This window comes from Cyrtonyx montezumae, unplaced genomic scaffold (genome assembly GCF_038088225.1).
Source record: "Cyrtonyx montezumae isolate F1298 unplaced genomic scaffold, pur_monq_1.0 scaffold_6, whole genome shotgun sequence".
Classification (NCBI taxonomy): domain Eukaryota; kingdom Metazoa; phylum Chordata; class Aves; order Galliformes; family Odontophoridae; genus Cyrtonyx; species Cyrtonyx montezumae.
The window spans coordinates 14,480,887-14,734,891 of record NW_027072067.1 but is presented as its reverse complement, the minus strand read 5'-3'; the positions used below and the strand labels follow the sequence as shown (position 1 = coordinate 14,734,891).

General features: G+C 40.4%; 1 protein-coding gene across 1 annotated transcript; it reads right to left on the bottom strand.

The window, feature by feature from the left end:
• Positions 1-51,189: 51,189 nt before the first annotated feature.
• On the bottom strand, positions 51,190-247,288 carry TAFA1 (TAFA chemokine like family member 1). The gene is made up of 5 exons (XM_065749578.1): positions 247,205-247,288; positions 245,079-245,199; positions 88,201-88,341; positions 55,291-55,415; positions 51,190-51,452 (listed from the first exon to the last, which is right to left on the bottom strand). The coding sequence occupies exons 2-5, from the start codon at positions 245,194-245,196 to the stop codon at positions 51,435-51,437; spliced, it is 402 nt and encodes a 133-aa protein (XP_065605650.1). The 5' UTR covers positions 245,197-245,199; positions 247,205-247,288; the 3' UTR covers positions 51,190-51,434.
• Between the last annotated feature and the right edge of the window lie 6,717 nt (positions 247,289-254,005).

The following is a 254,005-nucleotide window of genomic DNA, read 5'->3' as shown; positions in this document are numbered from 1 at the left end:
CTGCATGTTTTTCTCTGTGTATGTGCTGCAAATTCTTTCTAATCTTCCGACGGTAGGAAAACATAAACATTCACAAAAGGGGTGTGAATTCCTGCAGGAAGGACTAAAAATAACATTTTTTTGTCACTTAAAGTAAAGCAGACAAGGTAGCATATCCCACGGGACACTAATGAGCCACCTGATACCACCAAGTGCACACCTGACCTCTTGACACACGAAGCGAAGATGACAGATGTACTGTCAAAATACAAATCTATCAACTTCATCATGTAAATCTACCCACAGATGCTTTACAGTAGAGGCCTGATGGGAAACAAACATTTTAACTTACAGAGTAACCTTGTAAACAGGAACTTTTTACAAAAGACTCAGGTTAATAATTTATGAATTGTAACAGTGTCATGAGAAAAGGATGCTTAGCATTGATTTTTGGCAGTGAATGACAAGAAAGTAATTCCCCCAGTTTCCACTATAAAGATACTCTGACTGTTCTAGTGTTAGGGTGCATTGATATTCATAATAAATTTGCATAAAATCTTCTCATCTTTTATATTATTCATTCTATGCTTTCCACCTCTTTCCCAACTGTGTTTTGTTGCTCCCTTAAACAAACAGACTTTCTGTTCTGCAAGTGGGAAACATCTCCAGCTCACTCCAGGATGATAATTTTTGCTCTTTAATCGGGCTGGTTGAGCTTGGTACTTAGAAATAGAATTAATTTATTTTTTTTCTTGTTTATAAGTAATTTATTGTGACCTCTCCAAATGACAGCACTTATACTGTGTGAAGACAGTCAATTTTCAAAGATGTGACAAGCACAGTTTTTAATTAGATTGGGATAACCCTGTCAAAAATGGATCTTCCTTTTGTGAAGCACATAAAAATTTGCATTTTTTGTTGAGTTTTCCTTTTTTTTCCTTTTCTTCTCCCTCACCATCTCCAACTGAAAATTAAGCCTAGCAACAAAATAGAGTGCTGGAACTGATGCACAGAGAAGAAATATTGAGCTGTTTGTAGTATCTTTCAGGACTCTGTCTATAGAACTGCACTTGTGGCACAGTATGCATGCTTATCAATAGTGAATGCTTCAATATTTTAGCTTTCATTTTAGAAAAGTTTCATCCAAAAATACCTGTGGGCTCAAAGTGGGTGGAAACAGAAAACTGTAGCTGCTGGTCTTTGCTCCTGGCTCAGAAAGGGGGCTTGGCCTTGTCAAACCCAGCTGTCCTCTGCACCAGAGCAAAGCTGTGGTAATGAGCAAAGATAGGAAAAGTTCAGGCCCTCGTGGACATTATCCCTTTGGGAAAATGCTCTGATGATCATGAATTGAGAAGTTTGGCTGGGCTGTGTGGAGAGGTTGTCTTTTGTATTGATGCTATTTCATAAATGAAGTCTTGGTCTGTCCACTCAAGCATTGCACTGGAGTTCTGTAGGCAGGATGTGCGAAGGGAGTGGGATCTAAAGCTCCTGCAAGCACCTTTGAAAAGGTTTTAGTTAATAGCTCTGATGAGGCTGTTTCAGTCTGTCAAACCAAATCAGGCTTTGCTTCTCCTTTAGAGAGATATACATTTGCAGACCTATGGTTTAATGAACTGATAGCAATTTCAGAGATGCTACAGTCTGTTGAATTGCTGCAGCTGCATTGATGGGATAGACCCTATGGGCCTCTTACAAGCCATTAATGTCCACTGTGTCAAGAACATTTTAATACAGTTATGTTCCCAGGCCATTGATCTGGTGATCCATATGTATTTAGAATTACATTCTGTCAGATGAACTCTGAAATCGAGTCAGGAACGTTACCTGTACTCTCCACCAATAGTTACGTGTTTTTACCTTAGGAGAGTCAATCCAGGGATTGCTTTGGAGATTCCAGAGGGTTTTTTTTGTGTGAGGGAATGACAATGCTGAGCCTGCCAAAGATGTTCTCCCTGCTCAATAAACAGCCTCTCAAACAATAAACCAAAATCTTTCCCTTCTTAACTTTTTCTACTATAGCACAGTACATTCTGAGGTATGATCCACTATATCCTGAAATTTAGGGAAAATCAATGTTTGATGAATAGTATAGTCAATCCTTTCTATCTTTCTCTCTTAAGTCCATGAAAGTCCTGATATATGATGGAGAAATTGCTTGTTAGATGTCATTTTTATTCTAAAAAACTCATGAAGAATATTGCCCTCCAGAAGCCTTCTGTTGCAGCTGTACAAGCAGTGTTCTAATTCCAAACACAGGACCTTATGAACAGATGAAATATTTTCCTTTCTTTTGCCTCACAGTTTCTGAAAGCCCTTTCCCAAAAGAACTAATCCATAGCAAGCCACCATCCTCTGCATCAACAGAACTGGCTCCTTCCCAACTCTTAACCCATTCAATGTTGCTTCCACCCTAAGGACTCTCAGTTGATTCTGGGGAGTGGTCAAACAGGAGAGCAAGGGAGAAGGTGTCACCTGCCTGAGAGAAAGGCTGGGTTTGGTCCTGCAGTTAATCAGAGTCCTGGAGTGAGTCTGAGATCCACTTGCAAACTGTGTTGCACCCAAAGAATGACAAAATGCTTGAGAAAGTACAGACAGTCCTTTAAATACAGTGGCCATCAGTGAGCACATTTATCAAGTGGAATGTCTGCATGAATGATGGAGCTGATAGGATTTCAATCAATGTTAGAAAGCAATTACATCTCTTTCTGCCTTGCTGCCTATGACAGCACGGGCTAAGAAACCTCGGCCGTTCCCTTTCCATCCCTGAGGCACAGGGCCAAGGGAGAAGCAGACTGCAGTGCTGCCTGCCTGTCAGCAGCACTGATCTGTGCTCAGTTAGTTGGGGATGGAAGATGTGAAGAGCTTTGCCAACTTGCCTGTCAAATATTGACTGTGTGCTACAACCACAAGGCAGTTGAAGGCTTGGCTGGCTGGTAAAAGCTACATTTATACTTATTCTATCCACAATATAGATTCAAATTTTACTCACTTCTGTATTCTTCTCCCTTCCTCTCTTACATATGATATGAAGTCTTTGAAAAGAAAGTGGAGAGAGATTTGTTCAAGTCTTTGCACTGCTGTTGCATGGACAGAATTAGACAATGCCTTTTTTTTTTTTTTTCCCCTTTCAAAATAGCATGTTATTCTTCAAGTGTGTTCATGGTGTTGTGCAGCAGGTGAAGCTCTTCTTTGCAGTGTTTCTGACTGGTTCCTGCAGACAGGTGCTGCAGCATTGCTTCCCATCAAGCACAGCTCAAGGTCTGCCAAATGATCCCCAGTTGCAGCAAGATGCCATGCTGTCATGGCACAGTGGACCTCAGAGCATGTGGAAAACTGTTACCTTGATGGCATTGCTCTCATTTATCTGTAGAGATCATAAGAAGTCATGGTGGAAATCTGTAGAAATGTTGATTTTATGAAGCTGGAAAGGCTTTTGTGTTCTAATGCTGCAGCAGGCACAGCATAATTTGCATTATTACTTCTGCTGTTTGTCCTCCATGATGAGAATGATTTGGACTGTGGTAAGTGCAGACAGATCAGAATGCAATGCTGAGCCCACGATCTGGGGAGAGGCAGACATGGGTATTTTACAGCAGCAGCAACCTTTCCCTGACTCTGCTAACTCCAGCACTATCTTAGCAAGTGGGATGCTACCAGGGAGTAAGAGTATGTCACATCTACCACTGCTTCTCTCATTTGTTTGTCAGGGGAGCACTGAGTGGCAGAGCCTTAGGCTGCCGTCATGGTGCAGTAAGGAAGAAGACCACGACAGATGAGATGCTGTGAATCTAAATGCTCCATATTTACTTCCTTCCTCTTCCCTGTGTTTCCAAATTAGCTTGATCTTCAGTGGTAGACTGAAGCTGTGATAACGGAAAGTGAAATATTTTATAACAAATTATAAGCAGCCAGAACTCTTTTTCTTTTTTTTTTTTTCCTAGCTGAATGAAATGTTACATCTGCAGAGGTGCCACTTTAAGACATACTATTGAAAATCAGTAATTGATGGGCCAGTGTAAGCTTTTCTCACTTTGTTTTGCTTCTCCACCTCAAGGAGGCTGTCTCCTGCGGCCCTGCAGATGTCTCTGCGAATCTTACTAAATCCTCAAAGTTCAGTTAATGTCTTATGTATATAGTCACATGTGAATTTAATCACCATTATGAGAGCCTACCATGGGTCATGGTTGCAAAACCCATTACCCTCAGCTGCAGTATAATGTGTTAATAGAATTGCTTTAAAGCAGGATAGCAACCCCATTAACACTTGTCGCTGCTCTGAATATTTCCAGTATGTCTTTCTCTTCTATTGTGTATCACTAGAGTGGGAATGGCTTGGGTGCAGTAAACAGCCTGGTGTACGGAGGCAGCTGCAAGCAATGAGCTGACAAGTGATTTAGTCAAAAGGAGATGTTTAACACTCCAAAGATGCCTGTTTCCCAGACATTCTTGGGCAGGCACAAGTTACAGCTCTGCAGCTCCTGTGCTCAGAATGCCCAGGTGAAGCAGACTGTTTAATTGCTCTTCTGCTGCCTGTTGCTTGGTATTTGTAAGGGCTGCTGAATGAAGCTGGGGGAGCTAGCTGCATGTGCCAATTATGGTCTGTGGCAAACTTTTCTTCATTAAAATGACCTCAAAACCAGGCAACGAGAAAGATTCACAAGTAGGAGGCTCCTCAGACCTGTAGGAGGGCACGCAGATGGTACGTCTGCCTTTGTAATGTAGGGCTGCTTCAGCTGATGGGAGCACAGTGTCCTTCCCACCCCAGCACCAGTCAGAGGCATGCGCTGTGAGCTTTGGGGTGCCCTGATCTGATGGATGAAGCGACTGACCCCGTGTCCCAAACCCTGCAAGTGGCCCAAGCGAGGAGTGAGGTAAGCAAAGGGAGGAATTAGAAAGCCAGCTGGCTGTGGGATGGTTATCCTGAGTGTTTATTTTTCGTGGCACTAGCAAACTTTCCTTGTAAAAGACTGAGCTCACTGCGTTAAATTTGAAGCAATTGTAGGAGACATTTAACTGTGGATCTGAGTGTTTTTTTGCTTTGCCTTGCTCTTGCAATTAACTTGTTGGCATAAAAGTCATTATCCAATGACATCTGGGAACAAAACGAGGCGTTGTCTGGGACAAAGAACTCCTACCCATCTTTGGAACAGCTATAGAGACAAACACGTATCTAGTTTTGTGCAAACAACCTGATCACTTTTTTGGCACTTGAAATCAGCTGGCATCATCTCAGTACTTCAGATTGCATCCCAACTCCGAAGGTTGATAAGTTATAAATGCTGGAGTCAAACGTGACCCAATGCAGGCCTCCTGGAGCTGGGAAGAGCTTGCAATATTTCAGCCACAGCAGGTGCATCCTGCAATCCTTTATTAAAAACTGCTGCCACATGCACCTCCAACATGTGATGTGATCTTAGGCAGATTAAATCTGACGTGCTAGGGAGTCACTACAACCTTTTTCTTGCTCCTAATTAAAGGAAAGAAAGCCAAAAAAAAAAAAAAAAGGATGAAGTACTTCTGGATGTGAGGCAGGTGGGCAGAAATGGTGGTGTTGTGTTTGGCAGTCACTGGGCCTGAAGTTCACAAGATGGGGAAGGTGCTTTACCTACTTCTCCTCCTGCTTGCGTGTTTAAATTAAATTGTAGACTTTCTGTGAAAGGTAACTGACACTGTTTAATTAAAAGCCTCTCTTCTGTTCTACATGGACTTCTAATTCCAGTGCAGTGTGTGGGCACATGGTGCTTTGTCTTCTCAGGGTGTAATTAGACTCAGTAATGCAGCTGTCCTGTTTACAGTGCAAATCCCTATATTGATAAATGGAGCGGTGTTATGGAGAAACCCTGACGGTACTTCAGACAGGGAGAGTGGATGATCTTTGCAAATAGCTGGTGGGTAGAAAGTAAATCATTATCTGCTAATAAGGCTCTGATTGCTGGGTGTTTTAAGGCAGGGAAGATTAGAAGATCTGACATTGCTTTGTGTTAGTTGTGGGCACGTATGGGGAACACGTGGTTTGTTGACAGGCAAGATCCTGAACTTGTGTTTTGAATCTCTTTAAGAGCTCATCCAATATTGGAAGTCTTGCGGTGGTGCTGGTGCCAAAATGCTTTAGAAATGGCTGGTCTGAAGGAACGGGGGGGAACGGGTTTAGCTCCCTGTGTTCTCACTCAGATGTGAGGCCCTGAATTAAGCACCCATCACCAAACATCAAGAAACTCCGTGTCCCAGTATACCCCCAGCACCAGTTGATGGAGTGAATCAAGTTTGGGAGTGAGGCCACACTGTTACCCTCACTCTCACATGGAGAGCAGAATGCTGACCGCAGCACAGAGTGCTCAGAGGTACCAGGGAGGGGAGATCACTTCAGCAGTCAGATTGCAGACAGCAGAGGCTGCTCAGCAGGGAAGAGATGGGAAACATATGGTGTGGTGGGAGGAGGTGACAGTGGTACCGAAGAGCAAGAAATTATAATAAGAAGCAAACTTTTGGTAGGGAGATGACTTGGGAAATGTTGTGGCAGAGGGCAGGAACTGGTGCAAAGTTTGGCTGCATGCGCAGAGGAATCAAAGCGTGTAAGGATGGGAGCTGTGAACAGGGATGAGTCTTGAGAGAGAAAATTGGGTGGTGCAGTCAGCTTCCATCACGCACATATTTCTCATGGCATATGTCAGCCTGGAAGCCACTGAACTTCTGATGTGATTTAGAAGAGCATTTTGAAAGCTCGATGATCTATACCCATATGTTGCACCCCGAAGGAATAAAAAGTTGGGGACCTCTGCTGGTTCTGAATTTGATTCAGGAGGGGATAAGAGCTATTTGTCTGGCATGTATGGCTGTGAGGGAGTCCTGGAGGGAGGGACTGGCTGTGAGAGGTGTGCTGCCAGCCCTTCCTTTTCCCCCATCATGCCTGAGGTGGTTTGCTGGACCCACAGGAGCAGGAAAGGGAAGGAAATGACAGATGAGGAGTTTGTTCCACAAGGCTGAGTCCCATTTCTCCTTGCCCACTGCTTGGGATTGGTTATATTGTATTATTTTGATATTTTTGTACCAGATCATTGCAGTTCTTGATGCAGCCATTGCACAAAGGAATTTAACCTGCAATGTCTAAAGCCAATCCTTGGTGTTTTTAGCCCACCAAGGAGACAAATTGAGAAATAATTCATCAGCGTGTTCTCTGACAATAGTCAAGAGCTACTTGATGCCTGCTAAGAAATTGACCAAAGTGGGTTTTGGACCCTAGTAGAATTTGAGTATCAGTTATGAATGAATGGGGATTGTTTTCCTAGACTATAAGGGATTTGAGATCTGAAAAATATTCTTGTCCCAAATTAGGCAAAAACACCCACAGAAATCTCAACAATTTTAATTCATTGGCCTTTTGAATCTCATAGGAGGAAATGGCTCCATTGGAGAGAAAAGAAAAATGTTTTGGAAAATTGTGATTACTGCAGTTTGAACCAAACCTTTTTAAACTTAAAAGAATTCTCTGCTGATCACTTTAAATTTCAGAGGAAGCAAGTAGCTCTCTAAACAGTCTGCCTCAAGTAAAAACAAATTAAAAATAGTAGCTTAAACAGATTGAAGTTCTTTTTTTTTTTTTTTTTCCAAAGTAACAGGTTTTTAAATCACCCTTTATCTACAAAGTGTTTTGATTTAGGTGAATTGGATTTACTGATGTGTTTTCTTAAAAATTTCCTCACCTGTTGTTCTCCTGAGCTGACTAACAGCAGCAGTCATCAGTGGCTTTTTGCCAGTATATTTGCTGTATAATTATGCTAGAATTATATTCAGAGAAAAAGATTTTTTTTTTCATAACAAAAGTAACCTCAAGAGGGATGAAAATGAATATAATCTTGTCCATGAAATGCTCTGAAGAAAGAGCAAGTGGAACTGCAAGTAAATCCATGCTCCATTTTCAGGTCTGGGATGTTAATAAATTGAACACGGAGCATTATACAGACAGTGTCAGATATAAAATATATTAATCTTGTCAGAGAGTGTACTAACTCTCCCAGATTTATGATCAGGTGCACTTAAGTGCTGTTCTTCTCATTAATCTTGATTTACAAAACAGTAGCCTTCAGAACAAGGGGTCAGAAAAGAGGAGAGAATCATAGATGTGTCACTTGGATAACCCACCTTCCCCGGCTTGCCTGTACCTCTCAATGACATCCTTCCATCTTTAATTACTGAAAGGTCTTTAATCTTGTCTGTGTAGGGGCAGAATATGATGGATGTGAGAGGTTGCCTGTGCCGCTCTGTGTGTGTGTTTTTAACAACTGATGCTGGAGAGATTGGTGGGAACAGCAAGATAATCTCTTTCACCACTAACAGGTCTCAGTGCTGAAAAACATCAGCAGGAGAGCAGTGTTCTGGGGAGAGAAACAACAAAGGAGGAGAATGGTTGGAGCCACAGTCTTGTGAAATAATTCAGTTCCTAAGGCTTGGCACACTAGTAATGTATGTGATCATGTCCATCTATAAAATAATATCCCTCTGTAATTCTTAAGGTGGAGAGGTGGAAAACAAAACTTCTTTCAGTGAAAATAAACTTTCATTTTCCTTAATTTCTGTGAGGCTTTTTAACTGCTGAAGCATTTGTATGTGGGCAAGATCGACTGAGGTGTTAAGATTCCAATGGACTTAGAATCATAGAATGGTTTGGGCTGGAAAGGACCTTTAATATCACCTAATTCCAACCCCCATGGTATAGGCAGGGTCACCTCCCTCTATACCAGGTTGTTCTAAGCCTCATCCAGCCTGACCTTGAATGGTTCCAGGGAGGGGGCATCACAGTCACACTGGACTTCACAGAGCCTCTTCCAGTTCTCCCCATGGGAGTGGAAAATTGCATCAGTTTATCAGTAACTGGTGTGAGATATTTGAGAGAAGTTTGGGAATGTAACAGATATTTGAGTGAAATTTTGAAATAAGTCTACCTCAAAGAAATCATGTCTGAAGTGTACCGGAATCTGGATTTACCTCATCTCCATAAGGAAAATATTCCAGAACTACTGCCAAAATGGGTCTGTTTTCCCCACAGCTCTCCTAGATGCTTTGCTCTGAACTTTATGACCTCTCACAGGAGCACTGTTAGCATGACTGTTAATGGATTAAAATCCCATCTTTAAAGTAGTTGAGTATTAAGACACCAATTGCTCTGAAAAGTGGGAGCGGGGCCCTGAGTTGGCATCAGATACTCAAAGAGAGCTCTGGGAAAGATTGAGTGCAAATCAGATATGCCCTTGGCTAGCAAAAAAGTAGTTGTTTCCCATTCCCAACCAGCTGGAAGTGGTGTACCATTCCCAAGCTGAGTTTCAAAACACATTGAGTTATTAAAATACATCCCAGAAGTGACATGTTCAGGGACTAATGATGCAACCCAAGCAACTGGAGTTTGGCAAGTGTCAGACTCAAGGCACAGCTTTGGCAAACATGGGTGGTGTGCTTTTCCATGAAGGGGAAGATGATGTTTCCATGAGTTCTTTAAAAACAAACAAACAAAAAATCCCTCTTCTGGACCTGCATTTTGGCTGTGCTTGCATTCATTCACTTCAGCCTCACTTGGATTCAGTTCAAGCCATCTGCTCCTCTCCAAGAGCTAATTTCCTGGAGGTGTTCTGGCATGCTGTTAGTGTCAATGGTTGTGTCTGTGGAGGATGAGAACTCTGACTGTCACTGCAGACTGTTGGCAGCCAAGCCTGCAGCACCTCTATGTCTCTCCTAATCATCCTGCATAATTAATGGAGAGAAGAAGGGATTATGTGAGTGCCTGTGGGCTGTTCAAGGAAGGAAGAGCAGAACCTGTCTCTGCTTGGGTCTGCTGATCACCAGCAACCAGTAACCATGTTAAGGATGAAGAGTCTACTTCTGGTACAAATTGCTATTACTAGATTCTTTGATTTTTGCACCAAAAGCTGCAGACTGAGCCAGTGTGGCAAAGGTAATGGTAGCTGTGAGAACAGCTACAACACAGCTGCCTGTGCTGTGCCGTGGGTGATAGCCTCTCTGAGTGGAGCATGGGACATTGGCCCATGTGATACCATTGGAAGGAGGAGGGAGTGGTAAGAGGGGAATGCATGCAGGGATGTTCAAGGACAAGAAGGAATTTTTGAAAAGCTTAAATAAACTATTCACTGGTGGAAGAAGACGTTTGAAGGCAATCTTTTTCTATTGTTTTAGTATTATAATCCTGGTTGGTTTTTTTCTGTGAACTTATTTTTATTATTTTTATATTTTTAATTTATTTTTTTATATGTTTTTGGATGAGGTATTGTTTACTTCTATTTATATGAGAGTATTTTATTCATCTCTGATTTTTAAAAGGCAGGGAAGTCATTGATCTCTTTCATACATAGTGACTCTAATTTTTATTATATCTGTATCTTTATCTGCTTCATGAGAAATTCTGGATAATGATAGGGGTTTCAAAATGGGAATGACCTGAGAGTTTTTGGTGAGATGAAGCAGAGGTGAAAAGGACTATTTGTTTAAGAGTCAAAAATACCATCAAATCATGTCTCATTGATGCAAACAAGACTAAATACAATATATATATATAACTGAAATCCTGTCTTGTATGATTGGTTTTATTGGCACCTGATCTTGCAGTCAGCCTTTAGAGTCCTTTTTTCCTTCACTTTTGTTCAATGGAATTGCAGAATGAGCAGCTGGGCTCAGAGCTGATTCAACATATGGCATGGTTGGAAGAAATATTTTCTATGGATTTAGGTGGAAGATAATGATATTCCAGAAATTTCATTCTGCTGGTTTCATTTCTTGGTCATTGAAAGAGGTAGCCTATTTCTGCACTTTTTTGCTCTGTATTAGGAGATTTACATTGCAGCTGAAATTTATGTTTGTTCCTTAGTTGGGGGCGAGTGGTGTCACTGACTGAAGTATATTTCAAAGTGCTGGATGTCCTTGCAAGGCAGCAGAGCCAAATGTCCTAAGACCTTCCTCCCACTGATGTGACTGAAGTCAGAGCTGTGGTTTTGAGGGAGCTGTCCATCTGGGGTCGGGGAAAAAAGGAAAGCTTCAATGAAGAATCATCCCATCGCAATCTAGAAGGTGTAGTTGCTGCAAGTCCACCATTCGTGGTGCTTAAATCTACCAGGGTGTCATGAAATGTTGCATGAGTGATGCTTGTGGTGAGTGATGCACATAACAGAAGGCTTGAAAGTTTCAAAATTACTACTTTCTAAATACATAAAGCAAAAATTAAAATAAATAATGTGAGGATGGAAATCTGATGTTTGTCCTCGAGAACCTCTTCTCAGAATATTTATTTCTTTTGTCAGTTTGGAAAGACCTCACATTGTTTTGTTCATTATTTCTCTCTATAGGATACTTTCCAACATTTTGTATTGTATAGTTTGAAATCTTTTCAGATTAGAAATTAAAGACAAAAGGATTCCAATTTGTCTTGACAGTGTCTTGTGTATTTTACACATGGGCTTAATGCATAAAACAGAAACAAGGGAACAAAATCACCAAAACCAAACATGAGTAGCAATTGTTAATTTGATTCATTCCATCTAGAACAAATTTATATAGATCTAGAATTTATTAAAAACAAACAAACAAGAAAAAAGGACCAAAAATTGTCTCAAAATACAACAGGATTTATCCCCAGTAATTCTCAGAATAGCTTAAAAAACATATTTCAGGAATATTTTAGGTAGATATGCTCTTTTGTCAGTATAGAGAGGATAGGCTTTTCCAACCCCTTTGTGGCTCTGTCTTCAGTAATTTTGTAATTCACTGCTTTAATACATTTCTAACTAAGAAAGGATTATTTTTATAAGAAAAGCTTAGTAGCACTACAGCTTACTTGGTCAGAGCAGCGTGAAGGCAAGATGCAGTGCAATAGCTGTAGAGCCGGAGGTTTCCCACATGCTGCAGCAGGACCCAGGTTATTCTCAGTATGGAGAAGGACCAACAGGACGTGAAGGCTGAGCCGGATTTATGGATGCAGTGATGTGACAATATAATGTCACTGTGTGCATACACTTTATGTGGTCTGACCTTGAGAGAAAAAAAACCTGCTACTTCTTGCTACCTTCCAAGGCTGAGAATAGGCTAAGATGCACCTAAAGGGTGGATAACTCTCCTAATCCAAAAGCCATGTGCTTTCTCTATCCTTGTGAAGCAATGTGATTTCCATCAGAACCACATAATCCCTAGCACGAGCAAGTATGCACTACGAGATGCTGTAGAGGCTGAGGGTACCATTCCTCATGATAGCAGTCTTGGAGGTTAGTAGTCACCAATGCTGAGCAATCCAATGTCCCTGTGGAGCTGGATGAGGGAAACAGCAAGTTGCTGTGTGGTTTTTCTCACTATCAGTGGGTGAAAAGAAGTGGTATGTCAGATGCTCCTCACAATCCTTTGCATCTAAAGGTAATTAAGATGCATCAGACTCATGTTTCAGAGGATGATGAATGTTTCCCTGTACTTGTGCCTCCCTTGTGGAGGAATCACTAGTTTGTCAAACAGCAAAGGCTACATGGAAATGGTTTTGTTGTTTTCAGCAGTTGCTTGATACAGGTTTTACTGCATGCCTTGCTACCTAATCTTGATGGAATGAGCTTTGCAAAAACAGATTAGAATATCTTCCATTCACCTAAGGAAGGGATAATTAGCTGGGAACAGAACAGATAGGAGCAAGTCATGAATGCTGTGTTTTCAGACACTGCCTTTGAGTGGGCTGCCCTGAGATCTACAGTCGTAAGTTAGGATGTCCTATGTGCAGTGGATGGGACTTCATATGCATTGTGCCCAGAGTACCACCAAGTCCTTGTCCATTTTCTTGTCGGTCCTTTTTGCTCCTCCAGCTCTCCTTGGATACATCCCTGCTCTCCCTGAAGAATCTGATCTCCAAAGGCTGCTGCTGACTGAGTTCAGTGGTTGTGCCCAGGAGGCTGGATGCTGTCCCCTTCCTTGTGCCTTGGCTTTCCAGCTTTGCTGTGGGTGGTGATGGGAAACTGATTTTGGAAAGAAATGTTTATAAATACATCCCCAGAGAAAAGATCTGATGACAGATGTGATGAGACTGATACAGGAGAGAAAAACTGTTGGATTCCTTTCATATTATGAGAGCTAGAATAGAAGAAAGTGGTTGAGAGATGTTGGGGCTGCTTTGTTCTATTGCTTTGAAACTGAAGGAAACCCCTTTAATGAAAGGGTGGAGGAACAGTCCCTCTGTTAAGTCTGAGTCTGCCAGGTATGGGAGTTTGAAAGAAGATCATCCGTTACCAAGTATCTTGTAACTAAATTAGATGCCTCTCTCCTCTGATGAGGGCCCTGGAGGGAAGCTGAGCAGCTGGAGGGTCCTTTGGAAAAGTACTGATCCCACATTTGAAAACAGCTGTGATAATGAGCCCCAAGCACAGGTCACTTTTAGAGCCAGGTTATGCCTTACTTGCAAAGACACCACAAAATGCTTTTTGCTTTGAAAGGATGTGGAGATAGGTGGATGTTGCACCATATTCTGTTCTTTTGGCCTTGTTACAATGACAATGATTGTATTAGAAGCTGAGCATCTCATGAAGTCAGGGGAGTTATAGCTGTAGGCAGGTCCTAAAGGGGAAATGGGGGCTGGGTAGGTTTAGAAATTTGTATATGCACCACACCCACTGCTATTTAATTTGCATACATGGTGGTTAAATAACACTCATAGAGTCCTTTTAAGGGGTGAGGATTTTATGAGTTTGCTCATGATTTATATCATTTTTACCTTAAGTGTAATTTTACCGAGTAGTTTGGGGAACATACAGTACAAAGGAAATTAAATTTCACAAAAATGATCAAATTAACACTTATCAGCCATAAGTATCCATTTTTTTTTTCTTTGAAAACAAATGCTGTTTTCATAAAGAAGCCAGACTAACAACACAGCAGGCAGAAGTCTGCTGCTTATCAACTGCAAAATCATCACACCGTACTATTACCAAATTCCCCACACGTTGCGTTGGAGCTGAGTGGGCATGCAGGGCTTGTGTCTGTGCACAATCTCCTCCTGTAGGGATGCTGAGCTGGGATTGTGGCTTAAGGTCTGCTCCTTCCTTGTTTGCTTTGTATCAACAGTTTTTCCAGGTTGAATGCAGGAGCAGAGCGCTGGTGTTAGTCTATCTCTAGATGATAAATGATGCTCATATAATTCTTAGATGACTGTGACTAGAGTTGCATGTGGGAAGAGAGAGACAAGAAATGTTTCAAGGTGTTTTTATGCACTGCTTTTTTTTTCTTGTTTTGTTTTAATGTGAACTTTTCATGAATTCAAATGTAGAAAGTAAAACCACCAGCTACTGTTCGGTTTGTGGCTGTCCCGATGGCTCAGGAATTGCAACACCCTTCTGAAATATGTCTTTTCCTTTGAAATCTCTAGCTGTTCTATACTATAAGACCAGATCTCAGTAATCATCTATTTATAAGGTGCAAGTAGGTGCATAGGCAGCTGCCAAAACACCAGAGCAGAGAGATGTGGTACTCTTGGTATTGAGGAAATGCGAATTGCACTAAGCCCTGCCCAGGAAAAAAACATCCCAGTGCTTTCGTTCCTGAGGACATGGGCCCATGTGCTTCTCTGCACTTCTAGGCACATACACATCTTTTAGCTCCAAGTGCATCTTTGGTCATGCATTAAAACCCTTGGAGTACTGTGGAATGCCACCTCCTCTGCACGCACTCAGAAACCTCACATTGTAACCACCCTCTCTCTAATGAAAAGGAACAAGAGCAGCTTTTCCCTGGCAGCCCAACAATACATCTGTTCCGAGACCAAGAATATTTCTGTGTGGCAAAACAGATAAATCCTTACGTGTCCCTTCAGTGACAGAGGCTCCACAAGCACCTGTCCCTCGCTGCTTGCTGTAGGCTGCCTGAAAGGTTGAAGTTTGCCTTCAATGATCTCTCAGCTAAAAAAAATAAGTGTCATGCTGGAAACCTGTGCTTAAATTGGTTTGAGTTGGTAAGAAATGCTCTTGGTTTCTCCGTAACCTCCCCTCACCAGCAATAACTCAGGTGTGATTGTGCAGCCCAGCATTACTGCAAGGTTTTGACATTTAGACCTGAGCCCTCCTGTTCCCCTGCTCGAGTCATTGCTGGTGTGATGGACATGGAGAAGGTCTGCTTTGCGCTGATCAGCATCAGTGTACCTGGGAGCATAACTCCCAAAGTACCCAGTGTTAATTTCTGCCTGATCTGGTGCTTGGCAGCCCTTTCCATGGCAGGGGTCAGAACTGGGTGATCTTTAAGGTCCCCTCCAATCTACAGAATTGTATGAGTCCATGATTAATGTGCTGTGTTGTGTTGCTGCTTTCTGATCACTCTGAGAGACTTCCAGCTTTGCTGCTTCATTTTTGTGCACATGTGAAGCAGCAAAACCATTTGCTGATTTTCTTTGTCCAGGTTGCTCAGATGGCTTCCAGCTCCGCTTTGTAAATTACAAATGGGTGTCAGTCTTCTCAGCTTGCCTTTTACTGATGGGGAAATAGGTGCATTCATGTAAGCTCAGAACAAACCCTTTAAGTCTGTCTCTTCATCATCTGGTTTTGCACTTGAATGGCTTTCCTTAAATTCAAGACGTGAATGATGAGAGGTGTGTGAGAATACAAATATGGATTCTCCTGGTGGACTGCTGAGCAGGATTTCTGAATAAGACCTTGTGATCCCCTGGAAGCAACTTCATGAAGCAGCAGTGCAGCACTGAATGCATTGCCCTGTGCCTTCCAACCTTGTTGCTACTGGTGGTGCAGAGGTGCCATGCTGCACAGGGACTGGAGCAGGAGGATGGTTTTGTCCTCCCTCGCATGCAGCCCCTTATGGCAGCCCTCTGATGAGTAAGCTGTCACCTGCTCAGGCTGCAGTGTGTTACTACAACGTTAAAATCCCCTAGTTAACCTGCAAGTGTCCTCGGTGCCATCTGCTGATTGGTGCCCCGATGTGTGTGTGAGCCCCCAGCGGTGGAGCTGAGCTGCTTTCTGCCTCGGTCTTTTCACATGGCTGAGGCACAGGTGAGGTTTGGGAAGTGGTCTGAAAGGAAGCTGGTTGTTTGGTCTCTGCAGAGCAATGGGAACGTGCTGTAAGTGTGATCCCTTCCCACGTCTGAATAAAACAGAGCAAGACACTAGGTCGAGGAAGATACACGTGTAACAGAAAGGGAAGTGGGAAAGAAAGCCATGCATATTCAGTGAAGGAGTGGGAAAACACATTTTGATTACGACTGTAGCTCTAATGTATGCAAATGTAATAGTTTCCTCCCCTACTAAGGCATCATGTATTACATACATTACATGATGTACTACTGTGTAACAACATTGTTTATGACTCCTAGGAGAAGCAAATCATAATTCACAGCCATTAACAAAAATAATAGTGCTTTCACCCTGAGGAGCTTTCCTTAGAAAGCCTGTATAGATTCTATCTAACCTAATTTAAGCAATGTCATGAGTTGGAACAGATCGCTATCAAGTCTGTCATGCTTGTCATAACATGGCACTTGAGTAGAAGATATCTCCTCCCAGGAGAAATTCCTGCTAAGGAACTGTATGATTTAATGGAGTTTAAGATTCCTTTCAAGTTTCAGAGCTTGTTTATTTGAAAATTGTTCCAGTAAAAAGCAACTGTTATCCAGATTCCATTTAAAGAGAATGAGTTTCCATGTACATGATTATAGACTGCTGTTTCTCAAAGTTATAATTAACCAGGGGCTGTGCAGGGTAAGCTGGTGTGGATCAGATGCTTTGCATCTGATGTGTATTTTCTCAAGGATAAGGTTTCCTGGAGCCTGTGAATGGATATGGGTATTTACTTGAAGAGATCTTCCTCAGTGACAGTCACCTGTCTCTGTCACACCTTCCCTCAATTCTCCTTCTTTTAATGCAAGATGCTAATTAACCTCCAGTATCTGTGTGTGTGAGAGAGAGAAAGCATAAGAAGGAAGCAAGAGCCTGAGTGAAGATGGTCCTGAGTGAAGATGCTTATTTCTGCTTGTGGGAACTTGGGCAGCTTGTCCCAGGGTGTCAAGATCTGCTTTCCAGAAAGAATTTGGGCATAATGAAATAGAGATGGAGAAAGTTGCATTGTGTACATATAGCTGTTTTCAGTCTGTGTGAAGGAGAAGTTAAATGTACAACTTTCTGTCAACCTCATCGAATAATTAATCCTTTTTGTTTGTTTGTTTTGCTTAATTTCTTCACTCCCTCAGTTCCTATTTGCTTCACTGTGCAAGAGCATTGGGTTTTACATCACTCTGTTAAAAAGGAGTTGACACATTTTTCTTTTCAGATCCCTTAGTAGACATCGAGGGATACTTGAACAAGGAGTATAATGGCACCAAGAGATACAAAAATGTGCAAGGATGTGGAAAGAACTCCACTTCCTTTGTCCTCCCTTTTCCCCTGCCTATTTACTTGGAGCACATCATGGTCTTCAGAAACTTTGGTGTCCAACTCTGCAAATGTATTCAAAACGAAGCTGGTCCTGTCCTGTGATGGAGCAGAATGCTGATTGAGCCTCACTGAAGTCAATGGGAAGGCCTTCAGTAAAGGCAGTGGGCTTTGGCTCAGATGCTAAAAGCATTATCATCACTCTCCAGCTGATCCTCTTGATACCAGTTCTGTCATCAAAGCCTCTGACAGAAAGAAAGTCTGGTCCCTGTTGGTTAAAGCAGCAGCTAAACATGGATTTCTGACAGATCAAAACCAGTGCTATGGAGAAATGAGCTTTCCAGCACAGAGGTACAGAAACACAACTACTGAACGCCCCCTGAGGCTCAAAGCATCCTGAGCACCTGGGCTGGAACCGGGCACTGCTGGGAGCAATTTGGGCAGCACAGTGTCCATCCTGGGAATCTGAAGAGGTGTACCTTGGGTCTCCTGAAGCGAGAGGCGAAGAGAAAGTTCTTGCAGAGTAGCCAGGGGAATGTCAGGAAGCCGAGTGCACAGCCTGAAAGGAACAGATATTTAACAAATACTCAGGACAAAAAAGAAAATGCCACAGGTGATCAGATTTGCTCGTTGCCTGTCCTGACATCCTGATACCAGACAAGACTGTAGCAGAGCACACAGATCCTGCCCTCGTTCCCGTTTTAGCAGCTTCACAGCGCATGGGTTTGGTTACAGAGCCAGTGGGGGCACAACCCCCAGCTGAAAATTTTAAGCAGCTTCTAACTTAAACAAGAAGAGAGAGCTAAACAAATCCCTCTTGATTCAATCAAATACCCCTTTCCAGTCAGCAAGAGTAACAAGGCTTTGGGTGTTAGATCGCTGGCCTGAGTGGATTAATAACTTGCTTTGTCTTATCAGCCGAGTTTCATCTAGAAATAAATCCTGCCTGATCTCCGTGAACATGACACAAGATGACTCCAGAGAGTGCAGAGGACGAGATGCTCACACTGCCGAGCACGGTGCAGGAAGGGCTCTGGGAACCGTGGGGTCAGGGCGGGGACTTTGCCACAACAGTGCCATAGTGATGGAGTGATGCAGGAGAGGGGGAGAAACCCAGCAGAGAATTTTTTTTTCTCTCTCACTCAGACTCCCACCTCAAGGCTCAATTTCCACTGTGTTTCCCATGGGAAATTCCATGCGGTGTTTTAATTAGCATTAGAAAGGCATTTAGAGAAGCTTGAGGCTCCTTACCTTTGCTTTACTCATCCACGATGTGCGCTCCATTCAGCCTTTTGTTCTTGGTCTTATGTCTGCAGTTTCTATTTGTCATGCTTTGAAACAAAGAAACACGGAGCAAAATTACAAACGATGTGGTGAATCACACTCTTGGGTTTTCAGCTGATTTCTATATGAACTTTTCTCTGGTCGTACGGTGGTGCTGAGGGGCTGAGCTCCTGGCAGAGCAGCAGCAGAATGAACACATGTGATGCTGTGCCCTCCTTGGGATCTCAGACGGGCTCAGCCCTCGCTGGGCATCAACACCAGGAGTTGTACTCCTGTAGGACCACTGGTTATTAACTCCCACCTTCACAATAATATGAGACAGAAATATGTAAAAATACTTCCCTTTTTCCTGAGGTGAAAAAAAATGGATTTTCTCCTCTTTTCCCCTCTCGCTGCAGTGAGTTTCTTTCTGATTTGAAAACACTTTCACAGCTGTTGGTTGAGTTCAAATGGCCGAGACTTTTGAGTTGACCTGTGCTGTCTGGAGGATACCTGCATTTGATTTTAACCTGTCTCTCACCTCCTTTGCCTTCATCTGCTCGGATCTGCTCTGTTGAGCCCTTCTGTAGAAAGGTAGGAAACCTTGTCTGTTGGTCTCCCATCCAATCCTGCTTGTTGGTGCTTTTGGCTGTCAGGGCTATGCTGCTATTACCTCCAACCTCACTCACTTCTGCTGGTTTCAAAGCCAACAGCAGTGCTGGTTGATAGAGAGATCTGACTCCAGCAAGAGCTGAGAAAAGACAGGAGGAGTTAAAATTAACAGTGTAAAAGTGAAAGTGACCATGGTGATGTGAGACTGCAGGTACAGAGCCATAAAGGGAGCAAGATGGGTGAGATAAAAATGGGGATGAAAAATGAATGGGCGACCCAATGCTTCAGTGGCATTGGCAGTGTGAGGACCCATGAGGTCTCTGTAAACATCCAGCTTCACTTGGCAGGCAGGAATTCTCCTGCACTGAGATAAAACACAGCCTGGGGAAAATCCGTGTTATGGTGGAAGTGAACAAAGCTCATGACTGTGAACCTTAGTTTGGCAAGATCTCAAGCTTTCCTTGATTTGTCCAGCAGTCCTGATCAGGACTACACAACAGGGTTTACATTTTTGATTCTTTCCAGCTGGAAAAATATCATTTCTCACTGTCCGAATAGAAGGGATGATTTTCTTGTCAGTCTCCAAATTGGCCTCCTTGGGAGCATGCTCTGAGATGGTGATGTCTACGTTACAGAGCAGAGACAACTCTCACCTTGCCAAAAAGGAGAAGGACAGGTAGTTAATGGAATTTCCCTTCTCAAAAATAAATAAATAATTAAATAAAAGCCATTATGAAAAAATCCTACAATCCTTTCAGATTGTGCCTTTCCTTAGGGTCTCAGCTCTTAGCTCTGAGTTTTTCAGGGACACTCAAGCCCAATTAAACACATAGGGAGGCACATATGTACATACTTGTGCATATATATATATATATATATAAATGCATAAGCCTATAAAAATCCCTGAAAGAATCTCTCTGTTGACTTCAAAGGCATTCAATCCATAGTAGTAATGCAACTATGTATTTGTAGCTGATTTGAGGATTTAGGGAATCTCTCTCTGAACTACTTCAGAAGGTTGTTTGAGATTACAGCATTACTCCAGGTAGTTCTATTAAATTACAAACCCTGCTCCAATTGCAGCCCTAGTCTGCCTGTGTCTGCAGCCTTTTTATTTCTGTCTTGGACTGAAAGTCCCAGACATAGTGATGCAGGATTAATAATGGATTGTGATGCTCCTGAAGGAGGACTTGTTTACAGCACAGAGGAACCAGGGGCTTTGGAAGTGACAGGACATTCTGAGGGGAGGGAGTTAGAAAGTCATGTAGTGCTGGTCAGTGCCTGTCCAAGGGAACTGGAAGGAAACCATGGGTCTCAAGCACCCTTTATGTCAGCAGAGATGCGACATAAGTGATATGAGTCAGTGCTGTGGTGGAGGAAGAGCCAGGAAATGGTTTTGTAGAAGTCAGGGTGCAGTAGGCTGAAGGCTGGGCTCTTCATTTTCTGCTCTCTGAATGTGAGAAACTGTATATATGTATACGTGTGTGTGTGTATATATGAGAACTGTTGTCTTAGAGATACCTGTGCCTGATTATTTCAACAAAATGTTAAGCTGCAAATTTGAGTACCCACTCTGAGACAGCCTGTGCTCAGGGGAATTTGGGAGAGCTGTCAGACGTTACAGCATTCACCACTTGCTCAGATTTTAATTCTGCCAGCAGGTGCCACAGTGACAACCTGCTGCTTCTGCTTACCCAGACCCTGTCAGCATGGGAGGCTCCAGGATCTGCTCCTCTATCCCCTCCCACCTTTTCGTTGTGAGCCAAGAAAAAACATCTGGATGCAAGAATTTGCCCACAGTATGTAGGTATTGAGGAATAGGGTTTCTAGATTCAAATGGACAAGCTCCTACAAGTGGCATAAAGTGATACTGGCTTGGAGCTGCAGAACACAACTCAGCCAATAGCTTCTGGAACTCGATAGCAATTTATTTTTAAAGGTTCCATGCTTGTAAAGAATTTCCTTTGCTTTCTACTCACACGTAGTAGTACTGAAGCTTTCACATGTGTCATGCAAAAGGGAAGGATGGTTTTGGGAAAAATCCTTGGAATGGTTCTCTGTTATTAACCCACTTACCAAAGGGATAAAGCAGAAATATTAACTATTCTCCTTATCTGTAAAATCTTTGTGACTTTGATCAAATCAGATAGCAACTGGATCTCCCATTGTTATGATTTGTTGTTAAAAACACACCCAAGATTAAAATGCTGAAAGAAAAAGGCCAAACGGACAATAGGTGCACATTCAGTATTTGCACTTCAATGAGTATAGTAGCAGAGGTGTTTACAAATCACTGGAAATAGGAGACAGCTCTCTATTGAGCTCTCATCTTGCACTTGTGCCAATGCAAGTTTTGTCACTGACGTCCCCAGGCAGGGGTAGCTGTACTCCACTGAAAGCATCTAAGAGCTGTGCCTTGTGCCTTACTTGAAATGCAGTGTATGAATCTGAAACATCCCCTGTGCATCTGACCCTCGTCAAACCAGCTGGAATACATAAATTTTCAAGCTGGGTGAAAGGTAATGAAGGAAAGGATGCATTAACTCACATTTTGAGTCTGCTGTAAATTGTACTCTACTGGGGAGGAAGAATTAAGGAGATTAAGGGTAATACTGTACGTGATGTGGGCGGATCTGTGGATGAAGTGTCTGTTCCTGAACCATGAATATTTAATAATCACTTTTCTGGGCACAGGATGGACGTTATTAGTGGATGAGGAAGTGCATGGAGGTGCAGTGGGAGGAGAGTGGATGACTTGTAGGTAGTGCCTCATGAAGCACTGTAGTATTGATAGCTCTAACTTCATGGTGTAACATTGGTGTAATGCTTTGACATTCAGTGAACACTGAAGTGTGATGATACAGGAATCAGAAGTTTGAATAGAATGGCTACAGCTAGTTGGCGTCTTAAAAAAAAAAAAAAAAGTGTTTTTCCTCACTTATTTTCTCAAGTTCAATTAAAGCTTAGAGCTATTTAGCAGCGTAACAGCATGGAGGAGATAACAGGTAATTGAACAGCAACTTGGAGCTGCTTCTGTGCTGGCACACGTCCATGGGAAGGCGGTGGCATCTCATCAGTCGCTTCACAAGGGTGGGGGCAGAGAGCTGGTGCTGCAGCAGCATAGAAATGAACCCTCTTTACGTTTGCATAACGTTTCATGCGTGGTCATCTTGCAAACCAACGTTTTTCCTCTGGTGAAAGTATTAGGAGGAGCAGTCCAGCAGTAATGATTCATCTGTCACGTGAGCTCCCAAGGATTAAACCCTGGTAAGCCGAGCCAGGGAATGCTGGGCTCCCAGGGCTGCAGATGCAGGTGCCACCATTGCTTTGGTGTGTTGTTTGGCAAGAAGGCTTCTTTATCTGCCTTTCTGAGCTTAGTTTTAAGTATATTTTATAAGAAAGAGGAAGCTCCTAAGCCTTTTGTAATCTCATCGCATTAGGTATTGAAGTACTGCGGAAGCCTGTTATTCAATTGCAGGTAAACCAAAACAAAACAAGGCCCTAAAACCTAAAGGAAAATAAATCCCCTCAGGGATTTCTCCTGCTTCTTTTGCTTACAGTGAGCAGTACCTGATGCTGCAGGAAGGCAGTACCAAAGTTGCTGGAGGTAGGATGGTGTCTCCTGGGGAGAGTCACTAATCACAGCTGTATAGGCTGTATATTGCACTCAGCTGACTAGATCAGCTCTTGTTTTCTGAGGGAGATTTTCCATTCTACTGAACTCTTAGATTGTTTTTTCTCTCTTAGCTGATGTATGCCTCTCAATCTGAGCTACATCAAAGTCAGCATTTAGCACTGTGTATTTACTTCAGCTTGCATGCAATTTGTGGATGATATACTGTACTTTTCCACAGTTAATTTGTTCATTTCAATGTATAATGCACCCATGAACTTTCTGGATTTTGTGCTGAAAATATGATAAGTGGGTTATATTATGTAGTGAAGGAGTTGTAATGTGAAAACACTTCTATATCATCAATTATATACTAGGTTAATACAAAATGATATTAATACATGAATCAATAGAGGAAGTTGTATAATAGGATTCTCATGAGAACATGCAGCGGATGTTTATTAAAGATGTAAGTTCTATATTAAGAAAGAATACTTTGCTTTATTCATTTATTTGATAAGCAGCTCAGTTGCCCTGAGTGAAATGATTTTGCTGTATAATCACAAGGAGCTCTCACATGAATCTCTTATTTTTCTCACAGAGTTCAGAAATTTAATAACCAGTACAGATATCACAAAAGTCTGACTGTTGGTTTGTGGTCAGCGGGGCAGTTTTCTTTGAGCAAAGAGGAAGAGAAATGTGTCTGTGTGTGATGGAGAGCAGCAATCAATACCAAGATGAGCACCCAGTTTGTTGGGAAAAGTAATGGGATATACAGGAAAGCATGAACAGACTGAAGGAAGCACAGAAGAGCCGATGAAAGCCCCTGAGACTCAGAGGCAACCTCTCTTCTCCCTTGCCAGGTAAGAGAGACTCTGTAGGGAGCTCCCAGGCAAATAGTTGAGAGGTTAGTTTGCTAAATATAGACCAAAAATTAAACGATAATTCCATGGAAAAAGATCTCGGCTCCTCCCAAGGTGTAATTTCTGTGGGGTAGTTAAAATGAAAGTTACTCTGATGCAGTTTCACAGGGGTACATAGCAAGAAAGCTGCATGCTTTATTGCTCATTTTCTTCTCCTGCCTGGCCAGCTTCCAGCCCCCAAGCTGAGGAGCACTGCAGGGTTTAAATGTCCAGACCAACACTGACCTGCCCAACTGGCCCAAACAGTGTCCCTACTGCAAAAGACACTGAAAATACAATCCTTCATGCAATCCCTGGAGCAGACGTGAGGAGCAAACAAGTCAGTAGAAAATCTCACTTATTTGTGTGATTGTATGTCCAGTTTCTCATCCCCAGCATGACACAGTGTGATGGATAAGCATCTAAACCATGGGAAAACCTGAAGCAAGGAAGCACTTCTATCACTGATGAAGATACATCATCACTGGGCTTGATTCAAAAACCATTTAAGTTTCTGAGTGGTTTCAGTGGGAATGAGAACAACTCTTTTTTTGAAGAAATAGAGGTATATATTAAACCTTAATTGAGAAGAGCCTCCACCAGGATTTTCCCTCTGAGGGGAAGGAGCTTTTGTGGATATAATTGTTTTGGAGGGAGAAATTATTCCATGGACGTTTCCCAAGGTGTGAGTGATGGCTTTTTTTGCTGATTTTACTGGGAGTAGAAGAGCTGTAGAGTCTTATCAAGGACTGGTGGCATTACTTGGCAGGCAGGGGACAGGCTGCTGTTTCAACATACATACACAGCAGTAGGAACAAGTTTCGCATTGTTTGGCTGAGTATTTCTCTATTATTCTTTCCCCTGCAGCACAACACAGTTTGCAGCAATTGATTGACTTAGCTGGACAGTGAGATAAAAAATTACAAATAAGACCGGCTGGAAGCTGTTCTGCTGCTGCGATTAGATGTAAAACAGCCACAGCCAGAGCTGTGTTTTGCCCGAGGTTAGATCAACAGACCACAGATTCTGGTTTTCTTTTCTTTTTCTTTTTTTACATGTTAATTTTTTCACAATTTCAGGAGGGATGTCGATCATCATTCTGAAAAACCCTGCAAGTGATGGAGTGTGTCATCGTGAGCTGTGAGCTGCGGAATCATCACTTCTTCCTCTTGGTTGGGAAGACGCTGCAGAGTGTTGGTAAGCTGGGGGCAAGGGCTGGTGAAGTTTGGAAAGAAAAAGGGACGTAAATCTGGGACGGGATAGGTGTGAGGCACAACATCAAAGTGGGGAAGGTAGGTCTCTGAAAAGAGCTGTCGTTCACACATCACTCAGTGTCTTGCTTGCTTTGTTAAGCAACACAAGCAAAATCCTATGGGCCAATCGCTGCCTCTTGCTGGGAAAGCTGCTGTTGAGAGATTGCCTGAACAAGGGATGAGCCCAGGCTGATCGCCTCGGTGTAATCCAGCCCCCCTGGATGTTACCGTGGGATGTGGAGGAGGCGAAAGACACTTGAAACAACATAGCTTAAAACCCTTTTGTAACTAATATGCAGCAAAGTTTTCTTTCATCATTTTCCTCTTTTCCGCCCCAACCTCCCTGTTTTCTTATCAAATCTTGGCAGAGATAGCTGTGCAGAATAGGGAGCTGCTGTTGGGAAGCAGTTTTTCTAGTGGTGTAATAAAGCAGTCTTACCACAATGAATTTTAAAGGCTGTTTTGGCTGCCTCAAGAAATGCTGATTTATGACTTGAATGAGTCATGCTTTTCGCAATTAGCAGGACACTGTCTCGAAGTTTCAGAGGATCTTAGGCAGAAATAGACATTTTCTCTATTTTTTTCCCCCCTTTATTTTTCTATTTTATTTTCGTTCAACCAGCAAGTGAAATACTCTCCAGGAATAAAGAAGCTTTGGCAGCCAGGCTAGAACAACTCTCAGTTTTGCTTTGGAGTTGATAACATTATCCAATATGGCTCTCCAGGAAAAGATAAACTCATGGGCAGGTTGGTATATTTGATTGTATTATTTGTAGTATCCCTATGGGCAAATCCATAAACCTCATCCTGGGACATCAGGGAATTCAGCTGCAATACTCACTAATAGAGCAATTGCAAAAATAGTGATGTCAAATGTTACATTACTGTAGATCTGAGTAGCTCCCTACGTTACGTAGCGTTATCAGATTCAGTGGCAGACAACGAGATTGGTTTGAATGCCATGCAATTCATTAAGCAAACTAGTTCTCATCTCTAGGCATTCAGATCTGTCACATTTCTTTTAATGAAACCCTGATATTTTTTAATAAAAACGCTTAGCAAAAATAGAATTTCAATAATGAATCTGATAACATATTCAAGCAGATATCAATTAAAATTTTCATTATAAGGGATGGCTTTTCTTGAATTTTTCACAAGCTGTTGAAATTCTAATCAGTCATTAAAAATAACAATACTTTTTTGGGGGGGAGGGGGGAGGGGGAGGAACTAACTTTCAGAAGTTAGAGAAGACTTACGTATAAATCCTGAAACATGATAAAACCTGCTTAATGAGATCTTTATAGCCTAAAGGACATCCACAAGGTTACATGTCTCTGTACTAACATTTTTTGAAGTGCAGAAAGACAATTTCTATTTCCTTCCCTCAGGATTTCTTCTATCCCATTTTGGGATGGGAAGGAAGGCAATAGCTTCTTATTTTCCCAAGGACAGAAATTCTGAATATAACTGAGTTTTACCGAATGTCATGAAAGAGAAAATCAAGGCTACAATGACCACTTCATACGCTGTGAGCAAGTTCAACACTTAACAGATCCATCAGAGTCATCCAGCTTTGAACAGGGCTCTGCTCCTGCTAATAGAGTTCTCTTGAGTTTTCTATTAAAACATTTCTATTAGTGCTCGGTGCTTGCATTTCTAAGAGATACCACTGCAACTGGAGGAAAATGTAGAGTGAAATACTAAGCAACAGAAAGGACATTTGGCTCAAATGTAACCTTTGGAGAATGGTGAGTATAGTGGAAGGAGGTCAGCTGTGTAAGTCTAATGCGAGCACTAAGTCATTTGTGCTCCATCTTACTGCCAATTATTGTAGAAGTGAAAAAGAATATGCTTTGGGAAGTTATGAAATGGAAATACTGCCCATTTTGGAGTTTGAAATAAACACATTATCCTTTGCCTTCCTATATGAAGCCATGGCTATTCATAATAGGAATCATTTGTGGTTATTGTAATAGCATTTCTCCTTGCTGTGTCTTGATTGGATGAAATACTTCTTGGTTTAGTATTAATGCACATTGCCTCAAAGAATAACTTCATAAGGTAGGAAAAAATGAAAGCTCCATGTTAAACTACTAACCACATTCAAAAAGCATTTGGTTTATCAGATTCCTGCTGTGCCTGCTATGTGCAGATTTTGAGGTAGCCAAGTGCAGTAATGTAAAGCATGGAACATACAAGCCTTAATGATGGCTTTGGCTCTGTATTCACCGTATTACAGCAGCAAAAAATGAAACAAAACAAAAACAAACACAAAAAACTCTCCACATTTTAAAAGCAAAATATGACCTCAGGAAATATGAGGTTTATATTCCTGCCAATTCCTATTGCAGTGTCCCAGGGAGGTGTTAAACCTGTTATCAGTCATCGTGAACAAAATCAGCACTTCCACCTTTCAATGCCATTTGATTGAATGTATGCAGCGAATGATAGGCTTGAAGTAAAAAATGGGTACTCTGCACTTCTGTCCACATGTACACAGAGCCCATTGGGATGAAAGACTCAACTTAAACTTCCCATATTATTACTCATGCAGGATTGCTCCATAAAGCTGATTTTCCTTTGCATCTTTGAAAGCCCCTCTAATTGTGGCTTCTACTCTCTTCTTCGTAGTTCTACAGAGCACAAAGAGAAAGACAAATTATGATGCAGAAAAATGATGACTTTCTACATTTCCCGACGGTTTTGTGACAGAAATAAAGCCAGGAAATGTCAGTATCATTTGTGATTGGAACAGCTAGATATGGAGCGGTGTCAGTCAGCATTTCTTGTTTGTATGGATTTTATCACGTCACCATTTTCTAGTTGCATTTGTTGAAAAAAAGTGATCCAATATGTATTATCTTTTATTGTCTTCTTTAGAAGGATATTATGTAGTAGATAATGTTGATGCTATGTAGTAGATAGTGTTCTACTCTCTGCCACCAGAAATATTCCATTGCTAAATTTTAATTCTAAATCCTCTAGCCAGAGATGTATTTAAAATAAGGTTATTGTCTGTGCTGGTTTTCAACATTAGAAGGATTTCAAACAAGGGCACCCAGGTGTCATAGCAGCACAGGGATCTGAGGAATCCACCCCAAATGGCTCCTTGGGAATCAATGCCTTTTGTTCTAATCCCGGTGGTATTTTCTAAGCCAGTGCTCCCCTGCTCTGCTGTTACTCCTTATGTGCAGATATGTTGTGTAGGCATCCGTGCCAATCATGTTACTGATGTTAATGGTGTATAAGTGCAATGCCAGCTGAGCTAATGAACTATTTGTGGAGACTGGTAGCCTTCAGTCCCAACCAGGAATCCCAGCTCTCTTCAGCCTGGGGCACGTGCAGAGCCAGGACAGGAAAATAAGTTTGGGAACTCAAGGTGTTGGACAGCAGCTGGCACAACAGCCTGGCAGGGGCACCATGCCCTGAAGCTCACATGTGGGATTTACAGCAGGCTTCGATCAGACTGAGCAATGAATATCAATGTAAGTGCTTTCTTGAGAGAAATCAAAGCCTGCTGGAGGTGTTGGTTGCTACCCACTCTTTGAGGTAGGCAAGAAATGTCCTGTTACCACCTGACACGTAGATACATCGAAGTGCACTTACACTTGTACTTTAAAGACTGTAAGCCAAAGTGGTACAAAGAAGTCCTAGCATCAGAGAATTAAGCCCTGAGGCACAAAGGCCAGATCTGTACTTGAAAAAGCTCCTTTGTGTTGCTGTGCTGGCAAACTCTCCTAGAAGGGATGAAGCATAGTAATACTACACAGAGGAGCAAGAGAGTTTTAAAATAGGTATTTGTACACCAGGACTTATGTGGATAATAGAGAGGGTGCATAAAAGCTGTTCAGTCTCTGAATAAGCTTGCTGCACAGGCAAAAACTTCCGACTGGCCAAGCAGAGGCAGGGCTGAGCACATCAAGATCCATCCATCTTTGGGAACTATGCTGAGACCTCACTGCAATGCATGGAGATGCTGCAAAGGACCCTCTCAGCTCTGACCTGTGAAGGTGACATCTGCTCTGGTGAGGATTTTGAGTTTATTACTTTTGCATTGCTCTTTGGCTTCTCCCAAGGGATAGTACCCTCCTGGTTCCTCTACTGGGCTGAATATTCCCCTCTGATTCCTTCTCCACCATTTCTGTACTCCAAACCTCTGTCTTTCAGGCTTGCCTGATGAGGGAAGGTTCAAAGACATTCTGCTGATGTAGAACCAGCATTCTATTCTATGTAATCTCATGGTTGTGCCTCCTTACACAGCTGGAATGCCAGACAGTTCTCCAGAGCTGAAGCTGTTTCGAAGGTTAGGTTTTGAGAGGAAGGGGAAGTGATTAAGGATATTTCCTTTTGACTGTGCAAGTTCCTGTCTGCTTCTCAGAATCACAATTCAGCAGAAACAAAGGAGAAACCATGCTGATGACAAACAAGCCCAGGGTGTGGGGCTGCTTGTTTTATGCGGAGCTCAGAGCTTTTGGTTTTGTGCCTGCAGAGTCACCATATTTTAAAAATGGTAATTTCTGAGACCCATCTAAAAGGCCAATTGTTGCTGTTACTGATCTGCTTTAAAAGCCATGATTAAAACCAAAAGAGAACAGTTGCAATTCCTGCCAGCTGTGGGAAGCTTTGCAACTGCCTTGTCCCAATTACAGGGTTCTTTGTAGTGAGCACGATGTATTAGCATAGCTGCAGCTCCCTTCTAACATCAAGTAATCATGACAAACATTTAATGGCAGGCTTTGGACCCTGCCTTCCTTCCCATTTCTGTGTAGTATTAGGAGTGAGAGATTCTGGTGCCCCTAAAACAATTTTTACCAGTTTAACAACACATCTGGAAAAAAGAAGCCAAGGTTTGTGCTTTGTATTCAGCATATTTATTCCTTTTCTCCAAAAGAAATAGCTGTCTCAAGGTTTGGGTGGCAGTTTTCTTTCACGATATCATGCTCTGCTTTTACAGGGAGTGCAGCGAGGAGCCCACAAACACCCTCCAGGTCTCCATTCTCCTGAAGCCCACCCACAGATTTTAAGGGAAAGAAGTTACTGTGTGCAAATGTGGTTAATAACACCTAGGGATGACTATATCTCAGGGAAAGGAACATTGGACTAAACCAGGCTGCCCCTTATTAATCACTTGTCAATAGCAGCCAACATGAAATTGCCCTCAAAAAACTTACCCAACCAGCCTCCCTTAGTAGCCCAAGCTCGTTGTTAGAAAGCTGTCCACTAACAACAGTGTTCTCATGGGCAAAGCAGACTTCTAGGAACAGCATACTGCAGTAACGCTGCCCAGTTCAGTCATATTCTTCCTGGGACTTGGTCCAAAGCCCACTGAGGTCAATTAGAACGTCCCACTGACTTTGTAAAGGCTTAAGCTCTGTTTAGTTGGAGTTAATAATGTGATTTCCATAGCCAGTGCTACTGTCTGAGAAGCCCCAGTGCTGATAACACAAAACCTCACTTGCTGCCAGCAGTAGCTTTCCTATGGTTCCTGCTTGGCTATCTCTGAAGCAACTATGTTTGTGCAGCCAAAGCCACAGAAATTTGGACAAGAAAGTCTTGCAAGGTAAGTTAATTTGGGCTTTGTCCATTGTGAATGGAAGACCTCCAAGAACAATTCAGTTTATGGGTAAAAATCAGCCACATAATTCAATAAATTGGCACTCTTCTGGTCAGTGCTGTTCCATTGGGTCTCATGTCAGGTTCCTCTGCACTGGGAGAGGTCATTTCTAGGAAGACACATGAAAATAAGTCAGTAGAGACTACTGAGGAATTCTTCCAAAAGAAGAGGCATTGATGAATATACTTGTTATCAGTTTATGGAAGAGAGATAGAAAGGTCTCTTAATAGTTGGTGTGTGATAGTGATTCCTAACAGCCTGGTGAGGCATTGCTCCAGCCCACGGGCAGGTGCAGGCTTTTCCCCATAGGCCTTACAGGGCTACTGTCATGTTGCTGGATGCCAAAGCTGTACCACTTGTTGACGAGTCTCCAAAATTAATTCCTTGTTTAGTTACAGTTTTACCTTCTGGTCCGACTGAAAGTATTTGAATTTTTCTCTCCCTTTATTTATTCATTACTATGATTACTCTAAGGAACTCTTAGGAACTGCTCTGTTCTTCCTAGCTGGATGAGGAACCCTTGGCTCACTATCTGGCGCTTAGAATTCCCTTCCTGCAAACATTAAGACGTGCGCTTGATCCTTTCTGTGTTTGTGGAGACTGGAAACACATAGGAACCCAGCAGAACTGAAAATAAATTCATTTTGAGACCAAGGCTAATACTAAAACACGCTTGATTCAACTGCAATATCCACGAAGACATGGAAAGGATCACACCAGTGTTTATTTCCTGCTCTCCAGGCCAGCTGTACAGAACTGTATTGATTAGTACAGCAGTTTCTTTAAGTAGCACTTAGTGTACATTAGGGATCCTTGGAAATGAAAAGGTCTTTATGATTGGAAGTCAATATCATTCCCAAAGAAGGGTATCACATCCACAGCAAAATGGCCACTGAACTGTGCAGTGTCCTTTAAATTGCTGTTGAAGTTACCTTGTATTTCAGCATTTCCTAAGTTTCTTTTAATTTCCAAGAAACCAGTGGTGAAACAGCTGCTATAAATCCTATACATCCAAAAGTGCCAGATGTATAACAGCAAGTAGTTTATCAACCTCCATTTATCTGGGATTCCTTAAAACTTGTCAGATATGATGATGATCAGCACTGACTTCCTACCAAACAGGTCAATAAAGGCTTCAGTCTCTGCTTCAGATGCCAGATGAGTCATCCGTGAAACATCCATTAGGACACAGACCTCAGGTGTGAAAAAAGACAACAAACAACTGCAGAGACCTTCTGGAGTAAAAGTGATTTAAGCCACGATATCTGCTTGCTTAGAAATAACTGATAAAATCAGTTATATGATTTCTTGTGATAGCCTGCCTGCTTTGAGGCAGGAAGTTATAGCCTTGAGATGTTGGATTCAATGTTTTTAACCCTGTAGTGTTGTGCTAACACATAGCTATTAGAGCAAGAGTGTTGTACCATCTGTTTGGAGGGTAGGAGTGAAACACCTGCCCTGCATTCTGTCTGGAACAGGGTTGGGAATGATGCTGAACGTGGTGTGGAAAGGAAATTTTCTCTGGAGGAGATGTGTGTTGGCCACATCAAAGGTAATTGTGGTGCACAAGGGTCATTGTGCTAAGTGCTGCAGAGCCAGAAGGTTCAGAGCAGAGTGGGATAAGCTAATGCAGTACTCTGAGACCACATTTGACTATTACATCGTCTGTTATATCATTAAAATGTGATAATTAGAATCCATGCATTACCAAGGAAAAAGGAAGACAATAACTAAAACCCAGGCACAAAGGGAAGTGAATTCTCCAAGTCCATTTTGTGTAGAGGTATTTGAGGTTTTCAGCTCTTTGTGAAAACCTCTGCTTCTGCAAACTCTCTAGAAAAATAATCTAATTATAATTAACACTATTACGTTCTTTTGTGCTTTGAATACAGCTGTGGTTATGATTACTCCAAAGCAAATAGCTACGTGGTTCGATCTGACGTGTCGCATTGATAAAAATATAAACATTTTATTAAAACAACAGATAAAAGAAATTATTCATTTTCCTAGGTAGTATAACAAAAGAGAGGAGAATGCTATTGTTTTCCCAGCAACGGGAGAAATATGCTCTGCCAGACTGTTCTATAAATGAGTTTAATTAAAACATTGTATTCTTCTTCTCGTGTGCTCTCAAAGCAGTTGAAACTCAACTTTCTCTTCGCTGAAACCTTCCCATATAATTTCCAAAATAAATGAATGTCTTAAGAATGAGACATTCTGTTCACTTGAAGGCTCACAACTGCACCTGAAAAAGAAAGATTAAATATGAAAGAATGGTATAAAGTCTGAAAATGCATGTTTAAATCTTCTATTTCAATCTCAAAGAGACAGACCTCATTTTTATTTTCATTTTTTGTTTAATAAAGTTCCAACTCGAAGCCAATGAAGTTGGAATTGTGTTCACGTTACTTTGTTTCTGGTGTAATTAGTCACATATTGTTGAATGCTGTGTTACATGGAACAAAACTCACCATCACCCTCTGTACAGAAATGGAAATGCAACTGGAATTCACTGCTTTCCCTGGAGCCAGTTTATTTTCATAACAATCCTGGTGCTGAATGTTCTTAGACCAGAGAGGTTACCTGGTCTTTGTGGCCAGTCCTAGCGGTGTGCTGAGTCACACAACATCTTCTGGTACTTCTGAGATATATGTCAGGTAGTTGGACTGGGGTAGACTGTGAGTTGGTGTTATGAGAGGCTCTTATCAATCTCATTTCTGCCCCCTGGGACAGAGTGGAGAGAATATCAAATTGGAAATGGAAAATGAACACTGGGTGGCCTCTCCAGTCCTTACTGGTCCACAGTTCTACAGGTGATGCAGCTGCAGCATGGCAGTCAGGGCTACTCATTGTGGCTGTGCTCTCCACAGCACATCTCTGCTCCCACGCCTCTCACCTGGGCAGCCAATTCAACTGGTGCAAGGAGAACTGCAAAGGAGCTTCTTGGACACGTTGGCACAGGGCTCGGGCACATGCACTGCACAACATGGAATAGAGTAAAACCAGTCTTTGCTGAAACCACATTAGAGTGGAAAAGAGCCTGTCTGCTATTTGACTAGATGACTGACACATTATATCTCCCACTGAGAAAGCAAATATTTTTTCTGTCAAAATGCCTGTAATACAATCCATTCTCACCCCTTCCTCAGTGTAGAAGCAATAGCTTCTATGATTTTAATCAGTGCTGGATTTTGTGCTCCCACTAGTATTAGAAATCCAAGAACATACACCGCAGTACTCTGGAGACCAGTGGAGCTATTCTTTTTTAAGGTCACAGCAAATATAATAATGCCAGCAGCTCATAGTGCTCTTCATTAGGCTGTGTGACTTTCTAACGCATCAATCACTCAGTGGAGAATGTTTACTCACTTTCCTTAATAGGGTGACTGTTCTTTTTTTTAACCACAGCAACCTAGTTTCAGTTCTCCTTTATGGGACAGATGGTGCTGACCCAGTTGCTATTGGGAATTTGGTGATGCAGAGCACAGAGGTAGTGATGGGATTTCAGGAGGTGCTGAGCATATTTGGATATCTCCAAAGACAGCAAGGTACCCAGAGCGTTGTGTGTCCCTCTGCACCCTCCTCCTGCTGCATGGCTTGGTGCAGGGTGGGGGATAATTGAATGGGTGGAATTTGTACTTGGAAATGTCTTCTCTCTGTTCAGGTCAGTCCTATAATGAGCACCCATTGCATTCCAGGAGTTGCTGAAGCTTTGGAAAGGAAGATTTTGTCTGCTGCAAACTCTGCCATGGTATAGAGGTTAACTAGGCACCTGAAACTGCAACGCTGGAGTAGATAAAGCAGCCTGGCATCAGCTAACAAGCTTAAATCGCTGTTCACTCTGTCCTGTATTGCAACAGAAAAATCTTTGGAACTGAAAATGCTGAGCTGCATCTGCAACTGGCTCTGAAGCATGTAGCTCTGTCCCTGAGTTTGGATTCTGATGGCTGAATGGAGCTGCATGCATGGTGGAACAGGTTGTCCAGAGAGGTGGTGGATGCCCCATCCCTGGAGACAACCAAGGTCAGGATGGACCAGGCTCTGAGCATCCTGATGTCACTAGAGGTGTCTGGGTATGTTGAAGGGGAGTTGGACCAGATTTCTGTTAAAGGTCCCTTCCAACTCTAAAGATTCTATGATTTTATGGTGGATGAAGGCTTGCGGTCTCTCACTGGTAAAGCTTCAGTGGAGACTTAGCAGAAAGTTGAAGACAAGCAGGAACACAAGGGCTGGGGATCAGGATGAATGATGGGTATTGTCACTGCAGGCTCTGTCTTCTTCCAAGCAGTTCTGCATTTGGTTGCCTTGTCCTCTCATAGTCATTCCTGTGGGAACTCTTCTTCCTTTCTCCTGGTTGAGGGTAGAGTACTCACAGCCATACTCCAGCTGGGGTCTCCTGGTGCTCTGCATTCCTCCTGCATGGTTTGGTATGGAATGGTTTACATGGGAACTTCTACTGGTATTTAATCAGAAATTTGGGCTCAAAGGATTGTTAGTTTTGGGTTTCTTTGTATTTGTTTTCTGAGCATCAGCTCCTGGGAACACCCACACTGACGGCACTGGGCTTTGGTGTGGTGCTGACACTCCATGAACTGTGCCACTGACTGAAGGTGGGTGAGGATAAGGCTCAGCTCTCACCCCGTGTGGGACTGCATGTGCTTTGCAGAGCTCTGCTTAATACAATAGCACTCGTGGGCTTATGGCTGGCATACAGTCTGCTCCACTCTCCTCTATTGTTCCCCAAGCAGGGCAGGCATGCACTCCGCAGCTGGGCGAGCAAAGAGAAGAGCAGTTCTCTGAATGCCTTCTGCTGAGTGGATGCAGGGCTACAATACAATGCAAGCACTCCATCTATCTGAAGTGCAGGTCCAGTTCTGCCAATAAATTAGCCTTAATGCCCCAGAATTTTTAATTCAGATAAGCAACCGTGTTTCTGGCTGCATATGTGAAGCATCTCTTTGTGGTGAAAATATTTTTCAGGAGATTATGTCTGAGGATGCCAGAAGGTACTTGGCAATAAGTGCCTTCTTCATTTGGCTCCCTGAGCAATCTCCTTAATCCATTCACTGACAGGAGATGGTCTTCAGCTGCAAAGTTCAGATCCACATCTGAAAATGCTTTGCTGCCTTGGAGCTTTCAGTTCCAGAGGTTTATCCAATCAGTACCTCCCCTCCTTGGGAGTTTGGTTTGGGACTAGCTCTTCATAAATTAAATAGTCTAATTTTTTTTTTTTTAATGGTTAATGCTTTTGCAGTAAAGACACATCAGGAAATACTGAGATAATGAGTTTGAAGAAAATCCCAAGGAACCTGTCTGCACCTCTCCAAATAGGTCACTTGCCAGGCAGCATCCCTGAAAATTTTATGGGGTACCTCTGAGATACCCTCCAGATTATTTATGGTGTTATAATTCAATTAAATGGTGGCAGGGGATCGATGAGGGTGGCTGTCGGATCCTCATGTGCCAGATATTTCTGGAACCTACAGAGGAAGAAATGAGAATATTTAGGATCGAGTAATTACAAAGGTTAGGGTTTAATAGGGAATTCACACTGCAATCTGTGGATATTAGAGTAGCAGAGTGATTTCATATGGGGGCATAGTAATGCAAACACTCATTAAACAAGTAGTTATGATGCTGCTTATAAATAATAAGTAAATGATCTATGGAAAAGGAGCAGATATGCTTGCACTATGCTTTATGACCACCTCTAAATTATTGAGAAAATTGCTCTAAAATGTGAATCTGCCTTACAAGAAGCAAGGTTTTAGGTCACTAGTGCACAGAGAAGTTATGGGGTAAAACCAGATGGATTCCTTTATGCAACAAACCCAGAGCAGATTTTTCCTTGAGTCATTTAGAGGGAATGGGGTAAGAACGTGTTGCTGGAAGTATAATGCTTGCTTTAATGTAAGGGACTGAAGTGCTGGCAAAGCACTTTCCCAGGGAAGGAGCATTAACTCTCAGAATCAGAACTTTCACACTGGAGGTGCGGATGAAACATGACTGAGCTGGAAAACAAGCACTGCATTGCTTCAGCTCAGCTACAGCAGAAAAACAGCAAAACACATGTGGCACAAGTGCAGTGTTCTTGTGCTGGCTGAGTTCAGGACACCTCCTTCAAAGGGAGTCTTTCAAAATTTCAGCTCAGGGCAAGCCAATTGAAAGTGGTAATAAGCATTCCTCATTTGCTTAATACGTGAGGTTTTAGTAATGGGAGGTTTCTGATTTTTTTACAGGACCTCAGCCTGCATTTTCCATATCTATCATAAATAATAAAAAATCTGCAGGTCATCAAAAAGTTACAGTCTTAGCCTCACCTCTGCCAGTTAAAATTGCACAGGAGTTATCTCCATCTGCTAATCCACTTGGTGCTGGAAGAGAGACAGCAATGGCATTCTCCTCTGTGGCTGCAGAGGATGCTGCCTCTGACCTTGTCAGGAGCTGTTGAATTGAATCACAATTCACCAAACCCCAGGTCGCTGGGTCAGTCCCACAGCAGAGTGGTTGTGTGCTTTCAGTGTGCATTACGTGCAGGCAGGTGAGCAAAGCCTTATTCCCAGTGGCTTTCAGGAAGCACAGCTGCATGCTGAGCTGCTGGGCTGCTCTTCTGAGCCTGTGAAACCCACCGTGCCCTGGCTGCAAGTAGAAAGGAAAGCTCTGCAATATCCCCCACCTGCCCATCTTTGCCTTTTCTTTGAGTCCTCTCTGACAGATTTCACTCAAAATTCTGCATCTATTGCCTATTTAAATTCAAGGATATTGCTTTGATAAATGGGTGAATGAAATCCTAGAAGCTGGAGGATAGGGCATCCTATCAGTGCTCTGCATTCATGCTATCTGTTAATGTCTGGGTGAGAAATCCACATTTCTAAGCCCTGCTAACCATCAGCAGTGAGCAGCAAATCTAATTTATCTCCTGTAAAGCCATGAACGGTCATGCTTTGGAAGGGAAAGGAGTATTTAGCACTTGAAGTCCTGCACTGGGTTGCAGCTAGGCTGTGCTCAGTTCCTGCCTCCACTGCTGGGGGCTAGAAGTCAGGGCAAGGTTTGGGCACAAACCCTAGGGGGAGGTTGCAGATTTACATGCAGATGTATGCTGCTTTACTCCACTGTGGTGCTTACTTGGGTGCTCTAGGTGACCACCTGCTCAGACTCCTACTGGGGAGTTAAGACAGAAAATCAATAGGGTCATGAAAAGGGAATAAGCAATGTAGAGCCTAATTGCTCAGCCTAGGGAAAAAGGGAGCGTCAGGTTCACTTCTCTCCCCTTGGAAAATGTACGTGTCTTTCTTGGAAATACACAGGGAACATTCAAGGCTTTCTGTAGAGGCACTTCAGTACCAACTTATCATCCTGTATGGTTCTGTAGGACTGCAAGTTATAACGACGCCTCATGAGGTGCTGAGGATCTTGAAAATGGAGAGCTGTGCTGTATTAGTAGTAAAAGAAAGCAGCTGTCCAGGAACTAGCTCATCTCTGGACAGACAAATAATTCCAGTGTCTACTCCTACTGCTTTTGTCAGGCTGGAGTACTTCACACATAAATAAATAAATATAATGAAAAAATAACCCTGACATGCTCATTTGTCTAGCCTGTCACCACTGATCTGTATTTTTGAGTGTATCTTGAGATGAATGTCTGCAAAAAGACCATGATCTTGTTTTGTAAAGAATGGGCTGTCCTTTTAAGCAAGATGACAGATTTATCGGAAGCTCAAGTGTCCCTCAAGTATTAATTCCTATTTGTTTTTGGGTAAACAAGACCTGTTTCTAGCTACTGCATGGAGTCTCTAACTGTGGTAGGGGCATGTAGTTCTGCTGTGCTTCAAATATGCACCAAGACATCACTCCTGCTTTGCATTTCCTCCCTTCAACTGTCTCTGGTCAGTATTAATCATTAGGCAATTATGTTCTTTAAGATAAATCACCACAAATTCCTCTTCAGTAAACAGACAAACAGCTTTTCTTTGTAAAGATTGATTTAGTTGCCCTGCAATTTCCTGTTTAATTAAGCAGGATCAGTCTGACAAATGCAGGTTTTAAAACACTTTGTTTCCAGCTTTATTTCCTTCTCCTAGGAGTATACCAAGAATGGACTTATTTTTCATGGCACTGAGAGGTTTGCTGGGTTAATACCAGTCACTCTGCCCTTGGGCATCGATTAATATCAACTACATCAGATAATCTCATATAAGGGAACTGTCAGAGCGATTCTGCACTGTCCTTTGCAGCCCTCAGCTTGTACAAAACTAATGTCAGACTATCCTGAACCACAAGGTGTGTTTTGCTCAGATATGGGACATCTTTGCCTTCATCCCTTCTCAGCTGCTCTGAGCTCTGCTTTGTTGAATGAAGTCAGAGACCTGCACATGGGGAACATACAATGTCTTCTCCAGAGTGCTAAAAGGTCTCCTGAGCTGGGGCAGAAGCTGTGAAACATGTGGCTGCAAAGGTGAGGAGTATCCTCAAATGGGCTTTGGGGCTGTGACTTAAAACAGGTATATTCAGACACAGCACAAATTTGAGGGTCTGGGCTGTGGCCACTGCATCTGGATGGAAGAAGGCTGAGGGGGACATGGCCATTGGTTACCAAACCAGTGGGAGAGGCTGCCAATATGGATCTGCTCACCACATCCTTCAGTATTAGGGCTGGGGTACTCCATGAGCGAGGGGAAGGCTGACTTTCAAAGGAGATTTGCACAGTGGGCAGTGAGGTGCTGCCAGCTCTATGGGCATTTCTTATGACCTTACACCTTCTCCAGAGCCCATCAGACCCATGTGCCATGCCCCATAGTGCTGTACTAAAAAGGAGGTATGCTCTTCTACATAGTTATTGCCTTGTGTCTTAGCAGTCATCAAGATGAATTTACATGCTCTGGGAAACAGTACGCTGTCACATTTTTATTGGCTTTGAGATGAATGCTCCCTGACACCAGAACCATCTGCAGATTCACTCCTGCCACTCCTTTCACTCCTGTCTTTGTTCGAACAATTTCTTGAAAGGATAAATCCAAAGGATTTTCTATCTCCTTTCAACCTCTTCCTTCGTATCCACCTGGGAATATCACCCATCACCTTATAAACAATTAGCACTAACTTTTCTTGTATACTTAGTGTCATTTGTACTCTGACAGGACAAAGGTGTCACATTTCTGCTGCTTGTTCTTGACATGAGTAGCAAGAACAGGGATTTTTCTGAAAGAGATTTTGTTAAATATTGCCCGTGAGGGTTTTAAAATTACACTACATAGCTGTTGTGACCCGAGCTAAGGCTAGGTTGTGCTGAATGCTGCTTGTCTTTTGTTATTAGTTCTGTTTCAGCATAAACAGCTCCTATTGTCTGACTGGTTCCTATTAATCCCATTTCACATTTGGGCTGTGCTTGTAAGGTACATCAGGGTAGTTTCTAAGGTACAGATGCACACAGAATAAAAGGTAGTTTCTTGGGGTTTGGTAGCAGAGGTGAGGCAGCAGGATGAGCAGGCTGCAGGGAGCAGCCCGGTTTGCAGAGGCAGCCAGAGCTGAGAGAGCATCACCTCATCCCTGTGAGGCCTTCCTCGCTGCTTACCCTGCTGAAACATCTTCCCCTCGGGCTGAGTGGTTCGTGGCTCTCGGCTCATTGCTGTTACAAGTCATTTGTGTTTCACGGCAGATGGCCTACTGCACAACTTGTTCCTTTTCTAAAAAAAAAATAAGGTAGATCAGCAGGCAGCAGCTCCGCCTCAGTCAGCCCCAGGTTGAGATTTCAATATTATCTCAGTTTGTTTGTTTTTTTTTTTAAACAAGAAGTTGTGAGTAGGAACAGAGTGTCTTTGTATGCAGAGGTTTTGTCAGGTTTTAGAGGCTATCAACAACTATGTCCCAGTGCATGCAATTGCTGTGACTTTATGCTATGCTGCACTGAATTTGACCTTGGCACGGTGATGTCCCTTCCCCACCTCCTTTCTGACCTGTGCCTTTTTGTAGGATTTACAATGCATTTCCATATACAGGGGAAAAGTGCTACGACTTTATCTGTCCGTGGAGCCCCAGCAGTCTCCGTTTACCAGCTGTTCCTTCCTCTTTTGAACAGTGCACTGAGCTTTGCACACTACAATAATTTTAAAATGCAAAGAGTATGGGGAGACATAATGAAGAGTTAGATGCAGTGGCTGTAAGGGTAAAACGTTGCAGGAAAAGATCTATTGCAGCATGTCCAGCTGCATTACCATAACTGTGGGTATTAATTGTAGTGCAAAAATCTTATGGGTCACTCTGAACTATAAATTATGTTTTGATTTCTTTTCTCAAGGCCAGCAACCTGATCAATAACCTTCATTTAAAAATAAGACCTCACTGATGGCAAAGTCGGTGTTTTGACTCAAAGCCCTGAGATCACCTGATTGGTTTTACTGCAGCAAACTGTAACTGTCTGAGTGGCAAGTGGAAGATCTGCAACCATTGCACCAACCCATACCAGGACCCCCAGCATTTCCTCTGAACGCAAAGCTGCCGGACTCATGGCTTGCAGCAGAGGAAGGAGGGTGTGAAGGACAGTTTTTGTAAGCATACTAATCAGGAGCACTAAGAACAGATCTGGTTACCCAGGGACAGACTCCTTTTTTGTAGCTTTCTGATTTTCAGTCTATTTGTGGCTCACCCTTGCTTCCTGGAGCAACCCAGCCTGGGCCAGAGATCACCCTTGGAGCAGAGATGTGCAGTATTCAAAGCTCTGACAACCCTTGGACAACCTTCTTGAAATAGAACAAGCTCAGTGAACAATGAATTTTGTTTTCACCCCATTTACAGACAAAAGGAATCTTTTTTTTTTTTAACCAGTTGAAAGGCAAATATCAAGCTTATATTCCCTATAGAAGTTGAAATGGAAGAAGCCCACATAGTTACATAATTATCTTCCCTTCAGAAATATTGGAAATCTTTTCAGGGAAGTAAGTTTATTACACTTCAGAATATGTTCGCCTCCCCTCCGGTAAGTTGCTGTAATACTAAAAAAAAGAATTCTCAATCATCTTATTCAAGTTTTCAGTAAATAATTTTTGCTATATATTTACAGCAAGGTCAAGTTTTTCTCCCTGAATTTTCTTGCATATAATTCATTTGAATGGAGTGGCTTCTATGTCATCTTTAATCTCATAAATGCATCTAATGTCCAAATTATAAGTCCTGGAAAGGAGTGACCTATAATGAATTCTTAGCCACAGCTATATTGCTGAACAAATACACTCCTCTAATGTGCAAACTGTTAAATGTTTTCTTATCATACTAAAAGCGTGAATTAAATTATAATATGATGAAAAAGTAGCAGTTTGCAGTAATTCCAAATGTGGCAAATCTTCAGTAGTGCATAAAATTATTCAGTGAACTGTGGAAAACATCAGAGCAATTCTAGCCTTAAAGCTTTTCTTCCAACAACCAAAAAGTGCCAAAAACAAGCAAGCATAGCTAAGCATTTCATCTTGGAAGCAGCTTATTGAATTAATAAGACAAGTCAATTAATGTAATGCTCTGTTGCTTCAGGATAAAACATGAAAAGGAAAAATATGGAGCTGTTTACTGTAGTGAAATCAAGCAACCATGAAGCCTGAATAGCTAAAGTTGCTCATTTCTCTAAATCCTAAAGAAATGATCAGCATATCCATTGTATATGCTCTCTTTATTCGTAAATCATCTGTGAGATGTAGATCTTCAGCTGTCCAGACACTAGTTTTCATACTGATTTGTTCCTCTTGTGAGTATATTTTCACCTCTATATTAAATAAACTTGAAACAGTCAGTGTCATTCACAATGCTGGATGTTGGGTCATGCTTGAGTGGCTCACCTGTGTCACGAGGTTTTGCTGCTAACAGGTGAGGAGTGTTATCATTGGGGCGAAGAGGATATTTTGGGTGGGTTCTGTTTTACACTCAGTTCAGCCTGCATGTTGTAGAGCAGTGCAAAAAATCAAGAGCTGCAGGTGCAAACCTTCTGTATTTCAGCAGAGCAGCCAGCTTTTCAATCATGGCAAGGTTCCGATAAATTGAAAGTTAAAGTTGGTAATCTTTGCTTGGTCAGTTCTTCAATTTTCATTTAACTTAATGTTAGGCTTGTATGTGCTCAGAAATCCTGATTCTAGGTGTCTGTGAAAAAGATGGAGTCAATCAGTGATGAACCAATTATTTTCCTATATAATAGGCCACATATTCCTTGCAATCTTCATTACACAAACTTTGGTTTTGACTTGCAAAGTGATAATAATCCTGATCGATAACTTCACTTGTTGTGAACTCATATTTTTCAGCTCTTCTATCCCAGACAGCTGCCTTTGATTGTGAAGCGCTAATTAGATCAGTTAAAATAGGGCTACCATAGGTTAATGAGGAATATAGCAAGCAATAGCCCTGTGGTAGAGTTGAGTACTTTAATTATTCAGGCATAAGAGGACTTTCATGCCTCACAGCAACGTATGGAGAACAAGTCTCTCAGGGCTGTTCCAGTCAAATGCTGTTGGGAGCATAACAACAACAGTAGGAAAAATGTAAACTGAAGGTATCAGTGCATGGACTGGGGCTACACCTGCTTTGTGAAGTGTAGATGGCTTTTAGGCATCCTTCCCTTGTTTCAAGGCTGTGAATTGTGTACCTATAGGAGGTGCTCCATCGTTGAGTTACTGGAGTGTCCAGGTTGGTGTGGGGAGTGTTAAGGGAGGACCATAGGGGTTAGTAATCAGTTACGAAGCTGTGCTAAGATCTTTTTAAAGCTTTGGGCTGCTCTTCATTGTTTTGCTCGTAAATCTTGAACAGAAATCTTGTTACCTGTATTTTTTCTGTGTAGCTTTATTCTGAGATGGAGAAAGGGATGTAATGGGGTAAGAGATGAAAAAGTACTTTTGTAGGATGCCATTAGAGGCAGTATTGAGACTATTGTTGAGAGAGATGTGGCAGATTTGAGAGCTCTTGAGGTTTGTCCCTAACTCAAACATCTCACAGATCATATGTAATGGGTAGTCCTAACAACCACAGTACAAATAATTATTGAGGAAAAAATGACACTTGTAACTCAAGCATGGAGCTGCAAAGCCACCCTTTAAACAATAAAACACCATGGGTCAAGTTTTCTTTTGAGGGATATAGGTGTATTTGAGTTGGTTAAGTTTTGCTGTGCCTTCAGTTGAGGCGAGTGACAGAAGTGAAAATATTAACAGGAAACACTGAATTAATTTGTAAAATATGTGAATGTCTGGTTCATAAATTCAGGGTTGGCTATTTCATTCTGTGTTGCCCAGCAATAGTATATATGGAATAAGATGCTTCTTGGGAGAGTGTTCTAAGGTGGAAACCGTGGAGTATGTGGACACAAGACCTATAGGGAAAAATAGTAAGTTTGGGCTTACCAGTTTGGAATAGAATTCAATCTTCTCAAATCAAAGTATTAGAGAAGGATTTCTGAGGCTGGAGCGGTAAACAAATAGAAGTATTCCAACGTAAGGAGGAAAAAATGGGATCTAAAAAAAGGTTTTTCAGTTATGAGGGTAGAGTGGAATACTCTTTATAAGCCCATGGTACAGCAAGTGATGAGATTAGTTTTGCCGAATAAAACCAGTGGGCTCTTATCATCTGCCTTGTTTTGTATGTCAAGTAAAAGAATAGGCTTTTGTGTAAGCAGAATATCATTTTTGCTACCTATGACAAAAGCAGAGTAAAAATGGGCTGAAAAGGAGATAGTCTATTAAAAATATTCAGAAATCAGCTGCTGAGGGAATAGAAAAGCTTACAGAGAATGTGAAATTCTTGTAATAATCACATTTCAGCACAGATGGGCAGGAAAGGCCAGACTAGGGCCTTAATGTAATGCATTTAGGGCTTCAGGTACCAGAGTTTTCTGCTCCTGACCCCTGCCTTGCTTTTCGAAACTTTCAGTTGCGCTAGCTCATGAGTAAGAGTTGTAAGGGCATACCAATTAAGGTTGTTTTTATCCACCTTTTTTCCTTCTACGTAGTCACTGTTTGGTGCTGTTTTGAGCCTGCCAGTTCTAAAAAGTCAAGGTCACAAGAAAATGAAGAAACCTGAATGAAGCACTCATTAAAGCTACCTCTTCAAGGCATGTGTGCAGACTGTGAGACTTTTTCTGTTGCACTAGCAGGTGCAGCTTATTTTTTTCATGTCTTTGAGAGCCTGGTGGCCAAGATGAATGGAGGGAAATAGCCAAACTGATTAAGAAAAGGCATTGAAGCCTGATCATTCCTCTTGAGCAGCTTTGAAGATGTACCCCACTCTCTGATTAAAAAAAAAAAAAGCAGGAAGTTTAATGAGGTTGCATGCCTTCTTTAGGAGTTAAGCTTTATTTAGATTCTTGGCAAAGTCATAAGTGCTAATATCACACATGCATCAATCAAACTCACGTCAGACTTAGATCAGCAAAAGCGAATGGAGAAACCAACCTGCTCACAGTGGATCCAGTGCAGTCTGGTGGTAGCAGGTATTCTGTGCTAAATGTTGTAAATGTTGGACTTGCTGTTGGTAGAGTTGAAGGAAAGCTGGAGGATGCCTGGAGGTAGCACTGAGAAAGAAACAGAGACATCTATTTCTTCTTCAGAAGTCTTTTCCCCTGCTTACATTCATTACAAAGACTTTAATGAGTCTCAGGGTGACCCAACAGCTACCGCTTCAGGAGAAAGCTAATGGAAAATATGACCATGAGTTTGAATTCACTAAAGCCAAGTACGCTTCGTCCTTAAGGATTTTTAGCTGATCTTCTGCACTCAGAATTGAGGCTCTCCAGGTTGTAGAATTCTTTGAAGGTTCAAGCATTGTCTCAAAGATACTTTCAGGAAAGATGATTTGAAGGAGAGGAAGGACACAGCGACCATTGGCTTCAACCTGTAACGTTTCCTAACTGTTGCTCTGTTTTACATTGGTGTGGGTCAGATACTAATGGAGCTTTGGGGTCTTGGAGTTCTCTACTCTTGTGTATCTGTTAACACTGCAAATCTAGCTAGAGAGTCTTTCAGAAAGAAAATGGAGCTGGAAGAGTGGCAGGGAAAACAGCCCAAACAAAAACTAGCATCTGTGTGCTTGGATCCCAAATTGAGAATTTAATTGCAACTTAGGCTGTTCCTTACTCTAGATCTCAAGTCCAAGAAAAGTCTGAACAAATCAATAGTGATAAATTTTCCTTTTACAGTGGTGCTCGTCAGGGTGTACAAGACCGTAGGTGATGCAACAAAGGGGACAGTTGAAGGAGCTGGCAATTTTGTCCTCTGCTGCAAAGAAAGAATCAGCAACAGCTGCTTGGTATACAGGAGGATGCAGCTGAGACAGACCCTGTGGCCTTGAGCTGAGGATTGCTGGTGTGTGCAGTGCAAATACCGGAGCTGCTGGCACGGCAGCAGTAGTGAGGTCAGGCTCTCGTCTTCCAGAGTACACAAGAAAAAAGAAAAGAAAGATGATCACATAAATCACTGCTGTTGGGGGAACAGCTCTGTGAATTGGGTCTTGACAGTGCAGCTGCTTTTCGTTAGTTAGTGGGGCAGTACTGGTGATAAAGGACTAATAGAGACGGATGAAAATAATTAGGTGGTGTGAAAGAGGGGATGAGAAGAAATGAAAATGAAATGAAATAGGAAATGAAGAGGAATGGCAGGTGGGAAGAAGAAATTTCATATTTCCCCTCAGCAGTATTTTAGGTTATGGGTAGTTTACTTCAAATCTAGGTGGGCTTCTGGCTCTCACTTCTAAGTGAATCAAGGACAGCCATCTGACAAAGAAAGCAGATGAGAAATAATTGGAAGCAGGTTAGTAAATTGATGCTCCAACACGTGTGTTGTTTCTGGTCATATAAATTTGATGGCATTGCTGCATGGTGGCAAAATGAAAGTAAACTGGCATTGGGTGTTGCATGAAAAATGCCACATCCAGGCCTGAGACACGGAAAAGACCTCAGTATTTGAGAATTAGGAGCATTTGTCAAGCAACAATAATGTGGTTTTTTTGTTTGTTCGTTTTTTCCAAAGATCTTCCAAATGTTCCAACAGGTGAATATTTGTTAGAATTACTGACATTTTTCCATGCCTTTGTTACTCTGTGTAGTATTCTCTCTTGTAGTAGTGATGCTCTTTTTCAACTGAATACAAGTTCTTTGTGTTTCCTGTTGGCTGGTTCAGGCACTTTCTGATGTCAGGGAATGTGTACTTTCTCTGTTCCAATTCAATGTGTATATGAAAGATATTCTACTAGGTGAGCATTTCTGGAGAATGGTGACCCTCTAAAAGCAGGACTTCTAGCTGTGCTTGGGTACTTACAGCCCAAATGTGTTGAGCAAAACTGGCTTCTGTGCCTTTTCTTCTTTCTCTCTTTGGGAGCAATATGGACAAACCCAGATGTGACTGCGTCACTGTCCCTACGGTAGCAGATGTTGGACCAGGTCTAGTGGTGGTCTTCCATGCATCAGTGGTTTGCGGATCTCATTTGAAGAGAGGTGAGCAACCTTTACCCAGTTGATGCTCACACACTACTGACCACGCTTGCAGGCATCCTGATTCTGCTCCCTGTGTCTCATGCTGAAAGTCAGGGTCTGCTGCCAGTGATGTGACCCTTAGATGAACCACCTGTGGGGCTGACTTAGAATCTAGGAGTCCTCAGTTCTTCTGCTGGCTCTGCAAGATAGTGAAACTTGGGCAGGTCTCAAATCTTCTAAGTCTTGGGTCCATAGCTGCAGAGAAGAGTATTCAGTTGCTTTTCCTCAAAGTGGCATAGTTTAATACAGCATAAATATTTGCGGGTAAGTGTTTTGACTGTGAGTGTTTCAGACAAGGAACCATAAAAATGTGTCAGGACTATGATCTGAATTCAAACTGGTGAACTAGAAAAAAGTGTTGACAGCCTTAAGCCAACCGCCCCATGCACACCTCCCCTTCTGTCTACCTGAAAGATCATTTGTGGAATTTATTTCTATCTTTCTCTGACAAAAAAAAAAAAAAAAAAAGAGGAAAAAAACCCCAAACTGTACCAAGCAGAGAAGCATGACCCATTTCTTTTCAGGCAAGCTCTAAGCCCTGTGTGCTGGAATGTGAGTGAGGCAGTGATACAAAAGAAGCTCGTATTAGGACACAGCATTCATCCTGCTACTAAAAAGAGACAAAGACTGCCACCTTCAGATGAGATGGGTATGCTTCCAAGCCAAGGTAGCTTTATCTTCTCTATCATCTGCAATTATATTTAGACCATACAGTGAATCAGAAAAGTACTGCTTTACTCTGACAAAACGACCATGAGAAATGCAATACCGCTGGAAAGTGAGGAGAGCTTGAAACATAAAGAATCATTTCAGAATAGGAAAATACACAAGCAATACACCACTGAAAGTATCTGCACGCTCTGTTAATGGTCGATCAATAGGTCTGATAGGAACATCACTCATCATAAACTGCATCAGTCACCTTCAGTGTTTTTTTCACAGGTCTTCCTGTGTGTAATGGCAGGTTTTGGTGCTCATCATCCTGTTCAAAGTCATTGGCCATAGCATTGGACTTTCTCCATGGAACATTTTTCTTTAAATATAGCATGAAGCACATTCAAAGCAATATCAAATCATACCACACTGAGCTCTTTATTACTGGAGACTTTTGGACAGAAACATGTGATCTAGATTCTCTGAATCAATAGGCAGGTGACAACCTCTTTGTTTTTCAGTAATTTTTCAATGGGTACACTTTAGATTTAAATAACTCAGTTTCACGCGTCTGAAGAAGAAACACTGATAACACTAACTTTATCTTTGAGAAATCTACAAACATTTGATTTATTTTTCCCCATTATCCCTTTGTCTCATCTTCTGCATGAAACAAGGAACTTTAACATTCTCTTCTGTTGAGGTAAATATCCTTTCATATTGTGCAGGCTCGCATGCACAAGGATAGGGGACCCTTTCACTCCACCACTGAAACACACAGGATTGCCTAGGTGAAAAGGCAGCTCTAACATCTTCCTTCCATATGCTACATTGCTGCTCTTATTGAAATACATGATCATGGTGACTTCAGGCTGGTTGGATATTTTTTATTTGTTTTTACAATTTGGTTCACTGAAACAATGATGGTTAGCTGCATCCAACTCTTAATTTGAATTCATGTTTTATTAGCTGTTATTTTTGCGAAGATCTTAATTCCCCTTTAAAACATTTCAATTAAAACAATTAAAAACTGTTTCTGAGTGCTGCACTTCATGAGCAGATTTTGCAGAAACTTCAAAGAGATGCAGATGTTTACAGAATTTGGTGTGGTGATATTTGAGGCTGCCCACTGGCAAAGGAATGATTCATAAACATCTTTAAGAAACTTTGCTGTGGAAATGACAACATTTCCTTCTTATATTTTAGCAAGTCTAATATTTCCCAGCCTGAACAGGCATATTTCATAGACACAGGCATAAGCATTGTTATCTGCTTTCATTCTGAGCCACATCTGATACACTGCTGTGGAGTAAATGCTGCTCAGTGGTGATACCTTGGAACGTGGCAAGAGGCCATGGGCTAGTTTGTTGTGCGTCAGGTTTTAGAGCATCACTAGACTGGGAGTAAGGAAACTCAGGTTTGATTTCTGCTGTTTTCTACAGCCTGCCAATGGGATTTTGAATGGCCACTGGTAAATGGATGGTGACTCTTTCTAGGTTTTAAACCCCTCTGATCTTGGTAGCAAGGTCCATCTCATAGTGCATCAAGAGTTTCCTGGCTCTAGAGAGACCTGTTCTGTTTTTTAAAAAAGTGCAGTTTTAGTAAAAATGAGGAATGCTAAGGATTTATTTGGGAAGAGTTTCCTTTTATTTGTGCCAGTTAGGCTTGGAGTTGGTGTGATTAGCTCATTTTGGGAACACAGCTGTTTGGGGGTGAAGGGGCATGGAGCAGTCCCTGCTGAACTCAGAGGATGGGACTAGAGACATATGTCCATATGACCATATCTAGAACAGTCTAAGGCACTGGGATCTTTTGTGGTTTAGGCCGATATCTGTGACCAGACAAACCCAGCCTGCTCATCTAGGGCGCCAGTGGAGCAGCTTGTGAGGCTTGTGCTCCTTTTTAGTGTTTCTGTGCAAAGATAAGAAAAAACATTTTCCTGGACCTTTCTATTCTGATGGAATGGGAAATAACAGAACTGCTTGGATGAGGTGTCTCCATTTCTGCTGTGAGCAGGCAGAGACCAGCAAGGGAAGCCTGCATGGGGTTTCGCGTGACATGTCATGTAGCTGCTTTAATACGCAGTGTAATTACAGTGACAAATTTCTGCTTCTTGGAACATCAGGGACTGAAGCAGTTGCCCCGAAGGAGAAAGAAAGTTAGTGGGAGAATTTTGACCAACTCCGGGTTGGGAAGTGCAGCACTTTCTTTGCATTGGATTAAAAGTGATTAGTGTGGCCAAAGGTGTCCTATGAGAGACAGGTAAGCAGGGTGAAAGGAAATCAGAAATCTTAAAGAAATGAACCTGGACTGGGTAAAATGAGTTCTACACTTCCAAATTCCTCTTTGATTTGGTAGCATCAGGTGTTCTGAAGGGCGGGCTGTGCAGACTTATGCGTGACAGCAGGATGCCTTCCACATGAATAACCCCCTGAAACTAACTGAACTGCTCACAAAAGTGCCTGGCAACGTGATCTGGGCTTGCGTGTTTGAGCCCTTAAATTTGATCTTTCCTCAGCAACGCAAGGGCCAGGCTGAACATTGAACAGCAATAGCTGAGCTAGAAACATGAACTCAGACCACTCACTGCTAGGAGGTGAACGACTCTGCTGCCACATCCTCACTGAAGAGCACCTCATCTCACCCCAACTGCAGATTGGCTCATAAGAAAAGAAGCCATGTGCAAAAGCCTTCTCCCATGGTAGTCTAGTAAGAAGGAACTTTGTTGTTGTATCAAAGAATTAGCGAGCCAACAACGCAGTGTCGGAGTTGGTTACTGGGACTTTACTGTAGTCTCTACGAGCTATACAAAGTCTGAAGACGTTGTACATACAGTACATCTTTAATAAGAAGGGAGCTCACAGTCTACCAAACTCTGCCAAATAAACTTTTAATACATACTGTACTTCACTCAGCAGTTGTCCATTTCTTCTCCACGGAATATCTAACAGCTCTAAAAAATATTTTCTTGGAAGAGGATAGAATTATTGTTATATATCAATTGAGTATCAAGTATGGTTATGAAGCAAAGCCAGCATGCTAGTATTGCACAAGGGGAAAAGCCTCCAGAACACAAAGTGAGACAATGAAGTGCCCTCAAAATTCTGCCGAAGGGAACAGGAAGCTCTGGATGCCATATCGGTAGAATCCACGTAACTCTTAGGCGTCCTTGTACTGCAGCAGGTTTGCTTTGCCTCTTCACTGCCATATTTCTCTCTGAAACAGGTAGGGATCTTCCAGACCATTACAATAAAGAAAAAAAAATTACAGCAGCTGCAGCAAAGTGTGGTACTATTTAATTTCTTGAAGAGCGAGGCTTTTATTTCAAAATATCATATATTAATATATATATATTTCTATATATATACTTTAAATGGTATAAAGTAAATTGTAGATCCAAACTTATACTGTTGTTTGTAATCTCAGAAACTTTACCAAAGGAACCATCTTTCTTCATTTTTCTTTTCAGCTGTCAAAAACCAGGGGCATTATTTCCGCAGAATACTCTTTCACACAGTAAAGCCACTGTTGTTATCTGGTAAACAGTCAGAGTGCAAATAAGAAATCCATTTGGCTTGTAAATGCTGAGATGGTTTTCAACTTTTGATACTTTGTCCTCATAAATCAGCTGGGATTTCACTGCCTCCATCCAGGCTCTGTTAGGTCCTCGGGTGGATCTGCAGGATGAAAGTGTGAGTCAGTTATGTTAAAAATGTTAAGGGAGGAAAGAAAGAAAGAGCTGAGCTTTTTGGCATGTCGACCTGCTCATGGTATATCTGAGCTCAAATCTCAGTTTTATGTTTTATGTTGCATAGGGCACAAAGAAAAAAGCCTTCAAGCTTCCCCTAGCTCCTGCTAGGTAAGGACATGTGTCCACCATCCCGCTTACCCAAAGAGGGGCAGGGTATGAGAGAGAACTCATAACAGACTGGGAAGTCTGACTGAACTCATCTGCTCACCTCAGGTGGGATAACACCACCTGAAAAGCACAACAGACCGTGGAACCATCCATCTCCATGACAAACACCAAAGTGATTTAAATGAGAGTGATAATGGCTTGAAGAGGACAACCTACCAGAAGCAAAATATGGCTCTCCTCAGGAGAGGCTTCAGTTTCTTTCTCAAACTGATGCACCTAGATGAATGGCAGAGAGGGTCCAACATTTCACTAGGCTATTAGGTCATCAAAGAAAAACCAGGTGAATTGAATATGAGCTGGACATTAAATTAGGTGTAGTAGTTGTTAGGTAAGCACCAGCTGATATGAAGAGTGCCACAATAAGTAACGTAGAAAAAGAAATTTGCTATTTTGCGCTCTTCTGCTTTGAACTGATCCTTAATTACTGAGACTGTTATTGCAAAAATAGAGGGGTTTCTTCTTTTTTCCTTTAAAGAAAAATGCAGTGTGAAAATTGTCTGATATCAACCTATTTGGACAACTTAGAGGAAAAACAAAACAAAACAAAACAAAAAATTTATTCTATTTCCCATTCCTTTTCCTCCCCTGTTGTATTTCTCTGCTCTCCTGGTTTGCTGCTGACAAATGGCCTTGCTGGATTTTTCTTTCCCAGGAATGCATGCATCTCTGTCCTCTTGCACTCTGCTGAATGGATGTGCATGGTTGGTGAAGGAGCAGGGAGTGCCAAGGGGCCTCCAGCACTTCAGGTGCCATTTGCTGCACCATAAGATGAACCATGCTATGAAACATGCTGTTCAGGTCACTGTAAAAATGACCTGCATTTCTCCAATGCTAAATGTGTGCTGTAAACCAGTGGGCTGCAATGGAGGGTGCAGGCTGTGAAACTAGAGAGCTGCTCCAAGCAGAGCTGCTGTGCCAGTCCCCAAGTGCTGAAGGCTTTAATTTCCATTCTCCACGGTATCAGCAGAAAAACAGCTTGTTGAAGTACTCAGAGGGCTGCTGTGTGAATGCCAGGTGCTATTAGTGTGGATTACTGAAGAGCATTTGGCAGTGCACAGGGGATGGGCACAAAGCCCTGGGAGGAGCACCGTGCTCCTCAGGGGCCTGGCAAAGTGGTGCCCTGAAGGTCGGATGTAGACAGCAGCCTGAGGCTGGCAGTAGTGGTTTTGTGCTTATCAATAACTGTGGTTCTCAGTAGCGTGTATTCTTTGCTTGCTGCCCCATCTTCCAAAGTTGAGTCTGAGACCATGCGTTCCTGTCCTCCTCTGTTCTGGTTGGTCTCCTGAAATGTCACAGTGTCATTTCTAATCAGGTCCTGGTACTGCTCCAAAAGTAACCCACCAAATTTACCAGGAAAGCTTTGAAATTTACATTCTTAAAAAATAAAATAAATAGAAAAGAAAATAGGAGTGAACAGGGATTCAAAAAGGATTGAAACTGGTCCAAGAATTGAATTACAAAATGATTTCTTTCCAGTGTTTGTCACCTGCTCTGACTATCAATAGAAAACAGATCAATTTACAGAGGCTGTGAGCTTTATATCTTTGGCTTTAACAACTTAATTAGTGAGCTCTATTAAAAGACTAAGCCCAGGAATAAATGCATGAAAAAGAAGGGGTGGAGGCCATGCTGGCAAAGTCTTCACTGGGTCTGCTGTCCACCTTCTGACACTAATTACTCATTAATCACTCTCGAGAATCAACCATGAAGTAATACACTGTAAAACTGCACACACTGTGTGTATACGTATATATACGTACACATACATGCTTATATGTCATACATTGCATGCCTTGAAGATAATATGAAAAGGTTTTTTTAATACTGCGAGTCATAAACCTGAATGTTTCCCTTGTCAAGACAGTAGCAGCCTAACATAAATGTATTTTGTGTAAGGAAAAGCTTTCATTAAAATAGTTTACAGCCTGTGGTGACTTGCTCTAGTCAGTAGATTTTTCTGGCTAATCACCACAGATATATCTAGGATGTTGAGTGATTTGTGTTACTGCTTCTGCTTTCTTAGCTTCCTTAACTACATAAATTAGACACACATGGCCCAATCTTGCAGCCCACACTGGGGTCAATGCAGATTATAGTGTAATCTCTTTCTCTGATGCCATCAGAAATGACAAAACAAAGAAAAAAATGCCTGTTTCAGGATCTGATTGCTTCCATTAGTTTATATTTATGTTGCCAGACTTGACACAGAAGTACAGACTCAAGCAAAGTTTCAGGGATTATAAAGTAGGGTTTTTGCTTGGAAACTGCAAGAGACAGTTGCTAAGCTCATCATGTCATGTTGCCTTTGTCAGTTGGGCTCTGTAATGATACTTTAAAGCAACAAAGCAAAATTCTACTGGAAGCAGTACCATAAGGTACTCCCCTCACAAGCTAATTAAAATAACTCCTGTGGGTAAATGACAGAAATATTTCTTCAGATATGAGCACTCACTCTGTAAGTATTTAATTTAAATGAAATACAATAATGCATACTGAATAGATTGGACCATACATCTGCATATTAATGAAGCTGCTAAATTTCAAGCAATCACTTCTAGATGCAAACTTGCCTAAAATGAGTTTATATGATGATGGTTGGGAGAGTTAAGGGTAGGATAAGTTCACAGAACGTAAATTATATAACTTGCAGAGAGACTGCAGAGCTACTATATTATTGTAATTTAAGTAGAAAAGTACAACATAGCTCTTCGTATTGTTCATTACTTCTTTAATATCCCCTTTTTCCATTTTGAATTCCTAATTTAGCAAGAAAGCTGTTGTCTCACTGAAAAGGGCATATAGGGGTTTGTTATGTTGTTTGGTTGTAAATATATTAAGAAGAGTCTTAACCTTAAGTGGTGGTGAAACTACCATGCCAGGAGAAGATGAGGCTGCTATGCAAATCTTTCCTCCTGGGATAAATCACACAGAAGGAAAGAAAAGAATTCAGGAACCATGCTGGTCAGCTGGGGTAAGATCCCTTCAGTAAGAGGCATGGGAGACATTAAAAATGACCAGAGTTGGGATCACAGGAAAAGGAAGAAGCCAGAAAATGAAGACTCTACTTTCTGTGAGTTAGAATCGAGGAATGAGCATGCTGTGCTTTTTAATAGAAAGGAAAACAATTTCCATCTTCCACTTAACAGGTTTCAGAAGGTATTTTTCACTTCACTGAAAATCAAGATGTATTCATTCGTAGAAGATATGTTTTGAGTTGACAACTGCGTAAAAATTTCAATCGTGGTATGAAAACAATGTAATTAAACTTGTTGAATACAGGTATAGATGGTAGCTTTATGAAAATATTTGTGAAACATTTGGTAAGTGTAAAAAAATATATTTTTGGAAAAGACAACTTTTTTTTCCCAAAGATAATTTCATAGTGGGACAAGCTTAGCCAGCTCGCATTCTACTTTCTCCCTCTGCATCTGTATCTCACTAAGCTGTAGCCAGAAGCACTGGCTGGATCAGGAGGTGTGTGGCAATCTTTGGGACATTTGTAGCAGACATGATGCTGGAAACGATGTGGGCGGGCTACAGTTGTTGACTCCCATTCCTATTAAAAACTCACAGCTTTGGACAAAAAGACAACTTACTCTGGTGGTCTTGATTTTATTGCCAGTCGCACACATCCATCCAGAATTATCAGGCAACGTCTTACATTCCTCTCCTTCTAGGCAGGGCTCCATCTCACACCACCATTTCCCAATCACTATTGAAGCTAAAGGAGGAAAGACAACGTCCACAGTTATGTTGTAATGAAAGAAATATTAAATAGTACCTCAAGAAGCCAACACTGCATTTAAATCTTTCATCTGAAGTTTAGTTGCAAGGAATTCACGTTTGTACTAGATTTTCATCAAATATTGTCCATCCAAAGCAGTGCACTGCTTGCCATAGCTTCCTTACACATGAGGTCTAGTATAGTAGAGTGCTGTGACTGTTAGGGATTTTGTGATGGCAGTGATACTACTTCAGAACAAAGGACCATCCACCCTAACAGCCCTTCACTCTGAACAGCCAATCTGGTCTTCTTGAATACATAAGAAGAAGGAGTTGAAATAGACCTTCCCAGCATATTCTGCAGGTCTTCAGGTGGTTTGAGGAACTCCAGAATCAGTGGTATCTGCTTTGCCCTGAGTACCTACAGCTGGCTTTTTATCCCCCACACCCGTGCATAATTGTTTGAACCCATGTAACCTTTTAATTTCTGCAGCAGCCTATTGCAGGGAGTGCTACGACTCAACTGGAAATAGAAGGTAAGCTGACACTGAATTGCAGAAATTCTTTTTGTTGAAACATGATTATGAATTTTATGGGAACCGTATTATCTTTAGCAGCTGCCTTTAATTTCCAAGCGTTTAACATTCTGAATAATTGTAGAGTTTGAGTCTTGTTGTTTGAATTTAATTGGCATGTGTGTTTACAACCTTGAGGGTATCTTAGTGATTTTTTTTTTTTTTTTGCCTGGGAATTGGTATCTGCCTACAACCTTAGCTGTATCTTAATGACAGTTTTTGTCTGGGGATTTTGATAAACTTCAGCTGATCTTGCAAATTGCAGCTAGTTGAGGATTGAGTGACTCTGTGGCTTGTTTTCCCTGGCAAGAATTAATTTCTCAGTTGCACTCCTGAAGCCTAGCTGTTATGGCTTTTCCTATACTCAGACAGAGGCAGAACTCTTTTCTATCTCCACTCGTAGCTTCTTCAAGCCTGTAAGATACCTTTGCAGAGTGACTCGTGACATACTTTTCAGCCCTGGAAAATGCCCTTTCATGCATGCACTGATTTAAGCACATCTCAGAGTTCAGAATTAAATTATTGATTTATTTCTTGTCTAGCAGAGATCTGTTTATGCTCACAAAGTCCAAAGAAAACACTCAAAGACATATGCACCACTCGTTATGTCTATCACCTCAGTTCACAGGTACGTAAGTGAAACTGTAGGAGAGCTTTGTTCCCAAGCTGAATAGCTGTCCCAGTAAGAACACACCTTTCACACATACAATTTACTCAAAACCCAGGGAGGAAAGCTCCTTTGGTCTTAAAGAAGAGGTCAGCAAATTGGAACAAAAGAGTTAAGATCACTGTTTCCTCTCTCCTGTTTTTTTCCTCACAGCTTGTGCCCCGTATACATCATGCAATATACAATTTCTCCATACATACAGCACACACAAAAGCCTTTACACCTGTGCTTGCAAGGCAGTATAATTATGCTATTCACACATCACTTTCTGAAGGGTATCATTAATGCTGCTAACAGTGGAGAAAAAGAATCTCTCTTTGCTGTGTGTGAAAAGGCACATGGAGGTGAATCTGCACTCTAATAATACATTGTGCACTGGGCAAACTGTGTCCTGCTAAATGCTGCCCTTCACAGCAAGCATCTGAGCAGAGCATATTCAGAGTGCACGAGGAGAATCTGATGACATGGAATCAAAAAATGATGATCATATTTATTGATAGTGTTAATGCTATAGAATTAACTAACAGTGGAGAAGGATCCTAAGATGGTAGGTGCTAAAATTCACAACACAAAATGCCCCAGCACAGGGAGCTTGCAATGTAAGACAGTGAAAAGGTTTAATACAGGCTAAGGGGAGCATGGGAAAGCAATGCTGTTCATTGCACATAAAATGATCTAACTACTCATCGATGTTGTTCCTCAGTACAGCCCAAGTATTTGGGTACTGATCCTGGAAAAAATGTCAAATACAAAGTGAATGCTGAACTGTAATGTCAGGTCTTTCATCTAACAATGTGCAGGCCTTAGTGTATGTCTGCTGATTTTTTTTGTTGTTGCTATCACGGTGCAGTTACAGTCACCAGGAGTCCTCACTCCCAGGCCATAAGCAGTACAGACGGGCTGGCGAAAAGGTTCTTCTTGCAAAGGGGGAACTAAGGTCATTTGTAAATGAAGAACACCTATTTGTCTCTAACATATATGTGAGCACAGCCTTTGTAGGTCTGAAGCACTACAAAGCTCACTGCTGTCTTGTCCTCAGCCCCATGCTGCGGCAGGGGCAGCCAGAGCCTGATGAAAATTATCTCCTTTGAGTCTTGTGTTTAGAGGTTTTCACTTCTATTAAGAGCCTTTGAATCTCTAGGATCAGCTATCTTTCCTGGGCACCGCTGATCCTTTGAGGTCTGCTCAGTTTCAAAGTTTTACCCCTGCAGCTCTGTTCAAAGAGGAAGGCAAAGGCTTCAAAACGAAGCACAGTTGGCTGTGTTCGAGTTTAAGTATGCTTGTATAGGGGAAGGGGTAAAAAAAATATCTCTCCGGGGACCACAATCCAGATTTACTCTGTTTAGGTGATGTCACTTCGACGCGTGCTGAGGCAGCTGTGTGAGAGAGAACTGTTGAAATTAAGGTGTTTCCCTTGGGATGGTTTATATTGGAGATCTCCAGGATCATGAGGAACCTGAGCTCCTTTTAGACCTGAGGTGCTAATCCTAGGTGAGAATTACAGGCTCCTCGTAGACACTGCTGTAACTCAGCATCACGCTGAATTAGGTGCCTGTAACATTTTGGAACAGCTTTCATTGTGCTCTCTCTCACTGTCTGGGGAATACATGAAGTGGAGATTTTTATTTTTATTTTTTTTCTCATGGAAGGCTGATTTGACTGAGACAGATACCCTCAGCCACAGGGAGAGAAAGGGATGTGATATAAAAGAGGCTTGACGGCTCCTGCTTCGTTTGTGATATTTTTCCCCAGCTCCTGCTAGCGTAAATAAGGGATTGCTTCTATCTGAGTTCTTTTCAATAAAATGCATCTTTTATGAGAATATTAAACTCTAAACACATAACTAATGGAGCTGGGGAGAAAAGTAAGTTTCTTCAAACAAATTTTTTTCACTTCAATTCACACTGGACTTTTACCACCTTTGTTTGTAAAGCTATGGAATTTATTTTTAAGCAAAATGTTCAGCTTTGGCTGGCTTTAGTCTGTGTGAATTAGCAGGAAAAAAATGGCTTGAAATGCCATTTTTCTAATCATGTGTACCATCAGAGAAATAAAACAACAGATAAGAGATCTGATAATCAGAATGTATACAGGGAAAGAGCAGGACCATAGCTTACATTTGCTAGTGTTTATACAATCCTATTGCATTTCAAAATATATTTGTTGTAGGGAAGTTCAAGTTCAGATTGAACTCAATGGACTTCAGTATGCAAAGTTCATGAGATCCTGTGTGGGATATGGAAGGGCAGTGACAGCTTTTTGTCTTCTCGTGCACTACCTGGAGCACAAAGTTTGGGTGCAAGAAGAGAGCTGGCCCAAGGGTGTTTTCTCCTTGTTTCAGAGACAAATTATTACAGCAAAGCAGTAGAAATGCACATGTTGCACTCCCTCAAACACCTATCTCTAAACTGACATCAAATCAACGTGGAACTACTACACATCCAATCACCTTCCTCTTGATCCAAATGGTATTTAGGAAAAAAATACACAATGCATTTGATTCAAACTTCCTTACTTGCTGAAACTCCCAAATTTGCTTTCATCTTTCCATCTTCAAATTCTTGCAGGAAACTATTGCTACTGAGCCCTGCAAAGCAGTGATCAACCGTTCTATTACAAGGGATAACAGAGCTGGAGGAGGTCTGGGTGAAAATGTGCATACACCGCCCAGAAACCCGCAGGCACTTGTCTTGTGTTGTGTTTTCTGCTCCAGTGTGTATACAAAATGCAAATCCTTTCTTGATGGGTACGGTGCTCCTTTAGATTTTTTACATCTGTACTTAGGAAGTAGTTTTGTTGATATGACAAAGCATATATGACAATGAGGATAAAGACGTATTTAATAATATGACAATGCAGAGTCATATGTAACTTAAACTCATGTTTATGGAACACTCTGAAGTATGGAAACAGAGCAAAGTCTCATCATGCATTTTTCAACAGCTCAGAAGGAACACACTATGTGTGAAAGTGTTCCAAGATTACTTCTGCGTTTTCCATTAGAAAGCCACAGCAGCTATCTCTTTTTGCCTGTGATAAAGTATACGCATTTGGGTTATTTACAGATAGAATACAAAGGAAGAGAGATATTAGATTGTGCTTCCTCCTGATCATAGGTATCCAAGGAATAATGAACAGAGATGGTTTGCAGAGCCAGAATGACACTCGTTGGGGATGGGAAGGTTTTTACTGTAAGTGTAAAGCATTCCATTTAATCTAGTTTCCACCAGAGAAGATTGATATAAATAAAATTTAAATAGAGAACACATTTCACAGATGCCAGCAGTGAAAAAGACTTTGTCAGTCTAATGAAAAGATATCAATTTTCCCCACTTTATTCAATAAATTGTGAGTCATTTTCTAAATGGATTAGATTAAAGGAAAGTTCAAACTCCCTGTGAGAGACTCGTGTACTGATGGAGACTTTTGGCAATAGATATAGCACTGAGGTAAAATCTTTCATGCTCTTTTTTGCTTTAAAAAAAGAAAAAAAAAAACTGATATAAGCTTGAATAGGACTGTTTGTATCTGTACCTTGTGCTCATATGCCTTAGAAAACAAAATCTCAGAGAATTGAATGAGATGTCGTTTCTCCTATTTTATTGGGATGTCATGGGGTGCAGAATGAATTACAGGGAAGGGAACACTAGGAGGGTGAGAAAGCTGGAGAGAAAGAACATGTCATTTGAAAGGTTATGTATTTCATAAACAGACTGAGATACCATTTACTCTGGGAGTTGTAAAGCAGCAGTCTGATAAGTTAAAGAATACAAATCCAAAACTGAAAATTTCAGGTTGAATAATATTGTCTAGGAGAAATACAGGATTTTTCCTACTGGGAGTCCATCAATCTGCTTTAATTCAATCTTATTCCATTTTAGAAGCATCAATCTAACGCTCACCCAGTGCAATACTTTGTAGACTTTGATAACAGTCCTCTAATAACACTGGGAAAGCTTACATTTCTCCCATTTAAAATAGTGCCATCATCGAGGCAAACAATATCTCTTATTTCCTAATTACCACAGAGCTAGTCTTGTGAAGTTAATTTAATGTTTTAATTGTAGTAAATGTTTAAAATTTATATATAATACTTTTTCTTTTAGAACTTCCCAATCTACACTCCAGGTTCTTGAACAATGCCTTATTAATTCTCCTCTTTTATAGAGGATTTAAGGCTTTTATGTGTTGGTTTTTTTTTCCCTTTCTATCCAGAATTCTTACTTTTTCATTGTAATATATTCAGCAGCCAGAGCAGGATATTTTTTAAAGGTGTAATATGTGTCTAAAGAACTCTGTGGGCTGCATTAAAATACACCCATAAAATATGAAAGAGTAGATTAGATGCAGAGAATCCCTGAACTATTTCCATTTAAGATCTGCATAAGCCAGCAAAAATTCAACAGCGGGAGAAGACTCACTAGTGAAAAAACCACTTACATTGCCATTTTCTAACAGTTGGCATACTGGTAGGTAAATTGGAAAAAATAACATGAGCTTGTTGTATACTTCTCTCACAACAATATCTCTAACAGAGACAGCATTGGCTAATGGCCTGGGAATCAGAAACTCCTGAGGCTCCTTTAATCCCAGCTCTGCTTCCTCTATTACCACAGTTAAATCATCCTGTCGCTGTCCCAGTTTTCCATCTGTAATATTGTTTACCTCAAAAGAAGAGAGAGTTTTCCTACGTTCCTTTCTGTATTTACTGACCTGTTGAGTTTCAATGCTGTATTGCAGTGCCTTGGGACCAACCCTTTTTTTTCTGCATTTGTGCAATATCTAGAAGAACGGTGTCCCAGACAGTCATGAGATCCTCTAGGGATTATGATAACAAATAATAACATTAAAGTTCTGCGGTGTCCGCCTGCTGCCAGGAGTTTTTTAAGCACGTGCATTACTTTCTGCTGAACAGAGGCAGTCTGGTAAAGAGCCACTTTCAACCAAAATAGCTCAGAGCTTGCAAGGGAATTTCTAGCCCTCCTGCTGCTCAGTCTGGGAGGGCTGGATGCTGCAGCTTTGTCATTTTTATCTATGTCCCCCTCTTTGCACCTTTGGAAACAAATTCTGCTTGAACATATGGCCGGGAGACATCTGTAACAAAAGCAGGACTGTGGTTTCTCATGGGTGGCACCTTCATGGCGAGTGAATGTGCATCTTCTCTTCCATGAGTGCATTAATAATGACAGCACTCAACTCCTGTGAGTACTTAGAAAATGAGTACAGCTGTTCAGAGGGAAAAACTCTTTTGTCAGCTGGGTATAAATACATCCAGGTTGTAAGGAGAACTGTAGGATTTGCATGACATCTTCTGAATTAAGTAAATCCGAGAGATATAGTGCTGAAACCTTTGGCTCCATGAAGGTGCTCACGAGCGTTTGTATTTCTCAGGAATTCTTAACATCATGCACAGCAACATTTATCTCATGCAAATGCAGCTCCATCTGCCTTTATTTATAGTGTTACACATGTGAGCTTATCAGTGATTAACATAATCTCACTACAACGGGAATGGGTCATTTCAGAGCAACTTGCTGTCACCAGTGAGTGCTAATGAGACAAATGAAAACATGAAATGCTTGCAGGCAGGGAGCTGGAACACAGGCATGTGGCTGACGATCCTCTCCCAAACTGCACGAGGAAAACTGATCTGTAGGTCAGGAAGACCCTTTGTTGCTATTGCCACTAAGTTTGGAACTGAAGCAGCAGGACAAAGCTGAGAGCAGGCTGACAACATATTTGTGCAGTTTAGTTAGTGTTATTTGTATCCTATTTGAACTGTTCCTTGATAGCCTAATGAATGCTTAATCTTATTGTTATATATTTAATGAAATGCCTATGAACTGCAGCATAATTATACATTTTTGGAGAGACAAAAGGAAGCTGCTTATAAATATTCACACTTTTCAAATCAAGGTTGAGGACTAGCATGCTGCCAAAGGAGAAAAATGCCTACATGATATACGTGTTGCTGGTGAACTGTCACAGCCCTGTTTCTGCTGAGGAAATATTTGCTCACACTGCTGTTGATGCCAGGAAATGGAGGTGACGAACCAGAGATGCAATTGCTATGATTTTGTCCCTTGTAACTGTGGTAGTGAGTGCCCAAGAGGAGCAATTATGGCCTGTCTTAGCATTAGGAACCGATGATCCATGTTTAGGGTCTGAACCAATGTTTACTGGAAAAAAAAAAAAGGCAGGGAAAAAGATCCTCCTTTGTAGTCAAATCTGGTGTCTGTAAAACCTGATGTTTGCTCAAATGTGAACTCCCTGTTCCCTGGGAGGTTGGGTTTAGTGAAGTGGAAGGGAAGAACTGCAAGATGGGATCCCAAAAGTGAAAGCCTGTAATGAATATTTTGTCTGAATGAAGTGCCAGAAACATAGTTCAGCAGTAAAGCTATGAAAGAACATTGGAAATGAATAAATTATATAAATGTAATGCATTCAAAAGGCATAACAAAATATGCATAATGCATTGGATGGTTATCAGTTATGAAATTAAGATCTGGTGAGCTGCTTGTGTAGTATTTGACTCGAGTTGTTTCCACTCAGCAACATTCCTCTAAACAAATAAATAGATAAGGAAATAACCTCCTTTGAATTTCTAGAAGCTAATAACCTGCTAAACAATCATGTGCTTCTAATCAATGAAAAACACTTTTTAAAAAACAAACAAAAAGAACTCTGCATATATTTTTCTGGGGAAAAATAGTTATTATTTTCTTTTTAATTATATTGTCACGTCAAACCCAAACCCTAATTGTTCTGTGCTCTACTGCATAGAAAGATGAATCCCTAAGCTTTGAAAATGCTGACATACGTGGCTGCGGATCCAGAATCTCTTCCTTCCAGTAATGAAGGCTGTCATATGGGTACCTGGTGGTGAAGACTGTCTGTGAGGGTAAGAGAAGAGGCAAAAGGAGGGGGCAAAAAAAAACCAACAACACATAAAAAATACCTCACAATGGACAGAGACCACGGGAGTAGGGAAAGGGTATTTTTTCCCCTCTAATTTGTATTTCAAAGAATTTTTGAAAAAGAAACTGCTAAAAAAAAAAACTTGAAATACATGAAACCATCTTCCACTTTTCTCCTAAAAAGGGTTGGAAGGGCTGAGTGATCTGAGCTGGAAAATTTCAAGTCATCTCGTAATTTTGAGATTTTTATAAGAATTGGATGTCCTAAAAGTATCATCACTGGACTGGATCTCTTACTGGGTCGATAAATGTTGGCAGATTTAACAATACATTGATGAATGTAATTAATTACAGATCTCAGCTATTGCTTTAGTGATTTAGTTGTGCCTAAGATCTCATCCTTTCATGCAGGCTGACCCTACCACATGCAGATGGGGCTGGGGGTGTGAACAGCCACTTGCTGGCATCAGCATGGCAGCAGGACGTGACACCCAAGGGTCCTCCTTCTCCTCTCCAGTGCAAGCATCAGTCAGTGCAGTCATGCTTATGTCTAAAATATTCACCAAGCACGTGGCTTTTTTCTTTCTAATCACAGGAGAGCTGCCTAACTGGTGATTGAAACTCTTCTCTGGTAATCGAAGTTCATCTGCTCTTGACCTAAGACCTCATAATACATTCTTGGTATATTCTATTTACACCCAAATATTCTGCCTGTCGTGTCCTGCAGCTTAATACAAAATGCATGGAACTATTAGCCAGGACAATTAGGCAGCTTTTGTTACTTTCTTGTTGGTGTGTGGCTGGCTGATTTTTCAAGGTAAAGTTAAGTGAATCAAAGCCTTTATAGACATAATCCATGGGTGACCCAGAGGTCTCAAGGAAAGGATCAGAGCATCTTTAATTTTTCCTGCACTTGCTGGTAATTTTCAGGCCATTGCAGTCACAGAAATACACTACAATGGACTGGTTTAGAGCTTGAGTTATTTAAACTTGCACCAACCCTCAAACACATGCTGTAAACTAGGGTCAGATGCTCATGCTTTCAGGGTATGAGTGATTGAATTTAAATAACAAACAAAGCCAGGTGTTACTGTTCTAGTCATGCTACAGTGGACTTGCACACGGTGTATAACTTTATTCATGGTAGTACCAAAAGGCAGAGCCTGTCTTTGAAGTAGCTTAAATAACTTGCAGTTACTTCTACTGTGAAGAGAAGACATGGTCCAAATTCTCTTCTGTGAAGTGGGGGATGCTGTGGTATAAATAATAGACCTATAGAGACCTTAAACCTCCCCAGGCCAGCTCTCAGAAGGGTATTGTTTAAAACGTGTATGGAAGAAGCTGTTTTCAATGGTTATATTAAATGAGCCAACTGCCACTCCACAAGGTAATTACTCATTTATTAAAAGTGTTGTATTCATGCAAATCTCTTTGTTCTGTGATGTAAGACAAGTCTCATTTTGTATTAAAGATTAAAGGAACATTTGTTTTTTGTAAACAAATCCCTAGCTACTATTACAAATTACATCATGCATAATCTTGACACGATAGATTTGGAGATATTTCAGCTCAACAATGCCAGTGAACAAGAACTGTAAGACTGAAGAAAAATTGATGAATTGAGCACACAATACTTTGTACCTCATATCATAGCTTAATTACTGCTTCACTATGTTTGAGTAAGAGAAGTAACTAAATTATAAAAACTTATCAGCAAGACTTAAAAACAGTGCAATTCACGAGTGGATATTAAACTGACCTTAACTGACAAGCTTTTCTTTGAAATTGTTTTCCTTCAGTGCTCATAATACTATTTATTCTGAAGCATTTATAGAGATGAGAACTCTGGGAATGGGCACTTGAAATTTCATGGCCATAACAGTACTGGCACTGCTCATGTCTTTTTACCTCCATTCAATTTTAGCTCTAATCTTTTAAAATAATGCAATTTATAATTCACTACTGCTTACAATGGATTTTGTTGTTTTTTCTTTTTCTTTTTTTTTTACCCTTGGAAGAGTCCCTAGATTGCACTTCTAACTCACTCTCTGCTACAAATAATTTATATGATGACCATACTCTGTTTTCCTCGGGGTGAATTTATGCAAGGATCATTATCTCCTATGTTTGTAACGCACAAGATGCGTTCTTGAAAAAAATAACCAAAGGGAAGGAGCTGTGAGCCTTGGACTCCAGACACTCCAGGAATTGCATGCATGCTCTGGTCAGATGATGCTTTGCTATGAAGCCACAAGCTTTGTTGTCATCATTACAAATAGGAGTTTAATGTCTCATTTTTCCACAAACATCTGCCTTTCATTTTGCATGAGCATTAATGAAATGAAGTAATGTAAATGGAACCTGAGGATACCCAACACCAGTTCTTTTTACAAATATGAGCATGAATTAGCATGGAAATATTTTGCAGAATGTGTTCAGCTCCAACATTGCATAATGTCTGCAAACAGAAGCCCTCCAATGATGAATAGCTAAACAAAGGTACTAAGAATTGCAATAGTGACTAACAAACGAAACAGGAACATGTTTTTGGTGAATTTTTAGAATGCTTTTGGTTAATCATTTTTATGCACTTGAAAACTACTCAAGGTTGAAATTGTTTTGAGAAAAAACCCAACTGTCACCTTCACAAATGCTTGTAAGTGAATTGAATAGGAAATATAATCAGCTAGTGAGTCCCCTGATGTGGCAATTAGGTCACTGCCCTTTTTTTGCTCTTTTCTATTTTCCCTGTCCCCTCAGATAAGAAACTCCCTTGCAATGCTCAGGTTTATCTATCATACAGTTGTGGGATTGATAGTTCTTCCCTGTACTGTAGAGTATCTGACCTCTCACTCAATCGATCGATCTTGTTTCACTTATTCCAGGCTTTTCCCCTATACCCGTATCTCCTTCTCTGCTCATTAATTCAGTCTCCACACCAGTGATCTCAAAGTCAAGGCTGGAAAACAGTGGCTCATCCCAGAAGACATTGAGCACAAGTAATTATACACTCATGTAACTTGATTGTGTGCCACATTTATTACAACCACTCTGACTGGAGTGTTGATATTTCCCTTTAAAACTTCAGGTGCTGCTTTTTTTTTTTTTTTTTTTTTTTTGATGCTACCTGAAGATAATGCTTTTCCCTGGACCTCATGATGGCAGGCAGCAGAAATGTCTTTGTCACAGAAACTATCTTCAAAGTTTTTAATTTAAGTTTCAATAAAGGTAGAATGTGATGATTTATTGAGTGTCTTTTGTGTGGGCTTCCTCAAATATTTATAACCTCATTTAAATAATTAATACATGAGTTTTAATAAACTGTTTATATTCACAAGAAGATTGTAATTTTCAGGAAGGACTGTTCAGGTGCTAGGAACTACAGATAGACCACATTAATTAAAAATAATGCTTTGCATCTGAAGTTGACGTGACCTTTTTCTAAGTTGTCTGAAGTTGCTTTCTTGGGGTGAAAAAAGTGCTTCTATTAATCTGGTTACAAGGTTAAGGTATGCACTGCACGGTCTATCATAGGAACACCAAGAGAACAGTTTTCTATGAGCCTAAGGACTATCAACATCAAGGTTTATCCAAAGAAATAAAATGCATTGTATTAATCAAGCATGTCAACATTAAGACCTTTTTCTTTTTTTTGAATAATTGTGGTTGCAAACTCTTCTCAAGAAAGAGAAGGAAATTTTAATTCCGTAGGACCCATCTGCCTTTATTACTAAGTTTGGGTAAATAATGACCTGATGTAATCTATCTAAACCAGCTTGCAACCATCTTAATATAATTAACAACAATAAAATCCTATTAACAAAAGCAATTACTTCACAGGAAGCCAACCAACTAATACCTTCCCAAGCTGCTCGGGAAGCAGTAATTTCCTTCTTCCGCCTCGGAAGCCAGTTGGCCACATGGCTCTTGTAGAACATCTACAAGAATTTTTGATTCAGACTAGTGCAGATCAAAGGAGAGCAGCTCTCACTGTCTCCCCCATGTCCCTTTCTGTTAGGTTTTGGGGATTTAGTTAGTCCTGAGGCAAGGAACCAAATGAGCTGAGCTCAGATTCCAGCACTGTGTGGCTGCAAGGCAGAAGTTCCCTGCTAATGCGGGCTCCCCCTCCCTAGTTCTCAGGAGCTAGACTGGGCTTGATGCTCAACTTCTGCCCAACCTCTATGCAGCACTTGAAAACCACTGTTTCTTTCCATCTACTATGTGAGCCAGCAATAGCAATTACTTATTGAGGCACATCTCTCAGTATGTGTGTGGGAAAGGTCACCTTCTACACTGCTATCACTTACTCTCCTCAAGGTAACCTTTAAACCATCTCAGCACACACAGGTGAGCACAAATCTCTCTAAAACAGGGTCATTGCAGGTCTGTGAGCCCCCCTATGAGCCCTAGTCTTTCTTACTCTGAGCACCATCCCTTGGAAATGCCAACTGCCCTCCCTGCTCCAGGCAGGGCAAACTCAAAGTCACATCACAAAGTCAAACACAAAAATAACAGGTAGAAAGAAGGCAAAATGTTTTTTCTCTCCCCCTCCCCTCGCCTTCCAGATGTAAGCACTAAGAAAAGCACCACATTGAATTATCTGTGATCACCTTTCTAAAACATCAAACAAATCCATGCTTATCTTGTTATTTCTGCTATCTTAAAACCAAGATGCTCTAGGAGCACCTCCTCTTTGCTGCACCAGAGGAAAGCACTAGTAATCTCCAGCTCCAACCCCAGAGAGAACTTCAGCAAATAAACCAAGGTTGATACCAGGGAAGAAGAGGAAAGTATGCAGATTTCACCAGGCACACAACAATTACTAATTCATAGCAGGAACGATCACAGTATTTCAGGCTTATCCCATGTAACTCATTCACAGCAGCATTCATTTTACTATTAATTTTAATAGAATAATTACATCTATAAGGAAGAAAGAAACTACTGTTAGCAGGGTCAAGTCCTCAGGTGGTAAGGATATGGTGATTCATGCTAGTTTGATGAGTTTTGTAATCTTCCCTTTTCCTTCCTTTGAAAAGGAATTTGGAAATTGACTAGTTGCCAGACTTACTACACAGCTAATCTATGCTAAATGAAACAACATAAAAAGAAATAGTAGAGCAGAGAAATGTTAATACTTAACTATAAATTTTACATACGTGCATTTGAATGCTTATGTATGCATGTGCCCAGTGGATGCATACGCACACACATGAATACCCACAAGTGTCAAAATACTTCCCATCCCAAGGGTGTCTGGTGGAAGAAACAGCTTCCACAGTGACACACATTGCTGAATCCATAAAGTTACGTGTCCAGATTCAGCTCTGCAAAAATGGTAAGAAGTCCAGGATTTCAATAAAATCCTTTCTTGAGATCTTGAGCACAGAGAAGGGTTTAGAAAATGAGCTGTATAAATGACCAACGAAATAAGGAGCAGAAAGCTGTTATCACCTCAAGCTCTCAGAGAGATATGCAAACCACTTAAAAGTTTGCCCATGGTCAACAGAAACTTTTGATAGAAACACTTTGTTACCTGAAACTACTGTTCACATATTTTCAGCAGCAGCTTAGGCCTTAAACCCTTTTGGTTGCTGCCCTGACATCCGTCTTGCCTTTTCTCCTGTTTTTCCTGACCTTTTCCTTTCTTGTTCCTTCATTTTCCTGTCTAGGCTCCCAGCAGCATACACAGGTTTGCCTTTTCCCTGGGCTGGTGCTGGAGATGAGAGCCAGTAGCTTCTGAATTTGCCTCCCACCTTTACCCAGCTCCAGCTGCTCTAACGTGGGTACTTCGGGGTGCTGCATTATATGAAAATAAATTGCATGGAGAATTACTACTGAGATTAATTGAGCTTACAGTCCCATCCAGGAGCATATGCCCTCTTGCTGTAATTAAGATAATCCATTGCTTGAAACAGAAGTTGAAATACATGCCAATTCTGTCAGTCAGCTGTGCTGTTATTGAAGATTTTACCTCTTGGAATAAAAAAAAAAAAACACCAAGATAATTCTTTCCTTTCTCTCTTCAAAGGTTTCATATTCAACTATTTTATTCCAGGCTTCTGTTTAAATTGAAACTACTACAGCATTTTATGCAAAGAGAAACCAATCTCAGAGGGGAAAAAAAGAAGTACCAAATTCAGATTAAAAAGCTGCCTCTCCACGGATTCTGAAATATGAAAAGCCTGGCTCTGCATGTAAGATTAATGACAGCTGAAATCAGGGAAAGTTTTACCCTAAGTATCTGCTGTTCCAAATGCTGAAACCCTAATTTCATCCGGTCGTGCAGCAGGTGCACGCTGCTCCCTTCTTCCCCTGCACTGCACAATGAGATGAACAACAAAGAGAAATAATACCTATGCTTATAATCAGCCCACATCACTTCGTGACAAAAAGGTAATTTCTCTCCCTGCATATCTTTTCTCCTCACTTTTATATGTGGTAATATATTGGCTTTGTTCACTTCTTATTAAGAAATGCAGATACAGCACCAGTGACAGACACTTGTCTCACATGGCAGCTTACAAACGGAGCTATTCTTGTACTTTACATTGTAAGGTTTGGTTTTTTTTTGAAGAATGGACAAAATGAATATTCAGCCCATGTGCATTCAGAGGCTCTGTACGTGCCAGGGAGCATCCAAGGCTCAGTTCTGCAGCGGGAGTCATGGGGACATCTCCAGCTGTGCCTTGCAGGGAGCAGCACTCTGAACAGGGAAATGCAGGAAGCTTCCTGCAAAGCAGTGCCTTCTTTCGTGGCTGCTTCAGGATTTTGTATCTTAATAGAAATTAATTAGTCAAATAGTACGAGCGCTTGCTCATCTGAAAAGTGGGAAGGAACAGCCAAGTTAGCATGGCTTTTGAATACACCTTGCAGAGGGAATGGAAAGGCTCAGAGACATGACAACATAGCTGTCCTTAGCACTTCTTCCACCAGGATTTCACGTGGTTTCCAAGCTCTGCCTCAACATGGTGAAGCCCTGCAATGATGGAAGCAGAAGCACATTCCCATCCCTGCATCTTGATGGATTGTACAGTCTGCTCCAGAGGACACAGGCGGGGAGGGTATCAAATATTTGGGAAGAATATTGGGTTATATTTGTGTCTTCTGTGATGGAGAGAGAGGAGTGGAAAGTTTCCTTCCAGTTTCTGTGGGCAGTGGAATAAAAAGGAGCTGATTAATTGTCTTGGGACGGTCATAACCTTTTATATAGCTATAAAAACAGGTTTCCCTAAGACTAAATAAACTGGACCCGAGAGAGAGCTCTAAAGGCACACACATATATTTATTATCACTGTTTGGAAGGAAATTCTTTGAAAGCTAAAGAGCTCTATAAATTTATTTCTTAAAGTCATCGTATTTGCTATTAGCTTCAGATAGAAAAAATCTGAGAAAGCACTGTAAGTCTGACAGTGCTTTTAAATAAATAAACAAACGTAATTCTTAACTTAGACAATCATTGAGGCCAAGTTACTGAGGTGTCCAGCTGTGGAATTTAGGAGACACACTGAGATTGAGGGGAAAAAACCACAGCAACCATCTCATCAAATAGCTGTGAAATGGATTAATACATATAAAGTAAATATATATAATCTGCACCACTTTGTCTCTATTTCAGGATGTTAAAAGAGATGGGTAATAAGGACACACCTTTGCAGCTTCATCTCCCCTTGTAGGACCACACCAAAATGTCTGGTTGTATCGAATATTGTACACAATATTCATACTGCATTTCCAGTGATGCTATATAAAGAATGTTCCCTTTGCAGCATCCTATACAACACTTCTGTAGTTGTGTATGTGTTCTACTGGCCATGAAATTAATGGCAAAATCTCCCTCAGAAGCAGAAGCTTCCCTTCAGCTGATACAGGTCTTTTCAAAGCTGCCAGTGGCAGAGTTTTGAGAAACTCCACCAAGGTGCTATTGAAAAGCCCTTTGGACTGACTAACAAGACAGAGTTGAAAATGATTTATGTACAGAGTCAACTTATCCAGTTTGAACAACTATGTAAAAAATACATTTTTTATCTGAAACTCCTAGAATCCTATTCTGGCTCACACAGAGGTGGACTTTTTTTTTTCCTTTAATTAATACTTATTTACTTTTAGTTATAACTAGAATTGCTGTCTTATCTAATTTCTTAAATACCAGCGATGCATGGTATGCCTGCTTTCCAAATGCCATCTGACCATTTCTCAGGAAAGACAAATTGCAAGCGAAGGATAGCTTCCTAGGGATAAAAATGATGCAGATCCACTCTGGATTTAGGAATCATGAGGAAAATTCACTGCTCTGATCCTCCTGCAATCATAGTGGAGTATGGAGAGAAAAGCAACCACTGCAGCCTCCAGTCTGACAGTGGTATGAATCTTCAGTATTACAGCAGATGGACTTCAGCCAAGGCTGTAAGCTATAAAACAAAGTATTCTAAAAATACCAAAAACTCACTGCCCTAATTCATCTAGAAGGTGATGACTGCAAATACGCTTTACAATATGCACGACAAACAAGGGTAGAATCAAACATTAAATCCACAAGCACTTTACAATGCAGGACTTCTTCCTAACCAGAAATGCAATCTGTTATCCTGCTAATTTTGATTCTGTCTCTTCCTATCTTCTTCTTTTTAGTGGTGACTAGATATGACTAAGAATTAGTTTGCTCCATTTAATCCTAATTCATGCGTGTCTCAAACTTCCTACCTTATCTGCCATTTCTGTGTACCTATAATGCTATAAGCAATAGTTCTCAAGATAGCAAATCTCTGCCTGCTCAGCGAGCGGTACGGGTACACTGAATTGTTCCTGTAGAGTTTTTCCATGGTAGCAGAGGGACTATCATACAAGTTAGCCTTTGCTTATACCAGTTGACCAAAGAAGAAAGTCAGCTATGTGTTAATCTAGAAACGTATATGGGATATGGGAAATGTATATCGGATATCATAGAGAGACTAATTTAGTGCCTTTGAGTCAGTGTAACTTGAACAAGACTTGTTGATTCTCCTAGCAACCAAAGTTCCTTTTATACTTTTATTGGCAGAAGTGTGAAACACAAGAGAACCTCTTCTCCACGGGAAGCATCAAATGCTATTATAACTGCTGACACCACCCTGGCCACAGATAGATATTCAATTAACCAACTCACTTTTTGGCCGTAGGCTTCTGCACACCCTGCTTGTGATTCAGTCCCCTATACATAGGGTAGGCAAAAACACCAGCCCTTCTCTCTACCTGTTCATAATGTAAGGATGTGTATACACGTGGACACAACACCTGAGTAGCCTGAACAGGTTAATCTCAGCCTGTCCTGGGAGCTTGGACTGTGAGTCTTGTACAGTTCATGCTGCTCTGTAATACAGATCATAAGTCATCCCTTTGCAGAGGCAAACATTGCAACAGCCAACAGTACAGCTTCAGCACAATCAACCTCTGCTCTTCTCTAACTTTCCTTTGGAAAATATATTCCATAGAACAGCCTGAACTTCAAGCACAACTCCTGACTCCACACAGGTTCATCCAAAATTCAAACTTGGGCAACTTTGTGCCACAACCTCCGCCCTGGGGAGACCATACTGGTGCTGTTTTCTCTTTCATGGTAAATGACTATTTTCTTTTAATTCAGATGAGGTATAGGACCTTACTTTGACTATAAAAAGAGAAGTGAACATTCCCAGCTGCAAGGGCCACTAGCTCCAGAATACAGACACTATTGGAATCTCTGTTACTAGCGATTCAGAAGACCAGATCTGATCAGTATTTGCCTGGGATGGGGTGTGATTATACTTAATTCTGCCTTTGAATCAGGAAATAAGAATAGGTGACCTCTTGTGGTCTGTACTTCAGTGAGAACAAAGCATTTTAGAAATTCTAATTAAATTCACAGTCCACATGAAGCTGGAATACACACTGGGCCACAGAGGCTTGTGGAGTCTCAGAGTGGACCCAAAGATATCTAAGTGTCAACAAAGCATGCATTAATGTAATTAGTTCCTAACTGTTTTCAGCATCTAAAATCTCCCTCCCCTTTCCTCCAATCCGCTAAGGCAGGAGTTTCTAAGCTGAAAAGAGAATCCCAGAAAACTTCAGCCTTGAGTTATACCTTATCTGGATTTCACTTCTTGGGATATCTTTAGAAAACTTCATTCATTGCCACACTCTTAATCAAACTGAGCAGGAATGCACTGCAAGCACAATTTATTCCTCATAACTGTCAAGATGCTTTTATTTTGTTCTCCCCAAAACAAATTCTGTGCTACTCAAACTCACGTGACAAGGAATAATTGTGAAAAAGGCAAATTTATGTTTAGCTCTTTTGATGATTTGGCAGATTTGAAATTTGCACAGACAGAAAGACAGAAAGCACTGCTGTCGTGTCCTGTCCCCCACCTCCCCCATATACCAGACAAGTAGAATCAAAGAGCTCCCTGTAAAACACCCATTAACTACACTTCACAATGGAGAGAAATGTGGACAAATATGGATCAGAACTTCAGTGCAAATCTTGCTGTAGGCATTGACGATTTTGAGCTGGGTGACTTGCCACACTCTAAAGATATTTGGTTTTCAGAGAGTGTATAGATCAGATCTCTTAGAAAATGAAACTTCTATGAAGGTCTGTCCATTTGGTGATCCATCATTATGCACCACTTCATAAAAATCTCAAGTAGACTCTTCTCTACTCTAAATGCTATTTCTGCTGTAAAGCTGTGCAAAAGAGGCTATATTCATTTCTTGTCAAGAACCTGAATCAACACTCCTGGAAAACTCCCATTAGCTAGAATGTGAATTGCCTCATGCCAATAGGTTATAAATATGGAATAGCACTACTGGCACAGAACTGACACTATTGTGAAATATGAGGAATGCTTACCTTGGTCTATTTTATTCTATGTGCTGCTTCAGTAATACAGCTTCCAAGGCCTACCAAGGTTTGCAATAATCCCCTAATTTGCATCAAATGTCTATCCCACATCCGATGGCTTTTTAATGTCTCTGTGATTCCAGAGGGCAGTGATACTAGACACAGAGCTTTGGCAGAAGGCCACCTGAAATACGGTGTTTCCTTTGCAGCATTTCATTAGCAAAAGACTAGGTAATAGAGTGTTCATGGAGGTGTAAAATGATAATAGCACTGAGATATTGATTTATAAGGAACTGGTTTTAGATTACAGCAGTATAAGCAATACTTAAAGGCCGACAGCAAATAAAAAAAGTATTTGAATTATTACTGGAGAGAGAAATGTGAAACACAAGGAGCCACAAACTGAGTAGCAGTCTGGAGACCAGAACAAGGTGCATCATCAGCTCGGGGAGCCCTCGAAGGGAGTGCAACATGTCAGTTTGATGCTAGACCTTAGTAAAGGCAATTAAGTCAGTTTTTTTTGCAGGCAAATTAAAAAGAAGAGAAACTTTCTCAAGCAAGCTGGTGGAAGAACCAAGCAGCCAAGGACAAGGCTATGATCTCCATTTCCATTGGCTATAACATTTCCTTTCTGAAGGAAATGTGATGTTGATGCTGCACCACCAGTGAAAATGGAAGACTAAAGGGACAGCTAAACCAAAACAGATTGCATCACTCAATCACCTTTCTTTCTGGAAGGGATGAAGATTAATCAAGATGGAACTAAAAGTGTGTCTTTGATAAAATGCTTAAGAGGCCACACTTGAGCTGCAAATTATTTGCATCAACTAGAGGATGAAACTGTAGTTTTCCACTATGCTGCAGGAAATAGTGGCTTGCTAAATAACTCTTTTAACTTTCCTCTGACACCTATTGATTATAGTCAATAGAAATTAAGAGTAGAAGGCAATTAAGTTCAACATTTAATGGTGTTCTGCTCCTGTTAATTTACCACCTGACCTGATCAATACATTGCACTAGATAACAATCTATTCCAGCTAGGCTGGTTCCCCCAGCATCCCTTCCATTAAAGTTATTATAACGACAAACAAGTAACTTTTAATCAAAAAATACATTTAAAAATAATGTGTAAGATAATTAAAAATTGGATTATTCACAGTAGTGGTGAAAAAACAGCTTAAAACTATATTGATACATACAACAAGCAGCTTGGACTTTGTCAAAATATTGGATAAGCTACAACCTTAGCCCTGCAGAACCCTCTGGAAGTCAAAATATCAAACGAGTTTTAAACAGCTCACACACAGAGCAGCATGAGAAAAACAAACAGCCCAAACACCTTAATCTAGAGGGCAAAATTGCAATGTGAAACTAAAGATCAATAGCAGTGAAAGAAACAGTATTGTGCTGCAGTTTCTTTTGTTCATAGCAGTTAAGGTCTCCAGGTGAATAAACACAGTGTAGGTTTAACACAGAACGAGCTCTGTCAAAACCAAACAGAAGTTCTGAGTTGATTGACATTGGAATAGTGTGGTACAGGACCTCTCTCCAAAACTCAGCAAGAACTTGTAAATTCTACTTAAACATTCAAGTAAACAGGAATGAGTCAGCACTTGGCACACCTCCTCTATTCCCAAAGGTAGCACCTGAGAGCTGGAAGCTTATCCGCCCCTCACCCTAATTCTGGGCAACCATCCTGTCACCTTCTGCCCTGCAGCTCCACGCAGTACTGGGTATCCTTGGTGAGCACAGAGATGCTTCTGCCAGCAAAATGAATTCCCAAATCAAAAAATCTAGTAGGAAATAATGACCAACAGTACAGCGTGTGTCAAGCAATGGAGCTTTTCTTTGGAGAAAGACCTCCTTCCAGCAGCAGAATCATCCATCATCTCTCTCCACATGTGCATCTATGTGCACACATGCATGCTGAGGAAGCTGGCTGAATTTCATCTTTTTTTTTTTTTTTTGCCAAAATTCAAGGTATCTGCATAAAGTCAAAACAGAACACGATGAACCTTTCTCAAAATATCCTCTTCCTTGATCGTCTACATCTTTACCAGCACTCACTGCATAACCAGCACACCATTAATCACTATGGAACATTTTCATTTCTTTTGACACCCAAGAAAAATTGGAAGGAAAAAAACATTTTTGGATGGGAATGGAAAGCAGCCAGTAGGAGTATCTCCTTTTACCTTAGGGCTACCTAAAATGGAGCGTAAAACAGGACTCCGTTGTTCTGCCCCTCACCCCTCTGTATGTGTTTATCTCATCCTTCACAGATACAGCAATAGTTATATGGTTTTAATACATTTAGACACTGCACAGCAGCATTTCTAAGAAAGGAAGATTACGGTCCTGTGCAGGGGAGAAGAAATCAAGCATAGCCCTCGTGGTCCCTGCAAAACTCCTGGCGAGAGCCTCCTGGCATCACGGGGCTGTTCTCTTAGTGAAAACAAGCAAACAAAAAAAAAATTACTGTAATAATTTCAGGCACCTGTCATTTTAGCTGAACAACATGGTAGGAAGCAGCAGCATCTACATTCTTTGATATACTGCACTATGCCACGAAGTGAGCGAGTGTAAGAGTAGACAACCAAAATATGTTGTACAGGCAGGACACCACTCTTCCACAGCTGATTTATAGTCCACAGAAAGCTAGAGTTAGCAAGACCTAATATTTCAGGGAAAGCCAGCAGAACAAGCCCACAATCCACATCCTGAGCACAGGGATACCACATAAAGCCTTGCCCATAACTCTGCTCAAACCTGCAGGCTCAGCAGAACCAGGCTGTGCTCTGGAAGGCTCTCTTACTTCTTCTGGGACTTGTCAGCACTGTTAATGCTCCTAGCTACACATTTCCTCCAGATTCACGACCACCAGACAGTCATATTTAGGAAAGGAAAGTAAAAAAGTATCAAGACCAAAATAAAAATCTTGCCAAACGCGATTAGTCCTCCCTGATAAGATGTAGATATCCACTTAAAACAAACAAACAAGCAACAAACAATCACAGAGCTGGCACTCATAATAGTGGTGAAAACGCAGCAAAACAGGTCAGTAAGATCCAGTTGATCCTTACAGGATTTCTATTAATAATGCACTGCTAAAATCAAGAAAATGCATTTATCACTTTGCATTTTTAGCAGCATTAAGTAACACAGATCCACATGTTATATTTGTATCTTATCTCACGCTATGTAAAGCAGAGCCTAGGTAATACTTCATAGTTAGCAGTTTATTTGATTTAGGAATGTATTTTCCATCCATGAACAGTTTGCTTACTGAGGACGTTGATTACCCTTTGGTCCTTTTAGAATTATTGGGTGAAAAATTTCAAGACATTTTGCTTTCCAGCTCCCATAGCAGCATTTCAGATGTTCACTACTTCAAGTTCATTGACTGAGTTGAAGTCCTTTGCTCTAAACCACTACCAATTTACTCCTGTAGTTCTGCTACCTCACAGGTCATATGTATGGATTAGATCCGAGACCTCAGGGGTGTTTAAAAGCAAGAATTTCTATTGCTATTTCTATTGACTTAATAGTAATCCAATAATAAGTGATTCTAATCCCCATTTTCTTTCTAAATACCAGGCTACTTTTCTTTATAAATACAGAGAGGAAAGGAAAAAAAGCCCTAATTAAAGAAGGTTAAATCAGTAGGGTAGACGATCCTTACAGGGTTTAAATTATAAAAGCACTCAAAGGCAGTTTTTCTTCTATGCCAAATACATTTTTTAACAATTAGCTGTTATATTATTAGCATTTCTGTCCCAGACTTCCACACTGCATCACACGCAGATACACCCAGACTTTTCATACCATTTCTCCTTACCTTTGCAGGACTAACTTCCTCATCACTGAAGAACAGGAAAAAGAAGGAAGGAAGGAAGGAAGGAAGAAAAAAGATTGTACACATGCATAAACAACACTCAACCTCTCACTTTACTCTCAGCCTCTCTAGTATCTGCTTGGCCAAAAAAGCCTCAAGGTGCAAAGTGCTTACAGCTTCTCCCCACTCAGCCCCTAAGAAAGACCTCATTAAACCTGGGTGGGAGTTCTCCCTGTAGGGCTTCTGTTTAATCACTGATTTTGGAAACAACTACAGAGCAGTGGGAAGCTGCCAACACTAACTTCCTAAAGGTTAATACTTATAACTACATTTTGGCTGATATTTTCAAATTTGCCTAAAGGGAATGGATGCCTAGTCCCCATTAATTTTAATAGGAACTGGGCAGGAACAGTCCTTATGGGGCTCTGACTATTTCAGCCCATTGCTGCTGGTGACATAAGGTTTGATATTGCAGGAAGCTGATTACTTGCTGAGAGTGCTGGAGCTAATACAGCTCCCATATTTTGACTTGAAAACTGAATAACTAAATGCATGAAGAGTGTGGCTGTACTTACCATAAATAATTAGTTTAAAATTAAAGTAGGTCACATGGAGAGGGTCTCAACCAAAGCTTGTTATAAGTGAATGTTCGTGATTCCTTCAGAAGTATACTGATTCAATACAGTGCACACATGAAGGCATAAAGATCTGTATGTAAGGATCGCTGCATTCAGAGTTAAAGCTTTCTAATTCACATTATCAGTTAATTCTTTTTATTAAGAAACTATCACTTTTGAAACTTCTTCCAGCATCAGGCAACAGCCAATGAGAGATCTTGGTGGTAGGTAATTAAGTTTGAATTTTAGGAACTTTGAAACCTCTCTTGCTCATTTTACTTAGCAATCCTGACTGCACACAATACATGTAGACTGCATCCATTGTAATCGTAGATCACTTCTGATCACAGCCCCCATCTTGCTGTGTGCTACTGAGCAAGCTCAGCTGGGAAATCTGCAAACTCAAACCGATGCTTTTTGTTAGGGATCCTCATTTGTGGGCACCAGAGATCATTTGAAGAGTGCAAGTCAGACAGAAGAGCTGTTATTTACTTAATTTGTGTGTGTGCAATTGCTGTTTTTTTTGCAATGTCCACACAGAACTTGCAAGTGGTGCTTCAGAGGATTAGTAGAAATGGATTCTACAATAATGCATTGCTATTGATCACCCAGGAATGTGCAGCTCTGCCACCTCTGATTAAAAAACTCGAAGTTGGCTTAACAATATTTAATTAATTTGTTCCGTTGTTAGAAGTGGTTTATCACCATGCTATTGTGGGTAAATTGATTATATACATATATATATATATAACAATTCTGTTCTGCCAAGCAATAAAAAATTACTGTATAGAATAAAGCCAAACTTTAACTAAAGACCTCAAAATGGGATGAACTCTTCCATAAAACTGCTTGGCAGTTTTGTATCCTTTCTTTTACCATCTAAAGCCACAATGATCACAGAACATTTATGTTTTCAAAACGTATTTCAAAACCTACCACATGAGCAGCCTTTATGTGATATAAGCAACAGCTATGTCATAGCTATTTTTTGGGGAGGTCAAATTCTTGCTATATTAAAAAGAAAGGATATATGCAGTTAGATGACTCTAACATATAAATGAATTCTTATGAGTCTGCTCTATGATTCTTTTTCTTGAGTTCTATCTGTGGCACAACTCTCCTCACCAGAATGCTGCACTGGTGTTTTATCAAGCAGCTTTAATCTCTGCCTCTTTTAGGTATGGCAAAACACCAGAATTATCTGGTGTTCCTACTGGGAACATCCTCTAATAGTTGGTTTATTCCAATTTCCAGCCTACATTTAATGATAGAGTTTCTGTCTATTAAATCTTCATTGTTTTCTTTGCCTTTCTCTTTCATGCTCCTCCATCCCTTACCTTCCTGCCCTACAGCTCTGTCCTTTTGGTGGAGGTTCCCTCCTTGAGCAGTCAAATTCTTTCTCTGTACTGAGCTCCCAGGATAATCCATCCCGTTTCATGGAGTGGAGGGTCCAGAAGTACACATCCATCCCAGGAAAGGGCCAGGATCATCGTGTGATGGAGAAGCATTATGCTTCTACAGCTCTGCCACAGAATCCTCACCTGATTCCCATTAATTTGAGTTTATAGGAGATTTGCCACTGTCCTCAATTAGGACAGTGCCATTTGCTTTTTGGTTTTGCTCCTGAACGATGGCTGTGCTGACAGCTCACCTTGCTGCTTGTGAATCCTGGGCACATGAGGAACATAGATATATAAATACACGTACTGACCACATCCATGCATCTCACAAACACTGCTGTATGCTTGCTGCCTAAGAATTGTAATCAAAAGGAAATGATTACACAAGAGCACGTATTAAAAACAATCCATCTGTTGTCAGAATGGCTTTTATGTACTAATGACAGTGCAGAATGCTTAAATCTATACAGCACAGCTTCTTTCTACACTGCTGTCTATTGCATGGTAGTTACAAAAGGGAAAGGCAGCACTTTTAAAATGATATTGAATTTTGCCATACTACATCAGTGCTTGTGCTTGCTTAACCTTGAGCAGTTATTGAAGTGAGCTAGGTGGTCCATGGAAACATTAACTGCCAAAGAGGAATAGTGCTTTTTTTGGATAGCAGATTGGCAAACTGCTTGCTGACAAATATGGATGGAGACCTGTTTCAAAATTTGCAGGGTATATACCTGCTGAGGAGGAGACTTGGCAAAAAGTCTAAGATTTGAAATAAAGCTTTTGCTTGCAATGTACTTACTCGATTCCTAAATGTAAGGCAATTCTGTGATGTTAATGCATGAAAATCGCCCAAAAGTGGCTATGGGCAGACAAACATCAGGTCCTACAGCTACCTGCTGTGCTCTGGGAGGGGAGACTGGAAATGTGTGTGATTGATTTTATGGATTATCAATTCTCTGAAATCAATAGAACACCTGCTAACTTGTCTGCCTCTAGTTGCAGTGGCCAGATTAATCCATGGAGTTCAACACAATGGACAATCCTCACACTAAATTAGTGACTCATTGAAACTCACTGCATCAGTAAAAAGAATTAATGATTCATATTCTTCTTACAACGATTTGGTCATTGTCTCTTTAAAACTGCATTCAGCAATAGCTTCAGGTTCTTGTCTCCTAAAGAGCAGCGTTTTCCATTTTTACTTAATCATCCATTTCCTCTGTGTTCATATCCTAATCCTACAAAACGCATTCCAGCCTCGTGAACTACCTCCTTATTTACAGACACAAGGTGAAAAGAAAAAAATCTTAATGCTCTGCAACTCTCCAATCACGAATTTTCTCCACCACGTTGGAGACGCCTGCAGACAAACAGCATTTCACAGCCCTGGCACACTGAAAACACAGTATCTGATGCAGAAAAGATGTACGATGTGACCCTATACAGAATTAGCCACTGAGAAATATGGTCCCTCCTGACAAAGATAAATTATCATCTGAAATACTGCAGAGGCTTGGTGCGAGGAGATGTAGTACAGATGCTAACCTGACCTAAATGTTTCTCTGAGCTACTCTTGGCCACTGGTTAGCTGAACACTGGCTCTTGACATTCCCTAAGCACCGTAGGAAGGATTAATAGCCAGTCACCATTTTTCCATTTTCCTAAACTCAACAAACCATGTCCTCATTTGGCATAAAGCAGTGGTTCTCTCTGGATTTCCACAGCTGAAAACCTGGCTCTGGGTGCCCAGTGTTTTCTGGATGCATTTTGATTGCTGTACTGATACCATGCACAAGTCCCCTGTTCCATGACACAGATAACCTCAGTGTTTATTTAAAGGGAGAGTGTAAAGGCTTAAACTTCCTGAGCTGTCACACATCCTATATCAGCTGGCAAGATTGCTACACACAAATGTGGTAACAAAGCTCATTCTCCAGCCAGCTTGCTTCCTCTGCCTCCTAAACTCCTTTTCCTGTATTATGATTAGCACTTAATTCCACCTGTAGGACAAGAAAACTCCTACTGCTTTTCCACTTAGCCTCTCTCTGGCTTATGAGAAGCATTTTAGAGAAATGTTACTTCCCTCTGTATGATCCCATGCACCTTCCCACAGCTATGCTGCCGTGCTGGGCTCTAATTTCATCATAAAGTGGCTGCCTGTGCACCTTGATGGCTGCAAGGGTTCTCCTCCCTCGTGTGGGCACTGAAGCTGCCAGCTGGGGCATGGGAAGTGCCTGCCTTCCTTGTGCAGGTGCAGGTGTAGCTACACAGATGGTTTTTTCCCTTACAAAAAGGAAAAAAAAAAAAAGCAACAACAAACTAGGAATAAAAAATGTTTTCCTGTGGAAGAAAATCATTGGGATTGAAGAGTGCACTCTGCGTTTCATCAGGGGTGGATTAGTCAGCTCTTCTCTGGGCTTGGTATTAGAGGGGTGATTGCTTTGCTTTGCAGGAAACCACGGTGTCAATCGGAAAAGAAAGAAATGTAGGATGTGGGTAGGGAGATAAATTATAGTGGAGATGAAGATGTGCTCAGGTGATCTCAGTAGCGTCACCATCCTCACCCCAGAGAGACAAGCTCATCCGTCTGCTTCTCCCCAGTGCCTGGCCAAGGTCTGCAGGCAGCACACACACGGCACAAATGGGAAGGAGCCTCCATGCAGCCCCTGCTGAGAACTTCTGCCCACATTGCCTACAAATTTGGTCCCCAATATCCTCCCGTGTTGTGCCTCAGCCACCAGAGCATGCCTACACTTCTGAACAGCACTGGGTGTGCTATGGTGTGCCACGCAGAGTGACCCTCCACAAAGTCAGCTCCTCTGCACCAGCTGCAACATCAGGGCAGCACCAAGGATGTTTTAAGAAGACATGTTTCCAGACAAAAGCAAAGTCTGAAAATATTCCAGCACAAAGTTAGGCTTCTCTCTCTGCCTCTATTTTACAGTGTATGCAATACACTGTGATTTTCTTCTTGAGCTTACTAAATGGGTGTCAGTAGGGAGCAGATACATTTTTTTCCTCTTCACAAATGAAGTCATCTGAATTCACCAAATCAAAAAATACGAGACTCCCGCTCGGTTCCATGGTGCTGCAGAAGGACAGGGCTATAGATTTTCCCAGGAGTGTGAAATAATTTACCAAGCCTGCTCGTTATTCATACAGACAGTGCATTAATAATGTTGGACCCTGAGATCTCCTCTCATCTAGGCTGAAGCACAGCTAGAGGGATGAGAAGCTGATTCCTTCCATTGCAAAAAGCATCTTTTTCCCTTTTTTTCTTCAAGAAATAAAAATTGATTGAAAGTATTTTCACAGACTGGGAAAAAAAAAAACAACAAAAAAGCTTTTTGGTGATACCACCTAAAGTACACACAAGATAAATAGAAAACCATCGGCTTTGTGACGGCAAACCATTTTCACTCGATGTAAGTGCTGATAGATACAGGATTATATCTAACAAAGTTTTTGCTAAGGATCTGACTCAAAGTCAATGGGAGTCTTTCATCTGACTCTGCAGGGCTCGAATCTTGCTCTCACTCTGGGAGCTTTTCATATTTCCTGTGCCCATCTCTCGCTGGCATGAGCTGGGGCAGGGTGTGTGGGCAGAAGCCAGCTTGGACTCCTGCAGGGGGTGAGCAGGAGCACAGCCCTTTAATTATGAATGCTCACTTTACAGCTGGCAATCTGTCCATAATTAAAAAATAAAATAACTTAGCTCTTGTCAGCAGTGTGAGTGCAATTGCTGCCTGCCCAAGGAGTGACCTATGGGCCATGACCTTTTCATTTGTAGGCCCTGGGTAACAGCAAAGGGGCAAATGCCAGCAAAGAGCTCAAGTGTTGATGAAATGCTGTCCTCTCCCTGCTCCTAGTAATACACAGGGAAAAATAACATGCAGTATCTACCATCAGTAGCACAGGGAGAGTTGTGAGGTGCTGGCCCAGAGTGGCATTAAAAGTCATGGTGCTCTCAAGAGTCATAAAGACTTGTGTTGAGTTTGTTAGCACTTTCCTGACAAAATCTGATGTAAATTCACAGGACTGCATGGTGGCTAGTGATGGATGGTCCTCAAACTAATAGAAACCTGAAGTATGTACATGCAAGTGAATATTTCATCTATTACGGAATGATTTGAAAGCTGATGTGCTCCAAGGCCAGGCTAAGAGAATGGGAAACACTGGGTTCATTTCATTTTATTGTTCCGTATCAGTGAGTGATATCCCTCTGCCCTGATGCATGGCTGGTATAAAGCAGGCCAGCAGCAGGCATGGGGAGCTAGCACACTGATCCTGCTTCATGGGAGCTAACACCTTAAGTCCTGTATTGCTGACAGCATGGAGGGGGATCACTCAAACCTCGGCAGTGACATTTCCTAGAGGAACAACTTGGAGAGAGAGATAATGCACAGAAACTGGGAATAGTTTCAGTAACATCTTCCTCCTTTCTCACTGACTTTGACCAGAGCTAAAAAGCCCTCATTTCCTAAAAGCCAACATGCACACCCTGTCTGATGGTCCCTTCTTGACCAATTTCTTAAGGCAGCGCATGTGCTCTTCTTTTATTGCACACTCTGTGGTCCAATCAATTTCACAGAGAATTGTGTAAAAAATGCTGACTGGCTCTGACAGAGTTTGAAAGAAAGCAGAAGAGTGGAGAGAAGGGAACTGGGAATTCAAGCACTACAGAAATGTGTGCCTGAGAGCATCATTAACCATAACACAGTAAACTTCAGCATTGTTGAACAAATTATGTATTATTCAAGGCCTTGAAGAACACATGGGCATAACCACCTGCTGAGTGTATAGAATGGCTCAATACCTCCGTAAATGATATGGTAACAGGCACATTGTTTGCTGTATAAAAGTGACAGTACTAAAATTATGAATATTTGGTATTCCTGTTATGTTTTTTGAGCAATGATGTGAAGTATTTGAGCTGCGAGAGTATTTTTAAAGCTTCTTTTAATACTTACTCAGAAACCCCAGGGGGTTACTTGCCCTCTGTGCCTACTTTCTCCACTTTTGTTGCTTGTGCCCAGACTACATCAGTGTAGAAAAGGTATTCTACACCTGTGACATGAGTGTACAGATCAGTTCCCTGCCGTCACTTGCTCACTGCTGCTCTCTGGTTCACACAGCCAGCTTGATTCATGCTACAGAAGAAAATTTTACCCTATTCAGATAGGTGATATCAATTTTGCATGAAGATTAGGTCAAAGAAGAATGACGGGTGGGCATTACAGTCCTCACACAAATATGATAGTGTTGGTATAACCTTTATGTTTGATACTGTCATAACACGGTTATTTTAAGGCCTGTCTGAAACCCTTATCAAACCCCTCAAAAGATGTCAAGATCTGGTAGAACCACCAAACCTCAAGCAACCTTCAACCATGTATTTTAAAAAGAAGTGTTTTGAGTTAGTAACAAAGCAAAAGTAAAATAAAAACAGCTGTTTTTTGTGTGGAGTGATTCTGAATGCAACCTCCCAATAAATAAACATTTAAATATTTTAAGAACACATTGAGTACATCTAGAAAAGCTTTGAACAGAGACTGCAAAAGCAATTAAAAGCCACATTATTTCACATGTCCATGCTCAGTGCTTAACACAACAAGAAGGAAGATGAGGCAGATTTTAGGACAGTGTCTACTGACTGAGCAGCAAGGAGTAATTTGTAACTTCTGAGGCTGCCTCATCCGGGCCTCACACTGTTTTTTATATGATGAGGTCCCAGACAAAGAGTTTGCTGGACTGGGCTGGAAACAATGCATGGAGACACACAGCAACGTCCTGTCCTTCCTAGCATAAACACTACACAACCTAAATTTTAGGGGGAGGATTGAATACATAATAAGCCCTGTGTACTATGACAGTGTGCTACCCACAATAAGAGACAAAAAGATGATTTAGCATCCCTGGTGCTTATTGAAAAGGTTAAGCTGACTACTACATAGAAAAGTATTGTCCCTTGTACAGGAAAAAGCATCAGCACTTCATGCAGTCCCACCTACGCAGATCAGCTGTGTCCTGGAGCAGTGGCTGGTAGGAATGGAAGGGAATGATATCCCTTCTCTGTGACATGAACTCAAACTATCAAGCAGCAGCCTTGATGTTTTTTCTGATACAATTGGACTGAGAAACACCAAAAGTTTTATTCCGATCCCATTAAGTCATGGCTTGGCTAATGGTATAAATAGGATAAGTCTGAGATTCAAGATCTTTTATACACACGACTAGGGGCAATCATCACCACCAATGTGACTCAGACTGCTGACATGGTATCTCCTAGTTCCTTACCTCAAAAGTGGTTGACCTGTTTGGCTGAGAGCATACTGCTGTCCCTGAACTTCTCCAGTAAAGTAATGGATCCAAATAAGCTTTCTGAATCATGGCTTGTGGCTGGAAATCATCTGCACTGTAAAACCCAATGTGGCCAAAAGGTCTCCATCCTTTCACTGCAGTAGGTGAACAAGGTAACAAGTTGTATGTGAACTTCTAAAGTGTCCACGTGTATAAAAAGAAATGGCAAACCCCAGACCTTCCCGTGAACTAAAGTATTGCCATCTATTATCTCCAATAGGAAGTTTCAGGAGTCTTGCCTTAGAAAGAACTGAAGTGCCTAATAGGTGAAAGATTTGACTTAACACTGGTCAGTATGTCAAAAGTCACAAAGCAAAGTCTGGGATAAAACAAAGGCCAAAGGAAATGCCCGTTCTATTAATTTTTACAAGCAACGTATTGGGCTTTTGAACTGTTCACCAGCCATCCAAAAAAGAAGCAGTGGTCTGACTACAACAACTAAACATGAAAGGGGAAGACATTCCTTTGTAGTTCACGTTTTCAGGCTTTGAAGTCACTGTGAATCTTACCAGTGACTTCAATGGGACTAGCTTTGCACTTTTATATTAGTCATTGTTTTATCCTTAACTCCTTTCAAAATTCCAGACAAAAACGTTTCTTTTTATTGTAATCCTGACAAAGCAATTAGGCTCCAGTCCACACCTGCACCCAGCTTTCTTTTATTAACACAGCACTCTTTGAGCTCCTCTCCTCTGAGCAGAATTATGAGATCTGAGTTAATGGTGTCTGCTCTACCAGGGCCCCTCTTTCTCACGACCCGCTGAAGAACATGAAACCTCTCAAGGCTTGTACAGCTGATCTTTGGTTAAGAGCAGCAGTAGATTTCACCTATGGTCCTACAGTTGTTTCTATCTATTTATTTATTTATTTATTGGAGTGTGCTCAGGAGAAAAGTTTCTTTTTATTGAGTTAATTCAGCGATAACTGAATGACAGAATGTGAAATAAAGCGCAGTCACTCAGAGGACCTTTTGTAGTGCATTTTTAGTCAGCATAACAAGGTGCAGATTACTCTCTCATCACTTAGACTTTGAAAGTCTTTTTGAAATCATGCAGTACCTTCTTTCAGTCTTTAGTATATAAACGAGATACATGTTCATCACAAGTACTTGCTGAGAAAACATTAGGTTCTCATCCCTTGAAGGTACCCAATCTTTCACCTTCTTAGTATTGAATGTAAAAACCTCCAAGTTTTATCTACAAAGTCCTCCAGTCTACATTGCCCATTGATTCTCCTGTCTCACTTTGGTACCTGATGTTTCCCAAGAAGAGCAGTGAGGAACTTCTAAGAACAAAGTTTCACATAGCTGCTGCGCGAAGGGATTCTGCAACACTGAGCAGCTCACTGACTATGGGGAACTGAGGGGAATTTTTGTGAGTAAACCTCTCAAATTTTTGTGAGTAAACCTTGGTGTGACCCATGTGTATAGTATAGCTTTCCTGCCAAGTTAAACAGACAACACAGCAAAGTTCATAAGTGGAATCTATAGACTTGAAACTATTTACTGAGTGGTACAGGTATAGAGACATATATACAGGAGAAGCTACTTGCCATCAACACAGGAAGGTCTGTTTCGTGTAGTCCCAGCCACTTTCCCAGGTAGACAGGAGCATTTTACTGTTTGTGATCTTTCCTCAATTCGATTCTTATTACAGCATCTATGTGCTGCTATAACTTCACACGTTCCTCCTTCTGGCAGAAAAAGAAAGGAAAAGAAGAAAAGGAGACAGTATTGACATTCTGATTAGGAAGAGCAGAAGTGGTTAATCAAAACACCTGGCGTGCTACTGTCCATGACTCTGCATGGCTTTTATGCAGCCAGTACTACAACACTATTTTTCTCCCATTGTGTGTGATCCTTACTAAGACAGATGTTGATATAAGTCTTATAGGAAATGCAGATTAATGTCCCTCTAGAGAAGGTATTTTTTTGCCTGTCATATATTAAAAGCTTCTCTGGCATCTGTAGACTTTTGAACTAAGAAAATAGAGTAAGTCACACTCTAGGCAAGAAGAAATGTAGGTGACATATTACCTATGTTGAATGCAAAAAATGAAATAACTTTTGGCTGATTTTATGCTTGTAATACTGGAATGCCTTTCTCCCATATATTCTCTTGTACAAACACAGGGGCTACAGGCATCTATCTAGAAATAAACCTTTTCTCCAATTATTTGATTCTATGCCAGCACACAGTCTGTAGTGGGTGACAACCAGTCTCTCCAAAATACAGGATGATGAAACAGCATTTCCCTTCACTGTCCCCTTCACAAAATGGAAAGTTTTAATCCAGAAAGCATTCTCTTTATGGGCAAGGCTTAATTTGTCCTCTATCTCATTGTCCTTTGTAATTAATTGCCATGATTTGGTTAGATGGAGAACACAAAGGAGTGGTAGGCAGAGAAATGATGGCTTAGGGTTCACGAATCTCTGGTGTCTGCTGCATATGCTAAGCACAGAAATGAACTGTCACATCTACCATTTCCCATTCACCTTAGCAATGTAGCACAAAGACTGTCACTTTGACATTCACTCTTCTACTGAAAAAGCTTTGAGAGCTTGTGAGCATGTGTATGTGCTGGTCCATATCAGGATGTGAATAATGAATTTTGGCCTTCCAGGATCATTCAGTGCATCAAAGCTTGTGAATGTCCATTAAGGTATATGAGCTTGGGTTGCGTGGTCTTGGGGTTAAGCACTGATGAGCCTGCAGGCTTGAGACAGGAAAATATTCACCTCATCTGGAAAGACATGCTGCTGCATGTAATATTTGTTAGGTACTTTTGGACTGCTGACACGGCATTTTTGAAAGCCAATAGGTAGAGAGATCCCAACAATTCAGAAAGCCATTATCTGACAAAAGGTCATTTAGTTGTCTCTTAGGAGCAAGAGGAATTGTGGCAATCAACTCAGTCCCGAATCCTTGTGTTTCCCTAAGAAATAGTTCTTCGCATAAACTCCCTGTTCCCCCATCCAAATCATATTGAAAGCCATAAAAACATTTTCATTGGTTTGACTCATCTTATGGTCACATTCTAAGAGAATGACTTGTGATTTTATTGATTGCAAATACAACAATAAAAATAATGTATGCAGTAATAAGTATTTCTAATTTTAGATTACAAATACTGTCTGGTAAATATCTGTGAATAAACGAAATGCTTCATTTTCTCTATTAATTTCCTGTATGAGTACTAATAACCACATGAGCTAGTCTTTCTCATTTGATTATCTATTCAAAATAATGGGTTGTAGTTGATGAGCTTTTTAACACCTTTAATTGTAACGTGGAAGCTCAAGTTGTTGCAGCAGTAAAGAATTTAACTCAAAGAACATAGCTGCTAAGGAGTGGCAAAACATAACAAAACCATAAAAAGCAATGTAAAAACCCCTTTTGTTACCACAGGATAGTCGTGTACATTAATTGGTACTTTTAACAGTGTTGACTATAAAAATATAAGAATATATATCCACAGTAATGCTACTGCTAACTCCGAAGATTACGCAATGCATTATGAAGTTTTCTCTGCAGCATCTGCTTCTCAGAAACATAAGAACCATAGCAGGGAATATTTTCCTTGAGCAAAAGAAAAATATTTTCTCCTTACTTCCATTTGTCTAGTTGCTCGAGCTTCTCAAGCTTAATATCGAAGATTAATTCCACTGAAACCATTCCATGGGAGATGTAGCATGGAAATAGAAACCCTACATGCTGCCAAGAGGTGAATCGTTAATAAAACTACTACTTAAAACAGTGCACAGAGAACATTTTGGACTTCACGCTGCAGAACACAAAGATTGTTTGTGCAGTGCAGGTGCATTATGACATTTGTTCTCTCTTGATGCCGTTTGCTGTTTTGGTGTTGAAATTACCCATGTCAACTTTTAGTTAAAAGGGAAGAAAAAAAAGGTGTTGTTCACAAGAACTGCATTTGGAGAGTCAGTACATTTTGTTCGCCTGCCTACAGCTTGACACTGTTTACTAAAGATCTCCTCACAAGAGGAGTAAATTTTATTGAAATAAAACATGTCCAGTCAAAAATGACATCTCCAGTCCTGTTCGGTTAGTATGGATTTCAACCCTCAGGGCACCCTTCGAAATTTGGAAACTGGAATGATGTTCCCCCCTCAGTTCCACTACTGTCATGGAAATGAGAAGAGATTCCAGATAGTGTAATTTTTCATTGTCTTCCCAGCTGTCATCAGCAGAACTCTGACAAATCACAGAAGCTAGCAATGTGCTCATGCTTATATTATACATAAAATTATACATCTCATAGGTATAACAGCTTTTTTGTTTTTTTTAAGATAGGAAGCAATAGTCAAAGACATTTTGTATTGCCCATCAGGGTTGACCTGGATGGTAGACAAAAAAAAAATGCATAAATGTATTTCAAAATTGATGGATTTTTAAAGAACATGGATTATTGACTCCAAAGTTCTCCTTGGGATCAATTCCCGCCAGTTATAAACGAATGCTTAGGGACTTAAATAACAGTTTGAATTACTGACCTGATAGTCTGAGTAGAGCAGAAGTTTGAATCCTTGTCACAAACAACAGAAATTATGCTTTTTTTTTTTTTAACAGTTCATGCTCTACTGAGCTAATGTGTCTCCTGGCTTTGTTTCTACAATAATGGCTTTATCCAACTCATTTAAGTCAATAGGGGATTTTCTACTGATTTTAAAAGGAGAGGAAATCACCCTAAACACGACTCATTTAAGAGTGTTCCTAATGTCTTGCTGACAGCTACAACCTCTGAGGTGGTTGTGTAGGTAAGAAGGCAAGAGGAATAGCTTTGTTTGGTTGGTTATTTGCTATTTCCCCTCTTCCAGGCAAACGGTAACATTAGAAATGCATAGGAACTCACAAATCAGAAGCAGTTTTGCTCTTTCTTCAAGAAACTTTTGAGATGAACAGAAATGTCCTGTCATGATCTACATCTTTTTGACAACAGCCATTAGCAGGACTCGATATGAGGAGCAGATGACCCCTTCTGAGCACTCAGTTCAGGATGCCCTGAACTCCGTGTAAAGGAAATTTGCTACCTATTTAAGCAAGAGGGACAGAAACAAATTCTGGAAAGGAATTTGGACTACCAAAGATCGCAACTGCCCATGGCATTATGACCGTCCTCATATGTCCTAGCTTCCTGGAAGTCTTTATTCTACATAAGTTTAATTACCTATCATTCTTACTGTAAGACAGGGACAGCTGTTTGTTACTGCCTGCAAATGGATTAATTCTAATTGGAGAACATCTAACTCCTGAAAACACATTCAGTTTTTATTTCTGTTATAAAGCCACCTTGAGTTTACACACCGCAGAGTGAAATATTTTATCCTAAGTATGAACCTACTGTGGATGGCTGTGATTTAAAACACCTAATCAGCTATAGGCACTGAGTGCATGCCTGGCAGAAGCCAAAAAGCCATCTTCTAGTCATCTCTGTTTTTTATATCTCTAGCTGAGAGGTAATAATAAAAGCATATTTTGCACTTCAAAATTATAACTTGCCTCTGTATTCTACCAGAGCCTGAACTTATCAGTAAACAAACATAAAAAAGGAAAAACAGCAGTACTGATTTGTGCTATACATTGTGGAAGTCATTAACTATGACTCAGGTAGCAAAACTTATACGTTCTCTCTTTGACAGTGATGACAATTTAATAGTATTTGACTCTACTGAGTTACACTGAGCATCCTGCAGCAATGAGAAAGGTTGTTTATCAAAATGATAAACATGTTTTCATTTCCTCCTTGGCTGCATGTATGTGATCAGAAGTCTAAGACCATCAAGAATTCACTTATTCTGGCCACCAGGCAGACATTAAGCTATTCAGGACCATCTGTGCTTGAAATGAGCTCCATTTAATGGACCTTCCTAGGGCAGGTCAGTCATAATGAATGTGCCTGTGCATGAATGCATGAGCAAAGCAGCGCTTGGCTGAGACTTCTTGGGTTGTTTGGCAGAGGCACAGGAAGCTGATAGATAAGATAGGCCTTTCTTTTTGGGGTCATATGCGTAGTGATTTTAGAATTCAGACCCTCTGTTGCATTTGACTCTACCTCATCTTCAATGCATCATGCAATCTGATTTAGCTGAAGGTTGTTGCAAGAAATTGTTCGTGTTTCTTGCAGAAAAACAGCAACACCCAAAGAACTTTTTATGCCCTGCCAGTCAGATTCTGCCCCTTGTTACACCATATGCTGTACACTGTAGGAAAACAAATGGTCTGAGCTCCAGTGCTATCATCCTATGTGATATCATACAGCCAGTGACATTATTCTGAAAAGTGCTTAAGTATACGCTGATGCTGGGTACAGACCTAGGGGGAATCACAAAACCCTTTAAACAGAATTAATGTTCTTTAGAATGAAATAATAATAATAATAATAACATGACAATAAAAATTCTTCAGATGCTTACAGATTTACTGCACAACAGTGGATAAAAAATTGCACGTTTGCCACCTCATGGCTTTATACAAACAGCCTAGAGAAAGTAAAGGTAATGCTGTGACAATTGCTAAAAAGGATTCAGATTTGGGGGCAGCAATTTGAAGAGTTTGTAGTTTGAATAAGCTTTGGAAACTTCCCAGGTGTAATTAATACATTCATACGCTTTAATCAAAATGTTTATGCCAGCTAATGTGCCAGAACCACAGACTACACTGTGCTCAGGGGAAAATATCATATTTTACTTTACTCTAAGAAATAATAAGCCACTACTCTACTACCTACAAAGGAACATTTTTGCTTCTAACAGCAATGTGCATACAAATGGAAAAACAAAGTCCCATGCTACTCCGTGAGCCACTTCATTGGTGAACAAATAAAAGACTCATCAAAGCCCCACTGCAATTATACTCCCATTTTTATTTTACACATCATCCTCTGACACACTGTTTCCGCTCCAGAAAAAGAAGGATCAAGTTTACAGGGCACATTTCTGCACACTGTGTGACAATGGCTGCAGAGCAATCAGGGTTCAGAGTTGTTATCCATTTTGCTGAAACTAAGCTGCAATGCCAGCAAATTACAGAACAGTTGAATTCGGCTCATGAACATTTAGTAACACAAAGGTACCCTCCAAAACAAAAGAAAACAAAACAAAATAAAACAAAACATCAACAAAACAAAACTAAAGAATTGTAGCATTAAGCCAGAACCCTGGTTTCTTATTCATTTTTAATTCTTGCTCATTATGACAACTGACATAAATAGAATCATGGGCTACTAATCATATGCAGTGTAGCAGTAAGAGTGGTAATTGTAACTCACTGCACGTGTTCTCTGAACCTCCTGGTTATACATTGCATTACTTTTGCCCTGGGGATCAGAACAGGAGGCAGTGGTCTGTTTCCTAACTTCATATTTATATTTTCATTAATATTCACTGTTTTTTTTTGTCATTATGTGGCACTATACTATTTTCAGTGTGAGCACTCCATGAAACACAAACAATTCCCACTGTGAATCATTAAGTTTTAGGTTGGGATATCTTTTTCATGAACATTGTTGTTGTGAGACAGTTCTGGAGACAGAGGGTATCTCCTGCAATGAAAAAGCTATGTGTGTGCAAAAGATCATAGCAAGCATTTCCATGAGGAACTAACAAAATTTGGCTTCCAACAGATTCGCATCTTCAGGTTGGGTATGGGAAAAAAAACTTCCAAAAAAGAGAGGTGAGGCACTGGGACAGGCCACCACCATCCCTGGTGGTGTTGCAGAGCTGTGATGTGGCACTGAGGGACGTGGTCAGGGGGCTGGTAGTGATGGCTTGGAGTTGGACTTGGTGATCTTAATGGTCTTTTCCAGCCTTAATGATCCTATGATCCTGGTCCATTTCAAGGTGCTATTGAAGCACCTTATGACGGTTGGGTGATTTAAAGAGTACATGTGGAGCTCACAGTTCAGCTTTCCTGGTGGGCGGTGCAACTTCTCCACTTGGTTCAGGGCCTAAATTCCTGTATCACTGATACAATGACCTTAATTCCTCATCAGACTAATCCCCTTGGCTCATCCTGACCTGTGCCACACATGATCTGAGTGTGGAGAACTGCTGGGGAAAGCAGATCCTCTAGAGCTGGAAGAAATTTCATAGGAGTTAAAAGCTTTGACTGATTTTAGAGTCAGAATTCAAAACCTAAGAAGAGCAATGTGCATTCAGCAAAGACATCTCTGGTTATTTACAGTTCTCAAAGTTAATTTTCTAAGACCCTTTTTGACAGAAAGGGCCATTTCCATGAAATCAAACTTTTCTGCAAAAAAAATCCATAACAACGAGAAGAAAATACTATCTTTAAAGTATTTTGTTCAAAGGAATGTTAATATTTCATTATTCCATTTGAATACTAACTCATGCCCCCCCTCTTTTTTTTTTTTTTTGCATTTGTACTTTATTTCCCATTCAATATAATAGCAAAAGCAGGGATATGCAAAGCTCTAATTAACACATGGATTTGTAGTCTTTTATAATTCTCTACTAATGCTCTCCCATCAGCCACAGGAGGCTTTTTATCTGGGAGATTTACAGATTCTTACACTTACACTCGGAACAGACTCTGATCCGCAATAGCTGATTTATTCAAAGAAATTAAAAATAAGTATTTTTTGAAAAGGAGATATAGTATGGATTCTACTCTCAAATTCACAAAGAAAACGCAGAGCACGCCAGTGTATAAGATGTGGGTGGATCTAGGGCAGGCTTATGGATTTCCATATCAAACCAATATACACACCAGAGAATAGGTCTTTCTACTATAGAGCCTTGCAAATTGATCTCCTGAGAAATTTGCACAGGACCTTATTCTTATGCATATTAAAAAAAAAAATCTCTCATAGATGAATCAAAGGAAAAAGCAGTGTCCAGGAAAACAAGGCAGGCTTTGAGCAGCTCCTGCCTCTGGCACATTGCATTTCTAATGGCAGTGTGATAACCAGTGCTGGGTGCAGTGTTGGAGAGGACAGCGGGGCAAGAGGAGCTGGGGAGAAATGCCGATGAGGAATTTCCTTCTAGCTTTTGAGTTGTTGGTAGACTTGAGTATGATTTTACATGCCTGTGTACTGTATACCCATGTCTAAATGACAGAATTTAGGAGAATATCCCACCTATTGTGCATGTGTGCTGTTCCTGATAGGCTGCAGAGTGCAAGCTATCAGGCAGCGTTGCCTGCAGAGGGCCACGCTCATATCCTGCACGGCTGATTGCTTTTTTGTCATAGGGAGTGTTGAAAGTGAATTGTAATAGGTACTATTAGCATTCTTGTATAGATGAACTACAAAAGGCAGAGATGTAACCCACGAGGCAGCCAAGAATCCAACGTCCTCTTAGTAGGGATCTTCAGTCTTTTAATGAGATTTTTCTACTTCAAAGGGAGATCAGCTTACAGCAACTTCAAGAAATGAAGGCTAGAAATTAGAAGTTTTGGTGGGATATACAGCTTTTGAATGACATTAAGAGACGTATCTGAAGAGACAGGACTTAGACAGCTCAGAAAGAGAAGAATATTATTTTTGAGAAAACTTAAGTTTGGTACAAAAAAAAAAAGTAATAGGCATCATGACTCTGTCATTGACTTGCAGTGAGATATTATACTCCTGAATTTCTGTATCACCTGTAAATGGGATGTAAGCGATGTAGGCCTGGATGAGTTGAGTAGAAAATCTTGAATCTTCACAAAAACTTGCCCTTTGTCACTTGAGTGGTTTGCAAAGGTTAATATTTGATTTTTTCAGAGAGGATCTGAAAATATAATATGGTGAAAATAGATGTACTATGCCCACAATCAGGCAGTGCTCCTTCCATAACTTAAGCTGCAGGCAGCAGTATAAGCTAGAGATAGAAAAGACCTATGGTGCTAACAAAGCTGTGGAGAAATGAACTATTCTGTTATTGACATCTCCAGCTCCTTGCTGGGTTGCAGAGGAAATCTATATTGGAATTAGGCTTGAAAATGTCCTAACAAAAAATTTGAGGTGAACCACAGGATATTGCAAGGTAATCCAAAGAATGGATGTCAAATGGAATGAATCTTAGTAAACAGACACAGTGAAAGATAGGATGATACTCTTTTCACATGGAATAATTAAGCTGGTAAGGAATACATGATTGAGGCACAGATGCTGTTGAAAGATGAACGTGAAAAGTACTTGCTGAGAAAATTTTGAGTTGTTGTTCTATGCCTATGGTGTTTCCAGATCTTCAAAACTAACTGACCCTTTTATTCAGTGCTTACAGGTTCAGCCTCCTCTCCAAACCAGTAAACTATTCTCTTTCTCCCATCCATCTCCAAAGAGACTACAAATTGCTGTTGCTATATTCATAATTTATCCTTTGTATGTTTTATATGATGCTAGAAGATCTCTCACTTAGGAATTTTTAAAAACATTATAAAGATATAGAGAAATTTAGAAGATCATCAATAAGCACTTTTTAAATCCAGATTTTCAGTGGAAATAAAATGATGCAGGGTCCTTAAACTCATGGAAAAACAGAGCCAAGCTATTCCACACAGTTTTTCTTTTGATATGATTGCTATAGATAAATTCATCCCCAGATAATTTTATCCACTAAGGTGATTAGCCTATGGAGAGTCTATGATGTGTTTACTGAGCAGAGTAACATAGTTTATGGTAATGTTCTTGTCATGCTTTAAAAATGTGTGAGGTGGTTTTTATGAAGTAGTTAGATAAGGAGTGGTGAAAGTAATGTGAACCATAAAGAATGTACAGTGATGGAGAGCCAGGAATGCATAGATACTGAGGACAAACTGATACAGAGAATTATTACCCGTGCAGAAGCTGCATTAATCTTCCAAAGAATGGCAATAAATAAACTAACAAAGAGCAACAGGACTGAAAGAATTTGACCAACATGTAAAACTGAGATGTAGCATCTCTGAGTAGCAGTGTGGCATCAAAGGGTAGATGTTTTAAATGGAATCTCTTACAGATAGGTTGTCTTGTTCAAGTGGCAGTAACTTTTTTGTCAGTGGGGTTGACCACATGATAGAAAATTCATGAATAAGAAAACAAAAGTCCGTAAGTTACAGCATATGTAATGAAAATGTCACTGTACAGGTGCACATGAGCAGTTGCAGTAAATCCTATACTCAGTTGCAGCCACACAATATCAAGCAGTCATTTCTCAGTGGATGAGTATGCACATTACTCCATCCCATATATTCCTAGAGCCATTCACATCGTTTGGACCAGCAGCTGGTCGTACACTTGAGTAGAAAATGATCCCTTTTCCAGCAAGTGACTGTACAGTGGTACAGAGAGACAGAAGGTGGAAGTGAAGGACCAGAAGCAACCACCTGGTTTTGCATGGGAAGTGTTTTACACCATATGTATTGTCTGTAGCAGAAGAAATGTTTTTTGTTAAATACTCAAGGAAATGTTACAGGCATGTGAAGAGCTCTATTTTCATTTTCAGATTAGTGTGCTACAGTTATAAATTGATGAGTTTTAAAAATTTCTTCGTCAAAATAATCTATTTAATCCAAACTGAAGCATGATTTAACTCATTAACGTCTAGTCTGTAGCAAGACAGAACTGAGTATGAGGGAGATGCAGAAGGCGATGTGAAATTCAGCCCTAACTCCTCTCAATTCTTCATTGGGAAATTCTTCATTGTGGCTACTGCTATGAGAAGCCTTAGTGGAAGGGTTGTTGCCTCCTCCTCAACAGTGTTTTAAAGATGAGGACAATGGGTGATATTTTGTTTTGTTATAACATTTGCTTCCTTGTATTTGATTCTTTTTATTTTGTTTCAGTTACATTAATTTCAAACAAAACAAATCTGACAGATTTTCTCATTTCCCAAACTGATTTAATCACTCCCAAGTCCTCTTTTCCCATACATTTCTTGATCAGTCTCTACCCAAAGCTGTCTTTTATCTCAATTCTCCATGTTTTGATGTCTCTCTCCTCTCTGTTGCTGTTGATGAGCAATATTTTATTTCCTGTCACCTAGATTTGCTCTGTCTTTCCGCTCCAGCTCTCAGCACACAATTCAAACCATGATTTATTCTTGTTCTCTCTTTTTACCTTTTTTGTAACTGCATTGAATGTTTCTCTCTTTGACAATTTCTTTCTCGTCTCTCTTGAAGCTCCTGGTGAACAACACAATACAATACTACCTCCTGATAATTGATCATCTGGCTCCTGTTCAGATTTGTACTGCTTCTTTGAATACATGTGCAATTCAGTTCACTCTGTTCACTTATAATACAAATAAAAAGGGCTGCATACTTGAGTGGAAATACATGAAGTCTTGTGAGCAAATAATTTCCGACTTCTAAAGCAATGTGTGATGCATTACAGTGTTGGCTTGAAATTCATATTAATTTATTTTTTTTATTAGTTAAACAGCAGCAGTGTGGTGAGAGCTCTGCAGTTGGCAGAACCAAAGAGGCCAGGTAGGATATGTGGGTACTTTTCTTTCTCCTGTTTATTCATGGTAATGATCAGTATTCATCCAAACACTATCTCTGAGAATTTGAGGTAAGCTTTTTCTTAATTAATAGTTGCCTTTTCAAAAGATGTTTTTAAAACTAAAACACTGTGAAAAATATTGACGCTTCACTGTCAAACATCAATAAATTTCAAATCCAGAAAAAATCCCTATGTCTCGAAGGGATTATTATTCAAACAGTTCACTTATTTTTCGCAAACTCCTTCCAGTTTCTTCCCCATATAGCACAACAGACAGAAAACCCTATGACATTTTCTTATCTTCACCAAAAAGGGGAGAGTATCCTGTAAGTTGAAGGCCAGACAAAGAAGAAAATCGGAGCATCAACTGCTTAACCTGTGTTGGATGGACCCCAGAATTGGAAAACTAAACCATTTTGGGCAGCTTCATTTTCTCCATTCTCAGTTCAGCTCCTCTTTTCCCTTTTCACCTGAGTTTCCAATCTCGAAAGTTTGGGATAACATTTAATTTAAATGAGCTCACACTGGAAATAAAATAATGAAAAATACCTGCAAACTAGACTAGGGCATCTCTGCCAACTCTAATAAAGGGATAGAAATTATAAGCAGAAGAGGTCATCTTGCCCATTCCTTTCCCAGTAACAAAATGTTTTGCTCTGCACACTTGTGAGCATCTTGCTCAATTTATTTTCACATTATTTAATCAGTTTGGCTTCTGCTGGTGAAACAAGGGATGCTCTGAAGATACCATTCTAGCATTAAATGTGATCTACTATTGGGCTGAAAAGCAAATAAATAAATAAATAGATAGATAAATAAATAAATCAGTGTTTTCTTTTGCTCTGTATTGCTCATTAACTCTAATGGTAATGCTATGACCAACTGAACACCACTACTCCCTGTTCTATGTTTACAGATGTCAGATACATTTTAGATGGTCATCACATCCCCCATGATCATTATCACCACTTAGCCAAGCTGTGCATTTGCTGCTTCTCTTCATCTTTCTTCATAAGCCTGCTTCCATCACCTTAATTATGTCTATAGCTCTTCTCTGCATCATTGACATCACTGGTACTGATGGTCTTTGGTTTCTACTATATAATAATAACATTATTATTAACAGCAATAAAAATTCTGCGCTCTTAAGTTGAGGAGTATTATTATCTCCTTTTAAGACAGGCAATCTGCTCTCTTTTCCCAACCTAGCATTTATCTCTAGTCTGTTCTTCAGTACAGTATTGTTAGCTAAACACAGACAACAAACATGAGTTAATCAAGTTCCAAAAATATTTCTGCATCAGCATATAAACTAAAATTTACACAGGAATTTATCTGTTACTGCTTAGGCTGTATGGAGATAGACAAGGAACTGAAAACAAGCAATAGATAGAAACAGAGACAGATGCTATGTAGTAGAAAAACTAGCCAACAGTCTGAGGGTGGAAGATCTAATTGAAATGGTGCTCCATGCTTTCCAGCAGTGCACACAACCAGACAACTCAGGAAGAGACCAGTATATCCTGCTCTTTGAGAAAACACTGTCACATTCTGGCTTTTTCTTCTCCATTGTAACAGCTAAAAAATTTCTAGCACCAATGGTCGAACACTTCTTTTCCCTACCTCTTTAGCTGTCATTTTTTTAGTTATACTTGTACTATTTTCTGGGCTTGTTTTTCAGACTTTTCTGATTCTTTTTATTATGGCTCATCTGCCACAAAACATATTTTAACATCACAGGTAGACGGGATGGAGCGCTGTTTCCAACAAGCCACAATCTGGATAGAGCAATTCCCATACATTTATTTCAAAACTCAAAAGATGAAGGCATTTTCTTGCTTGGCACAGAGCTAGCACCTGTACTACCCCTGTGGCTCAAAATGGAGTAAGGGGAACAGAGATTTCAGCCTAAACTGCTCTGCTATCCAACACTGCAGAGATGTGGGTTTGTATCTTTTTCCAAAGAGAGCTTTCTCCTTACTGCTAACAAACACCAAACTAGCAAACAGGGATTTTAACCCTGCAGCCAGAAAACTACTGGCTCTCCACTGCACAAACAGAAATGTAATATCAGTAATACCTTAAAGGCAGGCTTGGTTGACAAACAGGTGTTCTTGCTGTAAGACAGTTTTCTTATTGATCTGTGCTAACATCTTGCAGAAGTGAACCATCTCATTGCCATGTCAAAGGCTAACCATCTGTGAACAAGTAATGCAGCCAGAAAATCCATGTTGCTACAATAATAGCTTTAGGACGTGGGTCTTATTTCAAACACCACAGAAAGAAACCCATAGAAAACACCCAAGAAAATCTTGTTCTGATATATTAGTTTGTCCAGAAAAAAATATAAATTTTGTCTAAATAGGTTACAATAATGTGGAGGAGGTAAGCTACTGAAATAATTTTAAAGTTCACTTATGCCATTTTCATCTTTGATATTGCAATCACCTCTTCACAATCACTTGCATCTTAGCCCTTCTCTTATTTAGAAATCATAGTTCACTCTGTGGGACAACTTACCTATACAGTGCCTCAAAATATGTATTAATACTACCAGGTTCGGATACTTTTCACAGCAGTTACTAATGTTTAGCCATACCAAAACTGGAATTGTAGACTTAATAACAGTTCTAAGCAATTGAAATGCAATCACAGTTTCATACCAAGGGCATTACAGAGAATTAGTGGTGCTGGAATGGAAATCTGTTTCTGAAAGCAAGAGATGATCCTTCCTGTAAGAAGTTTCCTAACTTAGTGAGATAGCACTAGGTCCTAAATAACTGCTTTGTCAGAAGAGGTAAGGCTGCTTGCCCCAGGTTTTGAGTGAGGGATTTAATAATCTGGTTGCTTGCATAAGAACATGGCCCAGGAATTTTCGTTTATCACAGTTATGAACTATTAGTTTTATCTGCCTTTGTGAAGCTGCTTGACACTGCCTAGTGAATATCTAAGTATTACATATATAGTTTTATCACTGGAAAATCTAAGGTCCTGTCTGGGTCTATAAGGGTTAAATTGTGTCCTCCTATTTGCTGGTTATGCTTGGGGAACATCATGCAATACTGTTGAGTGCAGCATCTGGGGGCAACTGCGGTTCCCTTTCTCCTGATGGGGACCTGTGAGGAGCAAAGCTGACTAGGTTGTCTCTCAGACTCAGGTAGGAATAGTGAGGGTACATGAACACAGAAAATTCACTGCCATCATCTTAGCAATTAGAATGCTTGGCATCACTAGAAAGCAGTGAAGTGCAAATCTATGTCCCTTCCCTCCTGTTTACATCTCAGATAATGGTATCACTGCAGAGGGCACAGACCAGAAAGCACATGCGTGTAACATCTATGGTCCTGAACTTCAGCAGTGGCAGTGTTAGGGAGGAAATCCTTAAACCTGAGACCTTTTATCAAAGCACAGCAGGACACAGCTGCCCAAATTTCCCATTGTCCTTCCCTGCTCAGTTCTTTCATGTTTTCATTGCAGTGATCCAAAGCCTATCATTCCCAGCCGATGTACGTAGGCTATCTGTGAGGTCTGCTCAATTTATGAATAAATATTGCTAACAGGTCAAACCTCCTGGGTGTTTGTGGTCTCCTTCCCACTATCAGTTTTGTTTACCTGCCTCAGCTGAAAATATGCACACTTTTGAAGCATTGATTCTGATTCTTTTTAAACTGAGTTGGATAAAGAAAGCATTGTGGAGACTGACAATAGAAAAAACTACTGCAGAGAGCTACGCAGAAAACAGAAAGCACAGCACTGTCAGGAATTCAGCAAACTCATGGTTCTCACTTCATGGTTTCTTTCAGCCCCAAACCTCAAAAACAACCAACTGGCACTTCTTGATGTATATTTGCATACTTGTTTACTTTTCAAAGTAATTAGCTTTTAAAGTATTACCAGGGAGCTGAACAAATGTACCGTACAGTTCCAAACACAATACAAGAGAAACTGTTTGCATTTGAATGAATTTACTTTGCTGGTACCATGCATGTATCAGCCGAGTGGACGCTTAATGTTGAACATTAATTATACAAACAAAAGAAATGGCACAAAGCTGTTGTCTCTGTTAGTTTTCTTCCAAGATTAATCCCTCTTTCTGTTAAAGGTTTTCTGTCCTAAATAAATTACTAGCTGTGACTGCTTCAAAAGAGATGATATTTAAGAAGATTGAAAATATGCACTGATCAATGTCCCCAGACAAACAAGCTTTTAGCTGTTGCTGCTCACTCACCAGCCCTCACTTTCATCATGCTGCAAATTTCATCAGATGGTCATCAGCATGATGGACTGATGATATCTCTGCTCCCTTCTTGCCAGTTATCTAACTTATAGGCCTCTCAGTCAGCTGCTTTAGGTTTTATGGCTTTGTTTCTGATTCTCCAGAGGCAGAGCAGGAACTTTGGCACAAAGACAAAGCAGAATAAAGCATAAAGTGAAAAACTGGGCTGCTACTTCTTGAAGCAATATACGTTTTGTTAAAGTGGATGTTTAACATAAACTCATAGATATTCTTGGCTGTGAATTAAAAGAAAAAAGATTTTAAAGTCATTTTTACAAACAATAATGGTAATCATGATTGCAAAAGATGCAAACAATATGAGATGAAATCAGCTCTCTTGTTTTGGTCAAATTCCCTATAGATAGGAATGAAACTGTGTCCCAAGAAAACCCAGTAATTTCACAAAGTAGCAAGTATCATCTCATCGGGATTATTTTCTGGGAAGTATTATCTATGGTACCAGTCCCACAAAATAGCAAAGTGTTTGGAGGTTTATGGTTACCCCACAGGTTTTTGAAAGTCTTCCATAGACTTATGGATTGCCTTACCCAGACATCATACCATGATATTCATTATAGTCTCGTTCATCACTTCTTGACAGGAGGTGGATTTGCTGTGTGTGTGTGAAAGGAAACACAAGCTTTGAACAGCTGAATCGAATTGCTAAATGAATTAGGAATATTCAGTTACAGGAAAACCAATCTCTCTACCTAGTTTCCCCCAGTAAAGATAAACCAGATCACGCTCATACTCTTCTGTATGCTGTAAGAATTACAATGAAGAATAAAATAGGAATATCCTACTTCAATTAGGTAAAGAATATAGCAACATCAGTGTGTCTTTCACTTGTGGGAGACACTTAAATACTACAAAGTTGAATGCCAACAAAAGGTGTAGGAAAAGGGGCAGAATTCTGGATAATTGCATTGGACATGAATTTATGACATCGTTCCAAACAAATATATCTATTTCTTTTCTTCTGGAGCTGCATGTAGTTTGGCTTTAAGTCATCATGTCCCACCCAAGAGAAGATTGCTCCATAGTGTGATTCAGGATGGCATTACATGTTTCTTACTTCTTTGGATGAGATAGAACATCTCTTATGGAGTTTACCCAGCAAATGGACCCAGCACAGCCTCATGTGATCTCTCTGAAATTAATGGAGTTATATTAATAGAAAGTTTTCTCACTCTTTCTCTCAAAACTCTTAAGAGTTTGTGGTATGAAAGGCACTACTGGAGAAGAATAAAAATTAGATCTTGCAATTCATTCCGAATTCACAAAGAAAAAATATAAACTGCAAGAAAGTACATATATATATTTGAAGGAATGTGTGTACTTCTGTTTCTGAAAGACTATTGAACATGCTTTTAGTCTCTGTGGAGCAGCAAATGACAGCTATAAGGGCAGCTGCTGCACCGGACAGTCTCTGGAGCACCTGATCCCACTCCTAGCAGCTGCTTTGCACCTCTCTGCCAGCAGAATGGCAGGAGCACTTAACTCCTGTGAACAAAACAGCTCTCCGTTGACCCCAAGAACTAAGAGAATGCCTAAGTCTGCAGTAACTATTGATTTGGGGTGTCTACTTGAAGTTGTGCTAAGACACCTGAGTGCTGGAAAAGGTTAAAGATTAATAGACTGCAAATCAGGCGCCATTTAGGAACTTCAGTTGCAGCCCCTGAAACAGAGCCCTATAATCATTTGCTATTCTGGAAAGTGTTTATCTTAATTCCGTGATGTTCTTTGAAAGTGGCATATGATCAGCATGCCAATAAAAGTCATGGCAGTAAGAATTCTCACCCTCTTCAAACACCACTCCCAGGTGTTCTGGGCAGCTGAAGGTTCAGCCAAATGAGAGAGACTTTCTCATACAGCACATGAGCAAACAGTTCTCCATGGGCTTGCAAAGTGTCTGGACAAGCAAGTGGGGAAAATTCCCTTAAGGATTATTAAGTCCCAGAGGTCATTCTTCTAGTCATCCCAAAATAGTAACCTGCTGCAAAGTATTACCATTTTATTTAGGACATGTATTCTTAACATAAATCATATACTGGGAATTTGATATACCTTTGCAGGATTTATATATAGCCATTATTTCTGTTCTTATTCAGAGCAAATCCTATACAGAGACATGATGTTCAACTTATTCAGAGCTTCCATCTCCTATATTTTCTTTGTACTCAAATGACATCAGTTTTGACATGCCAAAAGAAGACTTGTGCTATGAAATGCCATCAGAAGTACACACTCGGTTTCATCTATATAATTTACCATCTGACAGTTGCCTTGCACAGCCTCATCCAGCATCACTGCTACAGGACAGAACAAGAAAGGAAATATCAAAGTGGCCGTGCACGCTCCCCAGAACAACCCTCCTATTTTTCAGTCTGTCCTGCTAGCCATACCTTCTCCAAAATTTCTTTGGGCTTAGGCCTCAAGCGAGGGTTGTGTCTCCAGCACAACCCAGAAATCCTCAGAGCATCCCAGGTTCACTGCTAAATGGCCCTTAAACGTGTACAGACGTGGAACATAAACACTGCCAAACTAGATCAGAACTATCGTCTATCATCTGCTCTGCCCTCTTTTTGACACAGAAAAAAAATGAGGGCTTCAAAAGAGCATCACAGAAGCCCATACATGGGACAATTGCAATATAGTCTGCTTATATACAGAAGCAGTAAGAATTCCCATTCCTTCTGAAGCATTTTTAATCCTATACAGAGACATGATGTTCAACTGATCAGGCAAAATATCCATATTATTTTATGTCTCTGACACTACTGGTACCCTGTGTATTTCATATATATTGTGCACTATAAATAAGCACCTTAATCCTGATTTTGTACATCAGTTTCATAAATATTTTGACTGCACTCATTAAGAGAGCTGCAAATTTTAGCTGTTATTCTGCAGCTCTATTTCATGCCTCCTCGTGAGCTTTTCCTGCACTGTAGCTCAGAAACACATCACATTTTGCTCATACAGACCTACTTCCTTCTGTCTCAACTCTATGATGCAGGTCTTCTTTTAGTTTTGAACACTGCTTTAGATCTGGAGATGGAAGGGGAGATGTGAACCCATCAGTATTTGATTCCCACAAAAACACTCAAGAATTCAGTATTCACTCTGGTATTTCCCACCTCATTTTACAGCAGTGTGCTAAAGCAAGAATTACAGCAGTCTCCAGTTTGGGTGCACCTTTTTCACATTAACACTCTTGTTTTCAATCACCAATTCTTTCACAACAGCAGTGGCAGCAGGTGACCAATGGCTCTCACCCCAAGGTGAGCCACCCCAAATGCTTCTCTAGCTTTTCTTTCTAATGATTCTCAGCCTCTTTCTCTGTTTCCTTCCTGTCCTTTGAATTCCTGTCTCTCTATTCTGCAGTTCCTGCCCCTCTGCTAGCGACTAGAAACTATTCCCCACGCATTCCCCTGGGTGCTCTCCTCTCACTGCAGTTTACATCTTGATATGATCACCTTCCCTGGTTCTTTGCTTACACGATCCCTCATGAATACATTATTCATTTCCTGAGAATGTTGCTAACCACATCACACATTGCATCATGTTAACCATAGAGTACAGTGAGCAGATGTTCTACTTACACGATGAAGCAGGTCTTTGAATTGAACAGCTATCATTTAATTAGACAACTGTGGGGGACACGCACAAGGACTAGCTTTAGCCCAGAGATGGTCATTTAGGTGGCAATTTGAATGCCTATTTCTTCCCACTGAGTATACAGGCAGGATAATGCCCCAAGGCTAAAATGAGCCTTTGTGTTTTTTTTTCCTATGTACGCATTTTTCCTTTTGTTTTTCCATCAACACAGAAAACAACCTATCCTCACACTATCCATTCATTCAGCTTTCTTAGTCCATGTGAAACTCTTTGTCATGCTCTCTGTCACAAACACTATCAATTTTATCAGTCTCCTATTACAGAAAAAGACAAGAGATCATGCTTTTCTAGACTTGTCAGACTGTTGCCCAAGCCTTTCCTCTAATCTAATTCAACATAAACACATCCTTAGTGCTAATTAACAAATATCAAAAATAGGATAAAACTATCAAATATTCCTATGTAGGTCTGGAAACTCTTGAAAATAGTGTTAGCAGATTAAGGACAGCACTGGATATAATTCTTTTGTACACACGTACACGCCCTCACCCCATCCTCTACACACTGTAACAAAAACATCATTTTGCTCATTTGTTTTAGTGACTGGAAAATAAGGAGGTCTTAATTTTAAGACTGGTTTGAACACAGAGGATTTCATGTTGTAACGGGGAATGTGAACTCATGCACGTATTTTAGCTGTGTTTGTGCACATCAAACTGTGAAAACTCTGGCAGTGTATGTGTAGGGTGGGCAACTGCACTCATCAGCACCCATCTGGGTCTGCAGCCATCTGTGCTGAGCATGCCTGGCTGTGGTCTGTGTGCAGATCAGCAGGGAATTTTGCATGTTATACTCACAGGGCCTATTACAGAAAATTTGTGTTCATTAGGGATGAGCAGTACATTTTTTCTGCATTTTTCAGCACAGTAAAATATGTTGCTCAATATATTTTTAGCTCAGTTCATTAAATACATACACGAACATGCACAAATGTATATAATTCCACTAGGCTATTCTCACTGCACTGCTAAGTAATATTAAACACTACATACTGCGTATTTTGAGTTTTACTATTACTGCTATGAGCTTCACGAACTTAATCACCAGAGTGACAATATTTCAGCCAGAGCTGGGACTGAGGCCATTGTTGGGTATTTGCCATCAGGGGTTTTGTGCAGAAACGTGGGAATTTTATCCATGGAAAGACAGTTCTGCTGAATACCATCCATGCCTCAAAGTTATTGTCCCTATAGGAGCTGTCAAAGCCTTTTGATTCATGATGCCAATCAGTAAAGAGCAAACAGAGAAAAGGTAAAATGCTGTTACCCTCATACACAAATTTATTTAAAGCATGCTTTAGACTGTGGATAAGAGATGCTGATTTGCTTTAGCAAAGAAGTTAACAGGTTAATGCCCCGATGCTCAGGCCCGAATGAAACACAAGGGAACAGTAATCTGTATGATAATACAGAACTGATGGCAGTAATTAAGTGACCAGATAGTGAAAAATATAGAAGAAAATGGAGAAAGAAAAAAAAAAAGTGAAAGCTGAAGTACAGAATCAGTAATATTAAAACAGTACAAACATTTCTACTTCTGGATAAACCCCCTTTTACCATTTTGAATTTCCACACCTGTTCTGAAATAGCTAGCAAAATCTACATAAGTACCTGTAAAAAAGAAATGTGAATTGTCAAGACATTCCTTAAAGTTGAGTGGAGATTTGGTCCCCATATACCACACAATCTCAAGGCAAAACCTGGTCCCAGTGAAGAAAGTGCCAGTAAGAGCAGGACTTCACTCTACCTGCTTAATTATTGAAACTCAATCAGTTTCATTTATGGGATGTGGACTGCATTAATCAATCTGCCTTAATTTTGTCTGTACAGTCCTTTTTCCAGCCTCTGATAAGGGATTCCAACCTCTAAATGTGAGAGGTTAAGTGGAATTTAAAAGCTCATTTTGTGAAAGTGTTCCTTTCACTGTTCTGGGCTGCAGATGGTTCAATTATTTTGACACCTTCAAAATGCCTCTTAAGTTTTGTAGTTTTCCAAAGAATCCAAACATGGGTAAAATGAATAAAATCATGTTATACTGCCATGTCTCCTGCAACTTATGGATTTCTTTTATGTGATGTATTTCTACCTTCATAATTGAAAAGTTCTGCAGCAATAACAGAAACAGCACTGTAATTGTTTTACAAACCTCTAATCATATGATTTACAATGTATAAAGACAGTGTTATCCAAACCTATGGAAACACTTATAGAAAAAATACACAATTGTTTTCATTGATGTATGATGAAACTTTTTTCTCCCTCTCTCATTGTATCTACATTTGAATGTGTAGATTCTTGTAGAGCACAAAAGGGTAGGAATTCAAAAAAATTTCACTCTTTTAACCATCTTTGTGTCAAACTGTAAAATTAAATAGCAGTGGATGTCATATTTATTTGTATAGACTGTATTTCATGTGAGTAACTAGAACAATATTAGCTATCTGGAGTTAGCAACTTCACAAGCTGCTGAATAAGCCTTTGTAATAAAAACTGTATCAAATGGCAAATCTACTGATGAACTAATGAAGCAAATTTTGTCCTATATCTTCCAGCCACCGACCCTTTTGTCTGTCAGCATTTATTATGTGGCAGTGCAAGTTGGCATCTTGTTATTGAAGGAATTCTTGAATTAGCCATGACAATAATACCATTGAGATCCAGTAACTAATCAGTCCTGTCACTTACAGATGGAACAAAGTGAAAACCAGAAGTTAACCAGGCAGCAACCAGCTCAGAACCTGACCATGTACATGTTCTCAGAAAAGGTATATTAAGCATTCATGTGAGTACTTAATAAGCTCAGATGTTTGCTTTTCCATCCTCCCACTTTCCTATGGAGCAGCTTAAGCTGTTACAGACAATCATGTACGAAAACGTCCTCAAATATTGCCCTATTTGTGATCAAATAGCATCCAAAAACCTTCATAAATTCCATTGCAACAGACCTTAAGAAACTTAAAAAATTACTTGAAAGTATGGATGAGTATAAAGAACATTATCTATACACCCTAACATCTGCTTCATGGAGTCTACTGAAAATATTGCAGAATACTGAAATATTTACACCCAGAACATTGTTTTCCTGAGAAAACTCATAGACTTCTGAAAAAAAAAATGTCGAAGCTGCTTGGATCTGAATAATATATTTACATAGTTGGACAAAACTATACAACTGTAATTACCAATCTTTTTTGAGTAACATGTCAAGAACAACCAGGACACTTCCTCATTAGACCATACCATCTCATTTCCATTAGAAATAGTGTTATATAGCTGTCAAGTTTTGACACAGTAGGAGAATCATCCTCAGTCCTAAATGAGGAGTGCCATTACGGATGTGGTGATCACTGTAAGGGAGGAGCATTTTTAGCAGTGCAAGTCCCACACTAACCCTGAACTATCTGCTTTATGAACTACTGTATCACCTCCTCCCAGTGATCTACTGAAGTCATCATATCATCAAGTATCTCACTGCTCTATGCTTATATTCTCCACATTTTCTTAAAAGAGTTGTTGTTTGGCTGGCTGGAGACAGTTTTCCACTTGGATGAGTTAATAAAATAACACTGCCATTGATTTATTTGAGAAAGGTTATTGCCACAGCAAGAATAACTGGAAGTTACTTGGCAGCTTGTTTTATCTTGGAAAGAAAATATTGCTTCAGAAATGTTACGATTCTGGGATTCCTGTACTTGTCAGCTTGTATGGCTGAGATTTTCCTGCTCTTACTACAGGAATTGGGCAGTGATGCAAACTGTTAAAATATTGAATGAATTCTTTGTTTGGTCAGCATCCTTTCCAACCCAGGTGGTACTCCCATTTTCTGAGTGACTATGTCTTATTATTTGTCTGCTGTTTTCTTGCTGTTCCTCTATTATTATTATGCTGTTCCTCTATTATTATTATGCTGTTCCTCTATTATTCCTCTATTTTATTAATCTTCACACTGCTCCTGAATACTGATGCCTCCTAGAAACATGGTCCCCCAGAAAGCCAGATAGTGCAGCAAATAGCTGCTATCAGTGCAAAGTAGAATTCACAACCACATAACCATTTGAGAAATATCAGCTCTACTAAAGGTGAGGAAACCTGTTTCAAGTCACCAGACAACAATTATTAGTACAGTTTTCATGCTACAGTAAGCTGCATTACGTTTGTTCTAAAGACCAAACGAGAAAATAAAAGCATCATCGCTGTTAAATGCCTTCTATTTTTACCTGTAACACTCAAGTCTGAGTGCAAGTTCACTCCTATGATCTTTGAGGGAAAAAAAGAAAAAGCAAATAAAGTGGAATGAGAGAAACGTTGTCTACTGACTGAAGCAGGGCACATTCTGTACTTACATGGAGATTATATTGCCATTTAAGGATATATTTGCAAATGGAGGGAATATCTCTACAATCTGTGTACATGCCTATAAACATATTCATTTTTAAACACATATATGCATAAAGGTTCAGTTAGCTCAGACTTTTAAATTCAGTTGTATATTCCTCTGGAGTCTGTGACTGTCTTGAAAGATACGTGCTGTTAGCAGATAGCTCGAGGTACATTGGAACAACTGTTCTGCCTTTACCTGCTGTTATTACCAAAACAAGAGGGAGCTGACTGATGTCTTCTACTTCTATCTAAAAACACCACAGGCACTAGCAAGTGTTTTAAGATAGCTTTGCTTGAATAACTTTCTTAATGTCATCTGGCATATTCTGACATTTACTAGCTATTTGAGACTTAGGTAAGAAATTGAACATACATATCATTTTCTACAATATAATGTAACAATTTGGTGATAACCTTAGTTCACCAATGAATACTAACTCCACATACACCCAGATAGAATTAAGAAAGGATGATCTGCTATGGTAATTAACTTTATCAGGTTTAGTAAGTCACTGGTTTATTTTTCTGCCCTCTCATGTTTGAAAAATACCAAAATTAGAATCTTGAAATACATCCATAACTTATAGCTATCATGATAGCTATTATGGCTTGATGTGACTAGCTGATAATGTTTCAATTAATTAAAATCTGTTCCATAAAGCTACCATCACCATGAGCTGCCTGCAGTATCTCCTATTTAATGATGTCATTTTCTAGCAGAATTTGATTTCTCCGTTGGTATTCAGAGTGAATTCTTCACTTTTCCTAGTTTGCACAGTTGCGGAAATTCAGACTAAGCACACATTAACACTCTTTGGCTCAGGTTGTGACTGCACTTATCTCAGTCTATTACACAGCTCTGAATCATGATTCCATATTCTTGGTCTGTGGTTCCATTGTTTAATTGTTTGACCAAAGCCCAATTGTGTCATCTCCAAATCTGATGTGACAACTAAGTACAGCAAGTCATGTTTTCCAAAGACATCCCAAACACAGAAAACGACAAGGTTTGGTGATGCAGGACATTTGTCTACCTCAATATTTCTGTCTAATCTTTGATCTCGCTGCTCTGTGTATGTACCATCATGCAATTACCACTCCCCTGTCCATGAATTCCCATGCATTTATTCCCCTCACACTTATTTGCATGAGCTCCTTCTGCAGATGCCATAACTGCTCTGTGCAGGTGCATTTAGCAGTCTTCCCCACCATCCCATTCTGTGTTTAGAAATGACCTAAATAGTAGAGAAAACGTACCCATCTCCTGCTTGCATGTCTGCAGCTAATGTGCAGATAGACATACACAGCTCACAGCCTTACAAACCTTGTTATGCATAATAACAAAGCATATTCCCTTGCATTAAGATAAATGTAGAAAGCAATCCACATACATGTTGTTAAGGTATCAGGCAGGATGGATAAAATCCCTCCCCACAGAGGTGATAAAGTCAATGGGATTTGTACTCAGTGAGATCTGAAAAAAGAGACACTGGGAATTTGTCTGATATCATTAAGAGTTTCTTTCCATATTACAAGTAAAGTGCATTCTATTACCCACTGTTTTCAATTGCAGAATACTTTAGTTTGTCATATTACACTACATGCTGTTAGAAATCCTTACCTCGCAGCTCCTAACACTTTTATATGGAAGCAATTGAACTTGGATCTATCATATGAAAATATTGGAGGTGTTATTAAAGAGAAACAAAATATTGAAGTCTTACTGGAAAAAAATCCCCAAAAGATGCTTTTGCTTACTTATATTCTCAGCTTTAGAAGTGGAGCTCCAAAAACGTAGGAGCTACTCAGGAGTAAGTTGTTATTTATCGTAGTCTTTTTAGCTATCAGGATAGTAAAATCAGAGTGGTACCAGAAAAATTCCTTGCACACCCCATGGAGAGGTACACAGCTGCACATACACAGATGTATGCTACTATTAAAACTCTCAAGTTAGCTGGAAAAATTCATTCTTCAATCCTAAATTGCCCCTGAAATTTGGATACAGCAGATTTCAGATGAATATTTTATATTACATCTTAAAGGCTCTACTACTACAAGAAGTAAAATAATTGTTATTAAATTCTCGGCAGATTACAAAGCATCTCCAGAACACACTGCTGAGGAGAGATTGGGCCTTTGTGATGCGTAACGTAGTGAGCACTGGGGAAGTGGATTTTTGCCTTTTGAAGGATATTTGCCTCCAGCATAATACCAATAATGGAAATAATATCAGATCATATAAAGCTGAAGCTTTTATTCTCTATAGAACTGAGGAATGATGAGAGAAGTACTCTGGGAATTTTCCCCTTTAGATTAAATATTTGAGTCGTGAATGTCTGAGACAATCAGTTTCAGTTCTGAAATTACCTTGCCATCTCAGGCATAGGAAGAATAAAAGACACTCTCTGTATTACAATTAAGACATGGAAAATCTTATTTTCAACAAGATTTTATGCTTAACACGAGAGAGGAATTATTTTTTTTAAGTGGCACTTCGCCTTGACGTCATTATTTCCAGCACTATCTGGACTTTAGTCTGTGTATGCAGTGATCTGCCCTTCCATGCCTACTGCAGCCAGCTCAGTGGAGAAACATGACATTAGATGGAATGCACTGGGGTGGTTTGCTCCTGCCTTTCCTCTGCACTTGGCACTGACACACAGCTGCTCGTTGTGGACACTGCCTGTAACTCGAGGAGAGCCAGCATGGGCAGACTGGTGACGGTTCCTGCATCACATCCTCCATCCTTTCAGATGTGCATGCAGAGTTGTAGGCACAATGTGATGTGATATGTACTTATGCTTGAGAAATGTATGGTACCTATGTATGTATGGACATGAGTGCTCACGTGGTAGATATGGCACTGAGGGAGGTGGTTAATGGGCGTGGTGGTGATGGGTTGATGGCTGGGCAAGATGATCATGCTGGTCTTTTGCAACTTTTGTGATTCTATGATTCAAAGTTTTTAAGCTTTTCAGGTATCTGAAACTATTCTATAATTTTCCCAAGATATTTAACTTACCATAGCTATTTTCCCAGCGCACAGGATGGGCTGGGAGGACCCCACCTCAGCTCCAAGGACTTCTTCCTCCTCCTGGAAAGCATCAGGTTGGTCATTGGTGTCATGGGCACCTCTCAGGGTCAGAGGCACCCAGAGGAAGTCATCCCATCCCTGGTGCCTCGGGAACAGGAATAGCAACAACCCAGTGTGCAGCAGCTTTGACAGGGACATTTTTTTCTATCAGGTTGGAAGCTCAAATTAATTACTGAGTCATTCCTTTCTCTTTGAATTTGACTGCAGTCTTTCAGGCTGCAGATGCCATACAGTTCACTGAAGGTTTGTTAGTGGAACATTAAACAAATAAGCACAAAGCACACATTTTTCATTTTCATTCCAGAAACATCACTTCTGTGAGACAGAATTTTCTCCACTTTGTAAATTTGATCTATAAAGCTTTTGTGAAGTTTCTGAAGAGTTTCCATTCTCTAAAACAAATGGATTACTGATGTAGAAGTGATCATGGCAGAGGGATTACAAATGTTTGCAGAACTAAGATAATTTATTCTCAGGGAGACTTAACGAAATAGAGAAAGACTAGTGTGTGAATGCACATGCGTTAAAAGGAGTACATCATATGTATCTGCTTTACTATAAAGAACATATTAGCTGTCAGGTTTTTTTTTGTTGTCATTGTTTTTGTTTTTAATATCACCGTTATATGTGGAAATCAATTTTTACAAAAAGACTGGCATCTTGACTGAAAATAGAGAGGCAAGTGGGGATTTTGCCTGTTTGAGGTAAGCAGAGAAGAACTTGATTAATGTCTTCAGTTCATTGACTTCTGCCTCGGTAAATATGCTTATCCAACAGAGTGTGCAGGGCCCAGCACTGAAACAGGTGGATGAAGTCCTATGACCTGTATTGCACGAGAGAATGAAATTCATAATTCCAATGACGCTTTCTGATCTTAAAAATCTTTGAGTCAATGAAATAACTAGAAAAAGGAGTTTAACACACTTTTGAAATGCAGAGGCCATGAACCCTGAAAGGATTAATTCTGTTTATTCCCTTCGTTAGCTTTTTTTTTAGTTGTTGAAATGTTAGAAGGTCAAATACATTGGAGATTGAATCTAGAATTTGACATAATTATGCCTTCACCTAATTTACCGGACTTAATATATAATATAATGAAAAAAAGTCAAAATTGCATGAATTATACTAATTAAAATCATGTGGCAGAAGAGATTTATTATGAAGGAAAGAGAAAAGTACGTGAAATTTTTTGTATTTGAACTCATGGAACAACCCAAGCTGCTTCCTGCAGAGTGACAGGGAAAAATCCATGACTATGAAGAAACTACAAAAAAATCACAAGAACTTTATTTGTATAAATTGTTCTCCGTCAGAAGAATTATTTGCCTCACACTGGAGGCATAGGTGGGCTTGACAGCGAAAGAGAAGAGTTTGGAAACTAGAAAGAGTGGAAAACTACAGTTAAAGAAGTGACAAAATAGAGATGTGGATCTTTCTCCAAAAACTGTGCAAGGGGAAGAGAAATACCAGCCATACAATTAAGCCAACTACAAGAGAGAGAACTCTAAATCCAGCAGAACCTGAGCAAAATTTGACACTAATCAAAATCAAAATGGAAGTAGCAGGCCCTTTAGTTTGTCTAATACTTAATTACATTCCTAAATTGGATGAAAACCAGAGAAATGATTTATTTATTTTTTTTTTTCTCAACTATTTTCCTTCCAGTTTTAGCTCAGCTCTCTAAGATCACGAGAACTGTGCTGATAACTTCAGGATGATTACACATTAATGAAAATATGAAGTTAGTAATATTAGCAAAAGCTATGGGCATAGCCTCACTGGGGACAATTCTTGGTTATCCAGGACTAAACATCAATTAGCTCTATGACAGTGGGAAGTGCTGCATTTAGCAGGCAAATGGAGTAAAGTATGTATGCATAATATATGAAGAATGGAAATTTCAAATCTCATTTTGCATATGAACATCTTAACTCAAATTAAAAAAAACAAACACAACATGAGCAGTGCCTTTTAGAGGTGATCTCCTATCTACCATCTTAAAAGACACACCATGGACAAACACTATATAAAGCTGTATAAAATTACCCCAAGACAGCCATCAGCTCTCACAGAGAGGACCTCTATAGCTGTGCCAAGAGATTCACTACTTTCTGAATAGCTATCAAGTTTTGGAGGCAAAGATCAAGCAGCTCAAAGGCAAGCTTCATAACATCACGTCAACCACTTTAGCAGCTCTTGATTTATCTAAATGGGGAAAGAGCTGTAGGATTAAGACACACAGTATGTTAATGCATAAAGATATCCAGGCCTGATGTATGTATGTACATGAAGGCTGTTTGAATATCTGCCTTTTTATCTGCACAGGGCTAATTGTAGCTTAATGTTGAGCCAATTATTCATGCAGACACCAGGAGACTCACATCAACAACTAGTCATCCTCCAGGTTTTCAAGAGAAAATGAAAGATGTATTTTAACTGTTTGTCTACAAATATTCAGCAATTATACAGATATGAAGACATTTAATAACACTCAGTAGCCATGGCAACCTACTCTCACTTTATTTGAAATGGATATTCAAAAAGCTATTTGACTGGAGTAAACCACGTTATTCTTCATTCTTTATTGATTTAGGAGCAAGATTTTAAACTTCTGTCCTATGAAGTGAATGTGTTGTTATGAAGGTGATATCCCAGCTTTGTTATTGCCTACTTTCTATTTTCATGTATCCTTCTATTAAAAGAAATAATTTACATTTTTACTCACTTCCTCAGCTTTACTTCAGATTTGATGGATGCATTTTACTCACGAACCCTTCTACCTGCTGGCCTTCCCTCCACACACCCACAATTCCTCTCCTCTTTACTCACGTACAACGAATCACTTTAAACTTTTAGATGTAAAGAAAGCAGCAGCTCACAGCTCTGTGCCGCTCGCTTGATATTATGTTCTGGTTTTCAGCCATAACAAAATGCAGCTAATTTCAAACTGCTTTATATTTCAAAGTGGCAGAAAGTATGGATGCAGTTCTGGGGAAGATAATGTCTTCTTGCAGCAGGAAGCAGGACCCAGCCACCACAATCTTCCATGCCAGCCCCTGAAGAAATTGTTTCAGCATGTAATTATCAAACTACAAAGATGGAGTTAGGCCAATCCTAACTTTTCTGCATTCAAGAACTGAAAATATTCTGAAGATAGTTGCATAAACCTGCAAGGCAATATGCCAGAGAGATTTGCTAACAACATTTCCAGGCAATGCTCCATTCCCAGTGGAGGATTTTATTGATCGGCTGTTACTCTTGCTTGTAATCTAAAGCACAGTTGAAAAAAACCACCTCTCTTTAACAGAGCATCATCATAAAGTGTATCAAAACATAATCCTTCAAAGTTTATACAAACTAGGGAGGGTATTTTGATTGCATTGTACATCCACCTGTTATACTTTTTTTCCTCAGTTTCCCTTCTCTGTGTTTATTTATTTATTTTTCCTTTGTCAACCACTTGAAAGCAGCGATGACTTCACCATATCCAAACACCCAACCCCATGTGGGGTAGAGATCACCTCAACCTTGCACAATCCTGCTGAAGTCATCGTGGTTCCGTGCAGTGGGATCTCTGCAGTGGACACTGTTGTGGATGAGGGTTTGGACAAACCAATTTTCAACTCTTGTGCTGAAATAAGCCTATGTATGACTCTGCCTTCTGACATGGTTGGAGCACACTGGGAGGTTGCACACTGCTAGCAAAAGCAGAGGTATGGTCTGTTCTGTAGAATACTTCACACCTTCTGTTTTTATCCACAGAAAATAGAAAAAGCAGTGCTGAAAAGACAACTCAAACACTGCTGAATATTTAATTTAGCAGGTCGTGGATGTTGAGGTTTTTAAAGGTGCACGTTATACTCATGTTTACAACCAAACCCACTGAACTCCAGTATCTGACTTATATGTCTGCTCTCCACAGGTGCCATCTTCAAAAGAAAATGTTAAAGATAGCTCTTTTTAGATTTTTTGCTCTTCTGTTTGTATAACGGTTTTTATTTACAGTTTCTATGTTTTTGCTCTATTCTACTGCAAGAAAAGTATTGTCTATGTGAAACAAATATGTGTTTGGCTTTAACCATCTAGAAAAGTAGATCTTTATGAATGCAGGTTACTATAGTTACCCTGGCATTGCGGGTAATTCTTTCATTATAACTGCTCCATGCTTGTATATAAACAGCTGAGCTGTGTTTTTTGACTTTAATCTAAGAAGCCACAGGAAATGGTTCGATTTGAAATTTGCTGATCAAGCCTGAAACACTAAAAAATGTGAAATCGGGGTGAAATCAGCATAATTCACTGCATTGTTATTCTAGAACATAAGAAAAACTGAAAAAATGTGGGAATTGACATACATGAGCGGGTCCACAATCCATTATGATTAAACATGTGCTTAGCTGTTTCACAGATTCAGATTTTAATGCCAAATGCTAGGCTTCTGTTAAGCAGACCATGAATCTAAAGGTCTGCTGTATGGTAGCACATCTGATACATTCAGGTCTATTAAAAAGGAAATCTTTTTCTCAGATTCATCTTGAGCTGGTCTTCCCCCCCACCCTGTGACCAATCACCTCAATAAAATGCTCCATGTTTATGCATGGATAAAAAAGAGCAAATAGCGAATATAGTAGTTTAATATATTCTAAGGAAAATAGAAGAACTATATTGGGTCCTCTACTTCTTTTGCTAAGAGCTCCAAACCACTATGTATAATTACAACCAGAAGTCACCCTGATTCATGACAAAGTAATCCAAGGAATTTTTAAGAAGGAAAGCCCACAGTAACAACCTGCACTTCTTTCAAAGATCTTAAGAGAAATTCTGCTTTATTTCATCTACCATTGTAGCTGCAAAGTGGGGATGGAACAGCTTTGGGATCCCATCGAGTCTGCCGAAGAAGATGAACAAGACCACATGAAAGAGAAGGAGCATCATTCTCTACAGCAAGCATATTGCCCAGCAAGACATGAGGTCAGCAAGGGTGGAGGCCAAGAGGAATCCACAGCCTGGAGTGAGGACAGCTCCAGGATCAGCCCATGTTACCTTTAGTAGAGCCACCAAAGTCACTGACAACAAGTATCCAGAGACTTAAATGAGCATCCTCGAAACAAAGCAAAAGGGATTGGGATGAAAAATAGAAGAACTTTAAAGGGTTTCAATCTTGAACTTCCAGCAATAACGTTGCAGCTATTTCTGTTCCCAGCATCTTACACACTTGTGAATAACAATTTACAACTCAAATAATCTCTATTTTTTGTTCACATTTGGCAGCTTTACTCTAACTTCTGTCTTTTGAATTTAATACCTCTGTCTTTATTCATTTCAGGTAGGACTGCTTATTTAAAATAACACATTTTTAATATGTGCATTAGTGATGTTTTAGGACGAGAATAGTCTCCTCTTGGTCAGATTAGCATATCTCTCATTTAATTACAACTGGAAAGGTTAGAAAGTTTTATCATGCACACGTATTCTCTGGGAATTATCTGACTCTAAAATATAATTAATCATCCTCTGTCATGCTTTTATTATACTCACTACTCTCTGGAGTCGTTCCTTTATTTCTTCTTCATTCATATTCCTCTGACCTTCCTCTTCACTGTTACCACAGACCTCAGGTGAATTTTAGCTGACTGCTCCAAAATGAGCGGATATTGTTAAACCCATTTGTCAACCACATTATCAACTCACAAACATGAGATCTCTGCATATGTTTAGCATTTTCCACATACAGCAATCCAACTATTAGCATGGATGGCATCTGTCAATGTTGACTAAAATTAAATTTTGGAACTACTGTAAATAATAAAGCAGTCATATAAAGATTATTTCTCTGGAGCATAAGCTACCAGTAAACATGATTTGCATATTGTGCTTACAGCTGTTTCAACATGAACTGTTTGCTGTGGTTCATTAAAATGATTTGATTTGTCAGATTCTGGGACAGTTGTAAGTGTACGCATACCAGTGTGGCTGAATGTGGTGACAATTCAGGTTTTCAGAACTATGCACATGTGTACTGGATTAGTGAGCTGAATTGAATAATAAAGCTTAAAAAGAGATCATTAATCACATGTTTCTGACAAGAGAAATGAAAGAGGGAGTACCTCTGAGAGACATTCCTAAGAAACAAAGAGTACAAATAGCAAAGCAACATCCCCTGTGAAAAGAAAGCATCATTTATAGGCCTGCATCTCACTTCCATTGAACACATCACAATCTTTTCTATTGACTTAGTGGAAACCAAACTGGGACTCGGGCCTGAAATGATATTTTCATATAATACTCTTCATCTAGATAATAACATTCATATATCTAGAAAATGTTTTACTCAAAGTTATAGCAAATCTGTACAAATTGTTGTGTGGTTGTTTTTTTTCCCCTCATGAACATTTTTTCTATTTCTTTGTCCTTTAACATTGCAAGAGCCTAAATTTTCTCTCCTCTCTCTTCTTCCCTATACACACAATCACAGAAGAGCTGCAAAGACCGGGCGGAAATCTGATTTCATCTATGGAGCTCTCTCTTTCCCAAACAGAAAAATAGGTAGATGGTGCTAAGACAGAATGTAAAGAAATCCCGTGCTATGAAGGTATGTGTTCATGGCACTGAGTGGCATGGTCAGTGGGCATGGAAGTAATGGGCTGATGGTTGGACTTGGTGATTTCAGAGGTCTTTTCCAGCCAATGATTTTATGAACATGCACAAACACTTGCAGTAGAGACACAGTGCTGTTCCGTGTGATTTGGGCCGTATTTTAGAATTCAGCTAATCTCAGCAAAAGCCACAGAAAGAGCATTAAGAACACCACTTAGGGTTTGTGGGTAAACTCATCATTACACACACTGGGCATGAGCAGGGCTGGCTGTGTGCTCAAAGCTGTACCCCAGTGACTGCACTACATCCCATGTATGCTCAGCTCCTGGTCCTATGGGAAATTTAAAAGGCAAGTATATTGAGTATCCAGGACAACAGCAGCTGCTGCCTTGATTGTCTGTCCTTCCTCTCTACCACCTCCTCAGGAACTTATGATAGAAGGACCACAAAATGTGCATGGATTTTTCTCTGTTTGCAGGGCATTCAAGTTACAGACAGCAAAAAAGAGGACAGGAGCTGCTTTGTTACAGACAAAAGCAACTGATGTGTGACACCCACTTCGACAGCTGTGTCCTGAGCAAAATATTCAGTTTTTGTATTCTACACCTGTGCAACTCTTCACACTCCTGAAGTGTTTTTCAACATTATTGAAAGAGATAAGGACACCAGTGTGAGAGATAAGGATACCAAAGTGCAGCACTGAACTTTCTATCATTTGGACATCATTGAACACGTCACTGTAGCTTTTAGAGGTGTATTTTCCAGCCACAAGAGAGCCTAAATAGAAAAAAAAAATAAGGGATTGGTAACCCTGATTAACTAGGGCTGGCCTGTGAGCTTCAGTGCTTAGCAAAGATCCATTTGACTCTCAAGTCTTCGAGAAAGGCAGCAATGGATATGTTTCCACTGCTGGCATATTCCTATTACAGGAATCTAAAAACCTAAATTCTCCACAATAACCAAAGCTTTAACACAAATAAGCTCAGAATAACTACTCATTCAGTGCAAGGCCAAGGAAAGTCCCAATCTGCCTCAGAGAAACACACGTGTAAAATGTTATCTTGCAAATCACAGATGGAGAGCTTTGTTTCCAGAAAAAAAACATTCTCCCCCAGAAAAATCTTCTAAGGAAATATAATGCTTCAGGAATGCAGGAACAGGGAGAGGGAAAAGAACAGCTTCTTCAGTTTCTCAGTCCACTCTGAGATTGAGAAGGAAATTGATTTATGTGAGAAAACACATGCTTTTCATTATCAACAAAACCTCTCCATGTAGAATATGGACAATACAAAACACTCCATTTAACCTAAAATATTTTCTTGTGTTTTGATTTGTTTTTCTCCTCAACAAAGAACTGCTTTCTTTTTTTAGCACTTAATCTTCTTTTAAGGAAAAAAAAAATGCTGATTCAAAGTAAAAGCTCAGGAGTTGGATCATTAAATTACTGAAATGAAACATTCTGGTACTTGCTATGAAGATATTTTGAATTCTTTCTTGTTCCTATATGTTTCATCAGGAACTATTTATAGAATTTGACCCACATTCTTTTCTCCCAGCTAGCTTCTATTCTTCAACTAATTTATTAGTTGTCCAGTAAGGTAGTGCCTGGATCTAAATGTGGCCTCAGTTTAGTTATCTAGAGGAAGCAGTAAAACAACTCTTAAAAACCTCAGAAAAAGGAGAAGCACAGGAAGTCCTTACTGCACTTACATTTTTCAAAAGATTTCCTGAGAAAGAACCTTCGCAACAGATATACTCTGTCTTCAAAACTCAGCTTCTCTTATTTGAAGATACACTCCTTACTCGATGCCTTCCTTCAGGGACAATTCTTATGCCTCATGCAGGTGAGGAAGCCCAAGTGCCTGCTATGAAAGCACACCAGTGCTCTGCTGTCCTCCAACACAATGCTGCAGGATCTCCAGATGCTGGTGTAGGGAACTGGAGCTGTTCATCCCCCTTGGCAATGTGGGCTATTACATTCCTAGGAATCTGTGTGTTTAAATGGGTTCTAGGTGAGAACTTGGGTGGGAATAGTCATGTTTCCATATCCAAAGACAACTGGTTTGAGGTAGGGGAGCCACTGATCTTTCTCCCAGCAGATAGGTTAACTGAACCAGATCAAATATTCCAACCTGGACTTCACACAGGAGCTATGTTATGAGCCACAGAGTACCTACTGGGGTATGCTTGCTTGTTTTCTTTTCCCCTCTGTTTTCTACCCCTACTGTTTTTTTTCAGTACACATGTTGTGTTCCAGTTTCCAATCTGAAGTGATTTATTGCAGCCAAATTGTAGTCCAGCTGCTGACACCAAATAGCACCCCAGAAGTCGGCAGAAAGACAATGTGAGAATAATTGCTAAACAGGCAGCACCAAGTCATTTTATTTTAGCAGGGAGAAAGGTTTTGATATACTTCAAATGTTATAACTGTGTTTTTTCTCAAGAATGAGAAAGACAGACATTACTGAAGTAAAAAAAAAATAAAAAAAATCATAACTTCCTTTTACTTGAAAGTGCCAAGAAGTGAAAAAATAAAAGTCTTAACAATTTAAAAGGAAATCATAGGTGAGTCAGCTATCCCATTCATTTACAGATCTGTCTGAAGAATCTGGTCTGAGAAGCTATTTTTTAACATTTATTTTAGGGGAAGATAGAAGAAATGATCAGCAAAGAGAGAAAACAAATGGACAATTAGTTAATTTTTTTGGTGAAAAATAAGTGATCTTAGTTTATGGTGCAAGTTATGAGAAAGCATTGTAATTTATACTAACTCAGTCCTTACCATTTCATTAGCAAGGGTAGCTGTCTACGTCAGATTACCACTGATGGCTTTGTAATGATTGTAGACACCAAAACCCACCAAACAACACTTAGAGATGGATTTTAGTACCATACAATTGCAGTCATCATCTCCTTGTACCAGAACTGCAGATCTGATTAAATAGCACACACTGCCTCCAGACTAATGAGTTTTTTAAATGGGTTTGTTTATATGTTCAGGTAATCCATTTCATATGAAAATGTAAAAAGGAAAAAATAAAGGACACTTGCAAATTCATATATAGATATTTACACCTCAAAAAGGCTTATTACAGCAAGCAGGGACAGGGAACTACACATTACCCTGCCACAGGGCAATACATATAGGACTGTGACAGAGCACTAGATACTGCAAACAGACAGCAACAAATATTAGGTGTCTAAAACCCTATCACAAATCAGCCTGCTACAAGCACATGAGCAGCTTGCAACGACCTCGGCACCACTCTGCACCCTCTTATCTGCTAAATTGCTTTGCAGTAACCTCACCTCATGTCCTTGACCACACTTCAAAAAGTATTTGTCTCTTGGTTTTCCAGGGAGTTAACAGTCCTTCTTTGGGCTCCTGACTATCAGAGGGATGTTTGCAATCCATTTTTCCTTCTTACTATGGATACACAACCAAAGAGCTAAATCAACTCTGGAATATGCTATTCATTTAAGACATGAACAACTTCCCTGTTAATTAGCCAACAGATAGTAAGCCAATTTATCATATATGGAAGGACCAGAAATGTAACAATTTCCAAGGAAGGTATGAGTCTAAAGGGAAAGCCAGAGCCACATTCAGCCTTTCTCAGTTCTTCCTTTCCTTTCCCTATCAATTTCTAGGATGGAAGGTACTGGTTATGATATTTGTTACTTTATTTTCTCCCATTCCTGTGTGTTCTACCTCCTTCTGCCTTTTCTGTTTATAAAGTAAACCTCTTGAAGCAGACTCTTTTGTTCTGTCTGTACTAAGTTTCAAACCATAGGATCCCATCAATGCTTGGTCTGTTGGCGCAACAAAAGTTGACTTGATAATCATTACTGGTCTATGCTATTAAAATTATATCAAGGAACGGGTGTGGAAAAACATCAAGCTGCTGGGAAGAATATCACAAATATCTTAGCAGATAAGGAGCTAACAAGCATAAGTCTATTTACAAAATGATGAAATTGATCAGAAAGGATGGAATTATTTGGCATAGAACAAAACAGACATTGTGGTGCTAGACACTTACTTCGCCTATCCTTGTTTTACATCGGGGTCATACTCTATTACCTTTTGGTCCAATCTCCAAGTCAAATTTGATTAGAGACTAATCTGATTTCATATAATGAGAATACCATTTAGGATGCATGTTTTAAACGTGCCTTTTAGACTACAGTTTAAGTTAATGAATTTAACAATTGAGATGATTTGTACGTTCCGTAGGTGATTCCGCATGAAACGCATTTAAAATTGGCTTAAAATATGGTATAACATGCAAAACAAGCAAATAGATGGGGCTAATGCTACCACTTGCATTTCTTCTTTGTTATATATACAATTATATATATAGTCACTGTATGTCAGATGTTTTTGAAAGCACAATTATAAAACATGGACAGATAAAAAACAGTAAGAATATTTTAATTGTAGCAACAGCCTATACTAGATCTGCTCAGAGATCTCTTTCTTTCATGAAGTGCCTTGAAGTGCCACTTAACCAAAAGCCCTACTTCTAACTCATTTCTATGGGAAAGTTCCACCCATGTTTTCCCACTCAGAAGACATGCAGCCATGTCCTTTCTCTGAAAACACTTGCTCTGATCAGTCTTCTGACTTTTAAATGTAGTTGCCAGTGTTGGAGCTTTCCATTTTATTGGAAAGCAGTTTTGTTGCTTGAGCATTCAGCCAGCAAAACAGACTCAGGTGCCCTCATCATCCACTTCTACTGAGCACTTTGGTCCTAAATGACAGGCAGAGCAGCCCTGTGCTGCTGGGTAGGAGAGATAAGAAGAGAGCTGATTGCTACCTCTGGGAAGGTAACAGCACTGGATGCTGGACCCCACTTCCAGAAACACTGACATGTTTTATCCAATCACTCATGGCACGCTGTTAAACCAAAGCATTTAAGTATCCCCAGAAGCAGGTAACCACCTGAACTTTCACAGCTGCTGTTTCAGACACAGGAACCTGAATTTTGCCCAAGCCTTACAGTGATGCTTAAATCCTTTATTGGATTTGTCTTGCTTGTTCCTATTCCAGGACCTGAGAGCCAATTGCTTGTCAGAGGCATTGAAGCAGAGTGGTGGGAGGGCAAAGAAACTCTAATAGCACTACAGATCAATAATGACTTTTCTTATATTACAAGTTTGTTGCAGCAGAATGTCCTATAATTGGATGCTGCAGGTATCATTGTCCTTTTTCTAAAATTTGAAGACACTGGGAATCTACTGGCACATAAAGCACTGGGAGATTTAGCACTAAACAGTCTATTCTAAAGGAAAAAAGTTACTTTTGCCAGAGCACCACCAGCCCCTTCCAGAAAGCAACAGAAACAAGACCGTCTCAACGATGCCAATACCAAGAGAGAGAAAATGAAAAAGAAAAAAATAAATAAACTGCCATGGTTACACTGTGTATCAGTGCTCACTTTGCTGTACTTCCTTAGAGTTCTGCTGCAAAGATCCTCTTGCTGCTAGCACGTCATCATTCCCCATGTTCCCATGGTTGCTTCAGGGAACACAAAGTTCACTCTCCCTCTCCTTGCTGAGTCAAAACCACAACCTACAGGGAGACGTGTCGGTGCCTCCAGACAGGAAGGATGGCAAGTTCAAAGAAACCTGGAGGAGGGGGATCCTCCTGGCAAAGAGACACCAATCAATGCCTGGGAGGAGTGGCAGGAGATGATGAGAATTTCCTCCTCTGGCTCTCACTCCTAACCACTCACAACACGGCGTGTGCCACCCATGGCAACTCATCTTCATTGAAATCCATTTGCCTTTACAGCAAGCTAAATATAATCTACAATTACAGAAGACGTTCTTTACAGCATTTTAAATACCATTTACAACAACACAAGATGTCAGGTCAACCCTCTAAGCTTTTGTGCTGTTCTGCATGTCAGGCAGCCCTACTCTGCATGGTGGAGAGATACTGCCTGCTGGCCACTGTGTGCTCATTGGGTCCACATGGAAACACAGATACAAGGACTGAAAGGGTTTTCAGTTCTGTCACACAGAAGACACAAAGGCTCAGAATTTTACTGTTCTAAAGCATTATTGCATCATCCTATTTAAAGACAGAAGTATTCTCTCTCACTCTGCTCTCCCACTAAAGCAATATCTCTGTTAAGCACACAGGGTATATCACAGGATTTGCCTTAAGGCAGAAACTGTAGTGACTACATTTCCCAGTTAATGAGCATCTGAGAAAAGGCTGTACAAAGAAGAAAAAAAGGAGCAGAGAAATGCTTTTAGTTAAACACCAGCCATATGATCAATCTTATTCAAGCTCAGTATATGCATAAAACTATTAAGGTCCAACTGTAACTTACTGAGCTGAGAGCAGCAGACACAAGGTGGGGTAGATGATGCATCTCCCACTGCCAGTCCAGGATCACTTCCAAACATGTAGCCCAACTGCCTGTCAACCAGCTACACGTTTTATAGATTTAACACAGGGTACCTCCTAACTGATACAAATTTACTCAGATGATTTTCTCCAGCTGAGGATCTTTCCTTGGAATGATGACAACAGATCAGATTGGAGGAATATAAGGAGAAATAAGCAGGTGGTATAAGTTCTGTTGTTGATGGGAGTGCCTCAATTGAGTTTAATGGTGGTTGTTTACAGCACAGAGTATGATATCAGTTATAAAGTGGGAGAGTGAGTGAATGGGTGACAGAAAGAGAAATGAATATGCATTTCCCTTTTTTAAAGGAAATAACAGAAACTAAGGTATTAATTCTCTAAACTTCTTTCCTTTCAGATACCTCCTTAGACTGGGCTGATGATAGCAGGAAGTGTTAGCAATAAGCTGGTAGGGCTATGCTAATATTGGCATTTAGGAGAATTTGTCTGGATGAGTTAGCTTTGGCCACAAGTGCATTCTGCTGAAAAAACTTCAGCAAGAAATAATTGTTGCAATGAGCACAACATTGAAAGCAAGTATTGCTGACTACTGGATGCTGACCAACGCATTAGAAATCTGAATTCTGAGCTTTGTATGGATATTTAAATATATCTACTGCTTATAACTTCACAGTTTGCTTAACGCTGACCTTCTGATTTCAGCCACTCATAATAGCCAGGAGTAATTTGCAGAAGGTAACAATGGTAACAAGAAACAACTGTACTTAGGCTCAGCTCCCATATTGCCACAATAATATAACCATATTAGCATCTGATGGCAGGGAAGATTTCAAGTCCCAGCACAGTGAGATAAATGTTACTAAATGTTAGACTACTGTGAAAGATTCAACAAAACATAATTACTATGATTATAGGATATAAAAAGCAACATCAAAATAGAGCTCGCTTAATACAAAGGTGAAGAGGAACAAAAAATAGATTTCTGCCTACAGATCCCTTTTACATGATTATAGCACATTTCAAAGCTGGTACGAAAAGGCAGGTGGTTGTATCCAGAAAATCAAAGAGAAGTGGGATTTTCTTTAAAGTAGTAGTGGTATCTCCTCACCTGCCTTCCTCTACCCAGTTCTACAGCTTTTTGTTCTGGTGAGTTGATGAGCCATGACCCACTTGTCCCACCACAAAGGTACTGGGACAATGCATCTTTCACATAATGAACTCCACATGGCCTACGTTGGCATGGAGAAGGAAAAGGACATTGAAAGGGTCCCAAGGAAACACAGAGGTAGTGGGAAAACCAAATGGACACAAACTTTGTACTATAAACAACATAAAATGTTTTCTTTTGGGAGATGCACACCACCTTCATTAGATTATCTGAAATTAGACCATCAGAATGGACCCACGCATACATCACGTACAATACATCACACATAACAGGAACATGCATTTCTATATTCAGATGGGATAACACAGTGTACAATCCTTGCATACACACTGAGTGTGCATCTACTCTTCCTCTCTGCAATGTCATATGTGCCACATCTGTACTTCAATTTTTGGCTTGCTCATGAACCAACTTTTGTGAATAGTGGGGGCTTTTGTGAATTTGTGGGGCTTTTAGTGAATTGGCACGTGTGAGTATTTACTCAAATCTCAGAATCTGCCAGTCATTCTTCTGTTAAACTGTGCTGATATTTTCTATCTGTTTTCAGGGGAAAAGTAAACGTACGAAGATATTCCTTTCTAGTAATGCAAATGCTACTTGTTCAGAATATTTTAATGGCAAATATCACATACAACCACAGTAGTTTTTTTGTTTTGTTTTGTTTTGTTATTTTCTTGTGTTCTTCTAAATTACACTTTTCCTCACTGTGTCAATCACGAGTTGCAATCATTCCAGACTCTGCTTTGGACCGAATTAAAAACATGACCCAGAAAGTCCTACAAGGGAAAAATGACTTCCAAAATAAACTTTCTAATAATGATTCTCTGAAACAGTTTGGAAATAGGTCACCATCTTCTTCTGGGTAAGCTGTTTGCTGTTTTTATATTACAAGGAGGCATTTTTTAGCTAGATCAATAATTTCCTGCCCTGCCATTTTGAGAAACCGAAACACAAATAAAAGTCTTGAAAAATATTTTAAGCCTTTTTGTGCACATCAGAGAACCCATATCTCTAGATGTGCTGTAAGGGCATAGATCTGTTGTGCCATTCACTGGCTGAATGCAAGCAGTTTGAATTCAGCAGTGATATACTAAAAAAAAAAAATCATGCAAAGGATATGGTATTGTTGAAGGGAGAAGATTCAAATAAACACATTGAGTCTGTTTTCTTTATCATGAAAGGCAGTGGAGAAGTATGAAGTGGGTTTAAAGTCACAAAGATGCCACAATGTACAGCCAGCACATGTGGGCGTATTTGAACCTCTGCTCTTGCTGGATCCACCATGGGAGCAAGGCACTGGGTGAAGCTCACAGAACAGCTTGTCTGCATCTTCAGCTACTTAAATAGCGTGGATAATCTTAGTCATAATCAAAACATAACATTGCATTTATTTGCACTGGAGGCAGCATTTCTATTAAACTCATGCCAGGTATTGAACAAAAGAGCAAAGCATAAATGAAACTCATATTTACTATCTTTCTGTATAGTATGGTCTCTGAGGGGTATTTACACAGCATGAGAAATGTCCCCAGACCAGCCTCATTAGTGGTATCCCACCTCCTCTGGCTGCAATTTAAGGAGAGGCTTCAATCATGACATGTTTGCAGTGTGCCAGAAGTTGTTAAGAAACCCATGGCATATTCATTAGTAGCCCCAAGAGAGGTGTGTGTTTCTCCAGCGCTTTTCAGGCAGATGCACATATCGATCTCTGCAAGCTGTCTCCTTCAGGGATGCCACAGGCACCCTGGTCACATCTTCTGGAAGTCCTCATCTCTCATAGAAGTAACTAAGCTCCTGTGAGCAGAACGCTCTGGTTTTACCCTCTTCCACCTTCATATCCCTCTGGAATTTACTCTTCACGTACGTATTGACAATACACTTTCAGCAGCTTCATATCACCTTTCCACATTTACTTTCCAACTGGCAAACCACTTAGGTCCCTTTTAATTCCCCCTGTTATAGCCACCGAGAGTAAAAGCAGAGAGATTGGGATGGCTATCAGTCGAGAGAAGCAGTATTGGGTTTGGAGCAGCTCAGTTCAGCAGTGCAGTCATTCACCCCTCATTAGCAAACTGTTAATGAGCCCCCTCTTAATCCCCCTACATTGTAGACTACAAATGAGGGGTCTATAGCAGTCAGGATTTGGTTCAGGTGAAGCACTGTAACTCTGTAACCTCTGTTATAGGTTTATTTATTCATTATTTTGCAACTCAGCCATAAGTATATGGACGTGACACAGTGAGAATTTTTTAAAGGTACAGATAAATTTTATCTTTGGCATTGCTTAGGTCAGCTTCGATGATCACTTATAACTAATGATCAAATCGGAGGTAAAATTTCCTGGTGAAAGTAATAAAAGCCAATGAAAAAAAACTTTACAGCGATCTAATTATTTTCTAAATTTCGTTCATAGGTTATAAATTAATGCTTAAGTATATTGAGGGAATATGTCTTTTATTTAAACAGCAATATAGATATCAATTAAAGGACAAATTAGTTATACCTTTTGACTTATGTGCAAAGAAGAGAACTGCTATAGCATTAAAGAGTTTTTAACTAGTGGGTAGTCTGGTAATTAGGGAACTGTCAGAGTTTGTTATGTTATCTTGCAGCAGTTGGTGTTCAGAATGCTTCTTGCCACTCATGATCTGAGTGGGATGTTGTTAATATGCAGCTACAGTCTACAAGAGTTCAGAGGGTAGAATTTAATTACGATACTGTAAATTCTTAATTTTCAATTACTATGACACTAGGGAACTGCCCTTGAGAAAGGGCAGATAAAAGACATTTTGGCACTTACAAATGTATGAGTAAATAGGAAGGCAAAAAGAAATAATATTTGTAGGATCGTTATGCTTACAAGTTCTGCATTTTCCTTTTTAATCTTCTTTTGCTGTACTAGATTGCAAAACACAATCTTCCTCTGTCAACAGTTATAATGCATCATTTGCAGATATTATCTCAGTCCAGACATCAGTTCTGAGGTCATCAGAAATAATGCTGTGATCCTGTAGTGGGAGCACAGCTGATGTTCACAAGAGTTGTGTAAAGAAAGAAATTGTGAAACAATTCCACGTATTTAAGGAGAAAATCTGATTTTGAAGCAAATCAGCTACTTTGCTCATTTAGATTATTGATGAATCAGCAAGATCATCTCTTAGCCAGTGATACCTAAATTTTGGGGAGCAGGACTATTCCTGCCCTACGGTTTTATCCCTGGTCATCATTTAACTCTCCACCAAGCTCAGCTGGGAGAAGGACAGAAAAGACCTTCACCCTGGGCCACTTTCTTCCTGGGAACTGTGGGTCACAGTGGACTCAGCATGGACCCTCTCTGCTGGTGCTTCCTTCCTCACTGCAGCTGACTGAATATACATGTGCCGGCACACAAGAAGACTCTCGTACTGAAGAACACTGTATTCATTAGATGGGGTACAGGGGATTCTTCTGAACTCAGTGTGAGTGAGAAAGGTAGAAAGACTTCTGCCTTGTGTGCAGTGCTTAGTTGTCTGCAGGAGGGGAAACACCAAATGCTGTCCCTGCACAGCCACTCTCACCAGAGTTTCATCCTTGTACTGCATCTCATTGGGCACAGCCCATTACACATCCCTTACAAGCACAACCTAAGCATTTTGTCAGCCTGGTCTCCACCATTCCTGCTAACAGGAACGCTCATCCCAGAGCAGTGCAGCTCCATACAGAGCCTTAAATATAAGCCGTTCCCATGTGATGGCAGTGCAGAGAGAGCAGAGCTGCTCGCCCTCATCCACATTCAGGGCTGCAGTGTGTGAGTTGCAGCTGAAGTAGGGGGGCTTGGCAGGGGCTCACTTGCCACCTTTGCCTGGAGCAGAAGTTTTTTAGCTTCTCTTGTCCTAGGAGTTATCACATGCAGCTCTGAAACAATCCTTAGCAGAAGGATAACAAGCAAATCCCCCACATGAAAGGGAAATAGGAAACACTCCATGACCCCAGGACACTTCTTTTATCGCCGAGGAGCACCAGTGGCTTGCATTTCAGACTCACAGTTGAGTTGCTGCAGCTTAACAAGATCCAGCAGGCCTGTGGAGCTGCACCAGCAGCCTACGCACACTTCTTGCCCACGGCAACCACCAGCCAGCACAGCTTCTCCTACACCTTAGGGAAACAGCGTTCAGGAGAAGTCGTGTTTGTCGCAAAGGCTGTAGAGAGTTAAATTGGATTTCTCTTTCAGTGAGAAAATGGCCCACTGCTTTCCGAACCTTCCAGAGCTGCTGCAAGGTCGTGCTCCTGGTGTTGGTGCAGCTCTGAGTACCAGGGTAGGAGCAAAGTAACCAGGACTCTGTATTCCCCTTGGAAAGAGCTGGTCCTCCTCTCTTATGATGGTCTTTATGTCATCTTTCACAAACAACCACAACTGAGGGACTGCAGCAGAAATCAGAATTGTGGGCGTTTCCAACAGTCCCACAACACTTTGTTTCCTACCTGCCTACAAAATCAAGGTGAATGAAAAATCTGGAGAATTCTTTTATTCGGGATGAATAGTTATAATTGAGTCCTGTGAAAGAGATTGTCTTCAGTGGGGGAAGGGACAAACAGTCATAATCAAAGTTTACGTAGCATGAGGCTCCACAGTAGGAAACTGTGCTATTATTTTTTCTGATGCATTTTTAAGACATTTATAATTTATATAAAAACACCAGGCGGTACCTTTAAGGTTATTTAGCATGAAAGTCCAATAAAAAGGTCCTTGGCTCTTAGCAGCATGATACAATAGCTCTCACAGTATGTATAGTTAGCCAACTCTTATATTCAGTAGTGTAGGGAACAAAAGCACAACTCTTAGTACCCTGTGATGAATCAGAAGCTGTCACTTTGCCTCTTAGAGTGATTTACGCAGATGGTAAGTCAGTCAAAAATGCAGGTGCCTTCTCCAAGAAGAGAGTGGAAGCTCAGAAGGTCAGAGGCACCATCAGAAGTACAAAATAAAAAGCAGTTACATTAGGCTTGCACAGATACAAGATACTGAAGGGATTCCCAACCAAAGCATCCCCTTCAAGAAACACACATGTAGCATTATCCTCATTTGCTCAGCTATTCAGCAAGGGAGAGTGTGTCAGCTTGTTAATAAGGCAATCAGCATGTGAGACACCAGCACAAAAAAAGCTGGAAAACAACCTGTTTTTGGGATGTGGGTGCACAGAAATAATTTACTTGGGGTCTTAAATTTCCAATTCTGAGCTTCAACTAGCTCCTTGAGCTTTTTTTTTTTTATTATTTTGCCTTTCTTTTTTCCCTTTCCCAGAATAAAAAGTAAAACTCAGGCAAAACCCTCTAGCCTCAGGTACCACTCTATAATCTCTCACTGCAAGTCAGTGGGAGTCTAGAGATACAGATTTCGCCTCTGTGCCTGTGATTAGCAATTTGAGGAGGCAAGAAGGGTAAAGAAAAGTATAAACAGAACTTATTTTATGTAGGCCAGCTGCTTTCTTTTTTCATGCTCTGTGCTACTCTGCATAGTGGCTTTAATTTAGACACGGACCAGCTTTGAAACAGGGATGCAGCAGAAAGAAATCATGAGGGCATCAGGACCCACACTAAAGGAGGGATGGGGAGAAGAGGGGTCAGGGGTCATTTTTCTCCCTCTGAATTGTGAGTGATTTTTTTTTATTATTATTTTCAACCAACTCTTAGGAAAGTAATTTAAGCATTTCAAGGTGGTCTTTCAATAGCCTAAAGTATTAATGGATTGTTTAACAGACCCCCATACTACTCCAGATAAGCAGCCTTTGTAAACTGAGGGAAGCCTAAAAGCTGTCGATAAGAAACTGAAGCTAAGCCATCAATTTGTTCAGCTCAGTTAATGGCCAGGGCTTGGAGGAGAGTGTAATGGTAGCTTTGTCTTGACAGGGAATTACCTTCCACTTTTTATACTTATTGTCAGAGACAAAAATCAAAGACTAAACTTTTAAGCTGCCAGAACACGACTTTGTTGTGATCCCAGGAGAAATAAATGTTGAGAAATGCTGTCTGCTCCCAGATCCCGAGGCTGTCTGGGCTGGATTGGCCCTCAGTACAATAAAGCTACTTCAGTCATCTCCGAAGATAAATTTCTGCCACAGTGCCTGCACCAGACTGAGCACCAGCACAGAACCAGCTGCCAGCAGGGACCTGGGCAAACCTGCTGGCCCTGTCCTGCCCGGGCATCTTCCCAGTGTTTCTGCACCCTCCTGCAGATGGACAGGACCTGCCCAGGGAGGCCCACAGCTCACCCATGTTAACAACCCTGCCAGGGCAGGGAAGCAAAGCAGAGTGTAAAAGTCAGGTAGGCGCATTGAACTGCTGTCAGATCAAAGGGAGTCTGCCAGGAATGCATTTCTAATGTCTGTGCACTTGTGCTGACTCAAAAACCATGAAAAGTGCTAGTAATAACTTTGTAAGCAAACGTGTTCCAAGAACAATTAGTTCTTTTTTCCATTTATTTTTAATTTTACATCCCAATATCGCAGCCCTACTTCATGTTAGAGGTAATACCAAGCGCTTTATACTTTAAATACACCAAAATGGAAATAACATTTCTCTGTAATGGAATAGCTCATCATCAAGGCCAAGTTCTGCATTGATTTACATTCCACGTAGCCTCAGGAATATTGCAAGGGCTGTAAATCAGTGTACAACAGCATCCTTTGAGTCTAAATCTCCCCAGCCATTGAGAAGTCATGTTAATATGTTGCTACAGATGTAGTGTACACGAAGTGACTGCTGGTCGGGGCTGCTGCAATCAATGGTATTGAAAGAGAGAGCTGCAGTTAGCTACGGTATTGATCACGTTAGAGTGATAAACAGTTACAACTACCAGCCCAGTATCATTGCACAGGACACTAAATGAAAGATTCCTACGTCTTTAAGGTTGCTTTTATTTGTGTGTTCATTGTTTTTTTTAATAGTTGATTACATCTTTGCTCAAATTATTGAGTTTTATTTAATCTGGTTTTCAACTCTCACTAAGTGACAAAAGCACCAGAGAACAAACACATCCATTAAATTAATGCAAGGAAGCTACACTCGAAGTAGCTGAAAAAAGCATCGTGTTGCAAATTTTCTGCTTTTCAGTAACTTCCATCACCTCTGAGCCAATAGCCAAGCTCACAGAATCACAGAAGGCTTAGGTTTTAAGAGACCTTAAAGATCATCATCCAGTTCCAGCCCCCGTGCTATGGACACGGCTGCCACCAACCAGATCAGGATGCCCAGGGCCCCACCTAGCCTGGCTCTGGAATCGCTGTTCTTTTGACCAAAGGCACAGTGGCTCCCCCTGGGGCAAGCCTGGTGATAAATGGGCAGAAAGTGCCAGAATCTTGGGAAATAGCAGGCTGAATTAAGGGGATAAAGTCAGCAATGCCAGCTCGCTTCCATGCAGACATGACATGTGACACTGCTGGAACAGAGCACACCTCTCCATTTTCTAAGTGAAACGGAAGGAATTTCAAGTATACAGGAAACAAAGCCATTAAAAAGATGTGCCTTGCTTTCTCACAGACATACTTTAAATGCTAATTAACACACTTTGAGAATTTAGGCATTTCTTCATCTTACCAAAGGCATATGAAAGCCACTTCAGTACTAAGACGGAGAAATCAATGAAGATGTGCCATCATAGGCTATATAGTGACCAATATGAAGAAAGAGGTAAAGAATGTTATTTCCTTTAATCTGCACACCATACTACCAGAAAATGGCTTGGGTTGCAAGGGACCTTCAAGATCATCAGGTTCCACCTGCCTTGCTACAGGTCAGGGAAATGATAGCTCAGCAGATTTAGCTTACAGGGACACAGATTTCTTTTTTAACAGAAATTCCCAGGATCTCATCATGTTCTGTGCCACACCTGGGTCCACTTCTAATGCTTAGCTTCAGGAATGAGACCTTCCTAAAGCACATAGTGATTTCACCTCCACACAAATCTCCCGCCACACCAAGAGCGAGATATAGAGAACTCCGACCTGCAATGACACCATCTAACTTTAGAGATCTCTTTAGTTCTCTTTTGCAAAAGCATCTCTGCATAAGCATTTTCCAGAGAAGTTTTACAGCTGGTACATCAGTAATTCCTCACGTGTGATTCACTGGAGCTACAGCTGCCAGAGGAGTGCTGGAGGGAATACCATCGCGTTTGAAAATACAAGATTTCTTTTTCCCATAGCAATAATAGCACTGCTGACTGAATAAAGAAACAGGGATTAGTCCTCTTAGGCTCCCACTTTTAGAAAGTGGCCATGCAGCATGCATATTTGCCCATCAGGTGGTAAGCACAGTGTGGGAGCCTTGTGCACAAATCTTATTAAATAACCTGTGGGATGCACACCGAAAGCCAGCACACCTCTTTAAATAAACGTAGCATGAACATTTATTTACCACGTTCATTTTCTGCGTCAATCATCTTCCTGAAAGAAGAAACAAAACCAACAACACAGAACTTGAATTGTTGGTCTCCATAATGCCTCTGAGCTACTAGATTACTGTCTCCAGCAACACTTTTCTATGCAACCTTTGATAAAATTGGTCATCCAGTCTAGCTCTACAGTGTTGAGGGTTTATCCACAAATAAATGCAAAAGTTGTTAAAAAAATAATAAATAAAAGTCCCTTCACACTGCAGTGTAGAAAAACAACAAGCAGAAGTCACCAATCCAAACATAAACAGCCCCTGAAACATATTGGAAGGCAGACTGATTTTTGTAAACTCATTAAAACAATTCCCAATTAGGCATAAAATAGAAGAGTCAAGATTCAGCTCATGAAGAAACAGTGTCTCCATCCTCACGGCTGATTTATGTTGTGATTTGCCTGAACTTTAAAAATAAAACTCCACACCATCCTCCCTCCCTTGTCCCCATTTTAAAATATTGCTTTCCAAAGCAATCAAGAATACCTCCTGGAAGAGCCAAATCAAACTATATCTTGTCCTTGAGGATATTAGCTGAGAAACGATTTTTGCAAGCTACACTGGAAGGCAAACATTGATCTGATGACAGCTTTTGAATCTTTAGCTAGGGGTGAACTTTGGCCTTTTTTCTCATAATGCTAGCACGCCTGTCTCTGTGAAAGTCCTCAGAGTCACCAGTTTTTTTGGCCAGAGAAATAAATCTATGAATAACTCTTGTGCCATTTCATTTTGCTATTCCCATTTCTCATGTACGTTTGTGGGGCTGCTCCTGTTTTTTTCTTTTCCTGCCTTGCTATGCACCAGTATATGAAAGAAAGACAAAAGTAATTGCCTTTTTCATTTTTTATTATTACTTTATTATTATTATTTTTATTTTGGGACTTGTTAAAATGGGAAATGATTTTTTTTTTGTTTTCTTCTCTTACGTTTTCTTATTTTAGCCCAGTTGTCAGCATTTTCCTCATGCTTCAGACCAGGCATACAGTCTGATCAAAAACAGCATGCAGAAACAAAGAAGTGAGAACGCAATGTCTAGTGAATGGGTATTCAGCCCACAGGATGACAAAGGCTGGCAGCCCACAATTCCATAGTGTTTAAGTCCTGGAAAGGGACAGTTTCTCCATAGCTCCCTCACAGCTCCCAGCAGCATCCAAGTGCTGGGGTTTTAGTATTCAGTGAAATCTAACAAGGTCTTAAAACAAATAATTTACTACTAGGAAAGCAATTTGATGGCAGCAAGAAAGACAAGATAAAATAACTCTTAAATATGGAAGTAATTCTCAAGAAGTAAAAAACTGCTGCACTCATCCCCTGCATCATAGACTGCTGGTGTCAATTACACTACGCTGCTTTGGCAGAGATCTGTAACTTAGCATGTGGTGAAGTCTCAATGAAAATGGTGGTGGTGGCTAAAAAACCGCTTTTTCTCCCACTGCATGTGACCTCTCTATTCACATACCTAAATCAAAAAGACCTCTGCTAAGAAGCTAACAATGCAGCCTGAAAGAAGGTATCTTCTCATCCTTGCACCTCCAGGGCAGATTCCATAGTATGTTACAGGTGAAATTCAGGGTATGCTTGGAGTCCACAGGGCATTGAATAGCTTAAGCAAAGGAATATCTATGGCACAGTTTCTCTCAAACACATCTCAGGTCCGTCACATGTGCACTGCAATCAATACCAGGGCTGCAAGTTGCTGAGGAAATACAGCAGCTATCTTTTGAACTGATATCAGCTAGATATGATTGGATATCAGAATTAACGTTAGCTCGGTCAAGCATGACAGTTTGATCTAGTGACTAAGTGTCAGCTACTTTGGAAGTTTAGGTCTCTTTTAATTACTATGATTGCCCAACTGACTGGTATTCTGCTCCTGATTCCTCCTGCAGGCTACAAACAAGCAACAAGGCATTGCACAAAACTGTAAGGATCAGATGTTGATCCTTATCAGATTGCTCTCCCCTTGCTAAGAGGAACATTGCAGAAAGCCTTACCAATGCTTGGTATGGGCAGATAAATCCTATTTTTGTCCTTTTACTCAATATAAAAGCTTTTTTAGTCAGCGATACTGGTGGAAACCTGACAGATCAAGGGGCTTTTTTACTGCAAGGCCTCTCCTGTATCCCACCAAGTTCAGGGGTGTTGAGAGCCTGCTTATTTTTCTCCAAATTAAAGTTTCCCTCTTTGTCTCCAGGCTAATGCAGCTCTTTAAACCAAATCCTATGGGTTACACACTATATACAAGGGCTGTTTTTCCCCTGCAAGCGCAGAGAGGCTGGAAACACAAGCCTAACTTTTAACGAGTTCTGATTTCAGCTGTGACACCTTTCACTATCAGAACTATGAAAAGCCACAGCTCCATGTGAGGGAGTGCTGGGTGAGCTCCCCTGTGCACAGCACTTCTGACTTTGGTCAGTCCTCACACTGATCTCTACCAGACATTCAGGGGTACTGGGACACACTGAGTGCTGTCTCCAGAGATGAGTAACAGAAACTTCTGATTTGTGACCTCACATGTAGGCACACAGTGGTGCTGACAGAGCATTCTGCAGCAGGACCCACTGCCAGGATGGGATATCTCTTCACCATCACTCTTGCCAACCTGTACTTTGGCTTTCCTAGCGTTCATCCCTCTTCTGTGAATTGACTCCCAGGTGTACTCCTCCTTAATGTATTTTTGAAGCAAGTATCACAAAAGCTATGAGAAGATGTTTTCCTAATGAGGGTAATTATCCCTGCATTTTAATGTACTGTAATACAGAGGCATGGTTCAGTAGCTTTACTTTAGAGACACTGTTACAATGGAGAGCTTTAGATCTATCATGAAACACATCTGTAACTAACCTTTGGTGCTGCATGCCAGGATTTTCTCATCCTAAACACTAATGAGGTGTGCTCTGGCCTGCCTGCCACAAGTGGCTGAGGCTCTTCTAATGAGTCTACAGCTACAGAAAAAAAGAAACAACTATCAAGTCACTTTGGCCTCTTTTTTTATATACAGTGCCATCTAATAACTCTAATTGTGACAGGACATTGCCTCCTAGAGATTGATATCACTACATTCAAAAAAATCAAATCAGAGTGCAGCAAAGGACAGTGAAGCTCAGAGAAAAACAAGATTAGCTGTAGATACGGCCAACTATCAGAACCATAATAGTGTTATAAATCCAATTACTTCCAATATACCTGACACAGTATACACAGATAGCAAGTTGCAGTAAAACACCACATACAGGTTCATTATTTTCCTTGGCACACAGCACTTGTTGTTTAGTACTGTGAGAAGAGGAGAAAAAGAGGACGTTCAGGGGTTGGTGAAGGAACACGAGAGATGGGCAGCTCACTTTTTTTTCCAGCAAAAAAATACCCATTTTGGACTCACGCAAAGAGTGCACTCTCACAGGAGAAGTGCAAGCCATCCCCAGGTATCACAAGCAGCTGCTCCAAAGTCTCTGAGCCTCAACAAGCCTTGAAAATCCTTCTCTAGCCTGTGAAGGCTTGGGGGAAAGGCAACTGAGCCTTGTTAGCAAATCGTCCAGGCAGAATAGGTAAACTTCAGTTATCCCAAAAGCCAATTAGGAGGACTTGCAGTGCAAATCTGGTTGGTCAGCAGTAGAACAGAGATTGGCAGCCTTGGCTGGAGAGGAAGGAGGCAAGGTAGCCAGGATAATTACCAAGGCTGTGCGAGTGCACGATGCTCTCTGGGTCTCAGCGAGGAGCAGGCAGGCAAGCAAAGCACAGCACAGCAGGATACATGGGGTTGAAATGTTGTTAATCTGAGGCTATGAACTAATCCAAGGCTGAGCAGAGCTCCCCTCTGCATTGCCTGGGCTCTGCATGATGTGTGCTGTTTCCGCTGTGCTGGCTTGACCCTTCCAGCAACCCTCTATTAGACAGCAGAAAGATTAGACATGTCACTGTGTCTCCTGCCCAGATATGTACTTCTGCTGAGAAGCAGCTTTTGCGTATAAATAAAAAAAAAGTGTGGGGAATCTGGGATGGGAGCTTCCAAGAGTGAGAAGAAACTTTAAAACAAAAGCTGTGAAAAACCCAAACTGGAAGCAGTTTAACTACCAGCACCAGAGTTGGTGGAGGCAGCTGATGGATCGAGGGAGAAAAAGAGCAGGATGCATAAATTGTGAGGCCTGGGGTCAGTCAGAGGAGAATGGGTAAGAAATCTCCTTTATTCCCTATTGTGACTTCCCCTGCAGGAAGTAAGAGCTCTCCCAAGTGAAGTCATCAATGCAAGCTGAATTTTGTGTCAACTACAAAACTCCTCTCCTATTAACCCTTCCTCTGAGAGTCACCGTCAGACTCTTCCTGCACAACACAACAACCCTCCTGTTCCAGAAAATCTCTTTCTTCATAAAAGTCATGCTGTTGTTCAGTTGCACTTTCCAAGGCATGAACCAGGTAGCTTCAATCGCTTCCTGTGGGAGCCCTATCTCACCCCAATCAATCACGCCTTTCAGAAAGCCTTCCTATTTCTCCATCTCTCAAAAGGTAGCCAGAGCCAGCTGTAATAAGAAAGGCATGGGTATGACAAATCTATAAAGTGAGGGACTAGGTAACTCAGAAGCATTAAGTATTCCTAATGTACTACAGAGCTAACGTGGCAACTGTTCTTGCAACAAAAATCTTCAGAATCAAATCTCACCTTACACATTATTCTTAGCATCTACACAGAGAATTTGAGACTACTGCCTTGGCCATAGAAAGGAAAACTCATTTCCATTGTGATTCTACCCACAACTTCCAGCACTGCTGTATTAAAATAACTTGCCCCTGACTTTCAGTCTTCTGAAGGTGACAACATTTTAAGATGCAACAACCTTCTCCAACAGAGAGCACAGTTAGAGGAGTCTTCTAATGGCTTTTGTGAAGTAATAGCTCTGCAACTAGAAAAAAATAAATATGAAAAATCTGCTTTTATTAAGATGCTTGTTTTCATTATTTCATTAATATCTATATATTGAACCTGGATATCATCCTGTGGATATTGATGATAGAGAACTGGGTAGTGCAGCACTCAAACCATCTCCTCCTGATGGTTTATTTTTTCTGTAAATACCATTCATTCACTTAAGAACAAAAAAAAGGGGGAAAAATATTTTGATGTAGGTTGCTTTCTTTGAGCTCAGATGTAAGGTGTCTCTGGCTAGAATTTTCTGTCAGTATTTAGAGAACAAACTCCAAGCAACGTCTAGATGTTTCTGCTTCAGTCTGTTGGGGAAATCTACTAAGAAACCCTTGGGAGTTCTATCCGAAAGATGACTTCTGGAGATCAGAATGAACCGTTTGCTTGGAAGTTTCCATGCCAGCAAAGCTGCTCATTGTGCAGACTTTGCAGGGACTTATTGCTGCTGAAACCCTCCCCAGTGACCTTCCAGCACCTTCTCTGAGCATTCCCACAATGACTATGTTGTTAAACTAGATCAAAGTTGTGACCCCCCCAAAAAGTCAAAAAAGTAAACATACATGCAGCAGCCGTCTCCAACATTCCCACATCTCCACAACCTTTTTCTTAAATAGCCAAGCAGAATCATTTAAAGAAATTTCTGGTTCAATTCCCTATAACCTTAGGCTTGTCCTTGACTCATACAGCAGGAAGATTTTCTTCTAGTAATTTTACAGTTTCATAATTTAGTCCCAGAGCTGCTCAAGTACAACACCACTTCTGGCAAGAATCCTTTGTAGACGAGTTTAAATGTCTCAAATGTCAGCGAGTGTGCTACAAAAGGGCACCCTACAACCACTTGATTTCAGTTAATCAAGGATGACAGATTGTCTCTCTTTTTCTTAAAGTTAATATAGTATTTGCAGATACTGACCACATTTAGAACTGTGAATAATTTTTATGAGCATTTGTTCAATACATGCATCTTCCCCCAGTCTCAAGATTGGTGTCTGTCTCCCCAGCACTGCAGATCAAATATTATTTTGGCAAAAACAGATTAACTTATATTTATGATAGAATTATACCAAGAAGGTGAACACATCAAGGATCTGAATGAATCCAGTGAGGCTACATCACTACGTCTGCTTTTTATGAAAGAGAATTCCTTGAGAAGCATATCCCAAGGAAACTTCTGTGGGTTGTGACTAAGTATACATACCCTTCCTAATTACTCAGTTGCAAGCATGGAGGTCTAGTGAGAACAGTATTCCCTCATAGAGGGTGTAGGAGAATAGCAGGCACTGCTGGTAGAAGACTGTTAAACTGGCCAAATCATGTTATACTGAGTCCACATTTTCTCCCCACTCATCCCAACCAATAACAGAGCACATGTGGGCATAGTATAGCCTCAGCTGGGGACATATTCAGCTGTCACTGACCCAGTCACAACTATAACAATGATTAAAAATCTCCCTTTTCTCAGTTCCCAGCTAGCTGGGCATCTCTGAGGCCACAACACAACTGGGGGCAACGTGGAACCACCCCTTCAGATGCAGTAATTGAAATCAAGGCTGGAGCAGATGGGCTTTGCAAGTCTGAGACCCATAATCAGCTCCCTGGAACCTCTCCTCTGCAGCAAGCAGATCTTGAGTCTGGGCCAATATACACTGCACTTGGAAGGGTGCTTGAAGTAGCTTAATTAGGGAGATGCATCACAAAAAGCTGCTTTCATTCAAAATAATCACTTACAAGCATAAAATATAGAAACATTTCTATTGGTTTCAATATTTCCATGTCCAATGCACTCTGTAAATCTAAGGAGCATACTTACAGCTTCTTAAGAAAGAAAAGTGACAATGGAAATGATGAAAAAAGAGCGTGAGACCAAAAATTAAACAATTAAAAGCATTCACGTATCAGATGCTCCCAAACTGTTCTTGCCACATGTCCGCCTTCATTACAATGTGTAAAGCTGTAAGTGATAGTTATGGTCTTAATTCATCCACATAAAAAAATTGTCTCTGCACTTCCACCTCAATCTTTTCATGCTGGTTGGCTCCATAGCTGGTCACTCTGCACAATAAAATCATTATCTTTAATACTTCTCTACTTTCCCTCTCCCTCCACTGCAAGAATTCATTGTACAGCAAAGATGCAGTAAGGAATTTTAGGAAGAAGGAAAAATCCCCACTGCAGTAATCTCATTTCCACAGACCAGTTTAGATACTTGTGGGGTAAATAACACCCAAGGATGGTACTTCACAAAGAAATAGTATAGATGATGGTATATTTTGAGTAGGTCTATACAGATAGAATACAAATAATACAAAAGAGAAGATGGCTCACCTTCAGGATGACAAGGCTCACAGGGGACTCCATGTGAGGGGATCTCCAAGAAAAGATCCTTCCCTGGTGGTGGTCAGCCCTTAAATGGGGTTTGGGAGAGGTGGAGCCAGGCTCCACCCCTTCCACTCACACAGGTATATCACCTTCACCTGTGGCCCCATGGCTGACTCGGTGCTCACCTCAGGTGACCAATCAGAGGTTCAGGCCGTGATTCAGCAGTTCCCGTACAACACTCAAGGCACCAAGAATCTCCCAAGTAGCCCTTCCCTCCCATAGGTTTTACATTTTCATCTCCAGAGGCAACACTTCTGAGATGCTACCTGTCTGACACCAGCACACTGACTGCTCTTACACAGCATTGTAATTAGTGTCGAGGAGCATGAAGCCAACTGCTCAGCAGAGCAAAGTGCCATAGCGAGTGTTCAATAGTGACCCAGGACCTCTCATTTCAGCTGATGGAAGTGGGAAGCACCAGAATTCCCCTCAGATGCTCCAGAAATGGCAAAAGCAGAGAGGGAGCAAGTCTAAGTTAATTACAATATGAACAAGATGAGAAAATGAATCCTAGGAACAGAAATCTGAGCAAATAATGGCTGTCCTCTTCATCATATTAAAACCTGGCATTTCCTTTGGGGGAAAAGAAAGAAATCTAAAACATTTTCCTCCATTTATCATTAATGAAAACCATGTCAGAAACAATCATACAGGTTTACAGAAATGTGACAAAGTTTTACATGTGTTGAGTGCTATTTTTGGAAAGCTATTCAAGCAATTTCAAGCAATTTTTAATCAATTTAATGCTTTACACTTGATTTTTTTTTATTTTTTTGTGTGTGTGTGAATTGTTTTAAGAGAGACTTTTACAACTACATTTATGTTAAACCCAGTCCTCAGATATCCCCTTAAAGTTCAGAGCTCTCGCTATGCATTCTAGTACTTCATTACTGAGAAATGTACATCACCTGGAAAATAAAAATGTTATCATCTTGATGTACAGGTGTTATTGGGAAATGTAGATCAACTTTCCTACGTGTATAATAAATATTAGGAGACATCATTATTTTAAATGAACTAGAATGTTAAATCGCATTAACCCAGTGGAGAAAAAACTAATACTTATTATTCATTGAAAAAATATTTGGAATTTCAAGGAATGGGGAGACAGATGCTGTTGATATCCTCCTCATTGAAGTCAATAGCAAACTTCAAGAGGAGCAAACAGACCAAAAAGAGGATTCCTTTGAAAAGCACTGAGTTTCCTGCCTTGAAACTCAGAAATTCCAAGGAATCATTTTTCTTTTTCAGTGGAAATGCTTGAAATGAGATAATCTTAGAAATGCAGGACTGTGCTTTTTCCTGCACTTGTAAGAAATCTGCATCACTAAAACAAAAAAGGACATTCCTGCACTAGAATTAAGTCAATTGAGACTTCCCAACATTCCTGGAAGGAAGATGAGCTTTGCAGTTGTACAGATGACTTTGAAATGTTATTCATTCAAAGGTATTCAAAGAGCTTTACTCAGACATGCCCATGATTCAGGAGCTTTACTTCAGTGGAAAGAAACTGGCAGTTCTTGCAGTGCTCATCAGTGAACAGTTTCATCTCTTTGTTCACTCCAAGTTTAGGGAAAGAAGGCCCTAATTCAGGAGCCTAATTCAGAGCACTGAAAATGAGTGCCTCAAATTTCTCTTCCACAAGGCATTTTGCTGCATAACAAGGTGTGTTGACCTCTAATAAAATAAATAGTAGTACTCAAACAAGTATTTTAATACACTTATAGGAAAAGAATGAGCTGAGAACAGGTATCATATATAGGGATCAAAAGGCTCTGCAGTCCATCTAACCATTCATTTGTATATGATAAAGATCTGCTTGAATAAAAAATAGTTAAGTTTTCCTATAGAACTGTAGTAAGATGTTAAACCCTACAGCCTGTGAAGGTTTTAAATGTATCTAATGCAGTATTTTAGGTCTCTCTCCATGTCCCATCAAGCCATCAATTTTTTTATTGATACGTTACATTCCTGGGGCTGAGATGGCAGAAGCTGCACAGAGGTCTCCGAGGTGCAGGTCTGGGTAAAACAGAGCATCGTGTCATGAGATATTTATCAAGTGTGATAATGTGAGAGACTGAAAAAGAGATGAGGTGGGGACAAAGGCTTCTCCATCTGGGAAGTTATTGAGCAGTTGGAGTCTAGGAACAGATAGTTTAGTGGCAGCTGTCTGCCCCTGGCTCCCTGAAAAATTAATCACTGCAGATAAATGCATAAAAAAGACAACACCTTGGGCTCGATCTGTTTCCCATTGACGCTGGTGGCAAAATTCCCATGTCTTATTTCTACCCACCATCCAATCTGTGCTCTGAGACCCAGATGTGCTCACAGCAATCCTGGTGTTGGGTTAGAACAAATGTGCCAGCGCCACAGATTTGCCTAGCAATGCCTGTGGGGAAAATCCACTGTATCCAGTCCCTACCACTGTATGCTCATGCCTTGGTCCCTTTACATTGTGCAGAAAGAACTCCCAGCATCTGAGCCCTTGCAAAATCAAGCCTGCAGGCGCTAATGGGCACAAACATGGGCAGTGCATACTGAGCAATATGCTTTTATTCTTTGTGTTACAAAACCAGACTTAAAGAACAGTCCCACAAGGAAATGGAGATGTGGTGGTACCGAGGAACCTCGCTATCAGCCTTTCCTGGCATTCAACAAATTATACTTGCAACACTAGAACTCAGTTAATACAGGAGGAAAATCACTTGTCTAAGATGTTACTGTTTCCAGCAGGCACTGATAAAAGCAATTCCTTGCAAACAATGCGAGAGATTTCTTTCAATGCAAGCACAAGTGAGCGCCAGGAGTAGCCCTTGCAAACATGCCTTGGCTTTGACGTTGTCATTCTATGAATATCTGTATTGATAGAACCAGAAATGTCCATAGAAAATTAACACAAGTGGAACACAGAATGGACAAAGGAAATTTATTTACAAGTAAGATAGAATGAGTACTCCCAGGAAACGCTGAGCAACTGAATTGACTCCAGTTATCATAGCTTTTTCAGTGTTTTCAACATCAGTATTGCACTTGGAAGAAAAATTCTTCCACATCCAGCAGAATGGCACACACACACAGGGCTGAGAATAAAGCCCAGCTAGATGTCTTTCTACACTGATAAATGTAGGTCTTACAATTGCAGCATAAATAACTGTTCTGTGTGAAACTAGCAAATTCCCACTCCATGCCATATGTTTGCATCACCAAGCTGATATAAGTATCTTTGCAGTCTGTACAGGAAAATGATTTTTTCTTTTTTAATGAAAAAGAGAGCGTTTAGCAACATGCAGTTCTGTAGTTACAGGCTGCCGTCAGCTGACATAACTTGTGTGCTGACATTTCCATGGTGTACACTTCACATTCATTGTTACAGATTTTGTTATTTCAGAAAACAAACCAAAACAACACTGTGGCTGCAAAGACAGCACCTGTCAGCAGCATGGACATCTCAAAACAGCCCTGGGGAAGAGTAGGATGGGGGGATCCAGCTGACAGGGCTATGCCAGAGGTGGTCCCACCTCTTGCTTCCCTGTAGCTTGCCCTGTCCTCTCCACAAGCCCATCACTTCTCTTCCTCCCAGCACTGCAATATCAGAACAACCAGGTTCAGCAGCAAGAAGGCTTTTTGGAACTGCAGCCACGTTGCAAGGGACAGAGCCACACAACATGCTATCTGGAGACATAACTTATGTGAATATATATATATATATATTTTAAGGAGCAATATAATTAAGGAGCTGAATATTATTTTTCATGCTAATAGAAGGGAAATGAGTGTTGGATTAGGTAAGCTTAAAAATAGCCACTATATTGGTTATCAGATAAAATGTGGTTTCAGGAGGAACAATTTTTCCTTGTACACACAGCAGTAATACCCAGCACCTACTGAAGCCAGAAAGCCTTTGCCATTGAATCAGCAGGTCGGGGTTTCCCTCTGTGTATACAGCAGATCATAAACATCTCATAAATGACTGCAATCAAATCCAAATAAATATATTTAATAGACCAATCTTCTCAAGATTGATTCTGAAGAAGCTCTATAAAGAGATACGTGCCTGTACATATAAAAGAAAGCAGAAAACCAGGCTTTTCCTTCATGTTTTAAATTACTGAATTCTCCAGACTGGTGCCTTTGATTTAATCTACGAGGCTGAATTTGCAGATCGCCTAAAGAGAAATGAATATTCGTCATCTGTTCCAGTAACACTTTTAACGTACTGTCTTTTTTGGTGAAGATGTTAAGATTTGTGTATAGTTTTTATCTCCGATTGTAAAAGCAAATTTGTTTTGAATGACAAGTAATTCGTTACAGAATACATTTTTTTTGCCCCTCCTTGAGCCATCTCTTCAGTCGTTTCAGAGCATTACTCTAGCCAAAGCATCAAATCCACTCTCCTATTTATTGCACCATGCAGTTCTGTGTTTCGCTCTGGCAAGCTTCCTGCTGAATTAATTTGACATTCACTGATCAATCAAACTGTCTCATTACTACCTTCTGCCTGCCTTGTCATCATGGTCCACTGTTGACAAGAGTAAGAAACGAACATCCACAAGGTCACCTTCAGAAAACCTTTTATTTAATTGTAGCAGCCCTACCACAAAGCCCTGGGGCTATACATTTTCCTGTATGTATCTCCCTCCCTTTTACATGGGCAGTGAATTATGTTATGTAGGTTCATGCAGTTCACAGATGGAGTGACTCCAGCAGAGTTATTTAAGCAGTGGCCTTAGTAATTACACTGTGCGTTCGTATAAGGAGGATTGTTATATTTCAAAAGCCACAAGAATGGCAGGCCAAGGGGGTCATTCAGAGGAAGCCATTCAGAAAGGGGTGCTGGGGTAAAATGGCAAAATCCTCACAGGGTATTACTTGTGTTCATTATGAACTGGTTCCCAAGAAAGCCACTTTCCATTTTACATAGCAAATTATTCTAATTAATTACCGTTTATGCAAAGTGCTAATCAATGTGGTGAAGTTTGCCATACAGACAGTGGCATTGCTCACCACTGCTCACCTCCTCACAGAGGATTTCCAAATTCTGTTTGCCTGAATTAAGTTCACGTGTAGCAATTATTAGAAAATACTTAGGGAAATGAAATCTGTATGTCCTGCACAAGAATCAGTATTTCAGCGGTGCTATCTGTTCTTCTGATATTTCTGAGCTGTCATAAATTCTCCATAGGAGGTATTCAGTTTGTCTTTAGGCTCTCCTGGATATTTTGTGATAGGGCCATTCTAGGGTGATAGGGTTCACATTTTGCACAAATGGTTAGTGCTTCCTAGAAATACACACTACAGGAAATGTAACTGAATTCCTTCATATTCTCCTGAGACAAATATAGCAAAGTTTGGGATATCTTTAGTTCCACATATTTGAAGATTGTAGCTTAGGAATATCCTAACATTTACTGTCACCTGGGATCAATCTGACATTTATCCGTATACTCCACCAAGTTCCAAGGAAGCACAATTAACTCTGACCAATTTTGTCTGAAAAAACTGATGAAAAACAGCTCATAGTAAGGTTTAGGCTTCTGTAGAAAAAAACAAATCTGAAGTAATCAAAATTATTTATTTCAAGATGTTGCCCCCTATGTAGAACAGCCTATCTTGTCTCTCATTTCTTAGAATTTTTAGACAAGAAAATTTAGCAATTAAGCCAAGCAGTAATTTCTATGTTGCATATAATAACTTCTCTGTTAACAAAGCATATGCCTGTGTTAGTGTATACACCATGATTGGAGCTCTATGTGTGTACATACAGCAGCACCCACATCCCAACGTCACAGATGTGCAGATGATTAATCACTAATGACACAACCAGGGGCACAACGTGGAAACTCCATCACTGCCACAAAGTGAGTTAAGAACTTCTTACAAGAGAGAAGCTGTGCAATGAATGGGGTGGATGTTTCAACAAGTCAAAGTCATAAGACACCATGGGACCAGTTTATTAGGTACTTATAAACCAAAGGGTGTCATTAGCTTTAAGAGGAAAGCTCACTTTGCAATAAAACACGAGCCATCAAACTGGAGACTGGAGAGTTAAAGGAGTTATTAAAAGGATAGGAAGTAGGCTGGCAGCAAGTGTTGCAGTGTATTTCCTGAATGCAAAGGGGAATTAAAGCATTGCTACTCTTGTCTCAGAGGAGAAGCTGTTGGCTTTAAAGGAATTTGTAGAAACATACAGTTGGGCTTATGCAAGGTATAGATGAGGCAGAGTTAATATTAGACCAGTGGAGACAAAGCTGAAAAAAACCAGGAATAATCAATGAAAAAAAAATATTATAATACTAACAAACACAGAATTAATTATAACCAGGAAAAAAAGGTGTTGTTTTTTATTTTTATAGGGGGGGGGGAGCAGGGCAGCATGTCTTTTATTGTACAGAGGAGGGAAAAAATATATACTTTGCCATTCAGTTTAGTGTATATTGCAACACATATTTTCTGCCCTCAAATAAGCTGCTGAACGCTTCATACCACAGACTCCACAAAATAAATCAATGTAAACCAACACTAACATTGGGCACCCACTCTCACACCTTCCCATAGATCTCTACTGCCAAACTACAGTGCGATACTGCCAGGACAGTTCCCAGAGACAAGACTAACATAAGGAAGAAATAAACAGATCTCTGTACGCTGTACTGCATTTTCATGTGCCATTCTTAGTAACAATTTAGAGTTCACCCAAATTTGGAGGCTTCCATCTTTTCTGCACACAGACAGATTCCTCTTACCTAACTGATCAGAAAAGGTTTTGAGGACATCATTCCTAAAGGGCATGGAATAAACTTGTTAATCTTTTACTAAAAATGAAAGAAAAAGGGTCATGTGATACTTAAAATAAGCTTAAACATGAAAGAAAATTGGGCTTGAGCATCTCATAGTGTTGCAGTATTCTGAAAATACCTTGCAAATTCAAGGACTGACTCATTTGTGATTTTAAACTGCTAATAGTTTAGACAAGCTTGGTTGCCTAGAGGGAATGGCCTCAAGTTGTGCCAAGAGAGGATCAGGTTGGATATTAGGAAAAATTTCCTCTCTGAAAGAGTGGTCAGGTGCTGGAACGAGCTGCTAAGAGAGGCGGTTGAGTCACTGTCCCTGAAGGTGTTCAAGAAACGTTTAGATGTTGTAGTAAAGGTCATGGTTTTGTGGGAAAATATTGGTTGTAGGTGGACCGTTGGAGGTCTTGGTATTGTTGGAGGTCTGGTATTGGAGGTCTTTTCCAACCTTGGTGATTCAGTGATTCTATGATTTTCAAACTTTGAGCAGCTGAGATAGATATCTAGGTAGGCAATGGAGAAAGGAGAGAGAGGCAGAGGTTACTTCCAAATGTGACACAGGACATTGCTCTCACTCAGCCCACAGTTCTGTTGAAGAGTGTAGAAGGCTTCTAGCTTTCATACCCTGAAAAGAAAAACATCTCTAAATGAGATGTTATGGTGTCTATATTGCTCAACAGAAATTACTGATTTGCTCCCAAGAAGTTTTAATTGATGGTACAGAGTGCTATTAATAGTACTATGGCAAGCATCTACGGCACGCTGCGATTTGCATCCCCTTCTTCCTCAGTACTGTGCGAATTCTCCAGACTGACTGATACTCTGGTTAGGAGTTGCTGTGTGGTCTGCCAAAGTCATTTCAAAGGTTTGTTCACCCTTAGTAAAGGAAAGCCTCTCCAGCCCTGGATTACAGGTTACAAGCCCCTGGCTCCCAGCCCCACACCCCAAGCATTAAGCTAAAACTCATTAATTCAAGCAGAAGTGCTAGAGTACAATCATGTTTTCACTGGGTGCCAAGAGAGATGTTTGTTGACATCAAGGGAATGCTTGAATTTTGTTTCCTACAGTTAAAGCTATAATAAACTGAGAATCCTCTTATTTCCCTTCTTATTTACAGTACTGAGCTGCAAGACAGATGGTAAGAACCATACACTAAAAAGAAAAGGGTAGTTTTAATTGGCATTTCTGTTAAAAGGATTACTGTTTGATAAAGGCTTGTATTTTTTCTTGCTGAAGGGAGGAAATTAGATCTTTGATGAAGGTTTAGGATTATGACTGAAGAAAGTATATATTTCATCCTTGGGATGGATGGTTTATTTACAGCTGGCTGTGTAGCATTAGTTTAACAATTACCTCTCAAAAAGTGATTTACCTACGTGAAGGGAAAAAAAACAACAACACTGTTTTTATTGTCTCTAATGATTAGTTTTCACAGTTCTTGTTACTTCCAGCTGCAATAAAATAGTTCTAGTGATGTACATTTCAATGTGCCGAGGAAGGTTTTATTGCTGTCCGCACAGACAGCACACATCTTCTCTCCATCTTTCGTTTTGCCTGAAATTCTTCCTAGAATATTAGATATTAATAATTATAAGAGAAATTTTTTAATACCCAACAGATTAATCTATGTATCTTTATAAAGGTATATATTTACATTAAAAACAAAGCAAGTAAGAAACTGACATTGCCATTAAATTCAACAGCCAAAAACACTGAATTAATCTCTCTGAAATTAAAGACAATCTTTCATCCATGGTCTGGATAGGAAAAATGTACAATATATTGACATTAAGTCAAGTATCAGTAACACTTCTGAGAGTGTCACCATTTCAGTAACTTTTGAAGTGTAGTGCTTTCTATCTGGGAATAATTTCTTACAATCTTCCTTATTTTTTCCCTCTTCAGCTCCATACCGTTGAAGTGTTGATAAGTTAAGTCCTTGATATGGCAAAGGTTGTAAGCATGTGATTAACATTAAAACGGCTTGTCAGCAGTCTCAAAGTGGATTTCATCATGGGACTACCGAGGTGCTTAATGTTCAGCAGGAATTAAGTGCTCTGCCAGTTAGAAGGCCTGTGCGCCATGTTGTGCGTATATTACTGCTGTAAGTTAAATTACCACAGTCTATAAAGCACCTTGTAGTCCATTTCTTCTGCATGAAAGGATCTATGCAGAATAAATTGCAGTTTCTGAAACGTAAACACCCGCCCCAAAGCGATTATGAAAAAAAAGCAGGAAAATCATTGTAGATGTAATTCCATTCCACTTCAGTATCTCAGTACTCGAGTATTCTGTTTGTATCAGATGATTCTATCTGGCTAATTTTCAGGACTCACCAGTGACAATTACTAGCAAAATGTCAAAATAAGAGGAAGTTCACAGCAGGGGAATCACGTCATTCAGTAGTTAAATCTAAATATATAGCTCAGATTTTATGTTGAAGATCAATGTAAGAAACCTTCCAAATAAGCATATTCCTAATCTGTGAGCAACCTCCTTCAGAACGAGCTCAGAATGTGTTAGAAGAAAGAAAGGAACAAATATCTATGCTAATACAGTCTTCAAAACCACATTTCAAGGAGTATAAAAGCATGTCAAATTCCTCCATATTTTTAGCTGGCCTACAAGGAAATCGCATTAGTAAGTGGCATAAAATCATTCCATTTTGATCAGGAACCTGACCCCTTGTTTTCAGTTGTGTCAGAATTGAGAGCTCAAAAGGCCAATTGGAAAAGATGGCACCCTAGAGACAGGCAGATCACATATTTTTTTTATCAATCAAATGGTCTTTCATTTGTGTTCAGGTGTGCTGTACTCCAGAGTGTGGCTTGAATTAGAATCCCTGTTATAAATTTACCTTCAGCATGTGACAGGTGAACTACATTTTCATGCAAGAATTATGAGTTTTCCCCTGATCGAACACACTGTTCCTTGGATCATCCAAAATGCCTTAGAACTAAGCAGAAAAATTTGACTACAGACCTTATAGACCTACTGATGTGTTCCAAGATACTGCGAGGTAGCAATGACCCCCATAAAGCATAAAGTAACTTTCCTAACACAGGTGAAGCCCTACCTGCATACTATGAATCAGGGCAGCACAGACTGATGTGCCAGTTAGCATCACCCATGTGGTTCCCTGAAGAAGTAAAGGGTAAAATGCTTTGTGGCTATGTTTGCTCTATTTGGCATCTGACAAGGTTTTCAGATAAATGTTTGGCTGATGCAATGCTGCATTCAATTCCACGTATGTGTACATCAGTTTTGCTCTTTATAATTAAAGACAACAAAGGGAATTGGCTGAAATCACAGTTTTCTTCAGACATACTTAGAGAAAGCACCCAAATAATTGCAGAAACCATCTGTAGCTCAAAACTTGCAGTAATACTGAAAGGACCCACAGTGCTGACTTTCCCCATGGCCAGAAGCTGCGGTTAACTGGATTATGATTAGGTCACAGGGACTCCTTTCTTGGCATCTGTGCTCCTTCCCTTGGGTGCTCCCTGTGCAGGCACCCACACATACCCCAATGCCTGGGGGAGCAGCTTGCATCCCAAAATGCAGACTGCAAAATCAACACTTAAAATGTGGCTGCAGATGGCAAAAGAAATTAAGGGTCATGTTCAAGGAGAAGAAGTTATTTATGGACAATATTGAAAATAGATGGAGAGCTCATGAAGTAGATACATATAAGGGCTCTTCCAGATGGCCAGGGCTGGAGAAGAAGAAATTCAAACACCAGCAGCTGTGGGACTTGTAAGGGAATTCAGATGAAGTTTCTGGTAAAATCAGGGCATGAGTCCATGAGAGAGGAATTCAGACCTTTGTCTGCTGGGAAGTTTCATTGACAACAATCTGATATTCAGTCTTTGTGGCTATAAAATCTGATCCATTTCTCTAAGCACTAAACTGAAAAGAGATAAAATGATATGGTATTTAGGCAGTAACATTACTGATTATGGGTAGGTGGGAAATTGCCATTAATTTCTCCTTTTGGTTATCAGGAATAGATATATGTAACATATAGATAGATAGATGCATAAGAATCTTTGCACCTGGTCCGTGGGAGCATTACAAACTTGTAAATATCATTTAGTGATATTTAATAAACCAGCCAGAGTTAGACAAAAATAAACAGCACCAGTGTGAAAGAAAGCAAGCATTTTCATTAAACAACATCTCTGAAATCAGTTTCTTAAATAAGCAAAACCCCCAGTACCTTGGCATGCAAGCTGGTATTTTGCTTGGCACACTATCTGGATTGCATCTCTTGGGCAAGGAAGAAAACTTTGGTTCTTCGTATAAGAATTATATGAGACTTAGCATCAATCGATTATTTTTACATATGTATCTTATCTGCAAATATATGTGTATCTGTGAATATATATATTTAAATGCTTCAAAAAATACTCATCTACACATTTCAAATAAGTGCACATATATACACACATTTATGCATAAGCTAGATTTTCAAGCCTGTTCCCAAGCTACCACTGGAAAGGAATGCTGCTACATTTTCAAAGCTTGGCCTCTCATCACAGGCTTCTTCCCTTTGAAGCTTTTAAAAAGTTAGAAAAGCAATTTTAAAACACTGTGGTTATATTATCAGGATGAGAAAAATCACCATAGATCTACATTCACAATAATATAAAAAGTCATAGATTGTTTAGTTAAATTTGTATTTACTTAAAGCCTAAAAATCCCTAAGTTTACTATGAACCTACTTGGGATCACAAGACTACATGGCTATTGACCTGCACAGGGCTTTGATGTTGCTCACTGTTGCTTCTACTGCATTACTGTTGCCTTAGCTATTGACATAATAATGTATACAACCTACATGCTGTAATATTACTTCTGAATATCCACACACTATTAACTGAATCACACCAATACAGGATAGTTGCTGAGCTGAGGTGTGTCTGCTCAGCTAACTTTCTAGAAATATGAAGTAAAACAGAGACAAAAGACACAGACACCTCAATCCAGGTTAATTCAGACAGTAAGAAGTACCCAGATATGAAGCCCCTCTCTCTGTTTCCTCTTTGTGAATTATTTGCAAGAAGATTGTCTTTTAACTCAATATATTTCTTGTGCACTGCCATTTACCATTTAATTTCTGTAAATAGTTTGTGGTAGTTTATTACTGAAGGAGGAGCTGCTGGAAGACAGAAGGGGCGAGGTTAGCATGCGTTCAGCAGAGGCCAGGCAATCTTCCTATCGGTTTTATGCTCATTTTTCCAAGTTAAACACTTTTCTCAGAGTTCTAGCACAGCCCAACATACTTTACCATTCACACAAATGCTCTGTTTCTTTGTAGGGACTGCAAAGGGTTACAGCTTTTGCTGCTTCCCCACTCAGCCCTCATCTGTGACCTTGGTCAAGTCTATCAGGAATCACTTGCATATTTCAGTTTTTAAATACATTTAAAGACTTTAACCTCATGGCAAATCTATATCACAGATAATATCCAACACGCTGATCTCCGAGCTGAGGTCAAGTAGCAGAATTAACCCTGCTCCCAGTGCCTGCTGACATGGCCGTGCTCCTGCTGGGACCCAGCCAGCTCCCTGAGTGCACTTGAGGGAACAGATCCCAGTGCCCTGACCATCCCCACCAAGAAGAGTGGGGACAGGAGATCCTCCTGAATTATGGAGCAGAGGAGGCTGAGGCTCCAGTGGTATGGAAATCAAAGCACCACAAATTTTCTACTTTCTGTTATGTATTACATCATTCCATTATGTTGTTCCAGTTGCTATTAGTAATTTAATTAACCATAAAGATATACATGCATAAATCTGTAAAGAAAAGCAGTACTTTGCTACAACAGAGATCACTTAAACAAACGAACAACAAACAAACACCTCAATTAACACATTAAAACATTCATCTAATTGTAATCTTTTATTCTTAAGCAGGCCAGAATCTCAGCTAACCGATAGAAATACACTGCTGCTGAGCAGTGCAGGAAAACTGAGTTACTCCAGTTCAAATTCTTCCTAATTATTTGAAGCTGTTGAACATGGCACTCACACACTCTCTGATGGACAAAAGCTCTGATCCAGAAAACATTTTGAGGACAGAAAGCAGAAAGGTCCCACAGCCATGCTGGGGTTCTGCCAAAGCAAGTATAGCAGTGGTGTGCAGCCGGGAAGGCCAAGCTTAGAAGACATCAGACTCCCTGAGAAAGTCATAGTGTAAAATTAATTTAAATACATGTGTTCCAAGGATGCCATATAAAGTTGATAGCATGGCCTCATATATAAAATCTAAAATGAACTAGAAGAAAAACATGACATGATTTATTTTTTCTCCCCTAAGATGACAAGACTAGATCCCTTGTCACTTCAGCTGTTTACAAGACCTGTCTTTTCTGCTATATTTTAAGTGAGCAGCTAACCAAATAAACATGCTAAAAGACTGTTTTTGCATTTCCTATTTAACAAAAGCTTACACAGCAATTTAACCATAGGAAGTCGTCCAAACTCCCTCAGTCCTCTGTTCTTCAGAGAGATGCCAAGGTCATTAGGTGCCAACAGATACATTTACAGGAATGGCTATAGTGGCTGTGCTCCTAGGGAACTGGATGCCCAGCTTAATTACTGATCTTCAAAATTGCTATCTCTATCTTAAGATGTTTCTATAACCTTGAAAATTTGGCCTCAAACTACTCCTGAAAATGGGATTTAGAGACATAATATACTGTTGGCATTTAATCTTGCATCTCAATACAGAAGAATGAGCACCTATTATTGAGTAATTAAGAAAAAGGCATGAATTATTCAGGGCAGTTCTGTTTCCCTTTCCAAAGGAAGCATTTACATCAGAAATCCGAGGCTGCAGACAAACAGGCTTGTGTCCTGCTGAGTTAGAGTCACCCAAAGCTGTTGGAGAGCTATTGCTGTCACCACCTCCCTCCTGGCACCCTTGAAAACATTCATGGAGGTGGGTGCTCCCAGGAGGAAGCTCAGGGGCTTGTTTTAAGAGAGGGAGTTTCTTCAGCTGAGTCTTCTCTTCTAAATCTCCTGTTTGATAGTTCTATTTCTCCTTAGAACCCAGAGAGTCTACATGGACTTAAAATCTTCTGTCTGGAGATAAGACTGCTGTGTAACCACCGAACCTTTGTTGGAAAGTGTACCACCAACCCTACTGTATTCCCGTGTTTAGAAAGTTTAAGGAAATATGAGCCAGAATCTAACATCCATTCCAGCCATAGCAGTCCTGTCCTGATGTACATTTGGATTCTAAAAACTTTATTCAGCTGATGAGCTGGAAAATTTGGCCATGGACATCGTTCACCCTGAGGTGACAGCAGCCCCACAAACTCCTGCATGATGGGCCATGTAGGAGAGTCCCAAGTCATGCCCTACTGCTGCTCGCCTCTCACCCACCCAAGCTTCTCCAGATCTTGCTGTAACAGCAATGGGAAGCACTTTTCTCACTCCTCTCCTCTGGCAAAGACAAACAAAAAGGTCCTAGAGCAGCTCTTAAAATAGAAGCTTTTTCCTCTCCTCACCTACTGCCTTGATGACTTATGCTGATATTTAATTAATTTTCTAAGGTTAGTTGATGTCGGGGCCTGGAATCAAAGCAATTAAACTGTTTGCTCTCCTGCTAAAACAAACCATGTATGTAAGGTGAGCTGCCAAGTTGGGTATTCATGACATTTGATAATTTCTGTGGTTGCCATGCCCCTACCCCTCACTGTGCACCTCCAAGAGCTGGCTCCACCGGTGGGGCTGCACCAGGGGTTCAGAGGTGGCATGGAAGATAAAAGAAAGAAACCCTGCTAACTTTGTTTTTACGGACGACTTTTCCTGTCCTTACTGTGAACTTGACTATCTGGTATTTTAATTTTAAAGCCCAGCTCTTGAAGTCAAGTGATTAGATACAATATCTTGCCTTTGACAAGAAAGCTTTCATGGGTTCAAAGATGAACTTGAAAATGAAAGCAGATTAAAGCCGGAAGGGTCAAATACAAGGATGGAAATAAAAGTTACCTGACACAGGCTTCTTTTTAAAGATCACACACATTTAAACCAACTGCGTGAATTTTGACTTACATAATTCGGAGGAGCAGGAGCAGAACTTACAGTTTGTGGAGGGACAAAGGTGGCATGTGCTGTTTGAAGCATGGGGAGAAGGGCTTTGCCCAAGGACCCCAGCAGTAGCAGAGCCTGGTGAGGAAAGCTGCCCTCATTAGTCACTATCTGGCCTGTCGTAAATACGAGTAGATAACTCCTGTTGTAAATAGCATACAGCTACCAGCTGTGAGGATTGTATGAAGTCGTTTAAAAGTTAATAGCATTTTATTGAGAGCTTTCTAACGCAAAATCTTTTCATGCTCATCAGGAAAATGACGATGAATTAGAAAACATCCTAACACTGCCGTAAATGGAAAATCAGAATGCAGCTCGTGAACATCATATGGTCACAGCTTGACAAATCCCTCAGCACACTGATGTGGACAGATCATGCTAATTATTGCTTGGATTTTTTATCATTCCCAAGAATTTCTGAATTTTGCTCTTCTTGTTAATGAATCTAGAGTTACTGTTGAGTGATCCAGAAGCTTTTCAGAAATCAGACATAAAAATATCTCAGAAGGAACTCCAAAGCACTGGAGAATTACTAGATGTAATCTAGGCAGTGGCTAGAAATGTTATAGCCACAACATTTCATTCCTAGTAGTTGCATTTTAGACTTTATAAGAGATAATAGATTAGAGCCTATTTAAATTATTATACGGGATACGAAATTAAGATAGCTTTGACAGTGCATCCCCAGACACACAATTTTAAGTAATTTTTTTCAAATCACAGAGTTATTGGCTGTAAAAGATTTATGTGACCCACTAACCTATGCAGTGTCATGCATTTTATCCAATTAAGTCAGTGTCAGTCAGCCTGCTGGATGGCTTATTTACCAATAAATTCTCTTTATCGATCAGAAAAGCAAAAGGAGATATGAAAAAAAAAGCCAGGAATTTTCTAAATAAAGCAGTTACTTCAAAAATGGTTTTAACGGATTTACAATAGCAACATTCAGATCCTTAGTGGCCCTGGAGCACAGAGCCCCATTGTGGGAGACAATATTCCAGGCACAACCAAGATTTGGAAAACACTTTGAGAAACAGTCTCCACCTCCTCTTTTAAGGATCTTCCCCAGTTCTGACCTGGAACCACAAGCACAGCATCCCAGTCATGCCTTCAGTGTTTTCATGCTATACCTAGTTCAACCTTGCCTTCAACATCTCCATGTTATACCTAGTTCATCCATAGCAAGCTAGGCATGAAGCTGGCCTAGCTTGCTATGGATGAACTAGGTATAACACAGAGATGTAACGAGGCCATGAACAGGTCTCCGACAAAGCACTGCTGTTGAGCTCTCTATGGCTCGTTCAGGGAGTTCACCATGCAGAAGCAGGAGGCTGCAGATGCAAAACCTGCTGATTGCCTTTCCTCTAGATGGGAAGACTGCTTTAAGTCATGATAAGAAGCCTGGATAGAACAGCCTTTCAACAACATCACATATAGAGATCACATATGCAGTCAAGCCTGCTCAGTTTTTACCCCATGTATACTTCCTGATTGTTATGCCCACAGAAAAATTTACAGGAAAGCTAGAATGCTTTTTATCCTACAGTGCCTCCTGGGTCTAGAGTAGCAGGAACTAATGTCCCTAATTCTTTCTTTGCTCCTCCTTGGCACATGAGAGTGGCCTTGATGAAGGAAAGCACTTGAGAGACTGCTTGATTTACTTATGTACATGCTTACAATCCTGAGAGAATGGCTGAGCAGAGCTAAAGAATATATTAAAATATGGGAGCGGGGTGAGTAAGAATGTAGCTGTAGCAAAAAATGGTGAAGCATTTTCAACATATATGGTACCAAAATGGAGAACCAGGAGGGTCTCGCTGTCATCCGTAGGGACAGTCTTCCTCAGGCAGAACTTTGCTTTCTGCTAACACACAAAAAATTAAAACACCTTGCTAAAAATATTCTGGTTTACAAGGCAGGCTATTCTGAAGAGGAATATAAATGTGTTGGCTGCTTCATTGACAGTCTATACTGCAGATTTATTTTTTTTTAAATATGAGGTTTGAAGCCATATTTCCCTAGAGATAAAAATCCTGATAGTAATCCTGACAAAATCCTAAAGGGATAAAAAGCAATGAAGAGGATTTCTAACAGTAAGTTATAAATCCTTTTAGAGAATAACTTGCTTTAAAATGATTCAGGGAAAAATAAAACCTCTGGAAATTAGGTAGTGCTACTTAGAAATCCTTCAGTGAGATCAAGGACGCTTTGCAGAGCTGCCACTTCCTGAGGATGATGCTGAGCAGCAGGTTTGCTGGTCACTGGGCCAGTGAGCCACCAGGTAGCTGCAGCTGTGATGAGAAAAAGGAGATCATTTGTTCAGTGCCGCCTGTAATCCCATCTTCTAGAGAAAATATTGAGTTCTCCCCCATTAGGTCAATAAGAAGATAAGTCAAGATCATGAGAAAAAGTGATGTGTGCAGCTACAGTAAATGGGGTCTTCAGAGCAAACAGTGATTTTGAAATGGAAGCAAATAGCAGAGTGCAGCACGTCTGGCCGATTTCTCCCATAGCACAGACAGGGCTTCCTTAAACCAATTTTTCCTGCACCACAAATGATTTCCACGTACAGCTCTGCACAAGGTTCAAGACCTGATCCCCAGGCTCTTTCTTTCACAGGTTATTTAGGCCACATGAGCATATGATTTATAATTTCGATAATCGTTTTAGAACACTTGCAGTTTTGATCCATAATTTGTAGGTGAAGGAGTGCACGTGTCTACATCCAAGCACAGCATGTGCTTGTGGAATGCAATAGCTTCTGGTGAGGAATGGACAGGTATACTTAAAAAACTAATACAAGAAAAACAAAATAACTTCATTGAGTTTCAGACACTGAAAATACACAGTTCATTCTACCAACACAACAGGCAAAGAATATGCCTAAGATTATTCTTCTGCAAAATTTGGACTGAATTTGGTGTGGAAACTCATTGAATGAAATAGGGGGTGGAGGGAAGTAATTGGGGTCATTACACCTCATGCCACCAGAGGAAGAACAAGAGACACAATTAATAATTAATTACATTCAATCACTAATTTATCAAAGAAGCTACCTTCTGTAGTCAGCTGGGTTTTAACAGGGGTGAAATGAAACGGATTCCACAGGAATCAATAAACCCGCTAAATTTAAATAAATAATTATACATCTTCTGGAGAGTTTTAAGCCCATTTATAGTCTCATAGAGCAGAAGCATAGCACTCATTAAATTCTGCAGGCTGCAAAGAAATGATTACCAGTCTTTATCAGCGGCAGCAGTACTGCTTTTTACACAGTGAGTAATTAGAAAAGAGAGCCACTTCTGAAACGTGCCCATGACGAGAGGTTGGAAGAGGCAGGAAGGTCTCCCGGGGACAGGCTTAGAAAAATGATCTTGATAAATTGGGGAAATAGACTGAAATCAAGAAAAGGAAATTTGGAGAAGTGCAAATCACTATGGTGAGGAAAGGTAAACCAGATGTGCTAACATAGACCAGGACACGGCTGGTCCTGGAGGCAGTGCGACACAAAAGGAACCAAGGGAAGAAGTTTTCCCCTTGTATGGGTAGTCCAAGCCTCTGATTGGATTTACCCTGAAATATTTTATTCAGCAAATTTGATTTTAACTTCTCAGTGAGGCATTATGGGCTAGCTCCAACCTGTGTGTGTGAATAGCCTCATCCCTGAAATCATTTTCCCGACCCTAAATCTAATCTTCACCTGCAGCGCTCACTACACAGGTTGTGGAGCCCTTCCAAGGCAGAAAGGCACAGGAGAGATGTGTACAACCATGCCAGATGCATGGGAAAGGGTTGGGTAAGAGAACACCTCAGAGTGACCACACCATGAGGTTCAGCCTGAGGAATCAAATGAGCGTGGGAGGGACTGCTGCAGTATCTCCATGGGCCAATACCTAAGCAACATGGTCATGCTCTACCCTGCAGATGGAGAAAGGTATTTAAAGAAGGGATTTTTATCTAAGAGCAAAGTTTTATTTATCCTCATTGTAATGGCAGCATCTCCTTCTCAGGACGTTCTTTATACAGCAATACAAGGCTCAATTTTGTTTTACAAGTCATTCTCAGTCACATCTTCAATACAAAATGAGTATGGAATGGTATGGTACCACTGTTTTTCTGCTGTGTCACATAAAACTTGTTCTGCGTTCAAATATTAGCTTACTCCTGACAGGATAAAAATATTAAGGACACTGAAAAGTCATTTGTTTCAGAAGTACTGCAAACATTAAACCTTACAATAACTACCTGAACTACTAAAACATACAGCAAGATTCATAAAAATCTTGTATAGGGCACTGCAATCAGTTGCTGAATAGATTGCATATTAAACAGATCTAACGCCTGGTGAAATAAAAGTGCTTTATGATGAAGTGGAAAAGCTTCCTAACTGCTTATGAGTAACACATATTGCAGAAATCTGATTAATCAAGTCAGTAACCTACTTAAAAAAGTGATTCAGGAATCATATCTCAGAAGTTATCTTAAGGAGGCAAAATCATTTGCGTGCGTCAACCTTCTCCACCTCATCCAGGGAGGCAGAGCCAGGAGCTCAACCCACGAGCAGTCACTCTGCCCAGAAGAAAACAAAGACTGCAGGGGATGGCAAAACAGCTCATGAGGCACTGCTGTCATACCACATGGATCATGTCTGATCCAGACAGCTTCTCTCTTTTCCTTTAGTTGACTGCTATCTAAAGATAAGTTTAAAGAGTCATTAATGCCTGAAGATAAAGTCAGATCTGAACATAAAACAGTGAGAAGAAAAATTTCTGCTTACTTACTGATTCATTAACACTACCTTTAACTTATTATTAATTGTATTTTATGAAGGCCATTTTTAGTAGCCATAGTATAGCTGTTAATATTATTTAATTTTAATACTTTGAACTTCAGTGGTTGAATGGTCTCATAACCCAACAAGATTTTACAAATTACACTGGGCCATTTGACATAATTCTCCAACTATGTACATTCACCGGAGGTGATGGATAAAACATAATAAAACGCTGAAATATCAGCATTAAGCTTTGTTTACGGGTGTGGGTCAAGCCAGTATTTCACCCAGGGCTTTTGTTTTGATAACTGAAGTTATACTGAGGAGGTAAAGCAAACAAGAGAGGCAGGATAATAGATATTTGCCTTGCTTCTCTGAAGACTATTGGAGGACTTGGAAAAAGTAGAACAGGTTTTCACAAGTGTTCAGGCAATAATTCCAAAAGATTTGTGCTAAACATTAATATTGAGGGTTATAATGTGCAAGCATAAACAGAAGGAAAATAAACATGGCTCCCAGAGTTGATCCTGAGTTTGGAGGCCTGAACATGCAAAAGACAACCTATTTCCATAACAGAAGTGTGCACAACCAGTTGTTTGGTGTTGCTCCTAACTTAACCATCCTGTAATACTGCAATACAAGAAGTCCACAAAGAATATTGCCAACCCATACTTCAGGCATGATGGAAATCCACCTCCAACCTCCCTCCTCCCAGCATCTCTATCTGCAATGAAGAGCAAAAACTATGGTTCAGATTCTGAAAATCAAAAACTGTTTCATAGAGAACTGATATCTGAAGGAGGAAAAAGATATATATTCATAACATGGATACATATTTATGACCCAGCCAGACCCCACACACTCATGTAACTATGGTATGTAAACAGAAAAAGGGATTGCTTCCATGTGTATTTGAAACACGACCTTAACTTTAATGACTTGTTAATCAGAATTTTACAGGAGAATCCCTGCAGCACATTGCTCTTTGTGGTATTTGAAAATATCACACAGGCAACAAGAAAATCTACTCACGAGGAAATTGTGTTGGAGGATGAGGGGGCTTGTGGTTGGTAGTTAATAAGTACTTGGGGGGAAATCATTCATAAATAACACAGCTCATTTCTATCCATCACAAAATGAAGAGTCTGAGATATTTTAGCAAACCTACAAACTACATTTTAAACTCCCAAATTATAAAACAAATTGCTCCACACTGAGTCACTACTGAGAGGAAACTACCTTTAATGCAGCAGAAATACAAGCGTATTACAGAAATTCCTCACAACTGCAAAGTACCTTACTTAAATGATAATTATCTCCTATAAAGTGCTTTTACTTTTAGTCACTATTTGCTTTATCTATTCTGAGTCATATTAAGCATAGCATCTCAGCTGCAGAGAATTTCTTTACACCATTTGTTAAAGCATCTTTAATAGGCCAATTTCAGCATCCATCTACTGTATCTTACTAAATGGCTTTTATTTGCTAAATGGTACAGTTCAGATGAAACACACACACTTCAACAAGACATGTGCCTGCACTACTACAGATGTCTACTAACAGCTAGATTAGCTTTCTCCAGATCACCATGCGTGCCAATGAGAGTCAGTGAGTTCAATTCTGAATTCCTATTGCTTGAACCTAGAACTTAAATGTGACGTTAGAGTGCAACTTACTGGGTTTTACTCAGAAGAAGCAGAAGCATTTCCTTGATGTTTTCATTTCTAAACTCTAATCTACACACATAGATTAAAAGCTCAAATAAATACTTCGAGGACCTACTTGGCTATTCTGTTTCAGCCATGTATTCTGCAGTAGTACTCTACATGGGAATGAGACGCTGCAATAAAGGAAATATTTTGGTGTTTGTATAACAGAAGGTACAAAGTGTACAGCAAGTCTTGCTGGTTACCTGCTCTAACTCTCAATGACTCTGTCCAATTGTTTTTCTGTAATCAAGCCATGTACATTTCCAAAACTGCATACAATAAATAGCCTTGTGGAAAAATTATCAAGTCTGATTTGTGCTAGAAGATATTAATAATGTGTATTGTTACATGATTAGCTAGTTGCAGGTAAGAGTCCAAGCTTCAACCATGTATTTTACAGTATTTCTTCAAATTTATGTCCAAATTTGCTGGGTAAGCTCTAACCTCACATGATCTTATAATTCTTTAACATTTTCATGATCTTGTACTGTTTTTCATTTCATGCTCTTTTTGGTCTCTATTGGGAAAAGGAAAGAGAAAATAGGACTTCAGCTGACATTGCTGAGAAAATGACACTGCTGAAAAGGCATCCTCACAGAGATCACATGAGCAAAGACACTTAGAACTCAACAGTAACTTTCAGGCACTAACTGTAGATAATATGTTCACCTGGATTGATTCCCAAATTTGATAACGTCCACCCCCTCTATCCAAACATCTTTGTTTCTGCCTACAAGAATCTTTGCATAGGAGCAAAGCAGGAAAGATACAGGTGCGTGAATTGATGAAAGTTGCTTGCATTTTATATTGTGTGACTTCTAGACATCCCAGGCGCAGACCTATATCCTGATCATCACAACACTCCTCTAAGAAGTTTCCAACAGTCGTATTCAAATACAGATAAATTCATAGATTTTTCCTGAAAACTGGTTAAAAACCTGCAGAGAACTATCATCTAAATTTCCTTGGCTTGCCATTTTCTTTAATAACACTCGCTTAAGGTGAAAGATCTCACCAGCAGAAGACAACATTTACAAAGGAAGTCAAAAAAGCTACACTGCTGCTAAGACTTGCTGTAGTCCCCTACCTGAAAAGCCCTATGAGCAGAGGCTCAGATCAAGCACCTCCAGTGCCCCCTTCCACAACTCTGAGTGTGAAGCCAGTAAGAGACAATTGAAGAGTACTGAGAGGCAATCACTGAAAGAAGCAGCTGGAAGGGCAGGAACAACATGAAAACCTGTAGCAGAAAAGTCTGTTGGTGGAGATGGAAATTCTCTGGGTTTGCAACTGATGCAAAAGGAAAAGTTGCCACTCTCTTATAATTAGACACCCCAAATTAATCACCAGAAAAGCCAACTCAAGTGAACACTGCACAGGGTTATAGCACCTAGATTTTAGGCAAGCCTGTAGAATAACCTCACATGGTGAGGTCAGCAGCAGCTAACAATGAGAGTTCTGGGGAGCAACAGCCAAAGCAGCAGGTGAGCTTGGGAGCAGATACCTGCAATTAACTCTCCAATGGACTTTGCCTTTGTGATGTTTATTCATTCCCAATTAATTAATTCCCTTGGGTATTTAAAAAGACTCTTAGCTGCATGCCCAGTTTTAAGTAGTCAGCAAAAGTTTCTTTTTTTTTCCCTAATGTTTCAGTGCACCACAGTATGTTTTGTAGTTAGCCAGAGACTGACAGTTGCTTTTCATGAAGCACAATGATTTCCTGACTTTTGATGCAGAGCAAAATTGTTAGCCCTAGCTATATCTTTGTACTGTTTTTTCGTGCATGCATTTTCTCTTTAATTAAGTTGTTGGAGGTCATTGCACATTGTTAAAATCTCTGCAGGGAAAACGTTCTCTCTCTGTTTTGGTACAGTTTGGGTCTCTGATCCTTTCGTCTTCTCAGTGAAGTTAATGTTTTCTTAAAGGACAGACTATGAAATGGGAGTTAATTTGCAAATGAGTGCAGATTTTGTCAGGTATCTTTGCAAATACCACTTACCTGCTTTATCGTTCAACACAGCCAAGCACTTAAGTACAAGCTTATCTTTAATAGCTCCACTGAAATCAATGGAACAACTCACATGGTAACAAGATACTGATCGGGGGTTTACTGCAATAGATGCTTTACATCTTATGATTAAAAATAATACCCACTTTGGATCTGGGAAAGCATTTGTTCAAGCCTGCTGTTTGCTGGTTTCTTCCATGAATGTCCTCTTGATTAGAGCTGCATAAGCACTGCAATCTCTGTATGAAATATTTGGAAGATACACATTTTCTATGTATCCAAGCAGTGCTTTTCTTTTGTATTGGATGTGAATGCCAAGGCAACTTTATGCTGCTTTTATACTCAAACACTCTGCTGCCACATGCCTGCAATGTTCTCTGGCAGGTCTCGGGAGTGCCAGCAGTACAAAGTGCACCTGCTGTGGCCAACTCCATGTTTTCTTTTCAGTTTTTATTGTGGCTTGAACACATTCTTCTGATTATTTCCTGGTGTCATTCAGTGAATTTCATCTTATTGAGCTGATCTGCTGGATTTTTACCTGCATCCAACTCTTTTGCCAACAGCATAATCTCAGCAGCTTTTATTGTTCTCTTTACTTAGCTCCATCTCTTTAACACACACACCTTGCACTGTTATGCCTGTTTTTCAGGTAATAAGCTGAAAAAAGCCCAACCAACCAACAAATATAAAAATATAAAAAGTATAACTCTTCTTTGGGGAGTGTAGATTCAAAGGGAAAGGTCTCTATTCTCAAGAGCCCAGGAGTCTCCTCAAGAGTGCCCACAGTCCACAGCAACCTCTGCTGTCCCTGGTTACCACATGTCAGTGGCAGAGCTTGGTGTGGGAACAAGACCTCTGGGTTCACCTAAGGCACCAGGTCAAGTCCAGCTTGTGCCAGTCCTTCAGCAGAACTATGGCTCCCTGCCTATGTATCCCATCAGACTTTTCCACGTGCCTTCTCTGTGGTCTGCCATATAGAAGCAACTCATTTTAACCATGCATTTTCACATTTCTGGGTAATTTTACAGAATTTTTTTCTTTTGACAACTTTGTCTCTGAATTTCTTGGACAAGTTTTAGCCACCTCCAGGCTGCAAAACTGAAGCATAGCTCATGGTTAGAAAATGACAATGAGAAAATTCATATATGCAGACTGACTCCATAATAAGGATTTTTCATGTCATTTTGCTGCTTCAGAATGAGATAATCTGCATAACTCCTCCCACAATCAAAAAAGATATTTGCTTCTGTTAAAGAGAAAATGCAAATTCTGATTCTGTTCTGAGAGTAGGAGCCCAGCTTGGATTTGGTGTGAATACAGTAAGATCAGCTTTAGGACATTGTAATGTGCAACTCAAAAGAACTCATCAAGTTGATCTAATCTAAGCTTCTCCACAGAAAACTCAAATAAGCTTGAATTCTTGGATTAGTCAGTGTTTGCAGCTACTTGAATTACATTTCATATATACATAAATTGAACAGATGAATCTCAGCAGTTAAGTACTCTGCTGTCAATTTCCTTCCCTTTTTTTTTTTCATTAAGAAAAGAGTAGAACATATTTAAACTCATCACTCCAAGAAGTAGTATCTGGCTGTGATCAAACACAATCAACTGAAAGAAAAGGAATAGCCATATTTGCATCCATAATCTTTTTTATCTTGACACTGAAGGCTAATTGTCATATCAGTAAATGTGAAATGAAATATAGTATATGTGCTTGAAGGTTCCATATTTGCTAAATTGCTTAACAGAAGTTACTGCTGGCTGTTTTGACATAGATATACACTTGCTGTCTGATAGCACATTTCTGTAGGAGATAATTTTGAGTAGGCTCTGTCAAATAAAGTTAGATTTAATGCAGCTACAATGCTAGTAATAAAGGAAAAGCACTGACGTTTTCTTCTTTATAATTAGATGCTGCCACTGATATCCAGACTGAAGACACTGTTGTTCTGAATAGTGATCGTTGCTGGAATGCTCATTGTGTTTTCTGGGATCTGTATTGTCCCTGAGGGTACGGAGCACGTGTGTGTGACCACTGTACTTGTAACCGAACTGTCAGAAACCTATCAAAATGTGAAAGAATGCCACCAGATGAACCCTACCTAAATGTTTATCCCTCACTTCCACTGGTTATATGTATTTATCTCACATTTTAAAAGAGAACAGTAATGTGTTATGCTCTAGGGAAATGTCTTTTAACAGCCTAAAAATTATTAAGGGTTCAAATCGGCTTTCAAAGACCTTTTATACCTGTATGCTTTTTCCTTTGTTTCCAATGAAAATTTCTTCTCAGAGGAATGGAGGGAATACGTGATGATGCATTTAGTGGTAACAGAAATTCCTCTGCCTGCCATTTCCAAACATCCTATCACATCAAACAGCTGCAAAGGCTGAAGGTGTCTGCCCCCTCTGCAGCCCAGCTTCTAGGAGATGTGGGCACAACCATGGAAACAAAGACTGCTCGGTCACGGCTATGTCCAAAGAGTTCCCCCAGTGGTCATTTAGCTCCGGGGGATGCTCTTCTAGACTGGAAACAATAAAGATATACACATGATTTATGCACTGGTTTGTGGAGCAAAATAATGTAGCTGTTCCTAAGGCTGACACCCTACTGTTCGGTTGCTCGGAGCAATTTGCAGCACTACGCATATCCTATGTAAATACAGAGAACAAGAAGGATGGAAACAAGGAAACGGAAATGGAGAATGTCAAATGCAGCTATAAATATTGTAAATTCTGCAGCAACCAGGCAGCCTCATTTCATCCTGAAAGCTAGAGAGATGGAACTGATTAGTTCTCACTGAGGAAAGGATATTGATGTTTAATACCCTTTTGAGGCTGTTGGATTTGGTTATTGGATTCAAAGCAGGACACCTGATGGTATAGACAGTAGTGTATAATGAGGTTTCCTTTCATAACAACTGAAAGTCCTCAAGAAAATTACCATTTCCAGCTTAGAAATGGAGGTGCTCCTTTGCTGACTGAGAATCATTTATTTATAAAAACAATTTTAAATTAGCTGCCATTTACAACATCAGGGGATAATCAGCACATTTCTTATCTAAGCCCAACTAAAGTTCTCTCTCTCGCTGCAGTGATATTCAGAATTGCCCTACTGTTGTTCATCTTGTGGACTGAATTTGTTTTGTTTTTAAAAATGACTTCCCACATTGTTAAGAAAGATTTAGCCAAAATAGATCACGTTAGGAGAGATGACGTTGGGTTTTGCCCAGCAAGGAAATACCTCTGAAGATGAAAAGAAAAAGTTTATCAAAAATGAATGACCTAAAAAATGAAAAAATTGAAAAGTGAATAGTTTACACAAGGAAAATTGCATTTGTAAGGTGTAATCCATAAAGAATTTTGGCCAAAAGAATGGAATGGTCCTTTGGAAAGGACCTTCAAAGACCATTAAGTCCAACTGCCTGATCACCTTCAGGCTAACCAAAAGTTAAAGTGTATTATTGAAGGCATTATCCAAATTCCTCTTAGACAGTGGCAGGCATGGGGCAGCAGCTGCCTCTCTGGAAAGCCTGCTCCAGTGCCTGGCTCCGTGCCATCCCTATACATCCTGTCTGGGATCCCAGGAATCAGAGACTGTCATCAATAACAAAAAGAAAAGAAACAACAACAAAATAAACAAAACAGCTCAGCTGCAAACAGATCTATCAATTATTTATGCAACTCTATGAAGCTTTCTACTACAACTTTTATTTGCAGTGTATGTTTTCTAGCAACCAGACATTGCACCTGGCTCTGTTTTATTTCAATCAGAGGACAAATCAATTGTATGAATGACAACTGTAAATTAATTGGCAAAATGGGACTGTTGCAGATTATTGAAATTTGGGAAATAAATGCATGTCTATACAGTGGTACTTACAATGTACCCCAAATATTGTTTCCTTATATTTTGATCTTGCAGTGCTCTGCTAACTTCACTAATACCTTCTGTATTTCAGTTGCTAAACATTAGCCTAAAGGCAGACTTTCTGACATATAAAGCAAAGTACAATTATTTTCTACTCATGGCCTGCAACCCTCAAATAGAAACTGAAAAGGATTCAGCCTAATTCCACCTCTGAGTATACCAGTTTTATTACTTAATGAACTACTTTAATTCTTTGCTCCCAAATAATACCTAAAAATTAGTATATGGCAAATGTACACCATATAATTTGGGAGATAATGAGTGAAGGATTTTTTTTCAACTTGACTTACCCTACCTGAGGTGAAAGGATACAATTCCCATTCAAATATCACATACAAAGAACGACAGCCTACAGTAATAATAAGAAGTGATATAGAACTGGCCCAGCCTTACAACATAATTCATTCAATCAAAATTCATCAAGTGAAAATGTGTTTCAAATAATTTTCAGATCTGAAATTTGACCACATTAATATGCACCAAGCTTTATTTCTCACTGGAGACAATGCAGAGAGCCATATCAAGTCATGAAGCGCTGCAGTGCATGATAATGCATGGCAGGCAGTTCATTTAATCCTAATGTTATGACATTGTTCTTCAATATTTGGGTATAATTAGGGAGTCAAGGTGCTATATTAGCACATTATGAAGTCCAATTAAGAGTCGTTAACTTATGAACTTCTTCACACACTTGATGGACAGCGAGCATCTTGGGGAAAAAGTTAAAAGGTGAACTTGAATGAGTTCAGATCAGTGGATGATGTTTTGAGGAGTTAAAGATACCTCAGATGATAATTTACATCTGATGTACCAGGGCATGTTGACATATTGATGGATAAATAGAAACGTTACATGAGATGGTCATGCTGGTTGAGCATTTAGGGTGATTTATGCTGAAACATTTGCTTTTTATATGCGTACCATCATTATATAGTTGTTTTATGTTAAAAATAAAGTGCTGTAAATGTTACATTAGTAATAAAATATGCACTAGATATGTGCCTTATTGGTTTTATTTGTGTATGAATAAATAACACTATATCCATGCAAAAATGATATGGCAATAATATACCTAGACTAGGCACAGTGACAACCTGTAGCTGTCTGATGGAGAAATTAATGCTGAAATCCACATATAGAAGTCAGTGCAAACCAAGATTCATTCAACTAATATATGCCAGTTCTTAGATATAGTTTAGACTTTTGATGTCCCTTTGAGATGAATAAAACCATCTCTGCATATTATATGCACCTACACATGCAGAATTGCTCCACTGTGATATGAGACACAGTGACTAAGCAATTACAGAGATGTTAGCAAACTCTCAAGTATAACGACGCATTTATAGAGAACTGCCAAGCAGAAGTAATTTTCCTTTGTGATTATCCACTTTTTTCCCCAGTCTGTTACACACCTCTTTTTTTCTTCCTAGCAATTTTATGACCTCCGGGTGATCAGTCCATTTTCAGACTTGTCTGCTCTCCCTTTAGGAAGTCCCACTCCACAAAAGGGTCCAACACAGGGATACACCATACCACGGATCCATGAGCCATGGATCTAACAAGGCTAGCAAAGAGCCATGGATCTAACAAAACCCACGTTCTCCTGGAACACCAGAGTTAGTTTGACTTTCATAAGATAAAAAGGATTGGAAAAGACCACTAAGATCAAGTGCAGCTGTGAACCTACCCCTACCATGCTCATTAACCACTTCCGCCACATCTCCACAATTCTGGGACACCTCCAGGGATGGTGACACTACCACCTCCTTGAGCACCCTGTGCCAATGCTCTTTTGGAGAATAAGTTTTTCCTAATAACCAAACTGAATCTCCCCTGGCTCAAGTCCCTCTTGTCCTGTTGTTGTTATCTGGCAGAAGAGGCCAACCAATCCATTCAGGGAGTTTTAGAGAGCCATAAGGTTTCCCCTGAGCAAGAAGATTTCTGCATTCCTGCAGTGCCCCTGACCCTGACGTCCAGGAGTTCTGCAAATAAAGACTATTCTGTAGCTGAAAAACATTACATATACATGCAATTTTCACTTAAAAAAAAAATAATGATAGCATTGCAAAGGAACACTAGTATGGAAAAACCCAGACATATGGTCCCTTCAAGTTTGACTCACAATGTATATATATATTTATGAGATAGGGTAGGAAGTAACATTTGGAATTTGACAGTATCAGCAGTTCTGAGTTAGCAGCAAAGGGCTGTGACTTCTTGCAAGAGCCCTTGCCCTGAGTGCCTTCACCTCATAAAGATCAGTTAGCTTGGGCAAGGCCCAATGCAAGTCATTTTTATTCTGAGCTAAGTAAGGAGCTGGGACTCGTGGAATAAAAAGAGCAGTACAGGAAGAGAACTGCTGTGCCATTACTGCAGAATGCTAGGCTCTTAATTTAGAGAGCACTCTTGCAGGCTGTCAATAAAGTGTATATTATCACAGCATCAAATATCTGGGAAGATACTATGCTGCCCTGAAATTCAGCTGGCTTTCTCTGGGATAATAGAGACCTGACACTGTAGGGAACCCCTATTTTCTCGACAAAATTACCACCCTGGAGGGGACAGAGGTGACACAGATCCTGTCCCGATGCACAGCAGAGCAGCACTTTCACGTCAGTGGGTCTCCTAAGGCTCCAGCCACCTGTCAGCACAACCCTCACCACTACTCCCACGTGGAAATTTCTCTTACAGAAGGCAGAGGAGACCACATGTACCTTTAACAACCAAATATCTCAGTAACTACAGAACATTCTGTAAAAGCCACTTCTTCAGTTCAGCAAGGACTAAATAGAAATAATAGAGAGGATGAAGCAGGGAAAATGGCAATTAAAAGCAGAAGGGATTAAAAATATCCTCACATTCCTTTTTCCATAGAAACTGAGTGCATACAGAAATGGTAGCATCCAGGCAGTATTTCTTTGATATTGGCATCATAGAGCAGTGAGTGATGTAAGTCCAGGGGGGAGGGGTATCACACATCACTTAGCAGATAACAATTACCCCACATAAACTCAGGCACAAGGACATTTATCTCAGACACACACAAACAAGACTGCTGGCACCTATAATGCACTCCACAAACCCAATTTGTTTTCACTTCAATATTTTTGAATACGTAGGGAGAGTTCTGGGAACACATGATGCTGCTATGCCAAATTCTCCAGAAGTACAAGTTCTTTTGGTGCTAACAGAAGCTTTATACTATTTTCATTCTAATTTTCCACTATAGCAATGCCAAACACCATTTAGCTTTGCTCAGAAAGTTGAAGCTTTTGTCAGCAAAGCCCCAGAATCACTTCTTTTTCTCTTTATTCCTGTGAGCAGACACATAAATCCTAGATGTTCTCTATTCTTCATGAAGTAAATATTGAAATTGTGCTAGGAGATATTCAAATAGAGCTGACAGAGACGTGAGACTGAGATCCCAACTGCCCTGCACTTGAAACGGTTCTATCAGCAATTGCCCATTCTGACAGCGCCACATATCCACTGTCTGCAATCAGTATGGGGTGCCATAGATCTTCCTAATCACCTTTCTTTCCAGTGACAAATATGAGCAAGTTAAAGCTAAGGTCAAATGAAAGTACTAAACACCTTCAATACATCAGGAAAGTTACCTTCCCTCAAAATACAAAGCTCTGTATATGGCAAGCTTGAGTGATGCAAAGCATGTTGGGTAGGAGGTTTGTCAAAATAACAGCACTAAAAAAATAATAAAAAAAAAGATGCAAAATGCCTTGGAGTTTTGCTGGAAGCTGGAGAAGACTGCTCTTTCCAATACAGTATTATCAGTGAGAACAGCCATCCATGTGTCAATTCTGCCATGATGCAAGAGTTAGCACCTGCCCAGTGGAGATCACCACCGAGGGACCTTTCTTCCAGCCAGAAGGGTCCTCTGGGGCTGGCCACAAAGGCTGCAACAGCTGCAACAATGGCCTGAAGGACAGTGTCCCACCTCCGGGCAGCTGCCAGGACTTGGAGGCTCTCAGGAATGAGTGACCTGTAAATGTACCCCAGCTTCATTCACTCCCCACCCACAAAGCGTGGCTGGAAGTCATCTCCCCGCTCACTAGCTTCTGCGAAGGCTTCCTCACACAGCTCAGCATGAATGCAGCCAGCTCAACTGTTTACACATTAGATTTGCATTTTCTGGGACCAATAACTGCTGACAGTGCACTGAGGGAAGGTCAGATAAACTTGCACAAGTACTATGGCTTTCCACACCTTCATCCAGAGCTGCCTCTATGGTATCTTCTGGAATGGCTTGGGCTGGGAGGGACCTTAAAGCCCACCCAGTTCCAACCCCCTGCTGTAGGCTGGCTGCCACCTACCCGATCAAGCTGCCCAGGCCCCATCCATCCTGGCCTTGAATACCTCTAGGGATGGAGCATCCACAGCTCACTGGGTATGGTCATGCAGAGCAGGTGGCTCCCCAGGGAGCAGCTCTCCTGAGCAAGGTAGTTACAAACCTACTTGATGTTCACCTCCTAAGAACAGAGCTTGTGATGGTGAACCACTGCCCCTTTGCTACTTTTCCTTTAATTGTCACTAATTTCCATGTGAATGTCCTTGAAGCCATTTCTCTTCCTTAGATGACCTAACAAACACTGCACAGAGGTACATGCAGATCAGGCAAGTGCAGATCAAATCAGATTTAACTTGAGGCTTTGCAGGAGGGAGCTGCAAAAATATGTCAGTGTTCAGTTGTTTTAGTGCATTCAGAGCTGAATGGTGACAAAAGATATCCCCCATTCAGAAACATGGGATCCAGCCAGGCTGAAGGGGCTGTGACTCATGGTCCTTCCCTTGGCTGGGCTGGGACCTGAGGACAGTTGTTAAAAGTGGCTGTAGGACAAACCAAAGCTTTTTGGTTGCAGTTCACTGTGGAGCACAATGGAGTTACATACTCAGATGGCAATGATCTGGAGTTAGATTGTCAATTTCATTCTTGCTTTTGGAAAGAAAAGGTGCCAGAGACTTTCCTCAGGAAAAAAGAAGGAAAAAAAAAGAAAAAAATCCCAAATTAATTCCCAGTCTGAGCACCTCAACCAGATGACAGAATCACTTTAACTTGGAATGAAGAGGGTAGATGTAAAAAATGCAACTTTTACCACGCAGAGCAAGCTCGAACAGGCACAGAGGTACCTGAATGAAAGTTCAAACCCTAACTTTGTGCTAGGCAGTGCGAGCAGTCAGTAATTATTTATAGCTACAGGCCAGTGCCTTCTGAGCATAGGAGAAGCACTAGGCAAGCTACCTTTCACCATGAAAGAAGCTCTGGGAATATTTCAGGAGGTTGGTTACAGGAGGAATATCTGTTGAGGGGTCAGGGCGCAGGGCAGGAGGCTGCCTGGTACAGTAGGAATTATATTATTTTCTTCTGCAACCATAGAATGTTCTATTTCATCCATCACAGCGGCTGCCAGTCAGCTCCCTCAGTAGAGCCTGTATCTAAATTTATTTGTGTTATTATGCAAAGGACAAACGGCTTTTCCTCCTCTCAAACGAACCCCTAAACTTAGTGAATGCATAACCCAGATCCTGAATCCTCACAACGCAACAGAACCTTACTCAAAAGAGGGAAAAAGGTTAGAGAGCAGCTCAGGCCATGGGCTGCTCAGGGAGCTGGGAAGGACGTGGGTCTCACTGCGTCCCCTGACCCACACACATTGCTTCATTTTGCTCTGTCAGTGAATTGTCCCCTTCCCCACTTGTCAACGGTGACCAGAAATACCCTGTTGCATTACAGAGTAACATAAATGTTGTTTTGGACTTCAGTGCTTCAGTGCTCATTTTCCAATTATATAAGGCTCAATTGTTCATACAAGAATTCCTTGTTGACTAATTGGCAAAAACATATACGTAGTTAAGTAGCACACTGTGTCCTACTTTGATTAAATGTGCTACTGTTCCATCCTAATTAGAAATACTCATTCTCCCTTTTAATTGCATACCTTTGCATATTTACAGCAATTAATACATTGTAAAAGTGGAACATACTAAGTTGGTCGAATATTTGCATTTCTCCTGGTTAAGTCTGTTAAGGCATCTCTACATTAGGCTTTAATTATGGGAGGAATGCAAAACACCTGATGGCATGCTGGAATACAAAATCATTTTCTTTGGACTCTTCTACCTGGTCACTGACCAAAGCAGTGTTTTTCTCATAAAAATTAGCTAAATATCTACTTCCCAAGGAATTAATGCTCTAATTGCATGCACTTTTCTAAATGGGTAATATGCCCTTGAAACATTGATACAATCTTAATTATAGAAGTATGAGCAATACCATTGTCATGAACTGCTTTCTATTTTATGCCAATTATACAAGTAATAAGCTGCATTCAGTAAAACAACACATGTTAGAAGCATTCAAGTCTTTTCTATATTGTTAGCAAGTCTAGAAGCTGTTTATTTTTGCTGCCCACAGGTATCCTGCCCCACAAAATATTTTAAGAATAACAGGGGTTAATAGTTTATTTTTGAAACAAGTTGACTGAATTCTTGGCTTGTTTTCTCTTGGTGTCATTGCAACTACACCACACAGCACCAGCTGGGAACGTGGCATATGGTACAGCATTACATTCACTTACCAGATTGAGTAGAGTCCTTTTATTCCATACTAACCAACAATCAGAGGTCATTCATAGATTTTAAAAGGTTTGGTGTGCAAGTACATTAATATACATGCATATGCCTTTGTAAAATATTCCCCAGTTGAGAAGCCCTTTCCTTGCTGCCTTTATCCTTTCTGGACTCAGCATCAGGCCTTAATAAACAGCAGCAGTTTGTAGGGTTTTTGGATGCTGCTCACAGGCTTAGGAAGACAAAAGGGATTGTAGGGAAAATGGGAAAATACAAGACTACAGGCCGAAATAATGTTTCATGCAGTTTCCCCCAGGTCATAGGTCACTATTGATCCATGGCAATGGTGGGGATGGCAGGTCAGATGACTAAGGGGAACCTGTTTATTGCTTCTCTAAGCATTTTGTACAAGAAAGTTGTGCTGGAGCAGCCTCTGCCATGGATAGAGACAACCCAGGATGGCATGGTGGGAGTGGGTTGTGGACTTGGCAGGACTGGAAATGGCAGAGGGATAATGTATGGAGCTTACCTGCCCAACAGTTCTTAACATACAAGCTGCTGCCTGCTACATCAGTGGTTTCAGAAGCTGCATTTAAGTTCATCTTCTACTTATTTTCCAGTAGAAAGCTAATCCAGAGTTTCCTATTACTTAAACTAAAATCACTGTCATTCTCTAAAAGCTATTTCTCACCCACTTTTTCTCACTTCTCAACATTTCACACAGACAAACATTTCAGTCATGACATCTGTACTTTGGTAAGAGAGCAAGATTTGATTGGCAAACTCATCAGCTGTTGTGTTTTCCAGATAACATCCAAAATATCAGGCAGGGCAGAAGAGAACGCTGCGCTGTTTCCCCCACCCACAGAGTGTCAGCTCCAACTCTGCTATCGCAGTGCCTTTATGGCACCATGTTTAAGCATGCAAATGTATTTGCATGCATTCATTCATTCATTCAAAACCAAGCCTGACATTTGTAGTAACACATACAGCTGATGAAGGAGCTGGTGTCTGCAACTTTCTTCCTTACCAGTTTCAGATGTTTCCAGAGAAAAAGAGCAGGAGAAGGCTATGTGAAGATGAAAGGGAAATCTGTACCCAATGGTAAGCTTTCAAAAAAAAGCCTGAGAGTACAAGGCAATCCTGGTCGAAAAGTTGTTACCAGAAATCAGAATGCCTGTCCAACACTCAAAAGCAAAGAAAATATGAGTACAATCAGAAATGCTGCTGGAGGCCCTCTGGGAAACGGAATGATTTCCTGTGAGCTTGGGGGAAATTACTCTATGGATATCTGTCAGAATGGTGGTACATCTCCTGTTGAAACCATGTGGACATTCACAGAGTTACCTTCAGAAAAGGGTAGGGTTTAGTTGCTAAACAAATATCAGCAAATTTAGAGGCAATCTGCTGCCAGGGACACCATTTGATAACAGACACAAAGCCCACCGACGTGATCACACAGGTATCTCTCTGCAATTTTTTGATGTGAAACAGCTTGGAAGCATAAGATCCATTGACAAGCAAAATTTAATTTAAAATGATGCCCTACAGCAAAGAAGATATTAAACATTTGATTCTCTTGCTGTATCATAAATTACTAAATATGCTTTTTTAAAATTAGTACTTCTATTCTCCAACAGTGACATGAAAGGATATAGGCTCTCAGCTGCTAGCATTTTTAACTGAGCCCATTACAATTAGAAGTGAATAACCAGGAGGGCAGGGCCAGGCACGGCCTTACAGCCTGCTGAAGGACTGCTCAGCACCAGCAAGAACAGTTTCTGGGGCTAACGAGTTCAATTTCTGCAAGTCTGCACCCCCAGGCACAGGCAGGCAGTGAGCAAATGAGTCCTGAGATGATCCTGATCCGTACATCTGCACAGGTACAGCGGGTGAGAGTGCACAAAATTTGTTTATTTACAAAGAAAAAGAAATTGGTCCTCCCCGGGAAAACATTTAATTTTTCTCTGACAATTGTCTGATCTTCTGCAAAGCTCTCAGAGGTGGTGTCAGATAAACTCAAGTGTTTCTGGAGGCAGATGCTCTCCGCAGAGCATTTCAAAATGCCTTGGACAGAAGGCAGCAGAGGTGTGCAAATGACAGTGGTAGTCTGCTGCAGATGGGAGGTCGCTCCATACATGGGATACGTAAGAACTTGGTTGCAGTAAGAATAGTTAAGAAAATAAAATGGTAACATTCCCTTTAAGAGCGATGAAAAAATACATAAAAATAAACACATTACAGACATCATTTTGCAAGTCTGGTGGGAATGGCTCTTTGATAATCTGTAATTTCCTACTGATAACTCTGACTCTGTAATTTCCTAGCATAACTCTGACATTGAAAAACAGGGCTGTGATTGACTGTCTGCACAGAAATGAGTTATAATGGGATTTGGCACCTCTGAGGTGGGAGGACACAGGGAGGCCAGCAATTGTTTGCACTTCTGGAGGAGTTATCCAACTTCAGAATCGTTCGGCAGCGTGTTTCAATCAACAGCAGGAGAGTACAGCTATCTCCACTCTGAAGAAGTTTAATCTATGGCTGGGATCCAAAAAAGACCAAGTGTCCTCTGAATTCAAAGGCAGCCAATCTTCATAGACTTGAGAAGAGATTATCTAGAGATTATGCTGGTAATTAACTGAGGAAATGGAAAGTTGGTCTAAACCCTGTGGATCTGTCTCAAAGTCACATTGCTGTTTTTGTTCCATAAAGGTTGTACATTGGAGGCTGTGGGCAGGCTTTAAGGGGAAGCACAGTGCAACTCTGGTAAGTCAGTCAGGGCAGCCTGAATGCAGGTGTCTGGTTTAGCTTTTTCTTCACACTGTAGTGGACAAGTGGCTGACAATAGATAATTTCTTCCGTGAAATTCAAATTAAAGCTAGCAATTACCCAGCAATACCCACCAATCATCCTGTTAAGCATTAACACGAGTGTTACTGTCATTAATAGCATTTATTATTACTCCTCTGTGTTGTATCACTAGTTAACTGCAATTATACTCCATCAGACAGATTGTAAGCACTGGCTTATATACCTAGTGAAGCCCATCACAACACAGATGAGCAGAAGGACCCCTGTTAAATGGTGAGGCCTCACATTGTATTACTCCAGAGAGCTTCTCCAAGAAAAAACACAAACTCAACAATTAATTCTTACAGCATTACTTCTCTTATTTGCGGGCAATGCTGTACAGTTCTCTGGTATCTTTGATTACATGGTAACTATTTTTCTTTCCTCACCTGGTAGCAGCATAGAGCATCAGAGGAGTGCTTCCTAGCTGCAGACACACAGCAGCCCTGCTATTTGGCATTTAGATGGTGCAACTGAACCTGGACCAATGCACCAGTGAGGTGGAGGGAAGTGGACACGAGCAGCGACAGTTGGCTGGATTGAATGCCCCTTCTCATTTCTCTCACTCTGTCCCTTGCCAAAAACATTATGCCATTGCAGGCAGGAGGAGGAAACGTGCCTGCTGTCCACAGATCAGCTCGAATCACCGCATCCCACTCTGCGGATATCTCAGCCTTCCACTCATCGCTGTTTTCCAGAGTGAAGAACAGCTTGAGACAGCTGCAACAAGGCAAAAGGGCCCCGTGCACCGGGCAAATCTCCTGTTGCAAATTGAGTGTGCAGAATAGACATGAACACTGACATCCCACAATTCATCTTCCCACAGCCCTGAATGATTACCAAGTCCCTGGTTCCCTCAGCACAAGCTTAGCCCCTTCACCCAGAATATCCATGGATGTCTGGGAAGTTGTGGAATCAGTGCTCCATTTTAAATGATCCTTTCACTCTTTCCCACATGAGTTATTGTTATTTGCATTAGCAAACATGCTCTATGCCAAATTTCCCACAGGTCTCTTTTTAAATTAGCCATCTGCAGCCTTGTGAAGCTTAACGTGCACATAAAGTATGTGAATGGATACCCAAAATACTATCAAATCACATAGGTACTTATCCATCTCTAAACATACTGCATATGCACACTGGCCATTTCAGGTAGAAGCAGTGAGATTCTGAAAGGTGGAATGACACCTGAACAACCCCCACACACAATCAAGCTGCTGGCCATCACTCTTTACCACCAGCTTCAATGCAGCAAACATCACACAGCAGGAGAGAGCTCCCTGCTTGAAGCGTCCTTCACTCTTTAACAAGAAGGTGGTGTTTTTCCATTATTTGCTCCTTAACAACAAAACATTTAAAGGTCTTTACAGCCTACTGCAGAGTGTTAATTTTTAATGGGAGAAGCTACATGCTGCCTGATTCCTTTAGTGCACAAAGCAGCCAACCAATCGTGAATCACCTATTACTCCAGAACAGCAGTTTCAGCAAGGAGTCTTTACAGCTCAGAGCATCCTTGAGGGCTAAAGATGTCAAGCAGTTTAAATGCCAATGAAATCAAGACGACACCAGGCTCAGATGTGTTAGGTATAAAGGACAGGAAAATGGAGACCTCTACTGAGAGCATAAAACTTTGCTCTGCATTAAGAAATAAGAACCCACTTAAGATGACTATAAAGGACTTGCCTGGTGAAATGGGGAAAGGGATAAGCAGCACCAATGACAAAGTACATAAACAATGTTATGGTGAAAAATGAGTAAAACATGGCCTGAAGGATGTGAGAGAGTCCATCTTTCCCTTTGCCCATTACTGATACATGCCTTGCCTGCCCTATTTGAAGTCTGATGGAAATCCAGTGCAGCCCTACAAAAACCATTTCAAGTCTTAACAACTTGCAAGATTGTTTCCTCTCTCCAGTTAAGTCTAAAGAGCACTGAAACTCAGTGCAATTTTGCCCATTGCCAAGTCATATAATCAGAAATGTTGGAGAAGACCACTAAGATCACGAAGTCCGACTGTCAATCCACCCCCACCATGCCCACTGACCATGTCCCTCAGTGCCACATCTCCATGCTTGAACACCTCCAGGGATGGTGACTCAACCACCACCCTGGGCAGCCTGCTCCGGTGCCTCACCACTCTTTTTGAGAAGAAATTTTTCCTAACATCCAAGCTGAACTTCCCCTGGTGCAACATGAGGCCATTACCTCTCCTCCCATCACTGTTATCCCCACCTCTCTACAGCTTCCTTTGAGAGTCTCAGGCATTTGAGTAACACAAGATTTCTGACATCTCAAAGCTAAAACTCTCTTGCAAAAGAGTTAGTTCATAGTGCTTTCAGGACTGCCTGGACTTGGAGGATGTCTCCCTGTCTATCACACCCTTCCTTCATGGAACCTCCTAAGCATGTGGCTCCAGCTCCTGCTAGATGTACAGCACAGTGCTGTGTATCTCAGCAGTTTGCACAACCAGGACAGCAATCCTCAAATGATACCACATCATATTAAACAGACAAAGTAGCAAATATTTCTATGAATAATCTGAGCATATCTTTTTTTTTTTCAGCTTACAGTAATGCTTTTACAAAACTTTCCAGTATGCTGTGCACAGGACTGAAAGTTATTATCCATTTAAGCCATTGCCAGAATAAGAATATTTTTGCTTTTGTGTCTTAAAAAATCTCTTCTAAAATGAAACCATGGGTGCCAAGTTTCAAGGCTGAGTGAATTCTTCTGCAAAATTAGAAACCCCTGAAAATACAGGATAAAATTGATAGTGTTTAATAAGCCTTAACAGAAACACTTCAATCAAGTGCCTCTTCTAATAGTTTTCTTAGAAATGCTTGTTCCCTGAGTATCCCACCTGCAAATAGACAATTCAGCTGTGGCATCACTCTTCTTTGGCTCACTGTCTAAAAGTTCAGTATTTAAAATGTTCTGGAGAGAGCACACGACCTACCCATAGCACAGCAGCAGGCAGAAAGACAACAAACCACAAACAGGGCAAGCAGGTTTTCCTATAGCCCACTCTTCCACACCACCACAGCTGTGATGCTCCAGGCCTGGGTGCTCCAGCTTCAGGAGATAACCCATGAGCAGTGCAGGGAGAGGAGGGGAGTTTATCCTTAGTACATGAAGTATGATTGTTAAATGACAATCTCATTTGTTAGTGCCAATTGGGATGCACTGAGCTGAAATCACGAAACATGTTTCGTAATTACACATGCTGAATTCAGGAGTATTTATGGATGGCTTCAGCCCACTTTCTCCCCTGAACATAGTGATGTGAGTTGATTTTGTACTGACACTGTCGTGCTTGTGCACTTGTGCATTCCTGCACTTCAGAGATAAGAGAGCAACAAAATGAATCTTGGTGATGAGCAGTGATGGAAAGGACAGCAACAGAGGTACCAATAAAGGTCCATGGCCCTGGGGTCAAGCACTGATTCAGTGCTTAAATAATGACAGCTTGTACAGTTGCTCCTACGGTGTGGCCCTTTGCTATTACCACATTTACAGTTATCTGAAACAGTTTGTTCTTCAAGATCAATCTCTTTTTCTGCCTTCCCTTTTCCTCAAGCCATATTCAGACCAGTCCTTCCCAACTCTAGGGAGAAGATGCACTTATTTGTGAAAAACCATCTACCCTTTTTGCCCTGTCCCATTTTTAGCTTCAGACCACGAACAACTACAGACAGCAGTACAATATGCAAAGATAGAAGAGCTTCAGCCAACATGCCTTAATAGAAGTGGCAGCTGCTATTGATTTCCTAAACACAGAGGTTGTGCCCTTCTCCTCTATGACAAATCGGTTAGTAAAGACTCAGGGCTCAAGGGAAACCCCATGGTACATAAACATGAACTTGTGGTTTACTGTTAATACAACACAGTCTACGACTTCTTCTATGGTAGAGTTTGGGAGGAGCCTGCAGGTGCCTAACATTTACTAGAAAAAGATACCACTGATTTAAGTAGAATTGAATATATCAGTCAAAAGAATCAGCAGGTACATAAGAACAACAGGAAACCATGGCTGGCATTTGAATTATCATTACATTTCTAATCAAAGAAGAAAGTGAATCAGATTAGTTCTTGGAATATAAAACATACAGTGATAAAGCAACATAACTTATCTTCTGATAAAAATAAAGTGCTCATAATGTAATTAAAACCAGCGTTAGAACTCGGTTTGACAATGAGAAACATCATTAACAATTGTCATGATAGAAAAGACAAAAAAATATTTTTCTAAACAATAGCATGAGGTTAAGAAGCTCCTTACAACTTGGTAATACGTTTTATGCTTTGAATACAAGGAACATTCTATTCAGTAGCAATGCAAGTTGTCCCTGCAGTGCTGTTCCTTAATATCCAGTGCTCTTTCAAGCAGTACTGGGCTGGGGAAGATGGGAATGGCAGTAGATGTTTGTTGCCACTCTTCTCTCACTACTAATGATAAAAGCAGAGTAAATAAAACTACTCACTGGCCTGCCTAATATCAGCAGAAAGATCAAATGGACAGCTCAGATGAATAACACTGAAAATAGAACCACATATTTTGTTCTGAAACAAAAGCAACTTCCTTATACCCTTTAAGTTAATAATGCTTTATTTTGTCTCCAGCTGTTAAGTTTATAGAAATTAAAAGTCATGACTATTTGTCTTTTGCCAGCATGAATTTAAAAGTGCCTTTAAAATACTCTCATTATCATTGTGCTTTATTTTTTTTCAAGCAGATTCAATACAAAACAGATTACATCCTGCCTGCACTAGTAAAGTGCACATCAATTTTTCACAAACCAATTTATCTTAAAAATTTGCCTTTCCTCATTTTGATTCCAGACACAGTGCAAAGAAAAAGGCACTTCAAGTATTTTTTTAGATAACACAATTCTGGAGATGGTGATGCATTAGTGTTTCTGGGGTCTTCTTGTTTTATAACGTTATTTCCAGACAATGAGAAGGCACTCTTATGAAATGGAATCATCTAATATAGAAGAACTGCATTAACGTGAGATGTTAGTCTAACGTTCAACTTAAATTTTAAGATTAGAGCTAGAGGACTCATTTGAAGGTAACAGGAGTATGGAAATCTGGAATTACTCAGCAAATAATCACCAAAAGGGATTCCTGGATCCTCTGCAGAATCATTTGGGCAATCTGCTGTCCTGACTCAGCCGTGGGACGAAAAATCAGTGCCCTATAACAACACCAGCAGCCAATAGTGTAGATCAACAATCAGATTGTTTTCAAGGTGCAAGATACCCTTTTTGAGACACTATTAGATGGATCCAATCACGGTTCTCACCAAGACTCTTGAAGAGTAATGGGAAGGTAGGCTAAATTCCCAGCCCCATAGGGAGCATTGCTCTGGAGGACAGCCCTCCCTCTGGCATGTGGCACAGATGCTACTAAACAAGTGCATGGGGAAGAGTCTACCAGCTGAGCAGAGACACTTATAGCTATTTTTGTTTGAATGGCCATAATGGCTGAGGGACCACCTTTAATCTACTACGCAGCTCCTAAGAAAATCCAGGCAAGGACACTTGTGGAGCAGAAAAACTTCCACTGCCACTTTTCATGCAGTATTTTTCTCTCTGGCACTGATGACAGCCTTTTCACAAGTACCACAGCTGCTTTACAGGGAGAAAAAGACATGAGCAGTGTTGAGCTCAAAAGACAGGAATAAAAGGTACCTTGTATGGTTTTGAGACACTTAGTGCTAACACATGTCAAAACCATGAACTTCTCCTGTCGTTTGCTCTCCTGCCTAAGGAAGTTTTCTGTGTACACTTTCAGCTAATCAATTGTTGACTAGTAATAGATTTCAGGTAATAACTCTCTTGTCCCCCTTGTGTGAGACAAAGTTTGATTCTCTGGGAACAGTTAGTGAGCAACTGGGCTCAGTAGAGGAGAAACCAGAGGTTTTTTGGATGTTTGGATGAGTTCTCTATTATTCCAGAATGTTTGGTCATGTTGGAGCAGAATTGGTCATAGTACGTCTTTACCTTTATCACAGAAATAGTTTGTCTCTAGAATAAACCCTAATCCAAAAGCAACATCCAAGGGAAACATTTCAACAATGGCAGATTTGTGCAGCGTTGCATACACTACAACCTCAAAACTTCTGAGCTTTACAGATTTCAGATAATTTGCCAGAAAATTCCTGCTACCTAAACTATTTCAGATTCTTCCTCTATCTACAGTAGCGCTGTCTTCTGAAATGCATATGTGAGAAGAGCACACCTCTGTAGGCACACGATCTTTACAATGATTACATTCCTATGCTATATAACAGGCACTTCCAGGAAAAATGTTGGAAAGGTTGCATGTAGAATTTCAACTTCAGGATGCTCAACCATCCTCTAGCACTGAAGGCTCGATGGATTCAGTAGGAACCCAAAAAGTAAATCAGTTCCTGATAATTTCTTCTCAAGTTAGCCCCTTCCAATGAGCGTTGACTTTTCCGCATTGCTGCATACTAAACCAAGAGTAAGCAGCCCGTGATGAGCAGCAGAGAGCCACCTGACTCAGAGATTCATCTCTGAATCACAGTCACCTACTTCCGTGGGAGAGAAAGTGTAGCTAGCAATTTACCACCGGCCTTTAACAGGTCTGGGCTATTACCTCCCTGTATGTGGGTGCTGGCTCGATTATTTTGACCCAGAGAGTGGGAGGGCTGAGCTGAGGTGTTACCAAGCCCTTGAAGCTGCCTACCATCTCCCAGCCCTCTCACTGGGACTGGAGGTTTAAGCAAGCTGCAGAACAGAGGATGGTTCATATACCCTCTTCCTACCTTGTTTAGATAGATGAAGTCACAAAGCAATTAAACTACAAACTATCCCACGCTTATTTTCAAATTAACGCTGTGTTTAATGCACAGCTACTGCGTGCTTCATACTGTGAGTTATGCTCTGAGATCCTTTCAGAAAGCATCAACGGACAGCAGGAAGCTGAACGTTAGCAAAGGTTGCATTTTGCAGCATCCTGAAATCACCAATATAGTTAAAAAGGGGAAAATGATCTATTTTTCTGGCCCTTGGACTTCTATTGATGCAAAAAAATAATAGTTCTGTCTTTATTCAGGACGAACTGAATTTAAGGTAACTATCCTTGACATGTACTGCAGCAGGAAACCAAACAATGAATTACTCAGATTGTGTATTGAACAATTCTGTGGCCTGGATAAGCCTACATCACTGAAGTATTTGAGTGGAGATCAGCAATAAAAGATCTGTGATGTAAGAGTAAATGTTCAATGCAGCAAGAACCAATTATACAAACAAGCGTTAAGATTTTAACTTAAAGTTCATTAGTTCAGTGTACTTAGGGATCAACAGCAAAAAGCAAATGGCAGTGCTACGTGGCAATGGCAGTCGTGAGAATAAACAGAAGAGCTTTAAATTCTAGCAAATGCCAGCAATAGCAAACTTTTGCTGAGCCAAGAAAACTCAATTTCCACTTGGCACAAAAGAATCAGTTTGATGTGACACTCACTGGGCAGCTAAGAGTTGGATGCACCTCTCTCCTCTTCTAACACAACAAAGTGATTATCAGAGTAAACACAGTCGTACATGTTTTTAAGCTTGTCATAAAGCCATTTATTTCAGAGTTTGTTGCTGTGTGTTGAAATTTCTCATAAAAATAAGAGATAGGTGCGGTAATAAATAAGTAGTGCCCATTTCTTGGCAGAGGGGGGAAAGGTGGGGGAAATCAATAGGTTTTCACACTCAAAACTCACTGAGTTGTTCTCCAACACTGCATGATTTGCAGAAAAACAAGGAACCATTTTGGGACTGAGGCAGTTCAATCTAGGTGGCTTGGAAGAGCATCTTATTTAAAGACAACTTCAAATGATGTTAATAACTAGAGATAAAGGCTAAATCTTTTTCCTTTACTCAGTGAAGTGGATGAGATGTCTGTAGTGTATACACTTTATCCAAAGACCAGTGAAGGCCAAATTTTGTAGGAAACTATCAGAGTCCAAGCAGGAAAATGACACCACCTGGAATTGGCTCAAATGTAGACTGACCTGCCTGTGGGATTTGGTCATCTAATCACCTCTACAAATCCTGCTCTTACACAGAAAGAAGACTCTAAAATGATCCAACAGAGACAATGATACTATTCCTAACCTGATGTACAATAAACTCTCATCCACCTTCCCTCATTTCCCAGTCCTCTCCACAATGATGGAAGTCTTGTTCTTTTTACTTTACTTTTTCCTTCACCTGTCTCCATGTTTTTAATGAACATGACAAAACAAAGAAGAAAAGCAGAGGACACATGCTATTATCTTTTCTGTCTGATTTTAGACTCTAGGATAACAAGAATATGATTATTTTATTGTTCCCATGCAGATGTTCCACCATTGGACACTCCAGTACTTCTACAGATGTTGTGACAGAAATAATCAGGCTATTCCTTTCAGCATCTTCAGTATTTTTTTTTTGAAGTTATTTGCAACATTAATTCTCAATATCTTCCAATTGAAGGCATCTCTCCCAGTATCTGTTTCTTTCACCTCAGCTCCCTGTGTCCCCTTACATAAACCTTGCTGCTCTGATTCCAGTTCATCTCCTTGCCTGACACTTTCCTAGCTGGAAACTGTACCTGCCAAGCACCACAAGAAATGGAGGTGTGAAGCTTGGTAGTACTTAACATCCTAGATAGGCTAAAGAATATTTAGCTTACAGACACAATGAACATAATTGCACGGTACCAAGCCACAGAGTCCATTACCTGAGCGATGGAGTTAATCTCCTTTGTGACAAATATTGCAACCACAAAAGCACCTGCCACAGAATCTCATGGTAAGGCCAGAAAACATCTTTTATTATGTCCTCATACTCTCCTAAAACACAGAAACTTCTGAAACCCCGACTTAACCCTCCTTCCCCCTCCTCCCCTCCAAAACCTGTGACAAACATTTTACACATCTCTGAACACGTCGAGATGTATGGAAAGGATTCAATCTATTTTTGCCCCAGGGCCCACATTACAAGGCAGAAGACCGACTTTATTTGAGGCAGAATGCGTATTTTATTAGCTAGAGCTGTAAGAACATTCCTGAAAAATATATTTCAGTGAACATGGAATACACAGCAAGTTTCTAGAAAAGATCTTCAAGCAACTAACAGTTGTGTTGTTGTTGGGTTTTTTTGGTGTTTTTTTTTTTTTTTTTTTTTTGAAGGAAAATATAATTTATCAAGAAATACGGTACCTATGTATTTAAATTATGGTAAGTGACTCTACTTTTTTCCCAGCCTCACTCATTTTATTCTGTTCAGCTCCTGTGCTATTTAACTTCAGCGGTGTGGTTTTCTTCATATATAAGTGTGAATGAGGACAACCCTTTGAGGTTGAGTTGAAGGAAAAAGGAAGACCGATGCTCTGCCCAAGGAGAAAGAAATTACAAGAAGAATGTACCTGAGTATCACACCTGGTCAGAGACAAGAGGCAGCTCGTACAGAGAGCAGAAACAGGCAGACACTAACACTGAGAGGAGATCAGAGTGTTTCTGCTGTGCTGATGGAAAGGTTTGAGCTTTACCTAAGCAGCTTGCAGCTAATGGGCTCATCACTCTTTGCTGGGTGCTCCCATACAGACAGCAGCCACAGAGCAATGTTCTCTGGGACACAGACAGGAACAGAAGATCTCTGTGTCACCTTCTTTTCCATCTCTATGCTATACAATAACGTTATGACAGTTCCCTGTGGAGCCAGAGTTTACCCCAGACCTGCTGAAATCGTAAGATCAGATTTTATCCCCATAATAACAGGCCAAAAGAGACATGCTGAAAAATAATAGGAAAAAAAGAAACCCAAGATGTTTTTTGTATCATCTGAGTCTCAGTGCTCTACCTGTATATTCTACAAAACACACTAAACTCGAGACTGGTTATGCGGATAATAAAGCTACCTGCTTTTTTCATTTCTATGTTTTTAAACCAAAATGATAGGAATATCTAGTAGCAGAGGAGGGACAGGTTCTGCATATTAAATGTGTTTGTGCACAGCATAACAAATCAGTTTTAAGTTTCCAATAACTTCCACTAACCGGGTCCAACACTGAAAGCTAAAGGTATTGTACTTGTACAGGGCTGAACAGCATCCATCATTGGCCAACCATGGAAATATAGAGCAAGGGCTTGACTAGCTCACATCCCTGAAATCTGTTATCTACTGATTCATCTTTGCCAACAGTTGCAAAAATCAATTCTACAGCTTTACCTCCTTGCAAAGTCTTGGGCTTCGCATGGAAAGGCAATTATTTAAATTAATTATTTAAGCAAGTACTTTCAGAAAGTTAAAATATAGCAGTTAACGATGTTCTCTGTTTATCTCATGATTTTTTTAATCAGCAACTCAGATACACAGATGTGATTAAATGCAAACACTTGTAAGAAAAGTCAATATAAATAGTAGACAACAAAATATAGCTCTTCACTTCATTAGTGTCTGTATCTTAGGTGACTGCAGGTGCACCTTAATGAATTACATGACTAGCAAAATACAATTAAATACAGCTGCATGTTTACAAGACTGCAGCATCAAATTACAGGTATCAGTAGCACCCATAATTCATCCATAATTGACAATTTTCATATTACCGGAATAAGGAGTCAAGTCATGCAGATGATTACTACATTTCCCTTTGAGCACTAGAGACCTAGGTTCATTTCCTATGCAGCACCACAAATGAAATAAATTACATGCTTTCAGGTTAAGGTAGACCTGAAAGCAAAGGCACCTTTGAATGACAGCCAAAACTCAAGTCATTCAGGTTCTGTCAATAAAAGTCCATGAATGGTTGACAGTTGACATAACTTAAACATATTGTTAACAAAGTATTCTTCTTTATGAAAGATTCATCACGTGCCTATAACACAACCTAGCCCTAACCCAAGTTACTCAGCAGACAGATTTTCTGGCTTCAAGGGCATGACAAGGATGTAATGGAAAAGACAACTTATGCCGCAGATTTTGGTTTTCTTGTCTTCCTTTTTACATGCAGTACAGCGGTGATCTTTTTTTGGTAGCACCTTTCCTCCTGCAGAAGCATATGTCTGCATTTAATTTTAGGTTGACCAACAGACCTCACTGAGGCTTCACACAGCATGAGTTATTCAGACTTCAACTGGATTTGCTCCTGAGAAGCCTGACCTTCCTGCCATGCTGTGCATGCTGAGCAGTAGTTTAAACTGGACAATGCTCAGAAGTGTCTCCCCACTGATAAGAACCCATTGTTGTCTGAGCGTAGTCCTTTATAACATTCCCTTCAGCAATATTTTGTCAGGGCAAAGTGTTGTCTAGTCAGCAGCACACCAGACAAGCACAGACACCAAGGAAGCTCTCCTCAGGCAAGATAACAGACAACAGCATCAAGAAAACTTAAGAATTTGTGGTCCTTCATGGATAAATTCCCTAGAAGCACAGACCAAGGAGTCTGACTTGACTTTGTTACATATATGTTCCTAGACCTCCAAGACATCGCAAAGACACCACAAAAGTCCCTTTCCAAACACAAGGCCAGAAGCTCAGAAAGTTGGCAAGCAACAAGTTAGCAGCATTGAAGATTGCAAAATAAGCACACCTGATAAACATAAAAATCTGCAAAATGAATAAATGATGCTCAGTTTAGTTTAACGCTACCATAAATATACGTAGAACAAACCTTTCTGAGAAACATCCGATAAAGAAAAAAACAAACAGTCCAAGAGACACCACCTATCCCAAAGTTAAACCAATCGCCATTTCTTCTCTCATTTAGAAATACATATCCATTGTATGCAGTAATTTGGTATGTAAAAATAAAAATAAAAGAATAAAAAAATTAAATGTAGCAAACTTCATTTTGCTTTAAAATAGATTATAGCCAGTTTACATTTTCAAAGGAAGAAATAGTGATTTCAGGAAATCAGAAATAGAAAGGAAACAATGTCAAATGTTTCTCTTTGTCACATTGGTGGATCTTTTATTTTTATTATACAAAGCAGTTTTATTCAAATCCTCCAAAGCATTTCAGCACTGTATTGCAAAAGAATTAGGTACCCACGGCACCATGGCTATGGATTTCCTCTGTAAAGTTATTTTGGGTGAGATATAGGAAGCCCAATGTCTCAACAATGAAAATCACTTTCTTGAGATTATCTGTTTAAAAGTCTCTTTGTTGGATTTAAAGATAAGTAATTGGTAGGATCTTATTTTTTAAAAAAGGAAAGACAATTTTGCAAATTTATACTGACAAGTAGGTGTTTGATTTAGACTTTACTTAGATTTACTAAAACTACACAGTTTTATTTTTGGTTCTTTTATGTGTTCTGTCATTGAAAGCAATCAAGGCTACTTTCCTGCGTGACCAAAAAGGTGGCCTATGTTTTGTAAGTGGGAAGCCTGAGATCGTGAAATGCCAACTCCCATAAAGGTGCTCAACACTCTTAGCTGCCATTACTTGCTAGAATTTGAAATAGAGAATGAGCTGACAGCATTATGGGGTGAAAAGCCCATAACTCTCAGCACAAAATACTTGCAGAGCTATCACACTTAAATTCGATCGTGCTTCTCTGGTATCTGAGTATTCTGGATGTATGTAGAAGGACATTACAGTGTTCTCGGAAGCAAAAAATTGCTTCACAGTCTAAAAAAATATTTTTTTAATGCTTTTGGAGCCATGAAAAAGATGTTATTTTCCAGATGAACGTAGCTCCACATAGCTTCAACTGGACAGTCAGAAATGCGAAGACTGAAAGTTTCCATTCTTGGCACAGCAAAGCTTTGTTAGAATTGTTCTAAAACAAGTGCTACATCTCACTGCACAGAAATGATGTGAGACACTGTATGACATTCATACCCTTTTCTAAAACAGTCATGGCTGAGAAACGGTCCCTGGTACGGTCAGCTTTGCATGTGTGGTGCAGCAGTTGCAGCCCTAACAGCTCTCAGCTGTTGTCCATGGTCAGGACTTGCTAACAGTAGCACTCAAATCTTAACTGCCATGCTCCAGGAAATCTCAGGACACCTATTAAGAATACTTTGAGGTTCAGCAGGAGGAAATCATGAAAAAACTGGGCAGGAGGAATCAAACATTACCCCAGGTGCCACCATCTTTGAGACAACATAAGTTTGAGGGAACATCCTCCTCTCTGTGGATTCGTTCTTCTAGACAAGCTCAGACCACATGAGAGCCTGGTACATATGACCTACCATAGACTTCCTTGGAAGTCAGTGCTCCCCAGATTTCTCCATGACCTCTGCAGGCCAGTCAGGCTTATCAGCAGCTCACAAGGAACAATGCTGGCCCAGACCTCTCACTGTAGAGACAGCAAGAAAGGACCATTGTATGGACACTGCCCCAGCAGATCTGCCCCAGCGTTTCAAGACCCAGTGAAGCCACGACTGAAAGCTATTGTGGGTCTCTATCCACACAATCCTCCCACTCCTCTGCCCCCTGAAGAAAGAAAGAATTGGAATACATCAAAGCCTTAGCAGGAGCTACTTATATCCTGTAGTAGGAGGCTCTACCAGCTTCGCTTAGTTTTTAAGTGATATAACACAAATCTGTCACCACAGATGGTTTAGCTGATAGCATCTGTGGCTGAAGTGCCGAGAAAGGAAGCCATACTTCTTACCACTGTGTATAAAAAGAAAACTCTCCTGCAGTAATATTTCACCACTGACAGCCTAGCATTTTGGTTAAAAAAAGAAACACTCATGTATCCTAATATTCTGCCTTCCTAAATAATAAAATCAATCTCTACGTTTTCAGCCTGTCTAGTCAATATTTCCCCTATAAAGCTAACTTATATTCCATTTCTGTGTCAGAATAACGTTTAATGGAAGGATAATCAACACATTATAGAGTTCGAATTTTCTCTGTGTTACAAAGATTCCTTTATCTTTGTTAAATAAAAAGGAGGCAGCTTGCAAAACAATTATTCAAGTCTGACCTCACAGTATCCACTATTCCTTTTGCTATTATTTGGCAAAGGTTTAGCGTACATGCACAGTTACATACGGAATTCATCTCATGGATTTCTCCTCCATATCTATAATCACAGCCATACAATTTATTTTTTATCCAAAAGTACATTTTTTGCCTGCTAATATATTTCTCTGTGATTTATTTCAATGTATCAGATATTTCCATCCTCAGCAGGCTCAAACGGTCATTTTTAGGATGACAAAAGAGTCCCTAAAGTCATCAAAACATGTTTTTCTCATTTTCATTAAATGTAGAATGCCTCTTCACCAATTAATCTTATCAAAGCCAAGGAAGTGCCTGGGCATAGCTCTCGGCCATGAAAAGCTTTTCTAGAAGTACAAACGTCGTAGTGCAAAAGTCCATTATCTCACATTCCTTCAAAGATATAAGCAGAGGCTCTTTCCTCAGAAAAGACTGCACAAATGTAAATTCAGCGTGACCTGAAAATCCAGCTCAGCAAGTCAAATTTCTTTACTAGATATTCCATGTGCATTTAGATTTCAAAAGCATGAGTCTGCAAGATAAATGTCACGACTTCTCTTCCATTCTAATAGACACTTGAAAAGAAGGATCACTTTTAATTGCTTAATAAATGGCAAAATTTTACTTACGTGCTACCTAAATCTGGGCATGGGATACAAACATAACAAAACATATGTAGACAGCAGATCCTGCAGTTACATTGTGACGGAGATCAAACAAACATGCCTTGAGAAAAACATGAAGCTGTAATCTACTCATATAATTTCCATAGCCAGAAATGTTATTTGACAAGAGTATGTGTTAGGCTTCCTGCATTTAACTGGCATCTTTAAGTTTACAGGATATTAACACATACAACCCCCTGCTTTCACTTTCATTATTTTTTAAGTCCCAATACTGTAAGCTGGACTGCTGACACATTAGCTTTTTCCCCATCTACAGTGGTGCTCTGGTGTCATTAATTTGTTTTAGCAGCCAAGATGCTCTTATCTGAGGAGATATCTAATACCTGGTTCACCACGTTACATGTGACAAGCTGGCATGCTATGGAATGGAAAGTACTTTAGCTGCCTTGTTTACAGTATCTCTTTACAGTTGGTCAACTGAGAGATGCATTTGTCATCTTATTTTATACAATGCTTCCTTTCAATAAACTGTTTATGGCAAATATGAGCAGACAGCTTTATGGGGAAGGAAAAGTAACCTGCGGGGTCCTATAGAAAAGGTTGTGAACATCATTATCCAAGAGCAAGGTAGATATGACACATTTTCTTCTCCAGGTCTCACAGTCATGGAAATCAAGGTTTGTTCTCCTCCCATGTCTAGGTTGGACACACATTTCTTCATCATTTGGATAGACACTTGTGGAACCATCAGCTGAATTTGGGAAGTATTACACCCATAATACAGTGGGGCATAAGGTCCAGTATAAGTGCAATAGGCATAGACTACAAGGATTTTTGCCAGTAAAGTTGCTGGAAAGTGGCTAAAGGAAGTTCCTTCCTAAAACGACCATCACAAAATGACTGAGAAGAATGTTCAACTTGTGAGGTCAAGTTCTCAAAAAGGACAATACAATCTACTGTTGGTTCTAATCCTCCAACATTAATCCTGTGCATTACAGCATGAACTGTACATAACTCCCTGCTCCTCAGGACCCTGCTCAAATCAGCTGGCAATGCAGACTGTGCAACATTTATTCTTTCCTTCAGCGTTCAGTATGCAGTCCCACTGCTTCAGCCTTTGCTCAAAATCCAGATCCAGCAATAAACGAAACAATAAACTTGCTGAATTCCTCACCAAAGAATACTTCATTCACTATCCTACTTATACAAGGAAGGAGATGGGCGTCCTGAGGAAAATACAAAGACTGAAGGAGCTGTGCCTCAGGGAGAGGAACAAGCTCGGGAGACTCATGGAAAAGATGTCACTTTGTTTAAAATCTGCATGGTATGGACGAACAGGATAAATGGATGTTTTAAGACTTAGCTATAATAAAAAACAACAGCATCAATCATTTTATCGCTACTGCAAAAAATATTTCTCTTCGCCACATGGGGAAACTGGTGCTGATTGAAATGTATTGCCCGTGGAAATTCTGCATTCTCAGCAAAGGCTGTTCACAGACCACATCACTGATCCCACGTGCTGCCCCAGCTCTCTTTGGTTGTCCACATTACACCAGTAAAGCTACTCACAATGGTCTGCAGAAGCACATTAAGCCATGAAACGCTTTAATTGTTTTAATTATTATTAAAAACTTAACAACAAGGCTAACAAAGCAGATTCCTCTACAATTTCTTAGTGTATTTTCTAAAGGAACTGTACAAGCACTGATGAGTAGTACCAAATCATACCCATTTTAAATATGTATATGAACTTTCTATTCACAGAGTACATTGAGAATTCGGATACTTCTCAATTAAGCACAAGAGTCCATATTTCTGTGATAAAAATTAACCATTGTTTATCTTTGATTCTCCCAGTGGAGTCATCTCTGTCATTTTCAGCATAAATCCTGGGCTATTTGTTTTTCAGGATAGCTCTTTGGAATTAATTAACGTTAGGCTAAGTGACAGAATAGGTAGTTCCGAAGCAAGGACAACAAGAAGCTTTGTCTCACAGCTTCTAGAGTCAAATTATCCTCCCAATATGGCTGAAAATATTCTGTTCCATCACTATTTTTGCCAAGACATATTTTAAAAAATCCTAGATTTTCACTCCTTGTGTTTATTTCACTTTTTAAACTGCTGATAGATTTCTTAATGCCAAAAGATAATTAAATTAGCGTTCTAACTGTTCAAAATGAATACACGTAACAAAAACTTAATAGATGCATCTCGTTTAAAATTCCAATTGAGTTTCTTCTATTGAATGGCACTGTATTAAACATGACAGCTGCTCTTCAGTGCCTGCTGTCCAGCCTACCTGAGGTACTGCTGCTACATCTTGTGAGTTTGTACTGTGTGAGCCACCATCAGAACTGGTAGAAATCTGAACTCCCCAGTACAACATTAATTGTTAGGCAAAATGTCAGAACTAAAATGGCATTTGCAAAGAGGCTGTCAATATTCTAACTGAATAATACCAGTTTAGCCTAATTAACCATTCTCTCTGACTGCTGCAAAACAGCAACAGGCACTGCTTTATAGTGTACCAGTAAGCTTGTGGATGCTACCTGTTGAGCCCTCTTTTTGATGGGACAACAACTGAGCAGTACCTGCTGCCTTGCACAGGCAGTGTGGCTCCTGGTACAGTGATAAATCAGGTTAAATGAGAAAGAGGTTTATGACCTTCTCATTCTCCACCAAATTCTTCCTACTTTCTGTCATGCTTTCTTGACATCTTACTTCTGCATATAAAGGGTCATAACATAGACTGGATTTCCAAAAGCGGTGTATATTGGAGAGAGGTTGAGAGCAGCACAAAATCATTGCAGTTGGAAAAGACCTCTAAGCTCATCAAGTTCAACCCCAACCTACCCAGATCGTGCCCACTAACCACATCTTTCAGTGCCACATGTCCATGGCTCTTGAACGTCTCCAGGAACAGTGACTCCACCACCTCCCTGGGCAGCCTGTTCATAAGTTTCTGTGCCAGTGCCTCACCAATCTTTGTAACTACAGTTGAGCAGATAAAGAAGGCAAGATCGAGCCAGCATCAGTCATTCTGGATTTGCTAAAAGTCAGCAAAAAATCAGCATTCAATGGTTCTCACAAAGAAGAGTGATGGTTTTAAAATTAGGCATAACCTGCAAAAATTTCCAGAAGCAGCCTTGGAAGTGACAAAAGAGCTCTCACATTGTATGTAGTCTTGCTGAAACCTATTAGATAATGACTTTTGTATGTCACACTATGTGGGTTTTCAGGTGAAACAGATGTAACGTGGCTCTCTGTATTGGCTTTAAAAAGCCATGGGTGAAAACCTGCCAGCAAAACTGTCAGAGAGCATTTCAAATTCACGTCACCAGGACAGGTGAACTTATCCACCAGTTTGCATATTCATATGTTCAGCAGAAAGGAAGGGGGCCCCATTTTACCCCATTAGCCTTTATAATGTGGCACAGCATAAAGAATTGAACATCAAATAGCACATCCAGCATACAACAATAACCCCGCATTTGGAAATGAATCAAGGAAAAAGACCTTCCAAAAGAATGCATTATTCCCAAAGATATCAGTCTCCAACAATAGAAAACCATAAAGAGAAGCTGATTTCTAATGAAACCCTTGCTCTTGGATTTCTGTTGGAAGCCACACTTGCCTTACTAAAATGAAAAGAGAAAATTAAGTCTAAAATAATTGAATTTCTTTGGTGACTATTGTACGACAGACAATGGATGTGCTTTCTGGTCCTTGGCAAAAAAAGTAGACAGTCTCCCTTTTTAGGAACAGAACAGCATGTAGAGGCATCACTGATAACCAGTGAGATGAGTCCAATATGAGGGAGAATAATCCAGTCACAAAATATATTCCTCCCCTTAGCTTAAGGGATGAAGGTACAAAACAAAGTAGCTAGCAAGCCCTGACCTTCAGATGATGAGAAGGCGGTTCTGAGAACAGAAGTAGGACAATTAATTGCCAGACAGAAAGCAGACTGTGGCTGAAAAAGTGGGGAGAAGAAAGTTGGTGTTAAGGAAACGCTGGGGTGGATGTGGGATGATTGATCAAATCAGCATTGCAATGTCTGAGAGGCTCAGGAAGGGGACATGGAAAGACAAGATAGTCAATTTATTTTAAACTATGTATATTTTTTCCCTCCTAGAACAGAGAAAAGTGGGAATGTGAATGGAGGAAAGGGCACCTTTGGCCAAATCCTCCTATACAATTCTACTTTCTGTCTGATCCTTCCCATCCCTCCATTTCTAGGGTGAAAAGAATTTTTTATACATACCACCCTAATATGTCCTCTTTTGAAAATAGGTGAAGACACACAACTTATTTGAAGCAGTTGCCATGGAGAAATTTTTCCACTGAAGAATAATTACTAGGGCAAAAATCACATACAATATGGGGATTGATCCTTCAGCTTTTAGCCATGCAAAACTCCCACTGAAGTCAACTTGTTATCACACATTTTTAGCAAGCCAGGAAAAGGAAAAGAGCTCATACTGAACTCCTACCAAAAGAAAAAAAAAATGTTTGTGTAACACAGCAGAAAAGATAGGCTTTTTCAGCAAAATTCTTTTTTTTTTTTCTGAAGAAGACACTGCAAGTCACCTGATAGCACAGGTGGGATGTTCTCACTCTGAGGATCAAAGAATCTAATTAATGAGCAGTAATTATTATTTATTTTTTAAGTGCACAGTGTGCTCTTTTCTGTAGTACCAGAAATACTGCAGAATGTGTGCTTAAAACAAAATGAGGTCCCTCTTTTTAATTTAATCAAAAATAGTAATTGCAAATCTAAAAGAGAAACTTTTTTAGGCTGGTTCCTGCTGGCTACTAATGCTGACTGGCAGAAAGAAGCATCATTTCTTTGTCCTGAACAGAAATAACTCCAAAATTAGTTCAGTCTCTTCAAATAACAGTGGTTATGCAAATAAGAATCCTAATGCTTTTAACTGGAGCTTGCACAGAAACTTCAATAAATTAACTCCCCATTCACCTACACTACATCTCGTACAGTTCTACCTACCCTGGGAGCAAAGCCCTGAGCCTGGGGATGTCCTCCTCCCAGCCCTGAAGGGAACACTTGCTGAGCATGCTGCTTACATTTCGCTAAAGCAATGCTTTGGATGTTTATGAATCGTCCATCATAGCACCTTGCTGAATGTGCACATCACTCCATCCCTTTCCAGAATCCGTGGTACCAAAAGAGATGTGTTCCTGCTCGATAGCAGCTCTATATTCTACAGAATAGCAGCTTGGTCATGGACACTGTAACCCGACTCAGGTGTGCAGTGCATCCCTCTTCATTTTATGGTAGTGCTGGGACATCACTCATCAAGGCCATAGACTGGGGAAATGATGGGATGTCCGTCTGTGGAGGGCTTGGCACAGCGAGAGCTCCAGCTCCCTGGTAAGGGCAAGTTATGCCTGCCAAAATACACTCCCTTTTGCACAAAGCATGTCACGACAGAAACACAATGAGCTAGAAGTCATACTCATTCTGGGAGACACAGGGTATTTACGTTGGTACATTTATAGCTGCATAATTGCACTGATGTAATTACGGCAGTAAATTTCCCCACATGGAAAAGCCCTTAAGCCCCTCGGCTATGAGCACTGCCAAATATCCTCAGACACTCAATGGTCTGTTCCCAAAGCAGTGATTACCATTTTATGAAATTTCGCTGGGAAATAAGGACAATGCTTAGAGAGCTGATGATCTTAAAACCACTCATACAGATCCTTCTGCTGTGTTCTCTGCTATTAAACAGACTACACAGGGATTGGACTGTGGTACGTACCCTGTGATCCTTACACCCAATGGGCCTATTTCTCTTCTCTAATATTCATTTCAGAGGAACGATAAAATCATTAAAAACTGGGATCAGGCTTAAATAACCCAAAGCTTTCTCTCTGTGATCTAATCCTAAAAGAAGTACTGGTTCCCAGCAGTGGAATGAAATCCATCGTTACCAACTGGAGGGCTGCTGAGAAGTCAGACCCTGCTCCAGCAGCCACATCACCATTTGTCCAGGACTTATAGCACCTCACCCACAATGTATGAGCAGATGCCTTCCCACAGCCTGATGTACTTTAATATTATGGGTACCTTAAGGGGAAACTTAAGGTACTGAGGGAAACTTTAAAAGAGCAAAATCCACAACCCAGCAATAAGATTTTTTTCTTCTTGAAGTACCCAAATTATGCAGCATAGAGAGTACACAATTTAAAAAGTTAATTAAATAAAGCTGAAGATAATGATTCTTATTTTAAAATCCTTAGAGCAGTTAAATTAGTGAAGCAGTAAATGCTTAGCTCTGAAGAAAGCATCAAACCCATTTGTTTGGCTCTGCAAACGTACAGTGGCTGGGGTAACCCATCCTTCTCACAGGGCCAAACACCACAGAACTCTTCTATATTCTCCAGAGATAACCAGAACTATAGATAAGGTGTTGCTTTCTACACCACATTGAGAGATGCAGAAAAGAAAACCAACCCTGGAAAGGCAAAGCTGAAGCTGGGGATACAAATGTGTATTTCATTGTTACAAATTAGGACATTGCAACCTGTCAACAGCAATAAAAAATCAGGTAAATCAGAGTGATCTACACAATTGCAGCATATTAAAGCACGGCTGCTGCCAAAGAGGAGCCCTCAATAGTACCCAGGAACTCAACAAGACACTATTAGAGATGAGGTGGGCCAGAGAGATTAAAGGAAACCTGAGTAATATATGTCTGAGGAGGGCAACAAAGTTAAAATCCATGATGTAGCTTCTCTGCTGACACAGGGCTCTTGCTAAAAGGAGGAAATCATGAGGAAGCCAACCAGAAAACCCATCACAATGCTACAAGTTTTGACCACTACGAGGTGGCAGGCGCAGATGGTGCAGACTCTATCAGCATGGAAGAGAAGGTGCACGCTCACACCAGCTGTGTGGAAGGGAAGTGCCTCGCTCAGTGGAAGCAGAAGCAGATGAAGGGTCTGAGAACCTAAGCACAGTCCTTGCATCCCACCCACTTCCTCTCATACCTGGCCAACTGAGGGACACTGGGGAGCAACCACCAAAACATCTCCAGGGCTTCCTCAGTCTTTAAGAACGGTCCATCCCTGTGCTGTTTCCACCACAGCATAGTGTAAAAGCAGTCCTGGTGCAAACCAGAATAAACTGCTCTGAACAGAAATAAGAAAACCAGAGCAGGTGTGAAACACTACCTGGGAGAGGAATAAGGTGCAGGAATGTGGGAAAGGAGAGGGATGATGTTCTTTCTCCCAACCCTCTTTTTATTATTATTATTTTTAAATCCTATATCTATATAAAAATGCAAGAAATAGAGCAGCCTGCATCTTAATTCTTGGAAGTGGCAGTACTAAATACTCTTACTGGCATAAATAAGAGTCCAGAGACATAACACTACAATGCTAGAAAGATTGCATTTAGGAAAACATTTTTCTATTTATATATATATACTTTTTTTTTTCAATGAATAATCACAATGAAAATAAAATGCATCCACTTATTTACTGTTGTGGAAATTAGAGTATCAAGAACTATTCGTGGAAGCTAACTGATATGTTTTACACAATTAAAGATTCCTTGATTTGTGTTCTCCTGTGATTTTCTGCTGACAAGTCTATAAAACTAATAGAAACAAACTCGAAATACTGCCGGCGAATTCCCAAAGCCTGACTAGCGTGTCTCAAAGCTGATATCTAGCTAATAGGGAGAAAAGCAATTACATTAAAAAGTACAAGTAAACTCATTCTTCAAATGACTTATTTCTCATTTAAAAGAGTATCATCCCTCTGCGTCCTCCTCCCTCTAATAATTCCTTTGTGCCCACATCATTTTAGGTCACTAAAGGATAACGGGTCCTAGTTCTTTTCATGATGAGTTCTTGCCCATTTTCCCATACAGGGAACATAGCATTGCCTTTTGCTGGAAGGAGCTGACTCCTCCTCCAACCTAAACTTTAATTTTGCAGCCCTTCCCTTCCCCAGGGACCATCTTCAACATCTTTCATCAAGAATTCCTCTGTCAAAGAGCACTCAGTGATGCTCCTGCACGTCAGACATCCCATTAAAGCATAGAACTCTCACAGACTGATCTTCAGGGGAATACTTTGTTTGAGGAGAGCCAAGGAACTCAAAGCCTGGCAGTAGGCTTCCTTCCACTCTCAGTGTTATCTGTGCCAAAAATATTACTGCCATATTACTGTGTCTTACGCTCGCAGCACCATTAGGTTTTGGGCTTATGCCCCCATCAGGAATTTCAGCATTTAGAGATAATTAACTTATGAACCTTATCTGAAGCAAAAATATGTTTTAGATGTCCACGTAGACCCCGTGAGCATAATAAGTGAGATGATCCATTCTTGGAACCATCTCTCCCACATTAATTTCTGAAGTCTTTGCTTCAGATCCTGCTTGGAAAGGTGAAAGTCCCACTCTTAGTGGATAAAGGAACAATACGTTGGTCCTAGACACATTGGTCACTTCATCTGAAAATTTGGAAGCGGAGGTGAGCTGGGTACCAAGAATTCTATGTGGAAGTGCATTCCTGGAAAGATGAAATATCAGAACAGAAGTGTTACCACTTAGACAAGCCACTTCCTTCATTTCTGGAGTTCTCTTATGTTCTAATTATTGGGCAGAGACAAAAATGTTGGAAAATGGTGTTCTTACTATCCTGCTTGATAGCACTAGGAAAAACAACAATTCTGGTGTCAGTCTTTGCTATTTCTCTTTCTTATTTCGGGGCAATAAATTACTGAGATCTGGCATAAGCAAACAATTTACTACTTAATAAGTACTTAAGAGAATTAGGGCCCTAATGACTACAACTGAACCACTCAACAGCCCCCTAAAAATCAATGAAGGCACAGAAACAAATTGAAAGAGAAACTGAATTATGTGCTTCAAAACTCTTCCCCACTCTTTTCTTTTAATTTGAGTTTAAAAGCTTTGTTATGTCAATGAGTTGTATACCCATGCATTTGAAAGTCATATCTGGCCATGCCCTTGGCTTTCTACCAAGCATGGAATTTCTTTTTTATTATTTTTTAAATAGACAATACAATGAAATTTCTAACAGAATTTAGTTTTTAATAGCTTTCTGTATCGAATAACTGGCCCTGACATATCAACCTGTGAATATTGGAATGGTGTAGTGGGGGCTACTTGTTGAGGCCAAGGAAACATAGCACTCTGCAGTTACATACCAATCCTCTTATTTCTCAGATTGTATTAGGATCTGCCCAAAGCTGCAGTATTGACAGTACAAGTAGGTTGGGGTTTTAGTGGTTTCTTATTGTTTGTAGGTTTGTTTGTTTTTTAACAGCTTTTATGAAATCAACATTAACACTGTCAATATGTATTTCACAAAACAATTGAAATGATCCATTTTATGAAAATCCCTTCCCCACCCCTACATGGTATTTAACCAATTTATGCAATGCATCATGAAGTTTGAGACTTAATCCTGAACAATCTTTAAAGACACAGTGCTATAGCCCTTAGCACTGAGATTAGAATTAGACATATTTATAAAGTCAATTAAATACACAGTTACCATGTCAATCTAGTGTTATAAAAATGCACAAATATGATTATCATGAGTAGGAGAAGGTTTTTATATCCCTTTTTTGCTTGAAAATTAACATCCTGGAACTCACATGTCTGTAAATTTCCTTCAGGAATATTTTGTCCTCATTTTCCTCAAGATCTTATTGAGTCATGTTGCAGTGGACATCAAGGAGAATTCTCCAGTTTTCCCTAGCTACAGCCAAGTGCAACTTCAGCTGCTGGATCCATGCAACAAGGCCTGAGGCTGCTTGGAACTACAGGCAGTACACGCAAACCCATCCTGCTAATGTGACATGATTGAACTAATGGAAGATACAAAACCACATGGCATTCTTCTGGCTTAGAAGCAAACAAACCAATTAATTACTTAATAAATATGTGCTGATTACGTGAAACAAATGAAACTAGAGAAAGACTTCCCAGAGGTGTTTGGTATTTCTTTGTCCCAGGGAATTTTGAGGATTGGGAGAGCAATAGCCACCTCCTGGACCCCAGGTCCCTATAGAGAAGAAGCCTGCAGCACCAGGTGCAGAAATGCAGCGCATTGCATGTCAGCATTTTAAATGCTAAGAATAAACATGCGAGAAAACCTGAGGAATATTGAAACCAGAGGACTCTGAAATTATAGAGGTGATTTCTGATCCTCATCTCTCTCGAAATAATTTGAGAGTTGCTTGAATACGGATATATGAAAACGCCCATTTTTGTCAGGAAGGAAGGGAGGATGGAGAATGGTAAAAAGCTGCCGTGACTTCCCAGATCACCAAGCAAGGATTCAAAGACAATGGTATCTAGCACATACTGCACTAAATTTTTATACTAAAGGGCAAATGGTTGCTTGAATGTTGTGTGCTTACAGATATCTCCCAAATTTTAGAACAAAGCAGCATAGACCTTTCAGCCCCAGAAGGCTCCTTTTCATCTTAAAGAGAAAACTCTCCTTGTGTTTTCAAAAGAAAAAAAAAAATACAAAAACAAACCTTCTACCTAGAAATCCAAGATCCAAAGGCCACCATGCAGTTGCGAAGTGTCAGGGAGGCTGATGTCAAACATTCCACAGACCCAAGTGCTGCTCTGATTAAATATATGATCAGACTCTCAAAGCTGTCAAAAGCTGCTTATTGAATAAACAAAAGCTGATTAATAAGACACTTGGTGTTAAATGGTTAGCCTTCTGCTTGCTCTGCACTGTGCATCCTACAACAATAAATGAAAAATCATCATGTCTAAGCATGTCTGAGCTATAAAGATTCTTAATATATTCCTGCAGCGATGCAGACCAAACAAAGAACCACTGACGTGAAAAAATGATACAGCATATACTAATGGAAAATTTGAAGTGCTGTTGCAATTAACATGATGTCTATTCAAATCTCTGTGAGGAAATAATGAAATTTGTTAGAAGTTTTCTTTTGCGGCTGAGCTGAAATAGGATTCAAGGTTCTTTCTGGCTAGAGAAGAGTTTCACAGCGGCTCTAAGTCTGCAGAAGCCCGAGGCTATGAAGCATCCACACACACACACAAGTTGCTTCCTGTCCTCTAACTGTGGACTCTGGTTCCAGCCCACTGTGACTCAAGAAATCTGCACCTACTGCAGAGGGTTTGACAGAAGGAGCTGGCCAGAGAAATCCTAGGGAGGACAGAAAGCTGCGGCAGTCCCTGTAGCTCATGGGAACTGCAAGTCATCAGGTTACTCTTCTGTTCTCTACATAAATAACCTCAGAAGAATGCAAAGCTCCTCCTGCACAGCCTGAATCCCAATTGCTGCCTACAACATCAGGGTGTGGAGCCACGGTACCCAGCATCCACCCGACTAATCTTAGGCCATAAGTGAAATACCACCATCAACATTAAAATTTAGTTCTCTGAATAGCCAGGGTAAGCAATGTTGGTGGAGTGCATCTCTACCAAATTTTGAATCTATGTGGCATGAGTAGATCGAAAGCTGTGCTTCAGGATTGCTTTGTGTGGGATAAATATCACTAAAATTAGGATTATGATCATGTGTGCAAGATGATGAGCTTTCCCAATTTGAAATAGAAACTACATTCCATTCAACCTCTCATTTTCAAGAACAGTGACTTGAGTTGAGCAAACTCAGTGAAATGTGCATACTACATAAACCAAACAAAAACACCCAGGCACACTGCAGCTCACACTTCTCTTCCCAAGGAGCAGGTGAGAAGAAAAACACATACCAGATGTTAACAGCATTACGTAATAAACAGTGAAAGGTCTCTAGGTGCATTGTGGATGAACACCTACAGAAACCTATAGAGAATATGAAGAACACTGCATGCAGTCAGTGCTGAGTTTTCCTCTTCGTTAAGATCAGGTCTTCACTTCCTGGGTAGTCAAAAATATCTGCAGACCTTTAGCTCAAAAATAATTGTTTTAGGGTTTGTCAACACATGAAAATTGCTGAGAAGCAAATTATAAATGTAGCCTGCCCTCACTACTCTAAAAGAAATCTATGAGGACAGCCAGGACACACTAAGCATAAGGAAGAATATTAAGCTCTCATATATTGCAAAAGCAAATACAGAAAATTATCTGCAATGAGAGTTCCCAGATAGAACATCAGCACTAGGTAGAAAGAGCACTGAAAGCAAAACGCTTCTCTTAATGTTAAATAATGAGGTTATGGTAGATAAATAACCAAGTAATTAAAATGAAAGGTTAATTAAATAGCCAGGTAGTTACCGTTGATGATTTCCAAATAAAGAAATAACTACAAGACAGGGGCTATATGTTATTTCTTTGTCCCAGAAGTAGTGCTCTGCAATTCAAATTGATGCTTGTCTTGAGCTATGAAAAGATGGCTTTCTATGTACTGGGTTTATGTCAGTCATTATTCTGTTGATTAACAATAAGCAGAAAAAGGACATTTAACAGAACATGATTTCTAAGAAAGTAACAATTAACCACGAGGTATTTGGCAAAGTTTGTAAGTTGACTACAAGTGGTAGGTGGAACGAGTTTCACTTGCCCTCAAAGCAGTACAGAGTGGATGGTGGCGTTTATCCTGCCACAAAATAAAAGGTAAAACAGCATTATCTACTTAAAGCTGCTAAAGAGAAAAGCTGCATGGGACTAAAGATCATCAAGACAATGAGATGACACCAGGACCTCCACAATCATGGACAAAGGAATGAACAAAATACATAGGCTGTGTTGGAGCTTGTGTATTACAAATTTGGGTCTGGTTAAACTAGAAAAAAAATGAGGGCCAGTCATCCATTTTTTGCCACACACTGAACAGAAGAAATTTGTGGGAAACCTACTCTTTCCTGAGGGTAAATATTGCAGAACACTTCTGTCCTGAGGTGGAGGTTGTCTGTATGGAGTGCTAAGATCAGCACTGATCTTAGAGCACACAGGGCTGAGCCTGCTGTGTGCTCAGCTTCAGCTGGAAAACCAGCCATCAGGAAACATAAATGTGTCCAATATGTCTACTTGATTATGACAGCATTTCCTGAGGTATTCTAATGCTGATTATATGCTGTTTGGTGAGGGCAGTTTAAAAAAATACAAAACAAAAGCAAAACAGAAAACCCACTCTAAACCAAAACAGAATAACAATTTCAAAGCTGTTTTATCTTATTTTTCCTTTGAATCCTCATGGCTCAGGGATAACTTTGGCTGACAGCCTTGGGTTACAAAGATAGACAGGTGGGAATCATCCTGTCTGCAGACTGCAGGCATTAGGTTTGCGCATGGCTTTCTCAGGACTGATCCAGCTTTGCAAGTTTAGCTTCCATCTCCTGGAAGCATACAGGAGATGCAGGAACATGACCCATCTTCACCGTGACAGAGTCCAGTTCATCCTATACTGCTTTCCTTGCAGTGGTGACTCTTGTTGGAAGAGTTGTCAAACATCATTTGCAAACTGCTCACTGACATCTGGGAAGCAGTCGTGGATACCTCAAGGCCTGAGAGTTGCTCAGCAGGAGGTGGTCTCTCACATGTTTATCATGAGGGTCTGAACTGAAAAAGCTCCTGCAACCCAAGAAACTTTCTTACACTAACTGGAAAAGGTAAGGGATTTGCTTCTTAAGGGTTTGTGCCAATTGAGCAAAGGCTAATGCCATTAGTTACCATTTTTTTCCATATTTTGCTGAGTTCCTAAGAAATTTCAGTGTTCTGCCAGAGTCCTGGGGGTTTTATTTAAAGCGATGAAAAAAAATCAAACTGGGCAGACTGTGGGAGTTCAGCACTGTAGGGAAACTCCTCTCATCTCACTGCCAATGTTTTCTAAACCAGAGCCAAACACTTAATGTGCATCCATCAGATGTCATTGTTTTCCTGAATTCCAGGGTCTCATACTCTAGTTATCACCAAAACCAGATTTGGACTTCCCTGTTCTAGCTGTAGCCAGACGAGCAACCTGGATGGATCAGGGCTTTCCTCTCCACCCAGTCATGCGCTCAGCCAGACAGATCTCATCTCTTCCCAGTATTCCCCTCCTGAACACCCCATCGTGTTTATATACCACACAAACTAGGATCTACTTCTAAAAAATGGTGAGATGAAAAAAGTGAGTCAATTAAACACCAAAATACACACAAACTCACACCTCAGAATCTATAGTGCTTTTTCCTACGTTTGATCTGAAGGATCAAGGGACAGATGGAGGAGGAACACAGGGAACAATGCAAAAGGTAAATCTTTCTCAAATAAGGCGCACGTACACGCACTGTTTTGACAGAGGTCTCTCTAAATTTAGTTTGTCTTTATTATGTATATTGATTTTGTAATTCCCCTACAACTCCCCATCTGAAGGTAGACAGCAAAAGTTACTTCCTAGGAGAGATTTAAATGAATTAACAGAGTTGCTGGGGGGAACAGAGATACTGCATAGCTCAAGCACGTGGAAGCAAGGACAGGCTGACGTAGCTCAGCTGCTTTCACTGTGACATAAAACAAGGAGCACAGATAAGCCTGCTCTGAGCAGAACTAAACTGCCCCCGCCTCTCAGAATGACTCCAGACTCCCAGGGGAACAAGACATAACCGCACCAAGCAGTTTAAGTGCCTGTTTGTGTAAAAGGATGACATCCTGGCATTGTACAAATCCCGCTCACCTGCTTTCTGCTCATTTACCAAGTGATTTACTGCAGCAAGTGGCAGCGTGACTGCCTGCTCCCTGCATGGCACTGAGTGGTCAGTACCCCTGCATGGAGCTTCATCACCTGCACCGGGGCTAATAAAGGTGAATCCCACACCTCCCAGAGGTGCCCATTTCACTGTGTGAAGGACTCACACACCAAAAACCAATTACTCTGCCACATATCTGCCTCTCCATGGCCCACTGAAACATCCGGAAAGTAAAGAGGACAGAGAAAGTCATTCCAAAAAACATCAAACTAAAGTCTTGTTCTGGGCTTCCACGTTGTCAACCAACAGTTCCCAGGTATAAATAAACTGAGAAACCTCCCAAAATTCAAACCCCACAGATTGAACTTCTGGGCTGAAAGGCATCCCTGAGTGCTCGGCTTCTCTCACAGCACTAGCGTTAAATTGACTGCCCTTCATAGTAATAGCCCTGCAATCCTGCCCTCTTCCAGCACTCTCAGTTGAAGCGATTGGACTGGGAGAGTCATTAGTGCCTCATTCCTGATGGATGCACTGAGAAGCTGTGCCCAACTCTCAGCTTTGTGAGCTCCTTTTACAGAGGTGACCCAGAGCACAGCCCAGGAGCAGAGCTTCTGAGCAAGGACACGTCCCTTTTCCACAGCAATCACTCCAAGAGCTCCTCTCAGTGAAACAAAACTCGCAGAAGCTGTGACTGCAGATGCCCACTGCTTGAGGCTTTTAAGCAAGATATTCTGATGCTCTACAAATGAAAGATTTAATGAGCTGCTACTTTTAAAAACAGATTATTTTAAAAGCCCCACTGTTAACTTGCATACGCCCAAGCAGAAGGTGTTTTTGCGGTGTCATCTCTGTGCAGGCAGAAAAGGATTGGGCCTCTTGATCTACAGCTTACTAGGTTGGATGTGATCTTCCTATTGACCAGAAAGAAAATGAAAAAAAAATAGCCCAGAATCTTGAATCAGATCAGAAAACAAGCAAACAGAGACCATTCATTCCGAATAAAGTTTACATGGTAGTAGTATGATGAATGCACACCTAAAAGTACATTTTAATTTCTGCTACTTGTCAAGTTCATTCATCATTTATTTTGCTTACAACTGAAAATTTTCAATGTGCAGAATAAGCCACTTTGAAACGAAGCAAGTCATACAATGGGAATGTACTTTGTATTCAACACACCAGTGCCAATTATCATGACTTCATCTGAAGTTTGTTGGAGGACTGGGTGTTTAGCTTTGACAACTCATATTTCAAAGAGAAGTATTTTTTTTAAGCTGTACCCTTTAAGCACAGGAATCACTGCAACTTAAAAGAAGCATCATTTCCACTATGAGCGCTGGACTGTAAATTGCATTTAAATCTGAACACAAAGCGAGTGGAAACTCTGTAAGGGTACATCACTTATTAGTTTTATACGAACCTCCATCTTGCATTATTTCTATTTAAATGTGATATTGCTGCTATCTAACCTCATGCCCTGCACTGATAATCTGTGATTGAATGTTCTCTGCTTACCTTCAATTAGCAGCTACCTTCATTAAGCCAACAATCTTAGAAGGTCTTCTGAATGGCAGCTCTCCTCCTTTGCAAAGGTATTTGGCCACATCCTTGTGCAAGTTTGTGCAATAGACTGCTGTTCTCAGCTGGGGCTTCTGGGCCCAATTATTTAAAATAACAATACGAACCACATGAATACACAGTGCTCACAATTAAAAATTTAGTATTTCTCCCACAGTTAGACTTACTTGAGACACCATTTGTTTGTGTATATGCCTGAATTAGCAAATAACTGTGGTGAAAATGCAGTATCTGTAAACAAATTCTGAAATGTTAATGGTGGCCACTATATATATATGCAAAAATATGGTCTGGTATAAATATTTAATTGGCACTCATTGGGAATGTCTGCAGTGCAGACAGCAAAGTCCCAAGGAACATATAAAGGTCATCCTAAAGAAATGTTTGCGAACTAGAGTTCCTTAATCTATGCTGCTACATGCAATATACTCAAACATTAAAAAAAAATTAGAGCATTTAAAGTTAATTGCAGTAATTTTCCCTTTTCTCTCAGCTAGTAATTTAGTACCAGGGGTACATTTACACCCACCTGAAAAACTTCTGAAAATGACTTTGCACTAAACTTTCCATACAAGAGTTGTTTATTTCCAGGTGGGTAACACAGAGCTCCTTGATGTCATTACTTGCCATTTCAGGAAGGAGGAAGCCCACTCCTTCTGCTGATCCTGCATGACCACTGGGTGTTCCATCTCAGCTCTACAACAGATCCAAGATCAAATCCAGAACCAACAAATATCTCACAGTGCATCAGATCCAACTCCACATGTGTTCCACATGGACTGTTTCCAGAGAGCTCTTCCTTGCTCGAAATGCATTAGGAGAGGCTGAGACTGTTGTGAGCAGACAGTAGGGAAGGTGACCAGAAATGTACATTATAATATCAGACCTCAATTGGTTTTACAAAGTATTCAGGACTATCATTTCTGTATGCAACTGTTTCCCACAGAAATATTTACACAGCAGATAAAGGGGGAGAGCAACCTATTAAACTTACATATACATTAATTTTGGTTTTAGATCCATACCCGCATCATATTATCAACACGTTATTACCATTGAAACAACAATTAGAATCACTAAATGATATAACTGAAAAAAGGTCTTCAGACAAATGCTTTGGGAGGGCTCTGGAAATCTTTGTGTTTCCATTCTGACCAATGACTTCAAACAATGGTGGTTATGTATCTAACAGACGTGAAAGGGACAGTTGCTAAAATTCTAGCACATGGAAGAATGTACAGAGGCATGAAATGAACACAGTTTCAGAGCATGTAAAAGCCTTCATGAGACTTTAAATTCCAGATTAAAAGATGTTAAGAACCCTAAGAACCCATGCCATCAACTATTTACCCTTATACTCCTCACCCACAAAAAAGAAAACAGCGTTGACAGCTTTCCACATCTATCATACAAGAAGTCCGTTAATCTTCTAGGGTTCCAAAGAAATAAATACCCCAAGATGGATCCCTCTCAAAAGTTCTGAAGAAGAAACAGATCTGAAATAAAACTCAAAACGCTAAGAACATATTTTAGGCAGGGTTTGGAAAAGCTCAGGCAGGAGCCACGAGTCAAGGGCCAGATCCACAAGTGTAAAACATGCACTAACAGGGAGACACCCTAGGGGGATTTTTGGTAGCATCTTCCTGCATCTTCAAATACCTACATTGCTGTGTGTAGCTGTAGCCCTGTTCCCAAGAACCTCAGAACACCAAGAAGCTAAGCAGGTCCTGGATTACAGCTGCAGCTCTGAAACCATCACTTCAAGGCAATGATTTTTATCCCCTCTCCATGGGTCCTCACCTCCAAAGTTAGCCCTAATAATGTCACCTTCACAACCAGTCCTGCAAAGCACTGACCATAGCATGTGAGATGCTCAGTGTTCTCAGCTCCTAGGGAGAAATAATAATTACACCTTAATAATAATAATAAAATCTTGCATCTCATTGACCAAAGTTCTTGATCTGTTAACAGAACTTGGAATTTCTTTCAGCCTCAAACTAAAGCATCGGCTTCTTCCAACAAAATGGAGTTGTTTTCAGGGGTCCTTTTGCATCCTGCAATTCAGACTTGGCATAATTCTAATTCAAGCCTTGTACCACAACAGGTATCCAATAGTAACTAAGCAGTGCCATTTGCAAAACACATAAATATTTCATATGGTTCTTAAAGCCATAAATGCCAAACTGGAAAACATGCAAACATTGGAGAATTCCACCTCTAAAAAGAGAGTTCAGCCTTGGGATTTAGGTGGTATCTTGTCAAGGAGACTCCTTTTCATTCTGCAGGCTGCGGATAAAATTCATGACAACCTTACAAGTGGGATAGTGTTCAATCATTAAATTTTAACCTCCTGTGCCTGATTGGAAAGCAAAGCTGTTGTTTCTGTGTCATTTAAAAGAAGCTCTAAAGGGCAGCAGAGGTGTTTGCTGTACCAACTGTTAATGCCTCCACCGTACTCTCTTCTTTTGGAGGTGATAGAGTTGCACAGCTTTTGGATTAGTTTCTCCTGTTTTGGAATTGATCTGAGAGATGGAAATAACATAGGAATATCAGTCACACATGACTGGGTGGGATTTGAATTTCTGGAGACTTGAAGCAAAAGCTGCCACTGCCACCGTCGACTCTCTGAAGAGCAACATAATAGCATCATTTCTGTCATTCTTAGAGCTCCAAAGGACAAAATTAAAGTCATCAGTTCAAAAACATCTAATAGGAAAGGAGGAAAACGGACTAAAATAATCAATATAAATTGAGCTGAAAAGATTGACTTGTGTATGTAGCAAATGTTGGTAAACAATTCTGTGTATGTTTACAAAAAGGTTTAATACATTATGCATGCATTGGCCTGATAGGGTTACACCCTAAAAAGCTGCATGCCTTGCACAAGCTTGGACACAGGATAGTAAGAGGACTAAGCAAAAGATTAATATTTTATATTGGACAATCTGGGATGAATATACTCTGGAAACAAATTAAGCAAGTTGCAAACTAATCTCAAAAGTATTTGTCCATATCACTAAGATTTCATTCAGTTCTTCAAAAGCAGCAATCTGCCTCCAGGTGATGACCAGAGCTGAGTCAGTGTTGATGTTAGCAGGTGAGAAAATGAGAGGAGTTAGAAAAGCGGGATAAGGTTTTCTCATACAGACTATCATTACAGAAGCACATTCATCGAAATGGGCAAAGAGCCAAAGCATCCTTTCTCAGCTCAAATTCATATACTCTGTGCCTGCCCAGAATGTATGAGAAAAGGCAGGAAAATAAAAAATAATAATAAATAGATTGAAGAATTTTTAGAAATGGTGTACTACCAAAAGAAGTGCCCTGGGGGTTGGTGCTCCCTCTCCTACAGAAGCAGTAAGGTGCTGTTTGATGGGAGCACGTGAGCCTTGATTGTTTCTTGCCACCCCAGCACCTCTAGCCCTACACTGAAGAAGTTCAAGGAGTTTAAATATTTGTAAAAATCAGTCTCTCGCTGGTGCACTGGCCACTCCTAAACTAAAAGGGTTTGGTGAAATGCTTCTCTTGTCTTTGCCATCTGATGAACCAGAACCATAGCCATGTGCCACTCAGCCTTCTCCCCTCAGAACTAAGGGGCTCAGCCCAGACTCTTGATTTGGTGCTGTGTCTGAGAGCACAGTACTCATGAAAATAGAGTTGTCTTCTTCAATTGATTATTGTCAATCTAGAAAATAGGTACATTAATAATTCATCCAACCTATTTAGGTTGGTATCTACCAGTCAGTTCTGTGGTGCATAAAGACTTGATTGTGTCTGAGATTTCAGACCATGAGAAATGAATAACTCTTCCTTCCCCTCTCTTCCACAATAGAGGCTGATTGAGAAGGAGCTCCCAAGCATAAAAAGGTTGTTTCATACCAATCTACTGGAGATTCTGGCAAGGACTATGGTGTCATAAAGGGCCATTCAACCCCCCCCCCCCCCCTTCTCGCCCCCATCATATATTGTTTGTAGGCTCTTGTATCTAAGTGCCAGCCTTTGTCAAAATTGATATTGTTCTGCAGATTCTGTTGACTTCAATAAAAGCTTCAACAAAGATGTTGTGGAATATAAAGTATTCCAATAAGGTACTTCTTAAAATGAAAATTCAGAGACATTTAGATGTTGCGTATTGAAATACATTTGGTGTATTTCACATCTTGCAACATGACAGTAACATCCTGCCCTACATTGCTATTGACATGTGTTAATGTATGATGTCTGTACAAGTGTCAGACTTACCCCTCGCTGCAACTCAAAGCAGACACTTTGCTCTAAATAAAGGGAACTGCAATTTGATCAATGCAAACCAATACCGACTTTCAAAAGAACATGAAAGGAGATACAACTTGAAAGAGAAGCAGAAATATTGAACTACTATTCACTTGTGAAAACACATCGCAAAATGAATAAACAGAATACAAAATTTAGGAGAACAAATGAAAATTCACATGAAAACAAAAGTTCCACTTTTGTAGACTTGCCCAAAACCTGACATCCTGTTGGGTGCCAGGGAGTGGTCACACACCATCCATAGAGGGCAGGTCACAGTCAGCTGGGACACCACTCCAGCTGGAGCCACAGCTCAGGACTACCCCCCTTGGCTGCTATTCCCTGGATGGATGTGTTCCTCAGCGTAACGTTAAGTTCCTCGTGCTAACACACTGGTTGGTGTAAGCATCATCACATCCCTACTGTCACAGTGCTCAGTACAACCAATCTCAGCTACCAAAGATAGCAAATTAACAGTGCAGCACTTTCCAAATGCACCTTTAGCAGTGCTGAAGGAAATTTTGCCAGCCCCTTCCCTCTCTCTCTGCATCTACTGAGAAGGGATGGCAGGACATCATGGGAATGGAACTTGTTAGTGTTGCAAAGGGGATAACAGCAAACACATTGTAACAGCAAAACACTGAGCAAGAAGTTTCACTTGGTGATGAGGTAAAGCTGGAGCCATTTATCTAGTACTCGCAACGTGACTTGTGTTTTGCTGGCAGGAACGGAAGGGATCCTGAACTGGAAAATAAAAGTGAATGCTCATTCTCCTTCTCTTCCCTCTAGACAAAACACTATAGAAAATGAAGAAAAACTGTAAGGAAGGAAGATAAATTTAAAGATACGCTATGTGTTCTGTAGGAAATGTAATATCAATAACCATTGAGCTATTGACAAACAGAAGGCACTCCAGTGATGAAAAATTAGACAAAGCTATGCATGTTGTACACAGTTTGTCCAATAGGATGAGTCTGAGTCTGAAGATACTGAGGGAATAGGGAGCGACAGGATAATCGTGCCTGTGTCCCACATGCCTTGCACCTGCACTGCTGCTCTAGGGTGGAAGGCAGCAGCACCCCCAAGGCTCTGGGGAAAGCACAGCTGGTGTTTGCTCCTCTTCTGCCAGTAAGGAGCAGGGAGACAGCAGTGAAGTCATCCAGGGCATGCAGCAGAAAACGCAGACAGGAAATAGCACTGGGACCGATTATATATTTATAGGGTTCCACACCCCACAGTCTAATCAGCATTTGTGGCTTAAAACTATTATAAAATCATTTGCTGGCCTATAAACATCCTATTGGTTAAGATTATTAAAAGATGACTGCCGCCAGAGAAACAAGAACATCTCTGAGTGAGCTGTACAACAATAATTAAATCAAAACCAAAAAAATATAGCAGAAAGGCACTCAGAAGGAAATGAACTGGACTCACTTGTTTCCATAAGGATGACCTTCAGGATCCCTAATGTATTAGTTACATCCACTGAGACACTACAGCACACTTACACTGCCCATTTGCAGCCCACAGCTCTACTGCATCACTCTTTTCCCATGTGTCCTGAACTACTTTGTAAATTATGGTCATCCCTGCTCTCTGCGTCCAAAATTAATTATCTGATAAATAGAGTTAATACACGTGGCTGCTCTGCAACAATCTTTTGGATGGGATTTGTGTTTGGGGGCACCACAGCAGAATGTTTGGGTTACACGACCGAAGGACCCGCTGCAAAGCAATCCTCCGTGCTTGTTACAGCCTGAGGGGCTCTCCAATGCTTGCATAGTTCCTGTGGATGGACAACCTCATCTCCAAGCAGAGAAGCAGGCATTTCATCTTTAAATGTAAATACTGGCCCCAGCGGCCAAAACATTGCCTTCCAGCATCAATACAGCTAGACAAGTCAGAAAGTGTGCAACGTGTGCATCAGTGCACAGCCACTTTCATTTGGCAACAGCCTAGAATGCAGGCAGATGCTCCATGAGCCCCAGATGCTTTGGATGAGAGAGGACAGAAAAGAGCTAGTTAATGTCCATCCAGAAAAGAGACACTTCGCCTCCAACTAAATTAGTACATGAGAAAAAATTAACATCATTAGTTGAAGCAGCAGCCCAAACTGGAATATCACAACCATCATGGGTTTTTTGAGCATCTCAAGTTAGTAGCAAGAATTAATGCTGGAAACATACTCTGGTGTGCTCTTTCCGTTTCAAAAGCAAAACAAGAAGCAAAAATATAAATTGACTTAGAGTAATAGATAGTCCAGTGCCAGAGACAGACCAAATTCAGGTAGCATGACCTCTATTCTCAGTGAGAAAATCCTATCCTGTAATGAATTCACTTTGAAATCACCAAAACAGACACTTTTTCCTCTCTCTCAGTCTAACTCTATCTGGCTGCAATGGTCTGTGACCGGAGATATTCAGAACAAAGCATGAGCTTAAGCAGAGAAAACAAAACCCTTCTGACTGCAAGTTCACACAGCCAGACCCAAAGTGGAAGCACTCCACCTGTTACAAGCTGAAGCCACTCTTTAGGAAGCTGAAAATGCACAACACACCCCAGAGCAGCAGATTCCAGTAGAAGAAGAAAATAAAAACACCTCACAAAAAGCGTGCTGCTCTCTGCCCAGCCCAGTAACAGCAACATCACTGACACCTGACAGTTGGACAGATTCCTTATCTGGGAGGAGGAAATGAGCAGTGCCCTCAATAACCGGAGGTGTCTCCTTCAGCAGATGACAGAGACAATTTAGCAGTTTGTTACAGCAAATCTAGCAGCATTTAATTGCATTTAGACAGCCAAATTGAAAGGGTAGTTCATTCCTTACTGCACTGACCGGTGCTTCTTAAAGACAAGTGTTAATGACTTGCTGTTTATTTCGAGGTATTTTTTGCTTCAAACAATTGGAAAGAAGAAAAGCCTTTCCCAAAGCAGCTGTGCCTTTACCTGCAGACCGAAATGAGCTAAGAAATTATGAAACATTCCTGCTTAACAGGCAAAAGAAATAATGGTGTCAAAATGCACAGGTCCTTAAACACCATGATACCAAAGTTACGCAGCCTACATGGAGCATCTTTTCTGTTTATGTCAACATTGTGCATCAAGAGCTGAAGATTAGTTTCAGTCTGCAGTCCACGTTACTGTTGCCCTTCAGAAGTTCAAAGTGAAAGCTATGGAGATAGATACAAGCATGAGAGCTCTATGTTTGGGGGATGAAGGACCACCAGAGATAAGAATCTGCTGTTCCTGTAAAGCAAGTTAGGAGCCTGACTGACATATCTGCCATCCCCAGATCTGTGCACCATGTCTCCTGCATCTCAGATTTTACCTTTTGTCATAGATCAGAGACATTTAAGATAGTTTCTTTTATATTTCCTATGTTATAAAGAAGAGGAACTAACTTCTACTGTCACTTGCATGAATCAGATCACTTCAATTACTCAGTGCAAAATAAGCCTGGATAAACATGGATTTACCCAAAGTGCAACTTCCAAATAGGGAGCATTACTGGCCTGCAGGACATCAGCAATTTCCACTCTGCCTTGCTTACATGGCAGTCTAGAAATCAGAGGGATGCACCATCCCAGATGTATCCTGCCACAGGTGCTGGAAAAACACTAAAACATTAATTCAACCTAAAATTTGTGAAGATTCAGAGACTGTTACAGATCCAAGATCCCCAAAAAACCTTGATTTTAATCAAAGAAATTCATCAAGGTTTCTCTGAAGAAAGAGTATCATATCTGTCATTTTAGAGTTGACCAAAAAGATTCTCTATACTCAAAAGAATCAGTTAATGAATTGGTTGAAGAAAACATACAACTTGGTACTATATTTTGTATTAAGCACAAGTCATGTACTAGAAACCTTTTATTGTTTTTCACGAAACACAGAAAATTATGCACTTCAGGGTTTCAGAAGCCCTGAAAGGCCACCTACAGTTGAAGTGATTGACATGAAATTTCACATTATTACTTCGTCCTCCAGCTCTATGGTAGAGGGCAAATGCCACGATGCCACCTGCATAATGCAGACACAAGTAACCTGTCAGAGTGAATCAGAAGCCTTGAAGGAAGTCTTCTGCAGGGTCAAATGTGTTTGAGTATCTAATGCAGAAGAGAAAAATGTAAACAGGCACTGACTGCTAGATTTCTGATGGGCTTTACATTCAGCTCTCTTACATCGTGGGCATCGATGCCAGAACACAGAACAAAACAAAGGAAAAACACTTAAAGAATGAGAGCTTCAAAGGGATGATATCTTTGAGGCTCTGTTGTAAAATATATATGACTGCTGGCAGATCAATACTACCAGTCTCTGACTGCATTTCCATCTCTGGATGAAGGAAATTCTTTTAACAGTTACCCTTACAAGAAAAAAAAAAAAGATTTCAAAGATATGGCTCCATTAACTCCCAGAACGTTCTGATACTAAAGTCATAACAGTTAATTACATAACAGATTATAGCTAGTACTCACTAAGGTTTGTTCCAAGGAAGCAACAGGAGAATGACTGTCAGCAATGAAGTACTGATCCGTTAACCAAACTGTGGCACACAATGCCTTCATTCAGACAGATATCCAGTCATCCTCCTCTTGCCCAGACACTCCCATAATCATGCACTACATTTTTCAGTTTGTAGGGAGAAACAAACAGTCCCAATTCCTCGCAGTCATAGTTCTAAGAAACTCACTCTTAATTCAGGGCTGTAAAATAACAATATACCCATAAAGCTCAAGCCTTAGATAGTGACCTTATACATTGGAGACTAGCTGGTGGAAAAATACCTATGAAACAGTTTTCATGTACATTTCTGCACTGTGCTTGCATCTGAACATAGGGACAAGCAGCCACGTGCAACATAACTGAGCAAGGAGCTCCTTCTAAGAAGGGTATGCACAGAAAGAGCAGAAAAGCGAATTCAAAACACTGGACTTCAACTGCTCCTTGATAAACACCAGGCCTTTGTCCATGAGCCACACATCTGCTGTGCCCCCTCCTTTGAGAGCTCATAGGAAAATGCCAGGTGTCACATAGGATTTATTACAGACCCTCTATATACGATTAAGTTCCTTCTCAGCTTCAGGCAAGGCTAAGTTAATTTGACTTTAAAACTAAGCAAATGTTAGTCTAACGTGCGCATGTGTTTCTGCTCTTCCCTGAGAGAGCAGGTCCATGTTTCTGCAAGCAGCTGAGATTCCTTTCTGAAGCCAATAAGCACTTTGATTGATTAATCACTGAGGATTTATTGCCTAGTGAACAAATGATGTATCATCTAAAAGAAATGGAGCAAGTGGTGTCTGTAGGGACATGTCTGATGATCAGACACTGAAGATGAGACTTACATCCTTGCAAAAGCGTATCTATCATTTTAACTGGTATTATTTGTGGAGGGATACGTGAGGAAGGAAACAACCTGTTTCCATTTAGCTTTTTTTTTTTTCAAAGGGTAATCAAGCTTAGTATTTTAGCCCAAGGAGACACATCCTTATTCATATTAGGAGTAAGTAGTGCTTAGAAGTAGAAATGCTTGACAAAGGCTGGTAAGAATGGCCAGTACTTAATGACTACAAACTCGAGGAACTAGCTCATTGGGTTTCTGTGCTGCATTGATCACGTAATCCCAATTACAACCCTGATGTAAAACTTCAGTTTCTTGTGTATACAAGCTAGCAGCTAATTGTTATGTAAGCTTCAATTACCCTTAGCCTACACAAATTTCTGAAGTCTTTGGATTCTTCTCTTAATATCTGCTGGGGAAGGAAATAATAGTTCTGGAGAGTGTGTTTTCCATTTTAGCCATAGTTTCTATTTTGTCACCCATTTAAGATGAGAAATACTCCAACTAGGAGTTCTGAGTCCTGTTATCCTACAGAGGACCATCCCACCTCCCCAGAAAGGTGAGGAGGAGGAGCCAGGTCCCACTGGGGTAATGGAAGGCTGGCCCCACTGCAGCAGCAATGAGCACAAGGATGTTCTGAAGCATTAGAAAGGAAAAAAAAAATAACATGAAACAGCAAATACAGGAACAGCCAAGCAGCCAAGCTGATATCTCTGTGTGGTGCTCCTCTGTGCTCCGTACTGATATTGGTTTGCTTGGAGCTAACCTGCAGATCTACTCATAACACTGCATTTCACAAAATGAGTATTTCACTTTACACATTACATTTATCACATTACAAATAAACAAAAACTGAAAAACAGCACCTGGATTTTGCACTTGCTTCAATCCGTTTGAAGCTGACTGTTTGAAGTCCAGTGGGGGTACTACAGAAGAATCCTAGCTACCCCAAATCCTAATTAACCCAGGTGATCACATCAGGACATGCACTTTATTAATAAACCTGAGAAGATTTTATGATGAAACACCTGCAGTTGTCCTCATCACACCTATTTTCCTAATAACAAATAATTTTAATGACAAATATTACGTAATAGCTTTAACTATAAGAAAACACTTTCCAGGTATAAAACTGTAAGGAAATGAAATGTTCTCTACAACATTAATGGGCTCTCTTGGACAAGTTATGTTTCAATGAAATATTAATTTCTAATCATTTGTCATGTGTTAATTAGCAGAATAAGCTGTAGGAAGTCTAGATTACCATGCAAATGTTAATTAGGTCATAATTTATGTTAAGCATTTCTAAGTATAGGAGCAACAGAATCTCATTTAGCAGCAGTTGAACTTTAGAAATAATTTGCATTTGCAACAGCTACTTTTCTATTTAAATTTGACAGTTACTATGTTTTAATAAATACTGAAGAATCCATTTTTAAATAATGAAAAGTTTTGAAGTTGGCCAAAGTCTTTTCTTACCCTTCTGCCCATAAACACACCTCTGCTAGAGGTCTTTGGCCAAGGAAGCTTGGAGCAGATGGCAAGGTTGCTTTCCAGCATGACAGCTCACGGGTGCCATAGGAGGCCTGGGGATGAACTAATGGCTTTAATTTATATCAGAGCCAACACAGACAGCCCTACAAGGGCAGAGATGCCAGCTTGTCAGGGTAGTATTGGAGGTCACCCTTCATACAGTTAATAGCAAAAGCAATGACCTAAGGGGTTCACCTTTTGTTTTCCTAAGGTAAGTGGTTCCTAGAAGGACTTGAGATGGAGAGGATGGCTGAGGAAGAGGAGAATCCTTTTCACCATTTCTCCTGCAGCTCCATCAGGAACAAGACGAGGAGATGGAAAAGAAGAAAAACAAAACAGAATGTTCCTGCTCATATTTATGAGTCAAGAGCATCCTCTCACCTCAAGCTCCTTTACAGGTGGCTTCATATTTTATGCTGTTTACAGAAAGTGGCTTTTTGTCAACTAATTCAGCAGGAATTGCATCCAGAGCAAGCCACATGTGGCCACACAGACAGCTTTTGGGGCTGCTGTTGCTTATTGGCCTGTTACCTGCCAGTCTGAGGCAGTGGAGAAGCTGGCTCTGTGTCGGTATTTTATATGGAACAACTATTGAAATAAACAGCTGCAATGACACATTGCAGTGGGATGAAGATAAATTTATTTTTCTATTTCCACACTCCCACAACTTTTACACCTCCCCACACAAATCTGCCCGAGCTGCTTCCACTCAGTTGGTATTATCAAAGGAAGGAAAAACAGCACTGGCACTCTGAGGGAATACTGGCATCCACTCCCCCTTCCTCGCTTTGAAGGTCAACATTAATCGTTATTTTAATTTGTTGAACGACACTTCAATTGACCTTTTTTTCAATTTCTGTTGTTTTGTTTTTAAGAAGGAAAAACAAATCATTAAATTAAACAAGAGTTAATAAAACTGATGGAATCCCTTTTCAAGCTGTAACGGTCAGCTCTATCTTCTCCCAGATATTGCTAAAGCACAAAGCATCAGGTTGGAAAATCATAGATCAGCCATAATGTCATATGAATTGGGAGCTGGAAAAATAATATCTTGGAAACAAATTTAATAGAGAGGGAATAAATTTTAAGAGTACAAAATTTAGGATACTAACTCTGAAAAAGCCGAAGTGGGAATAACAGAGTGCAGCAAGAGAACCAAGAAGAATCAAGGGCAATGAACAAAGATTTAAACACTTAATTTCCCACCAGGTACAAACAAAGGGGATAGACACAAGACAGTATGAAAAGTAGGTAATGACACGGAGAGGTGAAGCAGAGATATATTTACCATTCTTCATAGTGAAAAAAATAATGAAAAGCACTAAAAGACGCCACGTACCAAATTGATATAATAGTCACATCACTATTACATGCCTATATGGCATACTCACCAGTATTTTATTCTGGCAAGCCTATGCAATTTCATGCACAGTAATTACTTCACTCTAGGTCACTACACAAACTTGAGCTATACTACTAAGGGGAACAGAAAGCTAGAAAGGGTAAGCAGGCCCCTGTACCCCAATGCTGCAAGGGAAATCATTTTCTTGTGGCCACTGAATCCAACACCAGCTCACTGAGCCATAGCACCAGCATCCCTCAGCAAATAAGGGATGCTTTGCAAGCACGTCACACGGGTACATAGATTAGTCACTGATGCACTACAGATATTAAAAATGTGAGTTTCTTCTTTTCAGAGAGAAGTCTTTAATAAGTGTTACTGATAGTATTATGTGTACTATTGATTGGAGCAATTTAAGCCTCCCAACTCTGAGGGAATTCCCTACTCCACATTTTAATTAGTATTATTTTTAAACAGAACATAGTTATTAGTAACATATTTCAGAAGAGATGAGCTACAATGTCTTGCTCTCCTTTTGGAACATCACTTAAATCACTTTTTATACTACAGCAGTGTTGATCCTACAGCATCTCAAGCCAAAATAGCTTTCTTCCACACTGCCTATACATTTTTCAGGGCAGAGATACAATCGATAGAAGCAAAGGAGTCTGAGGAACCCAAGAGGAACAAGAATAGTTTTCGTGGAATTGATGTCGCCATGCATCCATTAGCCCTGCTCACTAATTAGGAAATTAAGTGTCTGATTGCTCCCCTCTACTGAAGGTCACCCTTAAGGCCCTAGCATAGGGCTTAGATGCTAATTAAGCGTTTGCTGGCTGCTGCCAGAGCATGGGTCACAAACTCTAGCAGACAGCTTGTCCTAAGTCTGACTATTATTATAAACAAATACAAACATGCACTTCTCTACAGAGAATATTTTTGAGAGCTCCAAAGCCTCAGGTTTACTACCACAGTTCATAAGCTGATAGCCCAGCCATACGCATATACTTCACTTTAATAACATCTTCCTTCTTGCAGAGCAGTATAGTTTGGCTCACATTAATACAACAGGGTCATTCCACTTTATGCACACTCATACGCATAAGTTAAAACTTAATAATGGTTAATTTAATATTATCTACACCTTTTAACGGCTTTTTTTTAATAGTTATGTATCTGAGGGCCTGAGAAGTCTGATAACCTGAAAGTCTGAGAACCACACAACACATGTAATTTTGAGAAAGCATTTGATAAACTTCTACTTATTAAAAGGAGTATTTAAAACAAGCACACCGTCTTAAAACCAGTCTACACTAAAAAGCAGAAAACAAAACATAGAATTACAAAGAACCCAGATGTGATGCTGGAGGAATACACGCAGTAGTCCAGCTAGGACAGCAGAACACCAAAGAAACACAGCAGTCACATCAAAATCTCCTGCAGCAACTATCTTGGCTCTGGAGCTACTATAGGCTCCGACAAGGACAGCTCCACCTTTTTCAGTGTGTGGGTATATGCCCAGAATAATCTTTTTATGAGAGGACTAAGACCCATTGAAATAAAAGCCCTGTGCAATTGATTTTTTAAACTAGATGCCTACTCACAGTAGGTGCCCAAGTGCTCATAAAAATCTAAACCACTGTCCCAGGAGGTGTCCCTATAGATCAGACATGGTTGAGTGCAAGAAAAATGACTCTTATCCAAGCTACAGATATTTGCAGATAGTTTCTAAAGAAAGCCTTCTGTATGCAATCGGAGAAACTATTCTGGCATACCAAACTGCCTGTTACATCTAATCCAGTATCCCAACAACAACTGACACTGAAGTGGCTTGGTTCTTAAAAAAGGGAACAGAAAGCACTATGTGAATGAACCGCATAAAAGCCTGAACAATGAGATACACATGAAAACATGTGCAACACAATAAGCAGGGAATAAATCTGCTGGGAACAGACCAAAAAGGCGATTAAAATGAAAACAAGGAGTTTATGGTTGACGTAACAGAGAAGAGAAAGAACAGCAAGGAGACAGATACAGAGTAAGGAAAGACTTTGTTTCATCTTCACAGACAGACATCAGGACAGAATGAAAATTTGAAGACCAGACATGTAAAGGTAGAAATAATCAGGGCATGAGACAAGAGCCTGAACTTCTGACTGAGCACATGAACTGGAATGATTGCAACTTAAGCAGCTCATGCAGCATGATGGAGAGGTGGTCTGGGTGATGCAGCCGAGGAGCAGAAAGTGACAACACTGATAGAGGCAGGATGGAGATGTTCAGGGGATGATACTGAAAAGTGAGATTTGGCACGATGAGTTCTGCTTCAGACATGGTAAAAAAAAAAAAGACTGCTCTAGATAGCGTGGTCAGTGTTGAAAGCCAAAAGATAAGGACACTGCAGAGATGGGAGCAGATTTCTGTGCAGGCATGACTAAAATTCACATTAGGGACAAAATGAAGTGGTAAATAGAAAAATTATATTGTTAAAATGAGGACTGTAAACAGAAAATAGCACTTGTGCAGATGTTTTCATGAGTCATTGAAGCCTTTAAGTTTGCTGAATCCCAGAATGTGGTGGATTTGTGGCTAAAATATTGCATTGTAGGGTGGTTATGCAGTTCAGATCTCTTATTTAAGAAAATTGCTGCCTCTTCTTTCCCTTCTTGTCCAGCCAGACACCTCCTTGTCACCTGCAGACCTAGTCATGTATCACCCTGCTCTTCTGACACTGAACAGCAGTTGTCCTGATACAGATTTTCTGCCTCAGTGGAAGAGGTTAATTTTGCAATGCTTAAGATCAGAAGTGTCTATTAACCACTGGCTCTTTTCTGTGACGGATCACTTAGCTCATATGAAATCTTTCATAAGAGCAATGAGTAAAACTCAGTTTGTAAGAAGTTCTATGGACATTATATATATATGTACATATATATATATACACACATACACACACATATTATATACACAATCCCAGAAGACAGCTCTCCACTGCCCCCAGGACATTTGGGCAAGGCTTATAAAATGCCACTGTATCAGTGCAGTCTTTCTTAGCACTCATGTTTGCTGATGGAGTAACACTATGATGAAAACTCAACTGAGCGCCAAGTGCCCGCTTTGGAAGGAATTCTGCCTTCTCTACAAGAGTAGCAATTTCTTCCATCACCTTTTCCTTGCCAGTTTCAGAGTCTGAGCTCCAAAGTTTGCACCACCTCATCATTTAGCAGCTTTCAGAAGCACTGCCATCCCACAGCATCAGCTGCCCTCCCCACCACTCCCCACAGCCCATCTTGGCTCCTTGAATGAGTTTCCTCCTGTCACATCAGGAGAGCCTGTTACTGCTACCCACAAGCACTGTTCATTGGCATCACTCTAGCACATCCACTCCACTGTCCTGGTGTGCGCTGTATTGTCACACTGCAGGTAAAGGCCCTGTCCCCATAATTTAGGAGGAAGAAATCCAAGTCACCAGGTTTTAGTAATCAAAAGAAGATTAGTACAATGATATTCATGACCTCTACTGACGAAAAGCAGTCAAGAGAACTTCTCTCCCTTCAGAAAATGAGCAATTCATAGGAGTCTCACAAATGGTAATTAGTATCAATTTAGCTGATGGTACATTCAGATAAGTTGTACATAAAATGGTTTCAGACGTTAGGGGAAACAACCAGCTACATACACCAATTATGAAATTTTTTAAAGACCTGGAGATAAGCATTTAATTAGAACAATGCAGGCAATGAAGGGATTCCAGCTCCAGGAGCTGATGGCTGTGCAGCGATAGCAAAGAGGACGTGGGACAGCAGGAGGAGTGAGCTCTCTCCTCTGTGATGCTGGGCTTACCAGCTCCATGAGGAGAGGGGATCAGCTCAATTTAATTGAGTTAAGCATGGTGGCTAACACTAATCAGGATTTCCTTATTATGATTATTTTTGAGGTAACAATACTTAAAACCTAATAGCATCAAAGCTGTTCAGCAGTAATTTTAATAGAAAGGAGTTGCTGAGGATCAGGGCAGCTCTCAGCCTGAGTCACAGACCGACCAGAGCAGCACTGTCCTGGACCACACATAGCAGATGAGCACTCAACCACACAGCTCGTGTCAGAACCTAACTGCCTTTTCCATGCTCTGCTTTCCTCCACCACCACCTCCAGTCCAGAGCCCTTTCTACCACAATTCATGGATCTTTAATTTATTCTACTCTCCATCAAAACTGACAGACTTTTCATTACACTTCAAATCAGTTATTTGTAATTGTTTACCAGTCAAGTCTAATTGTGAAGTGTAACTGCAGCAGCTTGAAAAAAAAATAAATAAATCCCTGTGAACTATTACATAGATGGCAAGTGACTAAAGTCAGAATGTGAGTTGCAAAGATAAGCAATCAAAGTTTTGAGGAAAGCCTCCTAATATCCACAAATCAGTAATTCCAGACATTTTTACAACATGTGCCCGTGCTCACAAGGAAATTGCTCTGTGCTTACCAGTCATAACCAGTTTTGCTTCCCCTCCAAATGGACAAAGATCTGTCTGGTCTGCAATTATGAACCGGTGTCATGATGACATGAAAATGTAATGTTACAGTTGTAACAAAAGCTAATCTAAAGGATCTCAAGGTTTTAATATTTCAATAAGGTTAAAGCAGGAGTGCTAAATTATTTAAGTTCTGGAATAAGATATAAGCACTAGAGCAATATCACATCCATACTCATATCTGTTCATATGCAGAGGTGATATCTACGTGATAAATTGCAGGAGTGTGAGGTAAATTAATTTAGTATGCACTTTGATCACAATACCCTCTCCTGGCCTACTAATCCCCTTCCCAGCAGACTTGCCCTAACATCCCAAATCACTGAACATTTCCATTGCTACCGTTAAAAACAATGTTTTATAGCCTACCTCATCTCCTCCTCACAGGTGTGGAAGTTTTCTTCCTTGAGAAAAATAATAAATGTAAATTAAGCTACAGAAACACATACTGATGGAACCTTTATATCCTCCACTCCCCCACGTTATATATCTATATAAAAGACTTAAAATGAGAACACATCTTCAAATGCTGACAGCTGGAAGAGATGCCGCAATATCTGTATGTGTCTTGGTGGCAGGGGAAAAATGAATCAAGAGCAGATGTATAGTTCTCCAACTAGAATGATTTAATATTATCATTCATTTATTGGCAATACACATCTATATATAATTCCTGGAAAAGCACTAATAGTTTAATCTACAAATGTGCTCACAGTTTGACATTTTCAGGCTATAGACAACTACACGAGAAAAATGCTAATTAATACATCCATCACTGCCAAAAGAAATGTGATGAAACCAAAATGTTTGGCAAGCTTACTGTAAAGAAAACCTGCTACTATCTCAAATCCTCACTCACTGCTGAATAGCACATCTTTGCACCACACCCAAAACCACAGCACAGTGCTGGGCAGATGCACAGCAACAGGAGCCCCAAGCATCCCCTTGATGCCATGGCACACAGGGCTGCCTGCTGGGCAGCTGCACCCTCTTGGGTGGGATTGAACAGCAGATCACCAGGAAAGTTGACTGTTTAGCTTTGAGACTTGCAGATCTTATCACGTATATAAAATATATAGCTCCCCAATACTCCCACAAAAGAAATCTAGATGACAGCAGAGAACTGAAAGCTGAAAATGAGTTGGCTTATGATGAAGTTATGGATATGCATGTAAGCAAGAGCCCCTCAACTACCTCCCACCAATACATCAAAGCTTTGTTTACAGCATGAAGTACACTTACTCAAGCATCAAAAGTTAATAGAAACAGCACACTTTAGGCATTTTCTCCACTTGTGTTGATATACATTTTACAAGTTCTTACAGGAACCATAATTCAACATTAAATAACAAAAAAATACTTACAGAGAAGTGAGAAGAAAAGCAAGACAACTCATATTGCTCTGTGCTTCATACATTTATCAGTTATGATTTTTAAGCGCTTCATTTAGAAAGCACAACCCTTGAGAGCACTGATGGCCAGCTGAGCTTAAAGGTGAAGAAACTAAGAATAAAACAGTTTGGAATAGCCCTGAATAAGAAGGCTTTGCAACAGAACAAAGTCGGACGTCCTTCCTTACAGCATCTTTCCAGAAGTTCCAGTTGCAGAAGGGAGAGATACTTCAGAGAGGAAAGTGTCTAAAACTGGGTCAGATGTTTACTGAGAAATAGTTACGTTAAAAAAAAAAAATCAAAGTACTCAGAGCACCAGAGCAAAATGGAAATTTTTGCATCTTTTTCCTGTTACAAGATATGTATTTTTGTTCTTTTGACATTTACATGCCACGGTAAAAGCAACAAGAAAAGAAATGCGTATAATCCAGCATAAAGACTCACACTTTTATGTCATAAATGCTAAGACATCAAAAGTCTGCACCTTTGCATCATGGCTTACTGTCCTGAAAATGTTCAACAGGATTTTAGTAGGATGACACCATTACCTTGGGCAGACACAGGTACTTTGCAAAACTGAATTGCAAACAAAGTATTTGCTTATTCACTCTATCCACTATCCTCTATAATTTATAGTTATGTAAATCATCGTAGAAAAAAAAAAGGACAGATTTCAAGGGCTGTTTGTTGCTTAATCTCAATTTGTCATGACATAAGAACAGTGTGACAATACAGGTAAAGTCATTCATAATGACACAAAGACCAAACCAACACTCAAACATTCTTAGTTTTCTAACATAAACAACTCTGCCACCTATGAAACCAATCTACATTTTCTATTTGACATGACAAAGGGCCTTGGGGAAAAAATAAGTCATTTCATACCACTAAGAAATTTTTTCTGGCAGAAATGTGGGACTCAGCCATTGAGCTGGGTAGCAGCATGAAAACACATCAGGCACAACTAGGCAGGTATCATACCAAAGCCATATGGCTGCAGAAATGTTGCCTCTGGTGCTGCTGACCAGCCACACTGCTGGCTTCCTGCGTGCTGAACAGGCAGGTTTTCTTCTTAGGAGAGGAAAAACACAAAGTCCATAGTCCAGTGGAAAACAGATTCCAGCCCTTGAATTGAGTTGGCTTTCAGAGATGTGTAAACCACAATGTTAATGATTATATTCTTGACAAAGACACATTTTTTCATTTAGTTTGATATCAAACTTTGGATCCTGATGAAGATGGGATTATTTTTCCTTGGCAGAAATCATGAATTGCATTGAAAGTGGCACACGATCTCTAACAAATTACTGTACAGGTTCTTATCTAAAATTCACTACAGCCATTTATGTCCCCCACAGCACTCCCCTCCCACCTGTCCCCCAAGAAACATTCGTGAAAAAGCTTGAGCAGATACAGTTTAAATAACTGCTATATTCAGTGATTAATATTATAGCACAGACAACACCAGTGCTGATAGATAATCACATTTTCTCCGGAAAAGAAAAACAGCAGTGCTTTGCAAAGCAAAGTTGAGTCTACATAAAAATGACAAAAGTAGATGCTATCACTTAGAGAAAGACATTTCTAATATCAAACCTCAGCTAACCATAAACAAAAACTCCAGAAGAACCAGCTCTTAAAATAAAGCAAGATTCCAGTCTGTATTTCTTCAAGGACACCGAATAAGTGCTACAGCTGTATATTTGGTAAAGAAGGAGCATCGGTCTCAGACATGGATAACTACATCACTCTGACATGTGAAACCAACTCATTGAATTAGCAGAGTTCTGGAGATGACAGAAGTCAGTTACACACTGCAGTAGCACCACAGACATCAGTTTGCCCAAGCTGTGCCTTCGCTCCCCTCTGGTTCCTGCTTCTGTTCTGAGTGGAAATGCAGAGTCCAGGAGCACAGCCCTGAGGCACAGCTCTCGTCTCCTCCAAAAGCAGGCAGAGAAAAATTATGGAATGGAATCATTGAGGCTGGAAAAGACCCTTAAGGTCATCAGATCCAACAATCAGCCCCATGCAAATTAACTAAACTATACCCCTAAGCAACACACCCACACATTTAAATACCTGCAGGGATGGGCTATTCCACCACTGCCCTGAACAGACTGTTCTGATACCTGATCACACTTTCTGTGAAGAACTTCTTGACACCAATCTAAACACCCCCTCCATTTCCACAGTTCAGACCCTGATGTCCCAGCCCAGCAACAGAACAGCTGAAACTCTATGCCCACCTCACACAGAATGGTATCGTAACACCACAGCATTCCTTTTTGGGAAAAAGAAGAGCAGGAAACAAAATAAGAGCATCTCAAATTGGATTCAATACAAAGTACAATTTAAGGAAAGAAGCAGTGCCTTTACTCTGGAACTTTTTTTCCTTAAAAAATAATTTAATCTGGCTGTTCCTTGCTTTTCTTTCAGTGTCTAGAAATCGGACAATTTATTTCAGGTTTTGTTTTCTTTTCCAGTTAGTAAGGAAAACAATTAAATTGCTCTAAACTAATTTTGAAACGTAAACACTGTGCCAAATCAACATTTGATATCTTGCTTTGGCTGTCACATAAAAAAAATTCAATTATTTACACTGCTTTAGTCACACAACAGAAATATTGCTTCGCAAAATGTGGTGTTACCCTGTGCATTCCTCCAGCCTAGGAAAATAAACAATTGTCACAACAGAAATGAAAGTCTGCTACAACACTTTATGCACATAGTAACTCATAACCAAAAGATGTTAAAATTACTTTTATATTAATGCAGCAGTATAGATAAAATCAAGTCCCAGTTTGATTTTCAAGGTCTGACAGAAGCCTCCAGGTACCTTATGAAAGCCAGGTAGTGACCATTGGCTGGAACTGGGCTGCCTTCACACTGCATGAGAGGAAAAAGCTCCAGTGGAAGAGTCCAGTTCACCCCAATTTTAGATGGGATATGGGATTCCTGCTATGCCTCTATGAAAGCTTGAAACATAACACTGATCAAAAGGCATAGAGCACCAGTCCCCACCACACCTTCAACCTTTGTAAATGATCTCACAGGTAAGAGTCTCCCCAGCACCATTCTCTTGGTGAAGATATTCCAGGCCTCAACTCAGAGTAATCCATGCCTTTAGAAGCAACTAAGAGAGCAAAGTTCATTTGCAGCAAGTAGACTGATTCTTTCCCCTCTCATTAAAGAAAGAAAATATGATTATCTTGCCACAGGTTTTTATGCTGCTGTAGCCAGCCTACAAGCATTCTGAGATAACAGCATGCAGTTAACAAGATTTGCAAGTCAGACGTGTTACAAAAATACACTCTAAGTTATGCAGAATTGGTGTTACACTGCCTGCAAGAGATTTGGAAGCATTGCACTCTGGTTGGAAGCACAGCCATGGAGAGATAAACATACTTAAAACAGAAATCTTCTTGTCCAAAGACAAGCCCAGCCTTCTCATCTCCTGAAGGAAGCAATTAAGCAAGAAGTGGAAAGTTGCACATTGAAGCCAATAGAACACTGCCCATCTGCACGTGCTGAGTCCCTTTTCAGCTGAGAACAGGAACACAGGGAAGAAAATCTACCGCATTTTACAACTTGTTTGTCAATTGAGCTACAGTAAGTGAACGTGAAGGCTCTTTACACCTCACAGCTGGGGCAGTCAGATAGATTATAGCTTAACCACCATGAAAGTTTAAGCTGCTGTGAAGTTGGCTTACACTAAAACACTTGATTTCACGAAAAGAAAAAAAAAAGCCTTCATGATCCTCACTCAGCTCACAGCAATGTTTGCACTTACTCACCAAGCCATGCTGAGGTTGCTCAGGGACAGTGTGCCTGCCATGAGTAACAGATAAGGAAGTTGGGAGGATGGACCCTCTGGCAGTCACCAGATGCTCATTTAAGAAACAGAACAACAGCAACTCCACTACCATAAATACATCCATGATGGAGATCTCTCAGTATCCTCAAGTGGTGCAATGCTAGATGCCATGGTAGTATCACACATGGGGAACAGCTGTCCCATAGTTGGGCAAAAAGGTAAAGAAATGTCTCAAACAGAAAAACAGATGCTGCTTTGGGTGCTTTCTTCACAGCAAACATTGATGATCCAGAGATCTGCATGTGCTGTCAGCATATGGATATTCTTGCAACAATGATCTACAGGATTTCATTTTAAACTCCATATGAATTTCCTCAAACAGACTTTGATTCATAGATTCTGCCAGGACAGAGGGATTATCCCTTCTCACCTGTTAAAGTGCACAGCCCCTCAAAGGCAGGGAGTTGCACTCTAAAGACATAATCCTTATCAGATGAACTGCAGCGTAACTGTGATACTACGCTGTACTTTGCATCTCTAGATACTATAGATTATTATTATAGGTTATTCTGAAAGATTAGAAAACAAAAGAACAAGCAAATAATTCAGTTTACATAGTAACTTAGTTCAAGGGAGACTCGCACAGCCTCAGCTTCAGAAGAAGATCATGACTGATAGAAAAAGAAACTGCTTGATACCCTAACTGTATGCACAAAGCACATCATCATGAAACGCTGTGCAGCTCAAAGCCAATACAAATTTAATCTGAAAAGTTAAGGAACTCTTTTACCAGGAGAAACCATCAAATGACTCACACAGAAAACAGAAATTCCTTCCCCTTTAATTTGTGCCTATTTTTATCCCCAGCATTTGTTGATTCACCTAGCCTGACCAGTACACTTATTTCTACAGCAATATCGTGACCTCGGCAAGGTGTCTTGACTTTACTATAACGTCAAACCAGTGGAAAAAATTGGGGATGTAAAGGTTGAAGGTCTGATTCCTGCACTAATACACAAATCCAAGCATAGAGGGTAAAATACAAACCAAAGCCATAAGCTGCAGCAATTTCCTTTGTGCACAGTCTGTTGTAGGAGCAGGAACAAAACGTGTTAACTTTTCCCACTGGAAAATCCTGATTCATAGAAACAGTCTTTCCTGTGGGTGAAAAAAATAGTTATAGATCATATTTTCCTGACTGTGTTAGAAAATACCGTTAACAAAATTTTGTGTCAATGTCAGAAAATGAAAATTATCTTCTGTGTCAAATCTTTTTTCCCCAAATAGAAATGGTTGAAACTATATAGAACAAGATACATATTTATCAAATTGGGATGAATTCAAGTGTAATTTTGCTGCTGATGCCTCTCATCCAGGTGCATCAACTCTGAAGAGGAGTTTTACAGAACCTTTTAGGAAAGTGAGAGTCTTAAGAGCGTACATAAAAGAAACCAATTTAAATGGAGATATCTAGAAAGAAAATAAATTGAGGGGGTGGGTGAAGAATAAACGTGGTTAAAAACTTATAGAGAGCAGCAGCCAGTCTGACTACACTGAGGACCTTCCATTAATTCACAGCCTCTGTGCCTGGTGCTCTCCTAAGGGTGTTAACACCATGTGCTCACTGTTCACAGCCTGCTCCCAGCCAGGGCATCTTCAAATTCCCTTTTGAACAACTGCATTCTCCAACACTTCCTCATAGCACTCTTTAAGTAGAAACCTTGGCAAAACCCACATTTGTCTTTTAGCACTCTACAGAGTCTAAAGTAGGCTTATAATGAAGTTGGAGTAACAAATACAAGCAGGAGATAAATAACTGTCAACTCATTCAGTTCCATAAGTTATCAATGGAAGAATAGCAGTAAACAAACTTTATTCTCAGGGATAAAAGAAACACAGAAAGTTTCTGGCCAAGACAATGAGGAAGAGTGTCACCTCCAGAGTCACTGGAGCACCTCACTTGGCTGCTCACCCACACACAGTGTGCTGTGAAAACAGGGATACGCATGGTGGAGTATCACTCAGGGGCATCTTGATGTCTCCTTCACCATGAGTGAACATCTTTTCCACTGCAGGTACAGATAGGCATTAATAGGATGAAGACATTCTGCCACTGTGTAGCCTTGAGAAATCTTGGAGGAAGCACAGACACCTTTTCAATTAGTAGGGAATACCAAACATATTACACATTACAGTTCCCTTAGAATTTTTTAATCTTATGGAAATGAACAGGAAGAGTGTTGCCTTACAATCAGGTATTGAATTGACTCATTTATGGCCTGCTATCCATGGCGTTTGGACCTCATTAATTTTCTCTTCCAAAGTTAGCATTCAGAAACTCTCAGGCTTTTGTCTATTCCCATCAACAAGACATTTGCATGCACTAATCTACTACAAATGGTTTCATCTGATCCACATTGTATTTTTTTGCCTGCCAACTAAAAAGATAATAGAATTACCAAGAAAAGATAAATTAAAACCAAAGGAGTCACATTTTTTGAAGAAGCTCAAAACAAAGTTCCAATAAACACCACCTGGACAGCAGAATTTGCAGAGAAAGAGTTGAAGTTTCAGCCATGGAAAGCCAGTTTCTAAAACACAGCTTTTCTTCACAGGTCGTTAAAGCCACACAAAAATACAATATTACTACAGAAATAATTATACCACAGATGTGGGAGCTGGCTTGGATGCAATCATTCTCTGTCAAAACGTGCACTGGCACACTGAAACCAATTACAAACTCATTTGTGGACCTCTTATCTTCAACTCATCTCTTCAGTTTCCATTTCCATGCACAATGGTGCCCTTTTGGCTGACTTACCACTCAAATTCAAAAGCATCCCATGGAAGTAGACAAAAAGTTCTTCATGAGTAAATAACACTCACAGTGAAGAACTTTAGCATAGACATAGTGGCTGATAGATTTAACCAAGATTTTAGTTAAGACCAATACTATTGGTCTCTATTGCAATAGCAGACCAAAAGAAGCTGATTTTAGGGGGGTGGGGAATAAAAAATGAGAGCAATTTCTTGCAACAAAAATCCTCCTTTATGTTCAGTGACTCTGCATACTAAAACAAGAGTGGTATCTAGAACACCAGAACTTCTTTGAGCTTGCTTTGGCACTGAATCTGTCTAAAGTCATAGCTGTTATTGATTATTTCTCTTCAGCATTTATGGAAAAGAGTGCTAAACAATAAGTTCCCTTCATTTATTCATGTCCTATTAAAAAACAAGCATACTAATCAATGAAACTGATTTTCCAAATAAACTATTCTTGCTTGCTCCCAAACACTTAATTAAACACAATTAACTCCCGTTTGCTTTGGCAGCCAATTAATGCCATGATCAAATAAATAGACTCCATGAGAAAATATTATAATTAATAAATCCCTAACAATACAGAATATTACACTGAAGCTTTGCTTGACAAAAAATCTTAATAGCATTTTTAGTACCATTAACAAGGACACTAAAAAATAGTTTTATCAAATGTGCAGTGTAGGTCCTGAGACCCTTACTTGACCTACACAGCCTGCTGGCTGCTGACATATTTTGCATCAGGACTTGAAAGGCCCAGCTCCCTGCTTCCCAATGATGCAGCATGTACAATCAGAGGTGTTTCCCAATCAAGTCCTCCATCTGTCTGGCTTTCACTCACTTGCAAGTTAAGTACAAAAGAGATTTCAACTCATTCTATCTAGTAGATTTACAATAAAAGCACTTGATTTGTCACCTACTGTACATAAACCATTGATCTAATAGAAGCATTGGACCATGTAAGACAGATTAAATGTGTATTTTTACTGGAACCAGCAGCTCTCCTGAAAACAAGGAAACAAGCTTACCATTTAATCTGCGTTTTAACTGCCTATTGCATGACATACAACCCCACACAACGCCTACAGCTTGCAGGAAAAACATTAAGACTCAATTTATAGAAATTTCAGCCTGCATGACTTTCAGTGGGAACTGCTAGTACAGATCAGTTTTCTCCCACATTCAGTGTCAAGACACCACAATGAGAGAAATATTAAAGAAATTCAGCCATCTCAGACAACAGGCTGGCCCTGTGTCCGGCTTCACTTGATGGTTCTGAAGGGATAAGTGACCCCCAGGCCTTGGAAGAACACTCCTTTGGGCAGTGCAGAACCTACCCAGTACCTTTACAGGGTAAGCCATAAGAGTGCACTGAACTCCAGAAATGCTCAGGAACAGATGGGTGTCTACCACTGAAGTAGATGGTGCTGGGATCACACCAAGCGTTTAGGGGTTGATTCTTAAAATCGTTTGCTAATATCAACCAAAAACGTGCAAGGTCCTTCCTATGTCCCACCAATTCAATTCCCAAGCACATCTGGTTTTTGGCTTTCTTGTTTGTTGGGTTTTATTTCTTTTTGTTTTTAACCCTATCAAAGGAAAATAAGGATTACTATGGAATACTATGAACGACTATTATAAACTAATAGGCACAGTGATCTTATCACTGGAGAAGTGAGCTTCCAAGGACAGCAAGACAGGTTTCTTCACCAAACGCAAAGAAAAGGGGGAAGACTGCTGTTCTGAAAGGAATACAGAAGGTATGTGTGAGAGAGAGAGATGTCAGATAATCTTCTAAATAGAGCATAGAAATATGAGTCACAAATACATACATGGGGCTTTGTAACTTCATTCAGCTTAATTTACACCCCCCAATTCCCCATTGTGCATCATTGACTGAGTCTAATAAATTTAGAGCCCAACTGTGCTGTAGTCATAGCTGTGCCTGCCTGGAGCACAATGAAAAGAAGTCTCCAGCACTGCTACCATGCAAAAAAAAGGAAAGTAAGTCTAGCTGGAGAAAGCTGTTCTATACAGAGCATCTGGAAATGGCAAAAATGCTGAATCCCATCAGGAAAATAAATCTTGCTCACAGCAAAGGTTGATTTCATAGCAGCACAGAAAAGAAAACATTCAAAGAAATCCAAAGATTGTAAGAAGGATAGGATAAAACAATATAAAATTTAATGGGAGAAAAGACGCCTATCTTACAATGAAATGCACTTGGATATTGCCTTATAAAATATAAATGAGTCTTGGATTTAAGCAGGCTAATCATTAAAGGCAGACTTCTGATGTTATCAGCAGAAATACTTCTGTGCAGAGCAAACTGTATTGCCTTTGGGGGTTATATTTGTAGGTGCCAAGTTTTCCTTCGAGCTCAACCACCACAGTATGAATTTTCACGGTCTTTAAAACCGTGACAGTGAGCTACAAATAGTACAGAGCATCGAGTGGTCCCCTCCATGACTCATGGAGCCCCAGGGCAGCCCCAGAAGGGTAAGGCACTGCATTCAGAGGGGATTTTTATCCAGCAGAGGTACGTGCCGTGCTCCCACCACCATGACTGCCCATAGAGATATTTAAGGGGTACTTGAGGTGGAATGGGCAGGGGGTAGCAAACTGGAGCACAGAGAAATTGCAACAACCAGACCTACAAGAGACACAGGTCTCTGACAATACCACTGTCAGCACCCTGGGCTCCAGCTGTCACACAATGGGACAGCAATGCTCACAGCAGCTCGTGGAGCCACATTGTGCGCAGCAGGTATCCAGTGCCCATCATACACATTGGCCATGCTGTTCTTCACAGCCCATCGAGCTGCAACACCTGCTCCCCACAGCCCACGTTACCTCCCTGGATCAGAAATAAAACAGTTCAGCAGCGTGACCAGTGACAGCTTTCCACCACCTGCAAGCAAGACACACACCCATCTCAGGTGAGGGAGAGAGGCATTCTCCTGCCATCCATTTTCCATCAGGCACCATATGCACTGTGGCAGTGCGGCAGACCCTCTCCCCTCTATCTGATATAGAAAAGACCATTCAAGTTCACAGGCCCTGAAACATTGCCAAGTCTCTGGATGCAAACACCCCATATAGCCATGTTTCTCTTATTTGAATGTTTGACTCCTCAAAAATCACACCTGTAATAAAGCCTGCTGTTGTCAACAAGTACATTGCACAAGATTTGCAAGCAACTCTTACTATGCTGGCAGCAGCCCTACCTCAGTGTGTTCCTCCACACGTACCAAATATATTGTGTGGGACCAGGAAACACAGTAAGTACCTCCAGGCTGAATTGCTTTACATTGCACATTGTAATTACACATTTTCAAGAACGGATTGTGAAGACCAAAGGTGTAAAACAGAAAGGTATTGAGAGAGAAAGAAGAATTCCAACAAGCACCTGTAGGATACCAAGCAGGGTACTCAGGTTTGTCTGATTCAGAATCAATTGATGTGTGTATACACACACGATGTTTCAAGTGTATTTACTGACATAAATGAGAACTGAATCAGGTGTTAGAGCTACCTGCTTTTTTCAGTTAACACAGCATGAAGCGCCAGTTGCCAAATTGCATGTCCATAAGCTGATGTACTGCACACAGGTGGAGTAATTGTGTACCATAATGGATACTGCATACTAAAAGCAAAAACTTGCATTCCCACCATGTGATTAATGGAATGTAATTCTCACAGAAATCGTACACTTATGTATTAACTACCTAGTCCTAGATCTGCCCCTACCAACACTAAGAGCAAAAACCCGGTTATATTCATTTTCCAAATCTCATTTGGCAAGTAGAAAACATTCTATTCACACTTCAATGAGGAATGAGATTCAGACCAACATTCTTCCCAGCCTGTTTTGAACTGAATAGCCACATATTTAGAGCACGTGAAAACGTGGTCTTTTGAAATGGGAAAATATGCAGTTTCCTCCCACGGCTATAAAAACCAGTGGGAAGGCCAAGATCAGGACAGAGATTTTTTGCTCACAGTCACAGACTCGGGTTTCTGCAAAATGCTGTCTAAGATGCTCAGAACAGTAAGGTTGATGATCATTGTTAACTTGTGCAGAATCGCTTTGATAGAGATTTTCTTCCCCACAGTATGTAGTAAAGAGATTTCTTGAGATGATTTTTTAATGGGCACACCATTAACAACTGACACAATAAAATATACTTCCATATTTAGAAGACTTAGATTCTAGCCATCCTTGATTCAGTCTGTGGCTGCTTCCTCTGAATTAACTTATTTTTAATTAACATATTTGCAAATGTCAGCATTGCTATAGTAAGTACATGCTTCTGCCTATGTCTGCCACACATCTTTATGCTGTATGCAAGACTAACCCAGCGGCCTTAATATGTAGTTAATTATCTTGCATGGACTTACAGGCTCCAGTGTGCTTTCCTGTGTTTTTAAGCAAACACATGGCCAATATTGTCCACTGCGATTCTGTGCTAGCTAACGATCCTGACTGGGTGCAAGACATTCCTCATTTATGAACAAAGCCAGAAAATTTGCACACTAGGCAAGTTTTCAAAATTTTTTTTCCTAAATTAAAAATAATAAGCCAAGACCCTTTGCTTTTTTAATATCTCATTTTCCTGCCAAATGCCAGCATCTAGTCTCTGCCTCTGGGGCAGAGTCAATACTGTCAATCAGATGATCAATGGACTATCACAGGCACTCGGCTAACTCTGCAAATCACAACCTGTCCACTCTAATCCTCAGGCCAATTCAACAGCTCTACAACCGTCTGCATCTTACAGCCTAAAACGGCCAATGTGGAATTCTTCTCATTACTGCCAGTTCTTATTAAATCACACAGAAATGACATGCTTCTAAAAATGAAGGCTTTTTTTTCCTCCCCATGAAGTTATTTCCTGCAAATGCTTTCATACATCCTTTGTCTAACAATTTTCATGAAAATGAAAATTACTCATTAAAACACTGCAGACAACTGCGTGTATTACTCAAGGGGGATCACACTGCAAAGGTGTTCAGCTAGTTTACTCCAAGTAAGATCTTCAGATTCTACAGAAAAGAACCCAAAAACCCAACCTGCCCCTCTCACTTGTCTCAACTAAAAAGGAAGACACCATCACTTGAAGGCACTTAACAGCAGCACTGAAACTTTTCATTGCGTTAATGAGACAAGGAGGAATTCATGGACAGGTACAGACAGCACAGAGTAATCCATCTTAAAATCAAGCAATATTTACTATCCTCTCACTAGCTGTGCCCTCCTGCCAACATTTCACAGAAAATATAGCTCCAGTCAATTACAAACACTGTCACGTAAAATGGTTTGCCACATTTGTTTTCAGGTTTGTACCTTCTGCCAAGTCATCTAACCGAATAAAGGCTTGAATTATAAGACTGCATACTAGATCAAAAAGAAGCTTTAAACTTCTGTGATTGCACACTGTGTGTAGAAATCTATTTCAATCCATTCAGATGCTTAAGTAAGTTTCAGGAAGAGAACAGAAAAGAATAAGGTCAGAAATACCTGATCATAAACTATATCACCCTTGATTTCCAGTGTTTCAAAATGGGATTAACCGCAGTGCTACAGATAGGTATAGTCACTGCATTAATCCACTGAGTTCAGTTCAAGTTTATTATGCTAAATCCACTCCATGAGGATTTTATCTTTTAACAGCACCTTCTCGTGCTCAGTGAGACTTCTATTCATCAAGTATGAGAAGCACACAAATCTACCTCCTTCATCATCTTGTACCAAAGTAACCCCACCACAGAGCTGAGCAGCTCCAAATTGTTCTTATCCTAGGTAACAAAGAAGCTCTATGGAAGATCACAAACTGAAGGAAAAGGTATGCTGAGCATGCTATTGATTACAGCTATATTTGCTGTAAGTTGAAATTTCATATACCAAATATAAGATTACTGAAATTATGTATTGGTTCATCTGCATCTTTTTTTTTTACTCATTTTTATTTAGCTGAACATTTTAATCTTACTTACACAGTGACTAACTAAAAGTAAATGACGCATTTCTAATATTATAAATATGAAAAATAGGGTGTGCTCAGGGACTGCAGTTGAATACATTAAAATCACTCAGTTTGCTAATTAACATTTCCATCCCTTTTATATACAACCTTCTGCATTCAGTTGGAGGATTGCAAATCCACTGTCTTATAAAAAAACACTGTCTTGATTCTCTGTTGTGACAGAGGAAATTGCCCAAAATCTGGAACAGTTCCCCTAAAGGACATTTGCTTGTTGGTTCTTCCCAGGTGCCACACAATCTGAATCAGAGGTGAACATCGTGTCAAATTCCACTCATCTATCAGTGTAGTGGATTATTTCTTGAGAGACTGAAATTGGCTGCCTGGGATCAGAACACCATCAATCTTGTTCACGTAGGGTGCAGGGATGCTTCCTGAGAAAGGCTCGCAAGAGAAAAAGCTGGGCTGTTTCTAAGTAGGTGATGAGGCAGCTGTAAAACCTTCACTCTATCTGTATCACATCTCTGAGCAAAAGATTTTGTCATATTTCACATTTCCCCAACACTTGGTATGCACTCAGTGTCTCACTGTTCTTGCCTCATAAAGGAGGCAATTTTTCAAGCTTAGGCAAATGTTGCAGAGTTCTGAATGTGTCCAGCTCATTTTTTCTCATAACGTCACTTTGTTCCAACCGATTTTGCAAAACAAGATTACATTTTCCTTTCACCTATCTGTTTAGCTGCACCCTTCTTTCTTATTTCCTCCACTGGAGGACAGATTCAAATCACCAGGAATAGCACTCACAATTGTGTCGTAACTAATATTTTTATCATTTCTCTGCAAGTGCCAAGAACTTCGCCACTCAGACTTCAAAGACTCAAATTTGCAGTGGCAGCTGGTAAAGATGATAGTATTAGATTAACTAGTAGCTACTCAGAACTGATCTATCAGAGACTTAGGTCTATTCTTCTGTACTATGCATATTTTACTACAAGGAAACTAAACTACACCAAGAAGGAAGATCTAAGACTTTCAGACAAGGGAAACAGCTGGGAAAACTTTGGGTTGGTAAAAATCTGCAGTTCAAGGCAGGATTGCTTTGAAGGTAGGTCATTAGATTAAGAAAGGTATTTAAAAAAAATCTAAGTATCTTTATTAAATATTAAATGGTGCATCATTGTAAGTTAACATTTCCCATCTTCCATTTCTTAAGCTCTTAAGACCTCTCCCTCCTTTCTGTGGATCTAGATTTGTAATACACCACACTGAGCATCTAAATTTAGCCAGATGATAATACTGCTCTAGAATATGCCAAGTCCTTAATTTTTAAACACAGCTCATTCTTGTCAAAGCACAGCAGTCAGAAAATTAACAATGGATTTCTATCAATAAAAAAAAGAAGTGCAATAAAACTAATGCGCAGTCTCTATGGATCACAGAGTGACTGAGTTTTCCACTGCAGACCTGTGGGACCAACTCCGACCTTACATGTGTTTAACTCCATGAGAAGACAGGTCCAAACTCTGAGCTACATGCCCACTTCCTCATCAATTTTGAGCAGTAAATTGGAGAATCTTAGAAGAGCTCTCTCCTCAGTTACACCGAGGCAAACTCCCAACCTCTTGAGATCGATGAAGACTGAGGAGACAGGGTACCAGCATTTCAAATAGCAAAACCTTGTTCAGCCTGGGCTTGAAACCGCAAACAAAGTTACCCCAAACTGCTGTTACAATATTTCTGAGTTGTACACCCACTCCAGAACTGTTTGAAAGGGCAAGAAGAGTAGATAGAAATAAGGACAGAAACTAAGCCATTGCCCAGAATGAGATTCCCATGTAGGGAAGTTGTTAGAAAACAGCCTTTAACTTAAAAATTCTAACACCAGATTGGCAAATCACAACACTTGACCAAAAAACAAACAAACAAAAAAACTCTGTAACATGAAGGCAAACAACTTAGAAAAGTTAAGAGAGAAAATGAATTTTTATGATTATTCAGTCATTCATCAAGACAGACGTGATCACGACAGAAAGCCTGTAATCTTTGATCAACTGTGGGATGCTGTCAGTCCTACCTGGTCTGTGCAGGTGATGCTGCTGGAAAGTGTGATGGAGGGATCCCTGACAGAGCAGCATTGCACAGGCACTTATCCACAAATACAGGACCCAGGACATTGCAGAGACCACTGCCATTCTCTAAACAAAATATTAGACAGACATTATTATCCATTGCCTTGCAGTACATAGAATAGTCAGCTTCCATTACAACAGTACTGTTATTTCTCTACTTCTTTTGTTAAAAATCTTTTGTTTCCTGCCTATTTCCCCCCCTGCAGGATGTAATTGTCATACAACAAAGGTCACATCCAAAAAAGGACAGTTGATGTAACACTATGTCAGCACAGGAGCCAGGATAGCTTTAATAATTCAGTAACAAAAATGAAACTGTAATGATCTGAGGACTAGGGAAAAAAAAGGCTGGGAAATATTCCGCACACTGGTCCAGTGTCTAATTTACAGCTGGGGGGAATTGCAAGACTAGATTAAAAAAAGGATGTCCACACAGCATCAAAACTAATTTAAACACCTTGTAGACAGGCATGTAATGTTATCAGGCATCAAGACATTTCAGAAGTGTTCCACTTTGAAGACCGGGAGGCTCATTCTGCCCAGAAGGTAACAGATTATTGTTTTTGACTTTTGTGAGCATTAATTTTTAATTATGATGCTGTCTGCTAAAGAAAGTAATCGTTTCTCAGAATGATCCTCTAATCCCCAAGTACAGCCAGCTTTCTTTTGTTTGACCTGAGCGTGCACAGGGACCAGCCCATCTGTATTCTGCATTTCATGCACTCTATAAAAGGTCTGTTCTCTTTCACAAGGCAGATTGTGACCAAATTTTACAGAAACTCTTATTGCAAAGGCAAAGAGCACTTTGTTTCTGTCTCCCAGCCCTGAGACACTCGGGCAAGCAGTGCACGCGATCGAGCGTTTCCATACTCATATTTGCTATTGTATTAGCTGCCTGAATTTTCCTGACTCTTCAACTTCAGCAGATCTTTCCCAATGCCTGTGAGGATCTGGAAGTTTGCAAGGCTCAGCTACGCTACACATCGTCCGGTTCCCTTAACAACACCTTCTGCTGCATTACATATTGCTAAATTAATCAAACTTGAGGCACTCTCCTTATTCAGCCAATGACATGATGCCATTTTCTATCTAATAATCCAATCAGCTGAACGTCATTTTCACAGAGAAAGGAAGACTTAAAGATTAAATGTCTTGCATAGAAAAATGGTGCCTTTACACAAAAATGTCAAAGTAAGAATTCTGTGTGATCCATTGGAGGGTACTGCAGCAGGAAAAAATCAGCAGCATTAAAGGAGAGAAACTCAGTATCAAAAAAAAAAACAAAAAACACATGCATGGAAATATATTTTCCCCCGAATTTTAAAGGAGCAGATACAGCCTCTGGGAGAATTCAAGGCTAACTGGCAGGAGAGAGCCACATGAACTGGCAAGTCTAATTAATAGCAAACAGCAAAGCACTGTTTTGATCAGCGTGAGGCTCTTCCTTCCCCCATTCGGAGTACACGAAGCTCTACTCAGCATATAGTTGGTTTCATTTCTGACTGATTATTTCCCTGTATACGGTGCACTCTGCTCCTCTCCTCAAACCTAATTCCCTTGCAAAGGGGACTCAGACCCCTCAGCTCAGGGAGCTCCCAGCAGGCTTCCCGTGGCTGCAGGAATTAACACTGCTCTGTGGTGCTTGGTGTGCCCATGCTTTTTACACTTGGGAGAGGTGACTCCCACACACCAGGTTTGTTTCAGGTAATTTTAACCAAACTTCTAAAATCCTGGACAAAAAGCAGAGCCAAGCCAAACTTTCACAGCCTGCTCATGTTCCCAGCCACATGGACAGCAGACTTGCTGAACCCACTCTATTTTTTAGTGCTCTCTATTTCTACATTTTTCAAACCTTTCTCAAACTGTTCTATTGTAAACTACCTCTTCTCAAGCCCCAGTATTTCCTACAAACATTTCTTCTCACTCTCATATGTCAGCACTTATCACACACAGTTCTACACACAGATATCTCATCGTTATTAATAAACACAGTGGCAAGTACTCCTCCCATTATTATCTGATGAGTTCCAGATCTGCTTTCTGAATTCTAAATCCTAAAGAAGCTCCTTACCTGAGTAATCCAGCCAAGAGCAAAGCACTCTATTAGTGTTCATTGGAAAGGTCTAACACTTTTTAAAATCCATCTGTACCACAATAAGGGATAGTTAATAGCCTCCCAATAATCTTCTTTATCAGGATTATGAGGAAAAAAAAAAATCTCTTGTTACAAATCCTGTTCCCAGAGTAAAGACGACATCTGAGCTCTCAAGCACTGCCGTCAGAAAAGTGGCCGAGGTTTGAGGGGTGGAAACCTTCTCATTTTCACCTTTAAATCATCTCCTAGCATCACCTTCTGCTTGATGAGACCTCTGAAGCGATCTTGAGACAATTTGCAGCTTCCAGGCTACTTAAGGACGAGGAGCAGTTCGTGTTTAAAGACGGAGCAGCTTCACTCCAGCGCGGGCAGTGCAGAGCCGGGCAGCTGTACGCACACTGCTATAGGATGCTGGAAGTACCGGAGCCTATTTCAGTGCAACCCTGCTCGGGAAAGTATCACATGCCTTAAAGCGACACAGCTCCGGATCACACAGCGCAGCAATGGGGCTGTGCTGTCCCCAGGCGTCCCCCTGCACTTGTTGGTGACGGCGTCGCAGCCCCGAGGCAGCCACTCCCCTGTCACACGCGTGTGAGCTCTGCACGCTTGCAGGGCTTTGCTACACCTCACTGTAAGCAGGGGGAAGCTTTCCTTCCAGCACTGCCCCTGCACCTTGCAGACAATAGGAAGGAGCCTTGCTTTGCTGAGACTGTTTTTGAGGCAATTATTTGTTAGACTTATTTATTGTCCACATCTGAAGTGGCCATTTACAGGGATGGCGTGGTTTCCTCTCCTTGCACCACGTGTAATTATTTCTTAAAGAGCCACTGTACGTCCTCAATGCCATTCACTCAGCTTTACAGCTCTCAAGTCTGCCTACAAAAGGAGGAAGGCAAGGAGACAGAACAAACTCCCATTTTAAGAGCTCTGTATGCACACTGTAATACAACGCTGCTTTTTTTCCCCCCATCCAACTTAACCTATTGTAGAAAAGCATTCTACCTTCACTGCTTACCCACTCCTGACACCAACAATAGCAAGTAACAACGATAAGTGCCTTTCCTCTCAAGCACCTCGCTCTCAGCTCCAAGGACAGATGTCTCTGTGGAGACGCTGAGAGGTGTGACAAGTCTACCTGGTGGTGCATGCACTCCTCTGGAGCCCCTGTGTCATTAGGCAGCGAGCACTGAGAGCTTGGCCCCACAAGCGCTGCTTTATGCAAGTCTCCAACACAGTACTCAAAGCAGCTCTTCATCACAGCTTTGCCGCAATAAAACAATGGTGATGTGGAATGAAGTGAAACAGGGGAGGGATGTGGTAGGTCACAGAGCAGAGGGTGGCTCAGAGCAAGCCCCATTATGGCCAGAGATGCTTTCAAGAGGTCAATGTTTCTTTCTGCTGCTTTGTGTGGATGCATATGACACTAGCTAGTTTGGGCACACAATATTCCCTTCAACAAAGGCTTCCTCACTTTCCCCAAGAATTTCTTTAGATCATGGAAGAACACCGAGAACAGGAGCAGTTGTTGTTAATTTCTGGCTTCAGAAGGATCTAGAAATCTCCAAAAGCTGCTGCTAAGAGTGGCAATCAAGACACATCAATTGCTGATGCCCACTGAACCAACCTAGGTCAGCACACAGCAGGAGGCAACAGGCAGAGGGCTGGTGGTGGTGGTTGCAGCAGCCCCAGCTTGCTGCCAAAGCCACAGGGAGGCTCGAGACCTTCCCTCTTTCTATAGGAACATGGAAGCCTACTGCAGTACCCGAGGGGCCAGTGATGGGAGTTTATTTTAAAATAGCACCTGTTTAACAAGATGCATTCCCTCTAGAAAAGGTGATGAAGGGTATGGAATGGGGAGATGCGAGGCGAGAGTGGGAACTCAAGAAGAAAGATTTTCTAGGAAAGCAAGAGGCCCTCTGGACAGCAGGAGGAATCTGACAAATTGTGACCACGCACCTTGGCAGAGGAGGCAGAGACAGATTTATGCAAGATACAGATTCACGTACGGAGCAGCAGAACTGTCACTCCGCCAGGCACTGCTAACTCCCAGCACCACGAGGCTAATGCCACCATAACCCCTGACAGATGCTGCTATTGCTCAGGACAAGCTCTGCAGAAACACGGGACATGTTGCTTTTGTGGGGTAGGAGGGAGATCAGAGGGACAGAAGAGAATATTAAACAGGCTGCACAGTCTCTTCCCTGCCCTGGCTTCCAGCATGAGCTGGGAACAGAGGTGGCCTTGGCAAATCCTGCAGTAGCATCCTCACACCTGTACTGATGTCCTTGCTGCCAGTTTTAACTTTCAGTGGACCAGTAAGACATGAAAAAGCTTCTCTCATTCTGTCTTCAGCTGGGCACAGTGTCCTCCTTACCTGACACTTTGGGGCTTTACTTTTGCCTCCTCACTTCAGGAGTCACTGATTCTGACAGGAAGGAGATGCATCTTTGCAAACGCCCATGGGATTGTGTATTGAATTTGGAGATGCTAACACTGACAAGGCCAGAAACAGAAAACATGAAGGAAAATAAGATAGGAGTGAACTGCCTGCACACTTCAAAAATCTTCTGTCATAACAAAGGAAGGCTGAAAGAAAATAATTTCTTTCTAGAAGGAGAAGGAGGCAAAAGTCTGTGCCATCCATTCAGTACAATGGCAGCTCCATCCAGCACTGGGATAGGATGGACCCAGGACCTGCAGCGAGGCAACCAGCCCCTGGGTTGCAAGGTATTTGCCTGGGAGTGGAAGCAGCAAAAGCCAAGACAGGCTAGGAAGAGATGCTGTTTGCTCATCCACAGGCATCAATCTACAAACAAATATTGCTTGTCCAAGAGTGTCTTGTAAGTGTGAGTACAGGGAAGCAGAGTGTTCAAAATGGTCTTGCCCCTTGTCTCCTTCCAAATATTTGGCAGCAGCCATAGCATAGAGAAGCTTACCATCTGCTCATCTCAGAATGAAGAAAGGCTTCTAGGTATGGAAAAGGACAGGGACAGTGTAGGCAAGGGTGCAATTATTAGCTTAAGCTATTTACAGTTGAGTGCTTTTCTCACACTGGCCTGGTCTTATCCATCCTCCTCCCTACTTGGCCCATCCATCTCCACTATGACACCTGATGAAAAACAGAAAAAACAGAGGCCAGGAGTTTTGAGCTACCCTGAACAAAGAGCAATGGAAAACTGCCTATCCACAGCTCTGATTGAAAAACTCCATGGGGTTGCCCGCAGGGCTGCCAAAAGCAGACCGTTGCACTTGTGCGATATTTCCAAGGTGAAAGTGGGTTGCAGAGGGTCAGCAGGCATCAAACTGCCTTTGAGACATGCTGCCTTACACAAACAATGATTGTATTCACAAGAAGAATGGCCTTTTCCTCCTGGTTCCACCATTCATCTAAAGATGCCAAACGAATGACAAAAATAGGCAAATAAAAATAAATGCTCCTCACTCCCTGAGCCTCTATTTATCACAAGTTTCCGCACAGACAGAAAAGGAGAGCATATGCAACTCAGGCAGACTCACTCAGACAGCAGATTGGTACTTGCACCCAAATAGGGGCCTCTGGCCTCTACTTTCTCATGCTGCCATCTCTGCTCCTATCCTCCCCCACATACGCCTTTTCCCCATGTAGAGATTTAACACAACAAATCCCAGGAGTGTATTTTACAGGGTTTGAAGAAGGCTCACCACCTTTGAAATGCAAAGCTCATTAGTTCTAGTGCTCCTGGGACAATGAAGCTTTGGTTTTCACAGATTGTGTTCTCCATCCCACCCAGCTGCTTCCACCCACCCTACAAAGCTCTCTCTCATACACTCAAACTCAGTGTCAGCTGCTGCCTGGGCAACAGGCAGTGCACATTGCAGCTCATGAGTACCTACATGTTCCTACTCCAGGTGAGCCAAGGTAAGCCTATACATTCTATCTTACCTTCAGTAGAAGGAAAATTGCAAGCTAACTTCTGTAAGCACTGTAAACATGAGAAAACATCTTTAGAATCCAACAGAGCAGAAGTTTTCCTCTCCCACTCCACCATTACAGTGGCTTCCAAAGAAAGCTAGTGCACATGAAAAGCCAGCAACTGAGCACATGAAGATCAGTACGCATACATGTAATGCCTGAACAGCAGCCACGGGTTCTGAGTAAAAATAGCTAAAAAGCAACCCTCATCCAGGGCTTTTCTGGCTCTTGGCTTCTTCCCACAGGGAAATGGAGAACAAACACTAAAGCAGGATTTGTTCAGGGAGAGCATGAGAGCTAGGAACATCCTAAAATTCATCTGTAGACATAGTTTTGCCCAGAAAGGAATGTTTATAAGCACATGAATGTCTACAGCCATTTTTGTTGTTACATACACACTCTCTGTGGTCAGCCAGATGCTCACAGTGGTTCTTTGCTTCTGTAAAGGCAAAGGAACCAGCTCAAACAAAGAGATATTACAAGGAAGGAAAAATGAATGCTCACCCATCTCAGAGGATCGAGACTCACAGGGAAAGAACTCCAAATGAGTTCTCCAAACACGAGCACTCCAAACAGTGTTTTTCAGCCTCTCCCAAACATAAAAGAGAGAATCAACAAAATGAAACAGCCAGAGCCATTAGAAAGCAAAAACAGGAACTCTGTAAGACACTTCTCCTGAAGAGCAGCAAAGAATTAAAAAAATCTAGTCCAAATTCTGATGGAATGGAGAGAAGAACTGAGCACGAAAGGAAAACTTCCAGTTATTTTTCTCAGCCTACCTTTAAGATGTCACTCTTGTTAACAGGAGGCCTAGTCTTCACATTCTCTGTGCTTGAAAGGAAAAGATTCTGTTTCTATACAATGCTTCTTCACATCATCCATGCCTAAGACAAAAAAATAAAAAATAAAAAAATAAATCTACCTTCATCAAGGAAATTTATATCCAACAACTTTATATCCCAGTTATTTTTAAAATGCATAGAACAACGCACCAAAACCTAAACCCTTATTTTAATGCAATGGAAAACAGCAATAACAGCTGAGCAGCAAGGCCCTACGCTGCAGTGAGTGAGGATTTGCTCAAACGCAACAGCCATGGGCACAGAAATAAAACAAAAAAGTCTGCTTACCTTCAGAAGGCCCTCATCTCCACTGCTAACCCTTAACTGAGGTCTGAGAAAGGGTGGATCCTGACTCCACCCCTTCCAGTCATTCAGGTTCATTGCAGGCACCTGAACTGCCCTGGGTTGGTCCTGCCTTCCCACCACATACTCAATCACTGCTTCAAGCCATGACAACCCAAAAAATCCAAGTTAAAACAGCCCTAAAGAGATGTTGGTCATGGTGATCTTGTCAAGCAACAATATTTTTGTCCTTTACCAGCTATCCAGCAGCTGGAGAGATCAGAATCTCTTATTCTCATCAATTCTCAACTTCTTCATGGCACAAACTCAAGAGTCCTCAGTCCTACTATCCTTATAGTATCCATTTGAGTCTGTTAAATGAAATACTACTGAAATATCCCAATTTTCATGAAGAAACTCTTTCTAGAATTAGCCTGCAAGCTCTCTTCAAGATCAGCTAGGACTACATTCCATGAAGATCCAGCTAGAGCCGTCAAATCGGAGGCCAGAGTGCATGAACTGAAACTTAGCGGATCTACAGTCAGATAAAACACTTGGTATCAGGTTAATCAGCTTCAGGAGATCAAATATCAGTCCCCAGGCACAAGTTTAGTGTTTACATTTGCTGCTTAAAAGTCAACTTTTACAAGAAGGTGCAAGTATTCTCAAAATGCACAACATAAATGAAAGCAATTCAACCAGAACAAAGCAATTGACATATGCTTGTAGGCAAAGAGCAGAGAGTTCAGCCATGGTCACTGGGGTGCCTTTGTTCCCTTCAGCCTCACTACACTCCTAGCTTTAAATAAAGCTTAACAAACAATAGGTCCCCACTGTCCCAGGCCCAGCTGCACCATGAGGGAGGGCAGCAGGAGAGGCAGCCAGGAACCATGCTGACCACATCAGCCCTTCCCTGGTCATCCATGGACCCTTCCAGAATAATGCTGGGGTGAGAAAGAGCTTCCCCATGTGCCAGGTGCGGGTGTGCCAGGGTAGTTGTGCTGTATGACAGGGAACACCAAATGGAGCCTCACTGACAAGGGGCTCAGTGCCCTTCCCTGCTCTGAGATGCCTCCAGGCCCCACCCCTGTGTACACAGAATGCTCATCTTTGTCCAACCCAGCACCCATCCTCAGAAAGAGCTTGTTTCAGAAACAAAGCTGTGCTTGGTACATATGCAAAAAACAAATCCAAGGAGCCAGTTCTGCTCTTCACCCTATCACTTCCAAACTTCATAACTCCAGGTGCTACTCTGAAAATAGCACTTAAAAGTCAGTTTAGCTTGCATTGGTCCCAGCTGCGGAGGGAATATCAGCTCTTGTACTGCACCAGGGCATTTAACTAAACAGATAGTTTGTAAACCTGTGTATTTCTTCCACTTCACCACAGTGTAAACCAATGATGGAAAATAGTTAGAAAATGGAGAGGTTTCCTTGCTGCCTGTGCCCTGTAAGACAGCCCTTAAAATGGATTTGCAGTGTGATCTTAAAATATATTTCACTTTATTTCTTAAAAAATGTCCTGTGTTTTGCAGGTGCAGAATTCACATATCTATTTTAGCATGCTTGGAGCACCATGGATTAGAGATGTTGCACAAGGCAATTCTGATTATAATTAACACGCACGAGATACAGTAGCCTAGAGTATGAAGGAAAATCCTCGAGAAGATAAAGCAGGCAGGGAGGGAGATGGGGGAGAGAA

Excerpts from the sequence above, each read along its gene's own strand:
- TAFA1 (XM_065749578.1), bottom strand. The coding sequence starts at position 245,196 with ATGGCAGTGGTCTCTGCAATGTCCTGGGTCCTGTATTTGTGGATAAGT. Across the intron at positions 88,342-245,078 it reads GCATCACCTGCACAGACCAG|AAGGAGGAACGTGTGAAGTT; the intron begins GTAGGACTGACA and ends TTTTTCTGCCAG. Across the intron at positions 55,416-88,200 it reads CAGACCTTCCTGTGTTGATG|CTTCAATAGTGATTGGGAAA; the intron begins GCAAGTAGCTTC and ends TTCCTCCTTTAG.